The sequence below is a fragment of the Lynx rufus genome, unplaced genomic scaffold (genome assembly GCF_022079265.1).
Source record: "Lynx rufus isolate CCGP_SWC_20201006 ecotype Redwood Valley unplaced genomic scaffold, mLynRuf1.p SCAF_1, whole genome shotgun sequence".
NCBI lineage: Eukaryota > Metazoa > Chordata > Mammalia > Carnivora > Felidae > Lynx > Lynx rufus.
Window position 1 is genome coordinate 29,327,790 of NW_025814823.1, and position 264,322 is coordinate 29,592,111.

Genomic DNA, 264,322 nt, shown 5'->3' on the forward strand with positions numbered 1-264,322 from the left:
TTTTTTTTTTTTTTTTTTAAACGTTTATTTATTTTTGGGACAGAGACAGAGCATGAACGGGGGAGGGGCAGAGAGAGAGGGAGACACAGAATCGGAAACAGGCTCCAGGCTCTGAGCCATCAGCCCAGAGCCTGACGCGGGGCTCGAACTCACGGACCGCGAGATCGTGACCTGGCTGAAGTCGGACGCTTAACCGACTGCGCCACCCAGGCGCCCCTAATCTTTCTTTCTTTTTTTTTTTTTTTTAATATTTTTTTCAACGTTTTTTATTTATTTTGGGACAGAGAGAGACAGAGCATGAATGGGGGAGGGGCAGAGAGAGAGGGAGACACAGAATCGGAAACAGGCTCCAGGCTCCGAGCCATCAGCCCAGAGCCTGACGCGGGGCTCGAACTCACGGACCGCAAGATCGTGACCTGGCTGAAGTCGGACGCTTAACCGACTGCGCCACCCAGGCGCCCCAATCTTTCTTTTTTTTAAACAAATTTTTATGTCTGTTTATTTTGAGAGAGAGATAGAGTACATGCACACACAAGTGGAAGAGGCGCAAAGGGAGAGGGAGAGAGAGAATCCCAAGCAGGCTCCACACTGTCAGCACAGAGTCCTACATAGGGCTTGAATTCACAAACTGTGAGATCATGACCTGAGCTGAGATCAAGAGTCAGACATTTAACCAACTGAGCCACCCAGGTGCCCTTCGAATCTTTCAAAGCAAATAGAAAAGTACTGTTTTTACCGATATGATTCCTTACATTTTTGACAACAGTGTTTTCTGAGCAATTTGTTTTTGTTTTGTTTTTTTTATAATGTTTTATCTGAATTTTATTTTTTAAAATTTATCTGAATGTTTTTGTTAACAAATTAGCTGAACTATAACGTACCTTGTGCATTTCTCTGAAATTTTATTTTATTTTATTATTTTTTAATTAATAATTCATTCTTTAATTTACATTCAAGTTAGTTAGCATATGGTGCAACAATGATTTCAGGAGTAGATTCCTTAATGCTCCTTACCCATTTAGCCCATAGCCCATTCCCTGAGCAATTCTTAAAACTAGTTCAACGTAAGGAGATTTACTTCCAAACTTCTGAGAATACGGTCTTTTTTATTTTCTTTTTTACACTTAACATGGGGTTTGAACTCATGACCCCAAGATTAAGAGTCATATGTTCTACTGACTGAGCCAGCCAGGCACCTGGAGAATCCTTCTTATTCCAAAGGTAAAGGAAATAATTTAAAGAATGCATCAGAGAGAACTACTATATGATGAAGTGTGGTTTTATATTTATTTTTTTATTTCAAGTTTTTATTTTAATTCCAGTACTGTTAACATACAGTGACATATTAGTTTCAGGTGTACAGTGTAGTGATTCAACCTTTCCATATGTCACCCTGTGCTCATCTGGACAAGGGCACTTCTTAATCCTAATTACTTATTTAAAAGACTCCCACCCCTCCCCTCTGGTAACCATCAGTTTGTTCTCTATAATTGAGTCCCTTTCTTGGGGCACCTGGGTGGCTCAATCAGTTAAATGTTTGCCTCTTGATCTGGGCTCAAGTCATGATCTTGCAGTTCATGGGTTCACGTCCTGTGTCGGGCTCTGCACTGGCAGCGTGGAGCCTGCTTGGGATTCTCTCTCTCTCTCTCTCTCTCTCTCTCTCTGCCCTTCTCCCACCTGTGTTCTCTCTCTCAAAACAAATGAATAAACTTAATTAAAAAACAGAGTCCCTTTATTGTTTCTCTTTTTTCCCCCTTGTTTTTTTTTTCTTAAATTTTACATATGAATGAAATCATACGGTATTTGTCTTTCTCTGACTTATTTCACTTGGCATAACATTCTCTAGCTTCATCCATGTCTCTGCAAATGGAAAGATTTCATTCTTTTTTTATGACTGAATAATATTCCATAATAATTCCATAATATAACTGAATAATATTATGACTGAATAATAATGATACACACACACACACACACACACACACATCCATATTCTTTATCCATTTATCAATTGATGGATACTTGGGTTGCCTCCATAACTTGGCTATTGTAAAAAATGCTGTAGTAAACATAGGGGTGCATGTACCTGTTTGAATTAATGTTCTTGTATTTTGGGGGTAAATACCCAGTAGCGCCATTGCTGGATCATAAGATAGTTCCATTTTTAACTTTTTTTTTTTTTTTAAAGTAAGCTCTGTGCCCAATGTGGCACTTGAATCCAAGACCCTGAGATCAAGAGGTGCATGCTCTATCTGAACCAGCCAAGCACTCCACTATTTTTAACTTTTTGAGGAAATCTCCATACTGTTTTCCACAGTGGCTGTACCAGTTTGCATTTCCACCAATAGCACACAAGGGTTCCTCTTTCTCCACAACCTCGTCAACACCTGTTGTTTCTTGTGTTTTTGATTTTAGCCATTCTGACACATGAGAGATGATATCTCATTCTCATTTTGATTTGCATTTCCCTGATGATCAGGGATAATGAGCATATTTTCATGTGTCTGTTGGCCATCTGTATGTCTTTTCTGGAGAAGTGTCTGTTCATATCTTCTGCCCATTTTTAAATTGATTAGTTGTTTTTTCAGTGTTGAGTTTTATAAGTTCTTTATATATTTTGGATACTAGAACTTTATTGGATATGTCATTTGCTAATATCTTCTCCCATTCCATAGGCTGCCTTTTAGTTTTGTTGATTGTTTCCTTTGCTGTGCAGAAAGTTTTTATTTTGAGGTAATCCCAATAGTTTATTTCTGCTTTTGTTTCTTTTGCCTCAGGAGACATGTCTCAAAAGAAGTTTCTACGGTCCATGTCAAAGAAGTTACTGGCTGTGTTCTCTTCTAGGATTTTTACGGTTTCAGGTCTCACATTTAGGTCTTTAATCCATTTGAATTTATTATTTTGTAAAAAGGTGGCCAAGTTTCATTCTTTTGCCTGTAGCTGACCAGTTTTCCCAACTCCATTTGCTGAAGAGACTGTCTTTTTCCCATTGTATATTCTTTCCTGCTTTGTCGAAGATTGACCATATAATTGTGGGTTTATTTTTGGGTTTTCTATTCTGTTCTATTGACATGTGTGTCTATTCGGCCAGTACCATAATGTTTGGATTACTACAGCTTTGTAATATAACTTGAAGTCCAATATTGTGATACCTCCAGTTTTGCTTTTCTTTTCTTTTTCAAGATTGCTTTGGCTATTCAGGGTCTTTTGTGGTTCCATACAAATTTTAGGATTGTTTGTTCTAGTTTTGTGAGAAGTACTGTTGGTATTTTGATAAGGATTGCAATAAATGTGGAGATTGCTTTGGATAGTATAAACATTTTAATAATATTCCTCTAATCCATGAGCATGGAATATTTTTCCATTTCTTTGTGTCTTCTTCAATTTCTTTCATCGGTGTTTTATAGTTTTCTGAGTACAGGTTCTTCATCTCTTCGGTTAGGTTAGATTTATTGCTAGGTTTCTTATTTTTGGTACAATTGTAAATGGGATTGTTGTCTTAATTTTATTTTCTGATGCTTCATTATTGGTATATAGAAATGCAACAGCTTTCTGTACCTTGATTTTTTTTATCCAGGGACTTTACTGAATTCATTTATCAGTTACAGGATTTTTTTGGTGGAGTCTTTTGGGTTACCTGTATATAGTATCATGTCATCTGTAAATAATAAAAGTTTTACTTCTTCCTTACCCATGTGGATGCCTTTTATTTCTTTTTCTTCTATGATTGCTGTGGTTAGGACTTCCAGTACTATGTTGAATAAAAGTCGTGAGAATGGACATCCTTGTTTTGTCCCTGACCTTAGGGGAAAAGCTCTCAGGTTTTCCCCCATTGAATTTGATTTTGCTGTGGGTTTTCAATATGTGGCCTTTATTATGTTGAAGTATGTTTCCTCTAAACCTTCTTTGTTGACGGTTTTTATCATGAATGTGGTACTTTGTCAAATGCTTTTTCTGTACCTATTGAAATGATCATATGGTTTTTGTTCTTATTTTTTATTGATGTGATGTATCATGTTGATTGACTTGCGAGTACTGAACCACCCTCAGAACCCCAGAATAATTCCCACTAGATCGTGGGATGGTTTTTGAATGTATTATTGAATTCACTTTAGTAGTATTTTATTGAGAATTTTTGCATCTATTTTCATCAGGGATATTGGCCTGTAGTTCTCTTTTTTAGTGGTATCTTTATCCAGTTTTGATATCAGGGTAATGGCATCATAGAATGAATTTGGAAGTTTTCCTTCCTTTTCTAATTTTTGGAATAGTTTGAAAAAAATAAGTATTAACTCTTTTTTAAATATTTGGTAGAATTTGCCTGTGAAGCCATCTAGTCATGGACTTTTGCTAAGAGTTTTTTGATTACTGATTCAATATCTTTGTTGCTTATCTGTCTGTTCATATTTTCTATTTCTTTCTTTTTCAGTTTTGGTTGTTTATATATTTCTAGAAATTTATTCATTTCTTCTAAGTTGTCCAGTTTGTTGGCATATAGTTTTTCATAATATTATGATTATTTGTATTTCTGTTGGTGTTGGCTGTTATTTCTGCTCTCTCATTTGTGATTTTATTTGAGTCCTTTCTCTTTTTTTCTTGATAAGCCTGGCTAGAGGTTTATCAATTTTGTTAATTTTTTCCAGATAACCAACTCCTGGATTCGTTGATCTGTTCCATTGGTTTTTTTTTTTTAATGTTTTTTTGTTATCATTTTTTTTTTAATTTTGAGAGAGAGAGAGAGAGAGAGAGAGAGAGAGAGAGAGAGAGAGAGAGAGAACACAAACAGGGGAGGAGCAGAAAGAGAGAGGGAAACACAGAATCTGAAGCAGGCTCCAGGCTCTGCGCTGTCAGCACACAGAGCCTGACTCAGGACTCGAACCCATGAACTGTGAGATTATGACCTGAGCCAAGGTGAGGTGCTTAAATGACTGAGCCACCCAGGTGTCCCTGTTCTGTTTTTTTTTTGTTTTTGTTTTTGTTTTTAGTTTCTATATCATTTGTTTCTGCTCTAATCTTTATTATTTCCTTCCTTCTGCTGGTTTTAGGTTTTATTGTTCTTTCTGTAGCTCTTTTAGGTGTAAGGGTAGATTGTTTATATGAGATTTATCTTACTACTTAAGTTAGACCTATACTGCTTTTATAAACTTCCCTCTTAGAACTGCTTTTGTTGCATCCCAGAGGTTTTGGATCATTGTGCTTTCGTTTTTATTTGTTTCCATGTATTTTTAATTTCTTCTTTTATTTGGTTGATCCATTTGTTGTTTAGCAGCATGTTATTTAAACTCCATGTATTTGTGTTCTTTCCAGATTTTTTTCTTGTGGTTCATTTTTAGTTTCATAGCATTGTGTTCAGAAAAGATGCATGGTATGATTTCAATCTTTTTCAATTTGTGAGACTTGTTTTGTGGCCTAAAATGTTACTGTTTCTGGAGAATGTTCTATGTGCACTTGAAAAGAATGTGTATTCTGTTTTAGGATGGAATGTTCATAATATATCTGTTAAATCCATCTGTTCCAGTGTGTCACTCAAAGGTATTGTTTTCTTGTTGATTTTCTGTTTAGATGATCTCTCCATTGATGTAAGTGGGGAGCTAACGTCCTTTATAATTAATGTTTATTTATTTTTGAGAGAGAGAGAGAGACAGTGCGAGTTGGGGAGGGGCAGAGAGAGAAGGACACAGAATCTGAAGCAGCCCCAGCCCCTGAGCTGTCAGCACAGAGCCCAACGTGGGGCTCGCACACACGAACCATGAGATCATGACATGAGTTGAAGTCAGACACCCAACTGACTGAGCCACCCAGGCACTCCATGTCCTTTATAATTATTGTACCACTATCGATTAGTTCCTTTATGTTTGTTATGAACTATTTTATGTTTTGGGGTGTTCCTATGATGGCTGCCTAAATATTTATAATTGTTATATCTTCTTGTTGGATCATCCCCTTTATTATTATATAGTGTCCTTCTTTGTCTCTTGTTACAGTCTTTGTTTTAAAGTCTCTTTTGTCTAATAGAAGTACTGCTACTCCAGCTTTTTTGACATCCATTTGCATGATAGATATTTTTCCATCCCTCACTTTCAATCTTTAGGTGCCTTTATATCTAAAATAAGTCTCTTGTGGGCAGCATATAGACGGGTCTTACTTTTCTTTTCCATTCTGTCACCTTATGTCTGTTGATTGGACCATATAGTCTATTTACATTCAAAGTAATTATTGCAATACCTGGGTGGCTCCACTCAGGTCATGATCTCATGGTTGTGAGATCGAGCCCTGCTTTGGGCTCCGTGCTGGGTGTGGAGCCTGCTTGGGATTCTTTCTCTCTCTGTCCCTCTCCCTTTCAAAGAAAAGATTTTTAAAAAGTAATCATTGACAGATATTATTTATTGCCATTTTGTTACTTGTTTTGTGGTTGTTTCTGAAGATTTTCTCTGACCCTTTCTTGTCATTCTCTCTTTCAAGTTTTGCTGATTTTCTTTAGAAATTTATTTGGATTTCTTTCTCTTTATTCTTCACATGTTTATTAGTAGTTTTTGATATATGGTTACTATTAGGTTTGCATATAAATTCTTCTGCATTAGCAGTCTATATTAAGTTGATGATCATTTAAGTTTGAACTCATTCTTCTTTCCTCTGCATGTTTTAGGTATATATTATTATATCCTCTTTGGGGGTAGTTCCTTGACTGATTTTATAGAGAAATATTCATTTATACTGATTTTGTATTTCCTACCTTTTTACTGTCAGTTTTGGTCTCTCCTTTATATATGTATATATATATATATATATATATATATATATATATACACACACATATATATGTGTGTCTATATATATATATACACATATATATATAGACACACATATATATATACACACATATATATATATAGACACACATATATATATGTATATATACCAATTTGTATTTTTTAAAAGTTATTTATTTATATAATCTCTGCACCCACTGTGGGGCTCAAAGTCACATGCTCTACTGATTGAGCTAGCCAGGCCCCCCTTTCTACTCAAAGAGTCCCATTTAATATTTCTTACAGGGTTGATTAGTGGTCATGAACTTTAGTTTTTGTCTGGGAAACTCTTAATCTCTCCTTCTATTCTGAATGATAACCTTGCTGAATAAAGTATTCTTGCCTGCAGATTTTTCCTATTCAGCACTTTGAATATGTCATGCCACTTATGGGGTTTCTCTTGTAAGATATTTCTTTTGTTTTGCTTTCTTATTTATTTATTTAATTTACTTATTGAGAGAAAGAGAGAATCCCAAGCTTTCAGCACGTAGAGCCTGACACAGGGCTTGAACTCAGAAACCATGAGCTCGTGACCTGAGCCAAAACCGAGTTGGATGCTCAACTAATGGAGCCACCCAGGCGCCCCGGTCTTGCTTTTAAGATTTATCACCACATTTTTTCAATTTAGTTACAATGTATCTTGGTGTGGGTCTGCTTTTGTAGATTTTGATGGGAAATCTCTGTGCCTCCTGTACCTGGATGTGTTTCCTTCCGAGATTAGGGAACCTTTCAGCTATTTCTTCAGATTAATTTTCTACCCCCTTTTTTCTCTCTCTTCTTCTGGGTGTCCTATAATATGAAATTATTACATTTGATGGAGTTGCTAAATTTCCTGTCTGTTCTTGTTTCATGTAATTGTTTTTACTCTCTTTTGTTCAACTTGATTATGTTCCATTACTCCGTCTTCTAGGTCACTAATTTGTTCCTCTGCTTCTTCCATCCCACTATTCATTCTGTCATTCGTGTTTCTTATTTCATTTATTGAGCTCTTTATCTCTGCTATGTTATTCCTTATCTCTGAGTTAAGTGTCTCATGTCCAGTTTTCTCAAGTCCAGTGAGTATCTTGAGGTCATTGCTTTAAACTGGTGTGTTAGATGTATCTGTTTTGCTTAGATCTCTAGCCATGGACTTGTTCTTGGAGCTGGGAAAATTTTCTCTCATTTTGTCTGCTTCTCTGTGTGTTTCTGTGTGTTGTCAGCTAGGTATTCTGTTCTTAAAAGTAGCGATTATAAAGAGGAGGTCCTGGAGTGCCCTGCAGTGCAGTATCCCCTGTTCATCAGAACCTGGCATTGCAGGAGAGTACCTATGTGTGTTGACACCCTGCTGTTGTGTCACTTTTCCTTTCAGTGCAGTTGTCTGCACTGACTCTCTGCATGTTGTGGGCTGTGATTGTTCTCTGTGGTGTTAGTGGGACTCTGGCAGGCCAGCTCTGATGGCCTGTGCCCACAGGGGAACTTGGGAGTGGGAAGCAGTGTTAGAAAAATTTGTGTTGGGACCCTAGTCCTATGCTAGATTTCACAAAATATTGTGGCAGCTGGGAACTTGTGCATTGGGGCCAAGTGGTGGGTGTTCAAGGTTGGGCATGGGGCAGTGCTGGGTGATTTGCACAGTGGCAGGCAATATCTGGTGGCTAGGCAGGGTGTAAGCATAGCTTTAGCAAAATTTGCACTGAGCCCAGGGATGAGGCCTCCAGGCTTGGAGGGGGAAAGTGCTCTGGAGAACTTGTGGGGATGGTATATTGGTAGTACATTCGGTAGCAAGTGTCTGTGCAGTACCACCTCCTGCAGGTGGCTCTGTTTATGCTGGTGGGTAAGGGAGGAAAACAGTACCTGCCAGCTCCCTCATTTTCCAAATCTCTTAACATGCTCCATACTCAGTAGGAACAGCTCTCCTATTTGTCCCTGGTGTTGTGTAAGCTGCCATTTTTATGTTGCCTCTCCAAGCCAGCTGCTCTGTAAGAGCGGAGACACAGCTATCGCTTGCCCAGTGCAGAGTTGGCTGACTCCAGGATCCAAGTCCCACTGGTTTTACAAACACAGGTTGGTTTTTAAAGCCAACCTTATGGGGATTAGCTTTCCTTGCGTGCGATGGCCTGTATCTCTGCTCTCTCCATACAGGAGAGCTCCCTCTCTCCTGCTGACAGCCTCCCTCTGCCTAGCTGACCGTCCTGACCTTTGAGAGGCAGCTCCACGTCTATATTTAGCTGTGGTTTGTTCTGCCAGTCTTCAGATCATTCTCTGGTTTGTTGACCTGGATATGGATGGTATCTAGTTGTAAATGTGGGACAGGGTGAGCTTGGGGTCCTCTTAATCCACCATCTTCCCAAGCTCCTGATGATAAGGTATGTTTTTTGCATATTTTGTATGAGCTACGTGGGGGTAAAATAAAGTAGCATTCCATTTATGGTCTTATTACTTTCTCCAATTAAGGGCAGTCGAGCACCAAAATGTACTGCTTAGGTAGATGACAAATGCACTATTGAGAACCTAAAATATTTCTTCATACGCTATGTATTCATGAAATACCTAAATAAGTAGACTGATCAAATATAGTCAAATCTCCAAATACTGTTTCACCAATGCTGTTAACTCTGATCAGTATTAGAAAAAAAAATCCAATCCAATATTAACTCGTTCATAAAGTTTTTAATAAGCTATCATTTTCTTACATGTACACTACTAGTAAACTTAAAAAGACAAATATTTACTACCAAACGTTAAATACTGTACAATTTATAAAAAATATAATTTTAAGAATTTGGAGTAATAAAGGGAAGAAACCATCTTCAAATGGATAAAATAAGAAAATCCTACTTGTTAAGAAATGTAACCAGAAAAGATATTTCCAATTTGTCTAAGGGAATACTAAAACTTTACTGAAGTCAGAGATCATAGTATTTTTGTTCAAGCCTTTATCTACATAGCTTTAAATAAGCCTGAAAAATTACTTTCTAGTATATATAAGGCTGTTTGAAACAGAGTGCATGACTGAGAGAAGGACTATGCTAGCATGTGAAATCATGAAGAACAGGGATATATCTTATTCATCTTTATATCCTCAGCTCCTAGCATAATGCCTAGCTCAAGGTAAGTAATGTTTAAACAATGCTTGCTGCTTTGAACCAAACTGGGGAAATACACATTTCTACCTTTGGTCCAAATTTCATTCCATATTAAGCACTACATTTAAAGTTCCTGAGTTGCAGTCCTGGTTCTTGGCCCTTAGCCTTAAACTGGGTATGGTAGGCCAACACACATAAACATTCTGTATCAGCCTTTTGACAGAATCCTTAGAACTGAACCATCACGGGCCTGTGAATCTTCTCTTATGTGGTCTGATTCTTATTTCTTGGATAAGTTAGTATCAGTGTGCAAAAGTAATGCATTTTCGGTGCAGGATAAGAATGTGCTTATGAGTAAGAATGGAATAAAGGCCTTGTTTTTCCATGTTTTAAGTAACAGATACATAGCATCTTATATTACGACATAATTAGCATTTTTAGACACTCAATATAATACACTGTATTACAATGAAATGTGGTGGTAGGCTTCCATTTTAGGAGCAAAAATAAGTTTCACATGAAAAAAGATTTATTTTAGATTCACAGAAAATACATTTAGAATAAATCTAAATTTTCAGCATTTAAACAAACACAGAGGAGCTTCAAGATGTATAGTCTCCATGCGGTCTGAAAAGCAGGTACAAAAAGCTCTTTTGCAATTACTGATCATCACCTCGTTGCCTTAAATTTCTAGATTTTCCATTTTCAATTCTTCTCTTTTTAAAGACTGGGGCCACTCCATCTGCCACGATTCCAAGAGAAGTGACTGTTTTTTCTTTAAATACCATTTTAGATTGTCCACCAATATCAGGTTCTGAAGTTGATACACACTCATTTTCAGTGCATGGAAGTTCAAAATCTACCTCCTCACTGAAAGAGAAAGTAAGAATAAAACCATTATTTACTAGACTAAGACAAACCTTTACCTAACCTCTGAGTCCACCAAAAGCCCAGGATCATCTTTCTAATGATAGAAGTTAAAAGTCATTTCAAAGTAGGAAACTTGAAAAATACTATTTGAATACTTGAAAAATATTATTTAAAATACAGAGTACCTATTTAGGGGGATACATGTCTGGAAAATTCTTTTTATTCTATTCTTTTAAATTCTGTTCTTTTATTCCTTCTGCACAAAGCATGTATCATCAAAGGAAATGCTTGTGCTTATACAGAACTAGCAGTATAAGTTGCAAAGGTGGATATGTGACAGTTATTTATGGAAAACTGGTTTTGCCATGAACTGACAAGGGCTCTGGGGGCTTACAGAGCACATGATGAAAACCATGGAATCCCACTGTCCTAGGGTAGGAGACTCTACATGGCTGTTTGCCTAGCACTCCTTTTCTATCTAAGATCTAGCCACCCACATGGTTAGTGAAAGTAATCGGTTGACTAGTCTAGAGATTGGTACCTGATTGACATGAACCTATCACAGTATTCCACCCTCCACACAGTCAACTGGTCCCTGAAAGAGCAACTAAGTCATGCCACACTCATCAGTCCCACCCATGAGCTTTTGAACATGGCCCAGAAAGACCATTATGTTTAACTAACTGTTTAGTGGCTAAGAGTGTAAAACCTGTGGGGAACTATATATCTTCCTATTTAAAGGAATCCTGCAATGGCTGAGAATAAAGGTGGCTTATAGGGAAAAGGAGCAATGAGCAGCAGGGGGAAAGAGAATCCTGCCAATGTTTCAAGACTTGCTCTAGTAACCCCTCAGGCTGAGTGCAATTCCTGCCCTTCTCACAGCCTGGTAGGTAGAACCTTCCTGGGAATCTTTGAACTAACAACCTATTTTTTATTTAAGGTAACTTGAGTTTCTATCACTTGAAACCAAAAGATTAACTGGTTAATATTTGTTATAGATTAATTGACCATATAAACACGGGTTTATGTCTGAGTTCTCTATTTTGTTCCAGTGATCTGTGTGTCTATTTTTGTGCCAATACCATATTGTTTTGATTACTACAGCTTTGTAGTATATCTCGAAATTTGGGGTTGTGATATCTCCGGCTATATTCTTCTTTTTTAAGACTGCTTTGGCTATTTGGGGTCTTTTAGGGTTCCATACAAATTTTATAATTTGTATGGAACCCTAGTTCTAGTTCTGTGTAAAATGCTGTTGGTATTTTGATAGGGATTATATTGTATCTGTAGATTGCTTTAATAGTATGGACATTTTAACAATATCAATTCTCCTAACCCATGAGCATGGAGTATCTTTCCATTTGTTTGTGTTGGCTAAAACTTAATATATGCTATCAGGTCAATTATCTTAAAAGTACATGAAAACAAATTTGCTTCCCTCTCAGAAAGACTCTGTAGAAAGGCCTGTAAAAATAGTTTTACAAAATCTTTTCATGTCCCATCCTATATACACATGAATAAAAACAGGTTTAAAAAAATAGGTGTCTAGGCATTGTAATAAATATTTTTTAAGATTTTAAGTAATCTCTACACCTACTGTGGAGCTCAAACTCACAACCCTGATATCAAGTCACATGCTCTACCAAATGAGCCAGCCAGGCACCACTAATTTTTTTTAAATGTAAAAACAGTTTGGAAATTTGTTAGTCTTACAACAAAACAAAAACAGAGAATATAAGTATAAAAATAAAATTTCAGGCTAGTAATGGCTAGTTCAAAACTAAAACAAAACTTTTCCACATAATATAACAAACACTTGAGAAAGAATCTATCTTAGATCATAATGTGATAAACATTTCCTCAAAATATGATGAGGGGATGCAGCAAATAGGGATTCTCACTGGAACTGGTCTTAAATCTGATTTGTTTTGAAAACATGCCTTCCAAAACTTTTCTTTACTGTATTAAAAATATATGTTAGTGGTTCCTGGGTGGCTCCGTTGGTTAAGTGGCTGGCTCTTGGTTTAAGCTCAGGTCATGATCTCATGGTTCATAAGTTTGAGCCCTGCATTGGGCTTTGTACTGACAGTATACAGCTTGCTTGGAATTCTCTCTCTGCCTCTCTCTCTCAAAATAACAAATACTTTAAAAAAAAAAAATATATATATATATACACACACATAATGTATATATTATATAAAATGTTTTATTATATATTAATATCTATATGAATATAATTATATATAATTGATTATATACATATAGAATTATTATATACACATATAATAAATGCTATTTTTATTTATTTTTACTACTTCCCTATTTTCTTAGACTGCCAACGATGGTGCTTTTTCTAAGGTTAGTAGCCCCTGCAGTTGATACAGTATTCTTGGCTTTTATTCTTTTATTACATGAGAGGAAACTAAGGTTTAAAGAGGTTAAATAACCTGATCAAACTGTTATGTACGTAGAGCTTGGATTAAAACCCAGGCCTTTCTGACCTAAAATCTGTCTTTTTTTCCCCTAGACCACTCTGCTTCCAGGTGAAACTAAGAAATTCTATTAGCCAAGGAGAGAAACATTTGAGGAATGAAGTGTAGCAGGGTTTGGTCACTGGAAAAATGAATCTGTATCCAAGAAAATCTGATGTGAGATTCATTTATTTCATTTGAATCTTGGTGCTTCATATTATATTTTGTTAGAGTGATCAAGCTGTAACAGTCTTCTTTTTTAAGTTTATTTATTTTGAGAAAGAGAGAGAGCTGGGTAGAGGCAGAGAAGGGGGAAGAGAGAGAGAATCTCAAGCAGGCTCTGCACTGCCAGTGCCGAGCTTGATGCGGGGCTTGAATCCACGAACTGTATATCATGACCTGAGCCGAAATCAAGCTGGGCACTAAACCTACTGAACCACCCAGGCGCCCCTAGCATTTCTTAAGGGGAATTATGGGAAAGGTAAAATAGAGGAGGGTTCCATCTTTGAAATGATGGTTCTACGAAGTTCCTAAGTTGAGGTTAACAGAAGTGGCAGTAAAGTAGGATATATATCCTTATGACAGATTTAAAAGTTTGTATTTGAAAGAAAAGGTAAGAGACTGCAAGTAAATCTATTACAGAGAAATGTCTACTCAAATAACTTTGGAACAGTTACAAAAAATTATACAAGCACTTCCACAAAACCATACTCATTTCCAAATTCAAAATGCAAGAACTGTAAAGGTCATAGTATTTGAACACAACATAATAAAGGTGAAAAAATAAATACCCCTGCCACATGCATATTTTAAAATGTGAAAATTAAAGGAAACCTTTTTTTTTTTTTTTTTTTTTTTAAAGGAAATCTCATTTAGAATGGAGTCAGGCCAGCAGGGCAAGCTCTCACAACTTCTCACTTCTCAATTCCAGACCTAAGGGGAAGAGAGGGACTTTGCACAAGGATACTATTTTGCTATCCCAACAGGAGGAAGAAAGGCTTTCCTCCTCCCCCAAGCAACAATCCAGCCAATGAGACACTGACACCTCAGCCAGTGAAAACCCACTATACTTCCAGTTCCCAATTTACTCTAATGGACTTTTTTGTTTATAACAGCTTTCTCAACATTCTGTTTTCTTCTTTATTAAAGGGCATTCCTCTCCTTCCTTCTGAATTCTTGCCTATGGTTTTGCCCTATCTTGTTTGTCCTGGACTGCAATTCTCTAGTATTACTGAATAAACCTGTTTTTTTGTTTTTTTTTGTTTTTGTTTTTTTTTTGCTGGTAAAATAACTGGCAATCTTATTTATTTTTAAAAGTTTATTTTGAGAGAGTGAGTATGGGGGAGGGGTAGAGAGAACAGGAAAGAGAGAATCCCAATCAGGCTCTGTGTCATCAGCATGAAGCCCCACATGGAGCTCAGACTAATGAACCATGAGATCATGATCTGAGCCAAAATCAAGAGACAGAGGCTTAACCAACTGAGCCACCCAGGTGCCCCTGGCAGTTTTATTTTTAAAGTCAGCATTACTTGATCAAAAATGAGATCTAGGGAAGACCTTCAACAACTCTAAGGCTGGTGAGCAAAGAGATGACGGTATCTACAGAGCCAACTGGGTACACTGTCTTCTCACCACCTACAGAGTTTGAAGGTAAGTTTTCTCCTGGATTTTGAGCGCCCTGCTTTGTGTTTAAGCCTCCAGGCTTCATTTGCAATCTGTTTTCAGGCCTTGTGTTTTTTTGTTTTTGTTTTTTCAATCTCTGAGAGTACTTGTGTGGCCTTCGGTCTGACTCCCTTTAGGACACGAGACTCTTCATGATGAAACCATGCTGGTCTCTGGCTTGACTCCTGCCTGGAACCAGACTGTGCCTACTGAAACTGTTCTAGCTTTTGGTCTGCCTCCTTTTTAGAACCAGACTGTTCCTGTTGGAACTGTGCTGTTTATTTTTTTATTTTTGTAAATGTTTTATTATTTATTTTTTGGGAGAGAGAGAAAACGAACAAGCGGGGGAGGGGAAGAGAGAGGAAGACACAGAACCCAAAGCAGGTTTAGGTTCTGAGCTGTCAGCACAGAGCCTGATGTGGGGCTCGAACTCACAAACTGCAAGATCATGACCTGAGCCAAAGTTGGACGCTTAACTGACAGACATCCATGCGCCCTGAAACTGTGTTTAGAAATTTCTTTCTGCTCTAGAGAAAAGCCTCTAAGAAATGGGAGAACAGTTATCAAAATGCTTGAGGGTACCCCCCACTTCTCATGTTTCTGGGACTCTGGCTGGTTTTATGTTTAAAATTTAACGTCCTGGAGTGCCTGTGGCTCACTTGAGCATCTTACTCCTGATTTCAGCTCTGGTCATGATCCCAGGGTGGTGGGATCAAGCCCTGCATTGGGCTCTGCACTGAGCATGGAGCCTGCTTAAAATTCTCTCTCTCCTTCTACCCCTCTCCCCAATTCACTCATTCTCTAAAATAAGAACAAAAAAATCCCACGTTGGGCTCTGTGCTGATAGTACAGAGCGTGGGACCCATTTCAAGTTCTGTGTCTCCCTCTCTCTCTCTGTCCCTCCCCCATTCATGCTCGCTCTCTCTCTCAAAACTAAACGTAAAAAAAAAGGGTCTCTTATTGGGGTGCCTGGGTGGCTCAGTCAGTTCAGTGTCTGATTCTTGACTTCAGCTCAGGTTATGATCTTGCGGTTTGTGGGTTAGAGCCCCACGTCGGACTCTGTGCTGGCAGGGAAGAGGCTGCTTGGGATTCTGTTTCCCTCTCTTCTCAAAAAAAAAAAAAAAAAAACTATCGTCTTCATGCATGTATATTTATAACTAAATGGATCAACTTAGCCAAAAGTAATTTTGAACCTCAATGGCTATTATGGGAAACTTTTAATCTTCACAAACTTGTTTTACTCAAAATTAAATTAGAAAGCTGTGACTTGCAGGGACGCCTGGGTGGCTCAGTCGGTTAAGCGTCCGACTTCAGCTCAGGTCACGATCTCACGGTCCGTGAGTTCGAGCCCTGAGTCGAGCTCTGGGCTGATGGCTCAGAGCCTGGAGCCTGCTTCCGGTTCTGTGTCTCCCTCTCTCTCTGACCCTCCCCCGTTCGTGCTCTGTCTCTGTCTCAAAATAAATAAACGTTAAAAAAAATAAAAAAAAAAAAAAGAAAGCTGTGACTTGCAGAAAAACAAAAACACAACTGACTGGGATGCCTATTTTATTTTTTATTAAAATTTTTATTACATATAGTATTAGTTTCAGGTGTACAATACAGTGATTCAAGAATTCTGTATGTTAGTGCTCATTGAGATAAGTGGACTCTTAATCCCCTTTACCTGTGTCATGCACGCCCCTCCTGCCCATCTCCTCTCTGATAACCATCACTTTGCTCTCTAGTTCAGAGTCTGGGTTTTTTTTTGGATTGTCTTTTATTCCTTGTTCATTTGTTTCTTAAATTTCACATATGAGTGAAATCATACAGTATGTGTCTTTCTCTGACTTATTTCACTTAGCATTATATCCTGTAGATCTACCCACGATGCTGCAAATGGCAAGATTTCATTTTTTAAATGACTGAATACTATTCCATTGTATGTATACACAACCTCTTCTTTATCCATTCATCTACTGATGGACACTTGCATTGCTTTCATAGTTTGGTTACTGTAAGAAGTGCTGCAATAAATATAGAGGTGCATATATCTTTTCAAATTAGTGTTTTTGTATTCTTTGGGTAACATCCAGTAGTGAAATCAGCGGATCATATGGTAGTTTTATTTTTAATTTTTTGAGGAATCTCCATACTATATTCTACTGTGGCTGTACCAGTTTGCATTCCCAACAGTTTTTCTCCACATACTCACCAACAGTTATTGTTTGTATTTTAGTTTTTAGCCATACTGACAGATGTGAGAGATTTCTCATTGTGGTTTTGATCTGCAATTCCCTGATGATAAGTGATATTGAGTATCTTTTCATATGTCTGTTGGCCATCTGTTGGTCTCTTCTGGAGAAAAGTCAGTTCATGTCTTCTGCCCATTTTTTAACTGGAATATTTGTTTTGTTGAGTTGTATACATTCTTTGTATATTTGGATATCCTTTATCACATATGTAATTTGCAAATATCTTCTCCCATTCAGCAGGCTTTCATGTTTCTTCGTTGTTTACTTTGCAGTACAGAAGCTTTTATTTTGGTGTAGTTTATTTTTTGTTTCACTTGCCTCCGTAGACCTATGTAGAAATTGTTACAGCTAATGTCAGGGAAATTACTGTCTGTGCTCTCTTCTAGGATTTTTATGGTTTCATGTCTCACATTTAGGTCTTTAATTCATTTTGAATTTATTTCTGTGTATGGTGTAAGAAAGTGGTCCAGTTTCATTCTTTTGCATGTAGCTATCCAGTTCTTCCAACACCATTTATTGAAGAGACTTTTTTCCATTGTATATTCATTCCTCCTTTGTCAAAGATTAATTGACCATATAATTGTGGGTTCATTTCTGGGTTTCTATAACGTTCTATTGATATATGTGTCTATATTTGTGACAATTCCATACTGTTTTGATTACTACAGGTGTGTGGTATATCTTGAAATTTGGGGTTGTGATACCTCCAGTTTTGTTGTTTTTTCAAGACTGCTTTGGCTATTGGGGTCTTTGTAGTTCCATACAAAGTTTAGTATTTATTTTAGTTCTGTGAAAAATTCTGTTGGCATTGTATCTACAGATTTTTTTTGTTGTATGGACATCTTAACAATATTTGTAATGTCTATTTGTGTGTGTCCTCTTCAATTTCTTTTATCAGCATTTCACAGGCTTTTTTTTTTTTTTTTTTCCAGTGTTTCATAGCTTTTGGGAGTTTAGTTCTTTTACTTTTTGGTTAAGTTTACTGTTAGGTTTCTACTATTTTTTGGTGTAACACTAAAAGGGGTTTTTCCCCTTAACTTCTTTCTGCTACCTCATTATGTGTATAGAAATGTAACAGATTTCTGAAAAACATTTTTTAAGTAGGTTCCACACCCAACATGGGGCTTGAAGTCACGACCCTGAGATCAAGAATTGCATGCTCCACTGACTGAGCCAGCTAGGTGCCCCGTATTTCAATATATATTGATTTTGTATCCTGTGACCTTAATGAATTCACTTACCAGTTCTAGTAGTTTTTTGGTGGAACTTTAGTGTTTTCTACATATAGTATCATGTTATCTGCAAACAGTGAACATTTTACTTCTTCCTTTCCAATTTGAATACTTTTTGTTTTTGTCTAATTGTTGTGTCCAGGACTTTCAACAATATGTTGAATATAAGTGGTGAGTGGGGACATCCTTGTCATTCTCCTGATCTTAAGGGAAAAGCTCAGGTTTTCACCACTGAGTATGATGTTCACTGTGGGGTTTCCATATATGGCCTTTATTATGTTGAACTATGTTCCCTCTAAACCTACTTTGTTGAGGGTTATCATGAATAAATGTACCTTGTCAAATGCTTTTTCTGCATCTGTGCAGATGATAACATGCTTATCATTCCCCTTATTGATGTGATGTGTCATGCTGATTAATTTGGGAATACTAAACTACCCTTTCATCCTCAGAATAAATCCCACTAGACTGTGAATGATTTTTAAAATGTATTGTTGGACTCAGTTTACTAATATTTTGTTGAGGACTTCTGCATTTATATTTGTCAGAGACATTGGACTATCATTCTTTTTTCTGCAGTGTTTTAATCTGGTTTTGGTATCAGGGTAATCCTGGCCTCATAGTATGAATATGCAACCTTGCCTTCCTCTTCTGATTTTTGGAATAGTTTGAGAAGACTAGGTATTAATTCTTTAAATGTTTGGTAGAATTCACATGTGAAGCCATCTGGTCTTGGACTTTTGTTTATGGGAGGTATTTTGATTACTGATTCAATTTCATTCCTGGTAATTGGTCTGTCCAAATTTTCTATTTCTTCCTGACAGTTTGGGAGGTTATATATATGTTTCTAGAGATTTGTGTGTTTCTTCTAGGTTGTCCAATTTGCTGGCATATAATTTTTTGTAATATTCTCTTATAATCTTTTGTATTTCTGTGATGTTGGTGGTTATTTCTTCTCTTTCACTGCTGATTTTGAGTCTCTCTTTTTTTTTTTTGGTAAGTATGGTAAAAGGTTTATTTTGTTGATCTTTTCAAACAATGAGCTCCTGGTGTCATTGACCTGTTCTACTGTATTTTAAGTTACTATTTCATTTCTGCTCTAACCCTTAAAACTTCTTCCGTCTACTGGTTTGGATTTTGTTCTTTTTCTAGCTCCTATGGGTATGAGGTTGTTTATCTATTTCTTGCTTCCTGAGGTAGGTCTGTATTGCTATAAACCTCCCTCTTAGAACAGCTTTTGCTGCATCTCAAAGATTTTGGATGATTGTATTTTCATTTTATTTCTATGTTATTTTTTATTTCCTCTTTAATTTCTTGACTGACCAATTCATTGTTTAGTAGCATGTTATTAAATCTCCATGTATTTGTGCTCTTGCCAGGTTTTTTCTTGTGGCTTTTAGTTTCAAAGCACTGTGTTCAGAACAGATGCATGGTATGACTTCAATCTTTTCCATGAGACACTTGTTTTGTGGCATAATATTTATTCTGGGGAATGGTGTATGTACACTTGAAAAAAATGTGTATTCAGCTGTTTTAGGATGGAATGTTCTGAATACATGTGTCAAATCCACCTGGTGCAATGTGTTATTCAGAGCCAGTGTTTCCTTGTTGATTTTTTGTTTGGATGATCTATCTGTTGATGTACGTGGGGTGTTAAAGTGCCCTACTTTAGGGGTACCTAGGTAGCTCAGTCAGTTAAGCATCTGACTTCAGCTCATTATCTCATTGTTTCCCATTGAATCTCTCATCACAGGGTTCAAGCCCTGTGTTGGGCTCTGTGCTGACAGCTCAGAGCCTGCTTCAGATTCTGTGTCTCCCTCTCTCTGTCCCTCCTGTTTACACTCTGTCTCTCAAAAATAAATAAACGTTAAAAAAAATTTAAAGTACACTACTATTAATGTATTACCTTCAATTACTTTCTTTTTGTTTTTAACAGTTTTATGTATTGGGGTGCTCCTATTTTGGGTGCATATTTACAACTATTATATGTTCTTGTTGGACTGTCCCCTTTAGTATTATATAGTGTCCTTCTTTGTCTCCTGTTACAGTCTTTATTTTAAAGCCTATTTTGTCTGATGCATGTATTGCCACCTGGGCTTTCTTTTGACATCCATTTGCATGATAAACATTTCTCTATCCCTTCACTTTGATTCGAAATGAGTCTCTTGTAGGCAGCATATAGATGGGTCTTGCTTTTTTATCCATTCTATCACTCTATGTCTTTTGACTGGAGTTAGTTCATTTGCATCCAAAGTAATTATTGATAAGTATGCGTTTATTACCATTTTGTTACTTGTTTTATGGTTGTTTTTGTACTTCTCTGTTCCTTTCTTCTCTTTTTTTCTCATGATTAGTTGGCCTAAGTGATATACTTGGATTCCTTTCTCTTTAGTCCTTGCATATCTATTACCGGTTTTTGAGTCATGGTTACCATTATATATATATACATGGGTGTATATATAATGGTAATTTGTGTGTGTGTGTGTATATACATGTATGGGTGTGTATATATCTTCTGCATGTAACATTCTATATTAAGTTGATGGTCACTTAAATTTGAACCTATTCTTTACCCTTCTCTCTCCCATGCCCATATTTTAGGTATATGGTTCATAATTTATGTTTATTTTGTGAATTTATTTACATAATTTATTTTGTGAATCCCTTGACTGAATTTTAAATATACTTATTTATACTGCTTTTGTGTTTCCTACTTAGTCCTACTTATGGTTTATCCATGCAGAGTCCCCTTTAACATTTCTTGTAGGGCTATTTAGTGGTCATGAATTCCTTTATCTTGTGTCTGTCCGGCAAACTCTGTATCTCTGGGATTCCTATTTTAAATTGTACCTTGAGGGTTCCATATGTTTTCAGGATACTAAGTTTGCCTTTTTGCAAGATGCTATTTACAAATCAACTGAGGCAAACAAACAACTGAAGCCATCAGAACAAAAGCCATCAAAATGGCTTCTGAGGCCGTTTTCTCCCTCCCTCCATCTGCACCCATCTTGTGCTCAGGACCCACCTCTGGCAACACTTTTGTCTGTTCTTTCTGCTGAACTTGCCTTTTAATCTCTCTGCTTCGTCCTCTCCTGAACCTATTAAAACCTGCTTCTTTAAAGTTAAGTTTTCCGAGGAACTAAATAAACTTCAAGTTCCTTGTTCCCTGGACTAAGGCTGAATTGTGAGCCATAGTTAAAAAGTTCCCTAAAGTGACTGAGGACCCCAATAAGTTTGCTGAAGAATTCAACAATTATTCAAATTTACCACTTTGGTTTCTCAGATTTATACCAATTATTCCATGTGCTTGTTGGTGAGAACCAGGCCAAACACTGGATGGAACCAGCCAGAGGAGAATATCCTGAAGGGTATTTAGAAAAACAAACATCTAACTTGTGGTAAGATGCTAGAAAACTTGTTGGAAATCACCAAGCAATTACAGTCGCTCTTCCTAAGCCTGTTGACTGAAACAAAACTCAGATTAGCACACAAAAGCTTGATGAACTTGTTCATGACTATTACAATTGACTCCACACTGTCTTTAAAGAAAATTTTGATCTTTCTTTAGATGTTAAATCCACTCAGGTAGCATTTAACTTTATGTTTATTAATGTTCTAAAGTGGGAATTTCTCCTTTAATTAAAAGGACCAGGAGAGGGGCCAACATGGTGGAGAAGTAGGGGGATCCAAAGTTCCCTTGTCTCTCAAACAAAGCAGTGTTGAAGCCAAAGGACTTTGAACTCCAAGAGTCTGGGAGGCAAAGAGACAGGGTTGCTTCCAGGGACCCACTGGGACAACCTGACGGGCCACAGGTACATGATGGTGAACGGGGAGAGATAAAAAGAATGGAGGGGAGGGATCCCCTTCTGTGGAGGGACAAGGGGAAGAGAAAGAAAGCCTGGGGAAGCATAGGACTGTATCTTGACAACAGAAAAACCTCAGACCAGGACAGAGAAAGATCCAATCTCTGAGGGGCTTTCTCCGGACTGGGGCCAGCTGCCCAGATCATGCACCTGGGGAGGGGGGGAGCCAGCTCCGGGGTGCAGTCTGCAGTAGGAGAAAGCGATCCCCTCCCTGGAGTGCTGTGGGACAGGACAAACCCCGCCTGCTTCCATCAGCCAGAGACAATGTATTGGGCAGCATGGAGCGGTGCTTCTCCAGTACAGAGTGAGAGTTTGAATCCCAGCCAAGTGCCAGGGCATGGGAGTTGGCAGAGCAAGACAAACTTCTTTGTGTGGACAGCGGCACAGTGAGTATGGCTAGAACAGAGTGGTTTGGGACATCTGGTCCATGGAGGAGAGACTGGGGTGTCGCTATTTTTCTCCTCACCACCACCACCAAGGTGGGGCCTCAGGGATCGGACCCTGGGGCCCACAGTGGAGGCGTGACCCGCCTACACCAAACCATGCCCCTCCATGCCTGATAACGCCTATCTACTGGAGCGGTATAGACCCAGATGGCCCCTCCTCCAGACCTGTGCTGCTGCATTGCCTGGTTTAATTCTCCGACAATTCTTATTATATAGATACATTCTTCCTTCTATTTCTCCTTCTTCTCTCTTCCCTCCTCTAGTCTGGTTACTCTGGTTGTTGAGTTGTTTAAGCAGACATATTTAATCCACTGTCTTCATACATGCTCTACACCTCCTTTATTTTCCTTTCTCTCTCTCTAGAATAAGCCATATTGTCTGTCTGTCTGGACAACTTTATCTTTTCTTTTTCCCCCACCTCCTTCTTTATTTTCCTCTCTCTCTCTCTGGATTAAGACATACAGTTTCTCCGCCTGGTCAATTTTTATTTTTTCTTTTGCCCCACCCCTGTCATTTCTCTCTTTGTATGTACTCTTTCATCAGCACTGCCTCCATGCTGTTCTTTACTTGTAGTTGGTGTTTCTGGTTTGGTTTTTTTTGTTAGTGTCTTTACATGTTTTCTGTCTGCTTTTTGTTTGTTTGTGTTCCTTTCCAGGGCTACTTCAAGGAACAAATCAGAGCACACCTGGTGGAGGGTCCAAAACATCACTACGAGTAGGGAGGTAAAGTAACCAAAGTCACAACAACAGAGAGAAAGTCACACTCTCTAAAAAACACCTCCTGAAGGGCCAGGCCCTGGAAAGTATATGACCCCTCTTTAATATAGTAATGCTCGTAGGTGCAGGGCACATAACAAGCTTTTAAAACACATAAGGGACAGAAAACTAGCCAAAATGATGAAATAGAAGAATTCTCCTCAAAAGAAATTCCAGGAAGAAATGACAACTAAAGAATTGCTCAAAACAGATATAAACAACATACCTTAACAAGAATTTAGAAAAGAGGTGGTCACGAGGACTGAAGAGGCAGAGGAGAGAATAGGTGAAATAGAAGATAAAATAATGGAAAAAGATGAAGCTGAGAAAAAGATAGATAAAAAAATTCTGATTCACAAGGGGAGAATTAGAGAAGTAAGTGATTCAATGAAACGGAACAATATCCATATCATAGGAGTTCCAGAAGGAGAGAGAGAAAGGGGCCAAAGGTATACTTGAACAAATCATAGCTAAGAACTTCCCCAATCTGGGGAAGGAGAAAGACATTGAAATCCAGGAGGCACAGAGAACTCCCTTTAGACATAACCTGAAATCGATCTTCTGCATGACATATCATAGTGAAACTGGAAAAATACAAAGATAAAGAGAGAATTCTGAAAGCAGCCATGGATAAGCGGGCCTCAACAAACAAGGGTAGACACATAAGGGTAGTAGCAGACCTATCTACTGAAACTTGGCAGGCCAGAAAGGAGTAGCAGGAAATTTTCTATGTGATGAACAGGAAAAATATGCAGCTAAGAATCCTTTATCCAGCAAGCGTGTCATTCAAAATAGAAGAAGAGAGAAAAGTTTTCCCAAACAAAAACTGAAGGAATTCATCACCACTAAACCAGCCCTACAAGAGATCCTAAGGGGGATTCTGTGAGTGAAATGTTGCTAGGACCACAAAGGACCAGAGACATCACCACAAGCATGAAACCTACGAATAACACAATGACTCTAAACCCATATCTTTCAATAGTAACACTGAATGTAAATGGACTAAATGCTCTAATCAAAAGACACAGGGTATCAGAATGGATAAAAAAAACAAGACCCATCTATTTGCTCTCTACAAAAGACCCATTTTAGACTTGAGAACACCTTCATATTCAAAGTGAGGGGATGCAGAACCATTTATCATGCTACTGAAGTCAAAGCTGGAGTAGTCATACTTACATCAGACAAACTAGATTTTAAACTAAAGGCTGTAACAAGAAATGAAGGAGGGCATTATATAATAGTTACGGGGTCTATCCATCAAGAGGAGCTAACCATTATAAATGTCTATGCACTGAATTTGGGAGAACCCAAATATATAAAACAATCACAAACATAAGCAATCTTATTGGTAAGAATGTGGTAATTGCAGAGGACTTTAATACTCCACTTACAACACATCATCTAGACACGCCATCTAGACAGAAAATCAGTAAACAAAGGCCCTGAATGATACATTGGACCAGATGGACTTGACAGATATGTTTAGAACTCTGCATCCCAAAGCAACAGAATATACTTTCTTCTGGAGTGCACATGGAACATTCTCCAAGAAAGATCAGAAACTGGGTCACAAAACAGCCCTCAATAAATATAAAAGAATTGAGATCATACCATGCACACTTTCAGATCACAATGCTATGAAACTTGAAATCAACCACAGGAAAAAGTCTGGAAAACCTCTAAAAGCATGGAGGTTAAAGAACATCCTACTAAAGAATGAATGGGTCAACCAGGCCATTAGAGAAGAAATTAAAAAATATATGGAAACAAATGAAAATGAAAACACAACAGTTCAAACCCTTTGGGATTTGACAGTCCTAAGAGGACAGCAAAAACAGCAGAGACAGTCGTAAGAGGAAAATACATTGCAATCCAGGCCTAACTCAAGACACAAGAAAAATCCCATATACAAAATCTAACAGCACAGCTAAAGGAACTAGAAGCAGAACAGTAAAGACACCCTAAACCCAGAAGAAGAAGAGAAATAATAAAGATCAGAGCAGAAATAAACAATACAGAATAAAAAAAAAAACAAACAAACCCCAAAACAAAACCGTAGAGCAGATCAACAAAGGCAAGAGTTGGTTTTTTGAAAAAATAAACAAAATTGATAAATCTCTAGCCAGGCTTCTCAAAAAGAAAAGAGAGAGGACCCAAATAGATAAAATCATGAATGAAAATGGAATTATTACAACCAATCCCTTAGAAATACAAGCAATTATCAGGGAATATGGAAAATTATATGCCAACAAACTGGACAACCTGGAAGAAATGGATAAATTCTTAAACACCCATACACTTTCCAAACTCAAATGGGAAGAAATAGAAAATTTGAACAGACCCATAACTAGTGAAGAAATTGAATCAGTTATCAAAAATCTCCCAACAAATAAGAGTCCAGGACCAGATGGCTTCCCTGGGGAACTCTACCAGACATTTAAAGCAGAGATAATACCTATCCTTCTCAAGCTGTTCCAAAAAATAGAAAGGGAAGGAAAACTTCCGGACTCATTTTATGAAGCCAGCATTACCTTGATTCCCAAACCAGACAGATCCCACAAAAAAGGAGAACTACAGGCCAATATCCCTGATGAACATGGATGCAGAAATTCTCAAGATAATAGAAAATCGAATTCAACAGCATATAAAAAAAATTATTTACCATGATCAAGTGGGATTCATTCCTGGGCTGCAGGGCTGGTTCAATATTTGCAAATCAATCAATGTGATACATCACATTAATAAAAGAAAAGAACTATACGATCCTATTAATAGATTCAGAAAAAGCATTTGACAAAATACAGCATCTTTTCTTAATGAAAACCCTCGAGAAAGCGGAGGAACATACTTAAACATCATAAAAGCCATTTATGAAAAGCCCACAGCTAATATCCTCAATGGGGAAAAACTGAGAGCTTTCCCCCCCAAGATCAGGAACACGACAGGGATGTGTACTCTCACCACTGTTGTTTAACATAGTGTTGGAAGTCCTACCACTAGCAATCAGACAACAAAATGAATCACAGGCATCCAAATTGGCAAAGAAGAAGTCAAACTTTCACTTTTTGCAGACGACATGAGACTCTACATGGAGAACCCAACAGACTCCACCAAAAGTCTGCTGGAACTAATACATGAATTCAGCAATGTCACAAGGTACAAAATTAATATACAGAAATTGGTTGCATTTTTATACACCAATAATGAAGCAACAGAAAGAGAAATAAAGAAATTGATCCCATTCACAATTACACCAAGAATCATAAAATACCTAGGAATAAACCTAACCAAAGATGTAAAAGATCTATATCCTGAAAACTATAGAAAGCTTATGAAGGAAACTGAAGAAGATACAAAGAAATGGAAAAACATTCCATGCTCATGGATTGGAAAAATAAATACTCTTAAAATGTCAATACCACCCAAAGTAATCTATACATTCAATGCAATCCCAATCAAAATTGCTCCAGCATTCTTCTCAAAGCTAGAACAAGCAATCCTAAAATCTGTATGGAACCACAAAAGACCCTGAATAGCCAAAGTAATACTGAAGAAGAAAACCAAAGCAGGAGGCATCACAATCCCAGACTTTAGTCTCTACTACAAAGCTATAAGCATCAAGACAGTATGGTACTGGTTGGCACAAAAACAGACACACAGACCAATGGAATAAAGACCCCAGAATTGGACCCACAAATGTATGGCCAACTAATCTTTGACAAAGCAGGAAAGAGTATCCAATGGAAAAAAGACAGTCTCTTTAACAAATGGTCCTGGGAGAACTGGACAGCAACATGCATAAGAATGTAACTAGACCACTTTCTTACACCATACACAAAAATAAACTCAAAATGGATGAAAGACATAAATGTGAGACAGGAAACCATCAAAATCCTAGAGGAGAAAGCAGGCAACAACCTCTTTGACCTCAGCTGCAGCAATTTCTTACTCGACATTATCTCCAAAGACAAGGGAATTAAAAGCAAAAATGAACTGCTGGGACCCCATCAAGATAAAAATCTTCTGCACTGCAAAGGAAACAATCAACAAAACTAAAAGGCAACTGATGGAATGGGAAAAGATATTTGCAAATGACATATCGGATAAACGGCTAGTACCCAGAATCTATAAAGAACTCACCAAACTCCACACCTGAAAACAAATAATCCAGCTAAGAAATGGGCAGAAGACATGAATACACACTTTTTTAAAGAAGACATCCAGATGGCCAATTGACACATGAAAAGATGCTCAATGTCACTCTTCAACAGGGAAATACAAATCAAAGCCACACTGAGATACCACCTCACCCTAGTCAGAGTGGCTAAAATGAACAAATCAGGAAACTATAGATGCTGGCGAGGATGTGGAGAAATGGGAACCCTCTTGCACTGTTGGTGGGATTGCAAATTGGTGCAGCCACTCTGGAAAGCAGTGTGGAGGTTCCTCAAAAAATTAAAAATAGAACTACCCTATGACCCAGCAATAGCACTATTAGGAATTTACCCAAGGGATACAGGAGTGCTGATGCATAGGCACACATGTAACCCAATGTTTATAGCAGCACTTTCAACAATAGCCAAATTGTGGAAAGAACCTAAATGTCCATCAACTGATGAATGGATAAAAGAAGATGTGGTTTATATATACAATGGAATACTACTTGGCAATGAAAAAGAATGAAATCCTGCCATCTGCAGCAACATGGATGAAACAGGAAGGTATTATGCTGAGTGAAATAAGTCAGTCAGAGAAGGACACACATGTTTTCACTCAAGTGGATCTTGAGAAACTTAACAGAAGTCCATGGGGGAAGGGAAGGGGGAAAAATAGTTACAGACAGACAGGGAGGGAGCCAGACCACAAGAGACTCTTAAATACTGAGAACAAACAGAGGTGGATGGGGTGGTGGGGGAGAGGGGAAAATGGGTGATGAGCATTGAGGAGGGCAACTTGTTGGGATGAGCACTGGGTATTGTATGTAAGACAATTTGACAATAAATTATATTAAAAAAAAAAAAAAGGACTAGGTTGAAATGGTAAATTGCCTACCCCAGATTTAGTTAACACGGCAAACCTGCTCACTTGCATCCTAGGTGAGTCACCTACAAGAACTGCTAAAATGATCAATTTTCAACTCTGGCAAATGAAGGCCCCTAAACACACAGACACACAGACACACACACACACGCACGCACGCACGCACGCACGCACCAAACAAACTTAGTGTCTGCTATTATACTGCAAAGAGCCAGGGCAGTTTAAAAAAAAAAAAAAAAAGGTTGTTATAAACTTAAGCTCTCTGGGCACCTTCAGCCCTCTAGTCAGTCTTTCTAATGAATTCCTAATTCCCAATGATGGGGCTCTGAGGAACTACAGGGACTCTTCCCTCTTAATCAGCTTTGGGAAACCTCTCTCCAGATTGGGAAAAAATCTCTCTCTTCATATCGACAGCAGAGCTATACTCTCTGTCATCCACCCCACTGCTACAAGGCAGCCCCTGCCTCAGAGTAGTAAAACAGTTCAAATAGAGGGGGTCTCTAATAAACGTCATCAGGTTCCTATCTCTGAATCTATTCCCTTTTGTCTAGGTTTTTTCCCCCTTAGTTATTACACCCCTATTAATTTATTGGGCCTAGATTTCTTAGATGAGTATATTATGTCAGAACTTCTTTATCCCAAGAGAGAGAAATAATTTTAGAATTTGACAGTATTAATCAAAATAGCCAAACAGAGGATCTAGATGACCTTTGACATCTTTTATTCCTATTGAATCAGCTACCAACCTCTTTATGGGCAAAATCCCCAAGTGATATTGGCAGAATCTACAGTGAACCTCCCATCAAGATTCACATAGTGTTCTCAAAACCTCATCTTATAATTAATCAATACCAGATACGTAAAGAAGCCCTTTCAGGATTCAAACTTGTAATACTAGATTACGAGGCCCAGGGCCTCACTATCCCTCTTCCCTATTCCCTGTAGTAAGTACTTTACCAAAGGCTAAGGATGGAGGTTCTTCCAAAATCTCTGAACAATAAATAACACTGCTATCCCTTGGCACCCTGTTGTTGGTAACCCCCATATGCTACTAGCAGCCATTTTTACTGAAAGAAAACTTTTCATTGTAATCGACTTAAAAAGTACATTTTTAGTATTAAAGTTGATGGGGATACCCTGTATCTTTTTGCTTTCATCTGGAAAGAATGGAAATACACCTGGACAGTAATTCTCCAGGGTACTTCTTTTTCACAACCTTAAAAGCTGATTTGGATATCAAGTTTCCTGCAGGTCTGTTTTATAAAATGTAGATGATATGCCTCTCTGGCCTTAAAGGGACATAAAATCTCCAAAGAAAAATTGCAGTTTGCTCAAACTCAGGTTAGACACTTAGGGCAACTGATCTCAAAATAAGGACTACATTTGGATCCAGGTAGACTTCAAGGCATCCTGAATTTCCCCCAATCTAAAACTAAGCAGTAATTACAAGGCTTTCTTGCACTGGCTGGCTACTGTCAAAACTGAATTCCTAACTTCTCTATAATGGCTCAACCTTTACACACTTTATTAAAAAGTGACAAACATAACCCTGTTATTTGGAAAGATGACATGGCCTTTGAGAACTTAAAGCCTAATAAAGCCCCTTGCTCTCGGACATCCTAATTATCAACTTCCCCTTTTTCCTTCATATATGAGAGGGAAGGGAAGGCCCTTGGAGTACTCATCCCAAAACATGAGGACCATCATGGACCCACATGCTATTAAAGCCAACTAGACCCTGTGGCACAGAGATATCCCCCCCTTGCCTCAGAGCCATTTCTGCCACTGCTTTTTTAGTTAAGGCCACTCATGAAATAGGGGATTCTCTTCATGTGTCCTCGTGCCCGTGCAGCAGAAGCCCTCCTGAATTCTCTTCACACTCTTGCTCACCTCATATGAAATCCTTCTAACTGCTCCTGATATAACTCTTTCTCATTGCAATAACCTTAACCCTCTTATTCTTCCCTCCTTCATGGATGAAATCCCTCATGACTACTTAATGCTGACAGCTCACCTTTTGATTCCCTGTGACCATTTACAGGAAATTCCTTAAACCAATGCAGATTTTTCATGGTTTACTGATGGTTCTTATTTAAAGGATAAAAATGGTAAATATTGTGCTTGGTATATTACTGCATACTCCTTTTGAAGTCATTGAGGTGGCACCTTTAACCTTTGACTACTTCAACCCAAGAAGCTGAGGTACACATCCTTACTTGAGCTTGTACCTTAATCAATGGTAAAACTATAAATGTTTAAGCTGACAGTTGGTATACCTTTGGGAGAGCTAATGACTTTGGAATATTATAGAAACAAGGTGTCCTTACCTCTAATGAAACTAAAAATGACTTATGTCCAAAATTTATCAGATGTTGTACTTTTGTCAATAGTTCTAGTTATTATTAAGGTTCCTAGGCATTCTAGACTTAACTCTCTTATAGGCCAAAGGAAACCACCTCATTGATACCTCTGTCAAAAATGCTGCACTCAAGGAGACCAACAGCCAAACCTCTATCAAGTCCACAGGGATATTATCCCAAATGATAATCTGGAAAAACTGACAAGTGATATCTAACAATTGGCCCCAGGCAAGCAGGAACACTATTTGAAATGTAATAATCATTGGCTTGATAAAAAGACAACTTTGGTTTGGACTAAATAACAATCTAGTCTTACCAGTAGTTCTAAGATTCCTAATACTTAGCTCTGTATATGCTTTAAACCTGTGGTTTACTGATAAAATAATAGCATTCCTCAACCAATACTGGTGAGGAAAGTTAATAAGGCAGCAAAAAGTGCCTAAATCACTTGTCCCACTTTTCCAAAGTATATTCCAGGGAAACCTGTTTGTAAAAATGGATCTCATACAACTTGTCCCTCTCATGGGTAAATGTTTTAGTCATGGTCTGCACGTTTTCTCACTGAATCAAAGCTTTCCCTTGTAGACAAGCCAATAATGCTTCTGTGGCTAAAATTCTGAGATTATCTCTACCTGGGAACCCCTCTCAAATTTCACAGTGAGTGGGGAATCCTTTTTACTGGCCAGGTGCTTTGACAAATCTATGCTGTTTGGCCAGTTTTAGAACACTTTCATTGTGCATACCATCCTTAATCCTCAGAGTTACTCACATGCAGTAACAGCACTATTAAGACTCAACTGGTACAATTTGTAGAGACCCTCCAAAAACCCTGACCAAAACCTCTCACTCTCTGGGACAGTCACAGGATTTCCAATACACTTGGCTCTTGCCTCCTCTGACGCACAGTTAATAAAAGAACATAGGGGCGCCTGGGTGGCTCAGTCATTTAAGCGTCCAACTCTTGATTTTGGCTCAGGTCATGATCTCACAGTTGTGAGCTCTGAGCTGAGCACGGAGCTTGCTTGCGATCCCTCTCTCCCTCTCTCTCTGCCCTTCCCCTGCTCACACGTGCTCTCTCAAAATAAATAGACATTAAAAAAGAAAGAAAATATATTTCAACACTGTAAAGACCTAATTGCTTCTATCAAAAATAACCATGTTTTGGTACATGTTTTTCACAGTGCACTTTGGAGGAGACAAAAACCTTAAATATCACATCTTGCAAACTGAGGATTTTGTCTGCTGGAAAATGCACCTCCACATACTCTTCTACCTTGCTAGAAAGGCTCTTATCGGGAACTACAAACCAATCCTTATGCCTCCAAACTCCAGGGAATAGACTTTTGGTTCATGTAAAGAAAGCACCTGGGGCGCCTAGGTGGCTCAGTCAGTTAAGTGTCTGACTTTGGCTCAGGTCATGATCTCATGGGTCATGAATTTGAGTCCCGCATCAGGCTCTGTGCTGACACCTGGGAGCCTGGAGCCTGCTTCTGATTCTGTGTCTCCCTTTCTCTCTGCCCCTCCCCCGGTTGTGTTCTGTTTCTCTTTCTCAAACATAAACAAACATTAAAAAGGAAGGGAGGGTGGGAGGGAGGGAGGGAGGAAGGAAGGAAGGAAGGAACCAAACCCTGACTGGATCTGTACATCACCTGGTGACCTGAAAGTACAGATTTGCTGAAACTGAAGCAGATGACATCTGATGACATAGTTTTCCCTATGACTGGACCAGGCTGAATACCTTTTTCTCACTTTCTTCTCTCTCATGGAAAGACAAGGTACTCATCTGCATTTCTCAAGCCCTTGCAAAAAACCCCCTTCTTTTGATTATGGCTTTTAGGAAAAAGCCTTATCATGATCCTAGGACAAATTAATTTTTTACTTGCTTTTTTAAAGGGTCAGAAGTTTCAGAATTCACAGAAGTTTTATTTCATCTAAACCATTAACTGATGTTAGATTCTTATCCAAAATAATGGGTCTCTAATTTTGCAAACTTACTGACTGTATTATTAATAACACATTTGGTTCTAGATACTTCTTCTGAGATAACACTTTAAAAAAGTCGAAATTTCAAGTTTTGCTATTTTGCAAAAAGCTCACCAGCTTTTGCTTCATGATTATACCTGCACTGTATCTTCCAAAATGCATTTGGTTAATTCTTTCAGTGTGCAGTATCTACTACTGTGTTTTCATGGTTGCTTTAAGTGGGGACTTCTGGAAAGGAGGCATACACAAGCCCAGGTTTGCCTTCACAGGGAGAACCATTCTCCCCTAAGTTGGAATAAGTGCCAAAAAATATTTCACCTGGCTACTTTCAGACCAAGAGTCCTGGTTTGGAATCTGGTTTGGAACCATTATATGATTTAGAATTGTTACTTCTGTTTTGTGTAAATTATTTTAAGTTTTATATATTTTTTGCCTATTGAACTAAAAAAAAAGTGTACCCAATAAAGTGATGTTGGCCCAACACTTTAAGATGACCTCCAACACTTAGAACCTGAAGAAGACTGGGACTTTAAGTGGGAGTACCTCAGAGTTTCTTCCTCTTAACTTTCCTAGTTAATCAAATGTGGCTTTAAGTAGTTTCCAACTGTTATACACTTTCTTTCTGATATTACACATGACAACCTGGAAAGGTTCTTCCAGACTCTGAGGGATAAACACACTGAATATGGAAAACCTGACTTGATCAGTGATACTTTTTTTTTTTAAAGTAGGCTTCATACCCAGTGTGGAGCCCAACATGGGGCTTGAACTCATGACTCTGAGATCAAGACCTGAGCTGAGATCAAGAATCTGGATGCTTAACTGAATGAGACAACCAAGCACCCTTATCAGTGATACTTTCAAAGAAACTTGATCAAAAGGGAGAAATGTGGAGGGCTGGCTGGGAAGATGGAGGGGTAGGAAGACCTTTAGCTTGCCTTGTCCCATGGATACAACCAGATAATAACGTCAGTGTTAATAACCCAGACGATCCAAAAATGGGCGGAACAAATTCCACAACTAAAGGCAGAGAGGAGGCCACACTGAAGAAAGCAGGAAAGGCAAAGATGTGGTCTGAGAGTAGAATGAACTGTGGCCATCTGTGGTGGGGAGAAAGTCAGTAGGTGTGGAGAAGGGCAAAAACTAGACATTTATGCCAGGAGGCTATAAATGCGGAGGATGAATCCTCATAAAGTTTGTCTTTTAAAGTGAGAGGGATTGAATTTTATGAGTTCCAACAACCAGTGAGGCTTAAAGCCTAGAATTTTAAAGATAAGAGGGCTCAGTTCTGGGAGAACCCCGAGGGCATTAGGAAGCTGAGTTTGTGCCCTTAAAGAGACAGCACAGCAAACAACATAGGCAGATACAGCGTAGAACCAGTAGTTTGAAAAACACTGGGAACAGACAAGAGAGAAAGTGATTTGCTCATTTCACAGCATGGCCCTGAGACTCGGGGCTTGCAAGGAAACTCCAGGAGCAAAGAAGCTGGCAGGTACCATTTCCCTCCCCTGTCCGCCAGCATAAACAATGGCCACCTGTGGGAACCAGTGATGCTGGCAGTCATTACCTACTTTGCTTATACCAAGCCCCGCTGCACCCACCTCTGCACTTGAGTGGATCTGCCCTTCCCAGTCACATCTGCCTCAATCCCAGAGCTACAGCCCCTCTCCCTGAGAAGTCTGGTGCAAATCGTGCCAACCCCACATCTCCAGACCCACAGGTTTTGTGAAACCTCAGTTCCTGTGGGGGGCAGGTCTCATTTTGCAAGCAGACCACTGTACGCTTTAAAAGGCTGGGAACCAAATGCTGCCCACAACAGGCAAAGACAGACTCGGCAAACAACTGGACTGAGGGCAAAAGAGGTCAAGACTCAACACAGAGAACACACATAAAGGAAACACTCTCTGAAGTGCTAGGCCCTGGGGAACAGGAGACACTGCACTACAGGGCACTACAGGACCTCTTCTTCATAAGACTGTTATTGTTAAGAAGAAGAGAAGTAGCTGACCTTCCCAACACACAGAAACACAGAAAGACAGAACGAGGAAGCAGAGAAACATCTCTCACATTAAAGAATGGAACCAAACCACAGCAAGAGAGCTAAGTCAAATGGACAGAAGTAATATGCCTGATAGAGAATTTAAAATAATGATCACAGGGGACATCACAGGGGTCTCAGTCAGCTAAGTGTCTGACTCTTGATTTCGGCTCAAGTCATGATCTCATAGTTTGTGAGTTTGAGCCCCACATATGGCTCTGCACTGACAGCATGGAGCCTGCTTCGGATTCTCTCTCTGCCCCTCCTGAGCTCATGTGTGCACCCCCTCTCTTTCAAAATAAATAAATAAACGTTAAAAAAAATAATGATTGGGTTGGCCTGGGTGATTCAGTCGGTTAAGTGTCTGACTCTTGCCTTCAGCTCAGGTCATGATCTCACGGTTTCATGACTTCGAGCCCCACGTTGGTCTCTGCGCTGACAGTGTGGAGCCTGCTTGGAATTCTCTCTCTACCCCTTCACCACTCATGCAGTCTCTGTCTCTCTCAAAATACACTTAAAAAAAATCATCAGATGGGGCACATGGGTGGCTCAGTCGGTTAAGCGTCCGACTTTGGCTCAGGTCATGATCTTGCAGTTCATGGGTTCGAGGCCCGCATCAGGCTCTGTGCTGACAGCTCAGAGCCTGAAGCCTACTTCGGATTCTGTGTCTCCCTCTCTCTCTGCCCCTCCCCTGCTTATACTGTCTCTTTCAAAAATGAATCAATGTTAAAAAAAAATCATAAAGATACTCAATGGACTTGAGAAGAGTGGAGAACATCAATGAGACCCTCAACACAGAGATAAAGAACCAGAGGTCAAGGGTACAAATGTAATTAAAAATACACCTGAAGGAATAAATAGCAGGCTAGATGAAGCAGAGTAACAAATTAATGACCTGGAAAATAGAGTAATGGAAAGTAACTAAACTGAGCAAAGGAGAGGAAAGAGAATTATGCAAATTAAGAACAGTCTTAGCGGACTCAGTGACTCCATCAAATGTAATAACATTTATATTATAGGGATCTCAGAAGAAAACAGAGAAAAGGGGGTAGAAAATTTATTTGAAGAATAATGGCTGAAAAGTTGCCTCATCTGGGGAAGGAAACAGATATCCAGATTCAAGAGGCACAGAGATCTCCCCAAAAATTGAATCCAATGAGGTTCACAGCAAGATACATAATAATTGAAATGGCAAAGAGTAGCAATAAAGAAAAAAAAATTAAAAGCAGCAAGAGAAAAGAAAACAGTTACATAAAAGAGAAAACCCATAAGGCGATCAGTGGATTTTTAGCAGACACTTTCCAGGTCAGAAGGGAGTGATATGAAATATTCAGTGCTGCAAGGACAATATCTGCAGCCAAGAATATTCTAATCAGTAAGGCTATCATTTGGAATAGAGGCAGGGACACAGCTTTTCTTTTCTTTTTTTTAAGTTTATTTATTTATTTTGAGAGAAAGAGTGTGAGTAAGGGGGGGAAGGGCAGAGAGAGACGGAGAGAGAAAGATAATCCTAATCAGGCTCTGTATCAGCGGCGTAGAGCTCAACACGGGGCTTGAACTCACAAACCGTGAGATGACCTGAGCCAAAACCAAGAATCAGACACTTTGACTGAGCCACGCAGGTGCCCCCAGAGTTTTTCACACAAACAAAAACTAACAAAGTTCATGGCCACTAAACCAACCCCTTAAGAAGTATTAAAGGAGCCTCTCTGGGAATTAAAGACCATAAATCGTAGTATGAAAAGTAAAAAACACAAAAGCAGTAAAATACTTCTGTAAAAAAAAAAAATCAAAGGAATCATAAAATAAAAAGATGTAAAATATAACATCATATACTTAAATGGGGTAGAGGAGTAAAGAAGGGGTTCAAATTTAAGTGACCATCAAGTTAATACAGAATATATGCAGAAGATATAAACCTAATGATAACCACAACTCAAAAACCAGTAATAGATATGAAAAGAATAAAGAGAAAGAAATCCAAATGTATTTCTAAGAAAGCAAACAAACCATGACAGGACAAGAAAGGATCAGAGAATAATCTATAGAAATAACCAGAAAACAAGTAAAAAATGGCAATAAATACATACTGATGTATTTGAACATAACGGACTAAATGCCTCAATTAAAAGACACTGGTGACAGAGTGGATAAAAAACCAAGACCCATTTATATGCTGCCTATAGGAGACTCACTTTAGACCTAAAGACACCTCAAGAATGAAAGTGAGGAGATGGAGAAACATCTATCATGTAAATGGATGTCAAAAGAAAGCCGAGGTAGCAATACTTATATCAGGCATAACAGACTTTAAAACAAAGACTGTAACAAGAGACAAAGAACACTATATAATAATAAAGGGGAAAATCCAATAACAGCTGTAAATATTTATGCACCCAAAATAGAAGCACCAAAATGCATAAAATAGTTAATAGCAAACAAAAAGGAAATAATTGAAGGTAATACATTAATAGATCAATGTCATACCAGGTTATCTTTCCTGAACACAATGGAATGAAATGAGAAATCAACCACAAGAAAAAATCTGGAAATAGGGCAAATATATGGAGGTCAAATATCATGCTACTAAACAATGAATGGGTCAAACAAGAAACCAAAGAGGAAATAATAAATTACATGGACATAAATGAAAATGAGAACATAATCACCCCAAATCTTTGGGATGAAATGAGCTGTCCTATGAGGGAAGATTACAGCAAAACAGGCCTATGTGAAGAAGCAAGAGAAGTCTCAAACAACTTAATCTTATGCCTATACCTAAAGAACTAGAAAAAGAACAAACAAAACCCCCAAACAGCAAAGAAAGTAAATAACAAAGCTCAGAACAGACATAAATGATATGGAAACTAAAAAAATAACAGGTGAATGAAACCAGGAACTGGTTCTTTGAAAGAGATCAAGGAAATTGATAAATCTCTAGCCAGACTCATCAGAAAAGAGAGGACCTAAATAAACAAAATCAATAATAGGAGAAATAATCAACACCACAGAAATACAAACAATTGTAACAATACTATGAAAACCTACATACCAACAAATCAACTTAGAAGAAATGGATAATTCACAGAAACATATAAGCTATTAAAATTAAATGAAGAAAAATAAAAAAAACTGAGCAGACCAGTTACAAGGTATGAAATTGAATCAGTAATCAGAAAACTTCCAAAAAACAAAAAGTCTAGAACCAGACGGCTTCACGGGTGAATTCTACCAACTGTATAAAAAAGAGTTAATACCTATTCTTTTCAAACTACTTCAAAAAATACAAGAAGGAAAACTTTCAAATTCATTCACTGTTAATACCAGAACCAATAAAGACACCACAAAAAAAAGAGAACTACAGACCAGTATCTCTCATGAACATACATGCAAAAATTTTCTGCAAAGTATTAGCAAACTGAATCCAACAACATATTAATAATCATACACCACAATCAAGTGGGATTTATTCTCGGAATGAAAAAGTGGTTTAATATTTGTAAAACAATCAACGTGATATGTCACTTCAAAAGATAAAGGATAAAAAACATATGACTAAGTACAACATCCATGTATGTATACAAAATCCTTTGCAATACAGGTGTAGAGGGAATATAACTCAATTTAACAAAAGCCTTATATGAAAAACCCTTAGCCAACATCATACTCAACAAAAAACTGAGAGCTTTTCCCCTAAGGTCAACAACATGACAAGGATGTCATGTCACAACTTTTATTCAGCACAGTACTGAAAGTCCTAGCCAAAGCAATTAGACAACAAAGAAATAAAAGGCATCCAAATTGGGAAGGAAGAAGTAAAACTGTCATTATGTGGAGACAATATACTATACATACAAAACTAGCCTAAAGACTGATAAATTAATTCAGTAAAGTTGTAGGATATAAATCACTGTATAGAATCTGCTGTATTCCAATACACTAATAATGAAGTAGCAGAAAGTGAAATTAAGACAACAATCCCAGTTATAATTATACCCCAAACAATAAAATATCTGCTTAACTGAAGAGGTGAAATACCTATACTCTGAAAACTATGAAACACTGAAGAAAGAAATTCGTGACAATGCAAAATGGAAAGACATTCTATGTTCATGGGTTGGAGGAACAAATACTATTGTCTTTAGTGAGAATATGTCTTTATCACTTAAAGCAATCTACAGATTTAATGCAATCCCTATCAAAATACCAATAGCATTTTTCACAGAACTAGAACGAACAATCTTAAAATTTGTATGGAACCACAAAAGACCTTAAATAGCCAAAGCAGTCTTGAAAAAGAAAAACAAAACTGGAGGTATCACAATTCCTGATTTCAAGTTACATTATGAAGTGGTAGTAATTAAAACAGTAATGGTACTGGTATAAAAACAGACACAGAGATCAAAAGAATAGAATAGAAAAGCCAGAAATAAACCCACAATTATATGGTCAATTAATCTTCGACAAAGGAGGAATGAATATACAATGGAAAAAAGTCTCTTCAATAAATGGTGTTGGAAGAACTGGATAGCTACATGCAAAAGAATGAAACTGGACCACTTTCTTACACCATACACAGAAATAAATTCAAAATGGATTAAAGACCTAAATGTGAGACATGAAACCATAAAAATCCTTGAAGAGAGCATAGGCAGTATGGTCTCTGACATCAGCCATAGAAACATTTTTCTAGATATATCTCCTAAAAGAAGGAAGGGAAACAAAAGCAAAAATAAACTACTGGGACTACATCAAAATAAAATGTTTCTGCACAGTGAAGGAAACAATCAACACAACAGGAAGACAACCTACCAAATGGGAGAAGATATTTGCAAATGATATATCCAGTAAATGGTCAGTATATCCAAAATATATAAAGAACTGATACAACTCAACACCCCAAAAAAGAAATAATCCAATTAAAAAATGGGCATAAGACATCTCTCTGAAGACATCCAGATGGCCAGTGGACATACGAAAGGATGCTCAACATCACTGATCAACAGGGAAATGCAAATTAAAGCCACAAAGAGACATCACCTCACATCTGTCAGAATGTCTAAAATTAGAAATATAAGAAACAACAAGTGTTGGCAAGGATGTGGAGAAAAGGAACCCTTGTGCACTGCTGGTGGGAATGCAAACTGGCACAGCCACTATGGGAAAACAGTATGGATATTCCTCAAAAAAAAAAATAGAACTACCCTAGGATCCAGTAATCCCTTAAATCCATTCTCCCTTTATTCCCTAGTATTAGGGCATTAGCTGGACACATGGCTTCTCAAGACTACATTTTGGAGCCTTTCCTGCAGTTAGGTATGCCCAGCCATGTAAACTAAGTTCAATTCATGGGTCTTCGGAGTCTTGGCCTTAAAACACTGGATGTGTCTTCCACCACTCTTTTTCCTTTCTCAGGGGAGAAACATGGATATGGTGGTGACCCAGTTTTGACAATCCAACAGACAACATCTTGGAGAATGGCAGAACAACAAGATGGAAAGAACCTGCATCACTGAATGATTTTATGGAATATAGATACTTACCTGCTCTGAATCACCTTTGATCTCTGCATATTACAGAGAAAAATATACTTCTGTCTTATTTGAGTCAAAAAAAAAAAAAAAAGTGGGGAGAAGGATATGACAATTAATAAAAGGACACTTCATTTAGAATGGAGTCAGGAGGCCAGCAGGGGGAACTTTCACACCCTTTCACTCCCCAGGGAGTGGTACCCTACAGAAAGAGAACAAGGATACCACTTTAGTATCCCAGTAGGAGGAAGGCTTTCTTTCTCTATCCCCACCCCTGCAACAACAGTCCAGCCAATGAGAGACCATCACAACCCAGTCAATGAAAAGCCACTATACTTCCAAGTTCCCACTTTATTCTAATGGATTTTTTTTTGTGTGTGTTTATAACAGCCTTCCCAGTATCTTTCTTCTACAAAAGAGCATTTCTCTCTTTTGTTCTGTGGACTTGCCTATGGTTTTGCCATAGTTTGCTAGTCCTGGAATGCAATTCTCTGCTATTCCCGAATAAACCCATTTTTGTTGGTAAAATAACTGGCAGTTTTATTTTTAAGGTTAACAAAAACAAATACTCTCCTGGAAAACCACCAAATCAAAAACTGAGCAAAAATGCAATACTAAACTATTCCATAAACCATGAAATCACGGAACCTTCATTCAAAGTTTATGCAATATATGGGCATAACTATATTCAGAGATCGAACAACTTTAACTGTTTTGGTTAAGAAACAAAAACATCCCTTTCTCATGCCAACAGTAAGTGTTTATCTGAAGAAAGAACAAAAATAAAGAAACTTAAGAAAAGTCAGGGTAACAAATTTAGAAAAATAAAAGTAAAAATGGATAAACAGAAAATCCATTAACAACTAGAAGCATAATAAAATAGACAATTAAAAACAAGAGCTGATTCATTAAGTAAAAATGTATTTTAAAAAATCCTTTAGTGGAAACCTAAGCTTCTGCTCCCCCATAAAATGATCAACAATTAGAGAGCTATATGTAAACAAAAACAGCTCTGGGAGAACTCTGGAGTCCTCTTAAGATATTTCAGCAGCACAAAAAAAACCTTGAGAATTGCAAAAGAGAAGGTTCTTTCTCTTCATGTTGCCTGTATCATTTCATTTGCCAAGGTGACATTGATCAGTCAAGAGGAAACTTCCCAGCTAGAAAGTTCCTTTCACCAGGATATCAAGAGAGGAGTGAGTGACCACCTTATCTAGCCTTTTGGGGTACTGCAGGAAGTACTTCAGTTTCACTTCAGACTCGCAAAGCTGAGATGTACTGAGATGGATAGGAACAAGGAAAAAAGGCAGGGTCTACCAAGAGCAGTCATGCAGCAGGAGTGACGGTGGTTCACGGTGACCTGCTTTACAAACTCAGCAGCTTTTGCCACTGAAGAACGAACCAATGGCTCCTCCTTCTAACTAAATAGCACACCTACTCCAGACTTTCACCAGGTATTTCACCCAAGAGGTATTAGCTTTCCCTGATGCCAACTGCCTGAGTCCCTCCACCCCTGCCTCTGCCAGAGCCTGGAACCACACTAACAGCCAGCTCAGGCCTCAGTGCAAGTGCAAGATGCCAGTGTAGACATCTGTGGCTGACCCCCCACTGCTATTTGTACACTTAGGGCTAGCTGTGCATTTAAATGTTGCCACCCTGGGGCGCCTGGGTGTCTAAGTTAAGCATCTGACTCTTGATTTTGGTTCAGGTCATGATCTCACAGTTTGTGAGTTCGAGCCCCGCATCAGGCTCTGTACTGACAGCATGAAGCCTGCTTAGGATTCTGTGTCTCCTCTCCCTCCCCTTCCCTGCATGCTCTCTCTCTCTCTCTCAAAAATAATTTTAAAAAATTAAAAAAAAAATGGGGCCACCCTAACACCCATTACCAGTCTCTACTGAAATGTGCACACCAGGGACAGGTGAAGGCACTACAGCACAGGAGATCATGCTAACAGCTAGGTCCCCTGAAGCTGCTTGTGGATCTGAATCAAGCCATATCTTCTGTCACTGGCCTGCTTGATCATGCTCATCTGTAGCCAGTTCCTCTAGCTGCACACCTGTATACCCTAGCCCAACCCCTGACACCAGCTTCCACTGCAGTGTATATGTATATGTATAATGTATGCATCATTAGAATCTCAGAAGGAAAGGGAGGGAGAAAGGATTACAAAGCTTATTTAAAGCAATAATGGCTGGAGGACTTAGGGGAATATGGCAGAGTAGGAGGATTCTTAGCTTACCTTGTCCCATACAACTAGATAACATCCACATCAGTGTAAACAACCCAGAAAATGACCCAAAGCCTGGCAGAACAGACTCTCCACAGTTAAATGTAGAGAAGAGGCCACATCAAACAGAGTAGGAAGGACGGAGAGACATGGTCAGACTGGCAAGACTACGGAAGGGAGGGATGCTGTGGGCGTGGAGAAGGTAGAGAGACACTCACTCCAGGCACAGGGAACCTGCCCTGGGAAGATGAATCCCTGTAACATTTGGCCTTTGAAAACCAGGGGGGCCTAATTTCACAAGTTCTTACAATCAGTGGGCTTAACATCTGGAACTTTAAAAATCAGCAAGCCTGGCTGTGGGAGAGGTGGAGGTCAACAGGAAAACTGAGCCCCCACCTTTAAAGAGACAGCACAACAAATAGCCCTGCACCAAGAAAAAGCACAGAAGCAGCAGATGGAAAAATGTGTGGCATATATAGGAAAGAGCCTTATTTACTAGTTTTAGAGCATGTGCTAGAGGACTAGGGATCTTTTGGTGGGGCAGGGATCTTTAGGAGACTTTTCTAGGAACAAAGAAGGTGGCAGCTACCATTTCCCTCCCTTACAGCCCCAGCCTAGCCACATGGATACTGTGGGAATCAGTGTGGTGCTGATACTTTCCTCCTTCTACGACCTGCCCCCTGACCCAGCAGGGCTCCTCCTGTAGCGGATCAGTATACATTTTGCTGGCACTGAGCCCCACCACTGCTCTCTCCTGAGGACTGGTCCCCTCCAGCCCTGTGGTAATAGTTTCCTAAAGTGGCTCCAGGTCTCCTACCACAACAGACCTACAAAACCTTGTTAACACTGCGCCCCTGCCCCTGTATTCTCTCAAAGACCGAGCCCCCTCCAATATGCCCTTGGCTTAAGTACATCCAAAGTAGTGCCTCAAGCCTGACAGTAAGCAAGCAGCTCTTGACAGGGACCAGCACCACTCCTCACCTGCCCTGAGGATAAGATAACCAGCTACACCAGCCCTACGGCAGCCCTAGCAGCAGGCTGGGGGCAGACACTAGGTCTGACTGCAGGCCCCGCCCATCAACGAAAGCTTCTCAGATGACAACACAGGGAAAGTACCCTGCATTTTGCTGCTACCCAACCTCTTGCAAATGTCTGGTCTGACTCAACTCAGGCCCAAGGCAGCCCCAGACTGGCTCACTTATGACACATGAATGAAACCCTGCCCCCAACAGGCAAACAGAGCCACTGCAGGTGACTGTTCTGAAGGCAAACTGCTCAGCCACAGCAGTAGGGTGCACACAACACACATAAGAGACACCCTTGAAGTGTCAGTTTCTGGTGAACAGGAGGCCACTGCACTGCAGGGTACTACAGAACCTTTTCTTAAGGCCACTACTTTCAAGAGCAGGAGATGTAGCTGACTGTTCTAACATACAGAAATAGACAGAGAGAGTTAGAGAAAATGAGTAGACAGACAAATATGTCCCAAATGAAAGTAGAGGACAAAATAACAAGAGAGCTAAATAAAATGGATAATATGCCTCATAGAGAACTTAAACGTAATTGTCATAAAGATACTGGACTTGAGAAAAGAGTGGAGAACCTCAGTGAGACCCTCGAAAAAAAGATTTAAATCATAAAAAAGAACCAATGGGAAATGAAGAACTCAATAAATAAAATTAAAAAAACACTAAAGGGAGTAAATAGTAGAGGAAGCAGAAGAATAGATCAGTGACCTGGAAGACATAACAGAAAGCAATCAAGCTGAACAGGAGAGAGAGGGGGGGAAAAAACGTAAATAGACTTAAGGAATTTGGTAACACTATCAAGTATAACATTCACATTATAGGGATTCCTGAAGACGAGGAGAGAGAAAGGGGGGCAGAAAATTTATTTGAAGAAATAATAGCTGAAAACTTCCCTGAATTTGGGGAAGGAAACAGAAATCCAGATCCAAGAGGCACAAAGAGCCCCCAACAAAATCAACCCGAGGAGGTCCACACCCAGACACACAGTAATTAAAATAGCAAAAAGTAGTGATAGAGAATTTTAAAGGTAGCAAGAGAAAACAGTTACATACAAGGGAAACAAAGTAAGGCTTTCAGCAAATTTTTCAGTAGAAACTTTGCAGGATGGGATGGAGTGGCACAATATATTCAAAATGCTGAAAGAAAAACACCCTGCAATCAATATTCTATTCAGAAATGCTATCATTCAGAATAGGAGAGATAAAGCATTTCCCAAAGTTAAGGAATTCACCACCACCATTGAATTCATCACCATTAAGGAATTCATCACTATCCCTACAAGAAATGTTAAGGTGGGGAGGTGCCTGGATGGCTCAGTTGATAGAGCATGCGATCTGAAGGTTGTGAGCTTGAGCCCCACATTGGGTGTGGAGCCTACTTAAAACAAACAAACAAACAAACAAACAAAGAAGTGTTAAAGGGAATTTTTTGAGTGGAAAGACCATAAGTAGGAGTAAGAAAAGCAGGAAGCACAAAAGCAGTAAGATTAAGTATATCTATATAAACCAGTCAAGGGATTCACAAAATAAAAGCATGTAAATAAAGTATGACACCATATATCTTGAATGTGAGGGAATGGGGGGGGAGTAGAATAAATGAATTAGAGAAAGACAAATAGCACATGATTTCACTTATACGTGGAATCAAAACAAATGAACAAAGAACAAAAAAGACAAAGGAAAAAACACTCTTAACTACAGAGAACCTGATGATTACAGAGGAGAGGAGTGGGGGGATGGGTGAAACAGGTGAAGGGGATTAAGAGTACATTTATCATGTGAGCACTGAGTAATGTATAGAATAATTACTGAATCACTATATTGTAAACCTGAAACTAATATAACACTGTATATTAACTGTATTGGAGTTAAAGAAAAATAAATGAAGGGGTATTATCAGAAATAAGTTAAAAAATAATGGGTGAAAACTTACCAAATGTGGGGAAAGATCTGTACATCTAAGTTGAAGCTAACCAGTCACCTAAAAATTTCAATCCAAAAAGATCTTCTCTAAGACACACTTTAATAAATGTAAAATAAAAAATGAAGAGAGAATTTTAAAAACAGCAAGAAAAAAAATTTCTCTCATATAAGGGAATTCCATAAGGCTATCAGTAGATCTCAGCAGAAACCTTGTAAGCCAGAAAAGAGATGGTATATTCAAACTGCTGAAAGAAATAAACTGGAAAACAAGAATACCCAGCTAAACTCTCCTTCAGAAATGAAGGTGAGATAAATACGTTCTTTAATTAAAAAACAAAACACAACCAAAACTCAGGATATTTATCACCACTAAAGTGGTGCTGTGCTGTAAGCAGTTCTTTAAGCTTAAATAAAAGCTTAAGCTACTAATTACTAACATGAAAATATATGAAAACATACAAAACAATGGTAAAGGTAAGCATATAGTCAGATTCAGTATACTCTAATATCATAATATGATGGTGTGTTAAACTCAGCTCTAGTATAAGGGTTAAAGGACAAATACAATTAAAAATAGTGCCTGGGTGTCTCAATCGGTAAAGCCGACTGACTCTTGATTTCAGCTCAGGTCATAATCTCAGGGTTGTGGGATTGAGTCCCACGCTGGGCTCTGCACTGAGCCTGGAGTCTGTTTGGGATTCTGTCTCTTTCTCTCCAATAAAAACAAAACAAAACAAAAGAAAACAAAACCCCAGTTATAGTGTAAACAATTGTTAATGGATACACAATACATAAAGATGTAAATTGTGACATCAAAAACCATAAAAGGAGTATGAATAAAAAGATACTTTTTGTATGTGATTGAAGTTTTTATCAGTGTAAAGTACTCTATAATATGTATAAAATTTTTAATAAAAGCACCATAGTAATTACAAAGCAAAAACCTAAAGTAGATTCACAAAAGATAAAGAGAAGGGAAGCAAGGCATATTACTATGAATTCAGAAAGGAAAGCAGCAAGAGTGGGGGTGGGAAAAGGAACAACAAAATAGCCAAAAAACAATTATATATTAAATTCTCCAATCAAAGATTAAGAATGCTAGGGCGCCTGGCTGGCTTAGGCGGTGGAGCATATCACTCTTGATCCTGGGGGTGTGAGTTTAAGCCCCATATTGGGTGTAGAGAGTACTTAAAAATACAATCTTAAAAAGATATATAGAAAAGAGGTAACTGGGAGGCTCCGTCGGGTGACTGTCTAACTTCGGCTCAGGTCATGATCTCATGACTTGTGGGTTTGAGCCCCATGTGGGCTCTGTGCTAACAGCTCAGAGCTTGGAGCTGCTTGGGATTCTGTGTTTCCCTCTCTCTCTGTCCCTTCCCCGCTCATACTCTCTCTCTCAAAACTAAATAAACGTTAAAAAAAAAATACACACACACACACACACACACAGAATGCTTAGGTGGATTAAAAACAAACAAAAAAAAACAACAAAAAACCAGAACCAACCATATGCTGCCTGTAAGAGATTTGCATCTGATTTAAAGACACACACAGGCTCAAAGTGAAGGGACAGAAAAAAGTATTCCATGAGAATGGAAACCAAAAGAAAGCAAGGATAACTATAGTTATAGCAGACAAAACAGACTTTAAGCCAAAAATGGTATCATGACACCAAAAAAAAAAAAAAAAAAGCCATTATATAATGAAAAGGGGTCATTCCATCAAAAAGACATAACAATTATATCATTGTCATCAAGGTGCAAATGTATGTACCCCAAATTGCAGAACCTAAATAAATTAAGCAAATATTCATAGATTGGAAGGGAAAAACAGACTCCAATAAATAGCAGGGGAGTACAGTATGATACTTCCAATAATGGATAGATCACACAGACAGAAAATCAGCAAGGAAACACTGGACTTGATCATACTTTTTAGACTAAGTGGATCTAATATAATCTACAGAACATTCTATGTAACAGCAGACTACACATTCTTCTCAAGCACACATGGAACATTCCTTAGGACAGATCATATTTGATATATCAGAAAACAAATCTTAGCAAGTTTAAGACTGAAATAATACCAAGTATCTTTTCTGACCAAATGGCAAGAAACTAGAAGTCAACAGGAAAAAATCTAGAAAATTCACAAAAATGTGGAAATAAAATGCTTAACAGCTAACAAGGCCAAAAAGGAAAGGGAGATTAAAAAAAAAAATATGTTGAAATATAAAAGGAAACACAACATATCCAAAACTATAGGATGCTGCAGAAGTCGTTCTAAGAGGGAGGTTTATGCAATAAATGCCTATGTTAAGAAAAAAGAAATATCTCAAACAACTTAAAACTAGAAAAAAGTACAAACTAAGCCCAAAGTTAGCAAAAAGAAGGAAATAACAGGGATCACAGCAGAAACAGAAGCCAGAATAGAACACATTAAGAAACCTATGAGATGGTTCATTGAAAAGAAAAACAGAATTAACAAACCTTTAGCTAGACTGAGGGAAAAAAAAAAAGATCCAAATAAATCAGAAGAAATGAAAGAGGAGACATTTCAATAGACACCACAGAACTACAAACCATCATAAGAAACTACCATGAACAACTGTACACCAACAAATTGGATAACCTAGAAGAAATGGATACATTCCTAGAAACACACAACCTACTAAGGCTGAATCATGATAAAACTGAAAATCTGAACAGACCAGTAATAAGGATATTGAACCAGTAATCAAAAAATGCCAACACAAGGAGCCCAAGACCAGATGCACTGGTGAATTCTACCAACTATTTATAGAAGAACTAACAGTAATTAACAAAATATTGAAGAGAAGGGAACACTCCTAAACTCATTACAGCAGGCATGTATTACTCGATACCAAAGCCAGAGCAGGACACCACAAGAAAAGAAAATTACAGACACATATCCCTGATGAATATAGATGGCAAAAATTTTCAACAAATTACTTGTGAACTGAATTCAACAGCACATTAAAAGAATCATACAGCATGACCAAGTGGGATTCATCCCCAGGATACAAGGATGGTTCAACATTCGCAAATGAATTGTGATATACCATTAATAGAATGAAAGATAATTTCAACAGGCAGGAAAACTAATGAAGTACATCTTTTCATGATAAAAAACATTCAATGAACTGGATGTAGAATGAACATATTTCAAAATCACAAAGGCTATATATGATAAACCCACAGCCAACATCATACTGAATGGTGAAAGATGGAAAGCTTTCCTGTAATATGAAAAACAAGACAAGGATACCCACTCTTACCACTCCCATTCAACATAGTACCAGAAGTCCTAGCCAAAGCAATCAAGCCAAGAAGAAATAAATAAATAAAAGACATCCAAATTACAAAGGAAGAAGGAAAAGTGTCTCTGTAGATGATACATATTATACATAGAAAATCCTAAAGACTCCACCAAAAAACTGTTAGAACTAATCAGTGAGTTCAGTAAAGTTGAATGATACAAAATCAATACCCAGAAATCAGTTGTTTGCATGCACTTAACAACAAAATATCTAAAAAAAATAAAAACCCATTTACAATATCATCGTAAACAGTAAAATACTCAGTGATAAATTTAACGAAAGAGGTGGAAGATCTGTACACTGAAAAGTACAAGGCACTGATGAAAAAACTGAAAACGACACAAATGCAAAGATAGTACATGTTCAAGAATCAGATGAATGAATACTGTTAAAATGTCCATGCTGCTCAAAGCCATCCATAAATTCAATGGCTATCATGAAGATGTGGTATATATACATACAATGGAGCACCCTGAGGGTTGGCTCAGTTGGTATATATACAATAGAGTATTACTCGGCAATTAAAAAGAATGAAATCTTGCCATTTGCAACCACATGGATGGAACTAGGGGGTATTATGCTAAGCGAAATTAGTCAGAGAAAGACAAATATCGTATGACTTCACTCAAATGAGGACTTTAATTAAGATACAAAACAGATGAACACAAGGGAAGGGAAGCAAAAATAATATAAAAACAGGGAGGGGGACAAATCATAAGAGACTCTTATAAATAGAGAACAAACAGAGGGTTGCTGAAGGGGTTGTGGGAGGGGGGATGGGCTAAATGGGTTAAGGGGGTTAAGGAATCTACTCCTGAAATCATTGTTGCACCATATGCTAACTTGGATGTAAATTAAAAAATAAATAATTAAAAAAATAAAAAAATAAAAACAAAAGGAGGCATTAACACCTGAAAAACTCAAGCTATACAGAAAGTTCAATGTATTACCATATGTTTTAAAATTTAAGCTTTGATGGGATCTTAGGGAGTGGTGCCTGTGCGGCTCAGTCAATAATGGGTCTGACTTTGGCTCAGGTCATGATCTTGCAGTTCATGAGCTGAAGCCCCATGTTAAGCTCTGTGCTGACAGCTCAGACACTGGAGCCTGCTTCAGATTCTCTCTCTCTCTGACCCTTCCCCATTCACGTTCTTTCAAAAATAAACATTAAAAAAAAAAAAAAAAGATTCTAGGGAAAAATATAAATTACCAAAACTAGTACTCGAGAATCCTCCACTCCCCAAGAACAGCTGCAAGCGTGTAAGTTATTGAGTATTTAGATGTTCTAGAGACCAACTGCATAGTGATGCTGTGTTGCTTTTTATTTTTTACTTTGTATTTATTTATTTTGGGGGGGGGAGCATAAGTGGGGAAAGAGCAGAGAGAGGGAGAAGGGAAACTACAAGCAGACTCCGCACTGTCAGCATGGAGCTGGATGTGGGGCTCAATCCCATGAATCATGAGATCATGACTTGAGCTGAAATCAAGAGTTGGTCGCTAAACCAATTGAGCCACCCAGGTGCCTTTGATTTGTCTTTTTAATTTATTCCTCACAATAAATTAGAAATTAGAACTATTATTATGGCAGTTTACAGATGAAGAAATCGAGGCTTAGGTACATTAGGCAATTTGCCCACAGTCACGAAGACAGTAAGCAAGAAACCAGTAAGTTATAAAAAAAATTAACTCCCCTAGAATTCCAGGACCAGAGGACTATACTAGTATTTTCTTTTAAACTTTCTAATTGCTGAGAAACTTGTATTCTAGAATATGAACGAATGGAAAGTTACTGGAAAAAAAAAGATACTGCAAAGTTACTGGGGGGAAAAAAAGCATAAATAAAAATGGAAAACTACCTAATTCACTTTATTTAGCATAAATTGTATACAAAAATCTGATAACGATATCACACATCTAACAAAAACACAATTAAACTACAAACCACCATTAAAGGTATCACCAGTGAAATTCATCAAAAGCTACTTAATAGTCCTTTTTTTTAATCGTTATTTTTGAGAGAAAAAGAGAGACAGAATGGAAGCAGGGGACGGACAGAGCAAGAGGGAAACACAGAATCTGAAGCAGCTCCAGGTTCTGAGCTGTTAGCACAGAGCCCGATGCGGGGCTCAAACTCACAAATAGCAAGATCATGACCTGAGCTGAAGTCGGGAGCTTAACCAACTGAGCCACCCAGGTGTCCCTGTTAATAATCCTTTAAAAATCTGGAAATAAAGCATGCTTCCTCAACATAATAAAAATTATCTATCTTAAGCCAATAGTCAATATAATCCTTAATATAAATTTTAGAGACATTTCCACTGAAATCAGAAAACATAAATGCTCACTTTCATCACTATACCACGGAGTATGAAAATCTAACTAAAATAGAACATGAAATAAATGGGAAGTAAAATCAGCAGAAAAAGGATTACAAAATATTTGCAGACAAATTTCTTCATGAAAAACCCAAGATTCAAAAAAATAAGTTTTATAAATAATACAATAATTCAGCACCACAATTGGACTCAAGCTTCTTCATACTATAATTACTGGTTAAAAAAATAGTAGAAAACATGGGTTAAATCCACAATTTAAAAAAAGCAAAACATGTAAAAATTTACGTACTTAACATTTACTAAGCATTTACTATGTGCCAAGCACTGTTTTTACTTTTTTGGGTGCAGAAGTGAACTAAGGTAGACTAAATGGCTACCTTGCCTATATTCAAGAATGCAAGTATGAGACTCACAAAGAGGCAGCTACAAAAGTTGTGTAGAGAATCATACCTGATGACTTGAGTAAAAACAGATATGCGACGTTTTTGGGTGAAAACATAAAATACTGAAAACGTCAATTTTTTAAAAATCAAATTCAACAAGTAAAATATAATTTCAATCATTTTGACTAAAATTAGATGGTAGCTGTTGAACATTTACAAAAGGATTTAATTTGTCTGGAAAAGAATAAAAAGAAAAACAAAACAGGATGGGGTGCCTGGGTGGCTCAGCCGGTTGGGTGTCCGACTTCGGCTCAGGTCATGGTCTTGCAGTTTGTGAGTTCAAGCCCCGCATCAGGCTCTGTGCTGACAACTCAAGAGCCTGGAGCCTGCTTCAGATTCTGTGTCTCCCCCTCTCTCTGCCCCTCCCATGCTCACGCTCTGTCTCTCTCAATAATAAATAAATATTAAAAAAAATAAAAAAAAAAGAAAAACAGGAAGGAACTACTTAAGAAAATTTAAAAAAATAAAGGACATATCACCAGATGTCAGAACATATCATATAAAAGCATATAATTAAATTACAATAATGACATCTTTACAGTACTATCACAAGAATAGACAGGCTAATGGAACAAAAAAAGCAGCTAGAAACAAACTGGTAAACTTGAGAATTAAACACAAGACTAGGGGCGTATGGGTGGCTCAGTCAGTTAAGCATCTGTTAAGTATACAACTTCGGCTCAGGTCATGATCTCGTGGATTTGTGAGTTCAAGTCCTGCCTCACGCTCTGCACTGCCAGTGTGGAGCCTGCTTGGGATTCTCTCTCTCCCTCTCTCTCTATGCTCTGCCCCCACTTGTGTGTGTGCCCTCTCTTTCAAAATAAATAAATAAACTTAAAAAAAAGACAAGATTAAAAAATAAGTGTCACTTAAAAAAGTGGGGGAAAGAATGGTACATAAAACTGGGGAAGAATGGTACTGGCAAAACTAGTTGGGCAAGTAGGATAAATAACTACTTTAGAATCTCATCTCATATGATGCATTAAATAGTTGACAGACCACACAAACCAGAAGGAAATACAAGTACATATTTGACTTCTGGATGGAAAATGACATCAATAAAATAGATCACAAAAGGAAAAACAATTGGACTAGTTAAACCTGATGAAATTGTGCACATCTAAAACCATTATAAACACAATTAACAGTCAAACTAGAGATGTGGAAAATCCACAATACCTACAACTAATCAATGGTTAGCATCTGTACTACAAAAGGAACTTACAGAAATAAGACTAATAATTCAATGGAAAAATTTACAGGGACTACCAATAATTTACAGAAGAGTAAATACGAAACACTAATATACGAAAAAAATTTATATGAGTAAATGAAAGAAAACTAAAATGAGATATTTTTTGCTGAATAGAAAATACTTAAAAATTTAGAAATAGCTAATGCTGGGGCGCCTGGGTGGCGCAGTCGGTTAAGCGTCCGACTTCAGCCAGGTCACGATCTTGCGGTCCGTGAGTTCGAGCCCCGCGTCAGGCTCTGGGCTGATGGCTCAGAGCCTGGAGCCTGTTTCCGATTCTGTGTCTCTCTCTCTCTCTGCCCCTCCCCCATTCATGCTCTGTCTCTCTCTGTCCCAAAAAATAAATAAACGTTGAAAAAAAAAAATTTTAAGAAATAGCTAATGCTGATAAGGGTCCAATGGGACAGACATTTTCAGAAACTGCTGATGGAGTATAGATTGGTATGCTCTTTCTGGAAAGTAACTGGCCACTATGAATCAAGATTTTCAACATGTTCACATCCTTTCAACAGGTATTCCATTTCTAGAAATTGTCAGGAATGTGTACAGAGTGATATATCTATACAGTAATCAGAATGTTATGACAACAAAATGTGCAAAAATAATCTAACTGCCTAACAGGGAATGGCTGAGTAAAATGAAAGCACATCTTAAAAGATTGATATTATATAGCAGTTAAAAATAACACTTATAGGGGTGCCTGGGTGGTTCAGTTGGTTGAGCATCCAAATCTTGGTTTCAGCTCAAGTTATGATCTCACAGTTCGTGGGTTCAAGCTCCGCACTGGGCTCCATGCTGGGAGTGTGAACCCTGCTTGGGATTCTCTTTCTCCTCTCTGACCCTCCCGACTCAAAATAAATACATAAACTTAAAAAAAAATAACATTTACAAAATTTTAACAAAGTACAAGGATATTAATAATACAATACTAAGTAGGGAAAAAGATAAAAGCTGAGGAAGATACTCCAAAATGTTACTATTATCTCTGGGTAACTAAACAGTTATTCTTAAACTTTTCTTCAATTTCAAAAATTTTCCATAATCAAAATATATTGGTTATTTTTAGGGGGGAACCTCTTAAGAAATTAGGCTTATCTACTTGCGAAGTCAGACATAATCCATCACATGTTAAAATGACTGACAATGTTAAAATTTAACAAGCATGGTTTTACATACAGTACACTTACCACACAGAAAACCAAATAGTCGAATTTCAAGAAATCTTAACTTTAAGAAATGTTGGTATAGTAAGACCACTTTCCTATTGTAAGTCACTTAAAAAATCATTCAGGGGCTGAAGTAATGCAGCCTGTTATTTCTGCAATTTCAGTATATACAGTCAGTATGCTTATCATGGTGCTTGGCAGTATGCTGCATTGAACCCATTTTATCTATTATCACAGTAACAAATACAACCTAAACTCTCCTAACAATAGTAACATTTTGACAGCAGTTCTAATCTATACTATGGTATGTTATCCCTACAAAATTAATTGTTTTTTCAAAGTTCATTTATTTGAAGTAGAGAGAGCGTGGGAGCAGGGAAGGGATAGAGAGAGAGGGAGAGAGACAATTTCAAGCAGGCTCTGCATTGTCAACACACAGCCCAATGCAGGGCTTGAATTCATGAACCGTGAGATCATGCCTGAGACAAAATCAAGAGTTGGACGCTTAACTGACTGAGCCACCCTAGGTGCCCCCTACAGAATTAATTTTTATTAGAATTGCATATAGATCTTCCCTTATGATGGGGTTATGTGCCCTGATAAATCCACTGTAAATGGAAAATATTGTAAACTGAAAATGCATTTAGTACACCTAGTCTACTTAACATCATAACCTTGCCTACCTTAAATGAGCTCAGAACATGTACAGTAGCCTAAATTGGGGAAAATCATTCACCACAAAGCCTATTTTATATAAAGTATTGAATATCTCATATAATTAATTGAATACCATACTGATGGTGAAAAACAGAATGGTTCTAAGTATACTGGCTGTTTACCCTCATGATTGCATGGGTGCCTGACAGTGTACAGAGTATTGTATGGCAGGGTACTGCTAGGCCGAGGAAAAAGTTCAAAATTTGAAGTGTGGTTTCTATTGAATGCCTATTGCTTTTGCACCATCTTAAAGTTGAAAAATCGTAAGTCAAACCATCGGTACAAAGCTGGCCAAAACTTGTGTTACTCTATCTTATGAAAAAATACAATCTTTTCATTAAAGTACAGTTTTAACTATAAATAATTTCACTGTGAAAGTATCCACAGAGTAGTCATCTAAACTATCATCTCAAAGCATTAATATTTTGAAGAAAAACTGCTAACTCGTACTTTTTTTTATTCACCTGAAGATTTAAACATTTAAGAAACACTAATTTGTGGAGCTGGGAGTGAAGTCTTCCTTTTATTGTGTAAATACTCTCAAGACAGTAATTTAAACATGTGAGCTAGTAATACAAACCTAGTAATACAAATCAGGTAACATCCCTACCTTGATACTGGTTTAATTGATAAAACTGTTCTGTTTCTTGAATACTGGCTTTAAAACTTTGCTGAACTGCAATAAACTATTTTCAAGACAGTAACAAAATAGGCTTTTTTTCTGCTCTTCAGATCTATGGAAGCCTTCATTAAATATGCAGGTATTTGTTTCTCTGACAGAATAAGGATGGTGAGTGTGACAATGTTCATATATAAATGGTATGAGTTAGTGTCTGAATCTGTGGTCACAAGAAATGCTATGGCAAAAATGAACTATTGGGATGTCATCAAAAGAAAAAGCTGCACAGCGAAGGAAACAATCAGCAAAACTAAAAGGCAATTGATGGAATGGGAGAAGATATTTGCAAATGACATATCAGATAAAGGGTTAGTATCCAAAATCTATAAAGAACTTATCAAACTCAACACCCAAAAAACAAATAATCCAGTGAAGAAATGGGCAAAAGACACGAATAGACACTTCTCCAAAGAAGACATCCAGATGGCCAACCAACACATGACATAATGCTCAACATCACTCATCATCAGGGAAACACAAAACCACAATGAGATACTACCTCACACCTGTCAGAATGGCTAACATTAAGAACTCTGGCAACAACAGATGTTGGCGAGCAGGTGGAGAGAGAGGATCTCTTTTGCACTGCTGGTGGGAATGCAAACTGGTGCAGCCACTCTGGAAAATAGTATGGAGATTCTTCAAAAACTTAAAAATAGAACTACCCTACGATCTAGCAATTGCACTAGTAGGTATTTATCCGAGGAATACAGGTATGCTGTTTTGAAGGGACACATGCACCCCAATGTTTATAGCAGCACTGTCAACAATAGCCAAAATATGGAAAGAGCCCAAATGTCCATCAATGGATGAATGGATGAAGAAGATGTGGTATATGTATATATACAATGGAGTATTACTCAGCAATCAAAAAGAATGAAATCTTGCCATTTTCAACTACGTGGATGGAACTAGAGGATATTATGCTAAGCGAAATTAGTCAGAGAAAAACACATATCATATGATTTCACTCATATGAGGACTTTAAGATACAAAACAGGTGAAGGGAAGCAAAAATAATATAAAAACAGGGAGGGGGACAAGACGTAAGAGACTCTTAAATATGGAGAACAGAGGGTTACTGGAGGAGTTGTGGGAGGGGGGATGGGCTAAGTGGGTAAGGGGCATTAAGGAATCTACTCCTGAAATCACTGTTGCAGTATATGCTAATTAATATGGATGTAAATTAAAAAACTAAAATTTAAATTTAAAAAATATATAAAAAAAAATTCTTTGGAAACCCAGTATTATCTAGAATGGTTTTGTTTGTAATATGTACATAATATGTTAATGAGCTACAAATTAATATGCATAAGTTTTGTACTCCGATTCAATTAAACTCAATGAAACTACAAAATATTTAACATTCAAAAAAAAAAAAAAAAAGACATGCTATGTTTGGGTAGGAATCAAAATAATCATTAGCCTGGACTAAGTAATACACAGAATCGTTAAATCACTATATTGTATACCTGAAACAAATATAACACTGTATGTTGACTATACTGGAATTAAAATAAACATATATTGGCATCTCTATTAAAAACCCCAATCATTAGCTTACTTTTTAAAATAACCACATTTTTGGGTCGCCTGGGTGGCTCAGTCGGTTAAGCATCCAACTTCGGCTCAGGTCATGATCTCACAGTCTGTGAGTTCGAGCCCCATGTCAGGCTCTGTGCTGACAGCTTGAGCCTGGAGCCTGCTTCAGATTCTGTGTCTCCCTCTCTCTGACCCTCCCCTGTTCATGCTCTGTCTCTCTGTCTCAAAAATAAACATTAAAAAAAAAATTTTTTTAAATAACCACAGTTTACATTTTAAAATATTTAAGAATACTTAGTTAGAAGAAATAAAACCATTCTAGAAATAAAAGAAATGAGCCACACTTTCCAAGAGCACCTTATCCTTGAAATGAGTTACTGAAATGTATGGAAGGAAGTACTGAGATATACAATACAATTTGTAGGAAGAGTGGGTTAAGTTTCAGGTACTTACTGAGACTCAACTTCTTGTTTAATTTCTTGCCATTCTCCATATGGGTTTGATTTTTTAGGAGCTTTGGATTTTTCTTCATTTGGACCTGATGAATTTTGCTCTTGGGTAGTTTTTTCTTTCTGTGTTTCTGGTTCAGTTCCTTTGTCACTACTTTTATTTTTTTCCTGAAATGCCAAAGAAAAAACATATTTTAAGCAAAATTATAAGGCTGCAATTTCTTTAACATAGTCTTATTATTGATTTAAATAGTACATTACCTCAGTATTTTTAATTTGCACATAACAACAAATATACATAAAAGAATTTTAATGCTTGATTAGGTTTTTTATTATGTCTAAAATGATAAGACATCATGGTCAAGGCTGTTATGTATATATGTATGTATGCATATATTTATTTAAAGGTTATTTATTTTGAGAGAGACAGAGACAGAGCGAGTCAGGGAGGGGCAGAGAGAGAAGGAGACAGAGAATCCCAAGCACTGACTCGGGGCTCGAACTCACTAATCATGAGATCATGATCTGAGCCAAAACTAAGAGCTGGACGCTCAAACAACTGAGCTGCACAGGTGCTACTAAGGTTGGCTTTTAAAAACAATTGTATTAACATTCCACCATTAAAGACATACACTGGCCTTTTTAATACTCTTTTCTGCCTTCTCTCCTTACTTACATATTCTACAGTCATCTCCCCTTACACTGTACCTTTTCTGAGTTTAATGCCATGTCATTAAACCTTTCTATACTCATTGTCTTTGTAAAGAACTCCCTCAACCTATCAGCCTTAACTGAAATCTGTCTTTACATTGAGGACAGTGCCAAAGCCTCAGTGGAGTCAATAACTGCTAACTATGAAATGAGAAAAGACACACCCTTGAGGGAGAAGCAGGTCCTATGGGAGCCCCTGGCTAGGGTTGGTATTCTTATGGCACCCCTTCATCTGGAATAACAAAGCCCTACGATCCAGTTTGGCAAAGGGACCATGCACTAGATTTCAGCCTCTTTTCAAAATGCACAACCATGTGTGGTGATCCTAGGACACTGTTCTGTAATTCTTTAAGTGGATATTAACTCATTCCCTCATGCTGTTCCATCATAAAGACAGGAAGCAGCATCTGCTTTTAGCATTCTCTTCACTGTTTCCAAGCTCTGACTTCTTTTTAATAACAGATTTTTAGAGATCATAATTTATGCTTTGATTCTTTTTTTTTTGTATCTTTACGATAACTTTATTTTTTTAAATTTTATATATGAAATTTATTGTCAAATTGGTTTCCATACAACACCCAGTGCTCATCCCAAAAGGTGCCCTCTTCAATACCCATCACCCACCCTCCCCTCCCTCCCACCCCCCATCAACCCTCAGTTTGTTCTCAGTTTTTAACAGTCTCTTATGCTTTGGCTCTCTCCCACTCTAACCTCTTTTATGCTTTGATTCTAATGCAATGTAATAAATGCCTCCTCCTCTGGAGCATATATCACCTCCTATAGAGTTGTCTTCCATGCTTCCTTACATGAGCTAATGACCTTTGGCCACTATCCCATATACACTGATGTCTTTACCATATTTTTTGTTGTTGTTTTCTACCATGTTCTTTCTATTCAACTCATCATTTTGGACCTTAAAAATTCCCTAGCCTGTTTTGTGAGCCCCAAAATCAAGGACTGTGCCTTTCGCTATATTTCAGTCACCTAACGTTATATATCTTCCATCATACATAGCACCTAGTACATAGGTAGTATTCAGATAGTAAATCCTCACATCTATGTTCCTTTTTAATTTGAATTATGTCATCACTCAAAAATGTCCCACTTGTGAAATTTTAAACTCTAAAAGTCCCCCCTTCTAACTACAATAAGTTATTCTTCTGGCTTCCTCTCTTCCTTACCTCCTGTCTATAACCTCATTACCATCTCTAATGCCTTAACTTCTCTTTATGTCCTTAGTTTGCTGACCTCATCATTACAGAGATCCACATCCATAGTGAATCATTTTATTTATTTTTGATCATTCTTTAAAACATTGGAAGTGTGGGGCACCTGGGTGGCGCAGTCGGTTAAGCGTCCAACTTCAGCCAGGTCACGATCTCGCGGTCCGTGAGTTCAAGCCCCGCATCAGGCTCTGGGCTGATGGCTCAGAGCCTGGAGCCTGTTTCGGATTCTGTGTCTCCCTCTCTCTGCCCCTCCCCCGTTCATGCTCTGTCTCTCTCTGTCCCAAAAATAAACGTTGAAAAAAAAATAAATAAATAAAACATTGGAAGTGTATTCTTTAATCCCCATAAACTACCCATCCCCCCACCCACCTTCCCTCTGGTAACTATCAGCTTATTCTCTATAGTTAAGGTTCAGTTTCCTGGTTTGTCTTTTTTTCCTTTGCCCATTTGAGTTCTTAAATTCTACATACAAATGAAATAATATAGCATTCATCTTCCTGTGACTGACTTATTTTGCTTACCATTATACTTTCTAGCTCCATCCATTTCTTTGCAAATGGCAAGATTTCACTCCTTTTTTATGGCCAAATAATATTCCACTGTGTATATATACACTATATATACACATCTTCTTTATCCATGAGCACTTGGGATGCTTCCATAGTTTGGCTATTGTAAATAATGTTGTAATAAACATACAGGTGCATGTAACCCTCTGAGTTTGTGTATTTTTTGGATAAATACCCAGTAGTGTGATTACTGGATCCTAGGGTAGTTCTATTTTTAATTTTTTTGAGGAACCTCCATACTGTTTTCCACAATGGCTCCACCAGTTTGCATTCCTAACAACAGTGTGAGGGGGTTCCTTTTTCTCTACATCCTTGCCAACACCTGTTTATTGTTTTTGATTTTTAGCTATTCTGGGAGCTGTGAAGTGGTATCTCCTTGTACTTTTTATTTAAAAAAATTTTTTTGTTTAATGTTTATGTTTGAGAGAGAGAGAGACAGAGTGTAAGTGGGGGAGGGGCAGAGAGACAGGGAGACAACAGAATCCAAAGTAGGCTCCAGGCTCCAAGCTGTCAGCACAGAGCCTGATGTGGGGCTCGAACTCGTGAACTACAAGATCATGACCTGAGCCGAAGTGGGACACTCAACTGACTGAGTCACCCAGGTGCCCCGCTCCTTATACTTTTTATTTGCATTTCCCTGATGATCAGTGATGTTGACAGATTTTATTTTACATCCTTCATTACAGAGCTCCATGTCCACAGGGAATCATTTTAGAAATATATATTTTTGCCTGCACCCTTAAATATCTTTGTTCCCATGACTGTCTATTGTATAGGACCTAAAAAATTTCAACACAGACTTATCCAATCATTGGTGTGTCAAGTGTTACTAAGAGGGGAAAAAAAAAATCACAGACTTCAAGTTGTATTACAAAGCTGTAGTGATCAAGAGTATGGTACTGGCACAGAAATAGACACTTGGATCCACGGAACAAAACAGAAAAGCCGGAAATGAACCCACAATTATATGATCAATTATTCTTTGACAAAGCAGGAAAGACTATACAATGGGAAAAAGACTTTACAATAAATGGTGTTGGGAAAACCGGTCAGCTACATGCAAAAAAATGAAACTGGACCATTTTCTTAAACCATACACAAAAAAAAATTCAAAATGGATTAAAAGCCTAAATGTGAGACCTAAAACCATAAAAATCCTAGAAAAGAACATAGGTGGTAATGTTTCTGATATGGGCTGTAGCAACATTTTCTAGATATGTCTCCTGAGGGAAGGGAAAAAATAGCAAAAATAAACTACTGGGACTATATCAAAATAAATAGTTTCTGCATAGCAAAGCAAACAATCAACAAAACTAAAAGGTAACCTACTTAATGGGAGAAAATATTTGAAGATGACACATCCCATAAATGGTTAATATCTAAAATACATAAAGAACTTATACAAACATCCAAAAAACAAATAAATAATTGAAAAAATGGGCAGAAGACATGAACAGATATTTTTGCAAAGAAGACATCCAGATGGCCAATAGACACATGAAAAGATGCTCAGCATCACTCATCATCATGGAAATACAAATCAAAACTATGATGAGATCCTATATGTGGTCTCAAAATACCCTCTCTCCAGCATCACTGAATTTTCTTCACTTCTCAGGTCAGTAATGTCAACTATGAATCAATGCTATGTGTCATTTTTGCCTTGCCACCTGAGCTCCTGCTGCAAAGATCACAAAAGGAGGACTAACAATACTACAGAAATGACTGATTTTACTTTCCGGCTATGGCTGGGGACTCAGTACCACCTGTGAATCCTATTATTTGGTTCAATTCGTCTCACACCCCAGCTGAGTGCTGTTTCAATCCATTAGTGTTGTCAAGCTCTTCAAAGCTCCTCACTCTCAGCAAGCAATCTTAATTTCTTTATGAATGAGTAAACTAAGGCTAAAAGGGTATGACTCTCAATTTCTTCCCTGATACCAACTCATCCATAGTCCTACTTCTTAAAGGAAAACCTTATCTTCTTACCGAAAATGAGTTTATTCCTTGCTCCATGACCAGCCTGCCTACCCTTGTTGGTACCCCCCTTTCTATCTCCTTTGTGGAGTCCCTCTTAACACATCACCACCATCAACCTCTCATGATTAAGAGTCAATGTGCAGCTATCAGCCTGTCAACTAATTTCTACTTTTCATTTCATATCCAAACCACATATACACCGTGAAACAGTTGTCCTTCCTCTAAAATCTTTTTTTTTTTAATTTTTATTCAAATTCCAATTAGTTAATATATAGTATAATACTAGTTTCAGCTGTACAATACAATCTGAGTTCCACCACCCCAAACTCTGGTAAAACTGCAGGAAGGGCTTAAGGCCTTCTTTATTGTAAAATTCAATGGACGTTTTTCTTTTCCTAGACCTAATTAATCCTTGATGTTCTTTATTCCCTTGGCTTCTTGGATATTAGATTTTGCTTCTCTGTATAACTTTCTAGCCACTCTTTTCATTGTGGGCTCCTCTTTCCCTGCCAGTCACTGAGACGTTTAATGTTACCCAAAATCATTTTCCTAGGTTATCTCACCCAATCTGAGATTTAAATTACTACTAGTAAGCTGATAATACTCAAATTAGTAGTTCTAGCCTAGATACTCAACCTTGTATGTTCAGACAGCTCTCTGGATGTTAGAGATATTTCAAACTTAGGCGGTCTAACTCCTAATGAGGAGAGGACAGTTAATGAGGACAATTAACTGATTGTCTTGCTACCAAACGGATACTAATAAATGGTAATAACCATCTATCCATTTGCTAAAAATACATGTCTTGGTTTTATTTCTATCTTCCACCAGAAAACTAGGTAAGTCTGTCAGGCTTTAAATTGTTACAGTTTTGTAAAGAATAAAACAAGAACCTACCTTAAACTTTATTTTTGGCTTTTGTGTTTCTGTAGAGGCCTCTCCTTTTTCTGCTTCCTGCTCCCCATCAGAATCACTATGAGAATCTGATGATTTGGACTCTTCTAGGGTATCAAGTGACTTTTCATTGACTTTACTAGAAAGCAGGTCGCCAGAATGTGGAATGAAATCATCAGGTTTTTCCCATCTGGATTCTATTCAACACATTTTAATAGTCGTGTTATTTACTTATTACCAATTTGATTCAGAAATAACTCCCGATATAACATTCCCTATCACTTAAAATACATTACTTTTTTTAACCTTTTTTTTTTTTTACAATATAGTATTAAATAACAACATTGCATCTATTTCCCACCATCATTCATTTAAGAAGATAACTTAAAATAAGAGTTTCCAAAGCTCTTGCTCTTTTACCTTTTAGAAGCTGATTTCAATCTGGATTCTCTAGATGTATAACTACAGCCCCAAAGGAAAGAGACCTAAGAATTGGGCAATACCTTCTAAAGACTCTCATAACTTACACCAATATGTGATATTGAACACATATCAGATTTCCTAGAGTTTATAAATCTTTATTTATCACAAAGATTTCCTGGGATTCTCACAAAGTGAAATCATACAATGAAGATCTGAATGAATATAATTTGTCATTTTTATACTAGGAAAAAAATAATCTCCACTGAATTCTACTGCCATCCAGTGGTCTAGAAATGATAGCATTTCTAATTATCTTGCAGTTATTCTCTATTTTTCATTTAATAAAAGGAAAAGGGATTCTAAGATTTACTGCCCAACTGAGACAGTTTTTAAGAGTGAAAGGGGCTCTATTAATAATTATACTCATCTAGACATAAACTGGAACTGTTTGAGGGCAAATCAATTTGTCTCTTATTAAAGAGGATGGTTTCCGGGGCACCTGGCTGGCTCAGTTGGTGGAGTGTGCAACTCTTGATCTGGGGATTATGAGTTAGTTTGAGCCCCATGTTGGGTGTAGAGATTACTTAAAAATAAAATCTTACAAAAAAAAAAGGATGCTTTCCAACATTAATAAAAACATTATTTCCTTATCTATAGTTCACATAAATAAAAAAACTTTCAGGAAGTAAATAACTTAAGCACCTACTATGTATCAGGTACTGTTCTGAGAACTATAGATACTTGACCCTCATGACCAAAGACAGTACATATAATCACTTCTACTTTACATAAGAGCAGCTATAGGTTTAGTGACTTGCCCACAATCATATAGCTGCTAAGGGAAGAAGCTATGCATTAAACTCAGATCCAACTCTCTAGCTGTATCACTATATTATTTTATCTTTAGAAAGACTCAGTACTGCAATCTTACTGAGATAGAATGATTACTACCACTGGGCAGGCTAGGTATCTATTTGGAGGCTAAGAAGGCCTCTTCCCCCTAAAAGATTTAATGGTATGTAGAGGGTTTTCGATAGTAGAAATTTAATTAATAAAGTCTCCTAAAGTTATATTGATACTATACACATCCTGGTAAATTTAATTATAGTAGAAATTAAATACAATTACTTGATAACCCATTTTATAAAATTAAATTAGATAAAATCTTAATTTGAAAAACCTACATAATAACTAGGTAACAGTAGTTATATTTTATATTCATATTAACCAAAATGTTATTGAATTAGTAAAAATGAAAATTTGACAATCTCAGCCACTGCTAAAATAGCTTGTTTTGATTTTTAGAAAAGGAAAAAAGGCAAGTTGAATTAGATGATTTCTAAGGTACCTTCCAAGTTAATGATTATACTCCTATAACTGTCACAATAAAAATCAATAATGGCAGTGAAAGTAAAAATGATTTTTAAAATTTGTGAATGGGGTATCAATTGAGAATAATAACCAGTACAGTATATTATAAATGAGAATCTTTCTGCTTTTCTATTGTATTGTTTTCAAACAACAAAAAGTAATACATACTTGCTATAGAAACATGTTTATCACTATACTAAAACCCCCAAGTTCCCTTTATCAGCAGGCTACTAAGCAGTTTCAAGTACAATTCTATATAGTTAGAATAATCAAAGGTAATACTTACCTCCTGTTTCTGTATTATAATAGTAGGTATAACCATCTTCGCTTAAACCTTCTACCCAAACAGTCTTCCCTGCTGTCTATTGGGAGGGGAAAAAAAAAGCATAAACTGAAGACAATGATGTAGTTTTACTATGTTAAATAACTAAGGCAGAGTCAACTACCTTTCCTTTTCTCTTGACACCAGGAGTTAGGGGTGACAGTACTGACTATGGTCAGGAAGCTTGGTTTGTGTTACTACTGAGCCAACTCTCAGGGAGAGACTATCTCACCTCTGAAAGCCAGGAACAATTCTTTGCAGACGGGTAGGGACATCTGAATGGCAACTGACTGTCAACCAACTGATATTTGCCCTACATGGAGTTTTTAGGTAGATACCACTTTTCTTCTTCCACCCAGCCTTCTCACAAAAGAATTAAAGAAATAAAGGAACAAAGTGTGTAGAAAGGGCTTATTTGGAAGAAAATTAGCTTACGATAACTCTATAAAAACCCCGGGAACCAATCAGTTTAAAGAGTAAAGCAAAGACACTATCAATGTGCTTCAGTTACCTTTTTTAAGTTTCCTTGAAATCCTTCAGGTCTCTCCCACTGGGATGCTTAAAGCAAAATATATTGCATTTACAAAATTTTTTCGCTTAAAAAGAAGAAAAACTTCAAAAAATTTGGCAAAAATTTACAAGATGTTCAATGTGTACAAAACACTGCAGATCTATAATTAAAAATATAATTGAAAAATAAAAAGAACATATATCCCAGTAATACTGTATAGAACACATGTGAATAATATTTAACCAAAAAGGAAGAACTGAATGAAGGATTAGAAATTACTGGTACTTTCAAAGGAATTATTAGAGCCAGGTAGGACTTCTCCTAAAGACTTCACGGAATTCAGGCTTGAAAAGTTTTTAAGTTATTTATTTATTTTTTCGTTAGTAATCTCTACACCCAGTTTGGGGCTTGAATTCACAACCCAGAGATCAAGAGTCACATGGTCTTCAGACTGAGCCAGGCAGGCACCCCAGGCTTGGTAAGTTTTGAAGGTATGAGATGGCAGTTTAACATCCTGGGGAGGGGAAAGTGAGGGACAGAAAGAAGGACTCAGAAGAGGAACAAGATGAAGGATGCAGGAAAAAATAAGTACAGGTGACCCTTGAACAACAGGAGTTTGAACTGCATGGGTCCACTTATAAGCAAATTTTTTTCAATAAATAAACTGAGAAATTTTTTTAGAGATTTGTGACAATTTGAAAAAATTAGATGAACCATGTAGTTTAGAAATGAAAAAATTAAGAAAAAGGTATTACTGTAAGAATACAGTATACAACACATACACAAAATATGTGTCAAATGACTGTGTTATCCGTAAGGCTTCCAGTCAACAATAGGCTATTAGTAGTTAAGTTTTTGGGGAGTCACAAGTTATAAAATACCCTATGATCCTGTAATTCCACTACAGACATATATCCAAAGAAAATGAAACACTAACTCGAAAAGATATACGTACCCTATGTTTATTGCAGCATTTATTTATAATAGCCAGGATATAGAAGCAACCTAAGTGTTCACTGATAGATGAATGGATAAAAATGTGAGATACATAGCTCTCTCACAACACTCTCTCTCACACACACATGCACACACACACAATGGAATATTACTTCGCCATAAAAAAAATAAAATAAAATTTTGCCATTTGTGACAGCATGGATGAACCTAGAGAATATTATGCTAAGTGAAGTAGGTCAGACAGAGAAAGACAAATACCATATAATTTCATTTACATGTGTAGTCTAAAAAAAACAACAAAACAAATCAGACTCTTAAATACTGAGTACTGGTGGTTACAGAAGGGGGGAGAAGGAGGATAGATAAAACAAGTGAAGGGGATTAACAGGTTCAGAGTTCCAGTTATAAAATAAATAAGCCATAGAGATGAAGAAAAGTGCAGCAAAGGGAATACAGCCAATAATACTGCAATAATGCTGTATGGTGACTACACTTGTGGAGAGCATCGGTTAATGTACAGAATTGTCAAATCACTGTTTTGTACATCTGAAACTAATATAACATTGCATGTCAGCTGTAGTTTAAAAAAAGTTATAAGGAGATTTTCAGTGCCCCTAATACCTGTGTTGTTCAAGGGTCTTGCTGAGAACAAGAGTATATACAGTAGGATGGCAGACAAAGGAAGCAGACAATAGGATTTAGAAGGAACACATAATTAGTAGTTTCAATGTAAATTTGAGCAAGACTGATGATCTCTAGCATACAATCATGGTTCACTGCTGAACTATCTCATATGCACTTCTCTTAAGGCTCAGCGCAAACGGTGAGTGATTAATACTATTCCTATGTAGTCCAATACTGTGATTCTAAAAAAATCATAACAATTACAATAATACTTGTAACCCAAGGTTTTCTTCATGGTTAACTCTGATCTCATTTCCTTTCTGATCATTCTTACTTAACTTTTTTCTGGCTTTCCTTCTTTCATACCTCAGTAAATGGCAGCATTATCCTCCTAATCCTCCATGATATGGCACCAATCTATTTTTCCAGCCTCTTTCTTCTGCTAGGACATCTTCAAAGAACTGTGTGTTTTACCTCCACCAGATGACTATTCCCTAAACTTTCAAACTTTTTAAAGCTTCATATCACACCTGTTTAGAAAGCTTGCTTTACCCTTATAGCAACCTAGTATATAATCTTTTTTCAATCAATATCTATAAACTGTCTGTACCATGCTAGGCCCTGGGTTTGGTGCTAGGGATGCAAATAGTGAATAAGACATCATTCCTGATGCTCTCATCTGTTTGTTTTTTTTTTTTTTAATATTTATTTATTTTTGAGAGAGAGAGAATGTGTGTGCACATGTGGATGAGAGACAGACAGAGGGAGACAGAGACCCAAAGCCAGCTCTGCTGCTGACAGCAGAGAGCCTGATGCAAGGCTCGAACTCACAAACTGTGAGATCATGACCTGAGCCCAAGTCAGATACTTAACTGCCTGAGCCACCCAGGGCCCCCCTGATCCTCTCATCTTACAGATCAGCTCAAAAGCAATTTCTGTGATGATCTGTCAGATCCACATAATCACAATTAATACCTCAGTATTCTGAGTTCCTTTATAATCTTACTTATATCTCTATACTGTAACACTTTAAAATTCCTCCTTTTATCATGCTTATTTCTAACCTTAAATTTTATGTTTCTGAGAGTAACATGCTTCATAAATGTACAAAAAAATGTATTTATCTCAGAATTTATATGGAACAAAAATCCCCAATACATTTAGTTTTAAAGGAAAACAAAAAAATGTTTTTGATATTCTCACTTGAAAATACCATTATGTATTTTATTAGAAAGTGATACCCTGGGGCGCCTGGGTGGCGCAGTCGGTTAAGTGTCCAACTTCAGCCAGGTCACGATCTCGCGGTCCGTGAGTTCGAGCCCCGTGTCAGGCTCTGGGCTGATGGCTCAGAGCCTGGAGCCTGCTTCTGATTCTGTGTCTCCCTCTCTCTCTGCCCCTCCCCCGTTCATGCTCTGTCTCTCTCTGTCCCAAAAATAAATAAACGTTGAAAAAAAAAAAAAGACTTAAAAAAAAAAAAAAAAGAAAGTGATACCCAAAGCATTAATCTGGGGTGGAGGGGGTAGTTCTTTACTAGGTAATCAAGACAGCTACATAAAAAAAGAAGAGGGCTTCTGGTTCCCAGTCCACTTTTGGATAGAAAAATCTTTCTGACAGAGTATTTTAAGAACCCCTGCAATTTGCAAAGTGGATCTGAAACGCCTTACTTCTATGTAAAATGTTTTATTTTATTTCCATTTAGTTCATAGTTTTGGAAAGTTTTGAGAAAAATATAGTTTTAACTTATTTGTAAGGAATCCATTCTTAAGGCTTTAATGAAGTATGATGTTAAGTCATTCTAAGAGGATAATATATATACATAACTATATACTTATTTGTATACTTATTTATTTATTCATTTATGTGAGGGGGGGAGAGGCAGGGGGGAGTGAGCAGGAAAGGGACAAAGAGAGAGGGAGAGAGAGAATCCCAAAAAGCTTGCCAGACTCAATCTCGGGAACCATGAGATCACAACCTAAACCGAAATCAAGAGTCAGATACTTAACCAACTGAGCCACCAAGGTGCCCCAAAAAGGGTATTTAAAGGGCACATAAGGGGCGCCTGGGTGGCGCAGTCGGTTGAGCATCCGACTTCAGCCAGGTCACGATCTCGCGGTCCGTGAGTTCGAGCCCCGCGTCGGGCTCTGGGCTGATGGCTCAGAGCCTGGAGCCTGTTTCCGATTCTGTGTCTCCTTCTCTCTCTGCCCCTCCCCCGTTCATGCTCTGTCTCTCTCTGTCCCAAAAATAAATAAACGTTGAAAAAAAAAAAAAAATTTAAAGGGCACATAACTTTTTTACTATTGTGGCAAAGATGCAAAGCTACACTCTTCTACTGCTTAAATGTGCTAATATTAACACAAAATTAACTGTCAGTTATTATTCCTTACTGTTTCTATGCCTAAATGACCTACCTCCTGTGATGAGATCATAATAGTAATGGTAACCCTCAGAGGTTATGCCTTCTACCCATCTTCCCTTTGAAGGGTCTTTTTTCCTCTTCTTTTCCTTCTGCTGATTTGATGCAGAGGTTGGCGGGACAGTACTTGTTACTGGGGATAGGCTTGGCTCTGAAATTTCTAAAGAAAAAGACATAAGAAAGGTGAAGTACCAATGCAACCTTTTTTTCTGGTATAAGACAATACTGTTATTTCAATCAAAAGCTTGACAAGAAGATTCTTTTGGGAACTTCATAGGTTATTATAAAGCTCATCTGGAAAACCAAATATGTACAAATACCCATAATTATAAAAGAGAAATGCTAAGGGGAAGCTCTTCTACCAGATATTAAAACTTACTCTGGTTAATTACTTGGAAAAAAGTAAAGCTATTCCCCAATCCATGGTCCCTCCCATGTCTTGATATTAATCTTTCACATCAAAGAAACACATGAAAAAAAAAAACATGAAGTAAAATAATGTTAAACTTAACTAGATACGAATCCAAATATTCTGTATAGCAAAAATTAAAAAAAATAAAAGAATATACTATGTTAATTATAATGGAGTTAAGATTTAAAAAAAAAGAAAGACAAATAATAAACATTTACAACAAATATGACACAGGGTTAATGTTCATAGCAAAGATCCCTTATAAACAAATCCAACATTCTAACAAAAGATGGACAAAAAGTACAAAGATAATCAAGACAATACATACATTCACCAATATTCAAAGAAACATAAATAAATGTAATTTTCTTCTGCATTAGATCAGTAAGTACTGAAAAGAATAATCAAACACAGTTAATCTAATCCATTAGGTATTTACATGGGCGGGATAAGAGTAGTTTTAATGGCTTTAATTTTTTGTAAAAACATTAGCCAGTTATTACCAAATAACTTAATAAGTTATTTCTACAAAAGTATAAATTAGCCCAACATTTCTGGAGACAGCTTGGTATCAGCTATCAACATATAAAATATAATCATACTTCAATTCTGCAGTCTTACCTCTAGAGCTTAAACCTACAAAAATAAATGTGAAAACATGCTTGCATATGGGTGCTGACTGAAGCATTCTTTCTAACAGTGAAAACTCTAAGCAACCTAAAGGTTAGGAAGAGAAATCCCACTTTTATGGCATTTTATACCCTTTATTAAACACTTGCTACAAATGGTCTATAATAAACAGTTTATACCATTACATTATTTAGTTTTTATGAAAATCAAAGGTTGTATAGCTAGCAAATGGCAATTCTGGTGGATTCCAAAGCCTGTGCTCCTAACCACTCTGTAGCCACTAAAAATGATGTACATCCTTAATTGTTTAAAGGAAAAGAAGTACTTGACATATCATTGAAGGAAAAAATGAGACAACCTCCAAAAAACTGTAACATAAAATTTGGAGTATAACTTAAGAAAGAAAATTCTAAAGATGTTTGGGAAAATCTTAAAAGAAGTTAGTTTTTAAAACTCTTTTTTCTTTGTACTGCATTATTATACTTTTAGAGAAATGTATACCCTATTTAGGCAAACAAGGCTATGAAAAATATTTAATAGAAAAAATTCTATTTAAACACATTTAAATACAAAATGCTAAGATTTATTTGCTCGCAGGGCAGCATAACAAAACTTTCCAATCCATGTAATTGGTGAGATCAATTTTCAACTACTCCTCTTTAATTCTGCAGGAACACCTTCATCCTTTTTCTCCTTTAAACATACAGTTTTATCCTTTATTGGAAATACAGCCCCGACCCCTTCCTTTTAATTAACAGTGTCTAGGTTAATATTTTTAACACATGTATTTTTTTTTAAGTTTTTTTTTTATTTATTTTGAGAGAGACAGCATGAGTTGGGGAGGGATAGATAGAGAGAGAGAGAGAGAGAGAGAGAGAGAGAGAATCCTAAACAGGCTCCGTGCAGCCCGATGTGGGGCTTGAACCCGCGAACTGTGAGATCATGACCTGAGCCTAAACCAAGAGTTGGATGCTCAACCGACTGAGCCACCCAGGTGCCCCTAGGATAATATTTTCAAAGTCTGGTTACAACTGTCCTTATCTGATGAGGGCAATGTCAATTAACTTCTTATTCTGCTTAAAAACTTCACGGAAAGAAGTTTTCAGAGAATGAACAATACCATTCCAGGTTGACTATCTCAACTATTATGCAAGATCAACAACTGGGACTGCTTATCTGCCTGGTTTAAGGACAGTGGATTTGTCATGGAAGAAATGCTGACAGAAATGTTCCCGAGTTAAAGCCTAAATTCATCAACAAGATACATACACTGTACTTAAATAAATGCCTTTTATCTGGAACTGAGTTCTCCTCAAACCTTCAGATTATTTACCTTCTTGGTGACTATGTGGTAAAAAAAAGGTATCCTTATATAAGAATTATATGTAAACTGGTCTAACCACTATGGAGAACATACGGAGGTTCCTCAAAAAAATAAAAATAGATCTATGATCTGACCCACCAGTTCCACTTCTGGGTATATATCCAAAGGAAATGTAAATAGGATTTCAAAAAGATACATGTACTCCCACACTTACTGCAGCATTACTCACAAGAGCCAAAGTATGGCCATACCTAAATGCCCATCAACAGATGAATGGACAAAAAAGATGTAGTACATATATATAATGGAATACCATGCAGGCACGAGAAAGGAGGATATCCTGTCATTTGCAACAACATGGATGGACCCTGAGCATAATATGCTAATACATGAGACAAGTCAAAGAAAAGACAAGCACACTGTATGATATCACCTATAAGTAGAATCTAAAAAAAGTCAAACTCCTAAAAACCAGAAAGCAAAATTGTTGTTACCAGGGAATAGGGGATCGGAAGGGTTAAGGCTGATATTGTTTAAGGGTACAAACTGGCAAGAAGTAGTAAGTATATAAGCCATAGAGATTTAATACACAGTATAATGAATATAGACAACAAATACTGTCATTAGGTAATGTGATAAATACTGCTAAAGCAGCAATCACATTATATATAAATGTATCAGAATAACACCTGCATACCTTAAACTTACACATGTCAAATTTATCCAATTAAAAAGATTATCTACCTTCTAGTGGTAAAATCAGTAAATTTGTCCACAAAAGGCTAATTCATTATAACTCAACTACATAAACAAACATAATTTATAGTTTTGACCATATGGATAAAGTGAATAGTGGGTATAATGAAAGGCCTATTTTTTAATGAATAGTTCCTTTTAGCCAAATACCTAAAACACTCAATTGTCTCTGAAATGAACACTGATCTAAAACAGAACTAGGAACTAGCTAACTACCAAAATGGTATGGTTGTGAATGAAGGTGTTAAAAGATGAAGCTTTAAAGTAAAACAAAGTGCAGGAGTAAAGTCCCACAGTCTAAATACAGCTATGATGCATAGGAAAAGCACTAAGCGTATACCCTGAGTGTATAACCTCTTTATGGAAACAATAAAAGCTCACTTAGCATGACCTCTGATGTTAGTTTTAAAACATGCTGGCTGCTTTTTTACCTGACTCTAAGCCAAGTCTTTTCAAATCCTCTTGGTAGGCTTTCAGGGCAGCTGCCTCCATTGCGGCAAACTCCTTTGATGCCTTTTCTTCTTCCTTTGCCTTATCCAGGCTTTTCTGTTTAATCTATGGAAGACACATATAAAAGTGAAAGCCAGGTGAAGTACTGATATTTACACAGAAAAATTAGCAAAGAAAGAAATAAACTAAATTACCTCACTGATCCTCTTTGCCACATTTTCCTTATGATTCTTTCCTCTTTCGTGAAATTCAACACTCTTGAAAATGAATAAAAGAGAAAATGCAAAGGAAAGCTACGTAAAATATCATAATGTTCATACTAAATAAGTAACAGTAAATTTGGGAATGTAACATAACAAGATTGAAATAAAAAATGATTGACAGGAAAAAGAAGAATAATTTTAAAGCAAATGAGACCTTTTTTTATCAAATGATGCTAGGGAACTGAACCATGTTATTTATTATCATACCCTCTGACCAGGTTTTCTTTGGTGCTTAAAATAAACTATGATGACCATATCAATGAAGAAAAATACAAGATACCCTTGATGACTAATCCAGTGAATATGATTGTAATGAGGGCTCAAACAAAACAGGAAGCCAAAAGAGGAGTGGAAAAAAAACTTCAAGAAACACCTCTCAACATAAAAAGTCAAAACCAGTTAAGTCCCTAGAATTTGTACTGCTCTATTTGCCACATTAGGCAAGGGACATAGAGAATAAACAATAATCCTTAGAACCTTATTCCTTCAAATTGGGAGAAAAGTAGACAGTAAAGGATTCCTCCTAAATTGTAAACAAATACTTTTATAGAATGTGGTAATGATACAAAATGTAAAACTCCTGTGAAAGACAATTTGGCACTATCTACCAAAATTTGGCTGCTGGCATAAAGAATAAAGCTCCCTCTATGGAGAAAGCTCCAGGATCTACTGTTCAATGAAAAAAACTAACTAACAAACAAAAACCACACTAAACTATGAAGGATAGTGTATATGGTATCCTACATTTTATGTACGTTGGAATAGAAGCCTCTATATACATACAGAAACAATGGAAAAATTAGACAAGAAAATGAAAAAAGTGGCAACCTACAAAGAATGATGGTAACTGGATGGGACAGTGGAGTGAGTGAATGTTATTACCTATTTAAAACAGCCAGGAATGCTCCCTAAATTACAAATGTCTGGTTGTATACAGTAAGGAAGTTTGGGTAAATTTTCTACAATTCACTAAAGTGAATTCCTCTTTAAATGGTAACACTGTAAAACAAATGTTCATCTTCTGTTTTTCATATACTGGTTTTCCTAAATTATACCACACAAAGAATATTAAAGGCCCATTCAAAAGACATTAATTTTGCTTCTAATTAAAGGGCAAATCAATGTATATTAACAATCCAAGGATAAGAAAGACATCCTAGAATGGATTATTTACCCTTTGTGACTCCTAAAATTCATTGAACTGCTTGGATAGCTGAAGAGAAGAGAAACTATCAGTAACATGCATAGATTTCAAAATTTCTGGCATTCATGTGTAAGGAAGGCCTAAGTTAAACAGGATAGTTGAAAACTTCAGCAACTACTCAAAAGACCAAATACCCAGACAAAACCCTGAAGAAAAACATCCCCAAACTCCTTGTAGACAATAATAAATATCTACCAAAGAAATACAACACTACTAAAGATGGGACTATTTTTTTGTGCATGCAACTCTATCAAGTAAAAAGGAGATGAATATATATATTTCAAAGATACACTGGTATTCATGTACTACATACATATTGCTATGACATGTATTTGAAGGGGGGGAAATCAGTGATGCCTTTGTTTCATGTCTTAAAAGCTTAATCTAGATTAAGAGATATGGTAGTAAAGTGCTTAACAAAGCTATTTTCATATCCCATGAAAGAGGTAATGATATTCTTTAAAATGTAACCATTTATAGCTATAAAATTCTGCAAATATATTTAATTAGAATAGAAAAGATACAAGATAAACTACAATAATTGCTCCTTTTTACACATTAAGGGCTTTGTCCTTTTATGTTTCTTTGTACACGATAGTAGATAGTATTACAGATAGTATTACAAACATCGTGTGGCTAAACACGGATGAGATTACCCACTCAACGTCCATTTCCTGAATGTCACTGAAGGACCATAGAGAAATAATTTGGCTTACTATATAATCAAATTTAAGCTGATGAAAAAGAAGGAAGCTCACAGCTCTCCTACAAGAAATGAAAAGACAACAGAAATCCTTCAACTTTGAAAAATCAAGAGCAATATATATGAAGGTACTTTGTAAATGCTGAGTTTAGACAAAAAGGAACACGTGAATAAAATATTATTAGATTCTCTTATAGTGTAATTATCATACAGGCCTATTGTCCGCTATCCAACACTTGCAGTAATCACAGAATTTCTTTGGTTGCGACTTCCAGTAGTCTGCCCTGAAAAAGGTAAAAACAAGTCTAAGGTTATTTATAATATAAAAATGTAAAATTGTGCATGTTTTACATTTTCTTAGAGTTTCAATCATAAGCCCCTGTTACTGAATGTTGTCTTATTTTATTATTTATCTCACTGCAGCAGTTAGTCGAAATTGTTGCCAATAAAAAGGAAAAAAGTCTGCACCGGATTTAAAACTCCCTTACATAAAACTGTTTTAAAAAGTTTTTTTTTTTTTCATTTGCCATGAGAAATAAGAAACATCTTGGAAAAGATTTATCTTCTTTACGTCTTTCTGGCATTTTGGGAAGCTGTTGTAATGGGAGGCCCGAAAAAACTCAAAGTTTGTTTTAAATCAAGTTCTTTCCATTAAAAGAGCAAAGAACGAGACTCCTCAGGTGAGAGACTGGTTCCTCCGAGACTATCAGTTAATACAATTTGTTCTCGAGCCTCAGGGCAAGAGAGAGTTGGAAAAGCCGAGACCTCTCAGCCGGCAAGACTTAAAAAAAAGTCAGCACGCTAGCCAAGACTGGCTGTTTCTACCAGGCAGAGGAGGGCAGCCGTGGCCGAAGTCCAACCCTAAAGTTTCACAACACCCCACGTTCAAGTGCTACGGCATCGAACAGGGTGCTAGCGACCCCCAACAGTGCAAGTGAGCACCCGGTTGCTTCCCGGGAGGCAGTCTAACCCCAACTGGCCGCCAGCCTCCTCCCCAAGCCCGTGCTTCAGGCCCCCAAGGCGCTCCGCAGGGTAGCATTTCTACCCGCCCAGAGAACCGGCCCGGCCTGTCGGGTGACAGTCCCGAGCGAGTTAAGAACACCTCCGTCACGCCTCCAGCCGAAAGGAGGAGGTGGGGAGGGATGGTGGTGGAGTGCGAGACCCGCGGGGAAAGGGCCGCCCAGAGAAACAACACTTCGTTGTTTAGAGCCTGAGACCCGACTCACATGACTGGACCAGCAGCTCCGCGCGCCGCCCCCGGGTCCGGCTCGAGCTCGTGTTCCCCGCGCGGGGCGAGGTGAGGCCCGGCCCGCCGCGAGGCCCACCAGAGCCTCCAAGCCCGGACACCTCCCTCTTTCCCCGGGACCAGTGTTCCACGGTTCCCAACTACGGGTGCCCAGGCGACTCAATCCGCGTTCGAAATCTCCTCCTCTTCCCCTCCCCCTACAGGGGCGGTACTCCAGGATCCTGAGAGGTGGGGTCGGTATAAAGGGGTTGAGGTCACCGAGAAAGGGTGAAAGCGCGACGGGACCTGAGCCGAAGGACGGGAACCTCACGCCTCAAGTTCCCGAATCATCCCGACTTCACTCTCTCTCTTCCCCTGGGATCCAGAACCTCCACCCTTCTTCTAGGCTCGCTGGCTCGTGGCCAAGGAGCTCGCGCGCCGCCTCCGCCCCGAGCGCAAACAGCTGTTCCCCGAGACGTCGCCGCCCTCAACTTTGCCAACTAGTCCGCACGCCCTTTGACCAGCGGAGCAACCCGGACCTGTAGGCTGGGGGCCGTTGGCGGAGTTAAAAAAAGAAAGGTGAAACAGCTGGTTTCGGGGCCGCGAGTTGCTGGGCTTTGCCTCAGAACTTTCCGGAGGCGGCGGAGTGGCCCCGCCCCGCCCCCGCGACGCCCGCGCGCACGGGCTGTGCTAGTTTCTTCGCTCCGAGAGCGCGTGGGCAGCGGCGGCGGCGGCTCCAGCGGCGCAAAGGCGACAGAGGGGAGCGGCGGCGCGGGCAAGTGGAGCAGAGGCAGCGGTAGCGGTAGCGCCTGCGTCTGTCAGGTGAGTCACGGCAGTGTCCTTACCAGCACTTCCCATATGGTCTAGCGGTTAGGATTCCTGGTTTTCACCCAGGCGGCCCGGGTTCGACTCCCGGTATGGGAATGTCGTAGCTTTTTTTTTTTTTTTTTTTTTAAACCGAATGAGGGATCTCACTTATTTTATTTTCAGTAGCTCTGGCTTTCTACTTGTCTCCTTCTCATGATGAGTTTGTGAAAAACGAGAATTAGTGTAGTTGTTAGCGACTCCGTGACCCGTGCTGCGCCGGGCTGGCTGGAGGAGCGAGTGCGCTCAGGGTCCCCTCGCTTCCCTTCTCTGGCTGGCGGGGCTGAGCCGCGAGGAAGGAGTTTCACTTTCCCAGGGGCTGCCCGCCCGCTCCTTCGCCCCGAGTCGTGCTTTCCCAGACGCTGGGGAGGTGATGATTAACTCTGGCCTTGCTTTATCTCCTCCCAGCGCCCCCCTGGGGCCCACACCCTCCGCGTCCGCAGTTTTCCGACGGTCCCAGGCGACGCGGGGGCGTGTTCGTCCCCTGCCCGCCGCGAGCCCGCGCCCCTTTCGGAGTCCTCGTTCTCATTCCGCCGGCTGTTGTTCACGGGAACCCCCCCCCCTTCGGCCCCCGGCACAAAGCCTCCTGTCGCGGGGCACGCGGCGGCGAGGCGGTCTGGCGTGCTTCGGTGCCCGCGGGCGCGCTTTCCCGTCCGCGCAGCTGCCCGTCACCGCCCGACCGGCCGCGTGTCCACCCGGCTCTCCCGCAGCGGCCAGCTCGTCCCAGCTTGACCTCGGGGGCGCTGGTCGCAGCTCAGAAAAGTACCGTGGACTCCAGAGCCACAGGCTCGAGTGCCTGTCTCTGCCTGGGAAGGCCTCTGGGGAAGGGATTGCGCGTCCCCCCCCCCCGCCCAACCCCGCTTTAAAGCGCGCGCGCGCACATGTTGCGGAGGAAAAAAAAAAACACCACTACGATGAGATGCCTTTCAAGAAGAAATTTAACTTTCCAAAGGGTCTAACGTTTTGAGCGCCTCTGATAGAAAATCTTGGGGTGGAGGTGGGGCTTGGAAGAGAGAAAATTGGCTGAAGACTGGGGAGGGGATGTTCCAACAAAGTTTCACTGTATTTTTAAGTATAGAAGCCCTGTGTTTATTACAAAGAAGGGGCAGCTGTGTCAGCAGCATGTGAGCTGTAAATGAAACAAAAGCGTTATCTTAAATGCAAGCTGAGATTAGAAAAGGGGGTGAGCTATAATGTTTAGTCCATTGGGCTTCTGGGAACAAATAGAGAAGGAAAAAGTGGCTCTTGTGGATGGGTTTCTGGTCAGTGCCATTACTAAGAGCAGATGATTGGGTGGTTAGTGTGCGCATTCCCAAACAATATTTTGCCGGCACAATGAGTTTTGAAACAATCTGTTAACGTGATCCGCATGATTAAGGATTAATCACTTTTATATTGTAAATAAACTCCCAGAACTAGAAGTATTTTATATGTTTTTTAATTCAAATGTTTACACCAAGCACCATCACATGCTTTTGAAAGTTACTGTTGTTGACGTTGGTGTAAGTTGTGGGTACAACACTGAATGTAATTGTGTTTTGGCTCCTGTCATTAGCTTGCGATTGACTTTTTGTGGATCTTTAACCTTCTCTGTACTCTGGGTTTACAGCCATAAATTCTTGATAATACATATCACTCCAAAACTTTAGATAGAATGGCAAGGATTGTTGAGCATTCTTGAATAGGTAATGTGAGTGGGAAAGGTTCATTTTTTTTTTTTTTTTTTTTGGAAAAGTTTCATTTAAAATGAAGAATGGGATCATGTCATTATTGAGAAACTACTGAAGACTTTGGTCTGAATTTGGGTGGAACGAAGCCCCCTTCCTTGTGTCCAGTGAGGGCTTAACTCTTGACTTTACATTTTGTGATGATTTGGTATCATACTGTACCTAACGGTGCTAAAATGGATGTGATTTTCAGTTGAGCACCCAGGAATTGCAATTGCAAATTGCAAATTGGTGACGGTATTTCTCAGATTCATGTATTGTTATAGACCAGGCCAAACAAGGTATCTGAGTTGCAGAAGTGAGTGCTACAGGAACCCAGAGGTGAGATGTCAGTTCTGTTGAGGAAAGAGGACTGGAAAGGAGAGGTAGAAGGGAGAGTATTTGCCCTGGACCTTGGAGAACTGGTTGGATTTCTCCTGGTGGAGAATGTGTCTCCTAAAGCTGAGGGGAGTTGAGGGTGGGGGAGCTGGGGAGAGTTGGGATCAACAAGTATGAAGTTGGCAAATAGTCTGGACACAGTGCTTGGAGTGAGAGGCATGTGGAAGAGAATTTCACCTTAATAAATTTTGACGAGGTGAGAGGTTCTTTTATCAAAGGAGTGGTGTTTATGTGACCAGGGTTTTAACAACCCTTTTCCTTTGAAAAAACCAAGTAGAGAAGTAACATGTGAAAACTTACTGTTTTAAAAAATTCAAGTAGGGGCGCCTGGGTGGCGCAGTCGGTTAAGCGTCCGACTTCAGCCAGGTCACGATCTCGCGGTCCGTGAGTTTGAGCCCCGCGTCAGGCTCTGGGCTGATGGCTCAGAGCCTGGAGCCTGTTTCTGATTCTGTGTCTCCCTCTCTCTCTGTCCCTCCCCCATTCGTGCTCTGTCTCTCTCTGTCCCAAAAATAAATAAACGTTGAAAAAAAAATTAAAAAAAAATTCAAGTAATAAACATGTGCCCATAGGTTTTGTTTACTAGTTGAATATTAACTTTTAATAGAATGAGAAAAGCAGTCAGAATTCAATTTGAAAAAATGAAATCTAAGTTTAAATCATGAGAATTATTTGCAATTATATTCTTACTAGCTTGCTTTATTGAAAATGACCTTAATATTCTAAGACTGAGGTGCTAGTTACTGTCAGTAAGGCATACACCTTAAATAGGTTAAGACTAGGTGATAAATTTGTGCTCTTGCCTTGTTACTAGAAGGCCATTGGTAGTCACATTTTAGGTGTTCTCTCCTGGACCACAGAATAAAGTGATACTAATTGAACTGCATTTATTTATTTTTATTTTTTTTTTAATGTTTATTTATTTTTGAGAGAGAGAGAGACATAGAGTGCAAGCAGGGGAGCGGCAGAGAGAGGGAGGACACAGATTCTGAAGCAGGCTCCAGGCTCTGGGCTGTCAGTACAGAGCCTGATATGGGGCTCAAACTCATGAAGCGTGATATCATGACATGGGCCGAAGTCGGCTGCTTAACCGACTGAGCCACCCAGATGCTCCTTGAATCGCATTTATTTACCCAAATGGTCTCTTTAATCTTTGGTACTGTTAGATGCAATCAGAAGATATGTGACAGTTTAATAAATATTTTCACAGCTGAACACCTATCTTTAAAGAAATACAAAGGATTGAAAAGAAATACAAGGGGTGGTGGCATTTTAAAATCCAAAGACATTACTGTGGTCTCTGAGGCCCAATATCATCTGGCCTCTGCTTACCTCCCCAACTTCATCTCCTGCTTTCTCTGCCTCTTCATTATGCATCAGCCACACTGGCTTCCTTTTTGTTCCTTGAACGTGCCAAACTTCTTCTTTTATCACTTTTATTTCTAGCTGTTTCCACTGCCTGGAATATCTCTCCTCCAGCTATTCATATTTCAGGTCAACCTTACTTTCTCAGTGAGGTCTTTTTGACCACCCTTTTCTTTTGGTTACATTACTCTCTTGTTTTCTCCTTTTTCTTAGTTATCTGAAATTAGCATGTTTGTTTCTATTTATTTCTTTTTCCACTAGAATGTAAGTTCCATGAGGGTAAGGATATCACAGAGTGAGATCATTCTTACTCTTTAAGATTTGAGCAAAAGTGAATAAATTAGAACCCTCATATAGTGCTGGTAGACATGTAAAATGGTACAGTCACTCTGGAAAACGGGATGGCAGTTCCCTCAAAATGTTAAACATAGAATTACAATATGACCCAACAGTTCCATTCCTAGGTATATACCGAAGATAAATTAACACATGTCCACAAAAAAATATGTACACACGTTTATAACAACATTATTCATAAGCAGAAAGTAGAAACAACCCAAATGTCTATCAACTGAATAAATAAAATGAGAATGTATCCATACAGTCAAATATTATTTGGCAATAAAAGGGAATGAACTGGTACATGACACAGTATGGATCAATCTCAAGACCATATGCTAAGTGAAAGAAGCTAGGCTCAAAAGACCCCATTTTCTATGATTCCATTTATATGAACTGTCCAGAATTAGGTAAATCTAGAAGAGAAAGAGTATAGTTTATGGTTGCTGAGGATTGAGGGCAGGGGACACAGTGGTTAAAAGGCATGAGGAGTAACTGCTAATGTAGGTATAAGGTCTCTTTTTAGAGTGGTTGAAAGGTCTTAAAATCATTTAATCATCTAATAATGATAATGGTTTCACAACTGTAAACTAAAAATCATTCAGCTCTACTCTTTGAACGGGTGAACTTTGTGATGGTATGTAGATTATATCAACAAAATTGTTAAAAGATTGAAGCAAAAAACATGTAATATTACATTTTACATTTAGCATTTGGATAGTATTTTTAAAATGTTAATGGAATAATTTAACACTGCAATTCTAGCTCCTAGATAGTCCAGGAACGTATCAAGTGTTCAATAAATAACTGATGAAAGAGGGTTAAAGTATACAGATAATTATGATGCAATGTATAGTGTGATAAATGCTCAGATAAATGCCCATGAAAGCCATGGGTTTGAAGGTCTCTAAAATATCACATCTGGATTCATGTGAAGTGAATGGGGAGAGGCCTCTTCTAGGAGGCAACATTTGAGATGGGCTTTGAAGTCTGGTTAGGCTTTTTGCTCATGGAGATGATACGGTGAAAGGCAAAGCATTAAGAAGGAAGCAATCAGGAGCAGAGGCACATTAACAGTTTGTAACACATTTTGGCTGAACTGAGGGTACATGTAGGATAGGAATAGGAAATAAGGCTGCAAAAATAGATTAGGGCTTGTAGCAGACAACGTCAGTGCTGGCAGATCTCTGGTATCTTTATCATCCCCCTCAACCACTAGTGTGTTTCCAGTGGCCCATACTTGTGGAGAACTGGAAGTGCTTGGGGGCTTATCCCCTTACCCCTAACAACTTTGAACTCAAAACTGTCCAGTAAAGAGAATAACTTCGAAGCAGGAACTTTGACGTATTCTCTTCTGTATCATCAGCACCTGGAACAGTGCTTGGCACTTGGAGAACATTTAGAAGTGTTTGAATGAATGAATGAAAACCAGGATGTTGGAAGGTCTGTTCAAAGTAAAGTTTATTTTACAGATCCCCTTTACTCTTCCAGAACATTTAGATAGATTTTGGAAGGTTCTGATTGTGCAGGTCTTTGAATTTGGGATAAGGAATTAGCTGGGAGAAGAGATTTCTTGTAAGTGTTTTGATGAAATTAATTTGGTAGTAGTGTGCAGGATAAACTGGAGGATGGAAAGATTGTGTCTTCCTATTCCTCTTCTTGCTCTCACTCACCCTTTGGGTCAGGCCTTAACTAGGGTAGTGGCGGGAGAATACAAAGGATCAGATTTTAAAAAAAGGCACATTGAAGGAAAAATTGAAGATGTCAGGAAGTAAGCATTCCTAAAAGAAATAGAGCAGTTAAAGAGCATAGACTTTTTTTTTTTTTTTTTTTTTTTTTTTTTGCTCCTAGGGTTGGTCAGACAGGAAACTATTATTGCCCACCTGTATGTGCATGTGTCTTTTTGAATACTAAAATTGTACATTAAGTCCAGAGACAAATTTAAGGCTGTCAGACTGCCACCCTGTGGACAGTATGAATTGTGATAAAACTTCATTCATTTGAAATTCACTATTTTAGAGCTGATTATGGTTCTTCCACATCTGTATTTGTGCGTTATAGTAATTGAAAAGTAAAATTAGTTTTCTGAGCTTTCTCAGAGGCTTTTAGAGAAGGGGAGTTTAAAATACAATCAGTTGTTTAAAGTTACAAAGAAATTAAAGAATGCTGTTTAGATACCTCTTTGCTCCAGAAATTTCCTATCAAAGAGTGTGTTTTTTAAAACATTATGGCATGTTGTAAAATAGTCTTTTTTTCTATTGTACTAATTTTTTCATCCTATGTTATAACATGGTAGATTTTGAGAGTTCTGTTTCTTGAGAAGTATGTAAAACTCCCACCCTCCCCCTTTTCTTTGGCTAAGTGAAAGTGACCTTCCCTTCTCATTTTTTGTAGAGTTGGATTTTATTGTTAGAAGTTCTTCGTGCTTTGATGAATTGCCTTAATTGTATTTATGTAAACAATTTGGATTTTGTTCTGTGTTACTTATGTAGAAGGGCAGTCTGCTCACAAATTAAACTGGTGAGCTAGTTTGCATCAAAATGAAATCATGATTGTGAAAGACTTATTTGCTCTCTGCAACTCAGGAAATGGTTCTGTCTAGAACTCTACAAAATAAAACTTTCCCAGCAGAAGAGCTGTTTACAAGCCTAATGTTGTAAATGGCTTGTATTCCCTGAGGTGTCAGGAGGGGTGGAGTGGCCATTTAGCACTTGAAATTTGTGTTAGCAGTAAAGCAGAATTGAGCTGAAGCAGAATTCTGAGGTCAGCAATTGTGCATGCTTTCTGAATGTGATACCAGTCTGAGGAGAAGAATGAAGAAGTATCATCTGGACCCCCAGCCCCTTAAGTTACCTGATACTTCATCTTAGGGACCTTACATTTTGGTAATGAAGAGATTTTCAAATTGAGTGTTAATGATTTTAAAAAATTTTTCTAATGTTATTCATTGTTTAGAGAGACAGAGCGCAAGTGGGGGAGGGGCAGAGAGAGAGGGAGACACAAAATTTGAAGCAGGCTCCAGGCTCCAAGCTGTCAGCACAGAGCCCCATGCAGGGCTCGAACTTCTGAGGCCTGAGATCATGACCTGAGCTGAAATTGGACGAAGTTAGATGCTTAACCGACTGAGCCACCCACGTGCCCTGAGTGTTAATGATTTTAAATAATTAAATTTTCTCTGAGTTTTTCTCAAAAGTGTAGCATGACATGTATAATATACTTTAAATTGTTTTATTTTATTTAATTTTTTCAAAGTAAATGTATGGGATTGAGGGTGACCTTTATAAATTTTTTTGCAACATTGTTTAAAAAGTTTATTTTATTCATTTTGAGAGAGAGAGAGGGAGGGAGGGAGAGAATCCCAAGCAGCCTGCACGCTGTCAGTAGAGAGCCTGATGTGGGGCTCGAACTCACAGACCGTGAGATCATGACCTGAGCCGAAATCAAGAGTCGGAAGCTTAATCAACTGAACCACCCAGGCACCCCTGCAACATTTATATCTTATATTCTACAGTCTATGTATATATACTTTGTAATTTAAGTCTTCATTTAGGTGAAGAATTACAAATGTTTACCTAGGTTTACAAGGTATATTACTCAGTAAAAAAGTGTTATTTAGGGGCACCTGGGTGGCTCAGTCGGTTGAAAGGTCTGACTTCGGCCCAAGTCATGATCTCAGAGTTTGTGGGATCGAACCCCACGGGGGACTCTTTGCTGACAGCTTGGAACCTGGAGACTGCTTTGGATTCTGTGTCTCCCTCTCTCTCTGCCCCTAACCCACTCGCATTCTGTCTCTGTCTCTCTCAAAAATAAATAAATACTAAAAAAAATTTTTTTTTTTAAAAACAGTGTTATTTACATATTGTTTAAGGAAAGTAACTTTCAAAATACTTCATGGTTCATTTGCTCCTTTCCTAAGTATTGGGACAAAGAGCTAGTAAAGTTAGAGATGGATTTATGTTTTTTAATATTTAGTGTTTTCATCATCATCATCGCTATTAAAACTATAAATGACATTAAATTTCTATAAAAAGCTTTTAGTTGGATATTTAGTCTGAACTTAAGAAACTTTGTTATTGTTCAGTGTCTGCCTTTTTATGCTGGAATGGTGACTGTTTCAGGAATAATGGTAGTTAGCGTTTTCTTTTACTTTTTACATCTGTAAATATAAATGTAAATTTAAGACATTTTCATAAATGTAAACATAAAACCTTTTGTTCTCTGAAAAGTAATTCCAGCCTAGGTTAGTTGAATTTTGTTAAATAACCACTATTTCATAAGTTTCTGTGTGTGTGTGTGTGTGTGTGTGTGTGCAAATTTAAAAGTTTATATATGAGTGCAGACCACTCACTATTAAATAAATTACTTCTATTTAAAACTTTTTTTTTTTTTTTTGCTTTATTTTAGTTCTCTGGGAAGGTACTTAACTAGTGACTTCTACATTCAGACAGTCCTTATAGTCTTAAATCTTTATTTGTAGTTTAATCTTTTAATTTAAAGTTTCTTTTGGACTTAAAATCCCAAGACCAGGATGCATTTCTGGTTTAGGATGTGTTGATATATTGCTTTGTGTGAAGCTTTTTATTTGTTTCCAGATTTAATTATATAATTCAAACTTTCAAAATTCTATTGGGATTTGTTTTACTATGATTTTCCTGACCTCTGTGTTTATCACTGATACTCCCTTATGCCAAGAAACACAGATGACCCTATTAACTGGGAAGGATGGGGCCTTGCTACTTAATCACCCCGAGTAAGGCAGGCAGTCACCCCAGTTGTAAGAGCTGAAGTAGAAAGGAAGAGTGTGACAGAAAGAGATTGCCCTCAGGCGGACTCCTAGCACTGTGGGAAGGTACAGAGGTGCACAGAAGCACAGGAAGGTGCCTTCCTGATGGAAGGCAGAACATAGGCGTAAGGAATTCAAAATGCCAAGTGGGCAGTTGACATCAGGGAATTTCAGATATGAGTAGGAATGCCATTTCTTTTTTCGTTTTCCCGTGTTTTTTTGCCATTGCACATGAACCACAATTTTACTGTTCCTTAAAATCCTGCTGTCAAAGACTGTCTCGTTTCTGTTTTCAATACCTTCTAGAATGTCTTAGGTTAGTTTATGGGGAATATTTTAAGGGGGCTTTTTACCACAGGTTTGTAGGAAAAAGAAAGCACATACATTTTGCATAAAAGCAAAACTACATACTCATTAAAATGCCTGCTATTAAAAAAAAAAGACAGGAAATAACAAGTGTTGGAGAGAATATGGAGAAATTGGAGCTCTAGTGTACTGTTCATAGGAATGTAAAATGGCACAGCTACTTTGGAAAGTTTTATGGTGGTTCCTCGAAAAGTTAGAAATAGAATTACTATATGATCCAGCATTCCCATTTATGGTTATCTGACCAAAGAATTAAAAGCAGAGTCTCAAAGAGACTCTGTACATCCATGTTCACAGCAACATTATTCACAATAGGTGAAAGATGGAAATTACCTAAGTGTTCTTCAGTGGATAAACGGATAAACAAAATGTGGTATGTACATACAGTAGAATATTTTTCAGTCTTAAAAAGGAAGGAAATTCTGCAATTTGCTACAACGTGGATGAACCTGCAGGACATGCTAAGTGAAATAAGCTAGTCACAAAAAGACACATACTGCACGATTCCACTTATTTGTGGTATCTAAGTGTAATCAAAATCATAGAGACAAAGTAGAATGATGATTGCCAGAGGCTGGGGGAAGGGGGAATTGGGATTTGTTTAATGGGTAGAGAGTTTCAGTTTTACAAGATGAAGAGTTATGGAGATCAGTTGCACAACAGTGTGAATGTACCTATTGCCACTAAACTGCACACTTAAAAATAGTTAAGATGGTAAATTTTATGTATATTTTACTGTAGTTTTTTGTAAAGGGAAATTTGAATTTATATTTGGATATGCAGAATGTAAGGTTATAAAAACCTCTGTAATGAGGTTGAAGTTACTAATCTGGTCGATATTCAGGTATTAGGTGCTGAGGACAGAACCATGAGAAAAGCAGACAAGATCCTCAAGAAGCTTACAGTTTAGTGTGGGAGACAGATACCGACTGAACAAGTAAAAAAGTGTGCTTGAGTGTTACACACACACCAGGGAGACAGACCCCTGACAGAGTAGGTGGAAAGGCTATACTGAAAAAGCTTCTCTAAGGAAATGACATTTAAATAGAGACCTGAAGGATGAGTAAGCAGTGGCTGGGAAAAAGCAGGGAACAAACAGAAAGGGAAGTGAGACTTGAGGGAGTAGCATTTTGCAAATGCTCCAAAGCTGGGAAAGAAAGGGTATCCTTTGGGAGATGAAAGAAGGCCCTGAGGGCTATGATGTGTGAAAAGTGGTGGGAGGTGACAGTGGCACATATCAGATTATGTAAGGCATTGTAGGCCATGTTAAGGGGTTTGAATATTATCTTATGCAAAGATGACAGACATTGATGAGTTTTAAACCAAAAAGTATGTTGGTGGAATGGAGTGGAAGTAAGGAGAAAAACTATGTATCTTTTCCTACAATGTGGCTTTTAAATATGAATTACCTACTCAATCTGGTGCTTGAATGTCAGAGGGAAAAATGGTTCATTTGTATTTATTCAGATGATATATTGATTGTCAATGTGGCCTGTTGATGTGGTGACATGTACTTAACAAATTTAAGGGGAATGTCAAGGGTAATTGAACAGAGGTGATTTTCACCTTTATACTCTAACTTGGTAGTTGAAACCCTAGAAATGGATGGATTTGCCCAGGGAGAGTGTAGAGAGAGAAGGCGGCTTTCAGTGGAATCTTTAGAACCTCTACTGTTCAGTGGGGAGGTACGTGGAGGCGGGGCAGAGACGACTAAGGGAAAGTAGTCCAGAATTGGGGAAAAACCAGGACAGAACATTTATCAGGTCCAACAGAACAAGTTCTGAAAGTGTTAATTGGGTTTACCTGTCTGGTCATTGACTTTAGTTAGAACAGATTTAGTGGCATAATAGTGGTAGGATTAGATTAGATTAGTATGAGTCTAAGAATGAGTGGGAAATGAAGAAATGGAATACAGATAAATCTTTGAGCAAGCTTAGCTGTGAAGGGAATGAGAAGGAATGGTAGATAGGTTTGAGGTTGTCAAAATTGGGGTTGGGTTTTTTGTTGTTGTTTGTTTTGTTTTGTTTAGAGAGAGCAAGCACAAGGAGGGGCAGAGAGAGAGAATCCCAAGCAGGCTCCACACCCAGCATGGTTCCTGACACAGGGCTTGATTCCATGACCCTGCAATCATGACCTGAGCCAAAATCAAGAGTTGGACACTTAACTGACTGAGCCACCCAGGTGTCCCTGTCTTTACCTACATTTAGATACTTGAGATAATTTAAGGCATATCCTTTTTTTTTTTTTTTTTAAGGTTTCATCACTTTTCTTATATATTCTCTCAGCTCAACTTTAGCAGAGTCTTGAAGAATGGGGAGAAAGGATAGTGGGAAACAGGAGCAAAAATAAAAGCAGAGAGAGGTTGGTAAGTTCTGGGGACTTATTTTTCTAATTTGTAATTATCTGAATTCTTAATATGTAGCAGGTTATACACGCTCATTTTAGTATCTTTAAATTTAGGAAATGTCTGTTGAGGTGGTTGACACTAAATTCTAAAGTTCAAAATAGGAGGTTTTTAAAAAGTTTGGGATGTTATAGAAATGACATAGGATTCTACAGTGAGAATGGTTTTTAATCCTGGCTTTAAATGAGCACATCATGATTTTTTAGCAACTATGTGTGTCCTGTGTATTGTTATTTTTTATGATTGGGTGATTCTTCAGATCAGAACTGACTCGGCTGGAGCTATATACTTAATCTAGAGTGGCTTTGCTCACATGGCTGAGGGGCTGTCTGTGTGGCTCTCATACCTTAGTGGTGGCTGGAGGGATCCCAAGCAGCAAGAGAGGTTAAGCTCCCGTGTACCTATACTTGGTAGGCCTGTGCTTGTGTTTTGTTATTATGTCATTGGCCAAAGCAAATCACTTGGCCAATTCCATATTTAAAGGATAGAGAAGAGGCAGAGTCATATTTCACACTGAGAAGTCTGAACAGTTTAGTACCTATTACTTCAGTGGTTTACTGTAAGAAGTAGAGGAGGTTAGCTACCTGGATATCTAACAGAAAAGGCTCCCTGGCGGTGAGAACAGGCAGTGCATAGACCTGGAGGGGAAGAATGCTTGATATGTTCCTGGGATAGCAAGGAGAGGTCAGTATGATGAGAAGAGAGCAAGCAAGCAGGAAGTAGTAAGAGATACAATCATAGAGGTTGGGGCCAGAGTAGGATCTTATCCTTGAAGTTGTTATGAAGACTTCTATTTTTGTGTGTGAAAAGAAGAACTACAGGCGGGTTTTGAAGCAGGAGAGTGATATAACCTGACTTGTCTTTTTAAATAGGTTACTTCTGGCTGCTGCTTTGAGAGTATGTTGTAGGGAAAGAAGAATAGAAGCAGGAAGACTCTGAAGTGATGCAGATGAGAGCGGAAGGTGGTTTGCAGCGTGAGAGTAGCAATGAAGTTGAATGATTTTCGGATTTTATATATGATTTGAAGATTGAACCAACAGGATTTTTTCGACAGGTTGGATATGACTAGAGGACTGAAAGAAGAGTCAGTGGCCAAGGTTTTTGTTGTGAGCAGCTAGAAGTGTTGAATCTCTACCAAGACAACTGGAGACAACTGGGTAGAGTAGGTTTTGGAGGGAAGATCAGGAATTCAGATTTGGATGAGGTAAGTTTGAAAAGTCTATTAGACATTTGAATGGAGTTGTCAAGTTGGATAGAAGAATCTGGAGTTCAAGAGCAAGACCTGGAGATAGAAATTTGAGAACATTGAAATACTGAGAGCATTGTGTGAGTCCAAGAAATATTTTCTGAAATGATCGTAGATCTAAGATACTTTTAAGTTTTAAAGTTTTCATTTGTACCAATGATATGGTTTCAAGTAGGGAAGAAGGGCAGCAGAGCAGTTTAGCTACAGCTAAAGTGTATCCTTTGTGATGGTAGTAAAATAAGAGTTTAAAGAAGTCACTAATTGTTCCATGTGTACAGTATTGTGAAATATAAAGCCTGTAGGCTAAGTATCTCATTTGAATATTCCTTTTTACTGAAACAATTACCAGTTTGTTTCTAATTATTTAGAATTAGCTTATTGACAGAAGGTTGTGTAAGTAAAAGCCTGAGAGGGACAGAAGACCAAAAGTTGAGGGAAAGGGCCCTATTTGGATAATCAGTTCTACTCTATTGGGAGTTTTTCTTTTTTCTCTCCTTCTCTCTCCATGCCTCTCTCTCTGTTTAATTGTATTCATTGTCTATTAACACAATGAGATGTTCAGGTGTGAGCATGGGGACTAACCCAGAAACTGTGATTTCTTAACGAATATAAAGTTTACTGTTCTTGCCTTGATCCCCAAATAGGGCTGTCAGACCCAGCCTTAACCAACCTATTCAGAGATATCAGTCCATTCAGGAAAGTGAGGAAAAGGCCTTGCTTTTTGTGTAATTTAGACTTCTACAGAAATGACCTGAGAATGGTTTGTTTTGTGTGGAAGAGAAAAAACAGATTTATCATTGAGCCAATATTTAGTTGACTTCCAAATGTTTTCATTCAGCAAATATTTATTACAGAACTATTGTGGGTCAGGAATGCTATCAGGCTAAAATATGTGACCAGTGAGACATGTAAACAAGTGATTTAAAAACAACAACAACAACGGTATGTTCTTCACCAGTTATTCCAGCAGAGTAGTCAGGAAGAGTTATGAAGGAAATCAGTTCATCTTTAAGTCCCAAAACCTGTCAGAGTGCTTTGTACAACAGTACGTATATGTTTACGTGAATACATAAACAATGTGATGCATGCATCTATCAGACAATTTTTAAAATACAGAGTGAGGCTCAAAGGGACCAATTCTTTCTTGTAGTGATGGAGAGAGGGGCTTTGCAGGAGATTTACTTGGTGGGGAAGGCCAGCAAATATGGAGGTAGAAAGCATGACATGCTCTGAATTAAGCTCAGCAAAGCTGGATTGTGGGTGTTTGTTGGGAGGTAGAAAGGCCACAAGTGAGGCTACAATAAGGTAGACCAAAGTCAAGATGCAAAAATATCTTATATTAGAATTTATTCTGTGGGCACTAGTAGGCTATTGAAAGTTTTGTTTTTTTAATAGGAATATTAAGAGGTAGGATTTATGAGAAATTCCTTTTTTAAAAAGCGTCATTCTTGAATTGGGAAATCAAATGTTGATACAATTTTTAAAGGTATAAACATATATACTGGAAGTGAGCATAGCTAATGAGTTATATCATTTACGGTACAATCTGTTTTATCCCTTTCAGATAACATATATTATCTTAATGTAGGTACAAACTAGGCTAGGTAGTTAAACTTACACTGAGGGAATGAAAATATGCAGGATGGCATTGGTTGGTTTCTGGAAGAGAAATAACCTATTTTTGCTTCATGAAATTATTGCAAACCTTACTTTTTCTGGTATTTAATCTTTTTTTTTTTTTTAATTTTTTTTTTTTCAATGTTTTTATTTATTTTTGGGACAGAGACAGAGCATGAATGGGGGAGGGGCAGAGAGAGAGGGAGACACAGAATCGGAAACAGGCTCCAGGCTCTGAGCCATCAGCCCAGAGCCCGACGCGGGGCTCGAACTCACGGACCGCGAGATCGTGACCTGGCTGAAGTCGGACGCTCAACCGACTGCGCCACCCAGGCGCCCCTCTGGTATTTAATCTTTTTAAACCTATTTTGAAGTGATTCTAGGCTTACAGAAGAATTGCATAAATAGTACAGAGCTTCTCTATGTTCTTCATCCAGCTTCTACTAATGTTAATGTCATACACAATCACATTACAGCTATCAAAACTAAGAAATCAAGGGGCGCCTGAGTGGCTCAGATGGTTGAGCATCCAACTCTTGATTTCGGCTAAGGTCATGATCTTATGGTTGAGAGATCCAGCTAGGAGTCAGAATACTTGCTGAGTGTGGAGTCTGCTTAAGATTCTGTCTCTCCCCCTCTCCATCTGCCCCTCCCCCATGTTTGCTCTCAAAACAAAACAAAACAAAACCCAGAAACTTAAGAAACTAAGATTGGTAGAATACTATAAACCTTATTAGGATTTTTCATAGTTTTTCTACTGATGTCTTTTTTCTGTTCCAGGATGTGTTGCACTTAGTTGTCTTTGTTTTTTTGAGAGAGGGGGTGCAAGTGAGCGAGGGGTGTGGGGAGAAAGGGGAGAAGCGGGGCTCACCCGAAGCGGGGCTCACGCAAAGCAGGGCTCAAGCTCACCCTATGTGGTACTTGAACTCACTGTGAGATCATGACCTGAGCCGAAGTCAGATGCTTAATGACTGAGCCACCCAGCTGCCCTGCATTTAATTGTTGTGTCTTCTTAATTCTCTCAAATCTCTGATGGTTTCTTGTCTTTTTTTTTTTTTGACTCTGACATTTTCAGACTATCAGGCAGATATTTTGTAGAATGTCCCTCAGTTTGATTTTGTCTTTTGTCTTCTATTCTCTCATGGTCAGGGACTGGAGTAATGACTTTTTGGACTTTGGGGTTTTAAACAAATTGTTTAATTTTACTTTTTTTTGTATTTATTTTTATTTATTTTTGAGAGAGAGAGTGAGAGCGTGCCCAAGCAGAAGGGCAGAGAGAGAGAGAGGGAGGGAAACACAGAATCTGAAGTAGGCTCCAGGCTGTGAGCTGTCAGCTCAGAGTCTGATGTAGGGCTCAAACCCCTGAACCTGTGAGATCATGACCTGAGGCAAAGTCAGACGCTTAACTGAATGAGCCACCCAGGTGACCCAATTGTTTCATTTTTAAAATTATAGAGTAAAATTGGCCTTTAAAAATTATTTTTTGGGAGCAACATATATCAGGTCTTGTTTTTTTTTTTTTAAGTTTATTTATTTTGATAGAGTGAGTGTGGGGGAGGGGCAGAGAGAGAGAATCTCAAGCAGGCTCTGTGCTCACAGCACCCTGATATGGGGCTCAAACTCATGAGCCATGAGTTCGTGACCTGAGCTGAAATCTAGTTAGATACTTAACCTACTGAGCCACCAGGTGCCCCCCCACCTTTTTTTTTTTTTTAAATCAGGATGTAGAACAATTCCATCCCCCCTCAAAACTCCCTCATGCTCTCTCATTATAGTCACATCCTACCCCTAATCAATGCCCCTGCAACCACTGATAAGTTCTCCAACACTATACTTTGATATTTCAGAGAATGTCATATATTTGGAATCCTAGAGTATGTAACCTTTTGACAATGGCTTCTTTGACTCCTCATAATGTTTTTGAGTCAACCAAGTTGTGTTTATCAATAGTTCATTCCATTTTATTGCTGATTATAAATGTACTTCTAGTATGTTATCTCCTCTCCTCCTGTTTTTTGAGAACACATCATGTGTCCTCCTGGTATTATAATAAGCAATTTAAGTGAGTTTTTTGGTGAAATAGGGATTAGCATGATCCTTTTTACAGAAGTAAAAACATAGGCACAGAGAGTTTAAATAGCCCTAGGTCATGCAATTAGTTAATAGTGGAGCTGGGACTGAACCCAGCTCACCTACTCTAAAGCCCATGCTTTGGACTACATGGCTAGTTGCTAATGTCGGTTTTTTCATTTCTCGATTTTGACCAGCAGTACAATTAGAAATTGAAGTTCGTGTTCCTTTAACATATCCTAAAGTTCCCCTTTTTTGTTTATAGTTATTTTTATTAAAGAGCAAAAATGATAGAATGTAATTTTTTTTCACATTGGTGGGTTATAATATTTAGGGCTAAGCATTCTGTGATTTAGTCCTAAGCAGAAAGTCGTGCCAAGTAAGTCATCAGTCCACAAGCAATTATGAATTAACTTTGAGTTCATCTGTTTATGAGAATTAAAGCCGTAATACTAAGCTTTTTCTTAATCTTTTTGTAAACAGGATCTTTAATTTGTGTTAGATAATAAATATTATATAAAAATAGACAGAGTCTAGTGTAAATCAGGCTATTTTAAAATAAGAAGTTTGCTTTTTTTTTTTTAATGTTTATTTTATTTTTGAGACAGAGACAGAGCATGAGTGGGGGAGGGGCAGAGAGAGAGGGAGACACAGAATCCAAAGCAGGTTCCAGGCTCTGAGCTGTCAGCACAGAGCCCGGCACAGGGCTCGAGGCCACAAACAGTGAGATCATGATCTGAACTGAAGTTGGACGCTCAACCGACTGAGCCACCCAGGCACCCCAAGAGGTTTGCTTTCTACCATAATCTTAAACTTTACTAATGGCAAGAGATGTCTTTTTCTTTTCTCTTTTTAAAGAGCATGGAGGTTTGGGGTATTAGAGATAGGTTTTTTGAACTTGTGCTAAAAGCCCATTTGCTTAAATATTCTCCTGCCATCGGATTAAAAAAAAAAAAAAGTTTCCAAAATATTGGTATCGGGTTTCTTGTGTTTTTAAAAATATCTTATTAGTGAACTGACATAAATATAATTGAATTTTGGGGGTAATTATAAAAATTTCCAGTTATTCTGAATATCTGGTAATTTTATGTATTCAGTTAAGTAAAAGTTTGATGAGGAGACTTCTTTATTTTTTAAAATTTATTTATTTATATTTGAGAGAGCAGGAGAGGGGCAGAGAGAGGGAGAGAGAGAATCTTAAGCAGACTGTGTGCCAGCGCAGAGCTTGGTGTTGGGCTCCATCCCAAGAACAGTGAGATCCTCACCTGAGACAAAATCAAGAGCTGGATGCTCAACCGACTGAGCCACCCGGGCACCCCAGGAGACTTATTTCTTAAATGTAGCCTTGTTGTGATTTTTGTTCTCCACTCTTCAAACTTCTGTCCACAGTCACAGTTGGTCGTACAAGCTGCAGGGTATGGTTCCTGCTCTTGAATGGGTTACCAGTTTATCGATGTATAGATAGACTTGTACAAAATTAATTGCAATACAAAATGGAATGTTCTTGCAATAGAAATGGCACTGCCTTTCTTAAAGAAGCCCTCCCTTCCCCTCTCAAATCTGTTCTTGACTCATTCACAACAGTTTCTCACCTTTCAATCTCTGTTAAATTCCCTGTAATCTGATGTTTTACTTATCTTTTTTTTTTTCTATCATAGCATGAAAACAAAGTTAACAGTGATGTGGGGCGCCTGGGTGGCTCAGTTAGCTAAGCATCTTGACTTCAGCTCAGGTCATGATCTCACAACTCATGGGTTTGAGCCCCGCATCAAGCTCTCTGTTGTCAGTGCAGAACCTGCCTCGATTCCTGTCTCCCTCTCTCTCTGCCCCTCCCCAGCTCATGCTTTCTCTGTCTTAAAAAATAAATTAAAACATCAGAAAAAAAAAAAATTAACAGTGACGTTCATGTTGCTAAACTCAACTGCCATTTTTTTCTCAGACATCGTTTTATTTGATATGTCATCAGCATTTGGCACAGTTGCTCAATCCCTTCTTTTGGAAACACTTTTACTCAAATTCCAGGGTAATACCATATTTGCCTTGTTTTCCTGCGATATTTTTGGATACTCCTTCTCAGCCTTCTCTGCTAACTTTACCTCCTCTCCTCTACCTCTCAATATTGGAGAGTCCCAGAGGTCTGTCGTCCTTACCTTTTCTACCTGTAGCTTTATTATTGTATATATGTTAATGACCACAATTTCTATACCTAGCCCATATCCCTTCCCTTGGCCTTAGGACTATGTCTGCAACTCCAAGGCAATCTGTCCAATTTGACATGTCCACTTGGAGAGCTGATGAACATCTCAAACTTAATGAGTTTAAAACTGAGCTCCTGATGTTTCCGTACCCCAAACCATCATCATCTGTAGTCTTTCCTGGCTCAGTTTGGGCAACAGCAGTCTTTCAGTTGCCAGAAATGGAGTTTTGAAGCCTTTCTTTCCCCACCAACTACTTCTGTCCATTCAGAAATTTCATTGGGTATTCCTCAAAAACATCCATAATTGAGTCAGATCTTCCTCTTATGCTGTCTCCTTTGTTTTAGTCATTATCCTCTTTGGATTATTGCATTAGCTTCTCCTCGCTTCTTTCCTTGCCCCTTTGCAGTGTGTTTTCATCACAGCGGTCAAATCTTATGACTCATATGCTGAAAACTCTCCAACTATCAAGTCTCTAAACAGTGAGGCTCTCCACTAGTTCCTAGTACTCTTCTCCTCCTCTTACTCTTATTTTCTCTACTTGACCCACACTGGCCTCCTTGCTTTCCTTGAATGTATCAGTTAAGCTCCCTGTTAGAGTCTTTGTACAGGCTTTCTCTGTCTAGAATGTTCTTTGTTAGATATGGTCTACATGGCTAGAGGTCTTTATGCAAAGGTGACATGGCAAAAGTAAACCCTCCCTAGCTAGTCTAAAATGTTCTATTCTCCTCTTTGCTATTATGTTTTTTTCCTTCTTTGTCCTTATCACTAGCATATGTATATTTTATCTTTTATTTATTATTGACATGCTCTGTATTTAGTCCATAATGTTTGTCCCTTACTAGAATATAAGTGCCATGTGGGGAGGGATCATTTACCAACAGTGTGTCTCCTTTGTTCACTGCTATGTAGCAAGGGCCTGGAAGAGTGCCTGGCACATAGTAGATGCTCAGTAAATGTTAAATGAGTGGATACCTAGGAGTACCTCAGATCAGTCATGAACTTGACATTGGGCAAGTCAGTTATCTCCTTTCCTGATTTTTATTTTTTTAATTAAAAAAATTTTAATGTTTATTTATTTTTGAGAGAGGGAGAGACAGAGTACAAGTGGGGGAGGGGCAGAGAGAGAGGGAGACACAGAATCTGAAGCAGACTCCAAGCTGTCAGCACAGAGCCTGACACGGGGCTTGGACACACAAACCACAAGATCATCACCTGAGCCAAAGTCAGGCTTAACCAACTGAGCCACCCAGGCACCCCTCCTTTCTCTATTTTTAAAATGAGTTTGGATAGGATTGGTATTTTTAAACTTTCTGAAAACAACAAAGACTTAAATGTATGTAGTATCTCAGTTCCTTGAAGATTTTTGTAGGAATTCAACTGTGTAACAAAAGTTTGAAAACCATGGTAGGTAGTCTAGGTTATTTTATTTCGGGGGAATCAAAGTTTGTTAGTTTCTTTTTTTTCAGTCATGAGTTGATAATCACATCAATTCACATAGTGTTTTTTAAAGAAAGATTCTGTGATAGCAGAGTGAAAGGTGAATTGGAAATAGGTAGTTGGTCGTAGGAAAAGGGACAGTTAGGATGTTGTTGTGATATTATTTTTCCTACAGTATGATGCAGTAGCAAAGGAGGATCTTAAGTTTCACTCTAAACTCAATGTAAAAAATAGAGGATTTCCTCTCCACAACATTTAGAAATTATTGAATAGTAAGGGAGCAAGCATCTTTTTGAGTGACTACTGTGTGAAGACCACTAACTACATTAGATTGTAAGGCTGCAGAGCAGTAGAGCAGAGGTGCTCAGAAGCATGGCTTCTACCCACATTATTCAGTCTGTTTCCAACAGTAGGCATGAAGCTCCTTTAGGTAATTCACAGGTACATCCCTGGTTACAATCCACTGAAGTAAAGGACACATTGTCTTTAACATTGAATTTAAAATTTAATCAAAAGAGATTAAAAGATATATCACATCATGTATAAAAGATACATCTATATGAAATTTGAGATTGCAGTCAGAATATTACCTGGGAGCATCATAAAAAATATAATTGTACAATCAATTCTTGGGTTGTTTTTGACAAGAAGGGAAAGAACAACATCCAAAATAGTACCTACGATGGAATCTTATAACACAGGTAGGTACATGAATTTTGCAGTATCAAATTATGGGCCAAATCATGTCTTTAAAAAATATTTGAATGCGCAGTAAAATCCTGATATGCTATAATTTTCCTTTAATGAACTGTTTTAGAAAAGTTATTTATTCATGTCTCTGAGTTTCTGCTGTGTGTTGGGCCCTGTCTTAATGATAGGAATACATTAGTAAACAAAACCAGCCAAAGCCTGGTCCCTTCTTAAAAAAAATTTTTTTTAATGTTTATTTTTCAGAGACAGAGACAGAGTATAAGTAGGGGAGGAGCAGAGAAAGAGGGAGACACAGAATCCGAAGCAGGCTCCAGGCTCTGAGCTATAAGCACAGAGCCTGACAGTGGGCTTGAACTCACTAACTGTGAGATCATGACCTGAGCTGAAGTCAGCCTTCGATCCACTGAGCCACCCAGGCGCTGCGATGGCCCCTTTTGACTTTGGTGTGCCTTTTAAAACACACAGACGCTTGTCCAGGAGAATGTTCCTTATGGATGTGTCCTACTTAATAATGGGTGCAGAAACAGGAAAGGAGGCCTTGTTTTAACCCACTAGTGATAGATGATAGAGAATTAACTATGTTTGACATTTAAGGTCACATTTGGAAATGCTGCATGTTGTTCAGAACCTGGGATTATACTTTGAGAATCCTTTCCCACTGAAATATTTAGAACACTGAATCCCAGTATTAACAATTTTTTTTTTTTTTTATATTTAAATAGTGGAGACAGGTGCCTGGGGTGCTCAGTTAAGCATCTGACTTTGGCTCAAGTCATGATCTCACAGTTTGTGAATTTGAGCCCTGACTCAGGCTCTGCAATGACAGTTTGGAGCCTACCTGGGATTTTCTCTCTCTCTCTCTCTCTCTCTCTCTCTGTCTCTCTGTCTCTCTGTCTCTCTCTCTCTCTCTCTCTTTCTCTGTCTCTGCGCCCCTCCCCACTTGTGCTCTCTCTCACTCGCAAAATAAATAAAAAAATAAGTAGTAGAGAATAGTGATTTTGGTCATTTATCATTTTAATGATTTGATCTTTGCATGCTTCTTCCATCTCTCCTGTTGGCTCCTGGACGAGGGGACAGATTCAGAGCAAGCCTTTTTTTAAAGCCCAGGTATTCTAGATATGAGCAGGAGACTGTTTAATATTTTCAGATACTGGGATTTTTCACATTTGAGTTCAAAGAGAAGCAGTAACAATGAAAGGAAAGAAGAGAGTCCTTGCTTGCATTGTAAATTCTTTTTATAAGTTGTATTTTAAAGAAAGAAATTTACAGTGTCCTAACTTCAGCTGCATTCAATTCATTTAATTGACCTAATCTTGCTAAACTAATAGTTCAAATATAAATGCTGAAAATTCCTCCAAGTAGCCATGACAGCTTTATATTAAGGTATATACTGACTTGATAGAGATCTAATTATAGAAATAGACATCAACTGTATGTACAAGTATAATATATTTGCATCACAAGCCTAAGATGCCACATTTTATTTATATAAAAGTTTAAAGACTTAACCTTTCTCATCCTGAACTATTTGATACTGATTGCTTCTACTAAGAAGTATAATAATAAGTTAATGTTTATAAAGTGTTTACTTAGTGCTCAGTTCAATATTAATAACTGTATTACACATGAACTAGTTTCTTTTTTTTTTTTAATTTTTTTTTCAACGTTTTATTTATTTTTGGGACAGAGAGAGACAGAGCATGAACGGGGGAGGGGCAGAGAGAGAGGGAGACACAGAGTCGGAAACAGGCTCCAGGCTCTGAGCCATCAGCCCAGAGCCCGACGCGGGGCTCGAACTCACGGACCGCGAGATCGTGACCTGGCTGAAGTCGGACGCTTAACCGACTGCGCCACCCAGGCGCCCCACTAGTTTCTTTTTGAAGTCAGGTTTATTGAGCTATTTTTTATGTGCAGTGCAATTTGCCCTATTTAGTTGTACAGTTCTATGATTTTTGACAACATATATAGGTCATAGAACCAATACCACAATCCCTATACAGAATGCTTCCATCACTCCAAACGGTTTCCTTGTTCCCCTTTGTAGTCAGTCTCCCCCCCTCATTCCTAACCCCTGGCAGCCACTGATAGGAATTCTGCCCTTTTTGTTTTGCCTTTTCCAGAACATCGTGTAAGTGGAGTCATATAGTATATATTTTGAGTTTGGCTTATTTCACTCCCTAATGCTTTTAGAGTTATCCATGTGGTAGCTGTATTTCGAAAGTTACTGCTAATAATATCCCGTTGTATGGATGTGCCACAATGTGTTTAACCGTTCTCCAGCTGATGGACATTTGGGTTTCCAGGATTTGGTAATTCTGAATAAAATTTATATAAATATTTAAGTAGAAGTTTTTGTTGTTATTTTAAATGTTCATTTATTTTTGAGAGAGGGAGAGAGTCTAATGTGGGGCTCAATCCCACCAACTGTGATATCATGACCCGAGCTGAAATCAAGAGTCAGATGCTTAACTGATTGAGCCACTGAGGCACCCCAGTAGAAGGTTTTGTTTTTGTTTTTGTTTTTAATAGACATATATTTTCCTTTCTCTTAGGCATATATTTAGGATTGAGTCTGCTGGATTGTATAATAAGTATATGTTTACAAGAAACTGCTAAATGGTTTTCCAAGTAGGCTGTACCATTTTGCATTCCCAACTTTGCATGTGAAAGTTGAAGTTGCTGTACATCCTCCCTAGCACTTGGTATTTTCAGTTGTTTTTTTTTTTTTTTTTAAGTTATTCTGTTGATGTGCACGGGTACTGTGGCTTTAATTTGCATTTTCCTGTTGAGTAAGGATGTTGAGATTTTTTGCTGTCTTTCTCTGCCATCTGTATCTCTTTTTGGTGAAATGTCTATTCAGACCTGTTTGACAATTTTAAAGACTAGTTTGTTTTCTTATTTTTAAGTTGTAAAAATTTTTTATATTAAGTGTAGTAGTACATTCATTGGTTTTAATGCTCATTATAGTCCTCTGAGGTAGGTGCTATTAGCCTAAATCACAAACAAAAAAGTTAGGCACAGTACTGTTAAATATTGCCCAGGATCACACAGCAGATAGGTAGCATAGCTGGGATTTGCACCCAAGCAGAGTGACTCTAGAACCTGTGCTGAACTGTTTGCCAACTTGTTTTTTCTGTGGTGATTGATTTCTTGGGGTTGTGAATATAACCAGGATCTAGTTTCTATAGGTGGTAAAACAATGCTTATAGGGACACCCTTGAGCAAAGGGGCAATATATTTGTAGCAGCAACTCTGGAATCTTCTCCCTAGGAATAGCTCAGATATTTGTTGCTATTGAAGAAGGGTACTTATTTTCACTTTATGTCTCTTACTTCTACATACCGGTGATGAAAAGTACTTCTTTTAAATTACTTTCCACATGTCTGTCATTATCAAGTAATGAAGTGCTTTATATAAATGGATGTTCTCAATAGCAGAAGCTTCTCCTTTTAGGTATCTATACACCATAAAAGATTTCTCTCTCTCTCTCTCTCTCTCTCTCTCTCTCTCACACACACACACACACACACACACACACACACACACACACACACACATTTTTCTCACTTTGTCTTTTATAATAATGTTGACTTCAAGGCATTTACTGTTTGGTGATACACTCAAGGAGTGTGTAGAACTTACCTTATATGATGGCTTTAGATGCCAGGACTTTTAAAGTTATATTTATTTGTGATTTTTATAGGTTTTTGTTTTAGTCTTCTCTCACTTTCCACTTTCCACTCTGTCATTTGTTTGTTGTGACATCATCCTTTCACTATTCCCTCTTTCACACCCCTATAACTTCATTTCTAATTAGGTAAAAGATTATCAAATTATTGGGCTTACATGGATATGGTCTAAAATAAATTTCAGCTTTAGGAAATGACTTAGGGGTTTTCCAGTGAACATCTCCTGTGACTGCTCAGAGGGCCTTTTTTCTTGGTTTTGGGGCTCCAAACAGTCATTCTAAATAAATGAGCTCTAACGTAAGATAAATATGATATTTGACGGCAGAAGAAGTGATGTTTTTCTTTTTAGCATAATTTTTTATTAATAATTTGTTAAACCATGGGGATTATCTTAGTAAAAAGGTAAACCAAACAGTGTTCAGTAGAATGGAATAAATAGGCACTTAATGGGCAGAAAGTTGGTTCACAACCATTCTGTTCTGTTGCAGTTTGTGAAGTTCCTGTCTAAGTCAGCAACAGCTTGTCCTCTCAGCTGCGCCTCTAGTAAGACAAAATGATTACTTCCAAGTAATTAACTGAAGCAGAAAACTTTGCCAAATCTATTTACTTTTTGTAAAATATTAAGATGAAGTCTAGTGAGTAGTACTTTGTCATGTAAAGCACTTTTGAGAGTGCTTAATGCTTTCAAGCCATTTTGATCAATTTACGCTCTTAGAATAAATTAATATTCATCCAGGGGACAGGGTAAGTAGTGCACTAACATCTCAGCTGCTTGGGCACCTTGTCAGATGTACGATGACTTGGAGAGCAAAACTTCACTGTCCACCTCGTTTGTTGGCACCTTAGGGTCACCATGTATGGTGCAGCAGGGTGCCTGGCACATGGTACATTTTTATTTGTGGAATATTTTGGTAAAGAAAACGGTGGCTATCAATTGGGAGCATAGAATCATGAACCGTGATTGCATTGGTAATCTGTTTAAAATAGAGTTTTATCAAGCTTGCGATACTATTTAAAATCATTATGCTATATTAGACTTTAGCTCCTTTCTAACCCTGAATTCTTAAAAAAATTTATAAACCAGGTTAATTCACACTTATTTTTCTACTGAACTTTGAATTTTCTAGATTTTATGTTTAGTGGACTTGTAAATCTGCATCTGATACTGCAGTTTGCTAGCTTTTCCAGATTACATAGCAATGTACCCCTTTCATGTAAGGGTTAATGAGTAGCCTGGTTAGACTCACCAGTCCATTGTCACACTAAAAGCCAGAAAATTTGCTGTCTCCCTTCCATTCCCTCCCACATTTTTTTTCTTTTCATAGTTTTATTTACTTGATATATTAATATAATTTTTAAAAGTTGATATTTTATTTTGTAAAACAACATACGGTTTTAATTTTGTTTCTGTGTAGATCCTGAGTTCTATTTTATTGTTAATGTTAAATTATGGTAATTAACATGAGCTGAATAATGGTTTAATCAAGGTAGATCTTGCTCCTTGGCTCTCTGTCTCTCCTTTTTCTGTACTTCTCCTCTGTTTTTACCTGTAGATTTGCATGTTTGACCTAGCAGAATAATTGGGTCCACAGCAACATGGGCGTGCCTCCCTTAGAAACACTTAGTTTCATGTATGACTCATAGGCTGAAGCACAGACACCACTTCCCCAATCTACAGGAGCCATTTTAACAGCATAAAACTTGCCGGATTGCTTTTTATTTTCAAGCCCAAAGGACAAAAAGAGAACGAGAATATTTGAAGGTAACTTGTTATGAGTTTGTGTGTTTGCTTTTGTCTGTTTCCTGAGCTGATAAACGGAGGGTGGTTCTTACCTGTCGAAGAACATGGCTGAATGTGTTCTTTAACTCTCTGAAAAAAATGTGTGTAGTCAGTCACATGCCTGATTGCACTTAACTGCTAGGGGGAAACAAAGCATTCAAATTCTGGAAAGTTTTAGATCTTCTTAGAAAAGCATTTTTTTTATGTTTTACATAATTTGTTTTCTTTGTTTGCCCCCTGTATGACTTGAGAATAAAGGAGATTTTTCTTTCTTTTTCATACTACAAAACAAACCAGTCAAGTTTTCATTTAAAAAAAAAATCCAGTTGTATTTGTGGGATAGCTAGAAAGTTACAATTAAGTAAATTCATGTACTATGCGTGTGTGATACGGATGTTAAGAAAAAATTCCGAGGCAGTGGTGGTGTTTTGGCATTTTGGTTAAAGGGAGGGACAACTCAGTCATAGGTATTGCTCATTGACTGTTCTTTCCTCTTTTTTCTTAAATTAATGAAATTGTAACATTAATTTTTGAAAACTAAATAGAAGTTTAAGGAAAATGAAGCCATTTAGATAGATAATAAGTAAAAGTGATTATTAAATAAAGAGGAAGAAAGAGTAGACCAGTTCATTTAGTATCAGAAAAAAAATAATAAAGTTTTATAATTCACACTGGAAACTTATTCTGAGAAACAACCTTAGATGCATGGCTGGCTTCTGAGGAAGCATATAGTATTTCAATTTGTGTGTAAAGAAAAAGTAAAGAATATTGGCCTTCCCTCTATACTGTTGTTGTTAAAATTTGCTTGTTTTGAAGAAAAAAAAGTAATACCTTTTGTGTGAAAGAAAAGATTGCTTAGTCTTTTCCTGGAATATTTATCATCATTGAAATTACGAAATTTTGGCTAGTGTATATTCTGGTGTGCCTTCAAGTTCTAGGTCCTCTGAGAAGCTGAGTGAAGTAGTATTTTACTTACGAAAGTTATTTATGAAATTAAAACTTGAATGCAAGTAAAATTTGAATATGCAGGGATTATGAATAAAATATTTGGAAATAAAACTTAAGTCATATATTATTGACTATAATGATGTTTAGCTAGTTCTTTGGAAATTTGCTGTTACTGACTTTCTAAGTGCTTAAAGGCCTATCCGCTGAAAGGGAAGATAGAAAGGCAGTTAGTTACTACTTCATACTCTTGGAAAGGATTTTTATATTAACAGGTCTCAGTTTTGTGGTTTTGCAGGAAAGACATAGCAGACATTTTACCAATTCAGCTCTGAGCCATTTGCTATCATCTTTGTTTGCATCTTGTTGGTTTAGTCAGCCTTTGAGTAAGTAGAGCCTTTACTTCTAGTCTGGTCTGTGTGAAAAATCTAAGGAAACTTTTGGCTTTTTTTTTTCTTTTCTTTTAAGTTTTTAAAAGCCAGTGACCTATGAGAGAAAAATCTAGGGACAAACAACTAAATAAGATTTTATTTATTAAAGGGAAGTAGAAAGATTTAGTTTCTTAAAATTAAGCAGCTGGTATAAATAAAATAGATACTGATCATATATTTCAGTTTCTTATTATGTGAAGAAGACTGAAGTGGGGCTTCAAGGACAAGGGAAGGAAAAAAAAAAAAAACATGGAAGCAAGGAAAGGCCAGAAAGACTTACTTAGCAGTCTTCTTCCCACTGTTTTCCTTTCATAAGGTTGAATATAAGTGTAGATCGAGTCATCAGAATGAAACTTAGAATTACCCATTTAAAGAACTTAAGCACTGAAAAACACTGAAGATCATTCAGCTGCCTCACTTGTATAGATGAAGAAACAGTGGCCCGAAGAGGTCTTGTGACTTGCTCAAGGTTGTGCAGTGCCTAATGGCAGGGCTTCCAGCCCAGAGCTGCTCATGCTAGTCCACACTAACAAGTGATGCTTTGTTTGAAATGATCTGTGTTTCCTTAAGAGTAAATAAAACCTTAATTAAGTTGCTTGGTGATAAGTTTGGTAATAAGATGTACCAAATGAATTAACCAATGATCTTGAAAATTGTGTTCCAACTAGTTTGTTTTTTCATCAGAGAGAAGATGATGCATTTGTTTAATTTCTACAACAGCTTTTTTTTTCATTATTAGCATTTTTTCATAGTTGAAGCATTGTTTGTGTCATTGCTTATTTAAGATGAATCCAGGGGGATGGAATTATGAGGAGTTGGGAATTTACTTTGAACTTCAGAGCCAGACAGGTTTATTTCTGCTTTAGTTTTATCTCTTGTTCTTTTAGGAGGGCAAATACTGTTTAATATGATGCCTTGTTATATTAAAGTGTATGTGTGTGTAAAACCCTGCATATAAGTTTACAAAGTCTACAAGTCTCTAAACTTTAACATTACACTCCTCTTGAACTGAACCTTTTCAGAATTAGTAATCTCATTCCATTTGTTTGTTATATCTTCTCTCCTCCTTTGAGAGTTGACTATACATACTAGGCACATTAAGAAACTAATGGGGAATACAAAATCTTTGTTAACTTTTTGATGTATTTTTATTGGAGTGGTTGAAATTTACTTTCGATCTGCCTTTCTTTAGGTCTGAAATTTGGTTTTTTAAATCACTTTGCACGTAACTGTTGCATCTCCTACATCTCCAAGTCCTCTAACCCAGTTCGATATCAGACCCTCCACAAGGTGGTTTTCATTGTCCTAAGCAACAGAGAGCACAGAAACAGCCAGAAAACATAGGCTCTCTCCTCACAAACTTAGATTCTTACTGGAAAAACAGGGTGTGGTAACATCAGTAAAATAAGAATGGAACCAAGCCACCAAGAAGTTAAATTCAGGTTCAGACTGCCTAAAGGTGAAAACATGACTGCAACTTAAAATAGGGAAGTATATGGATCTTTAGGAATTGTTAGTATTGAAGACTGAGTAACATTTGCCTAGCTTAAGGGGAGTGCCTTCACCAATAAGAATGAGAATGTAAGCTCTTTGAGGTGAGAAATGTTTTATTTTTTTGTCTTTTGGAACCTTTGACAAAACTACCAAGCACATATTAGTAAACAGTTACTATTTGCTGCATCAAAACCCTTAGCTACTCAGTTGGGCAAATTCTGCTAAAGTTAGGGGTGGCAAATCTTTAAAAGTCATGTGGCCCTCAGCGTAGTCTGTCTGGTGTCAGCACTTCCTAACCAAAGAAAAAAATGAAAATCTACTTGGTAGTATATGTTTTAAAGCAGTAATTTCAACCTTTGGTGTAATAGAGAATCACCTGGCTTCAACTCCTGAGATTCTGATTCATTAGGCCTAGGGTTTGGCTTATCAGTTTGCATTTGTAATAATTACCCTAAATGATTGCGGTACAAGTGCTTGTAGGCCACACTTTCAGAAAAAGTACATGTTTAGGAAGAGCAGTTACTTGGCATTTTAATATTTGAATTTTCAAGCACCAGTGGTATTTTGAAGGCCACAGCCTCTGCTAAGTAAAGAAAGTGGCTGGAGTAGTTTATTATCAGTATTATAACTTATTTACCCTCTTCTCCCTTGCCCAGTTTTTTCTTTCTTTATTCCATTTTTTGCTGTTCTGTGTCTGTCAACTTTGTGGCTTTCCCTTTTTCTGCTTCTCTAATTCTGCTTCTTCTGCTCCCAAACCCACTGCTATATTGACCACAGTAAATAATTAAACGATTTTTTTTCAAATGTAATTAACCTATTTTTTATCTCAGTAAACCATTGCTTTCTCTATGTTAGTTTTTTTTTAGTTCCATTTGGTGTTTCATGGCATCTCCATTCCCTGATCCTTGGGGTTCTAGGCAAAACATCCCTTCCTGATTTAGGGTAGCATTCACAGCGTTTGAAAATCTTTCTGTCCTGGGAAATACACTATTATTATTTACAGTTGTTTGAGTCTGGGAAAGAGGTTTGTTTGTTTGTTTGTTTATTTATTTATTTATTTATTTTTAATACCGTGTGATGCTTGGACATGATCGAGGTTTCTTTGGACATTTAACTCTATCACTGATTGCATATTTGTAGGCTTTATCTTACATTACATCCCATCTAATGGGACAAAGGTATTCACAGACTCTTGTAAAGTTGTGAAGAATAGTCCATTAGTTGAATGGTGTGAAAATAATTATTGCTTCCATTGTTTGGCTAGAATATTTTGTTCCTTTGCTTAGCAGCTGCTTCATTTGGATGGTAGAAATTGAATTAGTAATCTCATTGAGTCAACTGAAATGATTACGGCAGTTTTCAACTGTTGGAGTAATCTCTTTCTCCCATTAGTATAAGAACCTACTTAAGAGAAAGTTTTTCATCTCATATCTATCTTGTGTTTTCTCAGATGGTCGGTATACCATAGTAAAAGTAGCTCTTGATCTATACTACAAGTGTCTAGGCATTTCACCCTTTACAAAAATGTAACTCATTTGCTAATTGCTCTGTTGGTGGATAGAAAGAAATTACGCAGCAGATCTTTGGTCGTATAAATTTCTCTGCAGAAGCATTTTGATTTCCTCTCTTCCAGTTATAAATATCTGAATTAACACCATTATTGTGAGAAGACTCTTCCTAAACTTCTGTTTTCACTTTCATTCTCTCCCTGCTATAGGAATTCAGCTATCTTTTCTTTCATTTGCTTTTTTAATTGATGAATAGTAGGGTGTCAGCTCTTTTTCGTGTCCGTGTTTTACAGCGAGCCTGTAATGAAAAGCAGCCTCCCTCCTCTCCCCCTTACCATTCTCAGTCCTGCTCCTCAGAGGCAGCCACTTCTTAGAGAAGTTTTGGGGTTTTTAAAAAATTTATTTTCTTGGATCTATCCTTGTCCAGCCTTTTACTCTTATAGTAGAAGTTCTTCAAGGTAGCAGGAACTAGTATGATTTTACAAGGTAAAACATCATGTGAAGTTCATTATCTGATGGATGCCCAGTCATATAGGACCTTGTGTTTATGCAGAATTGTATACTTTAAAACATTTAAATTAAAGGAAATTGGTTATTTTCTGTGTTTTAGAAAAAACAGTCATATGAACAGTGAAACAAATTTTACAGTAAAACTATAAATATGAGGTGTTGAATTAATGTTAGTTTGTGTGAATCTTATTTTTTTATATCAAAATACTAAATGGAAGCTTAGTATTGGGGCGATTAATTTTCTTTTTTTTTTTAACTGAAATGTGCATGTAGGAGAATGTATAAAACATGTACTGTTTAAATATAATTGCAAAGTGTTTACCCATATCACAACCTAGGTTAAGAAATGGGCTCATTATGTTAGAAGTCCCCCACTCCTGTCCCATGTTTGTTTCTCCTTAAAAATGATTACTGTCCTGACTTTTTTCATTATACTTTTACCCCTTTGAACTGCATGTAAATGGAATCACACCATATATATTCTCTAGTGACTTGCTTCTTTCATTCAACTCTGTGAGATTATTTTAATTAATTTTAATTGCCATGTTATATTCCATTGTCTGTCCAGACCAGAATGTATTCACTCTTTCTTATTGATGACATTAGATTATTTCTAGTTTGGAAACATTCTTGGACATGGTTTGTGGAACATATGTGCAAGAGTTCTTTATTTTATTTTATTTTTTATTTATTTTTTTGTGTGTGCAAGAGTTCTTTAAGGTGGTATCATCACGTTGAGGTATGAGAGAAGTTTACAAAAGGTGTGGAGAGAATGGATAGTTTAAGATCACTTAGAGTTCTTCATTATCTTTCCTAGGAACAGGTGCCTGCCATTGATGCCTTCTTACCCATTCAGCATCTTGCTTACTATGGTGTATTGTCCTGGGGGATAAAATCCTTGAGGACCCTAAACAGATGGGCAATTGATGCATTTCAGAGTATGTTGCAGACATCAATATATTTGACCACTAAACAGTTTACCATGCCTGTCATTTATTAACTGGAGTTATTTCAAACAATTCTGAATTAAAATTTTAACACAATAGATATAATATGGTCCCAGTTATATACATAAAAACAATATGATTATTGATACATATGTATTAAAGGTATAAAAATTGGACAGATAGGGACAACATCAAATTTAGGATAGTTGGGAGGGATAAAATGAGATTAGAGAAGGGATATATAGGAGTCTTTAGCTATATGTGGCCTTTTTTTCTCTTAAGAATCTGAAGCAGAATATGGTAAGATATTAGTATAAAGCTATTTCATAATAAATTTTCCTGTCTAAGGGGTAGTTATTTTTGTCCCACATTTATAAATAACTGAGAAATAATGTTCATTTGATGAGAAGTCGATTTTTATTTTTTAATTTTTTAGATTTTTTTATTTTTAGAAGGTAATTTTTAAAAATGGTGAATAAGCTCTATCTACATCATAAAAAATATTAACTTCCTGCTTCACTGAATGATTAGCTAGATTCAGAACTAAGTTACATAAGACTGTGTCTATCCCATACAACTAACAAGATGGCCCTAGACATACTTCTCATGGGTAACTTCCAGCTGAGATCCATTAACAAGCTGGAACTATAGTTTGCCAGAAATAATTTAATATTTAGAACCATCCCACATTCAAATATTCAAAAACACATTTCAGAACGAAAAGATTCATAAAACACACAGTTGGTAGAGTACTAATTGACACTGATGAACTAATACCCTAAATTAGACTTTTGCATCTAGCCAGATTTATTGACATAATGGATGTTTCATCTGGCTTCCTTAAAATCCTTATTATAATGGTAGCATTTCCTGTATCTTTAGTGGGTTTTTTTTGTTGTTGTTATAAAATTGATGTGGATTCTCTATGTAAGGGTTCTGAAATTTAATAATATAATTGTAGGAATTGCTATAAAAAAGTGAAAGCATAGATCTTAATCCAGGTTTTTGCTTTCATAATCATCTCTTGGCGCTCTTTTCTAAGATATTTCCCACAGTGTATGTATAAGTAGTGGCAGGGACAAAAAAAAAAACAAATGAAATTAGAAGTCACAGGATTTTATGGTTCAGAAGGATTCTTTTTTTTTTTTTAATTATTTAGTGTTGAAAAAGAGAGTGAGTGGGGGGGGTGGTAAAGGGAAGGGGATGGGGGATCTGAAGCATGCTCTACACTGACAGCAGAGAGCCCCATGCAGGGCTCAAACTCATGAACCATGAGATCATGACCTGAGTCAAAGTTAGACTCTCAACCGACTAAGCAACTCAGGCATTATTCTTGATGCTACGGAATATATCCATGAATAAAACATAGAAAATTTATTCATAAATTATGTTCTATTAATTAACACCCATTTAAGATGTATTCTAATGTATACAAAGATTAGAAAAGTTACAAATAGATTAGATTAGTGGTCCTCAAAGTGTTTTTTGGGATATACAGAGATGAAGAAAGCATACTAGAACTTAATTTTCAAAAGCTTTATTTTACTGGGGAAAAACTGTATCTCAGAGTTTTCTTTTCAATATAGTATTCTTCTAAGAGAGGATCTCTGTAAAAGGCATTTAATAAATAATAGCCCATCCTTGTAAAGAATTTGTATATTGACAGATATAACCCATGGAAACAAAAGCTCTTTGTGGTCCTCAGTAACTTTTAAGAGTATAAATGGATCTTGACACTAAAAGAATGTTGCATGATTGCAACCGGTGGTTTAAATACCATTCTTACAGATTTTTCCCTCCATTCTTAAATTTAATTTAGGAAACTATGGTTAAGTAACTTGCCTAAGAGTGAGTAATTTAATAGGTCACTGACAGCATTTGATTTAGTCCTTTTTCCTATTAATAATAAAGGAGAGTTTTACATAAATTAAATCAGAGTTAAAAAAAAATCACAAGTGTTCTAGACCAGAACTAAAATAAAAACATTAGTTTGGAGGTTTTTTTCCCCAATGATGAAGATCTTAGGTGATCACTTTTACCATATATTTATTTGTGCCCCTCCAAGTTCTTTTTACAACGACAGCAAAAGTTACTAAAATTGGGGTATTAAGTTACTTATATGTAATACATTAGAAGGTATTAATTATAGTGATTATATAAATATGTAATGTATATTTAATATAATTACTTACACTTATGTTTAAATATTGTGTTTAATGTTAAAATATTACATTGTAGTAAAGGAATTCAAATTAAATGAAATTACCTTTTTTGCCTATCATACTGACAAAAAATTAAAGTATTGCAGAATGGTGAGAACACCATGAAATGTGTTTGCGTGTATTCTAGTGATAGAAGTATTAACTGAAAAACCTTCTGGAGAGCGATTGACGTATATCAAATGTTTTGACATAATGATCTCAGTTGTAGGGCTCTGTCTTAAAGAAAATTTAAGGATGGGAACACAGAGTAAGCTCTGAAGATAATTTGAACCACTGGTTTTAATAGTGTAGCAGTTTACAAGTTTTATACTTTATATCTTCTCAAAATTTGTCTTCTTTATACTCTTAAAAATAATGGAGGATCACAAAGAGCTCTTATTCATGTGAGTTACATTCATCAGTATTTACCAGTATTAGAAATTAAAACACAGGGCCCCTGGGTGCCTCAGTCGGTTAAGCATCCAACTTTGGCTCAAGTCATGTCTTGAAGTTTGGGAGTTTGAGCCCCATGTCATGCTCTGTGCTGACAGCTCAGAGCTTGGAGCCTGCTTCAGACTCTCTCTCTCCCTCCCTCCCTCCCTCCCTCCCTCCCCTGCTCACACACACACACTCTCTCTCTCTGTCTCTCAAAAGTAAATACACATTAAAGAAAAACAATTTTTAAAAAGAAATTAAAGCACAATTTAAAAATATCGATATATTGGGGTGCCTGGGTAGCTCAGTTGGTTGAGTGTCCAACTTTGGCTCAAGTCATGATCTCACAGTTTGGAAGTTCAAGCCCCACATTGGGCTCTGTGCTGACAGCTCGGAGCTTGGAGCCTGCTTCAGATTCTGTGTCTCCCTCTCTCTCTGCCCTTCCTCTGCTCACACTCTGTCTCTGTCTCTCTCTCTCAAAATTCAATAAACATTAAGCAATTTTTAAAATACTGGTACATTAATTTCTTAAAATAATAAACTCATTACATGTTAACTTAATTATTATTTTTTTTGTTCATATGAGAAAAACAGATTTATTTATTTATTTATTTATTTAAAGTTTATTTTGAGAAAGACAGAGAGAGAGAGAGAGAGAGAGAGAAGGAACAAGAGGGGGAGGGGCAGAGAGGGAAGGAGAGAGAATCTCAAGCAGGCTCCGAACTTAATTATTTTTATAAAAGACAACTATGTTTTCAAAAACAAAAACTGTATGGGAAGAAATGCAAATCTTTAATCTTTGGCCTAACAGAAGACAGCTAGATTTTCATATCTGCTTCTACATTAAATCTGTTGCAGTATGTTCCTTTGGTTGAACAATGTGCAGAAAATTTGGCCTACTTTAGATGTCTGCTTGGAAAAGGGAGATGTATTTTATAGCTGCTTCAGATGATTGTGGATTTCTTCTACTACACTACTGTGTAATGGATACTACACTAAAACTCAACAAATGCTAGTCTCCTAAAGGTGCAAGGGACTCTGAAACCCTATCAATGAACTTTTTGTCCTCTGTAACATTGAAGTCCATTTGTCTGCCTTGCACTTTGAATGAATTAATATTTTCCTAAGCAAGATTTTGTAACATTCATTGGTCAACTGAGTATTCCAAATGTTGACATAATATTTTTTTAATGTTTATTTTGAGCACAAGCAGGGGAGGGACAGAGAGAGAGGGAGGGTGAGAATCCCAAGTAGGCTGTGCACTGTTAGTGCAGAGCTCGTCATAGGGCTCAAACTAATGAACTGTAAGATCATGAGCTGAGCCAAAATCAAGAGTGGGATGCTTAACTGAGTGAGCTACTCAGGTACCCCTAAGAATCATGTTCTTTAATACTGTACCAATCTTATGGGGTGCCTGGGTGGCTGAGTTGGTTAAGCATCCAACTTCAGCTCAGGTTATCATCTCATGGTTCTTGAGTTCGAGCCCCTTGTGAGGCTCTGTGTGGACAGCGTGGAGCTCTGTGCTTACAGCTTGGAGCCTGGATCCTGCTTCAGATTCTATATTTCCTTCTCTCTCTGCCCCTCCCCAACTCATACTGTCTCTCCCTCTCCCTCTCTTTGAAAAATAAACATAAAAAAAAAAATACTAGGGGCACTTGTGTGGCTCAGTTGGTCTATGCGTCCGACTTTGTTTCAGGTCATGATTTCACTGTTTGTGAGTTCGAGCCCTGCATTGGGCTGTGTGCTGACATTTCTGAGCCTGGAGCCTGTTTGGGATTCTGTGTCTCCCTCTCTTTCTGCCCTCTCCTGCTCTGTCTCTCTCAAAAGTAAACATTAAAAAAATAAAAAAAAAAAAAAACAATCTTATCAAAAAGTCTTTTTAAGTATTGGAAAAGCTAATAAGCCCAAAGTCGTGGATATAAATTTTTCAAAATTCTGATTTTCAGTTCAAAGCTCATTTTTTTTTTTAACGTTTTATTTTTGAGAGAGCACAGGTCGGGGAGGTGCAAAGACATGGAGGGACAGAGGATGAGAAGCAGGTTCTGTGCTGACAGCAGAGTGGGCTGGTGCGGGGCTCAAAGTCACAAACCCGGAGAGATCTTGACCTGAGCCAAAATCGGACGCTTAACTGACTGAGCCATCTAGGCACTTCTGAAAGCTCACATGTTATCATTGGTGACAAATGCTGTTGTTTTCCTTGAAGTGACAGGGTCACTTTATTCATTTTGGGGAACATGTCTGCCAAATATCCAATTATGAATAATGAGTAATTCTTTCAAGTAAAAATGGCATTCAATGAAAAAAAGCAGCTAGTTTAGCTCACAACTCAAATAATTAGTATTTTTTTCTCAAGACAAACATTCTGTTTAGAATTTGACAGAAGCACTTTATGCATACTTCCTATTTTATCATTAAAAAGGCATGTATTTAATGTTTGAGATTTAAGAAATTATTTTTACTCTTTGTCAAGGATATTCTTAAGTGAAACTGCCTTCTTTTATAATGACTGGTGTGGTTGGGTAACCTAGCCCTGCTTCATGCTAAGGCACTAACAGTTACATCCACCTTTGCTTTTGCACTATTAGTTGTAAATGTGAACATGGTGCAAAAAGGCATATAATACCCTAGTGTTAGTCTGAAAATAGTTTTGACCTTGTGAACTCTCTGAAAAGGTTTATGAATCGTCTGTGGCTCTGAGAAATACATTTTGGGAATCGCTGTAATATGGCAACTTTAGAAATAGTCCAAGAGTCCAAAAATGGGGATTAGTTAACTAAGGGATGATTCTTCTACACAGTTCTATGATAGAATTTAAATTTGTGAAAGTTTATGTCAAATAAAAGCCGATTATACAGTATTTTTCCATGTTGGGTACTTCTCTAATGAGGAAATCAACATTTCTTGAAGAAAGTGAAAGTATTGATCCTGACCCGCAACATTTTCCTTTAATTGGTGATTTTGTGATTAATAAAGGGGAAATTAAAAGGCCAAGAAGGCAGTTGCTGGCTTCTCTTCTGTCCAAGGGGTTTCTGTGTAGTAACTCTGAGTTTAATTTTCAATATAAAAGGATCAATATCAGTATCAATCATTTTTATATGGTTTATGGAAAGAGGTGAAATATGCCTTCAAATTCACTTCTTCATGTAGATTCACTTCCTCATTGGCATTTTCTGATTTACATTTTCTTAATGTGTTCTTAATTGGGAGAACTTTGAGTTGCTGTGTATTATTCAGCTTCAGAGTGAATTAAAGACGTAAGTTTCTGAAAACAAACATAGCCAGAGATTTTCTCATTGCAGTTGATATAACATATTCATGCCGGTGGAACCATCACCGTCAGTAGTGGAGGGTGTAGCCTTTAAGCTGTCAGAACTGTTACTGTTAGATGCCCCCCCCGCCCCGCCCCCCGGCCCCAGGCTTCTTGTTTAAGATCTCCACACATGGTTGTCTTATGGTGACCTGTGTTCTGCAGAAAGAACACTTTTCATGAGAGGCATCATTGAAGGTAGGCTGCTTTGTAGATCTTAGATCTTTCTCTTTGTTATAATGGAAGCCTAATAACCATGACTTGTCTTCAGTAATAATACTTTTCTAAGCACGAAGTCAAGACTGTTTAATGTTTAAAATTTCTTTCAAATAATCTTTGTGTTTATTCAGAAATTTGTATCTTACATCTATTAAAGTATACTAGGAGAATATATATGATATGGTACTATCTATGTAAAGTTTAAAATATACCACACAAAACACTTACATATTAAAGCCTAAAGAAAATTAATGTAAACATTTTAGATTTAAATTAGAGTAATTAAAATTAATGTTATGTGTGTTTTAATTTGAGAGACAGTTTGAAACTGTTTGCATTTAGAAACAGATGATATATTTTGTAAATAACCTTACTGAAAATGTTTTATGATATGAACTTTCTACACTAGGTGTTCTGTTTGATCCTTTGATCTGTGGATCAGAGACAAATTTGTGTATTATAGAATAATTTACAGCCTCTTAGTCTGAGGAATAAACTGAAAGGGAAAGCGTAACACATTCTTGCCCTTGTTACAATCAAACAGTTGCACACCATTGTTAGCATATTTGATTTTTGAGAAGGTGGTGGATGATAGGTTCTTAGATGCTGTGAGACTTCCCACCATTTAGGGTGATTGACCAAGCATCAGACAGAGTCACAGGCTGTGGGAAAGGAACTAATGTGTAAGGAAATGGATACTTCCCTTGCTGTTCCGAGAGCATTTATTCCTAAATACTGGGGACGGTTGAGGTAATACATTTATTTATAAGTAAGAGCAGCAATGTACTAAAGACATGCTAAGAAGACACTAATAACTCGTACACTCTTGAGAAGAATGAACTACATCCTTCCACTGAAAAATACTGGGTAAGAAAGAAATTGTTTTCCAAGCCAGTCATTTAATAAATGTTACTTCCGGAGCATGGTTCCATGCTTGAAGTTTACTATTAAGTGCATACTAAGCTTTGTTTAGGAAAGAGAGGTCACAGGAAGCTCAGGATGGGTTTATGTGCAATAAAATATTGAGTCATTTTGAACATTGACCTAGAAAGGAATAGCACTGAATCTTGGTGAAATGTAGTTGTGGTAAGGTAAGAATTGACCAATATGAATGGAGAAGATGGCTGCATTGCACTCAGAACTTTATAGATTGAGGCATATGAGTGATGAATTGAGGTGGTTCTTAAGAATTATTGGTTTGGAAGGCAGTTTGGCATGATGAAAATTAAGCATCTCTGTTTTAGTTGTAATTAATTGGAAGTTTGCTTCACGTGACTTAGAGCAGTAAGAATTCACTTTTTGAGAATAGAGTTTTATTTAGTTTATGTAATAGTTGAGAGTTGAACATAAATGAGTAAGTAATATTAGCCAATTTGGGCAAGGGAGTAGAGATAGCTTGGTTGCAGGGGGTGGGGACACAAATTATAATTTGGGAAGAGTGCTGACAAGAAGCCAAAGTGACCAAAGATCAGAGAGGCAAGTAATCTGTCCTGCTTTGCTGTGAGACAATTGCTTGAAGATTAATTTTTTTTTAAGGTGGTACTTATCTTTTACTTATCTAGGTGGTCAAGTGTTACTTATCTAACCAGTTTGAGGGCTTGTTCTGTTGTTTAGACACTTGATGTTTTACTCAGTCATTGTGGTTAAGTCTTAATTTGTAAGATGTTAACTCCTAAGAATACTTTTTTAGAAAACTGTAATAATGAGTTTTTGTGTGCAACTTAGATCCCAACCTCAAAATACCTTTTTACTTGCTCTGTTTCATAAACACTCTTCACCATTTGTATGGTATATTTGACTGTGCTTTAATACATTTTCACGTAAACTATTGGACTATTTATAAAACAAGACATAAAAATGTAGCAGAGAAGGCAGGAAATACTTGACGTTTGTATGCCATATCTTGTGGTCTGCTTCCTGTCAGTTAAACCACGATGAGAGGAACAGAGACACAGATGTACAATTGCTGCTTTAATTTCCCATTAGGGAGACCAGTTAAGTATAAGACTTGTTTCATTAAACTTGTGTCACTTGTTAATTCTAGTTATGTTGTAGCCTTGTTTTCTATTATAAGGACTATGGATTACAATTAGATGTTTGATATAGAAAATATAACTTTTACATAATTTAAAATGTGTTTATTTTTGTGGAAAAAATTTTAATTTATTTATTTTGAGAGAGAAAATGTGGTTGGGGAGGGGATGAGAGAGAGGTGGGGAGAGAGAGAATCCCAAGCAGGCTCTGCGTTCCCAGCATGGAACCCGGCAGAGCCGAAATCAAGAATTGGACGCTTAATTGACTAAGCCACCTGGTGCCCCCTTTTGTAAAATTTTTATAGGTCATAAGAGATTGGCTTTCAAATTTGTATATATGATATACATTCAGTATGAAGTGATAAGCTAATATTTTTATCTCAGAATTTTAGTATTAAAGTGTTAATTTACTTTTGTATTTTGGCATATCCAGATTCTTTAAAATATTTAAAGCATTTTATGGTACAACTTTAAAATGACAAAAGGGAGGTCATAGAGCTTGGCTTATTCGAGACAATATAGTAGATGGAAGAACTAGGATTTGAATGTGTATCTTCTTTTTTATTTTAAAAAAAATTTTTTTTTTCAACGTTTATTTATTTTTTGGGGACACAGAGAGACAGAGCATGAACGGGGGAGGGGCAGAGAGAGAGGGAGACACAGAATCGGAAACAGGCTCCAGGCTCTGAGCCATCAGCCCAGAGCCTGACGCGGGGCTCGAACTCACAGACCGCGAGATCGTGACCTGGCTGAAGTCGGACGCCCAACCGACTGCGCCACCCAGGCGCCCCTGAATGTGTATCTTCTGATGCTACATCCTATGTCCTTTTAGGAAAACGTTTGTTTTCATTAAATTGCTATTTAGTTATTATTCCATGATTAAAATATTTGAGTTTACCTTTGCCTGTTCTACCTGGAATGTCCCTTCCCCCCTCACGTTATCTCTACTTTGGAAAAAGATAACGCTACCCCTAAAGAAATGACCCACATGTCACTTCCTTGTGAAGTTTCTCAAGTTCTCACAGGTATTTATCTCTTTCTCTCTATTCCCTTAACACTTGGTTAACTTACTTATTTACATTGTTTTATAGTTATCTGTTTATATGCTTTTTTCTTTCTTTAGGCAGTGAACTAGCTACTTCTTTATTTTTGTATACCCAGTACCTAGCCTATAATAGATTACTTTTTGGAGGAATAAATGCATGCTTGATACTTCTTTTCTTCCATTCTAGAAACAAAAAGCTGATTAAAGAACTACAACGTGACTCTTTTCTACAATATTCCTGTATGGTTTATTTGTAAAAACAATTTCATTATAAGGTTTCTTTCCTACTTTTGCCCTCCACTTGTTTGTTTTTTTTGCTTTTTATAGAAATCAAGTATTCTTAATGAAATTGTTAGTGTTTGCAGCATATTAACAGTGGTGATTGTTTATTGGTTCACTCAGAAATGTAGCTGAGAATACCTTAGTTATCACTGTTGAGCGTCAAAAATCTTTAACTTTTGGGGTGCCTGGGTGGCTCAGTAGGTTAAGCATCCAACTTTTGGTTTCAGCTCAGCTCATGATCTCACACTTTGTGAGGTTGAGCCCTGCATTGGGCTCTGTACTGACAGCAAGAAGCGTACTTGGAATTCTCTCTCTCCCTCCCTCTCTCTCTCAAAATAAATAAACATTTTTAAAAAATCTTTTATTTTTGTCTTTAGATTAATCTGGTGAAAATGTCTAGCTCTTCATTACAATTTTCCTGATTTCTCCACTGAAAGGAATAATTCCCTTTACTACTACTTCTTTTCCCTATGTTATTTTCTGTTCTTGTCTCAAAGTGTTTTGTACTTCAGTGATTTGGAGCCTCTAAATTAGCCTTATTATCAACAGAGCAAGATTCTTTGCAAGTAGGACTTTAGTTTAGATCTCTCTATTCTAGGAATGTTTTTAAAAAGTTCATGTATTAACAGTTTTTCCAGCTGAAAATTGATACAGATTCCTATGTTATTTTTTATTTATTTTTGATTATTACTTTTAAAATGTTTATTGTTTTTGAGGGAGCACGTGCAAGCAGGGGGATAGGCAGACAGAGAGGGAGAAAAGATCTGAAATGGGCTCTGTGCTGACAGCAGAGTTTGATGAGGGGCTCAAACTCATGAACCGTGAGATTATGACCTGAGCCGAAGTTGGATACTTAACTGACTGAGCCACCCCTCTATCTTATTTTTAAAAATCAAATTTAAATGATCAAGTAAAAAACATTAAGTCAAATCTTAGGATTCAGATCTGCTTTTTAAAGATTAAAGGAAAAATTATAAAGTATATGAATTTCATTTTTTAAGGAGTTTCAGAAGAACCAGTGAAGTAGTTCTTAAAACCTGATTTAAAAAACAAAACAAAAACACCCGACAAAGGCTAGACATGTGGAGAATAGTTCATAGGGTTGTTGAGTAGGGCTTCCCATTATTGCACCATTTGCTGGTGGTATTTCTGTATTTGTGTTTTTCTGTGTTTGAATCAGAAAATACATGTATAGATGTCACTTTGAGCATAGCAAAGTCTAGCATACCACCACTTGGTTCTGGCAGGTGAGGACATCATGTAAAATTCTGTGAAATGCTAAAGCAGACAAATGGAAACACTAATCTTTTATCATTTTAATGGAGGATTTCAGTAAGTCTTTTTTATTAACAAAAGGCAATGTCCTTTGGTCTTGTGGCCTAATTTTGACTCTCAACACAATGTACTTTTTTCTTTTTTAATGTTTTTTTTAATTGTTTTTATTTATTTTAGAGAGAGAGAGAGAGGGAGCAAGTGGAGGAGGGGCAGAGAGAGAAAAAGAGACAGAGAATCCAAAGCAGGTTCTGTGCTGTCAGCACAGAGCCCTATGTGGGGCTTTACTCACAAACTGTGAGATCGTGACCTGAGCCAAAGTTGGACGCTTAATCAACTGAGCCACCCAGGCGCTCCAACACTGTATACTTTTAATATGCTTTTAAATTATGTTAATAAGGAACATACAGAAAAAAATTATATGTCTTATTCTCAAGTAGCTTATAACCTTAAGAAATGGGACATAGTAAATAATTATGGGATAACATGGGAAAATAAAACTTGTGTTGACCCCTGCTATATCATGAGTATTATTGTGATTAGCATTTGTCTTAGCTGGCAGACTGTGATTGCCCATAGGGCAAGACTGGGTCTTAGCCACTGTCTGTTCCCTGTCCTTCTCCCTCACCCACCAGCATCTGGCAGATAGGTCCCTATGAGTGCTTGTTAAATAAATAAAAAATATAGATAGTACTGATATGATTTCTGAAGGCCATCTAGAGTATAAGAAGAGACAATACAGGGAGAATGGTCTCTTCCTTGAAATGTTTATATTTGTAAAGAGAATGCTTTTTAAAATCCTAATAAACTATTGTGGTTAAATTTCAGTTCACTTAAAGTCAAAATAAAAATTAAAGTGAAATAGAGGCTTTTAGGAATCTACATCTAGGTTATTAATCAGCTTTGCCTGAAAGAAACCTGCCTTTGGATTTAGCTGTATCTCTCCCCTGTCTACATTCCCATCTCATGTTTTCCCCTTTCCCTCTTCATAGGTACTTCCAAGTTGTCTTAAAGATGCAGCACCTCTCCCACAACTCTTACTCTCCTCTTGGAGTAGGAGAGGTCACATTTTCTGTGCCCAATTGTTGGGGGATCAGAGATAGTGGGAGATAGACATGGAAGGAGAGTGGCAGAAGTTTCTACTCATGGTGTAAAATAGCAACTTGTATTGCCTGACATTTTTAATGTCCCACATTTTTAACTCAGAATATTTTGAGGGGAAACAATTGTCCTCATTAAAATCACTAATTAGATCAAGAAACAACAAGTGTTGGTGAGGATGTGGAGAAAAAGGAACTCTTGTTCACTGTTGGTGGGAATACAGATATACTGATGCAGCCACTTGGAAAACAGAGATTCCTCAAAAAGTTAAAAACAGAACTGCCTTCCTATCCAGTAGTCACACTACTGGGTATTTACCCCCCAAATACAGAAACACTAATTCAGAGGGATACATGTACCCCTATGTTTATTGCAGCATTATTTACAATAGCCATATTATGGAAGCAGCCGAAGTGTTCATTAATAAAGAAATGGATAAAGTAGATGTGGTGTGTACATAGAGATACAATGGAATATTATTCAGCTATAAAAATGAATGAAATCTTGCCATTTGCAACAACATGGAGCTAGAGAGTATAAATGCTAAGTGAAATAAGTGAGTCAGAGAATGACAAATACCATATGATTTCACTCATATGTAGAATTTAAGAAACAAAACCGCAAACAAGGGGGAAAAAAGGAAACAAACCAAAACAGACTCCGTAAAGTAAAACTGATGGTTACCAAAGGGGAGGTGGGTGGGCTGATGGATGAAATAGAAAGGGAAAAAAAAAGGTAACTAGATTAGAATCCCCATGAAAGTAGAAGTTTTGGTCTGTTTTGTTCACTGCTGTTACTTGTTTAACACAGAACAGAGCCTTGAGATATTGTAGGTGCTAAGTGGATATTTGTTGAATGCATAAATAGGTAGATGAGTGTGAGCTGAATTGAGACATGTGCTCAAACTCTCCGAACAGCTTGAGCGTTCATTTGGCAGATATTTATCATGAAGCATCTGTGTTAGATGGGGGAGTATGGTGGTGACCCTGACCATGTCCCTGCCCTTATTTGGTTGGCTCTCTCAATCCTTGTATCTTTATGTAAATAAAGTGAGGTGGATATTACTGATATGAAGATTAAATGACAGATACAGTAAAGTACTTAGCATAGGGCCTGGCACACACAAATGGTTTATCTATTACTTTCTTCCACATACTTATTTTCCAAGTTGTTAACCATTTCTTTCTCAAGCTCCTTGAGGATAAGTGTCATGGTTCTTTGTGTCTTTTTTAAAAATCCAGTGCTTGTTATCAATGTTTAAGACTTAAGGTAGTATATATGTTTTGCCTTGAAAATTATAAAGTACTTTTTAGACATTAGGTATTACTAAAAATTATGAATAAACCTTACTGTGCTCTTGTACAATTTCTGGATGTGTCTTTATGCAAAGGTATATTTTAAAAATTTAATAAGTGCCTATTACATCTACTAAGGTGACTTGGAATTCTTGAACTTTGCAACAGTAAGGCAAAGCCATAAAGCAGAACATACCTCTACTAAAGAGTAGGTTTAATGTACCCTTACTTGGTCAACTACATGTGTTCACAGGACCACCTGTCTTCTGGCCATCTATCTGGAAGAAAGTAGAGACTCCTTGAATGCTGGTGTTAGCAGTCTCTGTTAAGTGACTAAGAAATTTGCATCTGTCATGAATATGACATTTTTCTTCATTGAGTAACTAAATCAGCATCGTCTATTCAAAATACTTAATACTAAATGACAGGATACAACCTCTCTACATTCAACTAGTTCACATATTTCAAAGTTCCATTCTTATTCGAATGGACGTAAGGCAGTTTTGATGTTCAAATGAGTAACTTACAAGAAAGGTTATGTGGTAATGTTAATATCTTTTGAAAATTTTATTTTCTTGTTTCCCCTCTCTTCCAGTTCTTAGGCAGAGAACAAAAACTTAAGTAAATTAGTTAAGTGAATTTTGTTTTAAACAATTTTCCAACACTCTAGGCAGTTTAAAAACCATTGTTGAGGGGCGCCTGGGTGGCTCAGTCGGTTAAGCGTCAGACTTAGGTTCAGGTCATGATCTCAATGGTTCATGGGTTTGAGCCCGGCATCCGGCTCTGTGCTGACATCTCAGAGCCTGGAGCCTGCTTGGATTCTGTATCTCCCTCTCTCTCTGCCCCTCCCCTGCTCATGCTCTCTCCCTGTCTCTCAAAAATAAGTAAACTTAAAAAAAAAAAAAACACAAAAAACCATTGTTGAGAATCTCTATAAGTAATTAATGAAGAATTTAAGGAGGGCAGTGTCCACATTGGTGCCTGGAAGCTATTGGTGTAGCAGTCAAGTTGTGGAATGTTTGTTTAAGCTGTTCCCATCATTTTTGGATAGTAGTTACCAAATCCCACGCATGTGACTTGCATTGGGCTTTGTGTTCATAGGGACTACACTCTGTTGTTGCCATTTGATTTGAAAATCTCGAGGGACTTTATGCCTCTTCCCAAATCAAGCCTAAATACTACTGCCTGATTTTCAAGACTCCATAATTTGGTTTTACTTTGCTTATTTAACCACGTGTTCTACCATTTCCTGTTGACGCCTCCTTAGCTGTTGTCAAGCTGGTAAGTGTCTTCAGGTTTACTTTGGTCAGTTTTGATTCTCTGCATTCTTCTGTGTTTCAGCATACATGCAAATGCACACACATGCTATACTTTATCTTATCCTTTCACTTAGTGTCTCCACATTCTATTACCTTCCTTTAAAAGATTGATTTTAAGTCCTTTGTTGTCTGTGAGTGCTCCTTGACCTGTTTGACCATTCCCTCTTCTGAAATGCTGTAGTACTGACCAGCTTTATGAGCATTTAATTTTATACTACCTTTTGGTGTTCAGTTATTGTCTCTTGTTTCCTGAACTAAATTGTACATGTCATGGGAACAAGGCCATGCATTATCTTTTTGTATTTACCATGGTACTGAGTTTAGGGGAAGATCAGTAAATATTCATCAGTTTTTTACCACTAAGTCAATCAATAGAAGCATTCTTTCTTTTAAAAATGAATGCTATGGGATCTTCTGATTAGTTCTGGATATAAGATAAGTGTAACAAAACTGTTTCCTCTCAGAGAAGACCTAATGCAAGATGTTGATGCACTTCAATTAACAGTAACCAAAATGGATTCATATGATTGAAAATTTGAGTGAGCAATTATATTATGAAAGGTGGAAGGCCTAATATTTTAATTATTCTGTATTATAAATTTGCATATTTCTTATGAGTAGTAATAGAAGTTTGCTTCTATCTAAAATTTGTACAGTAGGAAGATAAAAAGCTACATGTATAATTTATAAATGTTGCATGTGTATATTTTAAGTATGTGTGTTACAGTATTAAGCCCTTGCCCTTCTACCTTCTTACCTCTCGTCTTGCGGTTTTATTTGGGTCTAGTGTTTTGGTGCCACTGAGTTTAGAATCTTAGCTGATTGCCAGACAGTTGTGAGAACAATTATAGGAAGAATTCCATTTTAAGGATCTTGACATGGGTCACCAGAATTGTTTGATTAAATCCAGACTTATTTAAGATAGATTTCTATTATTCAAAGAAGAAAGGGGGTAATATTATGAAAACACCAGGTCATTAGGGGTCTTCTCATATGTGTGAGGGGGAAATTTTGTGCCCAAGGAATCTTAAAATCCATCAACCTTGGTAACTTGGAAAAAGGTGAAAACAGTTTTGCTTCTCTGGAGTTGATATTATTTTTCTTTACTTTTTTTTTTTTAATGTTTATTTATTTTGAGAAGGAACATGAGCCAGAGCAGGGGGGGGCAGAGAGAGAGAAAGAGAGACAATATCCCAAACGGGCTCTGCGCTGTCAGCTGTCAGCACAGAACCCAACGTGAGGCTCAGTCCCACAAACTGAGATCATGACCTGAGCAGAAATCAAGAGTTGGTTGCTTAACCAACTGAGCCACCAGACACCCCTGGAGTTAATGGTTAAGTCTGGTCCCACTATGATTTTGAAGAGGACCCTAAAATGCCACAGGTATAAAAGATTGTGACCAGCTAAGAATGCATGGAGAGATCTGGATTGAGCATGACAGTGAGCACAGACAGAAGCCTGGAAAAGAGTGGTGCCTACTGTGTTGGGGTGGGGGGATGGGGCAGCACTGACTTTGCTTCTTTATTTTTTATTTCTTTTTAATTTTTTTAATGTTTATTTTTGAGAGAGAGACAGAGTGCAAGCAGGGGAGGGCAGAGAGAGAGAGAGAGAGACACACACACAGAATCCGAAGCAGGCTTCAGGCTCTGAGCTGTCTGCAGAGCCCTACCCTGGGCTCTAACTCACAAACCATGTGATCATGACCTGAGCCAAAGAGTCTGACAGTGATTTGACTGAGCCACTCAGGCACCCCTGACTTTGGCTTCTTTAATACTAGTGTGGGGTTGGGGGACTGTGAGGACAATAAAGTGCAGAAATGGTGGAATACCTTTTCTGAGATGAGAGTAAAGAGTAGTAAAATTGTGACAGAGGTATAGTTTTAAACTTGCTCCATGGAATATTCCTGTTCACTCTTTTCAGTCCTTATCCTGTTGAGATTATTCTGTTTTACAAATCTGACCACATTTTCTCATGCCTTTTGCTTAATCCCTGTTAATGGATCTGAAGTTTTTCCTATAGGCAGTGGAGGCAGTAGAGAAGTAAGTTGCTGGTATTTTTATCTTTGCTAAGTTGCTTCTGTTGCTGAAGAACAGCTCCAGGGGAGCTAAAGTAAGAGTGGTACACTGGAGGGACAGTGTGTCTCTCCATAAAACTTCATATGACAAATACAGCTTATTCTAGAAGAGTGTTGTGTTGTGTAGGAGTTGGAGGTGTGGGGAGGTGTGGCATGCTGCAAAATCTCCTGGGGGACCTTTAAACAACCTACCCCTGGCTTTTCCCCTGCAGTCTGGGCCAGAGTGAAACGCTTCCTGATGAGAACCCGTCGTGTGCGCAGATAGGGGAACGATTGCGCCAGTGAGCATTTTCTAAGAGGATGAATCTATTAACCCGGGGAATGAACCAACACAGAAATGAAATAGAATTTCCTTGCAAGTTGATTCTTGTTTGTTACAGAGAGAAGAATTTTAAACTGCTGAACTGGTTTTGCTGATAAGCACATTTTAGCATCTTTGTGTTCTCTGGATAAGTGTGTTTCTGTGAGATTTCAGGTTTGGGGTGCTGAAGGGAAGAAAGTTCCTTTAGTTCATTTGCATAATAAAAATCATCAATTAATGGCATTTTGGTTGATAATTATCACTTTCAACCATTTTGAGATGGGAAAGCAGTTAAATTCTTTTTTTTGTGACCAAAGTTAAAACAATATCAGGTTACTGTTGGATATTTCCCCTTGGTTTTAAATTCTCTTCTTTTCAGAAAATGCTCAGAAAAAGGGTTAATCTTGAGATCGCAGGTATTGACAGGTCTAGGTATGTGATCTGTTTGGCTGTTTTGCAAGGTGCTATAAATGCTGCCTGAGTGTAACCTGACACCAGGTAGGCCCAAGTGGCCAAGGATGGAAAGTGGAGAACAATGTGAAAGAACCGGAATTTCAGGTCTAGGCAGTGAGTAATTGCAGCCTGCCCTCAGAGTCCTGGAACTGTCCATCCGGGTGTCAGCAAAAAAAGGCGAAAACATAGAGAAGTCATCCTGCTTGACTTGATCATATTGAGTGAGTGAGTGTGAGAGTGTGTGTGTGTGTGTGTGTGTGTGTGTGTGAGAGAGAGAGAGAGAGAGAGAGAGAGAGAGAGAGAGAGAGAGAGAGAGATTGATTGATTACCTTAACATGGCTTGGGGTGAGGTGAACATATTCATGTTTCCATGCCCTGCTTTAGCTTTGCATATGTCGCTGGAAGCCTGACCGAGGCTTTCTATACAAAAAAAACACCAATTTGTGCTTCATTTACATGAAAATAAAATTGTACTTTAGGAAAAGTTTTAGGTACTTCTGTTCCCCTTGCCTTCTCCCCAAGTTGGAATGAAAGTTGCTTAAGGCAGGATAGCTATTTAGAAGATATTGGTGGTAATATATGTATATGGCACTTATATAGATTTCAAGGACATATTTTTAAACTTTTTCTAAATTTTCTTAAATTCTGTGAATGTTTGAAATAATATGAGAACCCTGAACGCAGTGGGGAATGATTTATTCCTCTTGTGACATTAATTTGTATTTTTGTTTTAACTTTTGTGTTGTGTGTACAGCACATGATTTAGACAGGGCTATAGAGTGAGATTTCTTTTACAATTGGTGCCCCCCCCCTTTTCTTTCTTTCTTTCTTTCTTTCTTTCTTTCTTTCTTTCTTTCTTTCTTTCTCACTCAGTAGGAACTGAGAGACCAACCACCCTTGTTTGAGGAAGTTCAAATCTGGGTCCTTAACTGTAACTACATTTTGGTGTATTTTTTAAATCACTTTTTCCAGATTCACATTTTTAAAAATGTAAAGCTGTAGAAATACTGTATTCAAAGAACTAGCAAGCATAATGTCAGTTATTAACTCATAAAAATATTTTAGAATAAATTTTAAGTGTGGTAGCTTTATAAAAAGCTTTATAAAAATGTTCTCACTTTTTAGGGTGAGTGAAGGTAAAACTAATATGATGGGAGAGAGCAATAAGAGTAAAACTTGAAGATTTAAAACAATGATAGAAAAATCCACAAACTCCTCTACTTAAAGTTGTTCCGGTTAAAAATATGAACAAAAATGACTTACCATATATCAATAAGTTGTATGGAATAGTGTAGAGACCTTTGCTATAAATATTTGTGGCACAGATTTCTTATTTTCCAGGTCTTTCTGCCAAAGAACAATACTGATGAAGTTCTATTAATGCAGATTTAGGGACATGAGTAGAGAATTGGGCTGGGAATTTGGGCCTCTTTTGCTTTCTTTTCCACTGTCTTTGTGACCTTGGACAAGTCAGATTTTGCTAGGCTCAAATTCTTTAGCTGGTCAATGAATGCATTGTTTTAGGTAATCCTTAGGTATTTTTCAGCTTTAAAATTGTGTGATTCCACTCTTTTTAGATTGAGAATGGGCAGGCCCTGGGACGATTGTACAGAATTTATCTTGGTACTGCTGATTTATTATTTTCATGTCTTCTGGAAGCTAATGTAAAACATTCTGCGTGTTAGAAAACACATGAAAAGCCCTGTCTTATATTACACAAAAATTCCAGCCATTACAGTATATGGGTTTATTGCTTGCTTCTCATTTTAATTTGCATAGCTTTTCTTTTCTCTTATTCTATTTCATTTTTATTGTATTTCTTCTAAGCTAATGGTTTTTCCAAATATACTCACTTTTCTTATGATGGGTATGTCTGTTTGTTGAAAAGGGCCTTGTATTAGTTTACTACTTCATAAAAAATTCTTTCTTTTCAGATACTTGGCATCTGGCATTACTACAGAATTCCAATTCTTTAGATACTCATACATACATAAACATACAAGCACTGTCTGAAAGTTTTATTAAAGGTAGTCATTCATGCACCCCATTGCTCTAAGCTAGTGAATTTTACCTCCTTGGGGCTAGAATGATTTAATCTGAAATGTTTTTGTCATTACTTTTATTTATTAATTTTCATTTTGAGTATATGAGTTGGTGACCTGGCACCTTCCACAGGGTAGCAATGATGTGTTTTTAAATGCCATTATGAATTAATAGGTTTGTAGACTGTTGTGTTTAAAGCCCTTTCAAAGGAAACTTAACTTTGCATTCAATCAGGGATGAAGAAAGCAGGTGTGAGAAGTATTAAAAACTGATTTTGACTGTCATGTTTTTAGAATATCTGAAATATTTTATAATAAATGAGACAAACTGAGTTGGTTGTAGTAGCTATCTATGTGGCTGAGGGTTTTGTGTTTACAATCAGTAAATTCATGTTGTTTGGAACAGGGGCATAATGGAACTCTGTGTTAAGGGAAGCTTGCCAGACAGGGTGAGGTCTTAGCCTAGAAGCAGCTGGATTTATCAGATAGGTGCCAAATTTTCAGGCACTGGAATAGAATTATACTTTTGTTGATAATAGGCTATAGTATTCTTTGTTGGAGTCTAGCAAATCGCTGTGGTCAAGGAGACTCCCAGGGAGTATGGAAATGAGACTTAAGGAGTAATCAGTTAAGTGGCATTCACCTGTTACATGTCCCTTGCATTGTACTGAGACAATAATGAAGCTGTGGTATATGGAGCAAAACTCATGTGGCCAGCATTCTGTATATGGGTTTTGCATAGCATGTTTACAGCAACTCTAGATTTTGGTGTTACATTTTGTACCTGTTTCACAGAAAAGGGAGACTGACAGTAAGTAACTTGTCCAAGGTCACAGTACAGAAGATTCAAACTCAGGTGGTCCAACTCCAGAGCTTTTAACTGCTCTTTTAACTGTTTTTGCTTGCTTTATTATTTGACTTTAAATCTGCAGCTTATTTTGGCGATAAGATACTAGGACTACCTTATTGTTGAGACCCTTCTGTGGTGTGTGTCTCCTTGGAGAATAAGAATATGATCCTGACCCAGTTGAAAGACATGAGAACCAGCTTGGGGAGTTTTTACTATTTGGTGGATGTTCAACTAGATGACCTCTCAAAGTTGTGCAAATAAGTTAACTGTTTATGTCTATGTTAGATAAACAGTTTTCACATATATTTTTTCTTGGTATTTTATAAAGACTAAGTGACACTTGGAAAATGAAATAGTCTTGAGAATTACTTATGCAGTAGAATGTTCCTGAATATAATACATAGAGTTAACCAAAGACCTTATAATTTGTTAGGAGAGGGCAAAAAATGCTTTTTCTCCTCAGTCTGAGTACCCATGTCTTTTTCATACTAGTGCAACTTTGAGGAATAAAATGATAAGTTCAGTTTGGGACATGTTTTAGACACATTGACTTTGAGGGGGCACTGATGTGGACTTAAAAGTTGAGTGCGTGGATTTGGAGATGAGCTGAACTCAAGATGGAGACTTTTTTTTTTTTTTTTTCCCAATTTGGTGTGTGTGTGTGTGTGTGTGTATGTATACACAATCTGTGTCAGGTAGATTTAGAGGGAAGGCTCTGTACTGTTGCTCTGGACAGAGTCCTGACTTAAGAGGTAAGGAATCTCATTGTACTTATGTGACACTTTCAGATTGTGAGACCTTGGGCACAGGGACTCAGTGTACTCATGAGAAACTGAATCATTGATCTAGATGTTCAGTCTCACCTGTTAACTGAAGAGATTTTGATGCAATGGGGTTTTCTTATTTAAGTATCTCTAACATGTACAGGTGATAACCTCTGTATCCAGAATCAGAAAATTTCTTCCCAAGACCTATCTTGGTGCCATAGGCTATGCAACTACTGAGAAGGAGTGGGAAAGAGAGAAGACAGAGGATCAGAGGCCTTATTAGGCCAATAAAATTATTCAGGAGCTTTTTGTACACATTTTTAGTTGATGAGCTTCTATATAGAAATGTACCAAAGCTACCTCACCAGAGTGAAGGTGTCTCCATCCCAACAAGTGGCCTAGTGATCATGGGCAGTCATTTCAGTTTTGGTTTATTATTCTTGGTTGTCAGTGTGTACCTGAAGGTGTGGGTATGTTGATTGCTTATACTTTTGAAAAACATTTATTAAAGCATAATAGTGTGGAAATGTTAGTAAGGAAAGGTACCTCATTGCAATGGAAAAGAAAGGAAACTTAAACTTTACACAGATGTGTTCACATTGGTCACTGGTAGAGTGTCACTTTGTATTTACAAATAAATGGATTTGGAGGGTTCCTGGGTGGCTCAGTCAGTTAAGCATCTGACTTCAGCTCAGGTCATGATCTCCCAGTTCCAGCTCCGCATTGGGCTCTGTGCAGACAGCTCAGAGCCTGGAGCCTGCTTCAGATTCTGTGCCTTCCTCTGTCTCTACCCCTCCTCCGCTCGCACTCTGTCTCTCTCTCTCAAAACTAAAAATAAATTTTTTAAAAACATTTAAAAAAAAACAAATAAATGGATTTGGAATAGGCCTTTTGGAATCTAACCTTTTACAGAGAAACTTTTGTTATCAGGAAACATCCCTTGATTCTGGTTACTTCTTACTGTGGTTTTTCAAGTTTGGGATAATGGTTTCCTCTTTATCAAAAGTACTACAATCATTCTTTATAAATAATATATGTAGACATAGCTTAAATATCTAACGATAGATTTTTAAGCAGTATCTGTCTTTAATGTAATCCTTTTTACTATTTCTATGAGCACCCAGGTATGGTAGGTACAGAAGGAATTTTAGACAATGGTTATTCACCTAGAGAAGTTTTGCTCTATCTTGCTTCCTGGCATATTGCTTTAGATATCATAGACACTCAAAGATTTATTGAATTGAATTAGGGGGACATGATATTCCCATGTGAGACAGTGTATAGTTAGTGCTAACATGACGGGCAATAAGTGTCATATTTCTGAAGGGAGCGATCCAGATAGGTGGAGGCCGAGAGGTTTGGGGGGTTTGTGAAAGAAATGGAACTTGAGTATTGAAGACTGGGAGAGATGTGAATGGGTGCTGAGGTGAGAGCAGTATTCTGGAAATGGCGAATAAGTAGATTTTGAGCAGGGAGGCAAGAAGGAATGTAGTTTGTGTGGCGGACCATAAGAAGGCAAGCCCAGTGCCGAAGAATTAGGTTGGGTAGTAATTTAAGGGACAAGATTATAAGTAACATTTGACCAAAGCCAAATGTGTGTCTTATGTTTATATGTCTGTCTGTGATCAATTTAGGTGAAAGCATTTTTTCCCCCTCCAGGTATGGTGAATTGCTCAAAAACGACCTGAATGTGCTAAAAATAAAAATGCTTTCCCAGTGTCGGGGTTGAACTCATTGAAAGAGGTGGGGTATAGAGTGGGTGTGGGGCACTGCTGGGTTAGAATTCAGTTTAGTGAGTAGAAGTATTACCTGAATTAAATTCTTAACCCTTACTTTATTTTGATTCCCAGTTAGGAAAATTACAGTTAGCCATGATGACCCCCAGAGTCCAGGGTATATATTGACTTTACTGAAATTAGGAAATTGAGTATCTGATTCAGCTGGCACATGCTGTTTTCAGGGAAACTGATTCACCAGCTCAGCTTCATTCTCTAACTTAGTCTCTTTAAAATTAAAATTGTAAGTGCTATTTCAAATGTTATTTAATATGATTATTTTTATAATCTTTGTCTTTTCATATCACACAGTCATAATCCTATGATGCAGTATTTCATAAAATTGTGATAAACTTAAAATGTTTTCCTTTTGTTAATAGTGGTAGCTTTTTTTTAAGTAGGCAAACATCATTGGCAGGCACTTTTTAAGCATTTCTCTCTCCACTGAAATTGTTTTCACTCTTAAGTTGCGTTTCTGTTTTTCTACTATTGTAAAGTGCAGTTCTTTGCATGTTCTAATTTGCCATGACGTGGTCAAGTGCCGTTTCCTTCCTGTTGCTTGCAAGCCTGTGCTAGAGATAAGGATACATTTCAGTGCATTAAAAAAGAAGCCACTGAAGACAGGCTTAAGCATGGTAAAACATTCTTCTAAACAGAAACCTTTTAAAAGAACAGAAAAAGTGGACTTTAATTTCTGCTTATTTTTAAAGGCTTTTAAAATAGTGCTTACTGAATTTTAAATGTATGAGACAGACTTTAAATTCTTATATATATTAGGCATAACAGGGACACTGTATGAATGTTTCTCCTAGGGCAAAAATATACAGATGAAATTACTCATGGAGGAACAATTCCTGTGTGGTTTTCTGGGTTACTGGCAAGAAGGAAATTGTTTATATGTCCTTTATTGCAGTTACAAACCTAGTTATTGCTGTGTGGACTTTTTTTTTTTTTTTTAAGTATTCGGCACTTTAACTGTAGTTTAACTGGGGGGAGGGGAGAATGGCTTCACTTTCAGAAATGAGAGGTGATTTTATCTTAGCAAGAATGAAATCTTCAAAGAAAATATATATCTAACTTAAGAAAAAAAAAAGCCTGTATTCATCAGTCATGTTGATTTTGTTTAAAAACATTAACAAGAAATACTTTGGAGACACTGCCCTTGATACTAATTGTTATATTCTGAATGGGCACGATTACTTTTTCATAACTAACTTAAGCTTTTGTTTTTCAGGCCAAGAAGTTCTAAAGAAGAAAAATTTCAGAAAAATTGCCTCTGTTTGAGTGGAATATCAGTGAACCAAGGAAACCTGTAGTGCCGTCCTGAAAGAAAACCTGGTCTACAGTAACTTAACAGACTTAGCTGAGGGTTTTTTACCCAAATTGGTCACTGGATTCTGCTGCCTCATACTTGAACCTGCTTGGAATTTTTCTCATGTGGATCTAAGGGGAATGTTTTATTATGGCTGCTGTTGTCCAACAGAACGACCTAGTGTTTGAATTTGCTAGTAACGTCATGGAGGATGAACAACAGGTATGAGACCCAGAGACCCAGAGGAAATTGGATTTTAATAAATTTATTGTTACGATTCTTCCATTTGCGACAGAAAATTATTTACTTTAAAAGACCATAGGAGAAACCTTATTAATGTAAAAATGTAGATGTTAAAATTTTGGAGGCAATTGTGATCTTATGTTTTAAGTACTAGTTAATTTGTTGAGAAATAATTTAATCCTTAGTTTTGGTGTGGAACATGGAAGTAGTAATTTTTTTTTTTAATGAGACTTTAAATAAAATACCTTAAGTAATTATTTCAAAGTAGTTTGAAAAGTTTCTAGAGGACATAACAACGAGACATGTACTTTTTTTTTTTTTTTTTTTTTTTTTGTAATATAGGACTGGTGGTTGTAATAGTTGCTTAATTAGTATTTGTAATCCTGGGCTGTTTTTTAAGTGGAAGGAAAGATGTTAGTAGTCCCATAATCATACATCACTTCAGTGCAAAGCACGTGATTCTGAGGAAGTCCCTTCACTTCTCTAGATCTAGATTGCATCATCTGTTGAATGAAGGGATTAAACTGAATAATTTCAAATGGCTTTCACTTAGTTTATGTTCAGTGATGTTCAAATTACTGTTTCTAGAATGTGAAGAAGATCCAAGAGGCATTGAGAAAAGGATCTAAGTTAATTCTAGTCTCCCTGCCCTGCCTCACCTCCCACTGCAGGGTGGGGGAGATGCTAGGGGTTCTTGGGACTTTATAATTTACTTCGTTTTAAACAGGTTATGTAGGAATTTAATTAAGACGTGATGTGAGAGAGATGCTGTGTTAGACTCACTATACTGGCAAAAATATTTTGAGGACCTGCAGGTTTAAAATATGCCCAGTAAGTTGATTTAGATACTGAAAAAAGCCTAATCCCAAATATTTCACATTAATTGGCCAATTATAATGTATCATACTTTTAATCTAGAAACATAGTTACTACAGGTAATAAAATTGATTCTTACTTTTGACAGGGAATTATAATTTTTTTGCTGTTTGTATTGTCTATTGAGGTGACAGATCTAAAAATTTATAACTAACCTATAAAAGAGAATTTGGATTGAGGTGCCTTAAAATCCAGATGAGCTTTGGTTAGGAAGGGAAAAAGTTTGAGGGAGAGGATTGCTTGGTCCCAATTAAAAATGTATTAATAGTTACATGGAAAATTACTCATGAGAAACTGAATCATTGATCTAGATGTTCAGTCTCATCTTTTACCTACCAAAAAAATTTTAATGCAGTGGGGCTCTCTTATTTATTTCCAATATGTATGGGTGGTACCTCTGGATCTGGAACTGGAAAATTTCTTCCCAAGACCATCTTGGTGCCATAGGCTATGCATCTACTGAGAATAAGGAGTAGAAAAGAGAGAAGACGGAGTGTCAGAGGCCTAATTAGGCCAATAAAATCATTCAAGAGCTTTCTTACACATTTTTAGTTTATGAGTTTCTAAATAGAAATGAACAAAAACTACCTCACCCCCAAATTATGAAATACTCTATTTATATTTTCTTCTGTTTTATGTGTTTAACTCCCCAGTACATATGGAATATTTTTTTTAATAGGATGTGAGGTATAGGGATCTGACAACTATTTTCTCCCACGAGTGAGGATGTTGACCCTTCAGATTTATTGAATATTTTATGATTTCCACACTAAGAGTGCCACCTCTTATATACTAAATTACCACATAATACTTTAGTTTTGAACTTTCTGGTGTATTTTATTATTTTATTCCATTTAACTGTTTTGTATTATGCCAATACCACATTACTTTCATTAGTATCATTTTATAGATTTGACATCTGATAAGATATTCCCCCTCCCCTGCCTAAAAATATTGGTATAGAGTTTTGAATGAATTTTAGAATTAACTCCTTAAGTTACATAAAACTCTGTTGGGATTGTAACTTTTCAAAGTTATACAATATTTGTATCTTTTATTTTTCAAAAAAATTTTTTTTGTAATGTTTATTCTTGAGAGAGAGACAGACGGAGACAGAGTGTGAGTGGAGGAGGGTCAAAGAGAGAGGGAGACACAGAATCTGAAGCAGGCTCCAGGCTCTGAGCTGTCAGCACAGAGCCTGATGCGGTGCTCAAAGTCACAAACTGTGAGATCATGACCTGAGCTGAAGTCAAACGCTTAACCGACTGAGCCACCCAGGTGCCCCAAATATTTGTATCTTTTAAAACAATTGTTTTATGATCCTATATTGGTTTGGTTGATTCTTTATAAAATCACTGTTTGAAGGCACCAGATTAGAAGACATTTCCTGTTTTGAGTTATGGTCTGTGGTTATAAATGTCATCTAAAGCAACTGACACCGTTAATGTCTGGTTGCCACCACCTTGATCATTTTCCCTTGTATGATACTCTTTTCACAATTGCTTGGGGGGCTGGTAATGTTGGAAAGGAAACACCAACATTGTTGGTTCTGACAAGCCACTTTTAAAAGTCTTTTCTTGCTATCTGTTCCAAACTGTGAATATTTGTAGCAGAGAGTGAAGCACTTCTGTGGGAGAGCAACACCATCAGTGCTGAATTGCAGTATGTACTTTTATTTGGAGGTGCCTTGATTTGACCTTATTAAACAGGTGTGTTTGCCTGGGGAATTTATGAGAATAAGAAATCTGAAGGTTGTGGATACAAGTTTCTAAAGAGAAAAACTTGACTTATAGGCTCAAATAATCCAGAAGTTAATTTAATGAAAAACAGTTGATAGTTTAATGCATTTTATAATTTTTACATGTCATTATATTTTATACTTTTTCAGTTGTTGGTTCTAAAAGTAGAACCTAGTAAATCATAGTTATTTATACTTAACAGACTTAGCTCACTAGGGAGAAGCTTGGTGACATGCATGGGAAAGTGAAACAAATATTTTTGTAGAATCCTATCACAATATAAGAAGGTGGTCTTAACAACATTCCTTCTTTGGGTATAAATTGGTTTGCTCTGAATATTGATTCTTTGACGCTAAATGATAAAAAGTGCCTTGCTGCCTTTTTAACAAGATACCCAGTAATTCTCCATGCAGTGTTTGAGAAACACAGCATTGCAACTTTGGGAAACCTTCACTGTGAAAGTTAAATTAGAACTGGATCTTGTAGAAAGATCCAGTTTATCTAACAAATGAATGAGCAGAAGTGTTCTGGAACAGTAGAAAGTACTGAAACTTTTAACGGATTCCTTGACTACATAATCAGTCTAACCACCTTAACTTATGGTTAGAAGCTTTTCATAGTGTAACTGTTTCATGTTTTTTTGTTTCTTGTACTATGTTAATTTTGTCAGCCTACTGTATAATGTCCAGTGCTTTCCTGCTTGATCTCCCACATTCATACCTGCTGCCTATTGAAGTTCTAATCTCTTTCAAAATCTTAGGACAAAACCTGCTTATTCTAGAAATTTATCCTAAAATTATTCCTTCAGGAATTAACAAACTTTATCCTGTCATTTCTATATCACTTACTGTCATTGTTCTACTATTTGCCACATTACATTTTCATATGTACATTATCACATCAGAAGACTTTTGAATGAGAGGTAATGTTCCCCAAACTCTCTTGACTACAGTATATATATTTTCTAAGACCCTATTTATCCACATTCTCAGTGCATGGGCAGTTTTGCCATATCACCACAATTGTAAGACCAGAAAGAAATCCTCATGGAGTCTTTTTTTCTGTTATGTATTTAGAACTGTTCTGTTGTATGTGTTTAGTCAACACCATGTCAAATAACTTTCAAAACTTATCACTGAAATTATAAATAAGTAATTTATACCGAGTTTTTCTATTTATTTACTTATTTATTTAGAGCATGAACAGGAGAGAGGAGCAGAGGGAGAGAGAGAGAAGGAATCTTAACCAGGCTCCACACTTAGTGAAGAGCCTGATGCAGAACTCAATCTCATAATCCTGGGATCATTACCTGAGCCCAAATCAGGAGTCAGACACTCAACCGACTAAGCCACTCAGTTGCCCCCATATAGATTTTTCTGTTTCTCAGGAGACTCCTTCAAGTTACAAAGGGAGTTTTTGACATGTATCTTTTTAAATTTATTTAAAAAAATTTTTTTAGTTTTTTTTTAAATGTTTATTTTTGAGACCGAAACAGAGTGTGAGCGGGGGAGGGGTAGAGAGAGAGAGAGGGAGACAGAGAATCAGAAGCAGACTCCAGGCTCTAAGCTGTCAGCACAGAGCCTGATGTGGGGCTCGAACTCCCAAACCGTGAGATCATGACCTGAACCTAAGTCAGACGCTTAACCAACTGAGCCACCCAGGCAGTCCCTCCAACTCCTCCCCTCCCCCAATTTTTTTAATGTTTATTCATTTTTGAAAGAGACACAGCATGGACAGGGGAGGGGCAGAGAGGGAGATACAGAATCCAAAGCAGGCTCCAGGCTCTAGGCTCTGAGCTGTCAGCACAGAGCCCAGAGTTAGAGGTCCAGCTCATGAACTGTGAGATCATGACTTGAGCTAAAGTTAGATGCGTAACCTACTGAGCTACCTAGGCGCCCCATTGACATGGTTGTATCTTGAGAATGAGGTTGTATTTTGTAGAGAATATAGATCACACCAACGGGCCATTTTTAAGAAATTGTGTTAGGAAAAATTCTGTTAGGTCTGGGATTAAGTGTACCTTAAAATTAAAATAGAAGGGATGAGTTGAAGTGTTCTATGCGTAACTTATTCAGCACCAGCACCAGGAGGACAAGAAGTTGGGATGGTGATAACTAACCTGTACATGGACATAAGGAATTTTGTTATTTACATGTAATTCCAGGTTGTATAGATCAATCTACCTGTTCTTGTGGCCTTCTTTTGTAGTCTTGGCAGATCAGACTTATCAGATCCATTAAAAGCTTAACCTTCTGTACAACTAACATACCAGAGGTTGCTTGTTTCTTTTGTGTACATTTGGAACCCTCATCAAAGGAGTTCTGCCACAGAGCCCATAGTATAAGTCTGCTTACATTTTGGAACGTCTGACTTTGAATCACCCTGAGGCACTCTTCAGGTTATGTGAAGGGACAAACCTTCCTACGATCTAGTGTTTGGCCAGGCTTATCTCCCTGCCAACTATTAGTGAGGAAGCTGATGGTTATTATGAAGGAGAAGTAGGTGAGGGCAGTAGGAAATTATTATTACTCTCTTTCGCAATTTTCCCTTAACTGTCCCCCCAGTGATTTCATCAGGCCCCATGACAAGGTCTTTAAAATGAATATGGATGAGTGGCCCGAGCCTGAGTCCGGGCCTCTCATGTTCCTCCTCAAATAGCATGAACTTCACCACCCACTCCGACTTCTCCTCCAACTATTGGTCCCAGGGCTCCATGCTGTCGCCCAACCACTTGGTCCTGCCGGTCAGCATTGCGGATGCCAGGGTCTGTGCAGGCACCAGGGGCTCAGCCTCTCAGATCTCTGTGTTCTGCTCCACCAGCTAATAGGGTGGTGGGGGGCCCAGGCCTGGCCACCAGGATGGCTAGGGGTCTGGCAGGCATAGGGGGCATCCTCAGGAAGAAGGAGACCATGCAAGACCTGAGTGACCACCTGGCCTCCTGCCTGGAGAAGGTGAGGAGCCTCAAGGCTGATAATCAGTGATTGGAGTTCAAAATCTGGGAACACCTGGAGAGGAAGGGACCCCAGGTCAGAGACTGGGGGCAATACTTTTAACAGCATTTTGCTGAGGGCTCAGATCTTTGCAAAATCTATGGACAGTGCCTGCATCATTCTGCATATTGACAGTGCCCATCTTGTTGCTGGCGACTTCAGAGTCCATATGAGATGGAGCTGGCCATGTGCCATTCTGTGGAGAATTCTCTCCCTGAGCTCCACAGAATCATTGATGACAGCAGTGTCACTTGACTGAAGCTGGAGGTAAGAGATCAAGGCTCTCAAGGAGCTGTTCCTCATGAAAAAGAAACCATGAGGAGGAAGTAAGGGGTCCAAAAAACCAAATTGTCAACTCTGGGTTGACCGTGGAGTCGGATGCCCCCAAATCTCAGGACCTCAGCAAGATCATGGCAGGCATCCAAGCCCTATGACGAGCTGGCTCAGAAGAACCAAGAGGAGCTGGACAAGTACTGGTTCCAGCAGATTGAGGAGATCCCCACAGTGGCCACCTCATAGACCACTGAGATAGGAACAGCTGAGATGACCCTCCCAGAGCTGAGTACTTGGAGATCAACCTGGACTTGATGAGAAACCTGAAGGCCAGCTTGGAGAATAGCCTGGGGGAGGTGGAGGCCCACTACATGATGCAGATGGAGCAACTCAGTGGGGTCCTGCTGCACCGGGAGTCAGAGCTGTCACAGACCTGGACAGAGGGGCAGCACCAGACCTACGAGCATGAGGCCTTGCTGAGTATCAAGGTCAAGCTGGAGGCTGAGATCACTGCCTACCATCACCTGCTGGAAGACACGGAGGATTTCAGTCTCGGTGACACCCTGGACAGCAGTAGCTCCTTGCACATTGTCCAGAAGACCACCACACGCAGGATTATGGATGGCAGAGTGGTGTCTGAGACCAATGACACCGAAGTTCTGAGGTGTTGAGGCAGCAGAATAGAAGCAGGTTACCCTTTGGGGAGCAGGAGGCCAATTAAAAGAGGTGAAAAATGAATATGGGTGAGGTCGTCGCATAGGATAGGATATGGACTAGAAGAGTTCCAGAAACATCCAGTGATAAACTTTAGTAATTAGTGTTTACTGACCATTTTGTCCTGTGCATTGTGTTATGTACTTTACAGGGATTATCCTATTTGACAATCTTACGAAGTAGGTACTTTAATTCCTACTATACAGAAGAGTCAATTGAGGCTTAGAGAGGGGAAGCAACTGACTTGGAATGATAAAACTGGGAACTGTCACCCAGCTTGTGCCTTGAATAATGTCAGCCACCAATGCATGCAAGTAGTTAAAAAGTGGTTTTAAATGTGGAAGAATTATACTTTGCATTTATGATTTTAGCAAAAAGAAAATGTTATGTATTCTAGTTAATCTGTTAATGTAATTGAGGTTGATAGTCTTTGTGACCTGATAGACCTGAGTACTACCTTTAAAAAAAAAAAAAAATGGCAGCTTTATTGAGATGTAATTTACATACCGTACAATTCACCTATTTAAACTGTGCAATTCAACGATTTTTACTATGTAAACAGAGTTTTGCATCCATCACCATAGTCAATATTGGTACATTTTTGTTATCCCCAAAAGAAACCTGTACCCGTTAGCAGTCATGTCCCATTCTCCTGGATTCCCACACTGTGGCAGCCACTAGTCTACTTTTTGTCTCTATAGATTTGCCTGTCGTGGGACATTTTGTATACATTGAATGTGGTATGCACAAGAGACCATGCAGTATGTGGTCTCTTGTGACTAACTTCTTTTACTTAAACAATGTTTCCAAGGTTCACCCATGTTGTAGCATGTATCAGTACTTCATTCTTTTTATTGCTAAATAATATTCCATTGTCTGGGTATATCACTTTGTACTTATCCATTCTGTATATTTTTCAAAAAAATGCTTTTTTTTTTTTTTTTTTAAAGTTCGTGTTGGTCAGTTTTTTGTTGGGGGTGGAATTGGCCATCTCCCTTCTCCCAGAAAGTGCTCAGTCACCTAGAGCAGCCTTGCTGGGTGAATAAGGAAATTAGTACCTCTTTGATGTAGCTCAGTTTAGCCACATGATCTTGAAAATTTTGCCTCCTTTCGTTTTACTTAGCATGTAACACATAAAGAGAAGGATAAGTCATTATGTGAACAGATAGGGTTACTGGACTTTTTTTTGCCCCCTAAGCCAAAGTCACTTTCAACATTATTTTGAGAATAATGATGAAGATAATGTCCTTTGATTTACTAAAGTAAAAAGAAAACCGGTCATGAATGATTTGTTAGAGTGTGAATTTAACAAAGTGATGTCCTTAAATAATGTTCATAAATCTGATATGCTGAATGTTAAAGATGTTAGAATATGGGCAAAGTTTTTGGGTTTTGTTTTGTTTTGTTTTGTTTTGTTTTTGATACAGTAACCAAAATTCTCAGTATTAGGGCAGTTCTATCTTTTTGGAAAGAAGAATTATGTTGTAATGACTAGTAATACATTTGTGAGCTTACCTGTTTCATCTGTTCTCACCTATTGAGACATTGAGAAAAAGAGCGCTGAGCATGTGAGGAGGGATTCGGGAATTGACCTGGAGTTGTAGGGATTGGAGTGTGAGGAAAGAATTTTCCTCTCCTGAAAGGTGATATTTTAGGTGACAATTTAAAGATTTGTTATATTTTTATGGTTTTGTTTGACTCTGCACTTCTCTCATTCCACTTTATTTTCTGGTATGGAAAAAACAAAGAGTATTTAGGAAAAACTGCGATTTACCTTTAGGAAAGCAACTACAGGGAAGCTCAAGTAACTGGCACTTCCTCTCCCCTCCCCTGCCTCAACGTGTGAGCACATTCAGAAATAATTTGGTATTGAAGATTTACCTGGGAAATGATTTATTGAAAAGTGACTTGTTTATGTGCATTAAGATCAACTGCTTGCAACTTCAGTATAATATTGAATTCTGCAGATTGGTAATTCCTGTCAATTACAAATCTGTGACATGTAGCAGGGTATCAGCCTGGGAACCAGGAGCCACCACTTACTAGATGTGTGACTTCAGACAAGTTTTTAAATTTCTCTGAGCTTTGATTTCCTTCACCAAAAATGAAAGAATTACCTCCCAAGGTTATGAGTATTCAGTGTTTATGTAAAGTATTTAACAAAAGCCTAGTGGTCAATAAATGTGGCAGTTGCTGTTGTGAATGACCTGAATTAAATTAAAAAAAAGTGTTAAAAGTTTGTGTGTACCACTGCATACTCTCTGTTAATTGTTTGGGATAAATTAGGTAATGAAGTCAATTTTTATAATTTGAATATCATTTAGACAAATTCATTCAGCTTTCCCCCCCCCCCCTTATTTTTTCTTTGCTGGCTTAGTTCTAGAATAAGCCAACAAATTTATCACTCAGGATTTGAAAAATCTGGCAGACTAATTCTGTGGGGGAGCACTGTCCTTTAACATTAAAGCATGTTAAGTTTCTTTGAATATAGTTTGACCGGGAGTTGTTCAGTTTTTTTGGAGTGACTCTAATTTCTTTTATTGCCTAGGATTGGCTAGTGTCACTTTTCCATTCTGGAAAAGGCTTTGTAGCTAAACTGTCTGTATTCAGGAATGTCTGCCTCATTTTATTCTATGATTCATACATATTTATATAAGATTCTTGTCAAAGTCCCATCTTTTAGAAGTAGTAATTGCCTCCTTAATTATGATTTTAAATTTTTTGAGTTATGTAGAATCTGCATGGTTAAAACCTCAATCTGATAGTGACCGCTAAGGTATTATCTAGTTGGCTTGTAACTAAACATTTAAACCTGGTTAAAATTTAGCATACTTCCCCAAATTTACGTTTCTCCCACCCCCCACATACCCTTAACCTACCAATGTATTGAACTTTTAAAGTGAGCACTCTAATAGGAAAACCAAGTTTGTTTTCAGTGACCATTTTACTTTTCGAGATGCATGGCCAAGTAAGTTAAAATTTATCCTGGCTGAGAAAAGGAAAAATCTGGGCAAAGACTAAAGGCAGCCAATAGTCACAAAAGACCTAAACTGGGATTAGAGTTAGCCAAATCAACTCCATAGGGATTTACAGTGGAATTTTGAACATTATCTAATAGGGGAATTCTGGAGAAAAGACCATTTTACTTAGACCTCACTATTTTTTATGGTGCCGTGCAAGAGAGAAGCTAAGCTTCTTCAGAAATACTCATCTCTGCTGGGGCCAACAGAAATAAAACATACATACATATATATAAGCTTTAACTGAGATGAAACTTTTGTTAGACCATAATCTACTTATCGGATCCTGTACTCTTAGAGTCTATCCTAATGGTTAATCTTGTGGACTTGGGAGTTAGATTGTCTGGGTTCAGGTTTCAGTTCTGCCTCTTCCTAGCTGGTTGCCCGATGTCAATAAAACTGCATAGTGCTGTGGGGATTGACAGGGATAAGCCATATAAAGTACTTAACGTAGTAGCTGCTTCACCACCACCACCACGTTAGGAATACCACTTAATTTTAATTTTATTCTGTTATATTGATCATTTTATTGAACTCTCGAAGACAGATTGGAAGAGAACTTTTTACATAGCACTGTAGTGAGTTTCTTTTTAATCAGATTAAGAAAGCGCTTTGCTTATGTTAATTTCCAGAGATTTGAATATTTTTTCTCTTATACCAAGCCACTGGCTACAGTATAATATCTGCATCATGATGTTTATAAAAAATCCACAATCTATAAAAACCTAGGATATTGAAGAAAGAGAGCCATTGGGAAGTGAAGGGACTGACAGAAGCCTATATATTCAATTGTGTGCCCTGCTGCTGCTTTGCAAGTTGATTTCCATGCCAGAAATACACTGCCTGCTCTAGTCTTGAGTGAAGTGTAAAAATATTTCCTAACATTTTGTGGAGCACTTTATAGTTTACAGTGTCTATTTCATATACACTTTGATTCCCACAAATGATTCTGTGACAGAGTTAATATTTTCTTTCCATTTCCTATTGTATTCTCTCACATTTATTACTGAATAGCTAGAATAACTATATTAGAATCTTACAATAGATTCCTAGGGCAGAGTTGCAAAGGCACTCAGGGCACTGTTCAAAATTACCTAGCCTATTTACTAAAGATATCTGGATCCCAGTTCTGATTTAATAACATTGTTTGAGAGTATCAGTGGGTAATTGGTCTTATTAGCTGTTTATTGACTCACCAATTTTGACAGTACTTAGTTTCTTTATACTTCTGTTAAGACATAATGCAGAACAAATGTCCTTAAAGATGTGTGTGTGTGTGTGTGTGTGTGTGTGTGTGTGTATACAATGGAAACACAATGGAATATTACTCAACCATCAGAAAAAAAGAAATCTTGCCATTTGCAATGACATAGGTGGAACTAGAGTGTATGATGCTAAGTGAAATAAGTCAGTCTGAGAAAGACAAATACAATATGATTTCACGCATGTACAATTTAAGAAACAAAACAGATGAACATGTGGGGGGGGGGAACAGAAACAAACCATAAGAGACTCTTAATGATAGAGAACAAACTGAGGGTTGATGGAGGCAGGTGGGTGGGGGATGGGCTGGATAGGTGATGGCGATTAAGGAGGGCACTTGTGATGAATCACTGAATTCTCCTGAAACCAATATGAAACTGTATGTTAAGTAATTAGAATTTAAATAAAAATTTGAAAAAGAAAAAACACAGAACTGTATGGGGATTTGATGTATCATTTGAGCTAGTGCATTGAAGTATGTCTAAGTTTTTAGAAAGGTAGTAATGAATATTTGGTGTTTTGTTTAAAATGAAAATGCACTAGAAACAATGAAAAAAAAGCCCTGAGGAAATTGCCAGGGAATAATTGCCACATGCATAAAACTGGTAATCCCAAAGAGTTTCATGGGTAAGTTATTTTAAACTGTAATGAATCATTTAAACAGTTTCAGTTCAGAGAGAGAAGTTTCCTAAGTCATTTTTACAAAGTCAACGTAACACTGATACCAAAACCTGGGGGAATGTGTGCACATACACATTAGTAGGCTAATCCCAAAATGGATACATATTTTAATATAATAGCTAATATTTATTGTCTCTTACATTTGCCGGATCCTGTGGGCAATATGCATTTTTTCCTTTTTAATTGATCTTATTACATAATATTGGCTAAAAAAACAGAATTCTTACAAGTCTATCCAAAGGTTACTCCTAAAAGATGGAATATTATCTCCATGTGAGGTTCCTTTATTCTGTGAGGCTTGATAATTAATCACACACTTTTCTTTACGTACTTGAGGAGGTAGGGTCCACAGTGGTGTCTAAAAAGCCATCTGAGATTTTTGTTTTTATTTTTTTAAGTTTATTTATTTAAGTAATCTCTACACCCAACATAGGGTTCAAACTCACAGCCCTGAGATCAAGAGTCGCTTGTTTTTCCAACTGAGCCTCCAGCCAGGCACCTCACCATCTGAGATTTTTTTGAAATGAGACTCTTAAGCATCAGCTAAAACACTGTATCTATAATTTATAAAAGAAAGACAAGTGATTCTCCAGACTAGAAAGTCCAGATCAATAAACCTGTTTCTCTAGATTTTCTTTAAAAAATAATGTTTTTGTTCCTTCAACTTCCAAAGAGTCTATTTTGAATGATCTACTTTTCAGCTGGTTTTTGGTTGTGTCACACTTGGATGCAGTTGACTTAAAAATGTTTTACTTCTTGCTTTTTCTTCTAATTATTTTATTTTTAGTCATTCTGACTAGTGCAGGATATTTTCTCTAGAGGATGTGTCAACACAAAATGAACAAAATTTCTTTTAGAATTTCTAAAAGAAAGGAAGAAAGTATTATTCGAGCCCAAGTTAGGACAGCTGCCTGGGATACACAGTCTTCACAAAGCAGAGAGTGCTCTCACATATTTTCTTTCGATCCTCAGCATAATAACTCTGTATGGTGTGGCAACTATTGTTATCCTTATTTTATGAATAAGGAAACCCCCTGTAAAGAGAAATCTCCTAGAGGTTGAATGAGGAAATGAATGTTGCCCAGAAACACCACTGTAGAATGTGACAGTGCCTGCATTGGAATTGAGTCTTTTTGATTGAGAAAGCCCAAACTCTTAACCATAAGAGAGAAAAAGAACCCTGAAGGAAAAAGAGAATCTGGAAGAATATTAAGTAAAACCTCTTTTATAGCAATTATAAATAAGTAAAATTTTCACATTCTCCCAAATACATTTGCATACTAAAAATTTTAAACACTAGATTCATGTACTACACTCTAGTAAGGAAAACTATATTTAGACCAATGTGTTGGTCAGTGTGTACTATAGGTACATAAATTTTCTGCCTGTTTGCTAAAACTCTTTTTCATTTTCTTTTAAAATAAAGACGGATAAGCTCGTGTAATGGAGAGCTTGAGTTAATCAACAGAAGTATTCTTATTTGCAGATAATGAAGCTGTTTTAATGACAGGGTTTTTAAAGTGTGCAGAGAATTTGGCTGTGAAGAAGCCTTCACAGGACTTTATGCTGAGCCTTGGAGATGTATTGCACAATTCTGGCTTGTTTTATGTAATAGATCAATTCCTAAAATCATTCAAAATGTATTGGTAACAGTGGTAGTTATTAGGGAGGGGAACTATATGGAAAAGGGACAATATTTTAAACTCTTGGAATACAAATGTGTTCATGTATTACTCTATTCCCCAAAATACATCTTTTTAAAAATCTATTAAGTTTTTTATTTTTATTTAAGTTTTTATTGTTAAGAGAGAAAGAGAGTACAAGCAGGGGAGTGGCAGAGAGAGAGAGACAGGGAAACACAGAATCTGAAGCACGGTCCAGGCTCTGAGCCATCAGTGCAGAGCCTGATGCAGAGCTCAAACTCACTAACCGTAAGATCATGCGTGACGTGAGCTGAAGTCGGATAGCTAACTGACTGAGCTGCCCAGGCACCCCAAAAATCTATTAATTTTTTTTAAATGCACCATGGGAACTTGTTTAAAGGATTTTTAATTTCAATTCATTTTGTTCACCACTCACCCTAATTATATCTATCTAGATGTGCCATGTCTAGAGGTTTCCTTTAATTTTATGGTTTATAAAAGGGAATAAAATATCGCCATAGTGTTTGTTTGATCTGGTTCAAGTCTCCTCTCCCTGCAAATGCTCTGCCTTACCTCTGTCTCAAAGTAATGGTCAGAGAGAACTGGAGACATTTTAAAGTTCTATTTCTTCTATCAGATTGACCTCTGCTTTTTAGACTTTTTATTGAAGTGTTACGTAAACAAAAAATATGCACAAATCGTTAAATGTATAGTTTGATAAATTGTCACAAAGTAAACATGTATGTTTCAGCTTTTGCTTTACCTTGAAGCTTAAATGGTTGTTGCTGAGATGAGATGGTTGTGTTCACTACTTTTCTGGTTGCATTCATTACTTTCCTGAAAGGGCTATTCTTATTCAAATAAAACAAAAACAAAAAACCATGCCTGTTAATGTAAGATTATAGTAAGCCAAGTTTTCCCCCCAAGTTTTATTGAGATGTAATTTATATATAACATGTTTAAGTGTACAATGTGATGATTTGATATACGTATATAAGTTAGCCAAGTTTTAAGAGTGTTTATTTCTATCTAAATCCAGTATTGAAGTACTTAATCATCCAGTTATTTTGTTGAACGGTTACTCTATGCCATGCAGTATAACAAATGATATATTTACATGTTCTTGAATTCTTACAACAACTCTAGAAGTTATTCTCATTTTTGATACACACGAAAACTAAAACTAGAGAGGCTGAAAATTTTGATGGAGTTCAAACACCCAGGGCATGGTACAGTTTGGCCTTAAATAGGATCATTCTAACTCTAGAGCTTGAGCACTTACTGTTGCATCCTGTTTTCACCAGGTGTGTTTCTAGTGCATTTGCTGCATGGCAAATATTGTCTGATTGTGTCCTGATAGACTGAGGTATTGGGTTTTTGTTTTTGTGTTTTGGTTTTTTAAATCATAGGTGAAGGAAATACTTTCAAAGCTGTGGCTTCATAGGATGAGGCTTTGGGGCAGCATTCTGGTTTGAAGAGAAGGCACAGGAGTGTGTCTTAAAGATGTGTTTTCATGGCAAATGAACTGTGTTTGTGTGTTTATTGGAGTGGCCTCCGAGTGAGGAAGCTGTTGAAGATTACTGCTCGAGTGAGGCCCACCCCACTCTTGGTTTTGGCTTGTTTTGAGGCAAAGTGATAGTAAAAACTACTTGAAAATGTGCTCATTTTGCACCTATCTTAAAAACGAGTATGTACGTTGGGGAAGTTTTGAAAGACTGTTTTTAACTTGCTTTTCTTTCAGGAAAACATTTGATAGCTGTTTCATTTTAAGCTATTTCATAGAGGATCTGGGCAGGATGTTTCACAACAACCGCGTACCAGATTGAGCTCTACTGTCAGGGAAGCTTGGCAAACAAGTTATTTGAAAGTTCTTTTGTCTTTTTGTGTCCAAAGACTTGTTGAATTAGCTTTACTTCATATGGTTGGAATAATGGTCCATACTTCCTTAAATATCTCCTAGGGCCTTGGGTTGTGGTATATTGAGGGAAAAGCAAGCCTGGTGAGAGTAACATTGCTGTTTACAGATTGGTCACTTCCCTCCTCTTTTCAACTTGATGGTATTGCCACATATGTCATCAGCCACAACAAATGGCAAGTCCATAGTGGACAGTGTTGAAATTTGGGGAACTCTCCTTCCTGCCAAAAGTTGGTTTGATTTTTATTATGGATGCTAAAAAAATTTGAAGTTTCGCTTTCAACACATGTGTTTCATTTACCTGAAATTAATAGAAAGGAAAACTGGTATGTATTTTTCATTCCAGAGTTGTTAAGACACTCAATAAAGTCACACAACAGTTGAAAGCTTATCAGTGCAGTTTAATTTGCTCATAGAAACTGAGGCTTTGAAAACTCTGATCTTTGACAGAGTGTAATAATCCCAAGAAGTCTTCCATCTCTCTTCCCACCCATCATTTTGTGATTTGTTTTGGTTCTGTTACAAAAACAAATGGGAAAACAGTCTGCAAGTGCCAAAACATGTCATAATAAAGTAATATAACTTTGTTGTTTTGGATTACTAGTATGTCAGACATTGGCGTAAATCAAGTTGATTCAGGTTAGGGGATGCAGTTTTGAACTTTGTAATTCTTTAGAGCAGTGTTCTAAACCCTGCATGCACATTAGAACCACACAAGGAAATTTAATAACATGCCCTGGTCACATCCCCAGACGTTCTGATTTGTTTGCTGCCACGTAGGGTCAGGTATTGATATTTTTAGGTGTTTCCCAGTGAATATTGGTGTTGATATCCACTGGTAGAGTTGACTGAGGTTCCCTGATTCAGTTAAAGGGACCGAAGAGTAGATGATTAATTATTTAAACAAAGAGAGGTTTTGGGGATACTTGGAGATTTGTTTTTTTTTTAAGTAGGCAGCCAAATGAAACATAATATTTTTGTTAGGACATCAACAAAGTGTTGACACCTTAATTTCTTAAAAGGAGGTAACAGAGCTTATTGCTGACTGTTAGGAATGTGGCCATTTTATGAAGAGCTCTGACCTTCCTGAGGTTCTTTTTTTTTTTAATTTTTTTTTTAATTTTTTTTTTTTTTTACATTTATTTATCTTTGGGAAACAGAGTGAGACAAAGCGTGAGCGGTGGAGGGGCAGAGAGAGAAGGAGACACAGAATCTGAAGCAGGCTCCAGGCTCTGAGCAAGCAGTCAGCACAGAGCCTGATGCGGGGCTGGAACCCACAAACTGTGAGATCATGACCTGAGCCGAAGTCGGAGGCTCAACCGACTGAGCCACCCAGGTGCCCCTGAGGTTCTTCTTTACATAAATCTTGGGAAAGGGTCTGGTTGAAGTGATGTGAGAAAAACTGAGGTGCATAAGGTTTGGTGGTCTTCAGCACATAAGCTTGAAGAATAATGTCTAATCTCAATTTAGAATATATATAAGAATATATAATCTTAATTGCCATAAGCTAGAGAAGCTGTTTAGGGTAGAGGGAGCCAGCTGTCCTGTGATAAGACTTAAAGCTAAATTAAATTGGGTCCTGTTAGGTGTTGAATTGCTCTCTGTACCCCATCTCCCCAAATTCATGTGTTGAAATGCTAACTCCTGATATCTCAGAATGTGACCTTATTTGGGAACAGGGATGTTACAGATGTAATTAGTTAAGAGGAAGTTACACTGGAGTAGAGCAGGCCCCTAATTCACTATGATCAGTGTCCTTACGAAAAGAGAGAATTTGGACACAGACACGTACAGGAGAGAACAGCATGTGAACATGAAGACAGTCATCTGTAAGCCAAGGAGACAGGCCTGTACAGATCCGTCCCTCACAGACCTCAGGAGGAATAAGCCTGCCAACACCTTGATTTCAGATTTCCAGCCTCCAGAGCTGTGAGACAACAGATTTCTGTCTGTGGTCCTATGGTACCACCAGGTCTGTGGTAATTCCACAGACCCTAGCAACCTAATACAAGTCCCAGTATTGTATTCATTTTTAAAATTTAAATCTAGGAAAATTCAACATTTGAAATTTTGCCACACCTTCATTTAAGAGGTTGGGAACCATTTCTCTATAAGGAATTTTTGAATGTGTAGTCATAAAATTTTTAGGTTCCTGGTAACTCAGACTTGAGTCAATTGTTAGTCAAGCAGTGTAAAAGGCAGGAATTTATCATGAGCTCAGACCAGCAGCTAGTTTCTGGAGTGTGTATTACGTGGTAATCAAGGGGGAGATTCTCTCCAGTCACCTGAGAGGGAGTTCCTACTTGTATTTTGTGTATATAGATTCAGGCCTGTTACATGACATTTGGAGTTGGTCAGTGTTTGTTCTATATGAGTTAATAGCACCCAGGGGAAATAAGAGAAGAACACTTTGAATATACATCTCCATTTCAGGGGACTAGAAAAGAATTGCCCATGCTTTTCAACTACCTTAGAGGAAGACAGCGTAGCTAAATTGGGAGGGATCCTGGGAAGTACCTGGCTGTGGCCCACGACAAAGTCCATAATAGACTCAGATTGGAGAGGCCCTGCAAAAGATGATATTGAAAGTCATACGTTAAACACGGCACAGTTCCTTAACTTTAGGATCCATGCCTTAACAAAACAAAACCTGGAAGTGCCCTTAGAATCAGCTAGTGCTCCTCTTTCATTTAAAGTGAGGAAAATTTAAAAAGTCGGATGGAGAATGCCTGAGCTCTCATGGTTCATAGTCTTTCTTTTTCACATGTTGCTGCCTTCTAAATCACAGAACCATGTGTCCCTTTTCATTCTTAATTAAGCTTTTGCTTCAAAGGAAACTAATTTCCTTGCTTTACTGTTGCGCTTAACACTCACTACCCCAAATTTCAGAAGCCAAGTATTTTTTGAATAGGCAGTAAAACTTTGGTTTCATTTGGGTGAGGACTTCTCCTGTGAATTGCCTTGACATGTCTCTGTCTCTGACTTCGTGGGTGACCTTGGGTAAGTTTCTTAATCTGATTCTTCCTCTGCCAATGGATGGAGGTGATAAGCCCTGTTCTTACCTGGTACAGAAAGCTGCTGCAGCATAAAATGAAATCATGTGAAAATTAAATCATTCATGGGCTCAGCCTCATTAGAAGACTAGGAGCTTAACTTGAGCTCTTAAGAGAGAAGAGATGTTTCAATGAGCAAATGTTCATGCTAGGTTGAATGTGCAGCATTCACCTCTTAAAAAAGAGGAAGGGAAAACCAAATGACTATGCTTTAGCCATTTTATATACTTTCTCTCATGTGTCTGGGTTTTATGGTGCAATGTCTGAGTCTCCTACTTGGTGTTTTAAAACTTACAGAGAGCCAGTTACTTCTAACTTCCTCTTTTTTGAAATAGGAAGAAACATTTTGAAATAAAATGATCCAAATATGTTTTAGGGTTATTAGCCATAAATTTCAGAGCACAGTTAATATGGTTAGCACCTGTGATGTCTTAATTCATCAGGTTAGCACCTTAATTCACAGGTTAGCACCTGTGATGTTCATGATAGAAGTTAAATTCTTACGATAGAAGCATTTAACCTCCATGGGCAGTGCTACAAACATGTTAATTTTAAAAGATTGAGGCTGGTAAGTTATAATGAAATCATAATTAATAATTTCAACACAGTAAATTTACTCAAGGAAAATTACAAAACACCTGACATTATTACATATTGGTAGGAACTTTTTCCTACATTTTTTAAAAATTAAAAAATTTTTTTTTGAAATTTATTGTCAAATTGGTTTCCATACAACACCCAGTGCTCATCCCAAAAGGTGCCCTCCTCCATACCCTTCACCCACCCTCCCCTCCCTCCTACCCCCCATCGACCCTCAGTTTCCTACATTTTAAAAGATAATACTTGGGGGCGCCTCAGTGACTCAGTTGGTTAAGCGTCCGACTTCAGCTCAGGTCATGATCTCGTGGTTTGTGAGTTCCAGCTCCACATTGGGCTCTGCACACTGTGAGTGCAGAGCCTGTTTGAGATTCTGTCTCTGCCCTTCCCCTGCTCATGCTTGTGTGCGCACGCTCTCTCTCTCAAAATAAATAAACATTAAAAACCAGAAGAAGATAGTATTTTATGGGAATATGTTCAAGAAACAGGATATTTACATGGTCTTGAGCTGTCTTCCCATAAGATACTTACTAATTATGCAAGGAAAAATAGTAACTTTATAGTTAGTTACCTGGTAGATACCATCTTAACTAAGTGATCAAAGTTAGTATCACTAGTAATAGGACAAATATGTACATATTTTGGACCTCTTAATGAGGACACAGCATTACTTCTTTGGTGTTTTTGCCAAAAATGCAAGTTGATCTAATCATGAGAAAATACCATGCATATCCAAATTGGGATGGGGGAGACGTTTATAAAACAAATGGCCTGTACTCTTCAAAAGTGTCAAAATCATAAAAAAAGAAAGAAAAGCTGAAGAACTGATTCAGATTAAAGAAATTATTTGTATTAAAGGAGTTGCCATGGAGAAATACAATTATTTGCTGAATGAAATGTGTGATCCTAGATTGGATCCTGAACTAGAATTTTTTTCCCATTTTTTTTTAAGTTTACTTATTTATTTTGAGAGAGAGAGACAGAGCACATGAGTCGGGGAGGTGCAGAGAAGGAGAGAAAGATAATCCGAAGCAGGTTCTGCACTGCCAGTGTAGAGCCGGATGTGGGGCTTGAACTCACAAGCCATGAGATCATGACCTGAGCCGAAGTCAAGAGCTGTACGCTTAATTCAGCCACCCAGGTGCCCCTTTTTCGTGTGTGTGTGTGTGTGTGTGTGTGTGTGTGTGTGTGTGTGTTTTAAAGACGTTAAGTGGGGGGCACCCAGGTAGCTCAGTTGATGAAGCATTCAACTCTTGATTTCGGCTCAGGTCTTGATCTCACAGTTTGTGAGATCGAGTCCCATGTTGGGCTCTGTGCTGACAGTATGGAGACTGCTTCAGATTCTCTCTCTGTTCCTCCCTGGTCACATGCTTGTGTGTGTACACTCTAAATAAATAAATAAGTAAATAAATTTAAAAATAAGTAACTAAAAGAATGTGAGACAATTGGGGAAATTTGAATAGGCTCTATAGATTAAATTTAGTACTATATTAGTGTTTTGATAATTGTACTCTGTATATAAGGTAATATTCATGTATCTGGAAATATACATGAATTATCTCGGGTTAAGGGAGGAGGTTCTACCACTCTTAAACCAGAAAAAATTGAAATAATAATACAGAAAGATCGTGATAGACATGATCTAAAATTACATGATGTATGACCAAATAGAAAATGAAAGTTAATTTCCCCATTTGAGTGAAAAGCTGTTGTTAAACACAGCATGTGTGCCAGTGACAGTGTAACATTTATTAAGTTTATGTGGGTTTTTTTCCTGTCAAACTTTTGTTGAGATTGTATTTAATTGTACATTTCATTGGTATGCCACTTTTTATGAATTAATGATACTAGGTTTTTTTATTTAATGTGGTTTAAAAGTATGTTGTAGGATTTTCCAATGAAAATTTGGTTAAGCCTCAAGATTGATAAGAAAAGTTTATCCTTAATAGATACACATTCTCTGCAGCCCAGAAAGATTGTCAAGATTTCAGTAACTGATGATATAAAAACTAAATTGATGTCCAGCAGAAAATATTTTTTGGTTGTATTTAACAAAAGCAAACACTTTGTTAATCCTCTTTTTTTCCCCTCACTCTTCCCAGCTTGGTGATCCAGCTATTTTTCCTGCTGTAATTGTGGAACATGTTCCTGGTGCTGATATTCTCAATAGTTATGCGGGTCTAGCCTGTGTGGAAGAGCCCAATGACATGATTACTGAGAGCTCCCTGGATGTTGCCGAGGAAGAAATCATAGATGAAGATGACGATGACATCACGCTCACAGGTGTGTCCCCAGCAGCACCGTACTTTAGCATAGTTTGGGGCAGTTTCTCAGTCCTGTGATTTTTGGGGCATAAGAGTCCCTAACTTGGTTTCAAGAGGCTAGAGCCCTGTAGGGAGAGGGAAATCATATTTTCTTTCTCATCTACCTGAGTTTCGTAGTGCTTTCTCACCTCCTCTTCCTTTTTTCCTAAATATATTGGGATGAATGTGGCAAAATAGAGGTATGTAAGGAGAACCAAGCCAACCTGATTTGTTAGGCATTCACTGAGCACTTAATATGCCATGCTCTATATTCTCAGTAACAATAGGAAGTTGTAGGGAAAAATATAGGAAGGTTCTTCTTTTACTGCTGTCACAGGAAGCAAAATAGGAGGCCATGAACCAAATGTAGGATAAGGTACTAGGGTTTAAAAAAGACTTCTCTTCTGGTTCAGTCAGAACTAGTAGCCTATTAGAAATGTGAAGAGTTCACTGTGAAGTGTGACCTGGTGGTAATGCTGTTTTCATCAGTTTTAGAAATTGGTGCATGCATTTGTATTTGTATACATTTACATTCATCTGTCTTGGCCAGAGGTAGGTGTTGGAGATGTTTGAGAAAATTAATTATTTGGAAGCAAAGGCTATTTGAATATTTATTCTTAAATTTGAAAATAATAGGATATTAGCATTAGTCACAATGTCATTAACTAAACTTACACTTTATTGCATGCCAACCATTTCAAACTAATGTTCTTTTTCGTTTCAAGATCCTGTCTAGAATCTTACTTTGCATTTAGTTATTTCTTCTTGGTCTCTTCCAGTCTATAACAGTTCCTCTGTCTTTCTTTGTCTCTCAGTAACCTTGAGACTTTTGAAGAGTACTGATCAGACATGGTAGTATGTCCTTCAATTTTGTTTGTGTAATATTTTCTCATGACTGGAATGAGATAATGTAATTTGGACAAAGAATACCACCAAAATAGCATTGTCTCCTCAGTGCATCATATTAACATAGTAGATTTTATTTTATTTTTTTAACATAGTAAATTTTAAAAAGTTCATTATCTCATGTCTCACAACAGAAAAAGAAAACTGAAATTAGGTATAATGAAATGATTAGCCTAAGATTATACACCAAGTGACTGAGTCCCCACTGATAACATTGGCAAACAACTCTTAATTTTTATATTGTCCTTTTTGTATATGTTTTTTATAAAGCATGTTCTCCAGTATTCACATTTTTTGTTCAGAGGAACCCAATGAAAGTTTTTTGATAAATTTTTCCTTATCAATTGGGGAATTAAATTATGTTAGAGGTTTTTATTCATTACTGACTGAGTTGTGTGTTTTGTATAACAGAATGACTATTGCTATACCTATATCTGTTGTGTAGCTAGTGGGTTTTTCTAGTATATTCAGTTGTAATTTCTTGATGCCTTAGTGAAAAGCTACAGCTGTCTCTGTAGGTTGGGAATAAGGGTCTCCCCTGAAAGAGTATTTATTCCTGGTTTTAGTCATCAAGGAAGACATTGGTCCTTGGAGAAGAAATTCCGACTAGGAAAGCGGCTCTTGGATCTTTAAGAGAAAGAATTACTTCTTTCTTTCCATCTTGGGCTTAGACTTGAAGATAGCCAATAACAAGATACAAACAGGATCCATGCTTCCTAGAGAATAGAACTGATATTGAACGGGTCCAGAAAATAAGCCATGTTTTAAAAACCACATTTGCTGTTTGCATATTTCTTCTCCCTTTTCAATCTCCCAACCTGAGCTTTTATTTAACTCTTCCATCCTTATTTGAGCAATGTCATAAGAAAGCAAAGAACCCTGTAGCCCTCCTAAGTTCAAAGTGAGGGAGGGAAGAATGTTGTGCTTTGCAGAAACTACGGGAAAAGAAAGAGATGGAGAAAGAAGAGTTTATAAACTGTCCATGTGAGTCCCAGGTAGCACTTCAGATGATACTAAGGAATTATTGTTAATATTTTTAGGTATGCCAGTAACATACCATACACATGCTGAAATTTTTAGAGATAAAATATGGTTCTTGGATTCCTTTAAAGTAATCCTGGGGGTGTGGGTGTGATGTGTGTGAGGGGGCCTTGGAGGCAGTGATTGGAGTATGGGTGAAAGAAGATTGACCATGTGTTGATAGTGGTTAATGCTGAAAATGGATATGTGAGAATGCATTATACTGTGTTCCATAATTTTGATTTTGTTTGAAATTTTCAATAATAAAAAGGTTGAACTATTTTTATGCATTTGAGGCTTATATTAGACTGCAGGTATCATCTGTGTGCCCTGATTGCAGATTTTCATGTTAACCAAAATACTTTCAATTTTATCATTGGTTGATCTCCTATCAAATTTGATATATATCTGAACCTATAAAAGAAATGTATAATGGTAAACTACCACTTTTATGTGCTCATATGTTGGAGTTCCACCTAAAGTTTCATTTAGAAAAAGGTTATGGTGTGGGGTGCCTGGGTGGCTCAGTTGGTTAAGCATCTGACTTCAGCTCAGGTCATGATCTTGCAGTCCGTGAGTTCAAGACCCACGTTGGGCTCTGTGCTGACAGTTCAGACCTGGAGCCTGCTTCAGATTCTATGTCTCCCTCTCTCTCTGCCCCTCCCCTGTTCATGCTCTTGTCTCTCTTTCTCTCTCTCAAAAATGAATATATGTTAAAAAAAAAAAAAAAGGTTATGGTGTTAAAGTTTTTTTTTTTAATTTTTTTTTTTTTTAACATTTATTTATTACTGAAAGAGAGACAGCGTGTGAGCAGAGGAGGGGTAGAGAGAGGGGAAGACAGAGTCTGAAGCAGGCTCCAGGCTCTGAGCTGTCAGCACAGAGCCCGATGCAGGGCTCAAACTCACCAACTGTGAGATCATGACCTGAGTCAAAGTCAGTTGCCTAACCAACTGAGCCACCCAGATGCCCCATGGTGTTAAGGTTTTTTGAAAGTCATTTGACCATTAGTTCTTACGTATGTGGAGATTCTTCTTCCGTTGCCAGCCTTTGAAGTTCTAAAAGTAAAATTACTAGTGGAGATGGTACAAATTATATTTTTTTCAAATAAAAGGTAACCAGTGATGACTATATCCATTAATAAATCTTCTCTTATTAAATAATACCGTTAAGTGTCTCTTCTTTCATATGGATTCTTTTCTGTTTTTACAAGGTCAAACAATTTTTAGTAATTTCTAGTAAGTTCAAATGTATTTAATAAATTATTCCCTAAATTATCATAGTATCCATGCCTTCTGTCTTTGGTATAGATTTTAGCTAGTTGCTAGATCACAGCTAATCTGTTAAGAAGGTTTAAAATGTGTGCATTAATAGCTTAGCAGGTTTTATTATTGCCAGAAGAAATGTTTGTTATCCATTTAATGAAGGGCTAACATTTTAAAAATATTTTTAAAAGCTGGATGCGCTTTTTTGGTTTTCTGTCCTGTTTCATGTAGGACATACCCGTTTATTTTGCTTTTCTCAATCTAAGCACTGAAGCTGAATGGAATAAACAAAGTTTATTAAATTAACATTGATACTAAACATATTTAGCTTGACTCACATTTTTGAAATACAAAAGGTGATGTGATTTCTATATGTAACGGTGGGATGATTTCTACTGTATAGTAAGTTAAAAAAGCAATGGTCAGGTAGCATAAATAGTATACTACTTTTTATTTAAGGGAGAACAAAGAATATAAATGGTATGTGTCTTTGCTTATATTTAAAAAATTGATAACCCCCTGGGGCGCCTGGGTGGCTCTGTTGGTTAAGCATCTGATTTCAGCTCAGGTTGTGATCTCGTGGTTCGTGAGTTCAAACCCCACATTGGGCTTTCTGCTGTCATCACAGAGCCTGCTTCAGATCCTCTGTTCCCTTCTCTCTCTGCATCCTCCCTACTTGTACTCTCTCTCACAAAATAAATAAATAAAACTTAAAAAAAAAAAGATAAGTCACAAAACCAATAGGAATGGTTTCTTTCAGGGAAAAGGAAGGGACAGGGATGAAAGATAGATTCTTTAAACATACTTTGTTTTGTCATTTTTACTTTGGAACCATGTCAATGTTCACATAATTACAAAACAACACTAAGTCCAAAAGAGGAAAAATTAGCAGTATCTAAAAATTGAAGCACACTAAAACAGATGAACCTCATTAAGCTATTGAGATGTGATTTTTAAGGTCGTGCATTTCCTAATGAGATGTAGCCTAAAAAGCAAAAATAAAAATAAAGCTGCTTAGGAATCTTAAATTGTTTTCAATAATATTTTTATTGTTATTTAAAAGCTTGTGTGAGTGTGTGTGTGCGAGAGATGTTAGGGTCAAATCAAATAAATAATGAAGTTAATGTCATAAGAAGCCAAGATTTAGAGAGTAAATAAGATATACAAATGTTAAATTGCAAAGTTAAATAAAAATTCTATAATCCTATAAATTCTATATAAACACACAGTATAAATACATAATTCCAAAACTAAATTCTATAATGCTACATTTGAATTGAAAATATTAGTATGAACTCAGGATCGATTTTCTTCTCTAAAAAAACAAAGACAAATATTTTTTAGCCAAACATAGGACAACTTGAGTATTAATAAGGACAATAACCAGTAGTTGAAACATATCTAATATGTTTAAATCCATGATCTCATAATGCTACACACACAAAAAAATGGTCACCAATAGGTGATGCTAAAAGCTGTTTTGAAAACTGTTAAGAATCACACATTTATTCTCCTTTCCCTGTTTCAACTATATACTGAGTAACTAGATTATTAAATGAGAAGTTTCTCTTTATTGTGGTATTCCAGCTAATTATCACATATAAAAAATAGCCTTCCCTGCCCCCCAAATTTAACCAGAATTTGATTGAGCCTTCGGAACTGATTACCAGTTTAAAGCAAATGTAGAAAAAACATGTTAAACTATACAATAGGAGTAGAATTAGCAAAATCTAGACGGGGAAACTCTGCAGGACAATCAGTCTACTTTCTTGGTTTAATTGCAAGGAAAAAAGAGAGATGGAAGGTGACATAGTAATGAAAAGAAACTTCAGAAACTTATCAGTCAGTTGCACTGTGAGGACCTTATTTGGATCCTGATTCAAACAACAACTATCAACCCTCCTCCCACCATCCGCCACATATGATATTTCAGACAGTTGGACATTTGTATGCTATTTGATATTAAGGAAATACAGATTTTTAAAAAGTGTTTGATAATGGTATTTTTACGTTTCAAAACAGAACCCTTATCTTTTAGATATTATAAAATATTTACTACCAGAATATTAGGATGTTTAGAATTTACATCAAAATAATAAGGAAGAGGAGAGCATGGAGATACAGATAAAACAAGATTGGCCATGAGTCGATAATTGTTAAAGCTGGGTGATGAAGACACAGAAGTTCGTTGTATTATTCTGTTTATGTTCGAATGTTTAAAATTCTTCAGAATAATTTTAAATCCTTCAAAATGTATATGTTTTAAGTTTCTCAAATTAGTGTATAAGTTATGGTCTCTGAATAAATTTTTCACTAACAATACCAGGATAGCCAGGAGAAACTACTGGTTCTGGGTTTGGGATGGGAAATGTACAAGAATAGCCTGTAATATATCTTTTCCCAGAAGGCACAAAACTATTACTTGGGTCTTTTCTGAAAGACCCAGGCCCCAGCTTTAGTTCCCAGTGGCTGAAGATGGGACGTTTAGAGGTTGATTAAGAATTAAGGGGCACCTGGGTGGCTCACTCAGTTAAGGGTCTGACTTCTCAGGTCACTGTCTCACAGTTCGTGAGTTCAAGCCTTGCGTCAGGCTCTGTGCTGACAGCTCAGAGCCTGGAGCCTGCTTCGGATTCTGTGTCTCCCTTTCTCTGACCTTACCCGCACCCCCCCCCTCAAAAATAAGCATTTAAAAAATTAAAAAAAAAAAAAAGAATTACAGCTGCAGGGGCACATGGGTGTCTCAGTTGACTAAACATTCAACTCTTGGTTTTGGCTCAGGTCGTGATCTCACGGTTCATGAGCTTGAGTCCTGCATCAGGCTCTGTGCTGACAGTGCAGAGCCTGCTTGGGATTCTTTCTCTACCCCCTCTCTGCCTCTACACTCCTTCTTCCCTCTCTCAAAATAAATAAGTAAACTTTTTAAAAAATTACAACTGCAAAGGATTGAAGAATATAATATGTTAAAACCTTTATATTTTCAGTGATGCTAAAAAGTAACTGAATGGCCACTTCTTTAAATGGCCACTTCTATAAAGATGCTAGAAAGCCCATTTATTATTCTGAAAATCAGTAAATAATGTAAAAAATATCAAGTATTTAATTTACCTTTATTGTATGAACTGTGGTTCAAGATAACTAGTTGATGAAGGAAAGTTGTTCTTTATAGAGAATTCTAGCTAACAAATACTGGAGGAATCGTAGGATTAGAATTATCACCATTTTGGAATCCCTTGTGAACAATGGATTTAGGCAGATACCATCAATAACTGCTAAAGTCAGTTATTTAAGGCTGATGGAGAATTTTATAATGGAAAGATCAGGCTGATAACACCTGAACCTGGTTCTCAGTCTTAACAGTACTGAATGAAAACTACCAGATTTTATAGCACTGCTTCAGGAGGCACATAGAATCAGTTTTGCAAAAAAAAAAAAAAAAAAAAAAAAAAAATTGAATCAAGCTTCTAGATATAGCTACCAGTTTACAGGAAATACATGGGCCAGGGAGGAACATACTGAGTGGCACCACAGGGGTGTGTGCAAAATCATAAACCTGGGAAACTACAGACAGATAACTCTGTTTCTTCAAAGATATATGGCAAAAAGGAAAAATAAAAAGGGAGGAGGTACGTATCACCAAATGTAATGCATGAGCTTTGTTTGGATCCTGATTTGAATAAATTTTTTCAGAAAACTGAGGCATTAAAGAAATTTCAGTATTAACTGGATAACTGATTTAAAATACAATTTTTAGGGGCGTCTGGATGGCTCAGTCGGTTAAGCGGCCGACTTCGGCTCAGGTCATGATCTCGCGGTCCGTGAGTTCGAGCCCCGCGTCGGGCTCTGTGCTGACAGCTCAGAGCCTGGAGCCTGTTTCAGATTCTGTGTCTCCCTCTCTCTGACCCTCCCGCGTTCATGCTGTGTCTCTCTCTGTCTCAAAAATAAATAAATGTTAAAAAAAAATTAAAAATAAAATAAAATAAAATACAATTTTTAAAAGGTATGATCATGGTATTGTCTTTTAGAGATATATACTGTCATATTTACAATTGAACGATAGGCCGGGCTTCACTTTAAAATAATAGAGTGTGAAGGGCGCCTGGGTGCCTCAGTGGTTGAGCATCTGACTTAAGCTCAGGTCATGAACACATGGTTCATGAGTTTGAGCCCCACATCAGGCTTGCTACTGTCAGCACAGAGCCTGCTTTGGATCCTCTGTGCCTTGCTCTCTCTGCCCCTCCCCTGCTCACACTCTCTCTCTCAAAAATAAACATTAAAGAATAAAATAATAAAATAATCCAGTGTGAGGGGTGTCTGGCTGGCTCAGTTGGTAGAGCATGCAACTATCAATCTCAGGGTTGTGAATTCAAGCCCCACGTTGGGCATGGAGCCTACTTTAAAAGAATACAATAAAATAGGGGTGCCTGGGTGGCTCAGTCAGTTAAGCATCTGACTTCAGCTCAGGTCACGGTCTCGCGGTTTGTGAGTTCAAGCCCCGCGTCAGACTCTGCTGTCAGTTCAGAGCCTGGAGCTTGATTTGGATTCTGTGTCCCCCACCCTCTCTTTGCCCCTTCCCCACTCATGCTCTCTGTCTCTCAAGAAATGAATAAACATTAAAAAAATTTTAAGAATAAAATAAAATAATCCAGTGTGTGTGTTTTAGGCTGGGGGGTATGGGTGAAGGAAGATTGGCTATTAAGTATTGAAGCTGGGCTCTTGATACATGGGTTCATTATATGACTTTCTCTATTTTGTATATGTTTTAATTTTTTTTATTAGAAAAAGCTTAACAAAGGGTTTGAAATTCTTCTTGTTTTTTTCTTAATAGGCAATTAAATTATTATACAAACTAATTATATCATTTTCATCTACCCAGAAAACTTGTTTTATACTTGTTTGTGTAATTAAATATCTAGTTATATAAATATTTGGAAGATGGTAATTAATTATGGAGTTATTTGTGCCTTATTTGCTGGATTTTTTAAAAATTTACTTTCAGTAGTTCATTTTCCTCAATTCATAGAATTTCAAAGCCTTGACAAAGGGAGTAATATGCTTTTTCTTTTCTTTTTTCTTTTAAATTTCTTTATTTTGAGACAGAGAGAGTGCAACCAAGCAAGGGAGGCACGGAGAAAGAGGGGGAGAGAATCCCAAGTAGGCTTTGGGCTGTCAGCATAGCGCCCTGAATGCGGGGGAGGGGTAAAGGGAGGGAGGGCTTGAACTCACTAACTGTTGAGATCATAACCTGAGCTGAAATCAAGAGTCGGACCCAGGCACCCATAATATGCTTTTTATTAAGCTTTAAATTTACAAGATTTTAAATAGAAGGCTTACGTTTTTATATTTATTATTTTTTAAAGTAATCTGTGTACCTAACATGGGGCTCAACCTCACAACCCTGAGATGAAGAGTCATGTGTTCTACTGACTGAGCCATCCAGGTGCCCTCAGAAGGCTTGAGGTGTTTTGTTTTGTTTTGTTTTGTTTTGTTTTGTTTTGTTTCGTTTTGTTTTGTTTTGTTTTTAGAGAGAGAGCTTTTCACACATGCATGACAGTACTTGGGGGGAGCACACGGGAGAGGGGCAGAGGGAGAGAGAGAGCAAATCCTAAGCAGGCTCCACACCTCAGCACAAAGCCTCATGCTGGGCTTGATCTGTGGCCCACATCCCTGGGGCCAAAACCGAGAGTCAGGCGCTCAACCTACTGAGTTCCCCAGGTGCCCTGACACTTAAGTTTTTTTTTTTTTTTTTTTTTCAACGTTTATTTATTTTTGGGACAGAGAGAGACAGAGCATGAACGGGGGAGGGGCAGAGAGAGAGGGAGACACAGAATCGGAAACAGGCTCCAGGCTCTGAGCTATCAGCCCAGAGCCTGACGCGGGGCTCGAACTCACGGACCGCGAGATCGTGACCTGGCTGAAGTCGGACGCTTAACCGACTGCGCCACCCAGGCGCCCCGACACTTAAGTTTTTAATAAGAGGTGTTACAGTGCTCTGCTTTTAATCACTTTGCTAGAGTTTGTGAGGTATTTATCTTTTCTGATTTTAACTACTACGGAGGAATTGGACTTTTAAGCATTTCTATTTATAGAATATGGCAGTAAAATTTAATTGATTTATTTTTCATTACGATCAGGGGAAATAGTCTCCTAATGAAGACTATAGTCTCTCTCTATCATTAGTCTCCTAATGAAGTTTTGTGCATCTTGACATGAAAGTAAAAAGGACATATACTTTTAGAATTAAAAAACTAGCCAACAATCTATTCAGATTCTCTTGGATCCTTTTTGTAGTAATTCAGAAATGTGACCACTTGGGAAATTTAAAGCCTTTGAAAACAGCTTTTTAAAGCTATTTTAAAATCCTGCCTCGTTTTATTTTGGGTATCTTCTTGTTCCTTGACTTCCATGTGACCTATAGATATTTGGTTTTAAGGATACTAGCTGAAATTTGGAATTCTGCAGATACATCTTCCATATTTTCTCTTCTGGCTTGGCAGATTGTGGGGACTCCCAGTGTTAACCATTATCTTATGAGACAAAATATTCTTTGTTAGGAGTTTCTTCCTATATTGAGAGGAGCTGACTAGTTTATGACCCTGAACTTCTTTGTTTTGTATTCATCTTTCAGGAATTGTCCCAGCTCTTTGCTTCTTCAAGCAGTTTTTCCCTTCCATTCCCATTCCTCCTTGGGAAGGCAGTCAACCAAATTAATGTATAAAAGCAAGTTAACTAATCTGCTGTTGTTATAACAGTGTTTAGCAGTTGCACATTTTCTTTTATAATGGCATTAACTAGTTCTCTCATTTTCTTTGAATGTGTAATACTTATTCTAATGCCCTTGCTTCTACTTTATTCTTGCTTTAATTTGTCTCTTTTCCTCTCAAAATATTTAAATCCTGTCTTAAATGACTCAGCTTAGGGCCATCTCTTCAGAAAACTTTCCTAACTTACAAGGATATATGTTGCCTATAAGTGTATATGCCTCTAGTCAGTCTATTCTGTACCACAAAATTAATCAGTTTGTTATTTTCTTAGATAGTACCTGAGTACCGTTACCAGTAGACAAGGAAAAAGGTCATGTCTGATACTATTGCATCTTCCACATTTCCAAGTACAGTTGTTCAAGAGAGATAGGCATTTGATATTGCCAATTAGGCACTTGGAGTCAGTTAAGAATTTTGTAGGTTCTTGAAGATCTTTGATCTAAAGATACAATGAACTGGTTCAGAAATATTTAGGATAATAAGTGATATAATGTTCTAATGCAAAGTTAAGCTAAATTTCAAAGACGTATCAGTTTCTTAAAAATCTGTTTATAGCATTAATAAAAAAGAAGATGATTTTGTTGCTTCTCTGAATTGAATAGGAATAGAGTAGTACAGTGTGTAAGTTATCACTTTCATTCATTTGAGAACAAAGAACTTTTACTTCAAGTACTGTGTTTAGATTTACTGTTTAATATTTACTGTTTAATCTTGTGTAAAATTAAAGGGCTTTTATTAATCAAGTTACATACTCTCAATCCAACCCTGAATCTGAAAGTCATGATTATGTATTCACACATACATACATACACATACAAACTTAAAAGTGATGTGTGATTTTTTCCCACAGATATTGAGGGGGGGAATATAACAAGGAGGAGGTATAAGAGATGTTGGATGATGAATATCACAGTCAAGAATCTTGAATTTATCCATGAAAAGAAGGCATTTATAGCTCTTTATGTATTTTCTTGGTGCTAATGCTACAGCTAAGTGACTAAAAGCCATCCAGGAATTCACTGTGAAACTATTTTGGACTTCTTTCTGGGATTCAGAGATGTGTCAAGTATCTAGCATGTCCCTGGATTAAATTTTCATTTACATATTAATGTTTTTTAAGAACATTCAAATACTTGGTCTAGGTCAAATCCACAGTCGGGGAATTAGTGTTCTACAGTACACACTAGAGGAGAATGGTGCCAGAATACTAATTATCAAAGGGTGGTTAGATCCTAATAATGTGACTATGACTAAAACTTTTTAGAGATGGTAGCAATTCAGTCATAGAAGAATGGGAAAAGAGTTGGAGATTAACAGACCCATGTTCATTCCTGTTAGTTAACTAAGAGTATTGAAGTCAGTGGTAGAGCTGAAAGGGACCTAAGAATACCAACTCAGTCATGTTCTAATATGAAATCTGTGGGCACAAAATGACTTGCCCAGTGACATACTAGTTTAGTGGCACATCTGAGATTTCTGGCTATTATTCCTGGACCCTTTCTACTGAAGTCCGTGCCTATCTTACTTATTCTTGAAATAAGAATTATCACAGAAACAACTAGTGCTTTCCCTCCAGAATGTGAGCTCTATTTTGCTTATTCTTTACCTCTCAGCATCTTGCAAAAGGTTTTTGTTTGGTAATAAAAACCCCATATCTTGTATAGTTTTTTTATTTCTATTTTATAGTTTTTTAATTTTTATTTTTTTCAAATAATCTCTGAGCCCAACATGGGGCCTTGAACTCATGACCCCGAGATCAAGAGTCTAATGATCTACCAACTGAACCAACCAGGCACCCCTTGTGTGATTTTTTTTTTTAAAGAAAAAGAAGTAGAGAAATACTTAAGAGTCATATTCAGTACAGATTTTATTTGTTGATACAAAGTGTATACATAAACTGAAGTATTAAGTGATGTATCCAGGTTCAAGACATCTTTGTGTTTTAGAGCAATAGATGTCTTATAGCTAACTTGTGTTTTCTTTAAATGTCTTGTAGTTGAAGCCTCCTGTCATAATGGGGATGAGACGATTGAAACAATCGAGGCTGCTGAGGCGCTCCTCAATATGGATTCTCCTGGCCCTATGTTGGATGAAAAACGAATAAGTGAGTGTTCATGTGTTTGGTTTGTTCATGTGAATATACTTTGAAAACTTGTTCTTGCCATTGCTTGTTATTAGAGATGGTAAATACCAAGAGACCAGAGATTAGGTTTTTATATTTTTTGTGTCCCAAGCACATTTTAGGGTACAGTATTAGTTGAGACACCTTCACTAAAGTATTCAGGTAAACAAGACTTTTAAAAAAAAAAATTGGAGAGTGAGATCTTCAGGAATAAAAAAGTATTTAGTCGTCAGCAGATTTTGCAGAATTTATTCTCTTAACCTCATTGGTAGAAGTGTTAGGGTATTTATGGCCCAGACTATTATAATTTAATGATTTCTATAGGTATTCACTAGTGAATAGGCAAAAATTCATTGAAAAATTTTCTAACACCTCATGGCAGAAAATTCACTGCCACATTATTGATCTGCTTTTAAACGTTTTTTTTTTTTTTTTTTAATTTTTTTTTTCAGCGTTTATTTATTTTTGGGACAGAGAGAGACAGAGCATGAACGGGGGAGGGGCAGAGAGAGAGGCAGACACAGAATCGGAAGCAGGCTCCAGGCTCCGAGCCATCAGCCCAGAGCCTGACGCGGGGCTCGAACTCACGGACCGCGAGATCGTGACCCGGCTGAAGTCGGACGCTTAACCGACTGCGCCACCCAGGCGCCCCTTTAAACGTTTTTTAAAATTTTATTTATTTATTTTGAGAGAGAGAGTGTGTGTGCACATGTGAGCAGGGGAGGGGCAGAGAGAGAGGGGAAAAAGAGAATCCCAAGCAGACCCCACTCTGTCAGCTCAGAGCCTGACACGGGGCTTGATTTCCTCTCTCGATCTTGAACCATGAGATCATGACCTGAACCTAAATCAAGAGTTGGACACTTAACCAACTGTTCCACCCAGGTGCCCCTATTCATCTATTTCTAAATCCATGTTCTCCTTTGAGCTCTTCTGACAAGAAAGTAGTCAAACTCATTAATTTATTAATTTAAGTCAATTATTACTAAATCAGTTTAAGATGTTGAATATTTTCTGTATGCATGACAATGCATTAGGCAATACTGTGATATACGAATGAACAGATACTATTTTTTCCTCCAGTTCACAGATTAATTTTGAAGATATTTATGTAAATAACTGTAAAAGCCAAAAATAAAGGCCATGGGAGGGATAGCAGCATGTTCTGGAAGGAAAGAGGACTCTGGTTGGAAATATCAGAGACAGGCTTTATGGAAGGAATTTTCTAACCTGGGATATAAAAGATAAACTTTTAGTGGCTCGAGGGGATAGGGAAGGGCATTCAAGGTAGAATGGGTTGAGCCAGAGACACAGACCTGTAAAAAAGAGAGAAATGTTTGGATAAAAATGCTTTGGTTTAGCTGAAGTATAGCTTTGGTATAGCTGCCTTCTTGGTAGGCAGGAGATGAGATTGGAAAAGTAGGTTTGATCCAAATTGTACAAGCTTCACACGGCATGCTGTGGAGTTTGGGTTTTCTTATCTTTTTTCCCCTGTAAACTATGGGAAAATAAGTCAATTTTATTCTTATTCTAATTTTCAGCATATAAAGTTTTATAGAATGAATAATATGGTCAAACCAGACTTGGGTTTCAGAGAATAACTTTAGCAGCAATGAGAAGAATGGAGAAGAGAAACAAGATTGACTGGTGATAGGAAGTCAGAGAAGGCATTGAATTAGTCCTGTCAAACCTGGTCTGACTTAGAGTGTCTGATTTAGGACAGAAGAAATAAAAAGAGACTAGATTTCATGATTTTATTTCTACTTTAATCTTCATAGAAACAGGAAATTATGTGATGAAATTATTTTGGTAATACAAAGTTGATTATAATTAGTTATTTTATTTCCATTAGATAATAATATATTTAGTTCATCTGAAGATGACATTGTTGTTGCCCCAATCACCCATGTATCCGTCACATTAGATGGGATTCCTGAAGTGGTGGAAACTCAGCAGGTTCAAGAGACCTATGCACACTCACCAGGAACATCGTCACCAGAACAACCTAAGAGAAAGAAAGGTGGGTGGTTAATTTGTTTAGGGCAAATAGTCAAGTCTTGAAGTGGAATCTAAACATAATGTTTATTCAAGGATATTTCTACACCAATTAAAACTCACATAATAAAAAATGAGGGTACAAAACGTAAAAGGTATATCTCCATATTAGATTCAATAAAAAATTAAAGCCTCAACCTTTTATCTAAACCCTTTTATCCAAACTCAGAAAGAGGTTGGTGTAAGGGAAGTTAGCTTCCTTCCAAAGGACATAGTTAGAAAAATCACTAGCATAGATTCCAATATAAGATTCCTGTGGGAAAAATAATGAATTGGAAATCAACAGGTAAGTAATTGAAGAGGAAAATGTTAGATTTTAATTAGATTTAAATTTTAAAGGGAGTTTTTAACTTTTCACGAATTTAGGACCATATCTGCATACTAAAGTCTGACACTCTTTCCATTTTATTGCCTTCTGATTCTACTCCAGCTTGTATAATATTTTGAGTTTAATATCTTGGTTAATCACCAACCACCCAGTAACTTAACTTCACATAAAAGTAAGGGTAAATCCAAGAGCCAAAACTGAAGAGGGAAATAGAAACACTAAGAATGAACTGACACTGAAGGGCTGAGACGTTATGTCAGTCTTGATGTCCAAGGCATTTGTGCATTCCCAGCCATACTTAACATAATTAACATAAAAGTGTACCCAGGCTGGTAATAACTTTGGGGTACCAGGCAAAAGCTCTTGTAAAACTGCTCTGGCAAGTCCTACATTTAACCTGAGCTGCACAGAATTTCCTCAAATAAAGCAAATAAAACAAAGTTGAGGTGAACTCACATTGCAGTATTAAGGAATACATAAGGAAGATAATTCCTGAATGAGAAGCAGAAGACATAGAATGAGTCTAGGATTACTTCTCTAAGAACTTAAGACAGTCGAATTATCAAATACAAACTTTCAGTGAATATGACTGCAATTATTAAGGCAAAAGAATGAAAAACAAAGTCAAAGAATGAGACTGTTAAAAAATACCGGGTGGAATGTCTTCTTCCAGACAACATGGAATGACAGAACCTGGTTTGGCAATGATTTGGGGACAACAAAAGAAAAAATTGTAAGTGGGACTACATTAAACTAAAAAGCTTCTTCACAGCAAAAGAAACCGTCAAAAAAATGAAAGGCAGCCTACAGAATTGGAGAAAATATTTGCAAGTCATATATCTGATAAGGGGTTAATATTCAGAAACACATAAAGAACTCCTACAACTCAATAGCAAAAAAAAAAAAAAAAAAACAATTGATTAAAAAATGGTCAGAGGGCCTTGAATAGACTAAAGAAGACATACAGATGGCCAACAGGTACGTGAAAAGATGCTCAACATCACTAATTGTCAGAAAACTGCAAATCAAAACCACAATAAGCTGTCACCTCACACCTGTCACAGTGACTGTCATCAAAAAGGCAAGAGATAATGAGTGTTGGCAGGGATGTGGAGAAAAAGGAACCCTTGTGCACTGTTGGTGGGAATGTAAATTGGTACAGCCACTATGGAAAACAGCACGGAGTTTCCTCAAAATGTTAAAACTACAAATAACCATATGACCTAGCAATCTTACACCTGGATACATATATTCAAAAGAAATGAAAATAAGATATCAAAGCAATACCTGCATTCCTATGTTCATTACACATTAAAAAACATAGGTGGACCTTGAGAGTATTATGCTAAGTGAAATAAATCAGAGAAAGACAAATATTGTGTGCTCTCACATGTGGAATCTGAAATAGCCGAACTCCTAGAAGCAGAGAGAAAAACGATGGTTGCTAGGAGGAGGAAATGGGGAGATGTCAATGAAGGATATAAGCTTCCAGGTATAAAATGAGTATGGGGACCTAATGTACAGCGTGGTGACTTTGGTTAACAGTACAATATGTATTGTATATTTAAAAGTTGCTAATAGAGAAAGTTGCTAACATCTTAAATGTTCACACCCCCACAACCAAGTAATTATTATGTGAGGTGATGGTATATTAACTGACCCTACTGTGGTAATCATTTTACAACATAGAAGTATATCACAACATTGCATTGTACATCTTAAAGATACACAATTATATGTCATTATATCTCAATAAAGCTGGAAAAAAATTTTAATTAAAAAATCTCCAGAATCTGGATTTACTTTCCTATTTAAACAACTTGAAAATACAGACAAAATGTATGAAAAAGTGCTATTAAAAAGTGGATATCAGTCAACAAAAGCAAGTGATCTCTGAGAAACAGGAAACAAATGAGGGTGAGCCCTATGATTACCCCACCTTACTGCATAGAGAATTTTTTTGTTTGTTTGGCTCACTCTTTGTTTCCTCTTTTTCTCTTTCTTTTTTCCCTTCCTTTCTTTCCGTCTTTCTGTCTTTCTTTCTTTTTTCAGTTTGGCAATTTCTTAAAACATTTAATGCATGCTTAACATGTGACCCAGCCATTCTTCTACTGAGTGTTTACCCAAAATAAATGAAGCCATACATTTATAGAAAAACGTATGCATGAATGAATGTTCTTAGCAATTTTCTTTGCAATAATAGCTCAAAACTTGAAACAACCCAAATGTCTATCAACTGCTGATTAAATAAACAAATTTGTGGTATACCTGTACAATGAAGTAACACTCAGCAATAAAATAGAGTATACTATTGATACATACAACAAAAATGGATGAATCTCAGCATAATTATGCCAATTTGGAAAGAAGCCAGATTTTTTAATATATATGTTTCTATTTATATAAAATTGTGCAAACTGCAAACTAATATATAATGACAGAAAATATGTGAGTAGTTGGTTACCTTTGGATTGGGCAGAGTGGGAGAGGTAAGATGTAAGGCTTACAGAGGGGTACAAAGTACTTTTGGGAGGGAAGGATATGCTCACTGTTTTGAACATAGTGATGATTTCACAGGTAAAAACATGTTGGAAGATACCGACTTATAGACTTTAAGCATATGCAATTTATTGTATATCTGTTATACTTTGTAAAGCTATTTTTAACGTGAAAGACTAACATTCTAATTAATAGTGGAAGACTGATGTCATAAGGAACCAAGTAGAACACATAATATATAGGTTAAACAGCAGATTAGTCACTGTTTAAAAGCATTAATGAGTTCCAATATAGATCTGATGTAGAATAAAAAACATGAGAGAGATGTGAGGTTTGAATGAAAAGGTCTACATGTTTGATCAAAGGTCCAGAAAAAGAGAATATGTAGAGCAAGAGGAGGCAGTATTCAAAGGTAATGACTGAGAGTTTTCCAAAGTGACATCCCAGCATGGTGAATCCTGAGTAGCATAACTAAAAGAAGTCCAGATCTAAATACATTATAGAAAAAAATGCAAAACACAGCACTCCCCTCGCCCCGCCCAAAAAAAGAAGAAGAGGAAGAAGAAGAAGAAACAATGAACTAACCAGAGGAGAAACTTGAAGAGGATTGATTTTTAGATTGGCAGCTTAGAAGCTCCCAGTAAAGGATGGGAGTGTTGGCTATCTTCAAAGTATTAAGAAGAAATAACTGTCAACCAAAAATTCTATACCCAACTAATGTATAACTCACATGAAGCTGTGCACATTGCCATCTTGAATAGTAAGGAAGCCAATGGAAAGGATGGGTATTGGATAGGTTTGCTAACGGTCTCTGTCTTGACTGAAACTAGTGGTGAAAACAGTGGGAAGAAGAAAATGATATCAGAAAAGGTAGGTAAATAGAAAGCATAAAATAAGAGGGTAGGAGGGATAGGAGCTAACTAATATTTCTAATATCTTCACTTCTAGTATTTGTTATCATTAACGTGGTCACCCAGAGGTGTCTGCTTCATGAATTGTTCTCTGCAGATTCCTGCAGTGATGGAAGTCACGATACCTGGCTGACTAGGTTTTATATTTATGCATTGAGAGGGGCCTGAAGAGTGACTTTGTGAGAGCAGGGGAGTTGGATGCTTAACCAACTGAACCACCCAGGCTCCTCAAAAGTGATCTGTTTTTGATCCTCTTATGCACCTTTAGAAATTTTTCCTATTCAGCTTGGGGATGTGTTCTTAACTAACCTAATGACTTTATCTCTAGAATTCTGTTCTTCTAAGTTCTTGCTCTACATTGCACTAATCCAGAATTTACCCTTGTGACCTTGACCAGATAGAGCCTGAAGAATGTTGGGACAAAATATGCTAACTAAGGTGTCCATTTCTGCTTAATCTTCATTGGTTTCTTATGTATAGAATGGTAGTCTATTCGGACAGCATGATCATCTCAACCTAAATCTCAGGCAACATTGCCACCAAGTTGTGTTCCTAGAGAAATGGCAAAAGAAGATCACAAACAAGGCTTTAGAATAGTTGGTTGAGCCAGACTAAAGTTGCACAAACTACATTTAACACTGTTGGAATGGACTTGTTTAGAGATTGAATGAAGCATAACTATAATTTATATAATGTGCAAAACTGTTTTGTGTGAATTAAAAGAAATACAGAAAAATAAGATGATTAAAAATACATAGGAAAATAAAAATAGACTATGTGGTTCACCAAAATTTTGCCTCACATATTTTTCTATCTCTAAAGTTTTGGGACGTTTCTAGTATTTGAGAATTACGTGTATGCAGATGTGAGAAAAGCTAAAAGTCAACTTCTCCTACCATAAAAAGCTTATGTAACCAACAGACAAACTTGTATGGCTTATTTTTTGAGCCCCAGTCTTATCAACGTCAAGAATGTTCCCCCAAATTTTAAGAAAGCACTGTCAATTTTGTTCCCTCGAAGACAAGATATAATGTTTTAAACTTAACCTCATTTTTATAAATGAGCTGATATATACATAAAGTGTTTGTGCTCTAACCTATGCTAATGATAAAATTTCACTGAAGTTATTTTCCTTTTGAGTAAATAGCATTTAGGAGACCATTATGTGTGATCCATGTATAAAGCATTAAAATTTAAGATAAATGACCAAATAGCATTTATAAACAGCTAAATTGTTCATTCTCTTTCACTTTTGGGGGCAAATACTTACACAGACCTGTTCTGTTTTCAGGGAGAAAAACAAAACCTCCACGACCAGATTCCCCAGCCACTACGCCGAACATATCTGTGAAGAAGAAAAATAAAGATGGTAAGGGTAAGTACTGTAATTTCCTTGTAATACTTATAGGTCAAGTAACAGTTAGATTGCTTTAAAATATCTGCATTTTGTAAGGAAAAACTACCAGCTCTCTTGACTTACTGAAATGGATCTTATTGCTGCCACATGCTTACAAAGTACAGTTGGCACTTTTCCATTCAAGAGATTTTTTTATGTACCTGTGTGTCCTTTCATTTAATAATGAGTCTCTTGGGAGAGTTCAGCCAGGTTAGCCTTTCAGTTCATAGACACTTTATAATACTGTTTTGAAGTTCTCATATTTTCATAACTGCTGCCCAAATACGAAAAAAATTAAGGTCAATCCATTTGCTCTGATATAAAAAGAACAACTATTGAATGTTTTGTACAACTCTTTTTCACTGTTTTTCTTAGGTAATGGTTCTTAAAGAGGTAAGAAAAAATTCCTCTCAAAGTGTTTTTTTTTCTCCCTAAGTTATCACAAATCTAATTGCCAAGATTGCTCTGTCCAGACATCTTACATAAGACTTTTAGTTGTGTTTAATTTTGCTCTTTCAAATGAAATTGTAATCAGTTCAACAGAAATTGCTTTTGTTTCAGGAAACACAATTTATCTTTGGGAGTTTTTACTGGCACTGCTCCAGGACAAAGCTACTTGTCCTAAATATATCAAATGGACCCAGCGAGAAAAAGGCATTTTTAAACTGGTAGATTCCAAAGCAGTATCCAGGTTGTGGGGAAAGCACAAAAACAAACCTGACATGAATTACGAGACCATGGGAAGAGCTCTCAGGTACATGAAGCTTTTGTAGTTCGTTGTGTTAAGAATATTATTTCCTAAATACTACAAAGTAGGTAACTTCTAAAAAGTTAGAGGATTACAAAAATGGTGAATTTTATTATTGAATTACTAAAACCACACAACTTACAGAAATCAGTATGTATTTAGGGGTGCCTGGGTGGCTCAGTTTCTTAAGCATCTGACTTGTGGTTTCAGCTCAGGTCATGATCTCACAGTTCCTGAGTTTGAGGCCCAGGTCAGGCTCTGTGCTGACAGTGCGGAACCTCGAACCTGCTTGGGATTCTCTGTCTCCCTCTCTCTGCCCCTCCCCTTGTGCATGCATTCATTCTCTCCCTCCCTCCCTCCCTCCCTCCCTCCCTCCCTCCCTCCCTCTCTCTCTCTCTCAAAAAAAAAAAAAAATCAGTATGTATTTAAATTGAAATCTGACTCCAATCTAGGAAAATGTTTTCCTTCAAAAAAAATTTTTCATGCAAATAACAGACAGTTTCCTTATAAAGGGACTAAAAAATGCAAACCATCAACAGAAACTTAAATTGACCACAGGAGTCATATATTTGGAGCCATTAAACTTGAATTCAGCACAAAGTTAACAAATAGTGGTAATGCAGGTACTTAATAAGAGGGTGCATTTTTATTTATTTTCTTTAATTTTTTTTTTAAACGTTTAGTTGAGAGAGAGACAGAGTGTAAGTGGGGGAGGGTAGAGAGAGAGGGAAACACAGAATCCGAAGCAGGCTCCAGGCTCTGAGTGTCAGCACAGAGCTTGATGTGGGGCTTAAACCCACAAACTGTGAGATCATGACCTGAGCCAAAGTTAGATGCTTAACTGAGTGAGCCACCCAGGCGCCCCAAGATTTTAAATGTACATCTCAGATATGATCTATATACCTGAATAAATGCTTCAAGAATAATGTTAGATACTGTGAAATTTTGAACTAGGGTATCATTTTATTCTTAAGCTCACTATTAGTTTGTTTTTTCTGTGCTGTCTCTCTCTCAAGATACACATCTATTTGAGAAAGATTTACCAGAAGTAGCAATCATCGTGGTGCCTTGGTGTCTTGGTTGGTTAAGTGTCAGACTTTGGCTCATGTCATGATCTCAGGGTTCATGGGTTCAAGCCCCACTTTGGGCTGTCTGCTGTCAGCACAGAGCTCACTTTGGGTCCTCTGTCTCCCTCTGTGCTCCTTCCCTGCTCTAATTCCTGCTCTCTGAGATGGAGACGGAATCCCAAGCAGGCTCCACAAGGCAGTACAGAGCCCAACGCAGGGCTCCAGCCCGTGAACCATGAGATAATGACCTTTACTGAAACCAAAAGTCAGACACTTAGCCAACTGAGCCACACAAAGCCCCTAAATTCTTGAGGTTTGTAGTAGATTTGAGTATTCCGGCAAGTTGGAAGAAGGGGAGATGAAGAAAAGTGAACTAGATAGTTCATTGTATAATCCATATACTTTGTCAACAATCTCCTCATCAGAACTGGTTTTAGGTTTAGTTGGCAATAAGGGTTTTTCTATGTAAGTATGTGTGTTTTATATATATTTAGAAAAGAATGTGTTTGGGGCACCCGGGTGGCTCAATCAGCAGGGCCTCCAACATCGGCTCAGGTCATGACCTCGCTATTTCATGAGTTCAAGCCCCATGTTGGACACTGTGCCGACGGCTTGGAACCTGGAGCCTACTTTGGATTCTCTGTCTCCCTCTCTCTCTTCCCCTGCCTGCTTGTGTTCTCTCTTTATGTCTCTCTCTCAAAAATAAATAAACACTAAAAAAAAAAAAGAGAGAGAGAGAAGGGGCCCCTGGGTAGCTCAGTTGGTTAAGTGTCAGACTTTGGCTCAGGTCATGATCTCATGGTTCGTGGGTTTGAGTCCTGCATCAGGCTCTGTGCTGGCAGCTTGGAGCCTGAGCCTGCTTTAGATTATGTCTCTGTCTCTCTTCCCCTCCCCTACTTGTGCTCTCTCTCTCTCTCTCAAATATAAAAACATTAAAAACAATTTTTTTTAAAGAAAACAGTATGTTTAATTATACTATCTTATATAAAGTAACTACCCTTCAATTTGAAATTCTTCTCCCACTTGTTTCCAACTTGAGACTTCTGTTATTAGGGAATTTTTAATGTTGTTGAATATCATTTTAATTTATGTTTAATTGAATAAAATATTGATAAAATTGTCTGCTTTGAATAGGTACTATTACCAAAGGGGTATTCTGGCAAAAGTAGAAGGTCAGCGCTTGGTGTATCAGTTCAAGGAAATGCCAAAAGATCTTATTTATATAGATGATGAGGATCCAGGTTCCAGCATAGAGTCTTCAGATCCATCACTGTCTTCAACAACTACTTCAAGTAGGAGCCAAGCAAGCAGATCGAGAGTATCCTCAAGTCCAGGGATAAAAGGAGGATCCACTACAGTTCTAAAGCCGGGAAATTCTAAAGCTACAAAACCCAAAGATCCTGCAGAAGCTGCACAGCCATCAGAAGTTCTGAGGACAGTGCAGCCCACACAGTCTCCATATCCTACCCAGCTCTTCCGGACTATTCATGTAGTACAGCCAGTACAAGCTGTCCCAGAAGGAGAAGCAACCGTAACCAGTAGCATGCAGGATGAAACATTAAATTCTTCCGTTCAGAGTATTAGGTGAGAAAACTATAAAGTTATTGATGCATTTCATTATGTGATGTTTCTGACCAGAGAGCCATTATTAGTTAAATACGTTAGGATTCAGAAGTGAGAATAAAAATTGTATTGATTTCAAGCTAGAAATCTTATTCAACAGATTGTTTTCAGCAGCAGTGTATATGACATCAATCCTGATTCTATCAGTGATTCCTTGTTTTTAAACTTTGACATTACTTGATGTTATTCTATTAAGTCTAGTCTACTGTACCTTTGTACGATTGGATTGATCCATACAAGAAGCAATCCACATATTAGAAACTCCAGAGAATGGTTTCAGACCTTCCTTTCAAAGTCAGAAGCTGTAAAAATTTAACATAAATTGACAATCATGATCTTCTGGAATATAGTGAGTTCGAAGAAACAACATTACTCCTTGAGAAGATCTTATCACGGAGCAGTTTTAAAGTTCAAAGAGGCCAAGAATCTAATTTTTTGGGCTTTTAGAGTAGCAGAAGTTGGAAAAATAGTTTTATAGCAATAAAATCAAATTTATCTCATAACCCTGGGAAAGATGAAACAACAAATTGATCAAGAAAACCCTGTCTGCTTTAAACTGGTCTTTTGCAGCATTTGGGACTGGTCTCATTGATGTATAATGGGGAAAAAGAGGAAAGGCAGAAAATTAGATGGACATTTGTAACATTCTCTTTTTCTACCGTCATGAATTTCCAGAATGTGAATTACAATAAAATATAGGAGCCCGTCCAAATACAATAAAAATGATTCTTTGATTATTTTTATTAGCTGACTTCAGTCTTAACATTTGTATATTCCTGAATATAAATGCTGGATTTTTATTCAGTTGATCTTGAGGTAAGAAGCATTACCCAGAATCAAGACAGAGTTAGATGTTTTAGTCTTCCTTGTATGGTCCATTTAAACTTGTGGCATCGTGAAAATTGACTTGCAAGGAGTAGAAAGGTTACATTTGTCCCATTTTAATTGGACAGGAAGGATCAGTCTTTCACTGTTATTAAAGGAGTACTTATTTATCTATTTTCTTTTTAATGTTTTATTTTCCTCTACGTCCTATTGGTTTTGTGTGATAACTGAGTATCTAGTTGGAAGTACGTGATTCCTCCCATTGGTTTCTAGGCTCTGTCGTCTTATCATTGTGTGTATTCGTGTTAATAGGAAACATCCGATAGTCATAAGCTAATCACTAGGACCCCCTTCGTGGAGTGATTCAGTTATTTTTTAGCATCTTTTTTTTACACGTTGAGAATAAAAACAAATCCCCCCACCTTGCAATAAAAAAAGTCCACAGAACTCTAGCTCTGATGGATATTAAATTGTGATACTGTATTGGATACTTTATTACTCTGAATGTCAATTTCTGAATAATAGTGCTAGATATTAAAATGCTATAATTACACTCCTTATCCATGATTTGCAAACTGTCTTTTGGTGTACTTTTCAGAATTTTCATTTCTAAGGTCCCTGATTGTTCTGTGGACTCCCTGCCTGCTTCCTGCCTCCAGTATTTTTTCTCTGGAGTCCAACCTGTTATATAAAACTACTAGTCACAGCTTTGCTATGCTACTTTCTTGCAACTTTTGTTAGATTCATGTTGCACAGACTGCAGTTAAATTTCTGGAGCTTCCGCTACCAGCTCTCACTTCTCTGCTCATGATTCCTTCCTTGCCTTCCACAGTTAAAGCTGACTGCTTGTGTGCAGTGCAGCTCAATCTGGGACTTGAACCAGGTGTTTCAGTTGACTTTAATGCTCGTCTCCTCCTATACGTGTAACCCTGCAGGAGCCACATTTTATTCATTGTCCTTCTGCTTAACATAGTCTCTATCACATAACACCCCTTCAGATTTATAGATTTTATTTTGAAATAGTGTATATATTCATTCTTATCTCCTCTCGGAATAATGAGTTCTCTAAGTGTACTGCTTATATAATGAAGAAATTAAAAACTTTAACTTTTCAGAGTTTAAAACATACTTCCTTATTGAATAAATCATTTTCTATTTATATGTATGTATATACACACTTTTTTTTTCTATATATACACACATTCTTAATCATTCCTTTGACTTTAAAAAAAATTGTTCCCACATTTGGTTGTATCTTTTATTTGTATCTCTCAAAAATCCTACTTATTTTAAAGCAGTTAAGCCTCTAATGGAATGCATTTTATTCCCTGAAATTACTGGATGTGTTAAGGCCAAAGTTAATGAATAATGAATATAATTACTCCAGTTTTGCTATTGTTCTTTTCCATTATATAGAAAGAAAGAAAAGGTGTTAAGTAAATTTCAAGCAAATTGTACATATTACTCTGAAATTTTAATGCATTATTAGAATCATTTTTCATTAGATTATTTCGTTATTTAGTGATTTATTTTTTATTTGTATTTTTTATAATTACCTGAACTTTTCATCATGAAAAATTTCACAATATTAACAGGCTGAAATAGTACAATGAACACCTGGATTCACAGTTTAAATCCACATATTCACATATTTAAATCCACCTGGATTCACAGTTGATAGCATTTTGCTTTATTTGTTTTCTCTCTATTTCTACCCTTTTTCATGCTTGGTTATTTGTCAAGTAAGTGGACATCATTATGACATTTTATTTCTAAACATTTCAACATACAGTTCTTAAGAATAGAGAGGTTTTCCTAAATAACTGTCGTATTATTACTCCTAAGTAAAATAGCAGTAATTTGGCTACATTTTTCTTAATTTTATAACTACTTATTAATAAAAACAAAGACCACTTAAAGATCTGTAGCTAAGAGAAAATGGAATATATAGGACTTAAAGTTATTAAAAATTAAATAAAAAGGGGGGGGCATCTGGGTGTCTCAGTCGGTGAAGCGTCCGACTTCGGCTCAGGTCATGATCTCGAGGTCCGTGAGTTCGAGCCCCGCGTCGGGCTGTGTGCTGACAGCTCAGAGCCTGGAGCCTGCTTCAGATTCTGTGTCTCCCTGTCTCTCTGCCCCTCCCCCACTCATGCTCTGTCTCTCTCTCAAAAATGAAAATAAACATTAAAAAAAATTTATAGGACTTAGAATATTCAGTGAATATATCAATAAGAACTGACATTTTCAAAGCACTCTCTGTATTTTATATGCTTTCCATATATTAATGTCTAATATCCTAACTTATCAATGAGATATAGGTAGTATTATTCCTATTTTACAGATGAGGAAGCCAAGGCCAGGAGAGGCCAAGGAACCTGGTCACATCTAGTAAGTGGTGAAGACAGTGTTTTAATGCAAGAAGTTTAGTCCAAAGCAGTGAGCTCATGATTTGCCACCCTGCCTGTTGAGTCACATGATTCTCGTGAATTACCAGTCATTTACAATGAAGTAACAACATGTTTTTTGTTTTCTCAGTTTTTCCTTTGCTCATATCTTTTTATCTCACATAATTTCATGTATGTCTGTTGAAATCTATTAAGCTTTTCTAAATGATTTATGGTATATGTGCTCAGTTTTTACTCTGCTTTAATTTTATATGTGCTTTAATTTTGACTCTGGCTTCATGTTATTTAAAGAAGCTACAACAAAAGTAAACCTCTGGTAAAATATTTTCCTGAAATTGTCCCTTGATAAATTTGCAAGTCCACATACCAACCTAACATAATTTTTTTCTCTGTAATATTTATTCAAGCACCAGTAGTTTGTCTTAGGGTCTTTTAAATCACTTAGCCTCAAAAAATGTATAATGTGCAAATTATCTTAAAAGCAAAGTAACGGAGTAGGAAGACAAAGTAATGGAGTAGGGCGTAACTTTCCAGCCCTTCAACCTTGTCAATTATTAGATGTGACATTGAATTGGATTAATTAACTATTCTGAGTCTGTTTCCTCATCTCTAAAATAAAGGTGATCTTAACAGTTAATGGTGTTACAGGTGATCATAACAGTTAAATGACATTTCCTTGACATCTAAGTAGATATGCAATAAGAACTAAATGTTACATTGTATACCTTTCTTAGTCTCAGAAAGTTTGAGGAATTTTAAATTACCAGTATATACCAGTGGTTACAAGCAGTGTAGGAAATTTTATAAAGTAGTTAACTGTAACATAACCTTTGTTATATAATATAACCAGACACAACTGACAGTTTAATCATTAACTAAGAAAAAAATAATTAAAATTTTCTGTGGTTGGGAAAAGGCTGCATGATATTTTACCTTTAATCTCTGAATTTTTGTATTAGTGAAAATCACTTATTTTAGAATTTGTTCAAATAAGCCAGTATATTTACATTATATATATATAAATGAGTATATATACTTTCCGGCAGAGGACAGTCAGGTGTTTGGAGAAAAGGATGTCTTTTTCTAGTTTGAACAAAAGCATTGAAAGTCTGGTGGTAGCCCTGGTTAGCAATATGGAAAATTTCCAAGTACGTTATTGCTTGTGCCACACCTGAATGAGGAAAAGAGGAAAAAGAAGTTGTGTATTAAAGGTGTGTAACTGCCCACAGTTTAAAGATAGAAAAGACAGTATTCATCTTTAGCTGAATTTATTTGGGACTGAAGAAGTGGCAGTGTGTTGTAACGGGCAAGCACAAAGGTCTTGCAGCAGTTGGCCTCTTTTCTTATATAGCTGGTCACCTTATGCAAGCTGTTCACTCTCTTTTTGCATTAATTTTTTATATGTAAAATGGGGGTAATAGAACTTACAGGGTGGCAAGGCTGTACATATTTATAGATACTGTCTGTGTGCTTACTATATGCCATGTACTATCTTATTTACATGTACATGGCCATGAACTCTTGTCATGGGGAGCCCTTAATTTAAGAAATGATATCTGGCTATAGGGTCAGTTAACATACCCAGGCTCCAAGATACCCACCCAAGATACCCTGATTCAGGTAGGCAAGGGGAAGAAGGAAGAACAGTGTATTTTGGAAAAGCTGCCTGGATCCCAAAGTTATTCTGTATCCTTCCAACTCTTTTCTTGCCTGCCAATATTATCAGTATATCTGGCCTTTATTTCTAGTCATAGCCTGTCCACCTATTAAATCTTCATTACCCGGCTCATATTCTCTTCTAACTCCATCCTTCAAAAGAGCTGCTAACATCCTGCTCTAGGCTGATTGTCACAGAGGCGGCTTGGTTGGAATCTGAACTTGGAAATCAGAATCCTACCACAGTGGGTAGGATCTAGTCATCCTGTGTCATTCCACTTGCTTTGAACTTCTCTTAAGCTGCACTGAGTTTTCTTTTCCTATGTCTACCTAGCTAACCCATTTGTTTTCTCCAGAATTTTATTTCTCACGTATGTAACAAGCCACATAACTGTAACATATAAAATTTGCCTATAATAATCTGTGTGCAATGATTAACATTTGGGTGATGGGCACCAGCCTAGCTGTTGACCATTTGAAGTAGCAGTCATCTATATTCTGTATAATAGCTTCATAGAATTAAGAGGAAACAGTTGAGATCAGATGCTGAGTGTTTTCAGCTGTGCTTGTTTTATATTAACAAAGGCCATAACAATAATTTTCACACCAGTGAACTTTTAAAATTGGATTGACTCACAATATCATTAACAACCTTATGTAAGCTTGATGTACATTAAAGGATTTTATGTTAAAGATTATTTGAGCTGAGAAAACTGCTGAAACATGCTTCCATTTATTTTTGCCAAAGCTTGCCCTTATTGTTTGCTCTCAGTGCCAACCTAAAGAACCCCCATGAGTTCATTATATTCATGACTCGTTTTATGTAATACAATATGAACTGTGAACTATTAAATTTCTTCTTATAGTTCTGTTCAATATACATTTAAGACTGAGTTTTTTTTTTTAAATTGAGCATTTTCCCTCTATATATAGAGAAACAGGTTGAAAACAATTACAATCGTATGAAATCTGGTAATTGTGGATGAACATGTGGATGATATTATCCCTCAAGTATTAAAAATAATGAGAGTGAATCTAATACATTTGTTTGAAAATACCTAATTTTCTTGGGGTGCTTGGGTGGCTCAGTTGGTTAAGCATCTGATTCTTGACTTCAGCTCAGGTCATGATCTCATGGTTTGAGTTCGAGTCCCGCATGTGGCTCTGCACTAGCAGTATGGAGCCTGCTTGGGATTCTCTGTCTCCCTCTGTCTCTGCCCCTCCCCTGCTCATGCTTGTGCTCTTGCTCGCTCTCTCCAAAAATAAACTTAAAAAAAAATAAAATTTCTAATTTTCTTTCAGGCAGTTCATAATAACTTCTTTGCCAAGCATTTTGATATCCTCCTCCTTCCCCAACAAAATTGCTTCCCCATTTGTGTTAATGTGGCACTTTGTACAGCAGATGGTATCATAGTTAATGGCCTGAGAGTTCTGTGTTGGACATTCCATTATAATACAGGGTCTGGTATGATGTTTATGTTGTGTTGAAAATACAGGGAGTAGCATTTGGAATGTATAACTCATATTTTGTCAAAATGACTTCAAATGTTAAAAAAGTTTTCAGTTGTGTAGAATATGCTGATTTTCTTTTATTTCATAATCTCAATAGGACTATACAGGCTCCAACCCAAGTTCCAGTGGTTGTGTCTCCTGGGAATCAGCATTTGCATACAGTAACACTCCAGACAGTGCCAATCACAACAGTGATAGCCAGCACAGATCCATCATCAGGTGCTGGATCTCAGAAATTTATTTTACAAGCCATTCCATCCTCACAGCCCATGACAGTACTGAAAGAAAATGTCATGCTGCAGTCACAGAAGCCAGGCTCCCCTCCTTCGATTGTCTTGAGCCCTGCCCATGTACAGCAGGTACTTACTAGCAATGTTCAATCCATTTGCAACGGAACCGTCAGTATGGCTTCATCTCCGTCCTTCAGTGCTACTACTCCTGTGGTGACCTTTTCTCCTCGAAGTTCACAACTTGTTGCTCACCCACCTGGCACTGTAATCACTTCGGTTATCAAAGCTCAAGAAACAAAAACTCTTATACAGGAAGTAGAGAAAAAGGAAGTTGAAGATCATTTGAAAGAAGACATTGAGAAGACTGAGCAACAGCCACAGCCTTATGTGATGGTGGTATCCAATTCCAATGGATTTGCCTCTCAGGTAGCTGTGAAACAAAATGAATTGCTGGAACCCAACTCTTTTTAATTAATATACCAAAGGAGTTATGGATGATTGTTTTTTAATTGAACATTTCCAGTTGTATTCAGACTGATTCTAAGATAAATTCTACAGATGTTCCTAATTTTGTAGTTAATTGTTAAAAATATTAATTTAGAGTTAATTTTGACTTTGTTAGATGAGGGAGGGTACCCAAGTGTTTCTCTTTGTTGTGCAAATGTTTCAGAATTCAATTGTGAAGGAACAGGCATTTTATACTATGAAGACATTCTTTTCAGATTTTTTTCAGTTGCTATACCATAAGCATTTTTTAAGTTTCTTTTTTAATTTTACATGGTATTAGTTTTTCTGATTCTTTTGTAAATACAGTACTTAAATACAAGGCAACAGGAGATTTATATAGGAACCATTTTCATTCCACTTGCGTAACTTAAAGTCTTGACCCTTTCAAATGCAAGACACCTATTTTATACTTTGTTAAAATTATGATTTCAGTTAGATTGACTTTAGTTGGTTGCATTGTATAAGGAACTATGAAGATGTAGAAAACAACATTAAAAATTGAAAGTTGCCCATGATACAGCTGAACCTGTTTCAGAAGCAGGATAGTATAAAAGCGTCAGCCTCAGAGTGGCTTTTCTGCTAATTAGTTGTGTGATGTTGGGCAAAGCCACTGGATGTTTTGGGGCCTCAGTTCTCCCATAAAAGGAAGGGATATGTTGGATTAGATGAGATGATCTTCAGGCTCCTTTCTGGTTCTAAATTTAATGATTCTAGCTCCTATATTTTAAAGTTATATCAACTAAAACATTATCAGCTTATTTCTTAATGTAAATATGGCTAACATATTGCAGAAAAATAACTGGCCCTACAACCTACAAAATTCATTCTTCTGTTATCTGTAAGATCTGCTATGAATCTGAATTCTTCCTAAATACTGTGTTCATTAACTTTTTAGGCCACTGTGTACCGTGGCCCATCAGTAAACTTACATTGCTGAGTGCTAAATGATGTACTGCCATTCTGAAAGAGTCAAGGCTCTTTCTTAAGGGCCCAGAAAGCAACCACACCTTGGGCTCATCTGGCTGAGTAGTCAGTTGCTATAAAAGCATAATTGCTTTATATTTTGGATCATTTTTTTATTGGGAGTTGGGGGGGTTGCGTACAAAGATAATATACATATATATCTGAGTCTCGGAAATGAAATAGTTTTTAGATTACTTTTCAACTGTAAATAATGTACATTTAATTTCACAAGAAAAATTGTTTTCTGCAAATTTTCTAGTACAGCAAAGGAGAAACTTTTGTAGATGAAAAAAATCATGTTTAGAGGTCTCTTGTTCTATGTTTTCATATTACAGAGTGAATTTGTATTTAAGCAAAAATTTAAATTTTGGAAGCCTCTAAACGTTTTTGTATCTTTAATTGGTTTATTATTAAATAAATCATGTAAAAATTCTCTGTGTTTTCAAGCAATTATTTCTTAAGAAGAAGTATACAGAAAATGTTGTTGGTATTTGCAATGCTATTAAGTATTCGTATAATAAGCTCCATCGGTCAGATTAGAATTGCTGAATGCAGTTCCTCCTCTCACTTTTCCTTTCTGCTATGCCAGATGGCAGCTTCTACATGGCACACGTGGCTTGCCAAGCTCTGTAAATTAGAAAACAATAAAATTTTCTTAGCAATAATATTCAACACACTCTAAAAAACAAGTTTTCTGGGGTGCCTGGTGGCTCAGTTGGTAAGCGTCTGACTTCAGCTCAGGTCATGATCTCACGGTTGGTGAGTTCGAACCCCGCATTGGGCTCTGTGCTGACAGCTCAGAGCCTGGAGCCTGCTTCAGATTCTGTGTTTCCCTCTCTCTCTGCTACTCCCGCACTCACACTCTGTCTCTCAAAAATAAATAAACATTAAAAAATTAAAAATAATAATAAATAAAAAACAAGTTTTCTAATTAGAAATCAGATCAGTTAATTGTTAAACTTAGAAAACATAGAACCAGAAAAAGAGAAGAAAATTAAAATCTCAATGCAATACCCCTGTACCTAGTAGTAACTTACACACGTACTCATTTTGTCATGTCAGTTAATATTCTTAAAAAATGGGATTTTAAAAGGAGCATTTTAATCTCTGAAGTCAGAGGAATGCAGAAAAGAATCTGAACAAATAGGCCTTGCTAAATTTCCCTCAGTTTACTACCCTTAGTTCATACCCTTTTCTTCTGTCATTTTTCATGACTTCCCATTCTTTATCAAACCTAGTATAAAAACACTTAGGCTTAACATTTCTTTGAATCTTCATTTCCATATGAAGGCTCCCACATCATGTAAAACATTAAAATAAATAGGTATGCTTTCCTTCTTTAAACTGTCAGTTTGATTTTTAGGCCCAGCTAAGCACCCTAAGAGAGTCATGGGAAAGTTCTTTCTCCTCTAGAACTCTGGCTAGCCATGCATCCCCTAACATAATCTCCTCATATTGAACTCCTGAACAGGAGCATCTGGCCTGTGATGTTACTCTCACTGTCCTAACCTAAAAACCTGATGTTTTCTCAGTTCCCATTCATTCTTTAACCTTCTATAGTATTGCATTTGCCCTATTACCCTGAAATTACTGTTGCAAAGGTCACTAACTAGTAGTTAATTTCCATATGCCAGATTTCTGTCCTTATCTTCCTTGACCTTTCCAACATTTAACCTTTTATAACTCACCCTGAACTTTATTTTTTTTTTTCAAGAAACAATTTTTTTTTTTAATTTTTTTTTCAACGTTTTATTTATTTTTTGGGGGACAGAGAGAGACAGAGCATGAACGGGGGAGGGGCAGAGAGAGAGGGAGACACAGAATCGGAAACAGGCTCCAGGCTCTGAGCCATCAGCCCAGAGACCGACGCGGGGCTTGAACTCCCGGACCGCGAGATCGTGACCTGGCTGAAGTCGGACGCCTAACCGACTGCGCCACCCAGGCGCCCCCTTTTTTTTTTTTTAAAGAGAGTGTGTGTGAGCAGGGGAGAGGGGCAGAGGGAGAGAAAGAATCTTAAGCAGGCTGCACGCTCAGTATGGAACCCAATGCAGGGCTTGATCTTACAACCCTGGGATTATGACCTGAACCAAAATCAAGAGCTGGATGCTCAACTAGCTGAGCCAGCCAGGTGCCCCAACTCACTGTTACTTTAAGTTCTCAATTTATTGCTTTCACTTTTTTTAATTTTTATTTTTTGTTAAAAAAATTTTTGTTAATGTTTATTCCAATTTCATTATGTCAAATCCTTTAGTGTCAAGCCTTTCCTCACTGTCCTCAGAGTTGATGTCCTGCATGGTCTTACCTCTTCTTGGTCCCACCAGCCTTATCTTCAAATATTACTCTCCAAATCCTGTCAGTTCGGATTGGGGTGCTTTCAGTTGCATGAAACAAAAACCCAATTTAAAATTATTAAATAGTACAAAGTAAGACGTCTGGAGTTAGGTTTCCAGGTTAGTTAATTCAGGAACTCAGGGGTGATAGTAACCAGGTTTCTTCCCTCTCTGCTTTCCCATCCTCAGCATTTTGCTTTAGTTTCCAGGATGGCTTCTGCCATACTTGCAGATAGCTGCAGTAGTTCCTTCTAGGTTTCTGTTTGTCAGAAGATCTTTCCCAGAATACCCTGAACAGCCGTCTCTTCAGAGCTCGTTGGCTAGATTTGTCATATACCCCTTCCTAAACAAATTGCTAGCCAAGGAAGTAGGGTTACCATGAATGACTTAGATGTGTATGGTGCCAAACAAAATCGGGGCTCTCCAGCAAGAAATGAGGGAGAATGGTGTGGCCTACCATCACCCACACGCATCTTTCTTTACAGACACTTTCAAAAACGCTCATGCCTACATAGAACATGTATCTCTCTCCCAAAGAGAGATCAAAGTCCCATCCTGTTGCCCGATCCAGTTTCATGCCCGGGATGTTTGAGATCATACGCAGTCGTCTTTTTCAGATCAGCTGTGTCCCCCTGGTTTCTTGTCCTCCACAGCCACATCCAGTATGAGCACTCAGGATACTCTTTCCAGAGTCAGCTTTAGAACACACCATTTGATGATATAAGTTTGATGCCCTGTCCCAGGGTCACCATTTTCCCATCCTGGAATAGTTGTGTCCTCAGTACCTTTCATCCTGCCTTTTATACATACCCGGTCAGTTATACAACATGCCAGGGTCAGTTTTGGAGAATTCCGCTTCCAAATACCAAATTGTCTTCCAGTTTGAGTTCTGGGTCCTTAGCAATAGAGATGGATTCTGGTTTTCAGCATAAAGAAATTTTATTATAATATTGTATAGTTCATAGAATAGACAAAAGGACTAGAGAATCGGGGTCAATCTGAGTCAAACAGCTAGGAAAAAACTGCACAAGTGATTTTGTGGAGAAATTGTAGCCACTGTTGCCAAGCACTAAACACTAGGCTTTGTATCACTGTCTCTGCTGCCCCAGGAGTTTGGTTGCAATACAAGTGCTCCTGCATCCAGGTGCCCCTGATTTTGAGCATCTTTTGATGTGCTCATGTGACATCCATATATTGTCTTTGATGAGATGATTGTTAAAATTTGTTGTCCATCAAAAATTCTGTTGCTTTCTTATTACTGACTTTTGAGAACTCTTTATGTACTCTGGATGCAAGTTCTTCATCAGCTATATGATTCGCAAGTATTTTTAAAGTGCAGAAACCTTTTAATTTTGGTAAAGTCTGATTTATCAACTTAAGGGTCATGCTGTTAGTGTCATATTTAAGAAATCTTCGCCTAATCCCAGGTCACTAAGGTTTTCTTCCTTCTAGACATTTTATAGTTTTAAATTTTACATTTGGGCCCATGATCCATTTTGAGTTAATTTTTATAGATGATGCAAGGTATGTATTGGATGTTCACTTTTTTTGCTTTTGTATATTCAATTTGTTGAAAACACTGTCCCTTTCAATTAAAAATTATCAAAAGACTATCCTTTTCAACTATCTTCCCTGAGTTATCTTTGGACCTTTGTTGAAAATCACTTGTTGTATACGTACAGGTGAATTTATGGACTCTATTCTGTTCTATTGATCATTGTGCCAATACATACAAAGGTTGGTGTGTTGAAATCAGTAGTGTTAGTTCTCCAGCTTTGTTATTTTTCAAAGTTGATTTGACTATTCTAATTATGTATTTCCACCTGAATTTGCAGAATCAGTTTCTCAACTGAAACAGAAAAAACCTTTGGGATTTTGATTGGGATCATGTTGAATCCATAGATCAATTTGGGAAGAACTGACATTTTAACAATATTAAGTGTCCATAGATGCATCTCCATTTGTTTAGGTGTTCTTTAATTTCTCTCAGCAATGTTTCATAAATCTCCATGTATACTTTTTGTGTATCCTTTGTCAGGTTTATTTTTCAGTATTTAATATTTTTGATGCTATTGTAAATGTCATAAATTTCAAATTCTGACTGTTGCTGGTTTTGTTTTAAATCTTTACCTCCTATTTATGGAGTCATGAAGGGTACAAATCTTATGTGTACAACTCAATAAAATTTTACATCTGAATATATTGGCGTAATTGCCACCTGGTTCAAGATATGTAACATTTCCTGCATCCAAGAAGTTTCCTTCATGGCTCTTCTCAGCTAGGAGATCACTTTCTGGTATCCCTCACAATAGTTTTTATCTTCATATACATGGAATCAATCGAGATGTACCCTGTTTGGCTTCTTTAACTCAACATTATGTATGTGAGGTATGTATGTGAGGTTCCTACATTTTGTTGTGTGTATTGGCAATTTATTCTTAATCATTGCTCTATAGTATTTTTCTCCTATCAAAGGATATTTATTTCTAGTTTTTCCTGTGCATAATGCTGTAATCAATATTCGTGTACACAAACTAAGTACTCTTTTCTCTTGGGGATATGCCCAGTGGTAGAATTTTTGGGTAACAGGGTATATGTATGACTAGCTTTAGTAGATAGTGTCAAAAGTTTTCTAGGGGTGCCTGGCTGTGGAGCATGTAACTCTTGGAGTTGTAATTCGAGTCCCATGTTAGGGTGTAGAGATTATTTTTTTTAATCTTAAAAAAAAAAGTTTTCTAAAGTAATGACACCAATTTATACTCCCACTAGCAACATACACCAGTTATAGGTGCCCCATATCCCTGCCTAGGCTTGGTATTGGAATTCCTTTTAAACAATTCTGGTGAGTGTTTAGTAGCAAAGTATGACTTTAATGTCCCTAATATAGCTATTGATGTAGAACTTCTTTTCCTATGCATATTGGCCATTTAGAGAACACTTGAAAATCAAAGTAATTCGCTTTAAAGAAAAAATAGATATGAACATTTCAGTAAAGGCAGAAAAAGCATTTGCTATTGAATGCCTTCCCCTCTGATGTTATAGCCAAAAGAGGAAGCCCATTATCACTATTCCATTCAACACTATATGAGATGTACCAGCCAGTGAAAGCAAGAAAAAGAAATGAAAGGTATAGTCATTTCACGAGACCTTAAACAATCTTTATTCACAGATGAAAAATTGTAATCATAGAAATTCTAAAAGAACCTACAAGGTATTAGAAATGTAAGGTCAAGGGGCGCCTGGGTGGCTCCGTCGGTTAAGCGTCCGACTTCAGCTCAGGTCATGATCTCGCTCGGTGCCTGGAGCCTGCTTCGGATTCTGTGTCTCCCCATCTCTTGGCCCCTCCCCTGCTCATGCTCTGTCTCTCAATAATAAATGTTAAAAAAAAAAGAGAAATAGAAGGTCAATATGTAAAAATACTGTTTCTACGTATTAAAAACAAAGAAGTAGAATATAAGACTTTTATCTTTTTTAACGTTTATTTATTTTTTGAGAGAGAGTGAGAGAGAGTGCAAGCTGGAGAGGGGCAGAGAGAAAGGGAGACACAGAATGAGGCAGGCTCCAAGCTCTGAGCTGTCAGCACAGAGCCAGATGCAGGGCTTGAATTCATGGATCGCAAGATCTTGACCTGAGCTGAAACTGGATGCTTAACCGACTGAGCCACCCAGTCATCCCTAAATACAAAACTTTTAAAATGGCATTTAAAATAGCATTAAAAAAAACAAATAACTGGAGGGCCTGGGTGTCTCAGTTGGTTAAGTGTCTGACTCTTGATTTTGGCTCAGGTTATGATCTCACAGTTCTTGAACTCTACACAGGGCTCTGTGCTGACAGCGTGGAGCCCACCTGGAATTCTCTCTCTCCCTCTCTGCCTCTCCCTTGCTCACTCTTCCCCCCCCCCCCCCGTCTCTCTCTCTCTCAAAATAAATAAATAAAAGTTTTGTTTTAAAGCCGAATACCCAAGTATAAATCTAATGAAAGATATGTGATACCTCTACACTGAAATTTACAAAACTGCTGAGGGAAATTAAAGAGCACTTAAACAAATGGAGGGTGTATGAATGATACTTATGTCTCAATATTAAGAAGTCCGTTTTCTCCAAACAGATCTACAGATCCAATGCAAGTCCAATTAAAATCCCAGCAGGCTTTTTTTTTTTTAAGTTGACAAGCTCATTCTAAAATTTGTAACTAAGTGGAAATAAATTGTATAAGATGTATAAAGTAATGGCAATACAGAGGATTTGGAATAGCCAAGGCAAACTTGAAAAGTTCTAGGACCTCAAGATCCATTATAAAGCTACATTAATTATGATAGTGTGGTACTGGTACAAGGTTAGACACATAGACGCACATACACATGGTCTTCTACTTGACAACAAAAGTACCTTAAGAATTTAGTGGGGTGGGGGTGGGGGCACTCGGGTGGTAACTGAGTGTTCAACTCTGGATTTCTGCTCAGGTCATGATCTCACAATTCACAGGATCGAGCCCGCATCAGGCTGTGCACAGACAGCATGGAAACTGCCTGGGATTCTCTCTCCCCCCCTCTCTTTATGCCCCTTCCCCACGTGTGCACGTGTTCTCTATCTCTCAAAATATATAAATAAAACATTTAAAAAAAGAATTTAATGGGCGAAATAATAAATGACAGCATTTTCAGTAAGTAGGGCTGGGTCACTCAGATATCCATATTGGGGGAAAAGAGCTTTGATCTCAGGCTCATACCTTCCTCAAAAATTAATGAGATAAATCATAGTCCTGGATGTCAAACCTAAATTAATAAAGCATCTAGAAGAGAACACAGAATAGCCTCATGCCCTTGGAGTAGGTGAAGCCTTATTAATATGACACAAAAAGCACTGATCCTAAAAGATCAGCAAACCCAGCCAGTTTTACCTCACATATTTCTGCTCTTACCTTTCTGTCCATCCCTACAATTACTGACCTATGTAAGAGGGTCACTTTGGCTTGAAACACAGCAGTTGTGCCCAACAACTGTTCTTTTCCCTTTAACCATTCTTCCATAGCACAGAGACAATAACATACTTTTAAAAATGCAAATGTGGGGCGCCTGGGTGGCGCAGTCGGTTAAGCGTCCGACTTCAGCCAGGTCACGATCTCGCGGTCCGTGAGTTCGAGCCCCGCGTCAGGCTCTGGGCTGATGGCTCGGAGCCTGGAGCCTGTTTCCGATTCTGTGTCTGCCTCTCTCTCTGCCCCTCCCCCGTTCATGCTCTGTCTCTCTCTGTCCCAAAAATAAATAAACGTTGAAAAAAAATTTTTTTTAAAAATGCAAATGTGACTGTTAAGGCCTGTTTAAGTTAGAAATCCTGTAATGGGTTAGCATCGTTAACAGCATCACATCCAAGCTCCTCAGAAGACCACATCTAGCTGTTTATGACCTGGCATTTCACCTGACTTGAATTTTGGCTCTACCAATTTTAGAGTTCATATCATCGTTTTTCTAACACATGTTCTTGTCTGTCCTAATTCTAATTTAGCTTTTGAGGCTGGGGCTCGGGTATCACACCTTTGAGAAAGCCATCCTTATACCTTTTTTTGGGCTGAGTGCCTGTCCTAGCTATTATGGCTATTCCCATTCACGTTAGCATTTAATTTTTTTTTTTTCAACGTTTATTTATTTTTGGGACAGAGAGAGACAGAGCATGAACGGGGAAGGGGCAGAGAGAGAGGGAGACACAGAATCGGAAACAGCCTCCAGGCTCTGAGCCATCAGCCCAGAGCCCGACGCGGGGCTCGAACTCGCGGACCGCGAGATCGTGACCTGGCTGAAGTCGGACGCTTAACCGACTGCGCCACCCAGGCGCCCCCACGTTAGCATTTAAAACAATGAGTTTAAATTTCTGGAGAGGATATTAACACCTTTGAATCCCAGGGCTTAGTTTAGATTTTGGATGTAGTAGACACTCAAGTTCATTTACTTGTTTAATGTCTACTGACTGGGCAGCTCGCTCCCACTTCCTCCTCCTTTCTCCACCCCTAGTCCATGGAACTTGCTAGAAGCTTCCATCAGATCTTCGTGTGTCAAAGGGCGGTGAGAGAGGACAGGACCTGACTAGATTGGAAAAGTAAAACAGTACTGACACAATATTAGGCCACCTTCCTCCCTTTGGAGCCTTTAGACGTAACAAGTTTTCTTCTCACTCGGGGAAGCCAACTAGGAAAAAAGCCTGCGGCTGTGGAGTCCTGGGTAATGGAATAGTACACGCGAACCGGAACCAAAGTGCATCCTTCAGTCTAGCATCTGCAAGGGCAGGACGATTTCCGGTAAGTCCTTGTCCGTTAGGATTCCCAGCGCATAAATCACAGGAGCTACGCACAGGCCGGAACTACGCTCCCGGAAAAGACACGTAGCGCAGAATGACGTCACAGGTCATGAAAGCCTCGGCTGCCTCGGGGAGCCATGATAAGAATTATAGTGAGCTGTGGTGAAAATGGAGCCCGATGTGGCTTATTATTAATAGACGTGCAAAACTTTCCCAAGCGTCACACGCTCCTGGGGAATAACAGTATGGTACAAAAATGCTTTTGAACTACTACCCCCGAAGGCTCTGTTGGAGTGCGGAGACGTGAATAGCCCACGCGTCCGTAACCATGGCTGCGAAGGGCGGGGACTGGGAGTGTTGGTCACGGGACGCGGCCGGCCGCGAGACTCAGTCCTCCACGGTCCCAGCCCGCCCTGCGCTCGCTTTTCGTTTCTCCTCCCCCCGCCGCACGCTGCGTGGCTGCTCGTTGGCTACTTAGGACGGAAGCTCAGTTTGTGTTTCTCCAGAAGTTTCCCCCTTGGGCGGCGGCGCAGCTCGTAACCTCGGTGGTAGCAGCTCTAACAGCAACAGCGATTATTAGGGATGGCGGCAGCTGCAGCAGAACCTGCAACAGCCCAGAAGTGCGTGTTTTTATTCTTTTCGCTAATTATTTTTTATCTCCCCCTCCCACTCACCCTCTCCTTAGTGAGCATGTCGTTGTTTTCGCTGGCAGGTTTTTCCGGAGCTTCTCAGATGCTCTGATCGACGAGGACCCCCAGGCGGCGTTAGAGGTGAGAGAATCAGTCTCCGCTTCCTCCACTCTTCTTGGGAGAGCCCGGCCCCCACGGGTTCCAGCGGACCCCGCCTTTTCTCAGCACTGCCTTCCTGGGATCGGGGTTACTGTTGATGTTGTGTATCATCCTTAATCCTGACAGTGTCCGTCTGTCCTCGGTTCCACAGTGGCCCAGTTACTCCAGACCCTTGTTCATGTCCCCTCCCAGTTGTAGAGCGTTACTGCATCCTCGTAGCTGCTTAGGAATGCCTTCTTTATTTCTTGGGGGCGTAGTTAACCTTCATAGTTGGCCTGGAAACAGTTTTGTTTTGTTTTGTTTTTAATGGCATTTGTGAGTAGGAGAAAAAGTGAAATCTAGGCTTGATTATATTTGTTAATTCGGTTTTCCACTTGATAATTCTTGCCATCCGTACATACCAGGTGCTGTGCTAAAAAGTGCAGACTGCTGGAACAAAAACCTTTTACCGTGTTCCTGAATATTTCCAGATGTCCTGTCACTGTTCATTATCCACTCATATATCAGAACTTTTTTTTGGAGTTGCTTTGTACAAGACACTGATTGCTATGGATTAAAGTCTTGTATTATGTCTTGCATTTGTATTTACAGGACACTTTGTATTTGTGTGAAGTGAAAGACTATAAAGGTAGAAAGAAAAGTCAAAAGAGCAAGATTTAAGTAATAATTAAAAGTAATAAAGAGAGCCCAAGCGAGGGATACATGATGCAATTGGTCGCAAAATACAGCGAGGGCTTTCTTGGTTTGAAGTAGGAGGGAAAGAGGAAACCAAACCTTGTCCAGTTGTTATATCTAATACAGGTAAGGTTAGCAGTTTGAGGCAAGAGATGTTTTTTTTCTAGCTAGGACTGCTAAACGAAATTTGCCACATGTGTAGTAGAGTCTCTCTGAAGAGGTGATGTTTGACCAGAGACCTGAGGGAGGGTGATGTGAAGCTCTGGGGAAAGAGCATTCCAGGCAGGAAAACAGCCAATGCAAAGTCATGAGGCTGTCCGACTCAAGGAGCAGCAAAAAGGCCCATTTCACTAGAGGGGGATGAAAGAGGAGTGAGTGATGGTGCCAGGAGGAAGCCAGGGGCCAGGTCCTTTAGAACCTTTTAAGTTGGGGTGTGTTTTTTTGGGTCTAGATATGAAGGCCCTCGGATAAAATGGTTGGTTCATCTGTTGTGCTGTTTCCCAGCGAAGCTTCTGGGATCAGGATTAGAATAATGTTACAGGAGGCACTGAACATTTTTCTCCATAATTCAGTAGGTCATCTAGACAACTGTTAATTTCAGAAGCTACATTTGTTGTGGTCGTCTTAGCCCCACTGCCTTCATTGGAAATCTAGTTTATATGGGTTGCTTTTAAAGGATATTGTTGCAGTGAATTTCGTTGTCACTTCTCATCTCCTTTGTTTTATTTAAGAACATTTTTTTGAGGTTGTGTGTATAACATCGTAAGTCTGCAGCTACTGAAGTTGTAGTTTTACACATGCGTATACCCCCCAGATCAAGATTGGGAACACTTCCATCCTGAGAGCTCCCTCATCCTTCTTCCCAGCCAATAATTCCCCTTACCTACCAGGAAAACTCCCATTTTGACCTCTGTCACCATTCGTTTTGCTTTCTCTTGTACTTCCTATAAACGGAATAATAGACCAGTTACCCAGTTGAGTTTGGTACTGTGTCTTGCTTTAAACATGTGAGATATGTCCATATTGTGTGAAGTAGTTATTTTTTTCCACTGCTGTGTAGTGTTTCATTGTTTAAAAATACAGCACAGGGGCACGTGGGTGGCTCAGTTGATTCAGGTCATGATCCCAGGGTCATGGGATTGAGTCCCACCTCCGGCTCCGTGCTCAGCATGGAGCCTGCTTAAGAGTCTTTCTCCTTCTCCCTCTGGCTTTCCCCCACTCATGCATGTGTGTGCTCTCAAAAAAAAAAAAAAAAAAAAACAAAACAAAAACAGTTTATACTAACAGTAGATGTTTAGGTTATTTCCAGTTATTAGCTAGTATGAGTAAAGCCACTGTGAATTTCCTTGTATGTGTACCTTGGTGAACACGTGCACTTTGTTTTGGGGGTATATACCTAAGAACGAAATTGCATAGAATAGGCATGTGGTTAGCTTTAGTACCTTGGTTCTTAAACTGTGGCTTTTGAACCAGAAGCATCAGCGTCACCTGGGAATTTATTAGAAATGCAAATGCTCGGGCCCCACCTCAGATGGACTTAAAGTTCTTACACTTCATGTGGTCTAGTACTTACCCTTCCATTTTACGGAAGAAAACAGACCCAAAGAAATCCAAATGATCTGTCACAAAGATGTATATAGCCAATTAGAGGCAGAATGGGGCCCTCAGGATACAAATTTCCACACTGAGTCTAGTGTTGTAGAAAGTAATTCTCAAAAGTATCCTTCCCAGACCACCTGTAGCAGCATTACCTGGGAACTTGCTAGAAATGCACATTCTCAGGACCCACCCCACCTACCTGAGTCAGAAACTGGGAGTGGGGAGAACCAGTTGTTTTAAGAGGAAGTGTTCTTTTTAAAGCTTGAGAAGACCTCATAAAGATGAACAGGTAAATGTTAGTTACTAAGTAATTGGTAGTGATAAGTAAGCCTGGAACCTTGATGAGAGGCTGTTTCTCTCTAGACTTTCTCAAGGGCTGGTTTAGCAGTACCGTTGACCCCTGAACAACATGGGTTTGCATTGGCCCACTTATACATGGATGTGTCCCAGTACATACCATTCTGTAAATGCTTTTCCCTTGTGATTTTCTTAATTTTTTTTTCTCCAGCTTTATTGTAGGAATATAGTATATAATACATACAACATTCGGGATATGTGTCAGTTGACTGTTTATGTTATTAGTCAGGCTTCTGGTCAATAGAAATCTATGGATTAAGTTTTTGGGGAGTTAAAAGTTAGATTGGATTTTTGACTGTGTGAGGGTCAGTGCCCCTAACACACCTCATTGTTCAAGAGTCAGCTAGTCATTTTGAAATTCAGGACACTTGATGTTATATCCATTAAAATGTTAACTTTTTTTGTGTGTGTTTATTTTGAGAGAGAGTGCAGGAGCCAGTGGGGGAGGGGCAGAGGCAGAGGGAGAGGTAGAATCCCCAGGCTCCAAGCTGTCAGCACAGAAACCTATGTGGGGCTTGATTTCACAAACTGCAAGATCATGACTTGAGTTGAGATTAAGAGCCCGATGTTCAACTGAGCCACCCTGGAGCCCCTAAAATGTTACATTTTTATATAAGACTATCCAATTAGGATTAAAGGGGAAATGTATCAAGCTGATTCACCTTTTTCATTCATTCAGTATACAATATACATTACTGGTGAATTTTGTGCTGGGAGTCAGGTATCTAAAGATGAAAAGACTGCATTGAGGAAGTTTGCATTCTAGTGGAGACAGAGACAAATCAACAGATTAGTAAAATATAAGGTAAATATTCTAATGGAGTGGTGTATGAAGTACACTGAGAACATAGCAGAGACCAACTAGGGTAGTCAAACACTTGAACAGGATGTCTCAGCTCACTAGGGAGAGAAAACATATGTATGGATTATGAGATCTTTTGAGACCCAGTATAAACAGTTAAGAGCACGGGCTTTGGGGGTGCCTGGCTGGCTTAGTTGGTAGAACATGTGACTCTTGATCTTCAGGTCATGAGTTTGAGCTCCACGCTGGGGGTAAAGTTTAATTAAAAAAAAAAAAAAATGAAAGAAAAAAGCAAAGGCTCTGGAATTAGAGTGCTTGGATCCAAAATCCTGGTTTCATAATAAATCCATAACCTCAGGAAAATTCCTCTTGTCACTCTGGATCAGGTTTCCTGTGAAGTGGGACTAGATAAGACCTATTGAGATTTCAGCTGAAATGTCATCTCAGCTTTTTTTCCTAGACCATCCTATCTAAAGTGGGCCCCATTGTAAACTTTAAGGTGGCAGGGGTTTTGTGCATCTTTTTTTTTTTTAAACGTTTATTCATTTTTAGGAGAGACAAAGCGTGAGCAGGTGAGGGGCAGAGAGAGAGGGAGACACAGAATCTGAAGCAGGCTCCAGGCTCTGAGCTGTCAGCACAGAGCCCAATGCGGTGCTCGAACCCACGAGCCATGAGATCATGACCTGAGCCAAAGTCAGATGCTTAACTGAGCCGCCAGGCACCCTCCCCCCCCCCCCCCCCATAATTCTTCGAACAGTTGAGGTGGGTATTTGCATTTTACTCACAAGTAAGCTGAGGCCAAAGAGATTAACTTGCTCAAGGTTATATAGTTGAGAAGTGATAAGTCTCTGGGTTCAAGGCATCAAGGTCATCCTCTGGAGGAGGAGGTAGGTCTAGGGATGTATAATATAATTAAAGGTTTGGTAGCTGACTTTAAAGATACTGACCATTGATAGCTTTGTTGAGAGTGTAGCTGGTTAGCATAAATGTGCAATGTTACCAGTTGTGCATGGTTGTGTGGTTTTTGTTTTCAGCAGTGCTAGATAGTTTAGGAAAGGAGAAGGGTTGACACTTGTTTATTATCTGTGATTGGGGATTAGCATGGCTAGAAGAAAAAGGGAAATGGAGTCAAATTGAGATACCTAGAGCTACATACCTTCAGCAGTTAGGTCCCTCTGAGCAGTCTGCTTTAGCTTTTAACCTTAACAACAAGTTATCTTGTTGAGTAGTGTTTTTACAAAGCCTAAAACTGGAAAGATTTAGAAATTCATTTTCGGGGCGCCTGGGTGGCGCAGTCGGTTAAGCGTCCGACTTCAGCCAGGTCACGATCTCACGGTCCGTGAGTTCGAGCCCCGCGTCAGGCTCTGGGCTGATGGCTCAGAGCCTGGAGCCTGTTTCCGATTCTGTGTCTCCCTCTCTCTCTGCCCCTCCCCCGTTCATGCTGTGTCTCTCTCTGTCCCAAAAATAAATAAACGTTGAAAAAAAAAAAATTAAAAAAAAAAGAAATTCATTTTCTCAGGTCCAAATTTTAAACAATTTTAATGCCTTAAAAAGGAGGTTTTTTTCCCTTATTTTTTCTGGATTATCAGGGTATTTCCTTTGTCATTATCTTGGTAAAGATTTCAGTGTAATTATACTTTAGAGTTCACTGAGTTTCTTTATTTTTAGAACTATAAATTGCTTGACCATAGCGTAACCCATTTTATGGAAGTATGTATCTTTGGACATGTTCGCAGTATGTTTCCCATTGGTCTGCATTACATAATGGCCTTTTGCCACTATGATTCAAATGTTGGCACTGAAGTCCTTGCCTTCTGAGATACCTTTCTTCAGTCCCTTTGTACTCCAGCAGTGAACAACTGTTGTCACAGAAACAGAACTCTCAAAACATGCCACAAGTCCGTTGTAGTTCATACAACCACAAATTATTGTTTTAACTTCACTTTTTCTGGTTTTATTATACTGTGTATTGCTTATTCAAAGTAAATTGGTTATTGTAGTTTATGATTTAAATTTGTGTCATAATGTTCAGTTTGTGCTCTGTCCCTTGGTAACTTTTCAAAAATAACAGCCTAACAAGTAAGTTGTTTTATTTAACTGAATCACGTAACTGTTTCTCCTTAACCAGTTAGTTTGTGCTTTTAAAGGTTATTTGCAAGTTGGTTCTTTGAAATTCAGAAGTTTTTACTTGACTCCATTTTAATTTTAATCATCTTTGTACCCCCAGTGTCTGGCCTGGATTTGTTATGTAACATATGTTTAAAAATGCTTTCTAAGTTAATAATCCTGGGGTGCCTGGGTGGCTCAGTCGGTTAAGCGTCTGACTCTTGATTTCGGTTTAGGTCATGATCTCATGGTTTGTGAGATCAAGCCCTGTGTCGGGCTCTGCACTGACAGCCTGGAGTCTGCTTGGGATTCTCTCTCTCCTTATCTCTCTGCCTCTCCCCCCTCTCTCGCACTCTTAAATAAACGTTAAAAATAAAACAATTAGATGATCCAGATATTAATATAATTTATAGTAGCTTTTTTGACCTGAAATGTACCTGTTTTCTTGCTTAGGAGAGGCTAGAAATTTGGTTTGAAGATATATTTGAGTAGATAGGTAAGAAGCTATTAGCTCTTTTCAAAATTGTTGAAAGTTTAGTGCAAGATGGTATCATTTAACTTAGGAATTTTAAAGTGTTAGGAAAACACATTAATAAAATGTCATTGGTGTGTGAAAGATACTTGGAACAACATTACCAAGAGGCAGTGTTTAAAACCATATTTGGAGTCAGGCAGACTGGATTTGAATCCTGTCTCTGGCACAGCCTCATCACTAACTAGAAGGTAAAGGAATGGATCTTCTGTGCATGTCTGGGGGAAAGAGCTTTCCAGTGAGAGAAGCAGCAGGTGCAGAGTCCTAAGGTGTTTGAAGAACAGCAAGGAGGCCAATTTGCTTAGGGTAGACGAACAAGGGGAAGAGTAGTGAGAGAGGAGGTTGAAAAGCTAGCAGAGGGTAGTATCAGGGAGGGCCTTGCAGGTCACTGGACGAACTTGGGCCTTTGTCCTGAGTCAGCGAAAGACATTGGAGCATTTTATGCCTATTGATGTAAACCAGATCTTGATTTTCATTATTGCTTGAATCAGGATGGTAGAGGTGAAGATAGTAAAAAATGGTGTGGATCTTAGGTATGTTGGATTTTGGGTAAATGATTACCATGTATAGTATACATTGCTTTGTGAGAACCACACTACTGGGTTAAAGCAAAATTAATGATGTGTGGCTTTTGAAATGATTTTACCTTTTAAGAAAACTACCAAATCCCTAGGATGTGTGAGCACTGGGTAGAGAATGAAAGCATTCCTATTGGCCTATATTTGTCGTTGGCCGATTGTGTTGTGTCTTCTTGCATCATTGTTTCAGCTACCACTTAACATACTTTTTTGACTGCCCAGGGTGGCAAACTTTTAATCTGATGTTAAATCTTGATCAATTGATAGTAGCTTTCTATGAGATATTGTATCTGGGTTTTAAACAAAATGCTGTAATTTCTTAGGGTTGCCTGCCATTGACAGGATAGGAGAGGGCCAGATAAGCTTGATTGTGTCTTTATTGATTCTGTTAACTTCCCTGAGCTCTAGATTTAACTTCTAGGTTTTGTGTTTGTTTCTTTGTTTTTATTGGACAGCTTTGCATTTTCTAGGCATGTCAACTTCTACATGATCTTTGAGTCTTTTCCAAATTAGGAGGAGAAAATCTGTGATGGTCAATGCATATCATCTAAATTCTTCAGAATAAATGAGGTGATAATTACCATTTATTGAGTTTCTACTGTAGGCCAGGAATTGTGCTAAGATACTACATTAGATTGTGGGTTTTGGTGGGGGAGAGCGGAGAAGGGGAGATACCGACTCTCTTGCAAAGAAAAGCTCCAGACTTATTTTAATTCCCTGTTATCTTTTCTCCAAATAGCTTATGATAATAGGTTATTTGATTAAAAATCATGTTTAATTAGAATTCAGTTGCTTTTAAAAAAACATGTACTAACAGTCAACATGTTTATATTTTAGGAGCTGACTAAGGCTTTGGAACAGAAACCAGATGATGCAGAATATTATTGTCAAAGAGCTTATTGTTACATTCTTCTTGGGAATTACTGTGGTAACTTTTCTTACTGACTGTATTTTTTCTTAAGTTGTAAATTTTGCCCAAGATACAGTGAATCATACACAGTAGAGATTATCTTTGAGGATTTTTAAATTGGTCTTTCATACAGGGTGTAAAGTAGCTGAAACATGACAAACTTGTTGAGCAACACCCAAACAGATGTTCTGGGTGTCTTTTCTTCCTTCAGTGGGTGGACAATTTATATGGATTTCATTTGTAGTTATTTTATATGCTAACAAAAAATAGCATTACATTTACTATTTCACAGAGTATTTAAATGAAATGTTCTTATTTGCAATTTTTATAAAAAAGAATACCTTTCTGTATTGTGTAACTTTATTTTGGATAGAGAATCTGGGTAGGGAAAAATTAAATACCTTGAGACAAATTACATAAATGATGTTAATGAGAAAATTAGATGAACTTTATCACAGAGCTTTATTCATTGACTGAATAGCTTTAAAAAGGAAGCTAAATATTAGGCTCATAAGGTATGAGGGTAAAGTTTTTTGAATTATATCTTGGATTAGTTTTTCCTAATTTAGAAGCATTTGTCCATTTTCAAACTTGAAAACTTAAAAATCTAAGGCTGATTCAAGTTCTGTATGTAACTTGTTAGGATCCACAAATAACTGACTAAAAACCCCATTTTTATTTTATTTTATTTTATTTTTTTGTATATAGATGCTGTTGCTGATGCAAGGAAATCTCTTGAACTTAATCCAAATAATTCCATTGCTATGCTGAGAAAAGGGTATGCAATAACCACTCTTCTTATTGAATCTGGACTATAGATAGTAGGTGTTTAGTTTGTTGAATGAATTAATTTTAAGTTTTATGTAAATAGTAAATTCTGTATTTATACATTTTATTAATACATTTTGCAGCTGAAATAGGATTTAATTTTAAATATAATTTTATACTTCCATAACTAGTTAGTATGTGATAGGAGATACATAACTAGTGTTTTTTAAAATAGCAATGATTGGAGTAATTGCAAGGTATAGATGAAACTGATGGATTTCATATCCCTTTTTGTTCATTGTTTGGGATTTACTGTATTTAAGTGACTAGAGAATATATTTCTCAACCAAGCTAGACAGGCTACATTTAATGCTGTGAAAGCGCTGTATCTGTGTACTGTATATACCAGCTTGTTTCTGTTAAGTGTAACTTTATTCTTAAGACTCTTCTTTAATTTCTTAGTGTAACTATATTTTGGAATAAGCAAGTGTACATAATTAAAATCAAGAAATTCCTTCTGAAATGAGTTCCAAAATAGGGTTTTAATGGGAGATATATTTAATGTTACAGTATATTAGAAAACTTCTTGGCTTATTAACATATACTTAAAATATTTCTTTTACCAGTAGAGCATGCTAAGATATTTAATTAGGAAGAAAGCCTTTTTTCATCATCTCACGTGTGTGTGGTATTTGTTTTTAATATGCTCATGCAGGATATGTGAATACCATGAAAAAAACTTTGCTGCTGCTCTAGAAACTTTTGTAGGAGGACAGAAATTAGATAGTAAGTATTGGAATTGTATGTTAATAAACTAGCCCACTATTTCTGTATTTTAAATACCACAGCTCAATTTTGTTAGTGTAATCTCAGATTCATCTCAAGTTCATTGTAGAAACCCAACATCTTTTTTTCTTTTCTTACTGACATTTCCTGTTGTTTGCAAAATTTGAGTTTACTTAAAATTGATTAAATTGTCCTTTAGCATTTAAATCACAGGTAAACTTTGCCATTAGAAGTTAAAAACTGTATATAAAGACTCAGTGTGCTCCCTTTACTTAGCCTGGCTTTATATTTTTCTGATAGACAAGTGAAAGTTTCATTTGCTCTTTTTTCAGAAGTCTATTCAGTTTAAGTTATTATTCAGGTAGCTGAGATGGGAAGTTTTACAGCAGAAATTTTTATAAGGAAGTGTAGTGTCAGTTTGGGTAAATTGTGATAGGAAGAAACTTGGAGCTTTGAAAGTACTGTGAGTTTTTAACGTCAGCTTCAGAGAAGTATGTGAAAATTAGTAGTATGGATATCTGTGCACATGTATAGAAATTGAAAGAGCCAAAAAACCAGAGAAGTCTGCAAAATACTGGCAGACAAAAGTTGTAAGTAATCTCATAGATAATCGTAGACTACAGAATTCTTATTGTGTATTGTGTACTGTCATTTTATCTTCCTCTAATGATAGAGTCTTTTCACAGTTCTCTAGAGCAGTGGTTCCTAACTAGGGATGATTTTACTCCCTTGGGGACATTTGATAATGTCTGAAGAGATTTTTGATGACCATGACTGATGGATGGGGGATGTGCTATTGACATCTAGTGAGTAGAGGCCAGGGATACTGGTAAACATTCTATGTTGTACAGGATTATTTCCCAGAACAGAGAGAAGTATCTCGTCCAAAATATCAGTAGTGCTGAGGTTGTGAATCTCTACTTTAAAGTATTGCATGACTGTGTTTTTATATTTCTAAAAATTTACTGTTGTATTGTTTTGATTATTTGCTTTTCTTCTGTATACCTGCTCGGGAGAGGACAGCGCACCCAACTTTGCAATCGGAACCTACAAATTAGGAAAGAGTGGTAGTATGTGAACCATTAGGTTACTCGCTTAGCAAGCCAGCGTACCACCACTCCTAGCAAATTCTAGAGTCCAGTTTTCTTGTATGATACATATATGAAAACCCTGAAGAGACATGAATCATTCCCCTTTCTAGACTTCAAAGCCCTATTCCTTATTTCTTTTTTTTAGAGCAATAGAAAGTTCCCCATCTAAAATTTTTCTTTTTTAATACCTTCTTGCCATGGACTTTTATCTTAGAATTACTTCAGTCTGCCTCAAATGAAGGTGTCTGGTTTTTGGTAAAATTGCTGTTGAGGATATTTAATTTAAAAGCAGATTTGCTCTTTTAATTTTAGGGAAAATTTATGTTAAATTGTTAGGGTTCCCTTATTAGACAAGGTAAAAAATTTATAACTCAGAATATTACTTTTTTTTTCCCTTTGGTATGGTAGAAAGCTTGGTTTTTATTTACTGATTAATTTGAATAATAGGTTATTCAAATCAAAGATTTTGATGTAATTGTTTCGCCCACTAAAATGAATATGTATGTACATGTATGTAGGTATTAGTTAAGGCCTGTGTAGTTGAATTTCACTTATAAATTAATGTATTAGGAAATTTCATATTAAATTAAAACAATTTTTTTGATGTTTAATTTTGAGAGAGAGAAAGAAAATGAACATAAGTGGGGGTGAGGCAGAGAGGGAGACACAGAATCCAAAGCAGGCTCCAGTCTCTGAGCTGTCAGCACAGAGCCCAATGCACAGCTTGAACCCACAAACCGTGAGATCATGACCTGAGCCCATATTGGATGCTTAACCAACTGAACCACTCAGGCACCCCATTTTAAGAAATTTTTATTTTTCAAAATAATCTTGCTTGTAATTAGATTGAGTGTGTAAACTTTTATTTAGAATACTTTTAATAATTTTAAACATTATATTTCATTAGACCCTGTACTGTTTAGATATCATCATTGTTCTAAGTCTTGTAATAATTTGCTTACATACATGTTTGCATTGCCGTCTTTTAAGTGTATAGTTCACCATCTGTCCTCTGTTGGCTCCCATGGAATCTGGAGATACGACAACTACACAAAGTACAGAAGTGGTTTTTTAAAAATTTTTTTAAAATGTTTATTCATTTTTGAGAGAGAGAGAGAGGGAGACACCAAATCTGAAGCAGCCTCCAAGCTCTGAGCTGTCAGCACAGAGCCCAACGCGGGCCTCAAACCCATGAACTGTGAGATCATGACCTGAACTGAGGTTGGCCGCTTAACTGAGCCACGCAGGCGCCCCAGAGGTGTTTTTTGCCCCTGGTAAGAATGGCATGGTAACAAGAAGGCCACTGAGAGAATAGTAGACAGGATAGGTAGGTAGCTGCTTTGGAGAACAAACCTGGGTCAGGAGAGGCCTTTAGATCCCGGTCCAGCTGTCTGTTACTAGGCTTCCACTCCACACTAAATGATGGTGTGTAGGGACTCTAATTCAGATCTGATTTCGTTGTGCTAGAGGAAGCTCCTTTAACAGAAGAGGGTGAGGGGAAATAGAGATTCTGTGTATCTGGGAACCAGTAAGGTTGACTGGTTAAAAGCAATTTTTTTTTTTTTAATTCTTCAGGATGAATGTCTAGATGTTAAACCTATTAGTATATTTGTAGCTGTAATTTTACGCTTGCTATAAACTGTGGTACGACAAGGGTTTCTGTCTAATTTACTGCTGAATCCCCGAGTGCCTAAAGCACTGCTTGGAACATAGTAGATATTCAGTAAGTATTTGTTGAATGAATATGTTAGATGGTGCAGATGAGTGATGTTACACTCTGTTTTTTTCTAGGTGCATATCCTGATTTCACTGTCTGGATTAAAAGGTGTCAAGAAGCTCAGGATGGTAAGCATGTAGGTTTCTAAAGGTCTTTCAGTTTACAAAGAAGTAAATGTTTGACATTTTTGGATTTAAACAAATTTATTTGTAACTTTATAACTTTATACATCACAAATTTAACTAGTTCCCTCAGATAGGATTTCCAAGGTACTGTTATATTGAAAGGATGATTTAGATAGATTTGTATCATTATATTACCGGTAAGAAATTACTAAGAAGTCTAAAGTGACTCCAGAATGCAAAATTAAACCACTTTCTTTTATTTGGGATGTATGGTAAATTGATTTATGCAATCAGTCAGTATGTTTGCACCATAGAAATTATGTGTATAACTTTGTCTATAAGTGTATTGTTAACCGGATATGTTTTTATGTTTTTAATAGGATCACAATCTGAGGTGGTAAGTACAAAGTTTTTCTCCTTCGTGTTTTTACTTAATTATAATTTTGCCATGCATATTTGAGACAGGACTCAGACTGATCTTTCTTTTAGTTATATCTTAAGCAATTTGATGCAAATACTTTTTCCTTTAGTAACTGAAATAATACATTTTGGTTTGATGAAATAAATGTAGAGGTTTGTAGCCATGAAAATTATTGGGCTCATTTAATGTATGAATCAAGTTGATTTGGTATGTGTTAGTATGGTCAGGGTGGTTATTTTTTTTTTCTTTTCCTTGCTGAAACGTCCTCACATTTAGGTTGAACAGCTGCTGCCTTGGAAGTACTTGCAGGGTTTATGGTGGTGTAATAGGAACACAAAAGTCAGAGGCGCCTGGATGGCTTAGTTGGTTGAGCGTCCAACTCTTGGTTTCAGCTCAGGTCATGGTGTCCTAGTTTGTGAGTTTGAGCCCTGCATCCAGCTCTGCACTGACAGCACGGAACCTGCTTGGAATATATATACTCTCTCTCTCTTCGTTCCTCATGTGCGCATGCTCGCTCGCTTGCTCTCTCTCACAAAATCAATATTAAAAAAAAAAAACCCACACACAAAAGTTAACTAGAATTTGGAAATGTTTATCTGTCTAATTTAGTTTCATATTTGGTGTTTGGACATGAAGACTTTCAAGTCTTTTAAAACTGAAAAATTAAAAATTATGGTGGAGTTGAGAGATGCCTGGGTGGCTCAGTTGGTTAGGTGTCTGACTTCGGCTCAGGTCATGATCTCACGGTTTGTGAGTCTGAGCCCATGTCTGGCTCTGTACTGACACCTCAGAGCCTGGAACCTGCTTTGGGTTGTGTGTCTCTGCCCCTCCGCCAGCTCGCACTCTGTCCCTCTTTCAAAAATAAACATTTAAAAAAAATTAAAATTATGGTGGAGTTGAAAATTATTTGACTTTTTTTTAACTACAATGTTTATAAATAACACGCATAAATTACGGCTAATGGTTTTTTAGCAGTGATCATCTACAATTTAGTCTATAAAATGACAAGGATTTAGGAAACGTGTGTGTGGTCTTAACTCTAAGGGCAGTTACTTAACCTTTTTGGGTCTCTTTCTTCAAGTCTGAATGAAAATGTACATCTTTTCTTCCAGAATTACATTGTGACATTGAGAAAATATTTTATTCTCTGGGTTTTCTTCATTTGTAAACCGGGTCTGCTAGAGTTAATCTGCTTTAGACAGGTTGTGAGCATGAGGCCAGGTATGTGCATATGTAGTGACTGGAGTTTTGAACATCACCAAAAGTGAACCCTGTCTGGTTATCCCTATACCCCCAAGGCTTGTGTATATTCCTAAGTATGATAGGTGAGGGAAGTATTTAAAAGTTGTCTTCTTTCACACCGCTGGTATTTTTGTTTATGGCTTACTATTTTGGGGATTGGAACTAGTCCTGAAGACAACAGAGTAGCATTTGGATAATACTTCGTCTGGTAACACAAATTGCTGTATAGTCACAGTGCATTTTGTCGCTGCTGTAGTTGACACCAGTGTAGTTTTATCTTTATACTGAGGTGAACTGGAATAATCTGTTCTAGTCATTATCTCCATCTGATATCTAGATTGAGTATTTGTCAATAGTTAATGCTGGAGGGTAATTCTGAGTTAGACTCAGATCTGTAGAGGGGTTTTATTTTCTTCCTTTGAACCCCATCACTTCGCTTATCATTTAGGGGCAACTTAGGGGTCACTTACGACCCAGGGCAAGTTTTTCAGATTTACATAGTTTTAACTGGCACACATGTAGTTTAGGAAAGTATGGATTGGTCAAGAGTCACTTTGTTTTTTGATGGGCAGTTTAGAATGTTTGTTACTGAGAGACCATAAATGGAGTAAGCTGTTATCTGGAAGGTACCATGAAAATGTTCCTTCATATGTTGCAGAGCCATGTTTGATGCCATTGTTAAGCATGAAGTTTATACTAATTTTTTTTTTTAATTTTTAAAGTTTATTTATTTATTTTGAGAGAGAAGTGCATGCGCAAGTTGGGGAGGGGCAGAGAGAGAGGGAGACAGAGAATCCCAGGCAGGGTCTGTACCATCAGTGCAGAGCCCTGTGAGGGGCTCAAACTCCCAAACCGTAAGATAGTGACCTGAGCCCAAGTCCAATGCCTAACCAACTGAGCCACCCAGGCGACCCAAGTTACACTATTTCTGAAAAATGGTTTTTTAAATGTCATTGTTATTTTCATTTTATTTTATTTAAAAAAAAATTTTTTTTTACGTTTATTTATTTTTGAGACATAGAGAGACAGCATGAACAGGGGAGGGGCAGAGAGAGAGGGAGACACAGAATCTGAAACAGGCTCCAGGCTCTGAGCGGTCAACACAGAGCCCGACGCGGGGCTCGAACTCACGGACCGTGAGATCATGACCTGAGCCGAAGTCGGACGCTTAACCGACTGAGCCACCCAGGCGCCCCTGTTATTTTCATTTTAAAGAGTTAGTACTGAACATTTCAGATGTAAGCTTTTCCAATCATACCTTTAGAAAGTATTTTGGGTTTTATGCTTTTATTTTAGAAAAAAAATCTTAAAATTATAAAAATACTGAATATTCTAATTTTTTGAGATGACTAGTATTACTTAACAATTATGAATATTATGCTTTGTCTTTGAGGACGTTTTCATGTAGTTACTCCATATCAAAGTAACCATAGCACTGGGTAAGTTAATAATATGTGCGTTTTAATATATAGTTGCTAAACCAGTTTGTAAAAATTTTTCTCTTTCGACTTGCCAAAATCAGTCTGCATCCCAGAGGACTCATCAGTCAAAAATCAAGTAAGTGTTTCTTTTTCATGAAATAATGCATGATATATATGTCTAAAGGGAAAAATCCTATTGTTTAATAGTAATGAGCAAGTCCTTACTTCGTGATTTTAAGTGTTTTTTAGTTTTTTTAGAAATAGTGCTTAGCCCGAGAAAACAAATTCTCGAGCTGTTTGCTGATTCCTGTTAGTCTTTATGATTAAGGGTAAATTAAAATCACTTCACTTTAAACTTGCTTTTTCTGGTTCCATATTATGTCACCTTGAGATGACAAGAGCCTCTTTAGGTGTTATTACACAGGTAAATAAGTTAGTAGGCTTGACAGAATTGTGCCTTTTATATTTTAGAGTATATTTTTCATAGGATAATTCTGCATGAGTTGAAAGTTACTATTGCTCAGGGCAACAGTTACAATGATGAATTAAGCATCTAGCAAGTATTTGAATTTATATTTATTCATTAGCCATGTGTACAACTCGTATTCTTAGGACTGTAACAGAAACACAAGGCATTAATCTGGAGCTTTGCATCCTCACTGAATTTCAGCAGGAAACTGAGACTCTTAAAGTATATGTCTTTAATCAAGGTGCATTTTAATTACCTAAAATTGCTTGAAAGTGTTAAAACAATTCATGTTCTTTCGGCGAGATTTAGGATGAGTCTCCAAGTACCAAGTAGACAGGGAAATTTGACTAGCTTGGTGGCAGCATCAAGAGTATAACACAAACATCGAATAATAACTATGATGTTAGAATGTAAGATAATCTGACATTGATTTCATATTACCAGGCACTGTGCTCAGTCTTAGGAATATAATAGTGGCAGGATAGATAAATAGCTCTGCCCTCATGGAGTTTATAATCTAATCTAATTTGAAAGTGAGGATCCCTACAGTTTTAGAGCCTTCTGTGGGAAAGATACACATAATTAGAATTTCTAGGCCCACTAGTTTTCCCATGTACCTTGAGACTGAAGGAAGATACTGTGTTTAATGTTGTGTTTGGTAGGATGGGTTAAACTTTTAAGTTATTTTAATTTTTAGCTCATTTGCTTCTGCTCATTGTGTTCAGGGCTGTTGCCCCCAGCTTCAGTTAAGAGATTTTGGAGTATGAAGTCAGGTTGATGTGGGTCCAGTGTAACACCTACCACTGACTGGCTTATTGCTTCACCCTTCTGGGCTTATATTTTTTCATCTGTAAAATAGGGATAGAGTGCTTTTTCTTCGTATTAGATTGAGACGGAAGTGTAAAACTGTTGATGGTATATAGTAATGGTTTGTTGTTTAGAATCAGTTTTGTTTTCAACATTAGATTAAGCATAACAGTAATACAGATGTAAGTCAGAACCCCGAAAATCATGTAAGTGTTTAAGTCTCCTGGAAACGTTTTAGGGATTATACCTCACTGTTCATTAGTACAGATCAAAGGAAATACAGTTACATAAAATTGTTTGTGAATCACCAGCTGCTTTTCTATTTTGTTCCTCAAGGTGGAGCTCTTGTTTATCATATTGTAGTTTTTATCTTGACAAAACATAAAGAAGCAACAACTTTGAGAATATTAGATGTTCTGAGGGTTTTTTTTCTCTTTTAATAGGTATGACTGGTATCAAACAGAATCTCAAGTAATCATTACACTCATGATCAAGAATGTTCAGAAGAATAATGTAAATGTGGAATTTTCAGAAAAAGAGGTTATTACTGTCTTTGAACTGTCTTTTATTTTGAGATTACGTACTTTTATTTGCAAAATAGTATATTGCAGAATAACCTATAGCAGTTTATCAGATACGTCATTTCTTCCTGAGATGTGGAAAATGCTGATAAAAATCTAAAGCATTGCTTCTCAGTTTGAGTGATTTTAAATTTTGAGACAAAAGTGTTTATACTGTAGGGTACAGCTAGATGTACATAATTTTCCTTTAGATTTGAAATTCACAGTAGAATCTGGTTGACAAATAATAAAAGACATTAATTAGTAAGATGTGATTTGGTACATTTGTGTGATACACTTTTGTGAAAAAGATCTACTTATTTGTTGGGTGATTTATATGTCTTAGAATTTGCTAACCACGTGAAATTAGTATGGCCTCTAGTCATTTGGTTTGCTAGCATTTACTAGAAAACTTTAATGACATTTAAGTTAGTGGTAGAAGTAGATGTCTTGCATATGAATACTTTTGTTTCATACTATATTTTGCTCTTGAGTTTTCTGGAGATTTAAATGTTAAATATTTGTTTGAAACATACTATTTTCTGTTGTTTAATGATGTATGTGAGAATCCATGTAAAGGGTACCCGATAGAAAAAAAGGATTATTTTGAGTTTCTTAAATCTGGTACTCTATATAAAGTATTTAAAACAATCTGTAGCAGCATTGAAATTCTATTCTTATATTCAGTTTAAGTGATCCTTCATTATATAACTTATAAAATGTACTGCTAATTTTGTATTCATTAGTTGTCTGCTTTGGTGAAACTTCCTTCTGGAGAGGATTATAATTTGAAACTGAGACTTCTTCATCTTATAATACCAGAACAGAGCACATTTAAAGTACTTTCAACAAAGGTAAGTTACACCATTTTATTTTTTATTTTATTTTTTTCTTTATTTTATTTTATTTATTTTATTTTATTTTATTTTATTTTATTTTATTTTATTTTATTTTATTTTATTTTATTTTATTTATTTATTTATTTATTTTTTTTTTAAAGGTAAGAAAATTTTAAAAGGGTTGTTGGTGGGAGCACCTGGCTAGCTGTCAGAAGAGCATGCAACTCTTGATCTTGGGGTTGTTAGTTCAAACCCCACATTGAGTGTAGATACTACTTAAAAATAAAATAGTTGTCAGTAGTGATGTTTTCAAAATCTAGAAATATTGGTCAACTACTCACCCATGTGATTTTAAGTTTATAGATCCTTTCAGGCACATGTCTTCAAATTAAAAACAATAATTTTTGAGTAACAATTTTCCCCTCCCAAAATTCTAGGACAGTGGAATGTAAAACTCAATTTAACCTCAGTAGTGTTTATATATTTATTAAGATTGGTATAATAGTTCTTAAAGAGGTTTTTTAAAAAGCAATTATCAGCCTCTATTTAAGATTTGATACTCACAGTGAGTATCTCTTCTCTTGAACTTGTCTGTTTTGATGTACAAATACTTTCTCACCCTGTTTTATGCAGTTAAAAATACTACTGTGAAGATGAATCTGCCTGTTTTTTTTCCTGTTTTTTAATTAAGTTGAATTTTAGAATACTTTGTTAACAAGCGAATACTGAGTAACTCAAACTGTGGTTTGAGTAATTATGTAATTTTTAGATTTCTTTATATTTTCAAAAAGTATGCAATGGAATTAAAATTCATATATTGTTTTAGATATCAATCAAAAGATGTAGGTAGTATAATTTAACAGGACAGGTACTGAACTGAAAAATCAAAAAAATCTGACTCTGGTTCTTTGCTCTGTGAATTTACATTGTCACAAAATTATTGTAGGTGTAAATTTTCACTGTATAAATGAGAGATATGGACTAAATGAGTGCTGAAATTTTTTCATCTATAAAATTGTATGGAGATATGTAATGAGTTAATGACAATAAATGATATAAGTAGATTTTTTCCATTGCTACACCTTCTTTACGAACATGTCCTGCAGCATGCTGTGTTATTAATTATTGAGTTTAAGTTCTAAGGCTGGGTGAATTTTCATATCCTAGAGTAGAATCAGGTCAGCTAGTGTCAGGGAGAATATGGTAACTGGCTTTGCGGAAAGAAGAGGGTATCTGTAGAGCGTTTGAGCGAAAGTGCAAAATAAAGAAGTGGTCATTTTTTGCATCTAGTTAGAAATGATTTGCCCACTAATTTATTTAAAGATTACAAAGTACAAAGCTGTTAAATTATGAGGGGGAGAGAAGAAACAGTTGTTTGGAAGATAGAAAGTAGGTGGGAAAAAGGAATGAAATCTTACCAAGATTGTAGTCCTATTGACCCTATCCACATAGTGTAGAATTTGTTTAGTAAAAGAAGATGGGTAAGTAATCAACCACAAAACTATGGCTAGATTTGGGAGGGGGACAGTTGAGAAAATTACGAATTAGGCATTTTCCTACATACGGTATTTTTATCAACAGGTTGTTAATGCATATTCTTTTGAAGTAGTTTAAATGGAAGCTGACTTGTGTGAATAGATGGCGTAAATGACTTAAAAGCTTGTGTTAGTGGGTCGCCTCATGTAACTTATGGAAGAATAGTATTTGTGATAATAAATACAGAAGTCTGTGTGGCTAGAATTGAGGATGTTAACGAAGCACTGTCATCTCTTGTTCTTTATTTTCCTTTGAGTCTTGAGTACTTCTTGAATCTGACCATTTTGCAGTGCTGCTGCTGTGTTCCCAGTTACCTTTTTTGTGCCTTTCCTCTTTCTTTAAATGCTACATAACTATTTTTCTTTTTTGTGCAGTAGTTTATGTATACATTTTATTTCCCTTGCATTTAGTCTGTGAGGATAAGCATGTCATATTTATGTCTTTGTATATGCTCCAGGTAAGATTGGCTTATAAAGTATAGGATGCCCCATTAATTTTACAAACTGAATAATTTTTTTAGTGTAAGTATATTCCATTTGCTAAATTTGTCAACCCTAGCCCTATGTGTTGTACATAGGGCTGCTCAATAATTGTTCAGTGAATACATTTATTTAATTTTTTAAAGTTTATTTATTTTGGGCAGGGGGGTTAGATGGGGTAGAAAGAAGGGGGAGGGGACAGGGCAGAAAGGGAGAGAGAGAAAATCCTAAGGAGGTTCTGCACCAGCAGTAGGGAGCCTGACATGGGGCTCGAACTCATGAACTGTGAGATCATGACCTGAGCCCAAACTCCAAGAGTCAGATGCTTAACCAACTGAGCCACCCAGATGCCCCTCAGTGAATTAATTTAAAATGGATTCTGATGTTAACCCTTTGAAGTTGTTAGATTATTTTTATTCTTAGTTTTATAGATGAAACCGAGGTTCATGGACTTTAAAAGCTTTCCCCAAGTTTACATAGTTACTAAATTATCCATCTTGGCCCAGGGGAAATACTTTCATTTCTGGAAAGCTAGTGCTTCTTTGCTTAGGTTTTTCTAAGTTCTAGATTAAAGAATTACCATTCTAAAGATGTGTAAAGAAGATGACTTTTCGGGGCGCCTGGGTGGCGCAGTCGGTTAAGCGTCCGACTTCAGCCAGGTCACGATCTTGCGGTCCGTGAGTTCGAGCCCCGCGTCAGGCTCTGGGCTGATGGCTCGGAGCCTGGAGCCTGTTTCCGATTCTGTGTCTCCCTCTCTCTCTGCCCCTCCCCCGTTCATGCTCTGTCTCTCTGTCCCAAAAATAAATAAAAAACGTTGAAAAAAAAAATTTTTAAAAAAAGAAGATGACTTTTCTTTTCCTAGCCGAAAGTAACATATATTAGTTTTGTTAGACCACCAACTTTTAAGCTGTATATTATGGGAAACAAATTGAAATAATTGTACTTAATTATATCTTAAGGGAAATGAAAATTTAGAATCTTTTTTCATACAGCAGAGGGAGACTGTTAAATACTGAAAATCAAATCTTTCTGTAGGTTACTGAGGTTTATTTAGTGATGATACGAAGACAATAATGAAATCACATGGTTTTCATATGAATTCAGGTATCTTGAATCGTTTATGTGAGTTGAGAAAAGAATGCTTCTGGTCACAAGAAACTGCTTAAAATTAGAGATTCTGTAAAATGTGTGCTTTAAAGGGGTGATTTCTTTGGGAATTCGTTTTTTTTCTTTTCCACCTTCAAGGGTGAAGAAATGTTGCATATTCTTGTATAATCTTTGGTTAAGTGTTATTAATTCAAGGGAAATATAATTTGCAATGAAAATAAGAGAGGTAGCACCCTTCAATCAGTGAAATAGCATTTTCAACTAAATATTTTACAGTGTCCTACCTAGATTTTTCCAAGTCAGAATTCATTTTTTTCAGTACTTCTGACAGTTATTTCTCCCTTTTATTGAATCCAAGCTTTCCTATCTGGCTATTAATTCATTTTATTTATTAAGAAACTGTAGTGTTTCTTTTGTTCCGTCTTACTAATTTCATGACAGTATTCTCTGCTCAGAATCACAGGCTTATAACTTAAGTGTCAGCTGTGCTGTGAAATACTCATATTAAAGGTTAATATTCACTCCTCCTAAAAAAGTGAGAATTTTCAAAATGCTGTGTAGAAATATTCTTTGGGGTACCTGGCTGGCTCATTCAGTGGAGTGTGAGACCTTTGATCTTGGGGTTGTGGGTTCGAGTCCCACATTGGGTGTAGAGATTACTTAAAAATAAAATTTTTAAAAAAAAATTCTATTCCTATTTCTAGTCAGAGCAATTTTTTGTATTATGTCTATAAAATATGAAGGCTTTTGACTGGAATTGTGGGAGGTAAAAATGTGTGTCTTTATTTTGAGACAGACCATGGCTCCCTTAACTTAGTAAAATTTGAGAAGTTTCAGAGTGAATTCCTTTTCTTAATATTCATAGAAGAATCCTAATGATGATGTGATGGAGTTGGGGATGTCTGGGCAGGATGTAGAGACTTTTGGATTGTTGTTTTATGTCTTTTTGATAACAGTGGTGGTGGTAATTATGTTTTTAAATAATTAGTTGCTGATGATGCACAAATTGTTTTTGAAGTGTATTCTTTCTACCTTTTCTAATGCATATTCATGTATTTTCAAAAGAAAAGGACTTTACTGTAAATACTGTCTGTAGCTATCTTTTTAAATTTAGCCATATATTATGGATATTTTTTTCATGCCCTTAAATGTTTTACAGGAAAGTATTTCATTGCATGCATCTATTGTAGCTTATTTAGTAAGTCCTATCTGTTTGACCTGTGTAGAATTATAGTAGGTAACTATTTTGAATGCTGTGTATTATCTACACATGGAATCCTAACAATTACTGTATGATATAGGTATTTTTATCACCTATTTACAGGTATAACTGAATCCAGAGATGTTAAATACTTTGCACAGATTTTTTAGCTGATTATAATGATGATAAAGATAATGATAAGAACATTCAGTTATTTGCCAGATACAGTGCTCTATTCTTTTCATGCATGGGCTCATTTAATCCCCATAAGAACCCTAAATGAAGTAGACCCTATTAATCCCTTTTTACAGGAGAAGCTGAGGCTCAGTGAGATTAGTTACTTGCTCATGGCCATATTTCCAGCAGGTAGTATCTATCTATGACTCTTCTCTAAAACTGATAGTTGTCTTATTTTCAACCTCTGTTTATTTGTGAGGAAGTAAGTAAAACTTCTAGCAGAAGACACTTCCAGCAAGTTGTCTATCTTGGTTGCCTCATCTCTAAAATATGGATGGTAATCTTTTATAGCGTTGTTCTTTTAACTGAGATGATATATATGAAACACACGGTATGTAATAGTGCTCAAGAAATGTTACTGCTATAGTTATTTTATCCAGATTATTTAGATTTTTATTCAGATTGTAAAAGCAATAAATGTGTATCATAGGAAATTTGGAAAAACGTAAAGGAGCAGAGAAAGTAATTACTCAGTCTCACTATTTTTTTTTTTTAATTTTTTTTTTCAACGTTTATTTATTTTTGGGACAGAGAGAGACAGAGCATGAACGGGGGAGGGGCAGAGAGAGAGGGAGACACAGAATCAGAAACAGGCTCCGGGCTCTGAGCCATCAGCCCAGAGCCCGACGCGGGGCTCGAACTCACGGACCGCGAGATCGTGACCTGGCTGAAGTCGGACGCTTAACCGACTGCGCCACCCAGGCGCCCCTCAGTCTCACTATTGATGATATTTTGGCATACTTCTTTCCAGGAAACTGGAATATTTCCCTATATTTAGATCTTTCACTAGAGGTGATACCTGCTGGAATCTTTTTATGGGAATATCGCTTCTTGAATAATTTCTTCAAGGAGAGTAGAGACTGTGACCTTTTGTACTAATACAGTGCCTGGCCCGAGTAGACACAAAGCAGATATTTGAATTGTGCGATTAGAACTTTGGGGAAGAGGAACGCATGGGTGGCTCAGTAGGTTAAGCGTCCAACTTCAACTCAGGTCATGATCTCAAGCTCAAGCACCGCATCGCATCGGGCACAGGGCCCTCATTGGATCCCCTGTCCCCGTCTCTCTCTGCCCCTCCCCAACTCCGTACTCGTATGCACTCTCTCAAAAATAAAAACATTTAAAAATTTGTTGAACTTTGGAGAAGATTTTTCAGTTTCTTGTCATTAATTACTGTTCTTTGCATTTAAAAAAATGATTATAAAATGATTTGAGTGTAGGGGCACCTAGGTGGCTCAGTCGGTTAAGCATGTGACTTTGGCTTAGGTCATGATCTCACGGTTCATGGGTTTGAGTACCGCATCAGGTTCTGTGCTGACAGCTCAGAGCCTGGAGCCTGCTTCAGATTGTGTCTCCCTCTCTCTCTGCCCCTCCCCTGCTTGTGCGCCCCCTTTCTCTCTCTTCCTCTTTCTCTCTGAAATAATAAACTTAAATGATTTGAGTGTAAAAATAAAGATGGTGGTTGTGCAGTATGACTTCAGGAAGACTTGAGTTTATTATCAGATGAAGGGGTTAGATACAGCAATTAAATGTTTAAGAGAATGTTGGGAAAAATTACATTCTGAAGGTCGGGAACAATTATTTAATGACTACAGCCTTGAAACAGGTGGTTGTCAAAACTACCAGAAAAAGAAAGTTCAGCAGTAAACTGCCACAACTCATAGTGTCTGAGAAAGATGCCTTCACTGTCCCTCTGTAGCAGGAAGTGGGAGCTTAACCTCCTCTTAAGGTGGTATCTGGATGTCATGACCCTTTCGAAGTAATGGCTTCCCTTTAAATCTGAAGTCCTTTCATTGGAAAAAATTAAACTGTGCAGAGAAGACTTTAGAGGTGGGTGATAGTATACAAAATCTTGAGAACTGACAGTTTGGAACAGCAGGGATTCTCATTAGTAATCTGTGAATACTGCTTTGGGACATTCTTGAAAGCCTTCCTTGTGCATATGAGAGCAGCATTCAAGCACACTACCAAAGTTTTAAGTTAACTTTTAAATTATTTTTGACTTAAATGAAAATAGAATAGCTTCTTAATAGTCACAGTAAAAGTACCTGAAGTTGGGCTGGTGGTAACTCTGGAGGTACCTGCCAGAATCATTAAGACTTAACACTTCAATTTAAAAAGCATATATAAACATTGAAAGTGAAATACGTGTAAAAAAGAATTCACAGAAAATTAGTATTCCTCCTCACTTTTGTCTTCAAAAAGCTGCTTTAAGTGGTTTATTATGTGCAGCTATTTTGGTGAATGGATTAAGTACAATTTCAAGTTCAGGTCAGCATGTCTTGATACAGGTTGTTACCAAGAGCTTTGACTTTGGCCTTATAAAGGCCTCTTTGTTCATACTACACAATTCCTCAGGTTATGGTTGTTTTTAGTAGACGTGAATGGTAGTGTGTGCTGCTCTTTAGGTGAAACGAGGAACTTTTTATAGACCTTGCGTAAGTGCAGGAACGTGAGGTGTGAATATAGGGTGCTCTGTGGCAGAGGTTAGTTAAGTATAGTAGTGTTGATGTATACACTGCTTGCCAGGTCTTCACTTCCAGATGAGTTGAAAATTAAAGAAGCAAAATGACTTTTTAAATTTTAGGATAATAGCTCTTTTCAGTAACTATTGCTGTGTCATTGCCAGCTACTAGATTTTTGCCCCTTTTTGATAATTATTCCAGCAGTGATAACTTTTAAAATACTGTCACTAATATTACTGTCACTTAATATTGTATATGAGAAAATATTGATAGCATTTTACTTTATAAAAATTAGTCATCATTTTAGAGAACTGTAGAGATTCTTATAAAATTGTTTTTATTTATGTAGAGTTTATTTTTTTATTTATGTAGAATTTAAACACATAAATTATGTTAAAAATACTGTACTTTTGGGTTGCCTGGGTGGCTCAGTCAGTTGGGTGTCCGACTCTTGATTTTGGCTCTTTGATTTTTGAGGTCATAATCTCACAGTTCATGGCTTCAAGCCCTGTGTCAGGCTCTGTGCCATGTTCTCTCTCCCTTTCGCTGTCCCTTCCCCACTCATGCTCTCTCTCTCTGTCTCTCAAAATAAATAAACTTCAAAAAATTTTTTTTTAAATAGTGCACTTTTGGTCTCTTTCCCAGTGACATTTCATGTTTTTCTCATTATAAAAATAGTTTTTGGTTACATTTCTGTCCTAAAGAAAGTACAAATCCTCAGAGACCACAACCCTTTCCATACCATCACTTCATGTCTCGTTAAAAATATTGGCAGATTTCTCAGTGTTTTAAGTTATTATGAAATGCAGATTTTAAGGATTCTATCACTAAGTGCAGATGGTAGAAAGATTACCAGTAATTGCTAGTTTAAATGATTTATCGGATCTAAAGGAGTGAAAGAAACAGTGTGAATAGGCTTTTCTTTTTGTTAAACTTTGTATAATTTTTTTTCATATTTACAAAAGTAGTAATTCTTTTCTTAGAAAAAAATTAAAATAATAAGGAAAACAAGATAGATGAAAGTGTTATGTGAGTGTATGTTAGGGTTAAGAATAGACCCTAGGGGATCGACCTTGATTAGAGAGTTAAAGATAAATTTCATTTAAAAAAAAAAACAATTTTTTTTATGTTTATTTATTTTTGAGAGAGAGGGAGAGACAGAGCATGAGGAGGGGAGGGGCAGAGAGAGAGGGAGACACAGAATCCGAAGCAGGCTCCAGGCTCCAAACTTTCAGCACAGGGCCCGATGCGGGGCTCGAAGTAACAAACCACAAGATCATGACCTGAGCCGAAGTCGGACGCTCAGTCAACTGAGCCACCCAGGCGCCCCAGTAAATTTCATTTTAATAAGTGAAGCTAGTCTAGCATTCATAAGCTCTTCATAATTTGCCTTACACCTTTTCCATCTGTAGCTTTTTACTGTTCTAACATAAATCTTGGACTTGTGGCAAATTGGTCTTGTCCATACTCCCTGATGCTTTGTGTCCTTTCAAACCTCAGGGCTCGGTTTAGGCTGTTCCTTTTGTCTCCAGAGACCTCCTCTTTCCACCATTGTAAATGCTCCTACCCCTCAAAGCTCTGCAAGTTGTGCTAAAACTCTTTGTTTTTACACCCAGGTGTGATCTCTCCTGAGCTATTAGAACATTTATTTGCCTCATGGTCAACTTTATTGTAGTATCTTATATCTCACATACTTCAAGATGGTCAGGAACTTGTTTTTACTATTTAAAAAAATCCACCACATCTGTGAAAATTACAGCTTGTTCATATTGTATGTTTAATAATTAGTGAATGATTATAAAAATGGTAGCATTAGTTGTATTTTTTAATGTTTATTTATTTTGAGAGAGCATGTGCGCACATGTGAACAGGGAACGGACAGAAAGCGAGAGAAAAAATCCCCAGCAGGCTCTGTGCTGTTAGTGCAGAGCCCGATGTGAGGCTTGATCCCACAAACCATGAGATCACAATGCAGGCTGAAATCAAGAGTTAAATGCTCAACCAGCTGAGCCACCCAGGTGCCCCAGTTGTAATATGTTTATATAATGGTAGTGTTCTCCACTCTCAAACAGGTTAATGTGCACGCAAATGTAGTGATTCTATTAGAACAGGGTTTCTCAAAGGGGGGCACTGTTGACATTTGGGGCTGTATAAATCTTTGTTTTGGGAAGGTTGCCCTTTATGCATCCCTAACCCCCACCCTGGGTGTGATGACCAACAATATCCATAAACATTGTCAAATTCCACTGGGAGGCAGAATCACCTCTGGTTGAGAACACTGCATTGGAAGAAAAAAACATGGATTTCAAGACTTTTTTTTTTTTTTTTTAAGTTTACATATTTATTTTTGAGAGAGAAAGCATGAATCAGGGAGGGCAGAGAGAGGAGAGAGTGAGAATCCCAAGCAGGCTCTGCACCGCCAGTGTGGAGCCTTATGCAGGGCTTGAACTTATGAACAATGAGATCATGACCTGAGCTGAAGTCAGATCTTTACCGACTGAGCCACCCAGGTGCCCCAAGACTCTTCTTAATTGTAGCTTATAGTGTGTATGTATGTTGTTTTTGAAGGGTGGCTTTTAAGTAGAAAAATAAATGTTTCCAAGTTCTTGAAATTTAACCTTGAATAATTTAAGGAAATGATCTCAAGGGTTCTATTAATTCTTATAAAAGTTTATGACTTGAGGAAATTGCATTTTTTTAATGTTTTGTATATTTTACATTGAATAATAAATTTTGTTTGGTGTTTTCTTCCAGATTGAAATTAAAATGAAAAAGACAGAAGCTGTGAGATGGGAAAAACTAGAGGGGCAAGGAAATGTGCCTACTCCAAAACAGTTTGTAGCAGGTTTGTTTTCTGGCCTTGATGAGCTTTAAATTCATATTGTGTTATATAGTTGAAGTTAAATAGTAGTGGACTTTCTTTCTGCCTACATTATTTATGTTCCCAAGGTAAAATACAATGAGTGTAAGAAGATTGCTCTGTAATGAATACAAACTAGCTTTTCATGTGAAGGTTCTAACTTCTTAAACTCAATACAAATGAATGGGGACAAAAACCCTGAGGGAGTTGGGATTTATTGTTTACCAAGTTAATGTAGGATATCATTTGGGGGTTGTTTTTGTGTGTTGCCCTTTCCTATTACTTCTTTTTGGGTTGCAAGTGAATTAGTGGTTTATTCTCCTGAAATAGTCTCTCTTCTTCCCTTTCCCTTTTATTTCTTTTCTTTCTCTTTCTTCTTATAGAATAATATAGAATATATTGTCAACTCTAATTTCCTGGAATTTCAGGGCTTGACAGTGTAAAGTATCTAACCCATTTCACTATATTGCTCTTTTAGTACAAGTGCTCATAAATAGGTCATGAAGACAGAAAAGCCCAGGAGAAGAGTAGAAAACTAGGGTCGATTGTTTTTAACCCTTTAAGGGACAGGCTACTTTATATTGGGTCAATTTTTTTTTCTTTCTATTTTTAAAAAAATTTTTAAATGTAATTTAATTTTTTAAATTTACATCCAAGTTAGTTAGCATATAGTGCAACAGTGATTTACCCATTTACCCCATCCCCCTTCCCACAACCCCTCCAGTAACCCTCTGTTTGTTCTCCATATTTAAGAGTCTTTTATGTTTTGTCCCCCTCCCTGTTTATATTATTTTTGCTTCCCTTCCCTTGTGTTCATCTGTTCTGTGTCTTAAAGTCCTTATATGAGCGAAGTCATATATTTATCTCTCTGACTAATTTCGCTTAGCGTAATACCCACTAGTTCCATCCATGTAGTTGCAAATGGCAAGATTTCATTCTTTTTGATTGCTGAGTAATACTCCATTATATATATATTACATTGGGTCAGTTTTAAGTATATGCAGTAGGCAGGTATTTTTCTAATGGAATATTTAATATGCTAGACACTCCTAGAACTACAGTCTAAGAGTGTATTTTACAGCATTGGCCTCATTAATGGGAGGAGAAAAATTTCTTTTTGATTAATGTTCCAGTTTGATGACCAAAATGAGCTAACATTGTGTTTCAGCCACTTTTAGATTTTTCACTGCCTTCTTCTGTGACAGAAAACACATTTCCTTGTGGCACCTTTTAGAAAACCCTGAGTTAGCCAATAGATCATTTATTTTATTTTAGTTTTATTTTGAAAGTTGCAGAAATACTAAGAGTTTTCATGTGCCCTTCACCTGGCTTCCCTGCATGAGAGCATCATAACTAGTCTATAGTGTAATTAGCAAAACCAGGAAATTGACACCAACAGATAGTTTTTATATTGAAGTATTTGAAGTTGGTATTTAAGCTCTTAAACTTCTGCTTTCACACTTTATTTGAAAGACATAGGAAAGATGCTATGTAGTTCTTTTGGGGCTGACTCTCTGGGATTTGGGGGCTGAGGTTTATATATATAGTTCAAGTATTTTTTTTAAAGAAACACTTTAAATGTCGTATATCACTGAATTCTAACAACAGCCCTCTGAATTAGGCAGCCCTGTTTTATAGGCTCAGAGAAGAAGCAGATTGCTTAAGATCACCTGGCAATTTTCATTGTCAAGGACTAAACCCTGGTCTTCAGGATCTGGGTCTGGTTCTTACATAAACTCTGTATGTGATACTGGTTGTTCCTGCATCTTCTAACAGTGGAAAATCTGCTGACATGAGTATCTTTGCAATTGTTTGATATTATAATGAATGAGCAAGGAAGTTAGGTTACCATCCCTCAGTAGTTTATCTTTCATCTACAGGTGTTAAAATTTTTCTGAGATTAAATCTAAAGATTTTTAGTGTTACAGTTGCAGAGTTTTTCTAAACACAGTGCCTTGGATATTTCAGATGTTATTCCTCCTGTCCTGGTATATTTTTGTAAGGAATTAATATGCTTGTCAGATTCCTATGTCCTGCAAGCTGGAGACTGGAGATAAGGGCAAGTTGCTTAACACGTTTGAGCCAGTTTTCTTGTGTGTAAAGTGGAAGTTAGAATCTGTGTTTTCATTCTCTGGGGAGTCAGCGTTAGGATTAATTAAACCCATGTTTTTTTAGGCTCTTAATTTAGTGTAACCTGCATTGTTTTGTTTGTTTGTTTTCTTTGGCTACTAGTGAAAATGTACATAGATCAAGAGGGGATTACTGGTAGAGGAAGAGTAGATTGGAAAACCATATGCTTAACCTAAATAAAACTGTGTGAGGTATTATGGTTTGGTTTAGTTTTGCTAGGAGATAGATAGGGAGAAAGTTGGTTTATAGGCGAAGAGAAAGGATGGAACAACAAAATGAACAGTTAGTGGTTTCTCATTTCTGAACTATTTTGAGGAACAGGAGATAGAGAGGCAGTAGAGGAAGAGGGACATTCAGTGTGTCCTAATATATTTATAATAAATAATAAATATATATATGTGTTTTTTAACGTTTATTTTTGAGAGAGCGCATGAGCGAGGGAGGGGCAGAGCCAGGGAGGGACACAGAATCTGAAGCAGGCTCCAGGCTCTAAGCTGTCAGCACAGACCCTGACCTAGGGCTCGAACTCACAAGCCATGAGATCATGTCGGACCCTTAACCAACTGCGCCACCCAGACACCCCTATATAGTTTTTTTTTAGTGTGTTGTAATATATTAATAGAGAAACTTTGAATTGGGTGTTTTTTAAAGCTTTGTAGCTACACTTTCCAGTATAGTCACCACTGTACGTACTGAGCATTTGAAATGACTAGTCTGGATTGAGTTGTGCTGGAAGTATAAAATACAGATTTTGAAGATCTTATGAAAGGAAAATTACAACATATCTTAATATATTTATATTGATTTTGTGTTGAGGTTGATACAGTTTTGAATATATTAGGTTAAATATTAAAATGCATTTCATCTGATTCTTTTTAGTAATGTGGCTACTAGAAATTTTTAAATTATGTATGTGGCTCACATTTGTGCCTGCATTGTATTTCCATTGGAGAGTAAACAGCACTGCTCTTATAGCTACTATGTAGATTAGTTTTTAATTATTTGTGTGTGGGGGGGGTGGGGTGGGGGGGCTCTTGATTCCATTAGTCTTTAGGGTAGTCTTGGCAGTGCCCTGAGCCCCTGGGCTAGTCAGTAGCCTGTCTGGCTGCAAGCAGCTTCCATTAACTTCAACGTGCCCTACAGATACTAATGTTTTCTATGTGTGCGTTAGTGGACATTGAGCTCTGGATTATTGCCTGGTGTATTTTTCATCATTCAAGAAGAATTATTATTTCCTATCGAAGTAATCAAATATTTTAACGTGGGGAGAGGATGGAGTCTTAACTCACTGTCTAATTGTATGGATAATTACTTATATTTTCAGTTTATACTTACTCTGAAAGATACAGGAGTACCTCAGAAAAACTAAGCCACATTTTTTATTTAAAGTTTATTTGTTTTGAGAGAGCACATGAGCAGGTGAAGGGCAGAGAGAGAGAGAGAGAGAGAGAGAGAGAGAGAGAGACACAGAATCCCAAACAGGCTCTGCATGATCAGTGTGTGGATCCTGACACAGGGCTCAAACTCATGAAACCATGAAATTATGATTTCAGCCAAAATCAAGAGTCAGATGCTTAACCAACTGAGCCATCCAAGCACCCCAAGGAAAAGCCACATTTTTAACATTTATTAAAATGTTATTTATAAGAGAAATTTCTTAAGCATCATTTTAAAAAACACTATTTAGGGGGATGGGAAGGAGGGGAAAGTGGGTGATGGGCATTGAGGAGGGCACCTGTTGGGATGAGCACTGGGTGAAACCAATTTGACAATAAATTTCATAATAAAAAAATAAATACAAACACTTATTATTTATTATATTTTATTATTTGTACTATTTTTGCAACTTTTCTATAAATATAAAAGTTCCAGTGCACTTCTCACCCAGTCCCCCCCATTATTAACACAAAGAGTCTGTTTTTAATCTAATCTTGGATAATGTACCAAAAATGTACACTTTATTTTGCTCAAAAAAAATTCCCAGATTTTACATTATACTAACTGATTCAGTTTTGATAAGTTTAAGTCTGATTGTTGATGTATATATCAGAAAGATATTTATTAGAGCGGTGCCTGGGTGGTTTAGTTAAGTGTCTTGATTCTTGATTTCAGCTCAGATCATGATCTCACATTTTGTGAGATAGAGCCCGCGTCAGGCTCGATGCTGACAGCGTGACAGCGTGACAATCCTGCTTGGGATTCTGTCTCTCTTGCTCTCTGTGCCCCTCCCCAGGCCTCTCATAAATAAATAGATAGATAAATAAAACACTGTCTCTCCCCCGCCCCTCAAAATTAATAAACTTTATCCAAAAAGATATTTGTTATAAATATGAAATTCAGTGAACTATAAACTGTTACAATGTTCTTTATACCACGGTCACAAAGTTTACATATTTTTGACATAGTCATCACGTGTTGATTAATCAGTTCTATCTTTTTTACTCCATAGATGTAAAGAACTTATATCCATCATCATCTCATTATACAAGAAATTGGGATAAATTGGTCGGTGAGATCAAAGAAGAAGAAAAAAATGAGAAGTTGGAGGGAGATGCAGCTTTAAACAAATTATTTCAGCAGATCTATTCAGATGGTTCTGATGAAGTGAAACGTGCCATGAACAAATCATTTGTAAGAACATACGCTTGAAAAAAGCATACTTTAGTAGTAAATTTCAGAAAATTTAAAAGAAATTAGGCAATTTTGAACAAAATTGCATGTACTGTGGTTTTGAATAGGCTTCATCTGAACATTTCTTCCCGCTCTAAACTTAGACTAATTATTGAGGAAGTTGGAAACTTGTGGGGTAGTTGAGAAGTAAGTGGTTTATTCCAAATAAATATGTTTTAGTCATTAAGTTAGAACTTGGAAAGCTTAAGAAATACTCTAATTATGGTAGTTGGATTTATCACGGTAGCTGAAGGCGCTTCCATTAGAACCATGTATAGCTTCAGTGTCAGAGATGAGATGAAGAACATAGAGGGGAAACTTCCAGAACAGTGTTTGGCAAGTAGAAGGTGCATGTTAATTATTCATTGGTTTGTTAATAATTTTGTCTATTGAATAAGAAAATTTAGGCCTTTGCCAGACAACAGATACCATCTAATTAGGCCTCAAGTTTTGGAATTTTAATGACAAGTCCTCACTGTAGAACTGTATTGATTATTTTGCTTGAAGATGTAATCCTTTGACTTTTACCAGTAGCTTTGGAAATGTCACTCTTCTTTCAAGGGATATTCAAATTAGCATTTAGTTAATGTCTTAGAAACTCAGATATTCCACATAAGTTACTATGTCATAACTTGTCATGATTCAACTTTTCGCTGTTGACTTAAAAAGGTTTTCTTTTAATTAAATTTCTTACTTTGAGATAATTGTGGATTCATATGCAGTTATAAGAAATAATATAGAGAGGTCCCTTGTATCCTTTACGTAGTTACCCCTAGTGGAATCTCCTTGTAAAACTACAGTACAGTATCACAACCATGTTATTGATAGTTAGGACAGAGAACATTTCCACTGCCATAGGATTCCTTTGTTCGTGTCATTTTATAGCCATACCCACTTCCTTCCACCCCTTCCCCTCTTTAAACTGTACCACTACTAATTTGGCAAGTCTTTGGGAGATACATAGTTTGCAAATATTTTCTCTTAGCCTGTAGTTTGTCTTCTTATTTTCTTGATGGTCTTTTGCAGAGCTAAAGTATTTAATTTCGATGAAATCCAGTTTATCAGTTTTTTCTTTTATGGATCATGCTTTTAGTATCAAGTGTAAGAACTCTTTGCCTGGTTCTAGATCTGAAAGATTTCTGCTGTGTTTTTCCTTTCAATAAAACTTTTATACTTTCACTTATTACATTGAAGTCCATGATCTATTTTGAGGTAATTTTTATATAAAGCAGAGATGTAGGTTGAGGTTTTTGGGGGGGGGGGTTGTTTTTGGCCTATGTGTGTTCAGTTGCTCTAGACTGTTTGTTGAAAAAGCTGTCTTTCTTCCCTTGAACTGTTTTTGTGTTGCTCGAAAATCAGTTGAGCATATTTGTCTCAGTTTATTTCTGGATTATTTCATTGATCTGCATGTCTATCCCTCTGTTAATACTAGTCTTGATTATTTTAGCTATGTAACTTTTGAAACCAGGAAGTCATTCCTTCTACTTTATTCTTCATTTTCAAAATTGTTTTAGATATTCTAGTTCCTTTGTGTTTCCACATAAGCTTTAGAATGTTTTGTCTGTAGGTACCAAAAAATCCTGTTGAACAGTATATAAATTTGGAGAGATTGACATTTTTACTGTGTTGAATTTTCCAGTCCAATCTTTGATTTCTTCATCAGTATTGTGCAATTTTCAGCACATCCTGTACATGTTTTGCAAGATATACCTAAATATTTAATTCTTGTTTTGAGTGATTGTAAATGGTATTATAGATTTAACTTTGGTGTCCATGTGCTAGTATTTAGAAATACAGGTTTGTTTGTTTTTTTTTTTTTTTTTTTTGGTTTATCTTATATTCTGACCTTGTTGAACTCACTTATTCTGGAAGATTTTTTGGTAAATTGCTTGCAGTTTTCTAGGTAGACAGTCATATTTTCAAATAGGGACTTTTTTTTCCCCTCCTGATATTTGTGGCTTTTCTCTCCTTTTCTCTCCATATTCAGTGGCTAGAATTTGCGGCACTGTGTTGAGTAAGAGTGGTGAGAGTGGATATTTATGCTTTGTTCCCCAGCTTAAGGGAAGACCATTCATTCCTTCACCATTAAGTAGGTTAGCAGTAGGTTTTTTGTAGATGCTATATCAGGTTAAAAGTTCTCTATTCCTTGTGTGAGATTTTTATCGTGAGTGGCTGTTGACTTTTTGGAAGGTAGCAGTTAGGCTCACCACTGTACCACCAACACTGCACAGCTGTTGGCTGTTGGCTTTTTGAATTTGAATGCTTTTTTTTCTGCAGTGATCAATATGATTATGTAATTTTTCTTCTTTAACCTGTTAACAGTGGTGATTTTGTATGATTAATGTGACTGATTTCAACTAGAACCAGCCTTGCATCCTTTGGATAAGCCTCACCTGGTCATAGTGTGTAATTCCTTTTATGTGTTGTTCAATTCTATTTTCAGATACCTTGTTAAGGATTTTTGTATCTGTATCATGAGGGATATTGGTCTGTAGTATTCTTTTTTTATACTGCCTTTGTCTGGCTTTGGTATCAGTGTAATACCAACTTCATAAATGAATTAGAAAGTGCTCTATCCTCTTTGGTGTTTTAGAAGAGATTGTGTAGAATTGGTGTTAATTTTTTCTTTAGTGAAACCATGTAGGCCTGCGCATTTCTTCTTTTGGTGTGATTTTAAATTACAAATTTAATAGTTAATAGGACTGTTCAGATTATCTATTTCATATTGAGTGTCTTGTGGCAGTTTGTGTTTTTGAGCATTTATTCTGTTTTATCTAAGCTGTAGTGATATGTGCGGAGTCTTTTTTTTTTTTTTTTAATGTTTAAGGTTTTTTTTTTTTTTTTTTTAATTTTTTTTTTTCAACGTTTATTTATTTTTGGGACAGAGAGAGACAGAGCATGAACGGGGGAGGGGCAGAGAGAGAGGGAGACACAGAATCGGAAACAGGCTCCAGGCTCCGAGCCATCAGCCCAGAGCCTGACGCGGGGCTCGAACTCACGGACCGCGAGATCGTGACCTGGCTGAAGTCGGACGCTTAACCGACTGCGCCACCCAGGCGCCCCATGTGCGGAGTCTTTAGTGATACTCCATTTCATTCCTGTGATGGGAATTTGTCTTTTTTCCCCCCAGTCTTGATGTAGAGGTTTGTCAATGTTAGTGAATTTTTTTCAAAGAATCAACTCTTTGTTTACTTCATTTTTTTTCAACTTTTTATTATAAATTTCATTCATTTCTGCTATTTTCTCCTATCTGCTTGCTTTGGGTTTATTTTGCTATTTTTTTTAGGTTGTTCAAATGTGAGTTTAGATTATTGATTTGATACTGTGTTTTCTTTTGTATGTGTTTATGCTGTAAACTTCCTTCTTAGGGTTTTAGCTCTCTCACAAATTCTAATGTTATATTTTCATTCAGTTTTATATGTATTTTGATTTCATTTGAGACATCATCACATGGGTTGTTTAGAAGTATGTTGTTCAGTTTCCAAGTGTTTGGAGATTTCCATGTTATCATATTATTACTGGTTTCTAATTTTATTCCATCGTGGTTTGAGACCATGTACTTTATGATTTACATTCTTTGTTTTATTGCCCAGCGTTCAGTCTGTTTCAAGTGTATGTTTGAAAAGAAGGTATATTTTGTTGTTGGGAGGAGTGTTGTAGAAGTATCAATTTTATCTTTTTATTTTTATTTTTTCAGTTTTTTAATTTTATTTTTTAAAACTTACATCCAAATTAGTTAGCATATAGTGCAACAATGATTTCAGGAGTAGATTCCTTAGTGCCCCTTACCCATTTAGCCCATCCCCTCTCCCACAACCCCTCCAGTAACCCTCAGTTTGTTCGCCATATTTATGAGTCACTTACGTTTGGTCCCCCTCCCTGTTTTTATATTAGTTTTGTTTCCCTTCCCTTATGTTCATCTGTTTTGTCTCTTAAAGTCCTCATATGAGTGAAGTCATGATTTTTGTGTTTCTCTGACTAATTTCACTTTGTATAATACCCTCCAGTTCCATCCACGTAGCTGCAAATGGCAAGATTTCATTCTTTTTGATTGCCGAGTAATACTCCATTGTATGTGTATACTACATCTTCTTTATCCATTCATCCATCAATGGACATTTGGGCTCTTTCCATACTTTGGCTATTGTTGATAGTGCTGCTATAAACATGGGGGTGCATGTGTCCCTTTGAAACAGCACACCTGTATCCTGTGGAGAAATGCCTAGTAGTGCAATTGCTGGATCATAGGGTAGTTCTATTTTTAGTTTTTAGTTTTTTTTTAACGTTTATTTATTTTTGAGACAGAGAGAGACAGCATGAACGGGGGAGGGTCAGAGAGAGGGAGACACAGAATCTGAAACAGGCTCCAGGCTCTGAGCTGTCAGCACAGAGCTCGACGTGGGGCTCGAACTCATGGACCGCGAGAACATGACCTGAGCCGAAGTTGGCCGCTTAACCGACTGAGCCACCCAAGTGCCCCACTATTTTTAGTTTTTTGAGGAACCTCCATATTGTTTTCCAGAGTGGCTGCACCAGCTTGCATTGCCACCAACAGTGCAAAAAAGATCCTCTTTCTCCACATCCTTGCCAACATCTGTTGTTGCCTGAGTTGTTAATGTTAGCCATTCTGACAGGTGTGAGGTGGTATCTCATTGTGGTTTTGATTTGTATTTCCCTGGTGATGAGTGATGGTGAGCATTTTTTCATGTGTCGGTTGGCCATCTGGATGTCTTCTTTGGAGAAGTGTCTATTCATGTCTTTTGTCCATTTCTTCACTGGATTATTTGTTTTTTTGGGTGTTGAGTTTGATAAGTTCTTTATAGATTTTGTATATTAACCCTTTATCTGGCATGTCATTTGCAAGTATCTTCTCCCATTCTGTCGGTTGCCTTTTAGTTTTGCTGGTTGTTTCCTTTGCTGTGCAGAAAGAAGCTTTTTATTTTGATGAGGTCCCAGTAGTTCATTTTTGCTTTTTTTCCCTTGCCTCTGGAGATGTGTTGAGTAAGAAATTGCTGTGGCCAAGGTCAAAGAGGTTTTTGCCTGCTTTCTCCTCGAGGATTTTGATGGCTTCCTGTCTTACGTTGAGGTCTTTCATCCATTTTGAGTTTATTTTTGTGTATGGTGTAAGAAAGTGGTCTGTGTTCATTCTTCTGCATGTCGCTGTCCAGTTTTCCCAGCACCACTTGGTGAAGAGACTATCTTTATTCCATTGGATATTCTTTCCTGCTTTGTCAAAGATGAGTTGGCCATACGTTTGTGGGTCCGTGTCTGGGTTCTGTATTCTGTTCCATTGGTCTGAGTGTCTGTTCTTGCGCCAGTACCATACTGTCTTGATGATTACAGCTTTCTAATACATCTTAAAGTCCAGGATTGTGATGCCTCCAGCTTTGGTTTTCTTTTTCAAGATCGCTTTGGCTATTCGGGGTCTTTTCTGGTTCCATACATGTTTTAGGATTGTTTGTTCTAGCTCTGTGAAGAATGCTGGTGTTACTTTGATAGGGATTGCATTGACTATGTAGATTGCTTTGGGGGGTATCGACATTTTAACAATATTTTTCATTTCCAGGAGCATGGAATCTTTTTCCATTTTTTTGTGTTTTCTTCAGTTTCTTTCATAAGCTTTCTATAGTTTTCAGTATATAGATTTTTCACCTCTTTGGTTAGATTTATTCCTAGGTATTTTATGGTTTTTGGTGCAACTGTAAATGGGATCAATTCCTTGATTTCTCTTTCTGTTGCTTTATTGTTGGTATATAGGAATGCAACCGATTTCTGTGCGTTGATTTTATTTCCTGAAACTTTGCTGAATTCATGGATCAATTCTAGCAGTTTTTTGGATCTTTTAATTTTTGGTTTATCTTGATATTCTTGTGAAATCTGTATCCTTGCTGATTTTGTCTTATTGTACTGTCAATTTTTGCTTCACGTATTTTGCAGCTCTGTTTGGTGCATATGCATTTAGGATTGCTGTATCTTCATGGTGGATTGGCCTTTTTTAACATATGTATATGTCATTCTTTAGCTCTGGTAATTTTCTTTGCTGTGATATTAATATAGTCAATTCTTCTGTTTTTTGATTGTTTGCATGATGTATCTTGTTCTGTTCTTTTATTTCCAACCTATCTATATATCATGTTTAAATTGATTCCTACTATTTTAAAGGGAATTTCTTGGAGACAGCAAATGGTTGGGTTATGTTTTTTAATCTCTTCTGTCAGTCACTGTCTTTTAATTGATGTATTTAGATCATTTACATTTAATTTTTTATATGTTAGGAGTTTAAGTGTACCATTTTATTTTTGTTCTGTATTTTGATTTTGTTTTTCCTATCTTCCTGTGAGTACTTTTGATTATTTTTTAATTTCATTCTGATTTATGTATATTTTTTGGTATGTCTTATTTGTATAGCATTTTTAGTGGTAGCTCTGGATATTACAGTAGCCATATTATACATAGCTTATCATAGTTTACTGGTGTCATTTTTCTTGTCAGTTTGAGTGAAGTATAGAAACCAGACCTCCCTCTATGTTCTTTACCCTTTCTCATTTATAATTTTCACAAATATTTCCTCTACGTACATTTAGAACCACATCATACAGTGTTATAGTTTCACTTAATCATCAAATGTAGTTTAGAAAGCTCAAGAGAAAAAACAAATTCTATTATATTTACCTATATTGTTACCTTTTTTCATTTGTAATGTTTTAAGATTCTGTCATTTGTTCTTTCTTACTTTAGAGAACTTTCTTTAATCATTCTTTTAGATCTGCTCATGACAGATTTTCTGTCAGCAAGGATTTCTTTGGGTTTATGCTGATTGGGGTTTGTTGAATCTGTAGGTTTAGGTGTCTTGACAAATTTGGGAAATTTTCGGCCATTATTTTGTTGAGTAATTTTTCAGTTCTGCCTCCTTTGTCTCCTTCCTGGAACCTGATGATATAAATGTTAAATACTTTGTTACAATTTTCGCACATCCCTGGGACTATCTTCATTTTATCTCTTTTCTCTCTTTGTTGTGCAGATTAAGTGATCTGTATTGTCCTGGTTTCAAGATCACTGATTCTTTTCTCTATCCCTTCTATTTAGCCTATTTGTTCTTTAGCCTATCTGCTTACCTTTTTATTTCAATTATAGTTTTAATTCTAAAACTTTCCGTTTGACTGTTTTTTGTGTCTTTTTTTCTTTGCTGAGTTTTTCTATTTATTTTTTTTCAAGTAACTTCATAATTCTCAAAGCATTTTTACTATGACTACTTTAAAATCTTTATCAGATAATTTTAACATTTCTGTCATCTCAACATTAGCATCTATTGATTGCCTTTAAAAAAAAAAAGTATGAAAGTTTCCTGGTTCTTGGTGTTTTTTTTTTACCAACAACAAGTGATTTTCATTTGAAACCTGGACATTTTCATGTTCTGCTGTGCTACTGGATCTTATTTCACCCCTCCATCTCAGTTGGCTTTCTTGCCCACCCGCTCTGGCAGAGGAAGGGAGGGCATCCCTTCATTATTGCTAGATGGAAGTAGAAATCCAGATACCCTAATCAGCCTCCTTATACATCTCAGGCATCCCCTTGTTACTGTTGGCAATGGGATAGATATTATATCTATGTGATTTTCACTGGCACCACAGGTGGCAGAGGAGGTGGGTTCATGGTAGCCCAGCATGGATGGAAGTCTAGGCTTCCCACTCAGCCTTTGCTGGCCTTGGGTGGGAATTCGAACCACAGTTTTTATCTGTGGTGTTTAGCTGCAGTGGAGTGATTATAGTCTAAAACTTTTCTGTCTTCCTAAGTGGTCTTTTTGTCTAATTTTTTTTGCTAGAGAAATCAGGTTTTTGTTGGAGCTTTATTTGTGCCTCTTAGTGTTTCCAGCTTCTTCAGCAGCAACTGTAACACATGAGACAAAAAAGAAAACCCAGAGACTCACCACCATATTATGTTGTTCCCTGGCTCCCAAGGTCCCTAGCTGATTTGTTTACTTCCCTTCATCTTTTAGAGTTTTCTTATGTCTGTTTACATATGTATAATGTCAGAGATTTTTAATAGTACTGTATGGGAAGAGTTGGCTAAAGTACATCTACCCTGTGTCCCCAGGAAGAGAAGTCAGTTTCAATATTGACTTTTTTAAGAGTGTGCTGGACAGAATAGTGTGTAAAATTTCAAGATTATAGAATCTGCATCCATTTTCATACAGAGGCTTTGCTAGTAGTAATTGAACCATCTACACCCATAAAACAGGCCACCCTTTGTCAGCATTGACCTAGAACATACCACGTGCTATGGGAAAACAAACAAAATAGACTCTGATCTCCCAGTCTAATTGGGACAAAAAGACCATGTATAAAATACTCAGAGGGAAATGCTAAATTGGGGAAACAGATGTCTTGAGTAAATATCAAATTTCAAATTAAATCTTTCTGTAGTCTTTTTAGGAGTAGTTTGTTTCTTTTTAAAGTTTGTATTTAACGGGGCGCCTGGATGGCTCAGTCAGTTAAGTGTCCGACTTCGGCTCAGGTCATGATCTCGTGGTTCACGAGTTCGAGCCCCGGTTGGGCTCTGTGCTGACAGCTTGGAGCCTGGAGCCTGCTTCCGATTCTGTGTCTCCCTCTCTCTCTGACCCTCCCCCCATTCATGCTCTGTCTCTCTCTGTCTCAAAATAAAATAAAATAAAATAAAGTTTGTATTTATTTATTTTTTTAAGTTTTTATTTAAATTTCAGTTACCATACATGCAATATTAGTTTCAGGTTTACAAAATAGAGATTCAGCACTTCTGTTCAACACCTGGTACTCATCACAAGTGCCTTCCTTAATCCTTACCACCTGTTTAACACATGCCCCCACCCACCTCCCTCTGGTAACCGTTAGTTTGTTCTCTATAGTTAAGGGGCTGTTTTCTTGGTTTGCCTCTCTCTTTTTTTTCTTCTTCTCCCCTTTGCTCTTTGGTTTGTTTCTTAAATTTCACATAATGAGTGAAATCATGTGGTATTTGTCTCTGACTTATTTCAGTTAGCATATTACTCTCTAGCTCCATCGTGTCATTGTTAATGGCAAGATTTCATTCTTTTTTTATGGCTTAGTAATACTCCATTGTATATATACCACTACTTTCTCTTTTTTTTTTTCCTCAGATGTAGGGTTAGGTTAGGGTTTATGGCAGGGTGAGAGTATGTTCCTTATATCCTGAAGTTTAGAGAACTCTCCAGAGGGTTTGATTTAAGGTTAGAGTTAGGTTTAGGGTTTGGGTTTTAGGGTTAGGTTTAGGGGTTAGGATTGGGATTTAGGGTGTTAGTGGGTTTGTGTTAATGAGAGAAGATGTTACTTGAACAACAGTTTATACACAGTGTAGTTTAGTGAGATAAGCACAGGGCTCTTCCCATATGCTGCTAACATATGTTTACAAGCACTTACATCTTAATGAAAGAAGGCATTACTTGAAATACGCATTATACACCATGTAGTTTGATTCAAGTATAGGTCTGTTCCCACATGCAGACCATTTACAAACATACCATTTACAAACATAGGTATCAGTATTTTATTTGAAGCCTACCATGTGCTCAATGATTGTGCTTAGATCGAGTATATAAGTGTTGGTAAGATAGTTTTCTTGCTTTTGTAGGAGCTCTCAGCTTTAGTTGGAACCAAGGGTGGGAAGCAGGTATAAAAGAAATCAGATCCTTAAAATTCTAACAGTAGTGGGATGTGTATTATATTAATGGTAACTATTTTCATGCAGAGTACAAATCCTACAAGGGTAGAGTCCTGATTAGGGTCAAATGAGGCCACAGAGAAATGGTGATAGGTCATGTTTAGAGGGTAACTAAAGAATAGAAAGAAAACTGGGATGGAGAATATCCCATGCAAAGGAACCCATGTAAGAGAGTTGACAGAGAGTGTGGGGCATGGGGTTATATCAAGGTTCCAGTGTAATTGTATAACTTTATACATTTGCTAGCAACACAACTGGTATTGTAAAAATGTTTAGATTTTAATAATTCACGTTTTTTGCTATGATCCAAGTAGATGAATTTTTATTCCATTAAGATAACAAATGTCTAGAAGTTTTTTAAAATGTATTTATGAATATGCTAGGGTTGTTAGTAGGAGGTATATTCTGTAGATGGTAAATCGATTACTGGTTCTCTACTGAGATACTGATATTAAGTACCTGTGTGTGATTTGAAAAAAATTCCATGTTCCCTGGTATATATTGTCACAGAGCTTTAAGAAGGGTCTCTTAAAGTTCTGTTCAGCTACTATCGAAAGAGTTTACTTTGCCTGGTCTCTACTATCTTTAATGAAAGAGATTAAGAATTTTCTTTGGGAGCCAATTGTATTTTCATCAGAAGGTAGATTTTCCACATTACGCCTCAGTGCTGATTAGCAGAAGGAAATAAGACAGTGTGTATGAACATGATGGCTTCTACCTTACTCTAGAGTTTCCTTCTTAGGTTGTAGAGAACATGGTTAACTTCTCTGAAAAGCATAAGATTAATCAAAATGATATCTTGTGTTTATATTGAGACAAACATAGCTTATATTTGGAACTCTGTGCTTGGAACATTTTTAGAAAAATACTATTTTGATTATATGGTCCAGAGATTAATCTATTTTTATTTCTTATTGCAGATGGAGTCTGGTGGTACAGTTTTGAGTACCAACTGGTCTGATGTAGGTAAAAGGAAAGTTGAAATCAATCCTCCTGATGATATGGAATGGAAAAAGTACTAAATAAATTAATTTGCTATCACTGTATTGCATATATTCACCTAATGCCCATTGTGTATTAATATTGCATTCTTGAATTTTGAACACTGAGTATCTTTTTGAAAGGTTTTACCTCTTTACCTCTTTGTGCTTTAGAAATTATTTTCCTTCAAGTGTTCTAAGAGTCTAATGAAGAATGAAGATCCTATTTTATCACTTTTGTCCTTAAGGATTTCAGACATGCTGAAATGGAATGAAGTATCATTTGCTACTAGATAGAGTAGTTCTACCTAGTTATGGAAGGTGGAGAAATCATTAATGAATATCTTGGGTTATTGCCTTATTTTTGATGAAGTATTACATTAATATTTATTAGACTTGGCAATTTTGGGTGAGCATAGATTTTTTTCAAGTGTTACATTGTTTGCTTTTAAAAACTGCTTTTGGATGGAGTTGTAAATACAATTTTTCTATGAAGTTGTTTGGTTTATTTACCTTTTTCTTAAGTTTTTTTAATGAGAACTTTGAGAAATTATCACAGGGAATTCCTGTTTGGTTATATGCGAAATATTTGTAATTACACTGAGATTTTGGTCCTTACTTTCCAAATTCCTGTCTAAAACATAGACACCTGAGTTTAACATGCTGCAAATTTATCTGTGTTGAAGGATAATCTGTGAAATTGGGCCAAATAGTGATTTAGGAAAGCCCAACTTACCTTCTTGCTGTTTTTTTTTTTTTTCCTGCCACATCAGGAGTCCTGAAATAACTGGTAGTTTCGTTTGGTTTGGGGTTTTGTTTTTTTTGTTTTTGTGTATTTTTTTCTTTATTAGTCCTTCTCATGTCCCCATGGTTACTTTGGTTTCTGTGGTTTAGGGTAGCTGCTGAGAGAGTAAATTAACAGGTATACATTTAGTATGTACTCTGTTTCTAGAGTAAATAGATACCATGAGAATACAAAAGGTAAAGACATGATCATTAACTTCAAAGAGCTTATAATCTAGCACAGAGAAAATTATTGATGAAAGAATTACGGAACTCGTTATAAATAGTTTTGAGACAGAAAAATAGTGTTTTATGATTAAAATACTTTGCAGTCTAAGCTGTTACAGAGTATAGGCCATTGGTGACATGTAGGTCTGACTTTGCTTTCTGACCATAATTGTTAACTATAATGCCATAGAGGTTGGTGTCTCTCAGGTCTCACAGTGTGGCACAAGGCATTACTGGGCCCTCATAGCTGAGGATAGGGTGAACAGGAGGCAAATCAACCATTGGTTCAACTTTCAGAAGAGTGGGAATTCAGTCCCTTCCATCTAATTGTTTGACCTGAAATGTAGCGGGATTCATGAGGACGGTGGTGGCGTGATAAACCAGCCTTGCCCAAACCTTACACAAGCTCATGTAAGCACCTGGGAATTTTTACTTGTCCTTCCGCCCACTTACAGCTACAGACTACTTTTTTTGTTCTTCAATATTGAAGGAAAGGTAAAATTAAGTTCTTGCGTGAATTTATAACATTTTCATCTTGAGGAAACTTGATAGTAGTTTTAGTATTCTGTATGTCAGAGTTTCTCAGTATACCATTAGTCCTAAGGGGTATGGAGGCTTTGCTACAGATGTCGTAAGTTGGCCATACAGCACTACACCAGAGACAAGAGTCCTAGCTCCAGCAAATCTCTGTCAAGTCGCTTTATAATCTTCAATAGGTTTAGCCTGTCTTTGTCTTCATTATTTGTAAATAATCTTTAGCGTCTTAGAGTTAAAGGTCCATGATTCTAAATAAGAAACATTTTTGCCACTAAAGGGCAACTTTTTTCTTTCTTAGCAAGGACACTGTTGTAATAGAGGCTGTTTTAAATAGAATTCTAGTACTAGTTTTGCTTGTACTTTAAAAAGGTATACTGACTGTATCTAAAGTACGCTTGTCTATTGACTAGATTTGCTTAATGTTTGGGATTCAAGATTTTGCTGAGCCAAATGGAGTTCCTAATATACATGACTATATTATAAAATGGATCTGGTTCAAACAAGTACACTAGATTTATGGGTAAAGAAGGGACTTTTGAGAAGTGGATTAGACTGCTGCATAAGGTACCACTCTGGAGTACTGTTTCTCTTTCACCATTCTAGATAATGAGAATTTATAAGCCTCCAGGAAGTTAAAAAACAACAGCAACCCTCCATTTCAATTAAAAATCTCTTTATCCTTATCCTCTATATTCTCAGCTATTAATTGGTCTTGCTTTCTTTCTAGATTTCCATTTTCAGTTCTTAAATTTGGTTTTCTTAGTTTTCTGGTTAACTTTTTGTTCAGAAGATACATTTTTTTTTTTCTCTTAGTATTTCTTATTTTCTTTTCTAAGGATTAGTCCTGGAATACATTTTTTTCTTAACCTTAGATTCTTTATCTGTTCTCCTGATTTTTATAATCATTTGCACCTTGATGACTTCCCAGAATTCTCACATTATCCTCAAAGAATTTTGAATGGGATAATCTACTCCTTTGAACTCTTCTATCAAGTAATCTCTTTAGATGGCTGTACCACAGTTTAAACATCAGAGTCAATTTTGATAATTTTCTGTCTGTGTCCTAACTCCTTCAGATTTGGTTGCCAGCTATAACAAAGTTCAGTCTTCAACATGGTAATTACAGGCCACTTTAAAAAATAATTGGTTTTCTTTTTTTTTATATGGAAATGGAGAGAAAGGATGGTTTGCATTGATAACTACATTTTTCAACTTTTTTTTTTTTTAATTTTTGGGACAGAGAGAGACAGAGCATGAACGGGGGAGGGGCAGAGAGAGAGGGAGACACAGAATCGGAAACAGGCTCCAGGCTCCGAGCCATCAGCCCAGAGCCTGACGCGGGGCTCGAACTCACAGACCGCGAGATCGTGACCTGGCTGAAGTCGGACGCTTAACCAACTGCGCCACCCAGGTGCCCCGATAACTACATTTTTAAAAACATACTCATCTCTTAGATTTATGGTATTCACTAACTTCAGAATATTAGATGATACTGTTTTCCTGAGGCGAACTATGTAGAACAAGGGAGAAAATTGGACTGTCTTATAAAAATGTATCTATAAGTTCTATAAATTTCAAATATTTAAAATGAGGATATGTTACTATGTTAACGTGAATACGTAGAAATTTTAATTTAGTTCAATAACTTAAATATTGTTTGACTATCCTTACCCATTTTACTTTCCTTTTCTCCTTCCCCAGTTATCTACATATCAGATTAGGTCATTGATCTCTGAGATATATCACTGATTCAGAGCAGTATTGCCTATTTACCATCTGATCTGCCTAATGCAGATCTACTAATTGTATTGGTATCTTCCTTGTCCAGATTAGTGTGCATCTCTCTGACTTGTAGCTATTACTGACATTTCCAAAAATAATTCAGAAAATTTCTGGATGGCTGAGTGGTTTGTTAAGAGAGCTACTTTTCATTGTAACCAGTTCTAAAGAAGTTTACCTTTAGCCATTCATACCTGCTCTTACATAGTCTCATAAGAATATGGATTTCAGTTATCTGTCGCTCAGAGGAACCAAGGAGAGAAGATAGTAAGAGCTTAAAAGGACAAAATAATGGTGTCTGTGCCAGAAAGAGTTATAAGTAGTTGTATGTAGGAGATCATCAGCATTGATCTGGTTCCTTTGTCTGCAACTATGCATATTCTATTGTGGATTCATTTTACACCAAGAGATGTGATCTTGGAAATGTCTGGGAACTTGTGGGCAAATTGGAAATACTGATTTACGCACAACTGTTACTGTTTGGACCATCCTTGTAAATTGTTTCTGAAATTAACTCTTAGCCTCTCTTCCTGCCTCTGCCTACCTACTTCCTGCCCCCCAAATCAGCTAAAATCCTATATATGTTGCCAATCCATTAGGGCAGTAACAGTGGTAGCTATTCTGTACATTTTGTGGTACACAAATGTGGCCACACAAATGTGGCCAGGTCTCACTGTTACATATACACTACCTCATTTATAACAGCCTTGTGAAGTAGTGATAACATCTTACTATATCTCAGAAAAATGAAGTCAAAGTTAAGTTCCTTGCCCAAATTTACTCCACTGATAAGTGACAGAGCAGGGATTTGAACCTAGGCCTGTGAGACTCCACTGCCATGCTGTAACTGCCTCTTCAGGTTTATGAGTTGGGTGTGCAGTGAGTGATTTTTATTAATCACCTGTCTGACAAGCAGAAAATGTGCAAGTTGTTGAACTGTTTGATTTACTTGTATGTGGGCTGGGAAAGCATATTCTTAAAAAGGTCAGAATATTAACAGTTTCCAACAGGAAAGCCTATTGGGAATACAGATCTCTTCTTAATAGAAGGTATTGTAAGCAGGTTGTCTTGATTTGTGTTGAAGGTGCTGTGTTGTTTTTTTTTAAATCCAGGCAATTACAGACAAATGAGATACACTTAACAACTATTACAAGTATAGGAAGACTGGCACCTCATGCTGATCACTTCTTGGGATAATAATGATATGCACCTTGTAGGCTGTTAGGAGTTAAAGGAGTTTATTTTAATCCAGAGGGCTCTAAAAACTAAATTTGTGTGTGAACTTACAATATGAAGTTCTATTTTGATGTAGAAATATTAATGTGTTTAATTACAGAATGCTAGCACAAATCCTGCTGATGTTAAAAAATAAATGCTGTATCTGTATTGTATTCTAAAACCCAAAATTCTGAATTGAGAAACACATCTGACTCCAAGGGTTTTGAAAGAATTATGTACCTGTATATATAAAGTGCAAAGCGCAGTGCTTAATATTACAGATAATGTCAGATTATTTTATACGCGTTTAGGCTGAGAGGCTTAAATCCTATAGAAAGCCTTTTTGTTACAAGTTCAGTCCTGTAAAATTCAAGATTCTGTCTGAGGAAAGTATCAGTTAATTGAAAATTGTTAGTATAATTTTTAAACGATACTTTCGAAGCATAAGAGTTCATAGAAAGAGTCTTTAATTTGAATGGGTAGTTATTTTAATTAAGCAGAGCTTAAATATGTAGACATATTGTCAGCAGTATTTTTAAAAGACTTGTAGAATGTTAAGGGACTTCTTTTCAGAAGTTTTGTAGTTTTAATTCCATTTTAATTTAAATGTCAAAACGGAGTAAAACTGTTAGGATTTATAAAAACAAGTTGCAAAATCACGCCACTTATAAACTATGAATTCTGTCCCATTATTTCCATGAGTGTAGAGAAGCTGACGTTTTTACAGGAGTTCATCAATCCTATTTTCTCACCAAAGAATGGGGAATGTCAGCCTTAAAAATAAGAGTTATTTTACCACCAAAATGAGTTAATTTGGGAATAGCAGAAGAAATGCAATTTGAAACATGAAAACTATGGCAAACCATAGGCAACTCTAGGAATGAAGGAGAGGGGCTTGCTTTTATAGAGGAAAGGAAGAGGTTGGGAGGGAAAGTTTGAAGGGAAGTTTGGAGGAGGAGAATTCAGGCTTGTGGTTACTTCTCATTGGCTGAGATGTGGCAGTTTCTCATTGGATGACCAGGACTCAGGTTTTCTGCATTTAGTGATTTTGTTCCTCAGTACCAGGAAGGACCTTTTTTGGTTGTCACGTCTCACAGTGGAGAGAAAGTACCCAGGTTGGAAACCGTTTAGGCCACATTTGAGTAAAAAGGAAGGGTAGGAGGGGGAATTCGGGCATTTCCCACTTAAAGTCTATATCTTGTAAGTGTTGTAAGGGTGGGGAGATCAGCTCAAAATGTTGAGCTAACATTACCCTGTTGGGCATATTGTTTTTTACAAAGGGTTCGTGGCCATGGGTACAAAGCTTAATAACAGTTCTACAAAGCAAAATTAAAAGTAATAATGACAAGTCCAGTTCAATGATTCTAAACCAGGAGGCCAGACCTGAAGGTAACCAGCTGAAGTGATCAAAGGACCATGGATTGTTAGGTGAAATGTGCTAATTTCCTAATTTTGTGCAGTTGAATTTCTGCTTTCCCAGAGGAATTTATCCATGTGCAACAGGAAGTGTTGGCAGTCACACAGATACCCCTTGTTCATTAAGTATACAGTCAAGGGCTATACAATTAGCTAGAACTGCTCTAGCCAGTGAGTCAAGTCATTGTTGGTACGCTGCTTGTTGCCTTGGCTACAAAGTTGGCTAGCTTTCTGATCATGCAGTCATTAGCACTTATTCTGGCCTAAGAGAGAGATTTCTGATCATGCAGTCATTAGCACTTATTCTGGCCTAAGAGAGAAAGGCTATCTCTATGGAAGCAAACCGGGAGTCCTATTTGCCTCAAGGAAGTTCCTGTTCAAGGTGACTGTGGAGGCTTAATGGGCTGGACTTCGTAGGAGGATTCTCATTGTTATGACGACAGAACAGTAATTACAGTAAGAGCACACTGCCCTTTCATTGTCCAGCTGTTAAGATGATAAGTTACCTAAGCATAGGGGCAATTTGCCAAAACCACCACATGTGAAGGAGTAGCTGGAATGTGTATATATATGATTTCCTCATAAGTAGTAGTAGTTATGGACCCATTGGTCCATATAGAGGTGTTTGCATCATTCAGCCAAGACTCAAATGCTGTATTCTATTTTGAAAGACCACCCAGATACATGGGTTTGACAGCAAATCTGCAATGGTCTGATTTATGGTGACTGCTGTGCAGTATCTTTCAAATCTGTATTTGATGGATCACATTCTCCCATCCTAGGGTTGGATTAAATTGAGGCAGGGATTGGTAGTATGTGGATTTAGTATTTCAATTTTGTAAAAAGGACCTGTGGAACAATTCAGGCATACAATTGCATCTGGGATTCCAACAGAATTACTTACATGGTAAACTAAGGGGTCATGGACAGATAGTGGTTTCTGATAACAAATCCAGTAATTGGAGCAGCTTACCCTTTTTGCAAGATATTGGGAAATGATGACAGAAGTATTACCCTTCCATAAAAAAGGGAGAAGAAAACGGGAGAACAAGCAAGGGAAAGAAGGTATATAGGTACAGTCATCCCAGAAAGCCACCTGCTTGGGAAATACTTTCTTTCAGGTCACCTGTTGGTGCACAAGTCCAGTTCGGGTTTGGTGCTTTGTTTGGAAGTGATACATGGATCCAAAAATCTCTTTGGTGGTAGAAAAATTGAGCCTTTCTAACAGAGTTGAAGAGTCTTTCTAGAGATGTCATTTCCAATAGATTAAATCTCTGAGTTACAAGAAGGGATGCTTGAGGTCTTTGTCTCCCAGGAGTGCACTGTTGAAAGACTGTTCTACCAGAGCATGGTTATTTTCTTTTTTTTTTTTTTTTTTTAATTTTTTTTTTTTTCAACGTTTATTTATTTTTTGGGACAGAGAGAGACAGAGCGTGAATGGGGGAGGGGCAGAGAGAGAGAGAGACACAGAATCGGAAACAGGCTCCAGGCTCTGAGCCATCAGCCCAGAGCCTGACGCGGGGCTCGAACTCACGGACCGCAAGATCGTGACCTGGCTGAAGTCGGACGCTTAACCGACTGCGCCACCCAGGCGCCCCTAGCATGGTTATTTTCAACAGAAGTAATTAGACCTTTACAGTATTAAAGTATATTTCCTTTTCTTGACTATGAATCAAAGAAGCAGGAGCCATATGGATTGCATGCCTTGAGGGAGAGTTTCTGGATTCTGAAAGACTAATGGCAGTGCTTTTGGCCTGGGTATGTATGTATGTATTCTAAAAATGCAGTGTTAATGACATCTTACGACTTTATTTTTTAGAGAGTGGGCACAAGTGAGTGAGGGGCAGACAGGGAAAGTGAATCCTATGAGGGGCAGAGAGAGAGGGAGAGAGAATCCCACTTAGGCTCCGTCCTGTCAGCACGGGGCTTGAGCTCACCCCATGCAGGACTTGTGCTCATGAATCATGAGATCATGACCTGAGCTGAAGTCAGATGCTTAACTGACTGAGCCACCCAGGTGCCCCTTGGCCTGAGTATTTAAAAGGGTCTCTACAAATTTTGCCACTTGAGCCTTAATGATGCCATTAGTGTGTATTTGACTAGCTGAGGATTGAGGATGGTAAGCACAATGCAAGTGTTGTAGAATGGCTAATAAGCACAGGTCTTTAAAACCCTTGACCAGGGAACGAAGTTCCCTGGTCATTATGAAGTTCAAGGGGATTTCCCAGGTAGAGACAGTCTTTTCTAATGGTATTTTAGCCACAGAAAAGGCAGTAGCCTGCCTAATAAGGGAAAGCTTCAGTCCAGTGAGAAAACATACAAACCATGACTAAAACATATTTCTATCTATGAAACTGGGGGTAGGGGAGAGGTTGATTGAAATCCATTTGCCAGACTTTGAATTGTCCATTGGGCAATTTAAAGTATCCAGGAACAGTACAGGTCACTTTCCTTGGGTTGTATTTGGAGCAAGTGGAGCAGGCAAAGTAGGTACTTTTTGCATCTGTATTGATAGTTCCCTACCAGTACTGGTTCATAAAAGTTATTTCATCAGAAGAGCTATATTTGAAAGCATATACAGTATGCAAATTTTAAGGCCTCTGGTATGACTGGGTTTGTACTGTTTGGCCAAACCACAGTTCTTTTATTGAACTGACAGTTATTAGATATCTGATTTTAGTTTTCCTTTTCTGGGGTCAATTGTTGAGCATTGCTAGTTAATTTTTCTATATTATCATTTGGGAGAAACATTATAGAGGTTTCCCAGTGCATATAAAATTTATGTTTACACTATACTGTAGGCAGTTAAGTGTGTAATAGCATTATGTCTGCAACTATATACATATATCTTAATTAAAAAGTACTTTATCGCTGAAAATACTAATAACCATTTTCTGAGCTTTCAGCAAGTCCATCTTTTTGCTGGTGAAGGGTTTTGCCTCGATGTTGATGGCTGCTGACCCATCAGGGTGGTGGTTGCTGAAGGTCAGGTGGTTGTGGCAGTTTGTTAAGACAGCAGTGAAGTTTGCCGTGTGAATTGACTCGTAAACGATTTCTCTGTATCGTGATGCTGTTTTGTTACACCCAGAACTTCTTTCAGAATTGGATTCAGTCCTCTCGAACCCTGGTGCTGCTTTGTCAGCTACGTTTATATAATATTGTAAGTCCTTTGTTGTCATTTCAACATTCTTAACAGCATCTTCACCAGAAGTAGATTTCATCTCAGGAAGCCACTTTCTTTGCTCAACTGTAAGGAACACGTCTTTATTCATTAAAGTTTCATCATGAGATTGCAACAATTCAGTCACATCTGGCTCCACTTCTAATTCTAGCTCTCTTGTTATTTCCATCAAATCTGCAGTTACTTTCTGCATTGAAATTTTGAACCACTCAGAGTCTTCCATGAGGGTTGGAATGGACTTTTCCCAAACTCCTGTTAATGGTGATATTTTGACCTCTTTCCGTGAATCACAGATGTTCTTACTGGCATCTAAAATGGTGACTCCTTTCCAGAAGGTTTTCAACTTACTTTTCCTAGATCCATCAAAGGAATTACTATCTATAGATGGCATCTATAGCCTTATGAAATATATTTCTTAAATGATAAGACTTGAAAGTCAAAATTATGCCTTGATCTATGAAGTGTAGAATGGATATTGTGTTGTATAAGTTCTTTATATATTTGGATATTAACCCTTTATTGAATATATTGTTTCCAGATACTTTCTCCTATTTAGGAGGTTGCCTTTTCCTTTTCTTGATGGTTTCCTTTGCTGTGCAAAAGCTTTTTATTTTGATATAATCCCTAGTTTAATATTGCTTTTGTTTCCCTTGCCTGAGGAGACATCTAGAAAAATGCTGCTAAGGCTGATGTCAAAGAAATCACTACCTATGTTTCTTGTGGGAGCTTTATGGTTTCAGGTCTCACATTTAGGTCTTTAATCCATCTTGAGTTTATTTTTGTGTATAGTACAAAAAAGTAGTGGTTCAGTTTCATTCTTTTGCCTGTAGCTGTTCAGTGTTACCTAGCACCATTTATTGAAGAGATCGTCTTTTCCCTGTTGTGTATTCTTGCCTCCTTTATCATAGATTAATTGACCATAGAAGCATTAGTTAATTTCTGAGCTCTCTATTGTGTTCTCATTGATCTGTGTGTCTGTTTTGGTGCTGATACCATACTGTTTTTATTACTGCAGTTTTGTAGTATGTATTGAAATCTGGGATTGTGGTGTCTCCAGCTTTGTTCTTTTTTTTTTTTTTTTTTTTTAATGTTTATTTTAAAGAGACAGAGCCGTGAGCAGGGAAGGGACAGAGAGAGGGAGACCCAGAATCTGAAGCAGGCTTCAGGCTCCAAGGGGTTAGCACAGACCCTGACGCGGGGCTTGAACTCATAAACTGTGAGATCATGACCTGAGCCGAAGTCTGAGGACTGAGCCACCAAGGTGCCCCTGTTCTTTTTCAGTATTTCTTTGGCTGCCTGGGGTGTTTTGTGGTTTCATATAACTTGTAGTCTTGTTTGTTTTAGTTCTGTGGAAAATGTGGTTGGTATTTTGATAGGGATAGCATTAAATCTGTGGATTGCTGTGGGTAGTATAGACATTTTAGCAATATTTTTCCAATCCATGAATGTGATGTCTTTTTCTTTGTGTCATCTTTAGTTTCTTTCACCAGTGTTTTATAGTTTTCAGAGTATGAGTCTTTTCACCTGCTTGGTTAAGTTTATTCCTAGGTATTGCATTCTTTATGGTGCAGTTGTAAATGGACTTGCTTTCTTAATTTCTCTTTCTGCTACTTCATTATTTGTTTATGGAAATGTAACCAGTTTCTGGATATTGATTTTATATTCTGTAACTTAACTGAATTTATTATTCTTGTAGTTTTTTTGGTAGAGTCTTTAGAGTTTTCTGTGTATAATATTATGTCATCTGCAAATAGTGTTGGTTCAACTTTTTCCTTACTAATTTGGATGCCTTTTATTTCATTTTCTTGTCTTATTACTGTGGCTGGAACTTCCAGTAGCATGTTGAATAAAAGTGTTGAGAGTGGGGGTGCCTGGGTGGCTCAGTTGGTTAAGCGTCCGATTTTGGCTTGGGTCATGATCTTGCAGTCCATGAGTTTGAGCCCTGTGTCAGGTTCTGTGTTGACAGGTTTTTTTTGTTTGTTTTTTTTTTCTACAATGAATTTAAAATAAGTTTATTCTGTTTGGACACTCAAATGACCCCCTTGGAAAAAAAGAAACCAACAAAATGGGACACACTGCTCCCCTTAAAGGAGCAGGCGGGACGGGACACTCTGTTCCCCTTAAAGGAATGGGTGGGTAATAATACACCATACAAAACAACCTCTGGAATCACATATAAATGCTACTCTGAATCTTATATGTTGTCATCAATTTCTTCAGTATCTCTGTGCCCTGGGCAATATTCTTAACCAAACCTTTAAAGCTTCTGGAAGGAAGGACCAGCTTAAAAGCTCCAACTATAATGAGGTCTAACTTTATCATATCAGTATAGCACAAGTACAGAATCGCAGGGATTTCCACACTTGGCAGTAACTGCTTTGGATTCTGTGTTTCCCTCCCTCTCTGCCCCTCCCCTGCTCACACTCTGTCTCTCTCTCTCTCAAAAATAAATAAACATTAAAAAAAAAAACTTCTTAAAAAGCGTTGAGAGTGGGCATCTTGTTCCTGATCTTGGAGGGAAAACTTTCAGTTTTTCACCATTGAATATAATGTTAGCTCCTGGTTTTTCATATATGGCCTTTATTATGTTGACGTATGTTCCCTTTAAATCCATTTTGTTGAGAATTTTGATCATGAACTGAAGTTGAATTCTTTCAGATGTTTTTTCTGTGTTTGTTGAAATGACCATGTTATTTTTATTTTTCATTTTGTTAATGTGGTATATCACATTGTGAATATTGAACCATCCTTGCAGCATTGAACCATCTCTAAAATAAGTCCTCCTTGAATGGTTTACATGATCCTTTTAGTGTATTGTTGAATCATTTTGCTAATAATGGTTGAGAATTTTTACATATTTGTTCATCAGGGTTATTGGATTGTAGTTAGTTTTTTTGTGATGTGTTTGGTTGTGGTTCTGGGTAATGTTAGCCTCATAGAATGAATTTGGAAGTTTTCTTTTCCATTTTTTGGAATAGCTTGAAGAGAGTAGGTATTGACTCTTCGAATATTTGTTAGAATTCATCTGTGAATCCTTTTGGTCCTGGACTTTTATTTGTTGGGAGTTTTTGATTACCAGTTCAGTTTTGTTACTAGTAATTGGTCTGTTCAGTTTTTGTTTCTTGTTAAGTGTTGGAAGATTTAATGTTTTTAAGAATTTATCCCATTTCTTCTAGGTTGTCCAGTTTGTTGGCATATAACTTTTAATAATATTTTATAATCTTTTGTGTTCCTGTGGTGTCGAATGTTACTTTTCCTGTTTCATTTTTTATTATTTGGATCCTCTCTCTTTTTCTTGAGGAGTCAGGCTAAAGGGTTATTAATTTTGTTTATCTTCTCAAAGAACCAGCTCTTGGTTTTATTGATCTTTTCGGTTCTTTTTTTCTATCTCTATTTCATTTGTATCTGCTTTGATCTTTATTATTTATTTCCTTCTATTAACTTTGGGCTTTGCTTATTCTTTTTTTAGTTCCTTTAGGTGTGAGGTTAGATTGTTTGAGATTTTTTTTTTTTTTTCCTTGAGGGAGACCTGTATTGTTAAAACTTTTCCTTTAGAACTGCTTTCCTTGTGTCCTAGATATTTTGGATTTGTGTTTTTATTTTCATTTGTCTTCATGTATTTTTTAAAATATTTGTTTATTTTTGAGATAGAGTATGAGCAGGGGCAGTGAGGGAGGGTGGGATGGAGGGAGGGAGGGAGAGAGGGGAGAGAGAGAGAGAGAGAGAGAGAGAGAGAGAGAGAGAGAGAGAAAGAAAGAAAATGGATGGATGGATAGATATCCCAAGCAGGCTGCATGCTTGTCAACACAGAGCCCGTTGCGGGGCTTGAACTTATAAACCATGAGATGACGACCTGAGCTGAAATCAAGAGCTGGGCACCCAGCTGACTGAGTCACCCAGACACCCCTGTCTTCATGTGTTTTATTTCATCTTTGCTTTCTCGGTTGACCATTCATTGCTTAGTAGCATGCTGTTTAGCATATGCTACGTACATTTCAATAAATTTTAACTTTTTATAATTTGTGTATATTTTATGATAGTAAATGATGAATTAGTAACTATGTATAGTTTATGCATTCATGATAGACCTTTTTCTTTTTTTTTTTTTTTTTTTAATTTTTTTTCAATGTTTATTTATTTTTGGGACAGAGAGAGACAGAGCATGAACGGGGGAGGGGCAGAGAGAGGGAGACACAGAATCGGAAACAGGCTCCAGGCTCTGAGCCATCAGCCCAGAGCCCGACGCGGGGCTCGAACTCCCGGACCGCGAGATCGTGACCTGGCTGAAGTCGGACGCTCAACCGACTGCGCCACCCAGGCGCCCCAATGATAGACCTTTTTCTTTTTTTTTTTTTTTTTTTAAATTTTTTTTTTTTTCCACGTTTATTTATTTTTGGGACAGAGAGAGACAGAGCATGAACGGGGGAGGGGCAGAGAGAGAGGGAGGCACAGAATCGGAAACAGGCTCCAGGCTCTGAGCCATCAGCCCAGAGCCCGACGTGGGGCTCGAACTCACGGACCGCGAGATCGTGACCTGGCTGAAGTCGGACGCTCAACCGACTGCGCCACCCAGGCGCCCCAATGATAGACCTTTTTCTTAATCTTTTCAGTATCTCTAGGCTGTGCAATTTATACATTTTTTTTCAAATTGTTGCAAATCCCCTCCCCCCCGCCCCCCCTAAATTTTCCACTATGTTTATTGAAAAAAAATGTGAGTATAAGTGGACCCACACAGTTCAAATCTGTGTTGTTCAAGGATGAAATGTACATTGAAAATGCTTTGTGGGGCACCTGGCTGGCTCAGTCAATAGAGCATATGACTCCTGGTCTGAGGGTCATGAGTTCAGGCCCCACATTGAGCAGACTGCTTAAAATTAAGGGAAAAAAAAGTGCTTCGCTTGGTGTAGCCACCTTCATTAATTATCTTAGCTGGATCTTCTGGATAACTTGATCCAACTTTTACATCAGTACTTGCTGCTTCTCCTTGCACTTTTAAGTTGTGAGGATGGCTTGTTTCCTTAAATCTCCTGAACCGGCCTCTGAACTTTTCTTCAGTTTCCTAACCCTCAGCATTCATAGAATTCAAGAGAGTTAGGGTCTTGCTCTGGATTAGGCTTTAGCTTAAGGGAATGTTGTGGCAGGTTTGATCATCTATCCAGATCACTTAAATTCTTTTTACATCATTAGTAAGGCTGTTTTACTTTCTCATCATTTACGTGTTCACTGGAATAGCACTTTTAATTTCCTTCAAGAACTTTTCATTTGTATTCACAACTTGGTTGACTGGCACAAGTCTAACTTTCATCCTGTCTTGGCTTTTAACATGCCTTTCTTACTAGGCTTAATAATTTCTAGCTTTTTATTTAAAGTAAGATATGTGACTCTTTCTTTCACCTGAACATTTAGAGACCATTGGTCTAATTTCAATGTTGTTGTATCTCAGGGAATAGGGAGGCCTGAAGAAAAAGAGTTTAGGGGAGTGGCCAGTGGAGCAGTCAGAATATGCAGTTAGCAGTTAAGTTTGCTGTCTTACTTGGGTGTGGTCTGTGGCACCCCAAAACTATACCAGTAATATTAAAGGTAACTGGTCACACATCATCGTAACAAGTACAGTAGTAATGTAAAAGTTTGAAATATTGTGGGAATTTCCAAAATGTGACACAGAGACACAAAATGAACAAATGCTGTTGGAAAAATACTGGAACCTGTAGACTTACTACTGGATGCCGGCTTGCCACAAACCCTCTAGTATCTGTGAAGTGCAGTAAAACGAGGTCTACTTATATTTGCAGTTTTTCCACGGCTAAAATGCAGGCCTGAGTAAGACCATACAGTTTAGCCTATTGGGCTCAGGTAGCCAAAGGTAAAAGTGCCACCTCAATAACTTCAAGGAAGTTGGAAATACATAGCCGGCACAGTATTTACCATTTTCACTTTTAAATTAGAACCATCAGTAAACCCTGGAAGTCCGCGTTATCTAAAGGATTTTGCTATAAGTCATCATGGAGGGAGTCCATTCATAGTAAGCAGTCATGAGAAGTTTATCAGTAGAGGGGAGAAGAGTTAGCAGTATTAAGGTTGTTACAGTGAGAACGATTTATATAGTAGTTGCTTCCTGCCCCCCCCATCCCTTATCTACATGGGATACTTTCCAGGACCACCAGTGGTTGCCTGAAACAGCAGATAGTACTGAAGCCTATCTATACTATGTTTTTTCTATGTATACATACCTGTGATAAAGTTGAAAATATATAATGCTAATGGCAGTAATAATACTTACAGTGCTATACTGTAATAAATGTTATGTGATTGTTTTTTCTCTTTCACGATATCTGTACTGTATACTGTACTACTTCTTGTGATGATGTGAGACGAGACGATATGATGCCTATGTGATGAGATGAAGTGAGTGATGTAGGTATTGTGACAGTGTTAGGCACTGTTGACCTTGTGGCAGACTTTCTGACAAATCCAGAAGGATAATCTTCTGCTTCAGGTGATCCTGGATCATTAAGCCCATGACAGTGTCAATAATTGGGGATCCTTGAATGTTGAAGGTTTTTTTTCCCTAAAACTTTGTAAAAACATGGTAATTGGAATTTGTTGTCTCTTTGTTTTTAACAGAGTGTTGCTGCAGAGGTTATAATCCTTCAGGGATTATATAGGTGACTTTAATCCTGTGTTCCATTTGAGGATCATATTCCACAATTTTGCCCCTTAATGTCTGTGCGGTTCAAAACACTTTCACAAATTTTGCTAATGTCCACTTTGCTGGTTCTGCTTTATTTTCTGTTTGTTTCTTTTTCATCTTCTTCCTTTGTAAATGACTCAAGTTCTTTCAGTTCCTCACTTGTTAACACTTTAGGTGTTCTTCAGTATATTCTTCAATTTACTCATCAAAAAGCTTGGCCAGTCCATATCCACTAACTTATCTTGCTGTGCGAAGAATTTCTTCTCCATCAGTCCCTGGGAAGCCTTTAAAATCATTCATGTCTTCACTCTGTAAGTTCTTCCAGCAGTCATGTACAGATTCTCGTTTTAATTCATTCATTGCAGCTTTGATGAATGTTATTACATCAGTAGTAGCGAATGACTTTCAGCACTGCATTTTGTCCAGATTAGTGTCTGTATCAATTGCCGATTGAATGTGATCAAATACAAGGCACATGTATGTCACCTTGACAAACCTAATGATGCCCTTGTCAAGAGGCTGAAGCAGTGAGGTTATAAGACTACAACCCCAACATTTTCTTGTACATAACAAACGGACTCAGGATGGTTAAGTGCGTTGTCTGTTACTAATAGGACTTTAAATTTCAACCCTTACTCTTGAATATTTTTTCACTTTGGAGATGAAGCATTGGTGGAACTTTCCCATAAACAAGATGAGTATCACCCATGCTTTCTGATTATGTTACCAGAATGCAGGCAGATCATTTCTTTTTGTTTTTGCAAGCACTTGGATTCTTTGCTCTGTACACTGTACCAGGCTTTATCATATGCTCTGCATTATTGTAACATGTGTTATGCTGTGGTGCTTCCTTTGCACTTTTATTCATGTAGGTTCTATTGGATATCTTCTTTCAGAAGAGCCCAGTTTCATTGCAGTAGAAGACTTGGCTTTGGATAGTATCTTGTCTCTTTAAATCAACTTCAGTTCTACTGGAAGTGAAACCATGGGTAAGGGGCAGTACTGTATGAGGATTGGTTAGCAAGAGGATTTCATAGGAGGTGAGGCAAATAACTGACAGGAGTTGAATATGATGAGAGTTTAGAAAGGTTTCTACTGAATAAGGTATGAGTTAGAAGGGATTCCCATGGTTATTTCTTCAGGCACCTTGTCTCAAAGAACAGTGGCAGGAATGGCTCAGAGGCACAGGGTGGGGAGTGCTCTTGTGCCACAGGGTCTAGATGTTGGCTGTAATACCCTATGGGCCAATGATGGTTCCCAGGTTTGGGAGTGAGTACCCCAAGGGCATTCTTCTCTTTTTCATTATACACAAAGGAAAATGGGAAGTTGATAATTGAGATGTTCAAGACCAGGGGGATTTATTCGATTTTCATTTAAGACTTTAAAGACTAAGTTGTCTTGATCTTAGTAAATAACAGGGTTTCAGGTTTGTTGATTTTTAGTAAGCATACAGAGATTGGGCCATAGGAGAAGAGTTTGAGGGGGCACGTGGGTGGCTTCATTGGTTGCGCGTCCAACTCTTGATTTCAGCTCAGGTCATGATCTCCCAGTCATGAGATCGTGCCTTGCGTTGGGCTCTAGGCTGGGTGTGGAACCAACGTAAGGTTTCTCTTTCCCTTCTTGTCTGCTCTTCCCCTGCTCACATGTGTGTGCTTTCTCTCAAAAAATGAGAAGCTTGGAATAGAATTTTAATAATGAGGCAGCCGAAGAGAACCTTGTTAATTGATGCTTAGATGTGCTTTTTGAAAAGTTCAGGATGCCATGATGCCTGTTTAGATTGAAACATAAACCTTGTTCCAAAGTTAGGTGCTCTAAATAGCAAACTGAGTTTGAACGAACTGCAATTTTTCCTTGGAGGCTTTATGTCCCTGTAAGGCTAAAAGTTTTAATAGGTGGATGCTGTCTTCTTGTGAAGAGGCTTGAAAAAGAAGCAGGGAAGCAAGTCATCTCCATATTGTAATAGAATAGAACTTCTAGGAAATTTTATATGATCTAGATCCGCTTTTAAGATTTGTGGAAAGTATGAAGGATTTACAGTAGCACTTCGGGGCAGTCCAGTCCAGGTGTATTGTCCTTCCCAAGTGAAGGCAAAGAGATAGTGTCTTGCCTTATCCACTGGAATACTAAGGAAGACACTCTATATATAGAGAGCAACCATGGTGAAAAATTTGCCTTCAGTAGGGATAGAGGCCAACAAAGTATGGAGATTGGGAACAACGGAGCCTGAAAGATGACAATGCTGTTTATGACTTGGGAGGTCTGTAGCTGTTTTGTTTTTCATTTTGTTTGTTTCTTTTTAATCTGGTAAAGTTAGGGCTGTTGCAGGGACTGGTACAGGGGATAAGGAGGTCTTAGGCCTTATAGTCTTCTGTTGTGGGCTTAATGCCCAGAAGGGCCTCCTCATTTGTAGGGTATTGATTAATTCTAGGGAGAGGCTTTGAGAGATCTTGTTGTATCTTAATAGGAGGTACACTGTGGATTCTGCCAATAACAGTTCAAGGTTCTGCCCATAAGAAGAGTGGTAGCTGGTTCAATAGAGATAAATGATCAATGGCCTTGTAATTAGCTCTAGTGCCATCAGAGACAGAACAAATAAAACATATTGAAGATCATTCAATTCACTTATTTGGCTATTTTGGTTGCTGTTTTCAAATTCTAGAATTATTTTCCCCTTTCAGGAGAAAGAAATTCCAACATATTTTTCCAAGAAATATCAGTCCAGTCAATAGGGATGAAAGAGCTACAGGGAAAAGGGTGGATATCTCTTGGCCTAACCAAAAGAGAACAGGTTTAGAGCTAGAAACCTGTTGAGTTTTATTGGAGACCCATACTATTTTAATTGTTTTAATACTCTACAGCAGGCGCTGTTTAATAACGGTGGGGTTGAGCACTGAGTATAACTTCAGTGTCCATTAGGATAGAGAGGCATTCGTTCCCAATCTGGAGAGTGGTTTCTCTGAGCCGATTAAAGGGAAGGATTGGGAAAAACGTCTGTCGTTCCTTGCAGTTCTGACATTAGGGATTGGCAGGGCACTGGAAAGGATGGTTAGAGAGTTGAAGGTGCCTGGAGCCCTTAAATCTGCAACAGTCTTTCTTCCAGTGTCCTGGCTTTTTACAATAATGGCAGAGACCAGGAGTTGTGGGTTTGTTTGTTTGTTTAGGGGCCTCCATTTGTTGGAGCTGAAAGTCAGGGATTTTAGTGGTGTTCTTTTTAGTTGAATGATCCAGCAAGGGAGCTGGCTTACTAAATTAACTAAATCTGGAGTGGACATAGTTTCCCATTCCATCCTGGTCCTTTTAACTAGAAGAGGAAGATCCTGGTTCAGTCCATTAATGAACGGAATTAAAGGCTACCCAGATGAATTCAGCACTTAAAGGAAGACTAGAATTTTCTCTAAAAACAGTTTGGAATTGGCTGCAGTAATCATGCATGGGTATATTTGGCTTCTTTATATAGGCCTCAGTCTTACTCCATTCGACTGTCTCACAAATATGTTTGAATCAGCTCTGTTCTTTCTTTATCAAGTGGCTACAAATGACCCATTTCATCCCCCATGTGACAGTTGCTTGGGTTAGGGGATGTGGGTGGTAACTTCCAACTTTGTATCTGCAGTACCTGGTACGTAGGGAATAGGCCCACAGAATTTGTTTGATGATGGTTGCATTTGCTTGTGGGCTTACTGCTGCATAGAATGTCCTTATTTGCTTCCGTGTATTCTTTAAGTGAGCCCATTGAGAATATTGGGACTCTTAATGAACCTCTCCATTCCATGTCCTCTACAGGAATTCCTTGCCACTCCAGCTGTGATGTGGAAGTGCCTTGTTCAGGCCTCTTATGACTCCTCTTACAGTTTCACTGGGTGTAGGGTTAGCTGCAGTTCTCTTTTTTACCTTGTGGGTCCTTCTCAGTTACAGTGTTGATTACTTAGCTTTGGATTTTTTATGCAGAGCTCTGTGCCTTTCACATAGATATTCAAGTATTGGAAGAGTTGGGTTACTTTTCCCAAACTAGTTTTTTTAAAGTTTACTTTGTTTTTTCTATCGTGCCCCTGAAATTGTTCATTTATTCATCAGTAGAGATAGAATAGTAGTTTTTAAGCAGGTTTCTAACCCATGGCCTTGAGAGCTAAATCTGATTTGTTCTTAATTTATCTACATTACTAGAGGGAAAAGCAGTTATATAAGTAATCAAAACCATTGTGATATCCAAGTGTTTTTTTGTTCTGTTATTTGATTTTCAGATTTCTTTCTTTTGTCCTAATTGTTTTAAAACCAAAATGTGTGTGTTTTCATAAAGAAAGGACTGAAGTTTACTTTCTAACTAGCATAGTGATTCTTCCAGAAGAATTCTTGAGCCCAGGGAACTTGGGGAGAGTGAAAGAGGCCAGAGATTTAAAAAAACCAGGAATGGAATTGGTTTGGACATATGGAAAGGTTTGGAAACCAAGAGTGGGTGAGTCCAGCATTTTCGTTTATAAGCATACCAATTTCTAAAAATAATATACCAATCTTTGGATGCAAAAATTTGAACTACTTACTAGTACCTTTTTTTAAAAACCTCCAAGAAGTTTTGAGATTTTGAATATCCCATGATCCTCTTTGGTGAGGGTTGCATACTTTATTTTTTTAACAGTGTGAACATCCTTGAGGTCTTTCTGCCAAAAGCTGTGTACTTTTTTTTTTTTTGAGTTTTCACTTTAATATAGATATTAGAAAAATATAGGTGAGTGAAAAATACGTAATTCATGATACACCCATTCATTCATTTATTGAGTGCTAAGTATGTGCCAGACACTGTTTAAAACACTAGGAATACACTGGTGAGCAACCCAAAACTGCCTGCCTTTATAGATATTAGCTCATGAGAGAAATAATCAAAGTGTATGTTAAATGATGTTAGTGCTAAGGAAGAAAACTAAATGTTTGAAGAGGACAGATTTGAGATAGAGTGGGGGAGTCTGGATCATGTAGGGCCTTCAGGGAATACAGATGAGATCATGGTTGCCAGGCTGGAGCTTGTTGTAGCTGAATATAAAACCCTGTTGTCCTCACTCAAAATTCTATCAGTTGTCAGTCTTTTTGAAAATTTTCTAATTTTTATCAAATATATATACAGTCAAGTCAAATTTACTTTATAAATCTAATACGGATTGTTGTGGAGTTTTACTCTGAATACCTGAAAGTATTGAGGTGAATGAATTTCATTTCTGGTACAGGACTTCATGGGTAAATGGGAAGCCCTCGGTCTCAGTTCTCGCCTTACGTCTGCCCTTTCCTCCTCACACATTAAATTACAGCAGTATCACATTTTAGTGTAGTCTTTGTTTAGCAAAGCTATTTCTTGTCTGGAATATAAGTACAGTTCATAGCAGAAGAGATACGGAGTCAAAATTGAATTAAATAGAATGACTGGTTGTGAACAGGGACTTAAGAATAAGTGTGATATGGGGTTTTATGTTTAATAGAATTATAAAAATCATATCAGCAGGGCATGTTTTTATGGCCCATCTGCCAAGACTAGAAATAGCTTTGGTACCTATTACTCCCTTAAACATGTATTTGCATTTTACTCCCCTGTCAATATGAGGAGACAAAACAAAAATAAAATCAGAATTTTAGAGCTAGAATGAATCTTAAATGCTATCTAGTCCAAATTTTTGGTTTTACAGGTGCATTTTTTCTAGAATACACTCATAATACTGTTTTCTTCATAACCTTTCTTGAACATAAACTCCCATACATAGATGGTGAAAGAATCAGATTCTAACTCACCTAAAACTTTATTTCCCCTAACATGTACTGACCCCAAATATCAGGCAACTAAAAATTAGAGCATTAGTCAGATATTCTGTATAATATATTGGGTAGTGGTTCTCAAACTTAATGTTGAATAAGCCTCACCTGGGAGGCTTGTTTTTTCATATGTGGGCTTTCTCGGCTACCCTCCTGAGATTTTGGATCAGTAGGTTTGGAATAGGGCTGGGAAAATCTGTGTTTTTAATGACCTGGTGATTCTGAAGTGTGTGACCTGGGGCACTGCCTTTAAAAAAAACACCAATTTCAAGGGTTAAAGGAGAAACTAAAGAAGTGATGTTAACACTAATCTCTAATGCCTTATTTCCTATAAGTTTCAGAAAAGAATAAAAAGCTACTTGGGTTGTTCCTTTGAAGAATTTTTTCCCTCTTACATGGATGTAAAGGCACAGGAGAGAAGCTCAGTGATTATTTTTGTTCCTCTGTCATTAGAACCTTAGGGTCATTATGGTAAACTAATGGAATCTATGTAACTGTGTGTTATTGCACATGATGAAAGAAAATGTGTTTCAAACTGAAACAAATTTAGACTATTTGGACAAGATGCTAGCTTATCACTGCTGAGATATTACTAAAACTGAAACAGAGAATATTAGAATGCTCAGTATTCATGGAGAGCCCTGGCATAGTACTAGTGTATAATGAAGCACTATTTCTTCTTTAGCAACTGGAATGTTCTCAGATGCTGCCTGTCTGATTATGCATAGGTGCTAAGTGAATATTAAAAATTACTGGGCTGGCTGAGTAGGTTGAGTAGAATGTGTGTTAGGGTATAGCCTGTGGAGATCTTTTTTACTGTGTAGTTGTATAGTTAACCCTGTAACTAACAGGCAGGAATATGGTTTTAATTGAAAAGAAACCACTTGCTTTTAAAAGCATTATGTTCTGCTAAAAGTTCATGCTTGACTAGTTTATTCCAAGTCTTTGGCTATGTCAGTAGAAAGCTAATTCATAAAGTGTATAATAGTCTCGGTTAATGGAATATAACAGTTGGGAAGAGAATTTTTTGCAAGGAAATAATCCACACCTTGGAAGTCTGAAGGACAGGAAGCCACCAATATCATGTTTGTTTGTTTTTTTAAGTAATTGCAAGTAAATTTGCAAATCCAATACTAGCTTTAAAAAAGTATTTAGGGGTTATTTCTTTCAAGCATTGCTACTAAAATTTTTGTAGCCTGTCTATAGACGAGAAAAAAAGAGGTTGAACTTTCTAGCATTCTAATTGCAGGAATTTGATGGGAAGAGAATTTTTGTAAAGGAGTAGGCACAGAGACAACAGGACTATGACACAGAACAACTGTGGCGTTATTACTAAGCCTATACAAGGAACTTCAATGTTTTTTTAATAACTTGGTATTTTAATGTAAGGACTTAGTTATAACTTATACTATTTCCGGTCCCATTATCTATCTGATGATAACATATACCCTAATGACGACTGACTCCTATATATTTTTTATTTTAAAACTATTAAGACATGGAAAAGGTTCAGTGAGCCTAATATCAACTATTCGCTAGGTGTAGGTTATACATGCAATAAATGTATATATAGATGTACTTACCTTTACAGGGTAAATACCTAAAAACTATATGTGAATTGATCATTTTGAATGTAAACAGTTTAAATAAAATCTGTAGTAAGTCCTTTTATTGTTGAAAGTCAGGCAACACTAACTTAACCTGTTTGTAAATTTGATTCTACATACTCTCATGGGCTTTTTCAAAGTGAAACCTGTATATGCATATGGTAGATAAGCATGCATATATGTACAAAAGCCCTTTAAAAGGAGTTCACCTTCCTTTTATAAACACCAGAACTCACTGTGCCTGTAACATGTTTTTGCTGACGTTTGCATCATTGACTCAAGTTTACACCTTCATGTTCGAGATATGCTGCTAGGACGATCGGTGCATGTAGATTTTTGTCAACTCCCTCTTACCCCTCAATAAGTCAGTTAACTCTAAAAAAGATTGTGACCCTTTCTATAAAATAAATGTTCATCAAACAAATCAGCATTATTTAGCTTATGCAGAAAAATTTGTCCCCCACACACGAGGAATTTCTATTTTGTAAGAATGTAGCTTGTATTTGAGAGTGCAATAAAATCTGGTGTAAGAAATAAACTGTTTTGAGTGGGTTAAGTGATTATTCTGAATGTATTTACTTTTCTAGTGTCAATTATTTGAGGGGGTGGGGGTGGAAGGGAGAGGTATAAAGATGAGGTTAACAAGTTTTTAAAATGGCAGTAGCCGTATGTTGGCATATTTTAGTTTGATACGTTAATGTAACATAAAAAGAACCTACTGGAATCCAGCATGGCCATGTCTTCATTTTCTTTGTGCTTATGCAGCAGCAACTATCACATCTAAGGCTATAATAGCCCTTCCAGTCTCAGTCAGATGAGGACCTTGAAAATTAACCTGTGATGCCCATAGGATTGGTTTACAGCATGGCTGAGAATTAGATAAGTACCTATAAAATAGTAAAATATATATACACACACACAGTGTACACAGGGAGTCAAGATGCATCATAGCAAACTGGACTACATTTCCACCTTTTAGACTGGCCTGGTTAAAGGTAATCTGGGAATTAGTACCAATGTGTGAGAAGTTTATATTCTGCAGGGTCTTCTTTGACTAAATGTTCTTCCTTTGTACACTTGATTCTTCTCTTTCAGAGTAGAGTAGACCTTTAGTTTTCTTCCTTGAACATAATTTGAGTCTGTCATGTCTACTCTTAATCCAACCTTGAATCTCTGCCCTGCCCTTAAAACATCACTATTTTCCCCCCTATTAAGTTGACTTCCGTGGGTATTTAGTGACTTTTCATAACATAATATAACTCCATTATCAATTATGAAGTAGTTTATTTCTTATATTTTCATTTAACTATGGTACTTTGGAAAGGGAGCACCTTTTCAAGAGACAGCCTGCCTTCCCTGTGACATGCCTTTCTCCTCACAGAGTTTGTCACTTGCTCAGTTCTCTCAAGGAAAGGTACCAAGGTTGATCTATCTAAAAATGGAAATTTAACCAGCTCCCTTCTTGCCCGCAGCCTTTCATTGGTTTCCTATTCCTTATCCACCCAATAAATTCCAAGGTAGCATGTAATATAAGCAGTCTTCTGTCTACACATCCATCTTAATATGTTCTGCGTCAACCCGAATGCTCAGTTCTTCTGATTGTCTCATGCATCTTCACACCTCTGACTTTACTGAACTCCTCCCTCTGCCCAGAAGAATGCCCTTCCTCTGTTTTCTTTACCTTGCTAATTCCTGCTCATCCTTGAAGACCTCACAAAGGTATTTTCTTCCTCCGAGAAGCCCAGTTCTCCCAATCTTTGTCAAGGCCTTTCGTGTATGGAGTCCTGATTATCTGTCTCTCATAAGACCACAAGCTCTTCCGGGCTGGGATCACAGAGTCTTTTTGTTTTTTTGTTTTTTTGTTTTTGTTTTCCTTTTTTTTTTTTTTTTTTTTTTTTTTTTATATATGAAGTTTATTGATAAATTGGTTTCCATACAACACCCAGTGCTCATCCCAAAAGGTGCCCTCCTCAATACCCATCACCCACCCGCCCCTCCCTCCCACCCCCCATCAACCCTCAGTTTGTTCTCAGTTTTTGTTTTCCTTTTTTAATTTAGTTGTAGAACCAAGTACAGGTTGCTGGACAGTGAGGTTGGAGATGGTAGGCAGAACCATTGACACATATTTACTTAGTTAATAGGGTAACAACCACTTGAAAGACTAAACGTGTAAAATTCCTATCTGTGCCAGAAGTAGCTGCTGCCTGAGAACTGTTTGACCATTACCTACAGTTGAGCGTGTGTCTTTACTTCATATCTTTCTCCTGCAGAGACCTGACTTGCTGTATATTCCATTAGATGCAGGTATATGAGCATTCATCTGATAACTAGGTTTAAGAGACTGTAAACCTTTACCAACTTAAACTGGCAAACATCAGATGTACAGTAATAAGGTTTATTTAGAATATGGGACTGTGGTGAGATCATGGTATGAGGACGTTTTTGTCATCTCTCTATCCTTATATTGTTTTGGAAAACTTTTATTTTCCTTAAGAAAGCTCTCTATTTTTCAAACTGGGATTCAGAACTCAAATGTCAAAAATATGAGATACCTGTTCATTTTTCTGAGCTAGTATTTCAGTTTGTAAAGACAGTCCTTGATCCTGAGAGACTTTATGTCATTTTAAATAAATAAGCCATTCCTCTCAGCCAGATCTGCCAAGCAGTACTGTGAGTCCTATTACTATGAGAGTAGCTTATTGGTAATTGGACTACATCAACAGCCTGATTTGTACTACAAAGATAGAAATCACTCTGCTGCTTCATGCGCAGTGACCACTTACTGAAAACAGATTGGAAAGGGTATGAAGACCTGCTTTTCAGAATGTCAGTGAAAGTCCTTCCCCACAAGTCTGATTTATCTTTGACTTAATTTTCCTTCTTTATCCTAATGCTCTTTCGTATGAGGTGACTCCTAACATAGGGCACCCACCTATTAATCACATAGCAGCACAAACTATAAATAACACATTTTCTGTGAGCTGCCACTTTGAACTTTATAATGTTTGCTCTCAGGTAAATTACATTATAAGTCCTGTCTTACTTTTTTGTTTGTGTTTTTATGTGGGAACTTTGGGGCACAGTT

At 37.3% G+C, this 264,322-nt stretch overlaps 3 protein-coding genes, 1 non-coding gene and 1 pseudogene across 11 annotated transcripts; 4 read left to right on the forward strand and 1 right to left on the reverse strand.

Annotated features, from left to right (window-relative positions):
• Positions 1-10,258: 10,258 nt before the first annotated feature.
• On the reverse strand, positions 10,259-76,705 carry WBP4 (WW domain binding protein 4). 4 transcript variants are annotated; one of them, XM_047080460.1, is made up of 10 exons: positions 76,428-76,705; positions 75,413-75,485; positions 73,226-73,288; positions 73,013-73,136; positions 69,455-69,619; positions 65,466-65,512; positions 64,919-64,994; positions 62,842-63,035; positions 57,463-57,626; positions 10,259-10,741 (listed from the first exon to the last, which is right to left on the reverse strand). In XM_047080460.1, coding segments are annotated over exons 1-10 (1,119 nt in total). In that variant the 5' UTR covers positions 76,430-76,705; the 3' UTR covers positions 10,259-10,530. The 4 variants fall into 4 exon arrangements, with proteins under 4 accessions (XP_046936416.1, XP_046936422.1, XP_046936439.1 ...); XM_047080483.1 differs by lacking the exon at positions 10,259-10,741 and adding an exon at positions 45,544-45,592 and having other exon boundaries at positions 76,428-76,703; XM_047080472.1 differs by lacking the exon at positions 10,259-10,741 and adding an exon at positions 57,194-57,231 and having other exon boundaries at positions 76,428-76,703.
• A 22-nt stretch (positions 76,706-76,727) lies between these two features.
• On the forward strand, positions 76,728-185,851 carry ELF1 (E74 like ETS transcription factor 1). 5 transcript variants are annotated; one of them, XM_047080419.1, is made up of 9 exons: positions 76,728-77,248; positions 133,238-133,537; positions 154,425-154,605; positions 166,571-166,678; positions 168,546-168,713; positions 173,778-173,861; positions 174,444-174,636; positions 176,832-177,281; positions 183,816-185,851. In XM_047080419.1, exons 2-9 carry the CDS (start codon positions 133,466-133,468, stop codon positions 184,417-184,419), a joined length of 1,860 nt encoding a protein of 619 aa, XP_046936375.1. In that variant the 5' UTR covers positions 76,728-77,248; positions 133,238-133,465; the 3' UTR covers positions 184,420-185,851. The 5 variants fall into 5 exon arrangements, with proteins under 5 accessions (XP_046936375.1, XP_046936369.1, XP_046936391.1 ...); XM_047080413.1 differs by lacking the exon at positions 76,728-77,248 and adding an exon at positions 103,262-103,379; XM_047080435.1 differs by lacking the exon at positions 76,728-77,248 and adding an exon at positions 103,262-103,379 and having other exon boundaries at positions 173,778-173,855.
• On the forward strand, positions 77,279-77,350 carry TRNAE-UUC (transfer RNA glutamic acid (anticodon UUC)). The gene has a single exon. It is a non-coding gene; the product is annotated as a tRNA-Glu (tRNA).
• Positions 138,006-144,464, forward strand: LOC124512843 (keratin, type I cytoskeletal 18-like; annotated as a pseudogene).
• An 8,692-nt stretch (positions 185,852-194,543) lies between the features above and the next one.
• On the forward strand, positions 194,544-238,127 carry SUGT1 (SGT1 homolog, MIS12 kinetochore complex assembly cochaperone). Its single transcript, XM_047080499.1, has 13 exons — positions 194,544-194,655; positions 194,748-194,805; positions 202,310-202,400; positions 203,091-203,160; positions 203,866-203,936; positions 206,819-206,872; positions 207,250-207,266; positions 210,055-210,089; positions 211,673-211,769; positions 212,536-212,643; positions 222,408-222,498; positions 227,093-227,274; positions 237,945-238,127. The coding sequence occupies exons 1-13, from the start codon at positions 194,618-194,620 to the stop codon at positions 238,044-238,046; spliced, it is 1,014 nt and encodes a 337-aa protein (XP_046936455.1). The 5' UTR covers positions 194,544-194,617; the 3' UTR covers positions 238,047-238,127.
• Positions 238,128-264,322: the final 26,195 nt, after the last annotated feature.

What these genes read in the sequence shown, in the direction of transcription:
- WBP4 (XM_047080460.1), bottom strand. An exon ending in AAGACTTGGCTTAGAGTCAG is followed by an intron (nt 69,620 to 73,012) that starts GTAAAAAAGCAG and finishes CTTTTTCTTTAG; the next exon opens with AAATTTCAGAGCCAAGCCTA. An exon ending in AAACAAGAAGTTGAGTCTCA is followed by an intron (nt 10,742 to 57,462) that starts GTAAGTACCTGA and finishes TTTCTCTTTCAG; the next exon opens with TGAGGAGGTAGATTTTGAAC.
- ELF1 (XM_047080419.1), top strand. Translation starts at nt 133,466, where the DNA reads ATGGCTGCTGTTGTCCAACAGAACGACCTAGTGTTTGAATTTGCTAGT. An exon ending in GTTGGATGAAAAACGAATAA is followed by an intron (nt 166,679 to 168,545) that starts GTGAGTGTTCAT and finishes TATTTCCATTAG; the next exon opens with ATAATAATATATTTAGTTCA. An exon ending in TCTTCCGTTCAGAGTATTAG is followed by an intron (nt 177,282 to 183,815) that starts GTGAGAAAACTA and finishes TAATCTCAATAG; the next exon opens with GACTATACAGGCTCCAACCC.
- SUGT1 (XM_047080499.1), top strand. Translation starts at nt 194,618, where the DNA reads ATGGCGGCAGCTGCAGCAGAACCTGCAACAGCCCAGAA. An exon ending in GAACCTGCAACAGCCCAGAA is followed by an intron (nt 194,656 to 194,747) that starts GTGCGTGTTTTT and finishes TTTCGCTGGCAG; the next exon opens with GTTTTTCCGGAGCTTCTCAG. An exon ending in ACCCCCAGGCGGCGTTAGAG is followed by an intron (nt 194,806 to 202,309) that starts GTGAGAGAATCA and finishes TTTATATTTTAG; the next exon opens with GAGCTGACTAAGGCTTTGGA.